The sequence below is a fragment of the Rissa tridactyla genome, chromosome 4, assembly GCF_028500815.1.
Source record: "Rissa tridactyla isolate bRisTri1 chromosome 4, bRisTri1.patW.cur.20221130, whole genome shotgun sequence".
Taxonomy (NCBI): domain Eukaryota; kingdom Metazoa; phylum Chordata; class Aves; order Charadriiformes; family Laridae; genus Rissa; species Rissa tridactyla.
Window position 1 is genome coordinate 73,977,940 of NC_071469.1, and position 263,042 is coordinate 74,240,981.

The 263,042-nt window shown below is 53.3% G+C and overlaps 1 protein-coding gene across 2 annotated transcripts; it reads right to left on the reverse strand.

Moving 5' to 3' along the window:
• Positions 1-5,841: 5,841 nt before the first annotated feature.
• On the reverse strand, positions 5,842-166,862 carry GNAO1 (G protein subunit alpha o1). Of its 2 annotated transcripts, none has more exons than XM_054199008.1 (8): positions 166,237-166,862; positions 166,085-166,127; positions 110,230-110,371; positions 58,720-58,880; positions 30,705-30,833; positions 29,824-29,953; positions 8,060-8,213; positions 5,842-6,143 (listed from the first exon to the last, which is right to left on the reverse strand). In XM_054199008.1, the coding sequence occupies exons 1-8, from the start codon at positions 166,352-166,354 to the stop codon at positions 5,956-5,958; spliced, it is 1,065 nt and encodes a 354-aa protein (XP_054054983.1). In that variant the 5' UTR covers positions 166,355-166,862; the 3' UTR covers positions 5,842-5,955. The 2 variants fall into 2 exon arrangements, with proteins under 2 accessions (XP_054054983.1, XP_054054982.1); XM_054199007.1 differs by lacking the exons at positions 5,842-6,143; positions 8,060-8,213 and adding exons at positions 16,849-18,445; positions 22,222-22,375.
• Positions 166,863-263,042: the final 96,180 nt, after the last annotated feature.

Sequence of the window (263,042 nt, forward strand, 5' to 3'; positions counted from 1 at the left end):
GGGGGGGATTCTGCCCCTCTGCTCCGCTCTGCGAGACCCCCCTGCAGTGCTGCCTCCAGCGCTGGGGCACCAACAGCAGAAGGACACGGAGCTGTTGGAGCGGGGCCAGAGGAGGCCCCGGAGATGCTGGGAGGGCTGGAGCCCCTCTGCTGGGAGGACAGGCTGAGAGAGCTGGGGGGGTTCAGCCTGGAGAAGAGAAGGCTCCGGGGAGACCTTCCAGCCCCTGCCAGGCCCTAAAGGGGCTCCAGGAAAGCTGGGGAGGGACTCTGGAGCAGGGAGGGGAGCCATGGGACGAGGGGGAAGGGGTTTACACTGGAAGAGAGGAGATTTAGGTGAGATCTGAGGCAGAAATTGTTTGCTGTGAGGGTGGTGAGCCCCTGGCCCAGGTTGCCCAGAGAAGCTGTGGCTGCCCCGTCCCTGGAGGGGTTCAAGGCCAGGCTGGACGGGGCTTGGAGCAACGTGGTGTGGTGGGAGGTGTCCCTGGCCAGGGCAGGGGGTGGCACTGGGTGGGCTTTAAGGTCCCTTCCAACCCGAACCATTCTGTGATTCTGATTCTATGCCTGCAGCCAGCGCTGCTTTTTGACCTAGCTTTGGGCTTGACCTGGCTTTGGGTTTGCAAGATCTCCACCACCGCGGCATGTCCTCTCCCAGCCTGCCCGCTTTCCCAGGGACATTTCCTTCCCCCTCCCCAAGCACAGAATATGAGGAGCCCCTGGCTCCCCTGGGCAGCAGCACTGCACCAACCACCTCCCCCAGCTTCTGCTGCTCCGTGAGCTGTGCAGCGTCTCGGCCACCCCAACTTTCACCACTAAAAAAGAAATAATGATAATAATATTAATAATAAAATAACGAATCCCTGATTTCTTACATTCGTGCTGGCCTGGAAAGGTGCCGAGTAAAGCAGCTCTTCTCAGCCACCAGCCCTCTCTCTCTGTGCTGAGGGACCCTGCTGTGGAGTCGTCCTCTGCCTGGCAGCAGGTGATGGGGAAGGAGAAGGTGCCGTGAGCCTGTCCTGCACGAACCCCCCTCGCCCGGGATCCTGCAACGGCTCCGGCTGCAACAGAGCTGCGTAAAGCAGCTGCTGGGCTTGGGGGGCGCCGGGAGGCGCCTGGAACTAAACCGAGGAGGGGTGGGGATGTTCCAGAGACCCCTGGGCTGTTCTTTCTGGACTTGTCTCCTCTTCTCATTGGATTCCTGACCCTTTCCCGGCAGCTCTTCCCTTTGTTCCCTGGGGAGCAGGCCCTGGGAAGTCACTGGATGGCATCCTTGCCTGCGACACCGATGCACAATGACCTACTTCAGCCATGAAAGGCTGGTTTGTGCAGAGGAGCACATGGACCAGTGGTGGCCTCTTGGCTGGCTCCGCTTCCCTGGAAAGGGAGGTCATCTGAGGAGAAGCCTGACTGCCTTCCCCAGTACCAGCATGAGCTACTTCTGGATCGCTGTAAACAGCCAGAACTTGAGTCATGGAATCAGAGAATCCTCTAGGTTGGAAGGGAACCTTTAAGATCACCAAGTGCAACCATCAACCTCACACTGACCAACCCACCACTACCGCACGTCCCTCAGCACCACATCTGCCCGGCTTTTAAACACCTTCAGGGATGGTGGTTCCACCTCTTCCCTGGGCAGCCTGTTCCAATGCTTGACAACCCTTTGGGTGATGACATTTTCCCTAATCTCCATCCTAAACCTCCCCTGGTGCAACTTGAGGCCGTTTCCTCTTGTCCCATCACCTGTTCCTTGGGAGAAGAGACCGACCCCCCTTGGCTGCACCCTCCTTTGAGGGAGTTGCAGAGAGCGAGAAGGTCTCCCCTCAGCCTTCTCTTCTCCAGGCTGAACACCCCCAGCTCCCTCAGCCGCTCCTCACAGGACTTGTGCTCCAGACCCCTCACCAGCTCCGTTGCCCTTCTCTGGACACGCTCCAGCATCTCAATGTCTTTCCTGTGGTGAGGGGCCCAAAACTGGACACAGCACTCGAGGTGGGGCCTCACCGGTGCCGATCACAGGGGGACCATCACTGCCCCAGTCCTGCTGGTCTATTCCAGATACAGGCCAGGGTGCTGTTGGCCGCCTTGGCCACCTGGGCACACTGCTGGCTCACGTTCAGCCGGCTGTCGACCAACAGCCCCAGGTCCTTCACCAGGCAGCTCTCCAGCCGCTCTGCCCCCAGCCTGTCGCGTCCATGGGGTTGGTGTGACCCAAGTGCAGGACCCGGCACTTGCCCTTGTTGACCCTCACACCATTGGCCTCGGCCCATGGATCCAGCCTGCCCAGACCCCTCTGCAGAGCCTTCCTGCCCTCAAGCAGGTCGACACTCCCACCCAACATGGTGTCATCTGCAAACTGCCTGAGGGCGCACTTGATCTCCTCGTCCAGGTTGTTAATAAGGATATTAAAGAGAACAGGCCGCAGTATCGAGCCCTGGGGAACACCACACACCAACTGGATTTAACTCCGTTCACCACAACTCTTTGGGCCCAGCCATTTTTTTAACCCAGCAAATAATCTGCGTGGGGCAGGAGACCAGGAGATGCTGCTGCGTGATGGAGCAGCTTTGCTAGCCAACCTTGCCCAATGGGTGGCCCAGCATAAAACCAGGGCAGGAGTTCCTGGCTGTTTGGGTAACCATCCCACGGCTCCTTCCCTGGCTTTGCTGATGGGCCCTGTGGTCCCGTGGGGTTTGGAGACGTTCCTGTGGCTCGGGAGGGGATGGCAAGCATGGTGCCGAGAAACCAGCTCGGTCCCAGGCTGCGCCAAGGGGAAACTGGCTCTCCAGTGTCCCACCTGCCATCATGCAGGGGCCACAAGGATGATCAGAGGGCTGCAGCACCTCTCCTAGGAGGACAAACTGAGAGAGTCGGGGTTGTTCAGCCTGGAGAAAAGAAGGCTTCGAGGAGACCTTATAGTGGCCTACCAGTATCTTAAGGGGGCCTACAAGAAAGCTGGGGAGGGACTTTTTAGGATGTCAGGTTAACGGTGGGACTAGAGGGACTGGATTAAAACTAGAGATGGGTCGATTCAGACTGGACGTTAGGAAGAAGTTCTTCACCATGAGGGTGGTGAGACACTGGAACAGGTTGCCCAGAGAGGTGGTGGAAGCCCCAAGCCTGGAAGTTTTTAAGGCCAGGCTGGATGGGGCTCTGAGCAACCTGGGCTGATGGGAGGTGTCCCTGCCCAGGGCAGGGGGTGGCACTGGGTGGGCTTTAAGGTCCCTTCCAACCCTGGCAGTTCTATGATTCTATGCTGCCCGATGCTGGCGTGTGTGGAGCTGGGGGACCCGGAATGGGGGAGAGTGAGAAAAAAAACCCCCAAATTGCAAAAAAAAACCCCACCCCAAATTGTGGGGAAAAAACCCAAACCCAATCAAACCCTGAATTGCTCCTGCAGCAGGGGGAAAGTCTCAGCTTTCTTGGAGAACCTTCCTCACTATCTCAGGGGGAAAAAAACTCGCACATTTGGGAGTTTCTGATGTTACTGCAAGATGAAGGACTCGCCCTGACGACCATCTCCGCGTTCCCCAAAGAAACAAAAAAAATTTTTTTTCTTGGTCGGGGAGTTTTTTGAGGGGGATTTTTGCTCCCGGTGATGCAACCGGAGCCATCTGGAAGGGCTCCCACCCAAGATCGACACCCAATTCTTTGCTCAGCCCCTCCTGCCCGTGCTACCAGCACCAACCAACACCCCCCCCCCACCCCAAAAAAAAAAAAAACCCCGTGATTTTTAGTGTTGTTGGTTTTTTGGTGTTTTTTTCCTTTCTCCCTTTGGAAAGAAGGAGGCGGGCGCGGGGGGGGGGGGAAAGAAGGAGGCGGAGGCGCGGGAGGGGAGAGCCCGGGGTACAGACAAACATTCTCTTTATTGAGCTACACATGAATTTTTCCATTAGTCAGAGAAAGAGATTGGCAGTGTGTAATATATCACAGAAACCTCACTGATTGGTAATAGAAAGGCTTAGAAAGACCTGGCGCTTTATATATATATATATATAATATTTTTATTATTTTTTTTTTTTAAGTTTCCTCTTTATTTATTCATTTTCTTTTAAACAGGTGTGACTGCTCTTCTTCAGCAAAGGTAACTCGTAAAAGTGAAACCGTGAAGACGTCTGGTTACTAATCAAAGTAGAAATGACAAAGGATTGGTCATGAAAACGGTGGCTTCGATGTAAACACTACATTCGATTTTTGTTTTTTGTTTGTTTTTTTTTTTTTTATTATTTTTTTAATTATTTTTTGTGGTTTTGTGTGTGGTTTTTTTTAAAATTTTTAAATTATTTTCATTCTTGCTTTTTTTTTTTTAAAGGTTGTTTTTTAATTTTTTTTTTTCTTTTTTTTTCTTTTTTTTTCTTTTTTTTTCTTTTTTTTTCTCAGCACAAACATCCCCACATGAGAGAGAAAAAACACCATTCACTAAAAGGGAGAGAGGACTTGGGGCGGGACGGGGGGGGTGGCTGGGGGACGCAGGATGAAAAAGCAGCACAAAAAAAGCATTCACTGGAAAGGGTTTAAAATTAATAAAACCCCAACAAAAAAAAACCCAAAACAAAACAAAACAAAAAATACCCTAAATAAAATAAAATAATAAAATAAAATAAATAAAATAAAATAAAATAAAATAAAATAAAATAAAATAAAATAAAATAAAATAAAATAAAATCTGTATATCTGTATAACCCTCCTGCTCGGCTCCGCGGGAGGTGGGAAGCTGGGGGGGGGCCGAGCTGTGCTTTTGGATACGAACGTGGCGGGTGAGATGGGAGCTGGAAAACCAGGAGGGAATGAAAATGGGGGGAAAAAAAACCCCCTCTGGCTCCTGGTTGGCGAGGGCTCCGGCCTCCAACGGGGCAGGAATTCCGAAATAATCTAAGCCCAAAACGCCCGGAGCGGGAGCGGGAGGAGGATGCTCCCACCGCAGCCTTCCTCCCCGGCCAGCCAGGATGGAAAATGGGAAAAGATCTTGTTGGTTCCCCTTTTAACCTGCGACACATGGCCGGGGGAGGTCTGGGAGGGCAGGGTGGGGGGGTGGGGGGGGGAAGTTTTCAATTTTTTCCCCCTCCTTTTTTTTTTTTTTTTTTTGTTTGGTTTTGTTTTGTTTTGTTTTGTTTTTTTAAATATATCTTTTAGTTACTCGAGGCAGCAGCTCACCCAGGGCCTGGGCAGGCGTTGGCAGCCTGGCCTTTCTCCCCCCCCCGGAAAGAAAAATAACCATCATCATAATAATTTAAAAAAAACCCAACCAACCCACAATAATTAATTATAGCAGTAGTAGTAGTAGTAATAATAATAATAAATAATAATAATAATAATAATAAAAAAAAATACACCCCCCACGGTCAAATACCTCCCGGGAGGAGAAGCCCCCCCCGCAGAAGAGCAGCGGCATGGCCGCGGCGGGGGACGGGCAGGGTCCGTGGGGCGACGCCGGGAGCTGCCCCCGTGTCCCCCCACACCCCGGGGGGCACCGGGAGCTGCTGGGACCCCCGGGATGATGCGGGGGGGGCTGGAGCCGCCGGGGCAGTGGGGTCTGCCCGCGGCTCCTGAGACTAACTAAAAAGGTGGGTGTGGATTTATTTTATTTTTTTTTTATATATATATATACGTATATATATAATTTTTCCTTACGCCTTTTTATTTACCAACTTGCATGACTACGATCACGATTTTTTTTTTTTTCTCTCATTCCATCTGGTTTTGTATTTTTTTTCCTTTCATTTCGCTTTTTTCCTTTCTTTCCCCCCCCGCCCCCCCCCCCGTGCATGTGCGTGCGTGCGTGCGTGTGTGTGTGTGTCCGTGTGTGGTTGCGTTGGGGTTTGGGGTTTGTTTTTTGTTGGGGTTTTTTTGGGTTTGTTTTTTTTTTGTTGTTGTTTTTTAATATATTTTTTATTTCGTTTCTTTTCTCTCCTGGCGCCGCGACCGCCACCGAAGAAGTCGCTCTGTGCCGGCGGAGGGGGGGGGGTCAGTACAAGCCGCAGCCCCGCAGGTTGTTGGCAATGATGATGTCGGTGACGGCGTCAAATACCACCTGGATGTTGTTCGTGTCTGTGGCGCACGTCATGTGGCAGTAAATCTCCTTGTTGGGGGAGCGGTTTTTGCTCTCGAATTGTGCTTGGATGTAGGCGGCCGCGTCCTCGTAGGTGTTGGGACCTGCGGGCAGAGGCGGGGAGGGGGGGGGACAGAGCGAGGGGCGTCAGGGCCACCGGCCACCACCCTCCTGCCCCTCCCTGCTTGCAGACTGCTTTATTTCTCAAAACCCCAGGCAAAACCTATTTATTTTCTATTTTTTTCCCCCCCAATTCGCCCCTCAGCAGGGTCCATTTACCCCTCTTTCCCCCCATCTCCCTCCTTTGCCCCCCACCGACCCTTTTCCACCCCATTTTCCCCCTGTTTTCCCCCCAAAACACAGAGCACCTGGGCTCCATTGGAGACTCCTCCCTCCCCAGGTGTTCCCGCTTTGCCCCCTCCGCCCGCTCCCCCTTTTTCCCACCCCCGGGGAAGGGCAGCAGCCCCCAGCAGCCCCTGTGGGGCCGTGTCCAAGGGATGCTCCTGCCGGTGTCGCCGCTGATGGGATGTCACCTGTGAGTCGCTGTGGCGCATCCCAAGGGAACACGGAGGGGGGGAGAAAGGCCGGGGGGCCTCGTGGCCCCCCGGCTAGGTAGGCAGGGGGAGGGATGGCCGGGAGGGTTGGTGGCCACCCCAACGTCACCCCCGGGTGCTGTCTGAGCCCCTCTGTGTGCTGTCGGGGCCGTGGCTGGACTGGGCGGGGGTCTCACCCGGGGGCTCTGGGGTGGGCGAGGGGCAGCCATGGGGCAGGAGCCCCTCGGAGACACGCCGTTGCCCACTCGCCCGGTGGGCCAGGGGGGCTTTGCTTTTTTTAAGGCGGGTTGGAGAGGGGCCAGATGTTTCGAGCGGAAAAATGTGCATTATTGTATTAAGCCGCTTACGGCAGCGAGCGGCTGCGCCTGGCCCCTCGCGGGAAGCCACAAAGCCTGAATTACGCCCCTGAAATCGCCTTTGGAAGAGCTGCTATTATCTGGAGATTTATTTTCCTTTTCCAGCTGGACGGTTCCCCTCCTTCCCCAGGCGGTGGGTGGCTGAAGGAGAGGGGAGGTGGCCCGGTGCCACCGGACTGTCCCCCTCCCCGGAGCAGCCATGATACGCTGTACAACTCCGTGCGAGAGAGTTTGGGATGTCCCACCAGGTGGCTGGGGAAAAAGAACTGCTGCTTTCATGATGGAGAAGCCTAAAAAGCTCCGGTGGAGATGCTGGTGCCCTTATGCCGTAGGGCAACGGGTGCTCTCTTGATGGGGGACCCCCTTGTCCCCGGGGTCTGGTGTCCGGGGGGTGTGTGTGCTCTGGGTGAAATAGTTCAGAGACATTCAAGTATTTGTAGGGATACTGGAGCCTCTGAGTCGGAACCGATTTTTTCTTTCCCTTGGAGAATTCAGAAGGGGTATCTGTTCTTACCCCACCTTCTTGGGTGCTGTTCTTTTCCCCCAAGCCATGTTGGTTTCACTTAAAAATGTGCGATTTTTCTTGTGGTTTCGCAGATTCCTCCTGTAAGGAGGCTCTTCCCTTCTCTAGCTGTAGCCTGCTCAAAGGCGCTCCTGGGAGGACGCGAATGGGAGATGCGGGACCACGTGTCTCAGCTCCTCTAGCAGGACCTTCTCAGGAGCCATCGGCAAACGGGATGGCTCAAGTGGTGGGCAGTTGGTTCTCACCAAGGCGTCTCCTTTCCACAGCTCCCTGTGGCCGGGCTCAGTAAAGCTCATCTCCATTTGTCTTGACCATCTTGACCATCATCTCTCTGTCCCACCAGCCCGCCGCGCGCCTTTGCCGCAAGAATTAACCACGCACAGGACACAACTGCCCCCCCCGCCCCCTCCAAGAGGAGGGTGAGGGAGCTGCACCGCGGCTCTCAAAGGTGGGCAGCGCTTTTGCCCCCTCCTCCCACCCCCCCATAAAGTCACCCCGTCCCCTCCATCCCACTGCGAGACGAGTCCCCCCCCAGCCCCGGCAGTGGGTGTCACGCCAGGATGCGGCGCGTCGGCCCTGGCACCTACCTGTGTATTCAGGGAAGCAGATGGTCAGGGGAGACTTCTTGATCTTCTCGGCAAATAGGTCTTTCTTGTTGAGGAAGAGAATGATGGAGGTATCGATGAAGAATTTGTTGTTACAGATGGAGTCGAAGAGCATGAGAGATTCGTGCATGCGGTTCTGCAACGGGGAGCACGGAGGGAGGAGAGGGGAGAGAGAAAGGCAGAGAGAAAGAGAGAGTTAGAGGAGAGGAGAACATTTGTCTGAATTGAAATGCTTAGAAAGAAAAAAAAAAAACAATAAAAATCTCTAAAGCAAGACAGTGGTAAATGTGAGATGGTTACAAAGGTGGAGGAAACAGAGTTTTGGTCTCATCCTGGGCTGGAGGATGCAGCTGATCCTCCACTGCCCCCCTGCAGAGCCTCTGCGCCAGCTGCTTGAGCAGGGCTGGTGCCCGAAGCTTCAAGGAAGAGCAGAAAAAAAACCCTCATTTTCTCCTCACCTGCATCAAGTGAGGAGCTGGGAAAGGGGCTGCAGCTTTCTGGTCTCGCCTGCATATCTCCAGGGGCTGGGCACCCCCGAGGCATCGCTTGCAGAGCCTAAATAAGGGATGGACGGCCAGCGCCAGCCAGCAGCCGGGATGCACCGGGCATGGGGACTGGGATGGAGGGAGTTTTGGCTGTCTCGGTTCTACGGACCCGCCTGGAAGGGTACCAGAGGCAGGTCCTGTCCCAGCTGGGCCCTTCTGCCCCTGGGAAAAATCTCCTTTGAAAAGACCACGGTGGTGGCCGGGTCGCTGCCGAGACATCCCAGCGCTGCTGTGGCTGCCCCATCCCTGGAGGTGTTCAAGGCCAGGCTGGACGGGGCTTGGAGCAACGTGGTCTGGTGGGAGGTGTCCCTGGCCAGGGCAGGGGGTGGCACTGGGTGGGCTTTAAGGTCCCTTCCAACCCAGACCATTTGATGAAACCAATGCAGTTCCTCTGCCAGCCCACTGCGCAGCTCTCCCGAGCGTTCCTGGCTTGCGAGCTGCTCCAGGGAGGCTTTAAGCATAGGAGCACAAACAGAAGCAAATCTTGAAGAGCTGTAACTTTTTTTTTTTTTAAAAAGTTAATTGCCCTTTTACATGTGGACAAAAGCCATACGAAGCCATTTTCCCCCATGCTATGTGAGTTATTCCCGGAAGGGAGTGGAGAGCGGACAGAAGGACAGGAGGAGGAGGAGGGTGAGGGTGTCCTGCGCGGGATCCGCCGTCGCAGGGCACCATCGAGCAGAGGGTTTTAGTGCTTCACTCCAGCGGCCGCGGGGTGTCTGTGCGGGCAGGCACATGCGCTCACCGTTAGTGTGAAGCTGGACAGGACCGAATCGGCTCTCTAGGAGCTCTCAAAAACTCTTCTCCATCATTAACTTGCTCTTAGAATAACCAGAAAACCATTCCCTGCTGCTCCGCTGCCAGCACCGGGAGACGCTTGGGGCACCTTCTCCGTTGCCAGTACCCACCTAGTCCATTACTCCAACTTGCAAAGCTCCTGGTGCAAGAACTTGATGAAGTCCAAAGCTGCTCCCCCCGGCTCCGTGCCCTTCTCTGCAACCCCTTCTTGGGGCTGAGATCGTTCCCACACCCACCCCCCCTCAAGGCCAGATCCCTGCTGCCCCTCGCACGGGGACACCCGTGTTTGGAGAAGCCGTGCGTGATGCTGGGAGCAGCGGAGAGGTGCTCCGGGCAGCCAAGGTGCTCAGCAGTGGGTGGGAAGCCCCTGCAGCAAACACCCCCCCCAGAACCCCCTTTTTTTTTTTTTTTTTTTTGAGGTGCAGCAAGGCGGCGGCGGGGGGGGGGCGGGGTTTGGACTTGCGAGAACGCACGTGTTTCCTCATGAAGTGATGACCCAATTACACATTTTGGAGTTTTCCATGAATGTTTTATTAGCTACACTTCAGCTGCAGCTCCGCATGCAAAATTCAGCAGATGTCTCATCTCATCTGGAGAGGCTTTTGGAGCGCGCCGTCGCCTCCTTGACAAAGAGTAGACAGGGATGCCAAGCAGTCGCTTTCCAAAGCTTCGGGATCATTTGATCCTTATCTTTTTTTTTTTTTTTAAAAAAAAAAAACAAAACCAAAAAAACCCAACCATCTTATTCCTGTGGAAAACAGAAACCGCCACAAAACGATGTGGTTCTTCTTGACTTGTGGCTGCTGCAAAAATTCTGCGTCTTGAGATTTTTACGAGAAGTATCTGCGTGTTTTGTTGTGGTTTCCCCCCCCCGCCCCTTGTTGTTGCATATATATATTATATTTAAATGAAGTGGAGGAGCGGAAACGAAGGAGGTGCCCGGGGGAATGAAAACCCAAGCACAAGAAAAATAACCCCGGTGATTTCTAAGCCCTGCACCCCCGCACAGGCATCCCACAGGAAACTTCAAAAAAAAAAAAAAAATCCCCAATATAAATATACAAAGAAAAATCCTTTCAGCTGTTAGTTTTTCCTCAGAGCTGGCCTGTAATTCCGTCGGATGTGCAGGACGGGCTGTGCGGGGACACGTGTCCGGGGATGGGTCCAGCTGGAGTTACGTCACTGGGGATGGGTGAAGTCAACAGCAATAATGGTTAGTTTTCCCTTTGCTGAGGTTTACGGAAAATTTCTTCAAGTTTCTTCAAGTTCTTCGCTCCTATTTCACGCCCCCCAAATAACGGAAGGTGTTTTGTTGAAACACAAAAAGAACAAACTGGCGCACGCGTTATTTCAGAGGCAGGGACAGGTGCTCCGGGTACGATGTTATTGCAAGGGGAGGGGGGGGGGGGAGGAGAAGCACCGTTTACTGAATTGAACCAGAAACGGCTCTTTTGGTTCTGTGCTGGCAGGGCTGGCGTGAAGAGACGTCGGAAAAGAAACGCGAAGCTTGTTTCTTGGTTCGTAATAGATACCGGAGGCAGCAGCGGGGCAGGAGGGACGCTCTGCCCTGCCGGTGCCCGCGCTGAGCATCGCCACCGAAAGGGCAGCGGGATGCGGGCAGACGGACGCCAGCAGGGGGGCCGGCAGCGCCGGAGTCAAAGCGTGGACGGTCAGCCATCGATACGCAGGGCAAGGGAGTTGAGGAGGAGAAGGGTAACTTCAAGAAGCCAAGGGACGAAAAGAAACCACGGTAAAGCTGTCCTACTCAAAAGCAAAAGGGAAAAAAACAATTCCCGCCGAATACTTCCACAGAATGAAACACCTTTGGGTTATATCCTTTTCAAATGCCGTATTTCCAAGCGAAGGAGGCTGTGGCAGCCGACCCACGCGGTGGGTGCGTATCGTACCCGTGTGCGCACGGAGCAGACACAGGGCAAGTCACGGGCTGGAGAAGCTGGACACGCTCAAGGGAGACACAATAAAAACCCTCTCACGCTAGAAAAGAGCTGGCACTTTATTAACATTTTGTAACTAATAAATACATTACCGACAGCCAATAAATTATTACAATAACTAATGCTCTATTAAACCAACAGACAGTCACTCTTCGTACAAAATTACAGTTAATACAGTTTGGGCCATCAAACATGCAGGAGAAACAATTCAGCGGGAAACCAGCAAAGGGGAAATTGTGGCGGCCTCCGGCGATCCTTCGGGAAGAAATGCGGTGGGAGCGGGGTGACGGTCACTGTTCCCTTGTCGAGCTGAAGGGGGGAAAGGCGGGGTGGAGGGGGGGAATAGGGCTGAGGATGTTTAATTAGGGACCGGGCTATTTAATGGCTGGTCTTTAAACAACCGTATTGGCTCACCCAGCGCCGCCGGGTTGCTCTGGCACTGGAAAAGCTGGTGAGACTCAGGCAATGCTGAAAATGGTGCTGTTAATGGCTACGATCTCCTCTCCCCAGCTGGAGGATGCGGGGTTTAGACCCAGAGCCGCTCACCTGCACTACGGGACGGTGGGGATCTGGATCTCGACGTTAATTCCCCAGGCGCTGGGTGGGCGAGGGGCCGGGGCGGCGAGTGCCGGGTTGTGGCTCCCAGCCCCCAAGCTCCTCCCCACATCTCTCCTCCCCATCCCTGCTGTGCCTGCTGCCCGCGGAGCACGGAGCTGCCCTCCCTGGGAGACGGAGATGTCCCTGCCCTGTCCCCAGCCCCGCTCCCACCCCTCTCCTTCCAGCCGGGAGGCTTTGGTCCTCCTGCTCTTATTAAGACACCAGCGTTTAATGGTGGTGCGCTAGCTAGCCTTTGCAGCATGAATAAAGAGCTCACGGGCTGCTGGTTGGGACACCAGCAGGCCTGTGAGAAGTCCCTTTCCATCGCCACGTCCTCAGCCTTACGTCTTATATAGGTCACGTCCCTATAGCTGTCGCCATCAATTATCTCGTGTCACTGCAGGAGCTCGGAAACGATAACGTCCGCTGCGGTCTCGGGGCGCTTTGGGCGAGCGTTTCTGTCTGCTCTGTCCTCCGGGGAGGCGGAGGCAGGGCCCCGGTCCGCTCCTTTGTGCCACCCGCACCACGTCCCCGCTTTCTGCTGCGTGCGCGCCGTGGGGACGCGAGCGGGCGATGGGTTTGGGTGGTTCAGGATGACGCTCAGCAGCACCATCCCTACCGACCTCGACGCGTCAGGTCATGAAACCTGAGTGTTTGAACCTCCTTGGAAATGGCTGCGGAGTTTCTGGTCGTAAGCCTGAAAGCAAAGCCGGCCCGTGACAAAGACACAAACACACTAGTACTAAGCTCCTCTAACCGACTTGACAAACGGTCAGCCTTGTTCCCTGGAACTCAACAACTCTCCCTGGCTCCAGGAGATTATTTTTCTTTTGGCCACAAAATGCTCGGACACATGGCACAGGCTAACAGTGTTGGTCCCTTTCACGGCATCAACTGCACAATTCCCCCGGGGGTGACGCCTACCACCCCCAGCTGAACCCCGCGCCTCGTCGCCCTGCCCCATGCCTCACACAGCAGCCACTGGGCACACCGGGATGTCCTGGCGAGGACATCACCCACATCCCATTCCGACCTCCGGAGATCGCGTTCCTGGCCCGAGGACAAAGCCCCTTCCCTTGCAGCAGCGCTGAGCTCGTGCCACAACAGATTAAAACCACCAGCTGCATTTCATTAATGTACATCGCAGCACAGACCCCTCTCACGGGTACTTTCGGTGTCCTGTAAAACAAAAATCCCCTCTACCGAGGAGGCATGGCGGCCTCCTCCCAAGGATGCTCTCCCCTCCGCGGGGGGACAGGCTGGCTGGCCGGCCAGCCAGGAAAGTTGGCTGAAGGCAAGCGGCGAGAATTCTCGTACGAAACTCCTGAGAGAGATTAAGTCGGAAGAAGTTCAGGGCTGGGGGCGGTGAGAAGCCACCTGACCCCTCGCCGGACCCGGCCGCGTCCCCGCAGGAGGCCAGGGCCAGCAGGGACGCGCCGGTGGCAGCAGACGGAGGGAGCAGATGGCCTCGCTGCCCACTCGGCTGGGCTCCTCCGGCCGCGTGGAAACACCAGAGAGTCAACTCTATTTGCTAAAGATAAAAACCCGGCCTTTGAAGTACGCGGCTGTATTTTAACTTGTGCTTTCCCAGTGCGTGTTTATTGCTAGCTTTCCTAACGAGCCCGGCCACCGCATCCTCCCAAGGAGCACGGCGTAACCCTGCAGCCAACCCTGCAGGCTCACGGCAAGGCTTTCCTTCTACAGGTTGCTCCATTTAATTGAAATTGTTGTTTAAATAAAGGAGCTATTTGCATGTTTTTGCTCACAGGGCTCCTCTCACACCTGACCCTCTCACTGGTGATGGAGCAAGCTGGGGCGGGGGGGGGTGGAGGGGGCTTCCTTCTTTCTTTTGGCCACTGTCTGAAGCTCACCGCGAGTTGCTAACGCTGCTATTGACACGATGCCCCTCAGATGCTGCTGCTGGACAAGTGACCCGAGTCAATAAAAACCTCCTGCATCCCAAAAAGGGCATCATTTGCCAATTCCCACGTTAGCTTTGAAGGGCGGCAGGGCGGATACGAATATAGCCGTTTCGATTCCGCGAATCGCTGTGCTTTTAAAACGTGTCCCCCGTGCCCCAGATAAGATTTCTGTTGCATCTCTACCAGCCGCAACGTCCCCCCTACAGGGAAGCTGCGAATTCAGCCCAGCTCGGAGCCCCGGCTGGTCCGGGGGACGTGGCAATGGCCGAGCACAAGGGGGGCTAGTAAGAAAAGGGCTTTTGAAAGCAGGCGATGCCTTTCAAGGTCTTCTTTCCAGGCACCGGCTGCAAGGATTGCTGGTGTTTAGAAAAAGCGGGGGGCAAAAGATTGCCCGCAGCAGGCACATCTGTCAGAAACAGCTGGGGAGGACGCAGAAAGCCCGGGGTGAGCAATGCTTTGGCAGGCGCTCTGGAGACAAAAATCTATACTTGGCCATCGGGCGGGAGAAATAGCGGTGTTGAACACTGGAAGCATTTCATCTTCCACACGCCGCTTCCAGCCTTCGTCAGCGAATCCTCACGACACTCATGCATTCGGCAGCGGCTGAAACGAAGCTTTAGACATACAATATGCCAAAGAAAATGAAAGAAAAGGCTCCGTGTGTCAACACCTCCCTCTCTTTTTCTCCCTTTTCTCCCCCGTGGAGCACCAGCCGTCGGTTATCACCAATGTGCCGGGGAAGGCAGGAGGGGGTTTGGACCCCCCCAGCCGGCACAGCCGGGCACGGGCTGCCTGAATCCAGCCCGGAACGTAACACAAGCGCACCCAACCGTGACTGGCGACTCGGCTGCATTCGGTAGCGTTTGGGGTTGAGTTAATTTAAATTGTCTTTACCAAAATATTCCCGTGCGCTTTACGCTGGGAAGCCCTGAAGCCTTGGCTTGGTGCTGCCTTCACTGCAAATAGCTTCTGCCCCTTATTCGCTGGGATAAAACGTCGCCCACGGCAAGGGGTGGGAATGGACAACCTCCAAACCTCCCGTGCTGCTGATGGAATCCTTCTCAAACAGCTTTATCGAGACCTGCCTCGCTGCCCGCGCAAGTCATGGGCGCACAACTCCGGTGCTTCACTCTGAGTCCAGGCATTACGTACACTTTACGTACCAAAGGTAACCAACATTCAGCTTTTCCGCCCTTACTTTGACACTCGGCGCACATTTAAACAGTAGGTGATACTGGTGGGACCTGGCCGCCAGCACGGGACGTGCTCCGGGAGCATCCCTGTCCCTCTGCATCCCGCCAGCTAATTCCCTGTCCCCTCCGCGGCGGGAGCACCATCCCAGTGCCATCATACACTGCCTTGGGAAGCAAAGCGAGGGACTGGACTAATTCAACGACCTGAGATCGCAGCCCAGCTTTCACCTGGAGTAAAACGACCTCTGAGATCAGCGGAGGGCACGCGAGCAGAAAGCTCGGCCTGGGGTCGGGGGGAAATTTGGCGGGGGTGGATCCGAGCCCTGCCTACTTCTTTTTCTCATCGCCTATTTATGCACTGAACTCCTCTTCCCGCAAAAACGAAAAGGTTGGTTGTGTTTTACCGTCATTCCCTGGGCTTTAGTCTCCAGGGCTGGGACATGCGGCTGGTCCTGTCCAAGGAACCAGAGAACCGGGCAGGTGCTTCCCACTGGAAATCCTTTCTTTGGAAATCCTTCCCATCGACTCTGAAAACCCTAAGCTAAACCAAACGTAATTAAATGCACAGGCCTTGCGGGCGGTGTTGCTTTGGTTCACGGCCGTACGGCGGATTGCGCCGGCATTAAATGGAGCTGGGAGAGGGGCTGGGACCCTGGAAAACACGCCATGTGGGTGGGATGTGGTGTGGGGAGCAGAGAGGAGCTCCTGGCTTTGCTGGCCGGCCAGCTCTCCGTGGGAGCTGATGGTGCCAGAGGTATTTTAAGGCTGAGATGGTGAAGAGAAAGGCGGGAAGCCCCTGGCGTTATTGCTGTTAGAGTCCAGCAGAGCAGCAGTGTCCGCACTGCACAGTACTAAACACGGTATTATTAATTTAACTCTACCTAGGGGTTACTGACACCGCTGCCAACCAAGCTGGGCCGGGAGCTGCTTAGATGGGCCAGAGCCCCCTTGTTCTCCCCCCGCTTGCCCCGCGACGCTCCCGCTCACATCCCCGGCTGGGCTTTTGTCATGGATGTCCCACCAGCAGGGTCCCAGCAGAGCGCAGCCTCTGATGGAGACTCTCCTCCACCCTCCTCTTCCCGTCCTCCCTGCTGCCTCAACCTGCCTCCTCTCCCTTCTGCAACTTCTGTCCCACTCCTCCCTACCGGTCCTCTCCCTCCCGTACCACCCTACCTGCTCCTTCCCCTGCCTCCCCTTGCCTTGGGGCAGCTCTCACGCCACCTCTCCTAGATGGGCACAGCGAGGAAAGAGACATTGTCCCTCTCAGGCGTGGCACTTGACAAAACTCAGACCTCCTGAGACACGGAAGACACCTGGGCTCCCAAGAGAGGACAGCTGAACACGTGGCTGGCCTGGAAAGACTCACGTTTTCCAAGATCGTGGATTTTTTGGAGAGGCAAAGAAGAGGTAGGGATCCGTGTTGCCTGCCTGCCCCCAGGTGCCATGCCGATGGGACCTCGGAGGTGGCCGTCTCACCCAGGCACCAAACGAGCTTTTGGGGTGGACTTCGAAGGGTCCCTCCGTGCTGCCAGAGGTGAGACCCCACCTCTCACACACCCCTTCTTTGCCTTCACCCCAACAGCACCCAGGGCTCTTGGCGACGGCAGGCGGATGGCCACGTGTGCCCCAGCCCAGCCACGTTTGTTCTCCTCTCCGTGCCCCCATGTCCTGCTCTGCTGGGTGCTACCCTTGCCCTTTCCACATCTCTCCTCCTGCCCTCCCTCCCTCCTTCCCTCCCTTCCCTCTCTTCCATGTGCTTTTCCACCCTATTCCATCACTTGGCTCGAATCAGCTCCCTGAGCCCTCCCTTGCCACTGCACGGCCAGTATAAACCATCCCTTCTCACTTTAGATACTGGTAAAGAGATGCCCTGACTGGAGACACCAAACCTGGAGCTGTCTCTGCTGGACGCCCAGGCAGGAGATGACATAGGCAAGCTACCTGCTTCTGCTCGGCCAAGGAGGCTCAGGGTGCAAGGTCGGGCTTCTCAGGGTCTTTAGACGCCTGAGGTGCGATGAAGAGCTGCTTGGCTCCTGCACACCCCGCTGTCACCCAAGCATTGTGCCGTTCCCCAAAGCACCTCTCGGCATTTCAGGTACTTGAAGGTCAAACCCTGCCTACAAGAGGCCAGGGCTAGACATTTTTGGGTGCACCCCAGCATTTTAAGGCCAAAGTTTGGAAAGTGATGCCGCAGGAGCATCGGCTGCGCTGAAATCAGGAGGCTGGGAGGTGCTTTGGGAAGGGTGGCTGGGTACCCAGCCTGGCATCCCAGCCAGGATGTCCCCACGCGTCGGGTCCCCTTCGGGATGCCATCCCCGGGGCATCCTCGCTCCCTACGCGCCAGGGCTCCAAGCCCAGCAGCTCCGTGGCATCCAGCATCAGAAACGCGCTACTGAAACCACTAGACATATTTTAACATTAATTTCGAAAAACTTGAGGTAAAACTGTTACCGGTAACGAATGCTTTTAGACCAAGGCTTAGTAGGTTTTGTTACTGTGTCCCTCTTATTCAGACACCAGCAGAACGCGATATGGCTGTTTCACTTGTTCAAAGAGCTGTCTGGAAAAAAGGAGAATATACAAATCCAAGCTGCGGCGGCTGCGTTCAACACCGGCCCCTCCGGCTTTAGGGAAGGAACTGGAGCCGTAGGGTACCCTCAAAACGATCACGTTTTATCTAGCACTTCCTAAAGCAATAGTGTTTTGTTGTGTTTTGTTTGTTTTTTTTTAAAAAAAAGATAAATAACCAGGAGAATTAAAAATATCCCTTAATTTCAAGGAAAAGGAAAAGTTTTGGTTCCAAACTACACTGTGCTGACCAGTATTTTAAGGCTTTGATTTTTTTTTTTTTCTTTTTTTTAAAACTGAAGTATTTTCGTCTTTTGGCAGCTGAAATGCACTTTGTGGGAAAGGCGTTAGCTCCCTCTACAGCGCTGCGAATTGGAACGGAGGAGTAGAACCAGGCAGCAAGGGAATGAACTAAAAATAAACCAAAAATCAAATAAAACGGGGCTGGGGAAAGCAGAACTTGCTGCAAAGTTTTCTGGGACGGGAGGAGGGATTTACGTATTTCTTCCTCAACATCTTCTGAAGAGGGGAGGAAAAAAAAAAAAAAGGAGGAGAGAGGACCTGTCCGCGGGACCGGAGGATGAGGAGGGGAGGAGAGGGCTTTAGTAGAGTCCGCATCCCCGCAGGTTGTTGGCGATGATGACATCCGTGACGGCGTCGAAGACGAACTGGATGTTGTTGGTGTCGGTGGCGCAGGTGATGTGCGTGTAGATCTCCTTGTTGGGCGACTTGTTCTTGCTCTCGTACTGAGCCTGGATGTAAGCCACCGCCTCCGTGAAAGCGTTGGGGCCTGCAAGAGAGCCGAGGGGAAAGGGAAGAAGGGTGGGTTAAAGCGATCCCGTAACCCTACGTCCGTAGGGCGCCTGCAAGCGCCCCGTTGTAGGGACACGGGGAGCTCATACGGGGCTGCTGCAGCCCGGTCGCCCCATCTCCATCCCGGGGACGGGCACTAGTATTACCAGCCAGGACTGCTGCAAGGCAGGAGATGCTCTCCACCGTCAGCTCGGCTGTATTTTTATTCTGAGTCACCGTTTATAGCCTACAGAGATGAACTGGATGAGGGAACTGAGTGTTAAGCAGGCTATGACGGGAAAACCAGAAGAAATTCCACATAACGCTGACCAAAAAAAGAGAAAATACCTGCCAGAAATGCGGCAAGTGCTTGACCTGGTGCAAAGGCTCCACTTTTTTCCCTTTTTAGGCTTTTTTTTGACTAAAATTTCAGCTTTTGATGGAAAAGAGGAGCTAAAATGTCCCTGAATTGAGGGCAGCATTGGTAACCGTGCCCTCCTTTCCCTGAACCACTAAGCGAAAAGGACCTGAAAAGATCCATTTGCTCTGTTACACAGAGCAAAGTGGGGGTTTCTCAAACAAAATACAAAAAAAAAAAGCTAACACAAAATGTCCCTCTTTTTGAAAAATCAGGATCGCGGCACCCTCTGCTAGAGCTGTGGTGATAATTGCGCCACAAGGAGTTTCTTGTTTGGATGTAAGGAGATGTCTGCGCCAAACCCTACTAACTCCAAGGCTTTGTGTGAAAAAAGCTTCAGAGCAGCAAAGGAGAAGACCCCTTCTCAGACGGGCAGCCCTGACATTGCTCGTGCTCCTGCTCAGGGCTGATAACCTCTGTTTCCCCGGCCGGCCCAGGGTGCAGCCCCCCCAGCAGGGCTGGGTGTCCCCGAGCCCTGGAAGACTCTACATTGGTAACACTGATCATGCTCTTGGATCTCCATGATGCTCCGCTGATGGGAAACGTTATCCGCTAGAGAGAAGCTTACTTGGGCTTGAGATTTGCTGTGGTTGAAGGCAGCGGATCTGGGGCATGACCTGCACTCACGTATATACAAGCATCGCTAGTTGAAGACACGAGCTCACAAAGACCATCGGAGTTGAGAACGCGCTTGAAATTAAGACAGACCACGTCTTTGCTGGGAGCAGGTTCTTGCACAAAGACCTGCGTAAAGAGTTTGGGAGGAGACCCACGCGCTGTGCGCCACCAGGAGGGTATTTGACAAAGGGGAAGCTGGTTGTTCAAAGGCATGAGGATTTAGACGCTGGATTCCTTCTGGGGGAGCCGGGAATCACTAATGCCAGCTTGGCTTAAAACATGCCCTGGATTCTGCTGCTGCTTCGCTAAGTCTTGTGGATTAGTTAAAAGCATGAGTGAATTAAGGGGATGGAAACGCTCAGTGCTCCAGCACGCAGCAAGCAAATTCGTGGATGCAGTCTTCTAATCATTCCCTGTCAGCAGAGCTAACGGACGTCAGAAACTTCATTTTATTAAAAGCATTTTGTGGAAACGACTTGTGACATTGAGAGTCCGCTTGATTGATTTATAGGCTTTCATCAAATAATTCTTTTTAACTTCAGGGCAACTTTCTAATAAGGCTGGTTTTTTTTCACAAGGCCACAAGGGCTCCGTCCTCTGAGCCGTGGTCAGCAAAGCAGGGGCGAGCGACCTCAAGTGTTTGCTTGGGTCTAAAGTCTGGCTTAACGTTAGTACGAGCCAACTTCCAACTTTCAATGGCATTGCTGGACGCCTTGGGGTGAGATATTCTTCACTTCTGATTCAGATCCCTGTCGGATCAGTGGAAGGGCTTCCAGCCTTCCGACTTCCAGCCTTCTCTGATGGCACAAGAGAGAAAAGAGCCCTGTGGAGGGTCCCTACCATTGTGTTCCTGGCACCTTGAGGGAATTTAGAGCGTCTTTGGGGTCTTCTGAGATACGGGGAGGACTGGATTGGTTCACTTGGGGCTGAAGTGCTCCAGAAACAAGCTGTACTTGTTTTCCTCTGCACAGTCAGCTGAGAGCTTAGCTACACGTGCGTGAGGGTCTGCCTCCCCCACTGAACTCCTCTCTCGGGCTGGGATAGCTTGGCAAGGAAAAGTTTTGTCTAAAACGACATCCCTTCCCGTTCCAGTCTCTCTGCCATCAGGGATATGTAAGGATACGATTTCAGAGTGGGGTTACTGGCAGACTTCAGCAAAGACCCACAAAACCAGGTCCACAAAACGCCATCAGGAAGGAGTGAAAGGCGCAGGTTCACTTCATGGAGAAAAGGGAAAAAGGAAGACACAATGATAAAAATCTGCCGGTATACAGAGGATGGTGACGAGCTGCCCTACAAGCCATCCAAAAGATGGCGAGCGGCAATCTCATTTGCAACCATCAAAATTTGGGGTTGGCACTATTGTGAGCTGTCAACTGTGCCGACTGTGAGATTTCCATTATTCGCTCTTTTTAGACAAACACGTCAGGAATCCGTTGGTTCCGTCTGGACCAAACAGTTGAGTCGATGGCTGCAATGTGTTGGTAGTGACAAACACCTAACCCTTCCCTGGAGAGGAAGCCTGCAGATGTTCTTCTGAATTCAGAGGGAGTCGTTCGGCTCCGTGGTCACAGACCATCCAGCCCACGGCAGCAGTGATGGATCGCTTTTGCCTATTCATGGTGAAAAATCAAGTGCTCAGAGATAGGAAGCTCCGGTTAATAATTTGTTGGCCTGCCCAGAAATGTGACACTCTCGGTACTCCCGGTTCACAACTATGTTTCCTGACAAAGAGATCTGCTTCTCTGTCCGCCGGCTTGATTCATCTGGATGTCGCCAGTGAGCTTAAATAATTCACGACGATAAAAGTTTATTTTGATGCCGTCTCGGAATGGTAATGAGGGTTTGTGGGAGCTGGTGAGATGCAGCTGCAGCCTTTGCACGGGTGATGGGTTCTCACCATCCGCAGGTCAGACGGCAGGCAGCAGAAGCCAGGGCTGCTCGCACGCTGTGCTCTTCTTGCTGCGGCTCTTCTCCGTCTGCGTGGTGGGCTGTGAGGTGTGGGTGGCCGGTGCACGAGAAAATCTAGCATTGGTCTTGTTCCCACGTCCAGACGCTTGACGTCAGATCAATGCTCGCCGGGAGCGAAAACTGGGGACATCCTAAACTAACGCGCTGAAAATTCACGGCCTGAGCTAGAGCAGCCAAGCTGTCTGTGCGCTGGAGGCCTGATCCCGCAGCCCCTCGGTGCCCGGCAGGGAATAGCGGCCGGGAACTGCCGAGGGATCCTCGTTGTGCTCAGCCAGGACCCACACGGGGAACGTGACGGGTTATGAGACAGCAAAGCCGGGGACAGCCTGACAGACCCCGCGTGCTGGCCTCCCAGAGACCAGTTACCCATTTGCCATGGTTTGAGCTCACTGCGTCCTTCTCAGAGACATGCAGGAGGGATGGTGTTCCCTAGCGAGGCGGGGACCTGGGGCAGGGCTTTGGGAACACGCTGCCAGCCCCACTCCCGCGGGGGATGGCCCGGCGGCGTGGGGACCAAACACCCCGCTGAGCAACGGTGGCGCCTCGCCGGCAAAGAACTTGAGTTTAAGTCATCCTTAGGCTTTAAGTGGCCACTAAATGCGGTGGGGGGGACCCTACGGCATTTATTGATATAAAACGCGCAGGGAAGCGAACAGGAGCTTTAGCTATGCATCTCGAGCCTCACCGCCTGCCGTACACCCCAGCATCAGCCCGGCTGGGAAACGCATCCCTCATCCCTTTGCCACGCATCCCTACTTTCTCATTACCTGTATACTCCGGAAAGCAGATAGCCAGTGGAGATTTCTTAATTTTCTCCTCAAATATGTCCTTCTTGTTTAGAAAGAGGATGATAGACGTGTCTGTGAACCACTTGTTGTTGCAGATGCTGTCGAAAAGCTTCAGCGATTCGTGCATGCGGTTCTGCAACAGAAAGGAGAGATGGCGTCAGGCCAACAGCAGCCCACCCGGGGACGTTCAACACGTAGGGAAATCTAAAACAACTACATTAAGGAGGAAAACACAAAAAATGAAAAGCTACGATATACATAATAAATTTATGTATACACACAGCTGAACGTGTACATACACAGATGCGGTCCCTATAACATGGGGCAGACAGTTAGTAACGTAAGGGCATTTAACTATGCAGAGCTGTGCTGGTGTTGCATAGCACATCATTTACAGGACCCCAGCTCATAGAAATCGTCATGCACCATGCATGGATGGGGAGTTACTTTTGCCCTTCGATCAGATTTACTTGTCGGCGTAGCTCATGCAGATTTTCTACAACGTTCTCATTAATTTTTTTAAATTTTTTAAAATTTTTTCTTTTTTTTTTTTTTTTTTACTTTCTCGAGTGCGTGTGGCACACAACTGGCTGGATACATTAACCAAGGACTGGTAGATCCTTGAATTAATCCAGAGTTGGAAGCAGACATCAAGGTGACATAATTTTGGAAACGAACCTTGCCGTGAGCTTTGCCTGGTTTTGTTATTTTGTTTAGTGGAGGCGCCTGGTGTTGGGCTTTTAATTCTTTTTAATTTTTTAATTTTTTTTTTTTTTTTTTTTTTAGTTCTCTCGGAAGATGGCTCGACAGAAAGCGTCTGGCAGAGAGGAAAAAAAAGTGAAAAAGGAAGAGGAAGTAGTATATAAAAAGGAAAAAAAAGGAGGGAAGGGCATCTAAGAAGAACCAGACTAGAAGCCAGGCAGCGACCACTGGTGTTAGCTCATGCCTCTAGGAGAACATTAGCTCCTCGCCCGCAGAAGAGCCACACGGTCAAATGCGCGCACAGCGAGGAGTTTGCTTATAGGTCATGCAAAAAAGCGACGAGATGGGAAAAGGAGAGAGATAAGAAGAATGAAAAAAAAAAAAACCAACAACCAGACCAGTCAGTTAGAGAGTCGGAAAGTCCGCCACATGGTTTTATGGTGGTGGAAAGAGCTCACGGCAAAGTCAACCAAGTGTCATGTTCCCTGCTGCTTTCAACTCTCAACTCGGCTTTTCTTTTGGTTTTTTTTTTTTTTTTTTCTCGGTTCAAGAGAAGCTTCATACCTGCCAAATTTGGTTGGTCTCTCAAATGCTCATTTTTTGGCCTTTGTTTGGCTAGATAAGGTGAGTCGGGCGAGGAAAAGCTGTGGAGGCGCCGAGGCTGGCGATGTTTGGGGCGCGAGGCCGACGCCGTGGCCGTCTCTCAGCCGGGCAGCGCAGGGAGCAGGCGCGGTGCGGACGAAGCACACCCCGGCAGCCGGGGCGTTATCAACGGCAGAGCACGGTACCGGCCAGACCGGCTCCTCCGCTCTTCCCAGCGGCATCTCCTTGGGACGGCGCTGCCCAAACCCGCTGGTGCACACACGAGAGTGGTTACAGCCACCGCCGCAGAGATGCTAGAGAGAACAGGGCTCGCTGCCGGAGGGTTTTTTGGGGTGGGTGCAGTGTGTGTTTGTGTGTGTGTGTGTCCTCGCCCCCAGGTTTGGAAATGGGGAGAGGTGGAGGAGACAGCCGGGCGCTTTCAGCCCTCTCCCGCTCCGTTTCACGCCCGTGCCGGCAGCATCATCCATCCCAGCGCTTTATTGATTAACGCTTTCCTTTTCATTGATACGCTTTAGCTGCTGCTGAACGTTTCATTTAGAGAAAAGTGGCTCTGTGGACGAAGGAAACACCCCATCTGACCCCGAGTGAAACAGGACACGCGCGCTTTGCCTGACCATGACCCACACTCTTGGCTGCCAGCCTCGAAACGACCCGGCACCTCCCCACCGCGCAGCGGAGCAGCGCACGGGGGAGACGCCATCGTGCACAAATGTAAAAATGCATTTCCTCTTTGGGTCTGGGTGTCAAGGCGTTGGCTTATCTGGACCTTCCCGTGTCTGCGTGCAGGTTTTTGCTAACCCAAGTCGCACTGGCTGGTGGGGGAGCCCCGGAGCAAAGCTCCTCTTTGCTACTCGTGGTGTCAACACCGTAACCGTGTAGAAACCCGCAAAGGTTTTGCGCAGGAGGTCTTCGGCTACCCAAAGCCTTGGGGAGGAGAGAAGAAAGCGGAGGGCGGTCAGGGGAACAGAAAGCAAACACAATTAGCCGTTTTTCACGCAGGGTCCCTCGCAGAACATTTCAAAAGACCTTTTTCTCACCCTTGCTGATCTAAAATAAAAGCTGACTTTCCTACGGTAGCAAGACCACGTCAGGATCCGACAGAAATCCTTCCGCTTGGCTTATGTGGTGCGATTAATTTGTGTTAATACCTGTTAGGAAATGTGAGTGTTCTCCCAAGAAACAGTGACTCTCAGCGTCCAGCCATAACCAGAACATCACACACACAGCACAAGCCAACACATCCCTGTAGAAAATGAGAGTTACAGCAATAATCCTCTATTCCTTTCAAATTCCAGAAACAAGTTCCGAAGCTTCCTAAGGCTGCCTGACACGGCTTTTTGACCTCCAAATGTCAATTTTTTTTTTCCCCCCAGCTCTGCCAGTTAGCTGAGTAAATATAACCACTGCTCTGCCCACTCCTCCTTATTCACCCAGGAAAGGTTCTGGTCTTAAAAGCCACCTTTTCCTTCCCCATCACTGAAGAGAAGAAGACATTATCCAAAGCGAGGAGCTGCTTTCCACGCACGGCAAAGGTGTTGAGCAACATCCCGGTGAGCAGGTCTGGATGCTGCCGGTGCCGTCCCTGGGTGCCACGTGGGAAATGCTGTCGCATCCCAGGAGGGCTCCCAGGAGCCCACGCACGGACACAAGCTGTCCCGGTGCTGGCCGACACTGGGGATGCCCTGCTGCTTCCCTTTCCTTTCCCTTCCCAACTGTTACGAGTTTGATAGGTGTTTGCGGGAGACCTCCAACAGCTCAGGCTGGCCTTGGCCCAGGGGCGAGGATGGGGAGGTGGTACCACATGTAACAGGACCGGCTGCTGCTAAAGGGGGAGTTCGAGCACCCAAATAATCCCCCTCCTACCAGCAAATCCACGGCGAAAGACCCTTTTTGTCCCTTAAAGCTTCCCCAGGGCCCCTCTGGAGCGCCCGTGCTGCTGCGATGGGGCAGACGTGCCCGCTCTGCCAGGAGCCATTAAAGATTACACTTCTCGTCTTTTTATATGAAGTGATAGAAATTACTTCACCTGCTTTTGGACCCGTTGTGCTGCTTTTTCCTCCTTCATGTTGGGTCTAGCATTAAGGGAAAGGGCTCCCGAAACATTGGCTTCTTAGCGTCACTTCCTATTTCAAAATCAGTATTTTATGCCTGCAAACACCCCAAGGAGGAGCGCAGCCCCCACCAGACCCGTCACAGAGGAATAACCACTCGCCCACACAAATTACAAGTCCAGTGAACCTTTCCTGCGCGGGACAAGAGACAGAATTGGTTTTCGGTGAGTTCAGACGTCGCGGCACAGCCGTGCTCCCGTCGCTGATGCGCGGCGAACAGCTTTCTGCCGACCACAGGACACTGCAGCCAAGACACTGCCCAGGCAGAAACATGCTCACAAAACCCATCTTTTTTGCACGGAGCGTGAGAGGAGACCTGCTTTTTTTGTGCAACATCCAGTCGATCCCATCTTTTCTGTTTTCCTTGGTGATGCAGCGCTAACCGCCATGCGAACTACAAGGACGCCGACGGTCATCCTAAGCACAGGAACCCCACATTCCCCCTCCTGCTTCTATTTCCTACGCTGCCCGAGCCACTTCCACTTGCTTTGTCACTCCTAAGGCAATTTCTGAGTGCTGCAATTCAATTTTCCTTGCCCAATGGCAGCAGAGAGAGCACGCTAACCAGGTCACGCAGCGAAACAGGAACCAAGAGGCCAACGCTAATGCACACCACGGGTCACCAGCACAGCGCCTTCAACCCATCCCATGCTCAGCAACGGGGACACGAACAATACTTGCATGTCTTGGCTAGATATGGATGACCTAAATACCTCCGTTTCCGAGGCAGGAACGTGCCGCGAGAACATCTCCCTCTCTTGCCATGACTCCTTTGGATTTGCAAGGAAAAAGCCAAAGAGGATAGTCTCGGTTCCCATGCCATTGCTGTCTTTTTTGTGAATGCCATTAGGAGTTCCGTTTAGAAGGAGCAACGCAAATCTGCCTTTGTTAATCACCTTCTCCAGTTTTACCCACTGATCTGACTGCTGCCCCTCTCTCCTCCCAGATGAGAGATCTCAGGCTTTTCCTCCGGTAACCTCAGCTTATGGAACACAAAGAGAAGTCACAAATGAGGCGAAGTGGCCTCATTATGCAAAACCATAACCCACGGAGTTGCTCAGTCGGCTCAAGCGGGATGTTCCCACCGTGTACCGAGATGGCAGCTCCTCGTGGCGGACCCGGCAGAGGCAGAGGGCGTCATACCCTGAAGAGAGTGGCTGGTGCTTTGGAGGGGCTGGGCAGAGGGTGTAGTTTTGCCTCGTGAGCTCCAGCCGTGGGCCGTGGCTGGCAGCGACGGGACGGGTGAAGGCCCTGCTTGAATTTCCCTTGTTCCCCTCCCCTGGGAGCCAGGCACAGGGGGAAGCAGCTCAGATCTGCCAACAGCGGCGCCGAAAGGGTTTTGGGGCAAAGGGAGAGGCTGGATTCAACAGCACCAGGCTCTTTATGGGTGTACGGACCGAGAAATCACAGATGCAGAGAGTTTATTTCATTTATGTCTTTCTGCTCTGGACATAGAGAAGTACTTGCCTTCCTTGACTCCTGCAGCATTGCTCTTTGTGGCAGGGAATCGGAGAGAGAAAATACATCCCTTATAAAAGACTAACCTGCTCTCGGGGATTGATGGCTCCGCACACAATAGCCCTCTTTCAGCTGCTGCAGGAGGATGGGTGCTCAGTCTTTTAAAACAAAGAGCGCAACAAACCACAAAAAAACCCCAACTTTACAAGTGTAGAGCTGCGCTTTAAGGGCAGGGACAGGTCAGGGGGTGTTTCACCCAGCCTGGTTTAACCAGCTCTTTGCTGAGTCTCGCTTGAAAGCATTCCCAATAAACCTGCTGTTCCTGAGCTTTTTTTCCAGTGAGACAAGCTGACCCTACAGCCGTGCTGGCCCCAGTGCCGAGAGTAACAGGGTGAGCCCCAGCTGCCTGTTAGAGGCTGAATTTATCTGAACGGCAGTTCCATCCGCCTGAAGCGCGGTTTGACTTAGAGAAGTACAAAAAGCCCCTGTGAAACCATAGAATCATGGAATGGTTTGGGTTGGAAGGGACCTTAAAGCCCACCCAGTGCCACCCCCTGCCCTGGGCAGGGACACCTCCCACCACACCACGTTGCTCCAAGCCCCGTCCAGCCTGGCCTTGAACCCCTCCAGGGATGGGGCAGCCACAGCTTCTCTGGGCAACCTGGGCCAGGGGCTCACCACCCTCACAGCAAACAATTCCTGCCTCAGATCTCACCTAAATCTCCCCTCTTCCAGTGTAAACCCCCCTTCCCCCTCATCCCATGGCTCCCCTCCCTGCTCCAGAGTCCCTCCCCAGCTTTCCCGGAGCCCCTTTAGGGACTGGCAGGGGCTGGAAGGTCTCCCCGGAGCCTTCTCTTCTCCAGGCTGAACCCCCCCAGCTCTCTCAGCCTGTCCTCACAGCAGAGGGGCTCCAGCCCTCCCAGCATCTCCGGGGCCTCCTCTGGCCCCTCTCCAACAGCTCCGTGTCCTTCTGCTGTTGGTGCCCCAGCGATTATCGTCAACAGGGCGCCGAGCGCAGGAGGGAATGCTGTGCTCCCTACGTGCCCAGCTTTGCAAGTGGGTTTTTTTTTTTTCGTTTGGGGCCCTGAGATGCTCTTTCCCTCTCAGGGGTCCACACCAGCAGTGAAAGCTCTGCAAGTCCTTCCATACTCACAGAGACATCCGTACAGCCCCCAAACCTTCAGCGGCTTAATACCGCTGGAAGTGCCCGGGCCCTAGTGAGCATCTCTATAGAAAATGAAGATGGAGGAGCAGCATCCAGCTCGCTCGCTCTCAGCTGCCTCCTCTTTGTGTTTTCTAAGTGAGAAGCAATAAAAGCTGATTTACGTCATTCAGAGCCAGCAGATGTGACGGATGCAGACAGCAGACGGCAAATCAGCTGACCGAGGAGAGGCCGCTTTTACTGCTGGGTTTTGGGAGAGGCGCCACCTTAGCAGGGAGGAGACCGAACGCTTGGGGGTAAAACGGGGCCGAGAAAATCTGACACCATCATTCTTTTTTTTTTTTTAATTTTCCCTATTTGCCCCGGCCTCGCTTAGGGTTGGTTGGTTGGGTGAGGGCAGTGGTGGCCAATGCCAAATCCTTTCCCCCTTGTGTAAACGGACCGCTGCCCTCCTGTTGCTCAGCATCCTCAGAAACGCGTTGTAAAATCGAAAGAGCAAGCATTTGTGCGGCTCCGGCTTCGCTCTTGCGTCCGGAAAGCAGGCAAAGCGACGTTAAACAGCACCCCGAATTCTGCCATCAACGCGACCCGACCAACCAGGTGACTTCATGGAACGGTTTGCTCACAAACCTGCCTCGAAGGGGCCAGGAGACACAGCTCCACTCTTTTTGGGAAGAGAGGACTGCCACCTAACAGCAATCTTTCCCTCGACTCCTTCCTCACCACCAGTTTTCTGCCATTTTTGCCAGCGGGAGGATAAAGACCCTCGGAGAGACAGCACAGATGAAACCGTTCCCAAAATCTGAGCACGGCCTCCGACTCCTTCTTGTTAGACAAATGCAACCGGGTGCTTGCCACAGTCGTCGTTAGTCCCGAAAGCATGCAGCCCCGACACGCTGAATGAACGGCCAGGAGACAGTAATGAGGCTCCTCGCATCCTTTCTGTGTACGTAATTCGCTCGTATTAATTGCGCTCTAATACCAGGGAGCGCACGGCTCCTCAACTCGCTTTATTTCCAGATGGTATTTTGAGCCTAATGTCACAGTGGGAAGTCATAAAAGCTCTCCTAGAGCAAATTACCTGAGGAATCACACAGTTCCGGTCTCACTCAGGAAAATGAATTTCTGTAGCCTTGAGGAAATCGGTTACGCTCCCAGCCCGCGCCTGCCTCGGGCGCGCAGGGCTGTCCCGTGCCGCTGCACCACGGCGTGACCCCCGCGTTTGGTTTAAAAGCCCACCCGGCTCTACCCATCTCCTCTTGCTGGGTACAGCGTCCCCTTAGCGCACTTTGAAAACACCTGGGTCAGCTAGAAAGGAGAAATAAAAACACTGCGACTTCACCGGCGCAAGAAAGCGTTACCTGGGCGTGCAGGACTTGATTTTGAAGAGCGCGGAGGAGGACAAACCCCCTCAGGATTTCAGAGTCAGGGGGGAAACGACCGACAAAAGCACATTCCTGCAGCACCCCAGCCAGCATTCGGCGATCTCCGAGCAGTTCTCCCACAAAGAAGTGTCGGGGCCTCTGAGAACCCAGTTAGACTCACCGTGGTTTCGTCTTCATGGAGCACCTGGTCGTAGCCGCTCAGCGCCACGCAGAAAATGATCGCCGTGACATCCTCAAAGCAGTGAATCCACTTCTTGCGTTCTGACCGCTGGCCCCCGACATCAAAGAGCCTACGGCACAGGAGAAGACCGTCAGCTCCCGCTCTTTCTTAATTATGAGGAAACTTCCAGCAGTCTTGGCATGTTCGGACCATACGGTCCCTGGAAGGCTCCAAACACAAAGCAACAGGTCTTTAACCACTGGGTCTTCTCTGGAGAAGACCCAACCACTGTGCTGGCTCTTCCCCAGAGCCTGGAGCCAAGGAGGAGCAGGAGGAGCAGTGGCAGCCGAGGGACGTGGGGATCTGTGGGAGAGCCTCAGCAGCCTGCTGGCTCCCAAAGGCTCTGCGGAGCCCGGCGGAGACCCCGCGCTCTTGAGTTTTAAATGCTCTAAATACTGTGTGCGTGTGCGGCTTTCTGTCCTCACGCCCTCTTCTCTCTGCTGACTGGCATCACGAGGGCCAATATATAGCAATAACCACACGTGACAGGCCCACTTTGGAGATGAGATTTGGCCAAATATTTGGCCAAATATTACATTCACGAGGCTTGATCGGACTTGGGGCCGACCTCATATTATACCTCCCGACAAAGTGGTGTCGTTTGGGTTGGACGAAGGCACCGTGAGCTCCCACCTTAAGGGCAGTGATTTTCAAGCCAAACATTTCATACCGTTGACCCCCCAAAACACCTTGTTCTCTGCAGTGGGAGCCACCCGTGCATTAACCAGCAATTTAACAACTTCTTCTTTGGGAGCCATAGGGAAACCCCGTGACAAAGAGAGGCCCTGAAAATGTACCGGTCCGTTCAGTTTTAGACTAACCTGAAGTGGAGGTTTTTGAATGTGAAGTGGGTTTCTACGATGCCAGTTGTTTTGACCCTGGTTCGGAGGATATCCTGCTCCGTGGGCTGGTAGTCTGCAGCTCCGATTCGATCTAAGCTGTCTAGGTAGCTAAGAAGAAGAGAAAAGAAAAAGAAAAACAGATAAGAATAAGACACACACTAATCTTTGCCCATCTCAGATGAATCCTTCAGCTGCCTATTAATCTTTTTCAATCTCATTTTTCATGGCTGAATGTATTGTAGTTAAAGGAAAAAAGAAAAAAAAAAAAATCCTATTCTGGGGAAAAAGAAACGTGAGCAAACCCCACTAACCTAAGCATAAAATCTGATAGTGAACTGCAAGCAGGAAATTAAGAGCGCGTGTGTTCTGAGCCCTGATTGCAATCTGTGAAAATACACAGTCTTAATATTACTTGCTATTTTTATTCGCCGAGGGATGAAGGTCCCCGTTGGTCCGTTGCGCTGGATGCTGCACGCGCGCACCCCTTGCTGCCAGGGTTTATTCAGATAAGAGGTTGGAGCGTATGGGTCTGGCTCCCAGAACGGACAGGTCGAGAGCCACCTTTGGGAGCTGCCTCTCTCTCCGTTGGGAAAGGAGGGAGACGGGGCAGGTTGCCGCGAGGAGATGCCTCGCCTTCGGGCAGCTCAAACACAGGGACACGGATCCCCGCCAGCGAGTCACTGCTGGAATCCAGCACAGGGCTGGGACCGCGGGAGACAAAACCCAGGGCCCGCAGAGATGGTGATAATCTGGGAATATAAATTGTTTGTTTTTTTTTTTTTTCTGGGGGGTAAAGGGGATATCTAGCTTTCTAAAACACTCAAATAGGTTTAAACCAGTTACCCTTATTTCTGCTCTAGGCTTCAAATCTATGAACATAAGCAATGCCTCCATGGGCTGAAACTCTGGGGAGGAAGTCCTGTCCTTTGGCACGAAATGTTTTTGCAGAGGAACCCTACAGCTGCGCACTTATGACCACGATCCATTTTTTCATCCACATTCAAGACAGTTTTTCAAAACAGCTCCGCCCAACTAAATATAATTTAGAAGGAAAAGAGGAAGATGAAGACCAGGCTGGCTGGGGCTTTGAGCAACCTGGTCTCGTGGGAGGGCAGGGGGTTGGGATCAGATGATCTTTAAGGTCCCTTCCAACCTCAACCATTCTATGATTCTATGATTTCATGAATTTGGATTTAAATTTAATATGAATTATAAACACAGAGCTGTCTTTCTCACTACCATTGAGCTGCATGCAGACGCTCCAGTTCTTCTGAAAGGGGGTTTGATGTGCATTACGGCGCCTAAATGCCTAACTCTAGCCCCAGGAGCACCAATCTAATGCACGTGAGATGCTTTCACTGTACTGGGAATGTAGTAAAGCAGGTCTGCGCACCAGCGGCGCTCCTGCCCTTTGATGTCTGTGCCTCTGGCAGCCTGGATGTCACCCAATGGGGCAGTGGGGCAGGAGGTGACATGGTGTCAGCCATGTTCAGGTTCACCCGTTCAGGTGTCAGCCAGAGGATGGCAGCTGTGCCCAGCGCAGCTTGCGGAGAATAAAGAGTAGTAAGAGGAACTGTGCCTTTGAAGGGAAGGAAAAGACATTTTTGTCTCTGCTGAGTATGAAGTATTGTGTCCAGCTTTGGAATCCCCAGCACGGGAAGGACACGGAGCTGTTGGAGCGGGGCCAGAGGAGGCCCTGGAGATGCTGGGAGGGCTGGAGCCCCTCTGCTGGGAGGACAGGCTGAGAGAGCTGGGGGGGTTCAGCCTGGAGAAGAGAAGGCTCCGGGGAGACCTTCCAGCCCCTGCCAGGCCCTAAAGGGGCTCCAGGAAAGCTGGGGAGGGACTCTGGAGCAGGGAGGGGAGCCATGGGATGAGGGGGAAGGGGTTTACACTGGAAGAGGGGAGATTTAGCTGAGATATTGGGAAGAAATTGTTTGCTGTGAGGGTGGTGAGCCCCTGGCCCAGGTTGCCCAGGGAAGCTGTGGCTGCCCCATCCCTGGAGGGGTTCAAGGCCAGGCTGGACGGGGCTTGGAGCAACGTGGTGTGGTGGGAGGTGTCCCTGCCCAGGGCAGGGGGTGGCACTGGGTGGGCTTTAAGGTCCCTTCCAACCCAAACCATTCCATGATTCTGTGAATTTACCTGTGAGTGCAAGAAGGTAGGAGCTGCAACAATTCACATAAGACAGCCATGATGTCTAAGCTTGACTTTCTGTTTCAGTTTAGCTAAATGTGACTTCTTTTTTTTTTTTTTTAAACAACATAAAGTGTGGGTTTAGCCCTGATACGTAACCTAGTCACACCAACTCGCTCGGAGCACGCTTCCCCCTGTGCTTTGCCAAGGCACATCCCGCTGGGCTGGAACGCGCTGCCCCGTCCTGCCGCTGGAGATGCTTTCCCTGCCACATCAGACAGCAGGAAAAGTCTTCCCCTGTGTGTCCTGGAGGGAGTGCTCTGAGCCAGGGCTCCGGAGCGGGATGCCCAGTGTGCCGGGGCCGTGCACTCCGCTACCCGAGAAAACTCACTGCCCCCAGCTTTCCCGCTAGCCTGGAAAAACAAAAAACAACCAAACTCCACGCTAAGGTGAAACACAACCCTCACCCTGCTCACATTACATATTTTGGCTCCCCATCATATTTATCATCTGTTTTTTTTTTGCTAAAGAGTGCCAAGAGTCACGTCACCCAGCATAAAGTATATAAGCTAAGCAGGCTTCTTTTTGTTGTGCCCTTTTTCAAGCATTTAAAGCCATTGTGGTTTTTGTGACAGATGCTCCCTTAATAGCTTTATGATGGGCCCTGGATGGATGAATGGGGCTTCACTGGAAATCAGATCCTCCGCTGTGACGGCTGAAGCCACGATCACTCATCTATTCACAACTGGTGTCAGCTCCCGTTATTTAAGAGACAGCTGCATTTCTTCACATGTCCCCGCAGACCGAGCTCTGCAGCGCCGTTGTTCAGGGACCCGGCCGCTCCTCTGTCCTCAGGAACAAAAAAATACTTCAAGGTGATGATAAAAAGCGGAGGTGTGCGAGAGGCAGGGATTTTCTCTCCCTCTTGCAGCTCTTTGCAGTACCCTGAAGACCTTTGTCGCTTCCTCCATCTTCATTTTCTGGAATTTCCTATGATTCAACTCTCTTCAATTTAACTTTCCCTATTAATTGTTCTTGCCTTCGAGATCCTCCTTTAATGCTGGGCGTGCTGCAAATGAAGAAATCTACTGCAAACTGGCCAAAGGACTCGGCATCACAGCAGCACAGTGACAGAGGAGTTCGTTAATGTAATTACTGCTTTCAATGTGCGATGATTTCCCTGTGAACAGCAGCATCCTTTAAACCCCAGGCCCGTGCTGGGACTTCAGAGGGTTCTTGCTCTCGCTAACCGGCGTGCTCAGCCTTCAGCTCTTCCATGTGGCATTCCCCTCGGCTGCCCAACAGCCAATTTCCTCCAGATTTGACGGGGTCCTGCACACGACCTGGCTCTGAGGCTCGGAAAGCCTCACCTCCCTTCGCATCCTTGTCCATGGCGGTGACGCAGCCCGGCGTGCCCGGCTCCACCTGAGTTACTGGGGGGGTTGGATCAGAGGTTTGGGGGAGCTGGTGCAGCCTGCCAGCCTCTCGAGGGGGCAGGATGATAGCGAGAGAGGGAGGAGAGCCAAGCAGCATCCACCCCATCCACCCTCTGCTCCCTGACAGCATCCAGCATCCATTCCCAGTCGGGATATCTCCATAGGAACCTCGGCTGGGGGGTCTCTAGCATCTGGGTGAGGGCACAGGGACCGGAGCACCTCTCTGCTAAGGAAAGGCTGAGAGCCCTGGGGCTGTTCTGCCTGGAGAAGAGCGGGCCGAGAGGGGATCTCATCAATGCTCAGTAATAGCTAAAGGGCGGGGGGCAAGAGGATGGGGCCAGACTCTTCTCAGTGGTGGCCGGTGACAGGACATGGGGCAACGGACACAAACTGGAACATGGGAAATTCCATCTCAACATGAGCAAAAACTTTCCTGTGAGGGTGGCAGAGCCCTGGCACAGGCTGCCCAGAGAGGTGGTGGAGTCTCCGTCTCTGGGGACATTCCAAACCCACCTGGACGCGTTCCTGTGCCACCTGCTGTGGGTGACCCTGCTCTGGCAGGGGGTTGGACTGGATGATCTCCTTCCAACCCCAGCCATTCTGTGATGCTGCGATTCCCAGTCCTTAACTGGTGCTGTGACAGAGGAATACCCAGTATCCCCAACACCCCACCTGCCCCGGTGTCAGGCGAACTGAGCTCTGCGAGGCTGGTCCCTCAGGGTCACTCCCATGTGAAAGCATCCATCCCGGCTGCCGGACACCCCAGCTCCAATACCTGCTTGCCAACACACCCTTTGCCTTTTCTATGAACCCCCCTCCTCGTCTCTTTCCTCATTTCTAGCCTTTTCCATCACTCTCCATGTGTTTCTCAGTGACTTAAATTCTTTCAGCTGCCTGGGTCTGCTCTTCGTCTGTTCCCGCTACTCAATGAGGGTCAGCCATCAATTTACACGAAGGTACACAACGTTGTCAGTGCTGGTTTTGAGGCTGCATTCCAAAACTGTTTACTCCTCCGGCTGCTCTCCCCTGGAATTTCTCCCATCTCAGGCTGCAGCGGATATTTTTTCCACTGGACTTGGCCGCAGCTGAGCTCGTCTCCCCCCGCTTCCGCGTTATCTTCATTGCACGCTGCCGACATTCGAGCTCCACTGCACGGCTGCCACGCTAATATCCAGCTGCGGGACTGGGAATCTCAGGCAGGCTGCTGTTTGGATGCTGAGCTGATTTTGAGCTGCTGCTTCTTCTCCTCAGTTTCTGCTGGAGGTATCTCCGAGGCTTCACCAGAGCCCTGCCCGGGCTGCTTGGAAGGACCTGCTGGTCTGCTGGGTGCAAGCCTGAGCTGGTGGAGGATGGGATGTGCTGGGGTGCCACCTCTTCGGGAACAGGGAAACCCAAGTGGGGACAAATTGCCACACATGGATGACAGCACTCCTGGTATGCCCTCTGAGATGCTAATCTAAAGGCCAAACTGTTGCTGGAGATAATTGGTCGTCGCAGCCAACAGGCTCGATGACACATAATCCCCCTCAGAAGCTGGCATCTGTTTAACCAGCAGAAATGGGAGCACTTCGGAGGCTGTGGAGCGAGCGCTCGTCTCTCCCCGCTTCCCGCGTCATCTTCATGCCGACATCCCAGCGCCTTCCACTGCCCAGCTCTGGGGGCCGCACGCTGGCATGGAAGCGAATCTGAACTGACACATCAGCTCTTCTTTGCGGCTCGCCTTGCCCAGGGCTTGCAGGGGTTAAAAAAAGCCGAGGAAAGGTCAGGAGGTTTTTGAATACACGAGTAACCGTCTAGCATTTATACTCCTGAGACGAGCAGCTCCATTACTGCTTATATCTTTTATCTCAGATGCTTTGTTTTGAAGCAGATTGCAGGTTTCTGAGTCACTCGGTTTATCGGGCTCGGGGAGGTGAAGCCCCGACTATATTACGCTGCTAAAAGCAAAACACACAAGAAATGGCATTTCCCAAATACAGGGAGAGGAGCTCATCTAGCGGGGGCTACAAAAGGTCTATAAGGATGAGCTGATATTAAATACCTCCACAGAGTAATATTGAAAATAGGAGGTAAAGCTAGTTTCTCGCCCCTTCGTTTGCTGCTTCCAGCAGCATGTGGTGGCAGCACCGCTGATGCCGGAGACAAGCAGAAAGGACTGCTGTCCGAGTTATCCCATGGGAACAGAGCGGTGGCAGCAGCCTACGTGCAGCATTTGGCCGGGACCCCTCCCCGGGCACTCTGCCACCATGGGAACCTTCTCCCAGGGCTGTAGACCCTTTGCCAAAGGCTCCGCTGGCCGCTGTTTTGGGTGAAGGAGTGTAGCTGAGGTCGCTGGCTGCGGTCAGAGCTGGATACCTGTGGGGAGGCTTACACAGACCTACATTCAGAGAATCATTGAATGGTTTGGGTTGGAAGGGACCTTAAAGCCCACCCAGTGCCACCCCCTGCCCTGGGCAGGGACACCTCCCACCACACCACGTTGCTCCAAGCCCCGTCCAGCCTGGCCTTGAACCCCTCCAGGGATGGGGCAGCCACAGCTTCTCTGGGCAACCTGGGCCAGGGGCTCACCACCCTCACAGCAAGCAATTCCTACCTCAGATCTCAGCTAAATCTCCCCTCTTTCAGTGTAAACCCCTTCCCCCTCATCCCATGGCTCCCCTCCCTGCTCCAGAGTCCCTCCCCAGCTCTCCTGGAGCCCCTTTAGGGACTGGAAGGTCTCCCCAGAGAACTGTCTGTTCATGTCTGTTGAGGTTACTGGCAATGAAATGGTTAAACGTCTGTTGGGTTTTTCTTGCCTCAAAGGTGACACCTTGGCAGTCCTTGGGCAGGCAGCACCCAGCTCACCACCTCCTCCTGCTCCAGACGCCTGGGCTGGGGCAGGGGCAGGGCAATGGGGACTTCAGCAGAGCAAGCCTGGGGACACCAGCATCTTCCTAGATGCTCCTCCATCCTGCCGGTCCTGGCCTCTGTCCACGCCTCCTCAGTGAAGGAAAGGCCATGCGCAGGTTGTCCCAGCCTCCTCCTGTTGGCTGGCGTTGTATTTGATTGAAAAAGCAGAGCCCCGTTTGTCAACAGACGCAGCTGAGTCACCGCCAGGTTATTTTCTACTCCATGTACAGAGGCGCTCGACGGTCAGCTCCAACATCGTCTCCTGGCAAATGCCGAGTTTTTAATCAAGGTTGTCACGAGCAGGATCCATCTCGTCTAACTCCAGGTGCTTAGGTGAAGATGTCTCCACCCGAGTGCTCCTTCCTCGTTCATGGATGGAAATAGGCATTTCTGATGTCTGTTATCCGTATCTGGCCTTAGCTTGTACCCTAACTTCTCCCTTTCTTTCACTGATGAACAAATAGCTGAACATACATTTAGTACTGAACCCATTTAATATTTAGTGACTGCAGAGTAAGGATTCAGAGGACAAATACCGGGTTTATCAGTAGTGTCTCTGCAGGAGCATTGTAAACTCTCCTAGTGTCTTCCACAAGAAGAGAAAATGTGTGGATGCTGCTTCCCGAAGGTGTGATACGGGTCAGTACGGCTACCCAGGGCGGACGGCGCCGGACAAGCGCCCAGAGGCTCTCGGCACCGCAGAGTTTTTCCTGCAGAAGCCATGCCCAGCCGGACCTGCTGTATGGAAAGGGGGAAAAAAACCACGCCAGCCCACTCCCAGAGCCCAGCACTCAGCCAGCGCCCGCGGCGGTGATGCAACATGTGTCTTAAATAATCATCGGTTATGAAAGCCTTGAAATGACGCCAAGCGGCGGCACCGCGTCCCTTCAGAAATCAATCCCACCTGAGGGTGGGGACCACGGCGCACACACGTGTGTGCAGAGCCCTCCGCTCCTCCTAGGGAAAGCCAGAAGGCGATATGTGCTGCTCCTCGGGTGCTTCCAGGGGGGAGGAGGAGGAGACCTTAGAGGATACGCCATTCAGCTGGGAGGGCAGGAGCATTGCCTGGCATTTTCTGAGCCCAGCCCAGAGAAGGGAGGTCTTGGGAATTCGCTCCTGGACTTTAGGAAACTTGTTTTTTGTTCTTTCTGGCTGTGTTTCCCACTCGGCCAGCCTGGCCTCGACGGGAATCACACCGCAGGCTCCGCCGTCCTGCTGCTGCTCCTGATGACAAATCTCATCTCACGTCCATCCAGATGAGATACTGCCACGAGACGCTCCCCACCTCCCACCGCTTCTGCTGCCTGCTTCTCGCTGGCTGCTAACAGCCAGAGCGATGGTCACCAGGCCCAGGGATTACTGGGGTTATTTTCCTGAATGAACGCTGCTGGATGCGCTGGGTTTTCATTAGTCGCCCCTGGGAAATGAGGAGGATGGTCCCTGCCGTTAAAGGGTGGTGCCAACCCTTGACAACAGGGATGCTACCTTTGCCATGCCTATTTTTTGCCCGGCACTGAAACGGGACCCCGAGCTGTTTGCTCAGACCTTGCCGAGTGCAAGCGAGCGATGCGGCCGTGGAAAAGGAACAGGAGTCGTGCAGCAGGCTGTACAGGGCTTGTACATCAAGATCAACTTGACAAGTTGATATTAATACTAATGATAGGCAGGAGGAATGAACAAAAGCAGGTTGGGGTGGAGCTGTCCTAGTTAGACTTGCAGTTTTCCGAGGCATGACTGGATCCAGAATAATTTTTAGCATCGCATGCAGATGAGCAGAGTCACTAAATAGCAACCGTATAGCAAAGGTACTTCAGGACATGAGGGTCTCCGGGCCTAAGCTGCTGGCTGGCTTTGCTCACGGGTGGCAGTTTGGTCAGCAAGGTATCATGGTCTGGTTACCGCTGGAACAAAAGGACACTGTGGTAGAGCGTGAGTCTGTGAGCAGAGAGCTCTGGCTGGGGGAGAGGTGGGCTTTGGAGGAAAAGCCAAGGCTAACAACCTGCTCAGGAACGGTGTTGGGGTGGTCCTGGGAGAGCAGATGTGGGCTCATCTTCCTGCAGTGACATTTGAAAATTGGACGCTACGTAAGCGGGGATGATGAAGACTTTTTTACATATTGGAGCCCTTACAAAAGGGAAAACCGACGTGCCTGGATCAGATCAATGACCCACCTAGCTTCACTAGTGTCCAGGAGCAGATGTTGAGAGAAGAACGTGAATACAGGGCAAGCACGCAGTACTCAGGCAGTTTTCCCAGCCTCCAGTACTTCATATGGATAGCGGATATCTTTATATTTATTACCCCTGCAGTGATTTTCCTTATAGAAATGTGTCTAGGCGCCTTTTGAAGCAATGGAAGCTTCTACCAGCCACACCTGCAGCAAGGAATTTCCCAGCTCAGCTACCGTCTGGGTGAAAAACTGCCTCTTCCTGGTTTTTAAACTGCCATGTCAGAGTTTAACTTTGCTAATTACTGTACGGGAAGAGCTGTCCTCTCTCTCCTCCCCATTCCCCACTTGTGGAGCGTCCCCTGGGGAGCATGTCTGCTCTGCTCCTGAGACGTTCCTGTGTAGCAGCTCTTCGGAGCCTTTCACCACACCAGGAAGGGGTGATGGGTCCTCATCTCCTGGGTCCTATCTGAGATGGGGAAAGGAGGGAGCCACAACTGCCTTGTTCTTTACACCGAGGGTGGTGAGCCCCTGGCCCAGGTTGCCCAGAGAGGTGGTGGAGGCCCCAGCCCTGGAGACATTCAAGGCCAGGCTTGAAGAGGCTCTGAGCAACCTGATGTAGTTGAAGATGTCCCTGCTGACTGCAGGGGGGTTGGACCAGATGGCCTTTAAAGATCCCTTCCAACCCAACACATCCTATGATTCTATGATTCTATATGTAACTCTGCTCTACGGTCACTCGATACGATGCTATGTGGAGCAGCAGATTAACACTGGCCCCCTCAGAGCCACTGCCCGGGCAGATCTGGCGGATGTGGTTTGCTCCCAGTGGTGCGATCCCTTTTAGAAGCGTCCTCATGTGGGCAATGCCGCTGTTTACGCAAAGCCTCTGTGATTTAAAGCACTGCTTAGCGCCGAGCCGCTGGCCACGGGGCACCCCGGCCTTCGTTTTCGTGAGCGAAAGATTTTTACGGGGGCTGGCTGGATCTCTCCAGCGGGGCTACATAAACCCCAGCCCGCCGGCGTGACGCGCGGCTCAGGCTGTGCAAGGTCTTCTGTGCCGGTGGCCCTGCTCGCAGGTGTCCTCCACACAGGCACCCCATGGAGCTTCGGCTGAAGTGGAGGAAGGCTCAACAGCTCCAGCCCAGCTCCCGCTTTACGTAGACCTCTGCTTCCTTCGTGACCAGCTCTGAAGGACAGGAGCTGGAGCAGGGATGAAGCGTGGTGGGACTCAGCGCCCTGGAAGCGAGCAGGATCTATGCCTAAACCTTTACGCAACAGAATAAGTGGGTTTGATGCTTTTTCTTTTCCTCTCCTCCAGGATTGCTGTTATAAACCTGCTGACAGAGGAGCTGATGGCTTTCTATACTATTAAAAAAAAAAAAAAAAAAGAAGAAAGAAAGGAAAGAAAAGATGGGGCTAAAAATAAGCCACGGGGAGTTTGGGATAATGAAGGGTTTGTTCTGGGAAGGAGCCCTGATCAGAGGACGCAACCCCCGCGCTGCAGCGGGGCTCCGGGCTGGTTCACCTGCACGGCGTTCAGCTGCTCCAGCCCAAACGGGGACAGACACTGCTGAGAACGGTCCCCCACGTCCCCCCGGGCGAGCATGCCAACGGCTCGCTCACCCCAGCCCTCCTCAACACTGCCCCGGCGGCCGATTCCATTTGGCCCCCAGGCAATCCGGCGAGCTAATTACTCAGAATTACTCCAACCCTGGATGGCCAACAGCTGTGACCACAGATGAAACCAGTCCCGCAGACTCCAACCTTTTGGTCAGCCGCCAGCCAGGGAGATTCGCCATCCGGGCGCGCAGGAAGGCCCAGGACATCTATCCGCGCAGTAGGGGAAGCAGCTTTAAAGTATTCCTTTCTAAGCCGGAAGGAAAAAATGCGATATAGCGGCAGTGTTTTTGTAGTGCTAGGTGTCTGCCGGCGGCAGGGGTAGGACTGGCGAGGGATTTAGATCTAAAGCGCTAGTTAACGAGATCCGCGGCCCCGTATTGAGTAGGTAGAGGATGCCCATCGCTGGGTGACGGCGCAATTATGGTGGTGGTGGTGGTGGGGTCTGTTGGGAGCTGATTTCAATCAGGGGCCTCATTTACCCACTCACTGTGCTGAGGCAGACGTGCTGCTGGCGATGGAGTGGGAATCGTGTTTCTGGATCTTCTCATCTGTCCATTTTCCCAACCTATTAGCAAGCTATGGGGATTTCTGCTTTCAAATCCCATTTCAGCATCCCTGCCAGAAACGGTGGGTACCAAAACCAGCCGACGCTCTGCCGTGGACAGATACAACCCACAGCTAGCAAAAGCAAAACCTGGAAATTTTACCCACGGCTGCACGATAAAAACGTCTTGGTTATCCCAGACTTAGGTGGATCTTTTTGGTGTGTAAGGTCTGTGCTATCCAAATGGACGTTCTGGTCCTTCTCAGAGGCTGTCAGGCTGAGGCTCCTCCTAGAACGGCTTTGCTTGTGGTATTGCAGCATTTTGGTTTCATTCCAGGCCGGATCCAGAAGCAGAGATACGTGAGGGAAAATTCATGGAGTTTCTCAGCCCTTTAGAAAATATCCAGCCGTTGTTAGGAGGAGATTTGTTTGCCGCGTACCAAAATAGCTCGGTTGTTCCCACCAGGGAAGGCTGTCACTTGGGCCAGGCTGGTCAGGCGAGATGTCCTGCTGACCGCCACTTTTCTGTTCTCCCTCTCTTACAGGCATGAGCAACCTCAGAGAGGTCTGTAGTCGCAGCCCCCTGCTGCCAGACAGCCACCCTGGAAGGTCATGCTCCTGCAGCCCACCCCATAGACGTCTGAGTCGCCCCCAGGTCTCAGCAGGAGGGGGCTGATCCCTGTGTTCAGCAGAAGATGCATCAGGGAAGCGTGTGGGATAAAATCAGCTTGGGATACTCCATACGGGCCAGCCCGGCCGCAGAGATGGTGCGAGAGATGAGCTGAGGACACCACCACCACCGCGCGTTCCTCCGCGAGGGCTGGGGACAGCTACTGCCTCTGCACTTGAGGTTGTGCAGAGACTTTCCCCTCTGCCCTGGCGACACGCCCCTGCCAGAAGCCGGCTTTATAACAAGAAAGACAACCTCTGCTGTCTGCCCGTGGCCCTGCCAGCGACCATGTCTCTCGGGAGCGAGCCGCGGTGCTGCAGTAAGCCAGGTGGTTGGACCAGGAATCCCCACCTGCTTGGTGGGAGAGGTCTGAACCAACCCAGGAGCTCTTCATTTCCAGTGGGAGGATGGACCTGGCCCAGAGCAGCATTAGGTCTGGAAAACATCAGGACTTCTACCAGACAAGATGGACTTTATTGCCAATAAATGCTTTTGCTGAGCTTCATCTTGGCCGCAGAAGAGGAGGAGAGCATCTCGAGCAGATGGCTGGTGAGCACAAGCATCACCTGCGTTCCTGCATTCTCTGCTGCTGGAGCACCTCAGCTCCCACTGACCGGGACTGATGTGCCCGCCCAACTTCCCACCGGAGCAGGGAAACGTTATTAATCGCATTTGCTTTAGGAGGAATATAAGTATTAAGGGGAGAGAAGTCAGTTTGTGGTCCCAAAATCGCAGTCAGGAGCTTTAACCACAAGATCTTTCCATACCGAGTTTTATAACCCTTAAGGAATATTCTTCCATGATTTTAACAGGGATTTTGCCCGTGTAGGGGCAGATACCGTAAGGCTGGTAGGAATTTGCTGGCCTAGTATAAGAAAGAAATATATTCCCTACATAAAGAGCAGCCTATACGATGGTGTTACAATTGATGACTAAATCCTAAGTTAACCAATAATTTGAAGAGAGATCAATAAATGCTTTTTTTTTTTTTTTTGGTGAACAAAGAATGCTGAAAATGGATGTTGTCATGTACTTTTCTGCTCCATCCCGTATAATTTCATGCATTCCTATAGGGATTTTGATGAGTTCTGCAGATCAATGACGCTGCATTTAAACACAAGCTAAGCAGTAATTACAGATGCATGCAAGATTTATTCATCTGGTGGCCCTGCACCAGCTGATGGAAGGATCAGCCGTATCCAATCAATGTTTGAAGCTTCTCAAAATAAAGAGCTTTTTGGCTCCCACTGTGAAGTGAAAATAAAAATAACCCCTTGAATCCCAGGAGTGCCCCCCTATGTCATAGAATAACAGAACCATAGAATGATTTATGTTGGAAGGGACCTTAAAGCCCACCCAGTGCCACCCCCTGCCCTGGGCAGGGACACCTCCCACCACACCACATTGCTCCAAGCCCCGTCCAGCCTGGCCTTGAACACCTCCAGGGATGGGGCAGCCACTGGCTCCCCTCCCTGCTCCAGAGTCCCTCCCCATCTCTCCTGGAGCCCCTTTAGGGACTGGCAGGGGCTGGAAGGTCTCCCCGGAGCCTTCTCTTCTCCAGGCTGAACCCCCCCAGCTCTCTCAGCCTGTCCTCCCAGCAGAGGGGCTCCAGCCCTCCCAGCATCTCCGGGGCCTCCTCTGGCCCCGCTCCAACAGCTCCGTGTCCTCCTTGTGCTGAGATGTCCCTACAGGGAAGGCTGCAGGATGGATCTGGGTCACAGCTGCACCGTTGCCCTTGCTAAGCCTTGCCTTTGCGCACCCAGAGATGCTCTCCACCTTGGGTCTTCTTCACACACTCACTGCATGACCCACTTGTCCCTAGGGCTGGGGGCTGGACTGATGAGATTTAAGGCACAAGGGAGGAAAAAAAGAGGAGAATGGGCAGTGCAGAGGGAGCGGGCAGCCAGCGTTCCCTGGGATCATCTCCCGCAGGGTGCAGCGGGGTGCCCAGGCTCGGCGTGATGGGGGGGAGCCAGCGTGACGTGCCCCGCTGCGGCGTGAAGGGAGCAGCTGGGGGACTGCAGCCGGAACCACAGAGGTGTGTGATGTGGCTCTGTTGTTATGGGAACACGTGGCAGGGGATGCAAGGTAGCATGTTTAAAGGCAGATGCTGGATTTCGGCCAATTTCTCTTCAGGTTTTCCCTGCTGATGTGGGTTATGTGGCCATATTGGAGCTCTACCCTCCCATGGAGCAAAGGTGCTTGCTCCCTCCCTGCTGTCCCCGCGAGATGCCCCGACGAGCCAGGGAGTCCCGCTCTGCGACGCTCTTTGCCGGGACTTCAGACAGGGCACCAGCGCTAATCCTACACCCAGGTTTCTCCTCAAGCTGGTGGAAAGCAGCGGCACATCAAGCGGAGTCAGCAGGGTCAAAGCAAAACCTGACGCCCTCCCGTGCTGCTTCCGTCCCGGGGCGAGGGAAGCCGAAGAGCGGGACGAACGGACCGACGCGGGCGGCCCAGGGGTTTGGGGAGCACCTTCAGACACTCGGATGGGCGCTTGCACACCGGTCAGAGAAACCTTTGGTGAGACAAACAGGTCATGCGGGTCACCTCTGCGTGTTTAGCACGTTTTTTTAGGTCCTACCAACTATTTTAAGCAGATGCTCTTAAGTCTCCCAAATCTTCTCTCTCTTCAACACTTATAAACACTTGAAGGGTGGGTGTCAGGAGGATGGGGCCAGGCTCTTCTCAGTGGTGCCCAGTGACAGGACAAGGGGTAACGGGCACAACCTTGACCATAGGAAGTTCCACCTCAACATGAGGAGGAATTTCTTTCCTGTGAGGGTGGCAGAGCCCTGGCACAGGCTGCCCAGAGAGGTGGTGGAGTCTCCGTCTCTGGAGACATTCCAACCCCGCCTGGACGCGTTCCTGTGCCACCTGCTGTGGGTGACCCTGCTCTGGCAGGGGACTGGACGGGATGATCTCCAGAGGTCCCTTCCAACCCTATGATTCTATGAAAAGTGATGGTGGCCGCTCGAGTGAAGCCGGCGGGGCTGAGCTTTGCTGCCCTGCCCCATGTGCTCCACTTCAAAGGAAGCTCCAGTGGTGCCGGGAAGCAGAGGCAAGTGGGGAACCCACCCTGCCCTGCCCAGAGAGCAGCCGCTGGGGGGGAAGGGGTTGCCCAGAGGTACGGCCCAGGTGTCCTGGGCTGACAGCTCCCCTCTGTCACCTTCGGGACTGGCACTGCCACCACTGCATGCAGGTGGGACCCGGCCAAGACTCTGGGTGGCGAGATGCGGCTCCTCATCGCGGGTGGGGAGGAGGCTCTTCTCTCCTCAAGGGCGGTCCCCTGGCAGGATACAGGTACTTGAGCTCCCGGGTAGAAACGTGTAGCCTTTTTTTTTTCCTGAGTTCATTTGAAACTTCTGTATTCCTGTCATTCGTTTACGTATTTTTGTTCAACGAGATACTCCTCCAGGGATTTCTTAATGCAAAGTTCCCCCTTCCAACATCAGTTTAACTTGAGTAAAGGTTTTTGCCTGGACTCCGTTATCGATTCCCAGCTCTCAGCAGCTGCTAGCTTGTGTCATCCTCCTCGTGGCTCCATCTTTCTCCTATTCCTGCCCGTTGCAGACTTGGCCTCGCTGTTCAGCACGCTCCCTGATGCCGTATTTCTCATGTTGGGGATTGCAAGACCGCGGAGCTGTTTAACTGAAAATGTTTAAACTGACGTTAAGGCTGCTCGGTGGGATGTGCTGGCTGGTATTTTCCCGAACGAGGATTTGGAAATGGTTCTTAGGCTATCGTCAAACCTTACGCGCCAAGAGCAGCACTGAGGGATAGCGAAACGCTGATTTATGCCGTTAAAAGTGCTGTCAGAGCCTCAGAGGTACCGCGACCGCTTGCAGGGTGGCACAGTTTTGGAGCACTGAATGTCTTTTTGATGCCGGTGCTGCCAGCAAACCTGCTGCTCAAGGCAGCCTGGCAGGGAAGGGGTTACAGGGAGGAAAAGTGGTTCATAAATCCCCAGCCAGGCTTGGACTAACTGCCAAAACCCGAGCTGACGCTTCCTTGGCCTGGCTCCACGGTGCGGTCCGTGCCTGGTTTCTCTCTCTCTCCCCTCTATCTCTTCCCTCCCCTCCCACCAGCATGGAGAAGGTGCTGCCGAAAATCCAGGCTGAGCACCATTTCTCCTCTTTTTTTCACACCCCCCCCCCCAATAAATTCAGCCCCAGAAGAGACCCCCGGGGACCTCGGAGGAGGTGCCTTCTCCAGGTACCGGCGCATTTAGATACTTGAGATGCATAGGAGGTGGGGAAGGTGTGAGAATGAGGATTTTGGCACAAGGAGGGGTGTTTGCTTTGCTGAAATCCAGCCATCTTCTGCTCTGAACGATGCTGTGGTGACCGAACCAAGCAGCCCTGCCCGGAGCCTGCGCCCATCCACAACACGCTCTGCAGAATTACCCTGAGAGCCTGGGTATGGGATGCCCGGGGGGGATCATGCAGGAAATTAGAGGGGATCTGTGTGCTATGCCAGCGACCTGAAGGTGAGGAACAGGTCTGTAGAAGGTGAAATAATAGTTTATCTATCTAGAGTATCAGTGTTATTTTTACTCTAAAAGGTACGGATGAATGAACTGACACAGAGCTAGCACTAGCTCTGTGTGTTGCAGGGACGAAAAAAAAAGAAAAAAAAAGATAATAACAGGAAAAGGTCAAGAATCTGCCTAAAGGTATCTGGCTCATGGTGCTGTCTGGGCTCACCCCCGGCTTGTACCAGAGAGTGGCACCGAGGCAGCAACGCAGCAGCCTCACCGTAGAATCACAGAACCAGAGAGTGGTTTGGGTTGGAAGGGACCTTAAATCCCACCCAGTGCCACCCCCTGCCCTGGGCAGGGACACCTCCCACCACACCACGTTGCTCCAAGCCCCGTCCAGCCTGGCCTTGAACCCCTCCAGGGATGGGGCAGCCACAGCTTCTCTGGGCAACCTGGGCCAGGGGCTCACCACCCTCACAGCAAACAATTTCTGCCTCAGATCTCAGCTAAATCTCCCCTCTTCCAGTTTAAACCCCTTCCCCCTCATCCCATGGCTCCCCTCCCTGCTCCAGAGTCCCTCCCCAGCTTTCCTGGCGCCCCTTTAGGGACTGGCAGGGGCTGGAAGGTCTCCCCGGAGCCTTCTCTTCTCCAGGCTGAACCCCCCCAGCTCTCTCAGCCTGTCCTCCCAGCAGAGGGGCTCCAGCCCTCCCAGCATCTCCAGGGCCTCCTCTGGCCCCGCTCCAACAGCTCCGTGTCCTTCTGCTGTTGGTGCCCCAGCGCTGGAGGCAGCACTGCAGGGGGGTCTCACAGAGCGGAGCAGAGGGGCAGAATCCCCCCCCTCGCCCTGCTGCCCACGCTGCTTTTGATGCAGCCCAGGATGCAGTTGGCTTTCTGGGCTGCAAGTGCACATTGCCGGGGCGTGTTGAGCTTCTCATCCACCATCACCCCCGAGTCCGTCTCCCCAGGGCTGCTCTCCAGCCATTCTCCACCCAACCTGTATTTGTGCCTGGGACTGCCATGACCCAGGTGCAGGACTGTGCACTTGGCCTGGTTGAACTTCATGAGGTTCACACAGACACATCTCTCCAGCCTGTCCAGGTCCCTCTGGATGGCACCCCTTCCCTCCAGCATGTCGACCACGCCACACAGCTTGGTGTCATCAGCAAACTTGCTGAGGGTGCACTTGATCCCATTGTCCATGTCGCAGACAAAGATGTTAAACAGCACCTTCGGCTGCCTTCAGCTCCCCTGCCCAAAGCAACGGCTGTCTCACCAGCATGTGTGCTGGGAAAAAACAGCGACGAGCCCCTTCTCGGGTCTCCAAGGGAGGGAAGAGGTGGGAAGGCGATCCTGGCACTGGCCCAGCCCCGGGACCGCACGTCCCTGCCAGCTTTGGGGAGCCGGAGGCAGGGGCTGGGGAGCAGCCGAGCCCAATGCTCTCCGTGGGCCTGTTAATGAACCCCCCCAATTATTCACAGCCCTCCCCACCATGCTCCCTGCCACCAGACACCCCCGGTGCCACCTCTCCTCCGAGATGCCCCATGGACACACAGCACTGGGCATGCCCAAATCCGTGACGCCAAGCCCCGGCCACGTCTTCTACATGGAGAGAGAAACCCTGTATTTCCCGCTTTCCCACCTAAAAAGCCGTAGGAAATCAATGGCTGGCGGTCGAATATCGGCTCAGCGCTTGGCCTGGATAAGCAAGAAACCATGTGGTGTTTGCTACAGGGCTAATTAGAGCTATTATATCAATTAGTCTGTGAAATGATCAGTGCCCGGGGCTCCACCAGGAGAATCCCCATTTCGGCAGGACCCTCTTGGCTGAGTGCGGGGTCACCCGGACCCCCCTCGCCAGGCTCTGCCCGCCCGCCTTCGCCGCTCTTGCCACCCTGGATGTCACCCTCTCATCCATGGGAGCGTGTTTATTGTCCCCATCGGGGGACCAAGATGAGGAGTTTCAACCCGCTGACCGACCCCGGGCTCTCGGGGGTCCCCGGGGAGCTCTGCCTTCCTACCGGGGGCCGTGCCGCCCTCCCCTCGTGGGCACAGCTCCGGGCGCTCCGTCCCCATCATCGCCGACTCCTGTGATTTTATGGCAAGTGTCACAACGTTTGCTGCATTTCTTTTTTTGGTTTTTTTTTTTTGTTTGTTTGTTTGTTTGTTTATTTGCTTTTTTTTTCCTTCCATTTTGTTCTCTCTTAAAGCCTCAGCCCCTCAAGGCTGGATATTAGATGGACTAGTTGCTTAAGGAAATAGAAAAGGACTTTCCAGCTCTCCTGTTCGCAGACAAAAGGCTTTAAAAGTATAAGCCAGAGGGCTTAGGAAGCAGCAGATAAAAGCAATTTTCCAATGGTTGTCTCAACATATATTGAAAAACAGGGGCTTTTTAGCTAAGCTCGTGATTGGTTTGGGATTTAACTTCCCCAACCTTAAACACCTGAGCGTGGCGGTGCTGCACTGCTGCCCCTCTTCTAGCAGGGGGGGTGCACATGGACGGGACCCCGGCAGCGGGAATGGCAGCGGCTGCACGCCTCCAGCCGTCACTCCAATGATTTTTGGGCTCTCTTGTGCCACGGGGTTTGATGAATCGCACGCGGCACCCTCTGAACAAGGGGCAGGACCAAGGATGGGGTGACCGAGGGAGGAACGGCACCCCCGTGGTGGGCTGCGGTCCGAGGAGGGGAGCGTCGCGATGGGAAACCTGGGGCAGGGAAGGGCTGGTGGCGGTGAAAAAGTGATGGAGGAGGAATGGGAGGTAGCTGCATCCTGAGAGCACGGAGCTTATCTGATTTCTGGGACAGGACCCCTGTGGGAGGGCAGCTCCCCATCACGCCGCTGTCACCGGTGCCTGCAGATCCGCGTGGGAGACGGCTTGCTCCATGCCGGAGCCTGGCTACCAAGAAATCCCCACGTTCCTGCCGTTCTTTGCCATTTAAGGGTTTCAAGTGGATGGCAAATACGTCAGGAAAAGACGTGTCGCCTCCCGGCGCCGCAGAGGGTGCCAGACCTGACGCCGGCGGCGTGAAGAAGAGCGGCGGTAGGGTGGCCTCCCGACAGCTCCGCCTGCAGATGGGCTGCAGACCCCCCGGGGCTGAGAGCAGCCCGATGGTTCCCGGCCCGCCACCGTGTGCTGCGGGGGGACGGGGGCTCCCGGCCCCTGGTGACCCACCAGCTGGCATGAAGCAGGAATTACCCATGCAGAGGGACGTCTCGAGCTACCAGATGCCCCAACGGAGCTTTGAAAAGCGAAACGCTGGCCGGTGGGAGCCACCCCATCTCCCGCCCTCGCCCCGTGGGAGTGATGCTGGCCGCGTTTCGCGGGGCGCACGGTACGTCCGACGGCGAGCTGCAGAAAGCTCCCTGGGTCCGCAGGAGATAGGAGGAGCGAGGGCTGTGGAGCTGCATCCACCCCCTGGTGCGGGAAGGAGGTTGGGGCGAAAGGCGGGAGGCCACGGTGACGGGCTGTGCAGGGCGCGAGCGCTGCTCCGCCGAAAGGCAGAGCTGGTGGGAGACGGGGGAGCGGCGGAAAAACAAATCCCACGGAACATCAAAAAAAAAAACCCCAAAAAAACCACCACCCAAAAAACCAACCCAAAACCCCAACCCCAAGCCTTGGTGGCAGCCTGCCAGCTCCAGCTGGTTTCGTAAGGACGTTTCAGCCTAAAAATACACAAACGCGCAGCCAAAAAATAGTCAGGTCTTTCTGCACCAAATCTGTCACCCACAGCCCCTCGCGAAGAAGAGGAAGAAATTCCTGTTGGGGCTGTCAGCCAGCGCCGAGAACAGATTATCCAGGGTTCAGCAGGTCTCCTGGGGAGTGAATGTCCCCTCCTGCGTTTATCGGTGGTGCTGGCAGCTCCTCATCTCTAAGCAAAATGTGAAAAAGAGAAGAGGTTGTTCCCAAATTCTGGCAGTGTCGGGCAGGAACCGCTGCCCGGCTCCTACCCTTTTGAGTGAGAGCTTTGCCAAAAGCGGGACAGCCCTGATTACTATCCTGGGCCACTAAATTGTAATTTATTTTGTCAAGATGTCAAGATTTTACTAATCCCCGGGCCAAAGACAACATCGTTACGGTGTGACATGGCAATGAAAAATGGCAGGGTGGCAGCAGGTACTTTGTCCCCACAGAACGAACTACCTACGCGACATCCCTGCTCCTCCTCGCAGTGTTATCATCTCCTGGGTCTCTTCAGACAGACCTCAGAGAGATCTTTTTCGGGGGGTGAAGGAGGATTAGGAGGGGGGAAGTGGCAACACTATGCCGCCAGTTTTTGCCTGCAAGATCCACATCTAAAGAGGTGCTGCGTTTTTAGGGGAGGTGGCTGCAGAGCTTGCCATTTCAGACGGAAAGGCAGCGAGCGAAGCGTTGGAGCTCTGGTTCGGCTGGTGAATGCCTTCCTGCATGTCCCCACGCCACCGGGTGCTGCCACAAGCTCCGCTTTAAAGCCCAGCTTTGTACCTTCTCCTCTTCGTGGAAGAACCTAAGTGGGGGGTGGGGGGTGATGGCATCTCAGATACCTTCACACAGACCGAGAGGGGATATAGTCCTCCTTCAGAAACCAGGTGTTCACAAGGGACAGGACCTCCTGCTTTTCCTTCTCCTTCATTTTCTTTAGAGTTCGCACGAGCTCCAGCCAGGAAATGTCTTTTTGAGACCGTTCCCCCTTTCCCCAGTGACTTGCATGTGCGGCTTGGAAAGAGTAAAGGGAAGAGCCTGGCTCTGGGAATAAGCTTCTGGGTTAAGGGGACTTCTGGGGCTAAGCCTGGGCTCCAGGCTGTCCCCCAGAAGGGAGCGGATCCGGTGGAGCTCTCCTGCGCCGGTGTCAGAGAGGGGCCAAGCTGGGCAGGCGTGACAGCAGGTGGCAATGTCTTATGATGGGGCTGTGTCCTGCAGACCTCTGCTCCCCCTCCTCGTGAGTCCTCCCGCTCTCCCGGCAGTCTTTGGTGGGATGGGAAGGTGAGCATTGCTTAACGGCCACCTTCAAGGTACCGCGATGTGGTCTGCACCCTGCTTTGGGCCAACAGAGGCAGCCCCCGGAGAGATTGCACCCAGTTTCTGTGAAATTGGGTCTCCAGGTGGGTGAAGGCTGGGGGTGAGATGCTGGAAAACATCCAGCTGACAACAAAGACAATGTCTTTCCTGTCGTGCCCTTCCTCCGGCTCACACACAGCCCTGGGTGTAGCCATACAACGACCGCGATGCCTTCATTTACAAGGATAACAAGGAAGCCTGAGAGCCCTACCAAGCCCCGCCAGACTCCAACAGGCTGATGCTCAGCCCGTCCCCGTCTCCTCCACCAACACGCACCAGACACAGCCCCGCTCCAGACCCGGCACCAGCGGACGTGGCAGAGCTGCTCCTCCCTGGAAATGTATTTGCATCTCATTTGTGGGGACGGAGCAAGGCTGGCGATTCCAGTCACCCCGTCTGGCCTTTATGAACTGCTTTGTTTTGCTTATCGTAGGGGGAACTTAATTATTCAAAGCTGGTGGGCATATTTATTTACAGGGGTAAATTAAACCATAAATTCAGACAAATGTATCTGCATCTCCGCTTGTGATGTATTTTTCCCTTTCTGCTTTATTGGTGCTTGGGCTCCAGGACACAAAGGTGGGTTGTTCAATCAACAGCAGCACGCAGGTCATCCCAATTAATTGGATTGCTCCGTTTATGCTGCTACTCCATCCAATTAAATGCAAGTGAGCGCAAGTGAGAGGCACGAGTAAGACGGGCGCGCAGAAAACCATATTCTAATGTGAAAGCTGTGATGAGAAAATGCAATCTACCCACCTGATGGGAATATCAATGCAAAACCTGGACCTATAATTTTTCTTTCTTCGTTTTGAGAGAGCCAGCAACAATTGCAGCTCATTAAAACAGACCATGTCCTGACAGCCGCGCGTAATGCCCGCGTCCCGCAAGAACCATCACCTAAACGCTTCGCCTTGCTGGCTTTGCTGTTTAGATGACGGGACTTGCGGGATGTTGGCATTATCACAGAGCTGCGTCTTCCTGCGTGGCTGGGAACGGGAGCCTGCAGCCAATCCTGGCCACCCCTTCTGCTTTTAAACCCAGCGTCATGGGAGAAAGAGCGAGGCGGGGTGGGGAAAAAGACCAAAAGACAAACCCAAAAGTGTCGGTTTGGATGAGACCTCTGGAGTTCATCTGGACCATCCGCCTGTTCAAAGCGGGGCCAACTTCAAAGCTAAATTCAGTGTGAAAGTTGGCTCAGGTGGCTCGGTGTTGAGCATCTCCAAGGCCAGAGATTTTAGAGCCTCTCTGGGCAGCCCGTTCCAACGCTGCCTTGTCAGGGCTCGGTCTGGAAGCCGTTCACAGCATCACAACAACATCTGGCTCTGCTTTCTGAACTGCTTTCTCAACGCAAAGTGTGTGCTGGCACGTGGGATGCGGTAAGTATCAGTAGGGAAGGTGACACCGTCATGCAAAGACAGTCCTTTTGCAAGGAAAAGAGATCAGAGAACATTCCCACCGGAGACAGCGTGAGAAGGAAGGCACTGCGGTATTTTAGTCTGAGTTTGGTGCCGCTTTTCTACGAGGCATTACCAGAGGAGGTCTTGACGAAGGAGCAACCCAAATGCTGTCCCGTTTGGGCTGGGTGTTTGGCACAGAGCTGAGGTTAGCTACGGTAGGGCAGCAGACACAACCGCGGCTCTGTTTCTCCACTGCTCAGTGAGGTCTGTATCCCTCTCCGGAGCCATCTCTCCCTCCCTCTGCTCCCTATGGAGAGAGCCAAAGGCAACAAGCTTCCTATCCCCGACACCTCTGATATGTGTGAAGACGGATGGGTTGAATGCAGGCCTAAAATATTTTACATTTTCACGGTAGTTTCACAGCCCTGGCATTATCAAATGATCTTTCAGTGTACTTGGAAGCAGGAGGAGAATAACTTGAGATGGATTCCGGCTTTTTTGTGTCTGTGTACTTGCAAACTGTCTCTGCCTACACATCTCGCAGGGCCTGTGCCTGTTTGGATGCGCGCACAGAGAACCGGTGCTCGTGTGGATGCTCCCTCTGCTCCATCCTTCCCGCGAAGCCTGGGGGCCGCTCAAAGCACCTCCCCACCCCGGGCAGGTTAAATCAAACCTGCCCTACGCACTGTTCTCCACTGCCCAGGCGAGTTAGGAACTGGAGGCTAGGAAACACGAGACGATTTTAAATTCTGAACAAAAGTAGGAGATTAAGGAAACCAGCTGGAAACCTCTATTTTGCTGATTCTGAAAGCAAAATGTGGGTCACAGATGTGCTTCCACAGACAGAAACTGGCTGGAGAAGAAAAAGACATTAGCAGTGCCCGGACTCTTTGATGATCAGAGGTAGACTTAGCTCCTAGGCATGGAGACAAGAAAGGAAGAAGAGACGAAGTAGGAATAAAAACATAATCAAGAGATTAGGAATGTGGAACTCAACCCACCCGTAAATTCGCCTTAAGGAACGATGAAAAAATGCAGTAACGAAAAAAGATGAAACCAACTGCTCCATCTTACTCCCTCTCCCTTCTCTTGCTGTCCTCATTGTTTTATTTTTTGCTGTCCAAGACACAGGAGGCCCCTTAAAGTACCTCCTCTCTTCCTCTGTCAGGTTTTTTCTCTGGGGAAGTGCTGTTTTCTACTGTTCCTTTGCAGTAGCTATGAAATCCTTCCTAAGGACGGGCTGCCTTTAGAGGCAAAAGAAGCAAAGCTGTGCAGGGAAGGCCATCCCCGTTAGGCAGGAGAGCAGAAAGCAACGTGCTCCTGCCCACCTTTGATAGGGGAGAAGAGCTATTGCTCCCTTCTTGTTTAGGCCAATACAAAATATTATATCTATTTTCGGTGGAATTAATGATAGACTAATAAGAGCCACGCTGCTAGCTCTCGCAGGCTGTGGATTAGCCCGTGACTTGGTCTCCCAGGGGCTGTAACAGAAGGCCTGTTGTTTGAGTCATTTAAAAAAACCCCGGGTAAAGCAGTGGAAGAGCAATGTAGGACAACGGCAGCACTGACTCGGGGAAGCCCAAGTGGAAGCCCAATTCCTTAGAAATGGCCAGGCAGTGCGGGGGGATGGGGGGCAGAGGGGGGCTTCTAAAAACCATTCAGGGCGTTCAGGGGTGGCTCCGGGGATGAAGGGAAGAGCCTGGGCCACTCCTGAAAGTCCCACCTGCACTGGCTACGACAGGACCTGGTCGCTTGGTGCCTTGGGGCTTTGTGACATAGAGTCACAGAACCATAGAATGGTTTGGGTTGGAAGGGACCTTAAAGCCCACCCAGTGCCACCCCCTGCCCTGGGCAGGGACACCTCCCACCACACCACGTTGCTCCAAGCCCCGTCCAGCCTGGCCTTGAACCCCTCCAGGGATGGGGCAGCCACAGCTTCTCTGGGCAACCTGGGCCAGGGGCTCACCACCCTCACAGCAAACAATTTCTGCCTCAGATCTCACCTAAATCTCCCCTCTTTCCGTGTAAACCCGCTCGCCCTTGTCCCATGGCTCCCCTCCCTGCTCCAGAGTCCCTCCCCAGCTTTCCTGGAGCCCCTTTAGGGCCTGGCAGGGGCTGGAAGGTCTCCCCGGAGCCTTCTCTTCTCCAGGCTGAACCCCCCCAGCTCTCTCAGCCTGTCCTCCCAGCAGAGGGGCTCCAGCCCTCCCAGCATCTCCGGGGCCTCCTCTGGCCCTGCTCCAACAGCTCCGTCTCCAACAGCTCCGTTGTCCTTCCCGTGCTGAGGCCCCAGAGCCGCAGGCAGTGCTCCATGTGCTGAGCAGCCACGGACTGCGACCTCGGAATCCTGCAGCAAATGTCCCTGCGGCTTAACGCCGAGAGAGGCCTGAAATAGGTGCGATGCCAGCACAGCTCACTGCCCCTCACTCGTCTTTCAAAGTTTGGGGAACTTCAGGTTCAGTTCTTGTCTGGACTTTATTTTTCTCAGCCCTAACAAAAGCACGTTTTGTAGTTGCTAGTGTTTTAAATCCAATATCAGTGTCAACAAATAAGTCCTTTCCCGGGGAGGCGGGAATAGAAAACTGACTCAAATCTTTCGCTCATGCAGAAGAAAACAACCCCAAAGTATTGAAGGATTAAATGAAAAATATGCCTCTTTTCGCTGCGTGTCCACTGGGCGTGAATAAGTGCCGACTGAGCTCTCACTTGCATCACCATCTGCTGCGATGGCACCAGGGCCTTGAGGTGCAGCGGGGACGCGATGCAGTGCCCTGCCCTGTGACAGCATCTCTGCTCCTGGCAACGCAACCACCAGAGGCTCCTAAACGGCAGCAGGTCCGTAAACCAGAAGGACTTTGTTATCTTCGGCTTCACCATCTGACCTCGCCCAGGGGAGCCAAGTGTCCAGCCCCAGCACGATTCGCAGCGTGGCGGCACAGCCCATCCCATCCCTGCCAAGGAGCGTCTCGCATCCTCCTCCACATACCAGAGATTTCGTTAAAGACGCCGAAATTCCTTTTTCTGGGCTGCAACCACACGTTGATGTTGCTGTGAACGCCACGGCACAGAGCCTCTTCAGCCGATGCCTAGAAACGGCTCGTGGTTTCAGAGCTCTGGCTGATGAATTGCCCAGCAGCTGGTCACACTGGGAGGGCTACGCTTATTATTTTCAACTGCTATCTTGCATGGAAGGAAAATCAAAATACTTTCCTCAAGGTAATTGGCTCTAAAACAATTGAAGAATTTTTTCCACAAGGTTGTAATGCAATTAGGACTGCATTTTATATGATTTATATCTCTCTGAAGGTATGCTTTTGCCATCAGACCCTTCTTTTGTGAAAAAAAAAAAAAAAAGAAAAGAAAAAAGAAATTGCTGGCAAGAGAAGGCTGATTTTGTTATTACAGGCAAAGAAATATAGATTAAACATGGATGTCCTCCTAGTAGTGATTAAAAGGCAGCATAATGTCAGGATCGTCACTGAGATGTAGAGGCTCGTGGTGAGAAATGGTTGGGTAGGACGCTGTGACACCAACCCCACATCTGCAGGTTTCCCATTTGGTTTTCGGTCAACGCCAAGTGATGTGTCATCCCTCGCCTTCTGCTGCAGCACCGCAAGAGCAGACATAATCCTGTCCTCCCTAACTGCCCTGCCAGCTGGGATGGGAGGAGCTGGTGCAGGCTGGGGACGAGCAGGCCCACCGTCAACCATCAGCCGCGTCGGTGCTTGGGTCTGTGTTTTGATAGATATCCCGGAAAACTCTAACCAGAGATGCCAGACAGTCCAAGCACGCAATAACAACTCCAGAAGTGCATGAGTCAGCTGGTGGACTTGTTGACATGGGATAGTGTGGAAGCCAAAAGCACGAATGTGGCATTCCCCTGTCGCCATCCGGGGAAGCCTCTGCTTCCCCAGCTACAGAAAGGTCCTGGGGTATAACTGGGAAAGGTATCATAGAATCAAAGAATCATAGAACTATAGGGTTGGAAGGGACCTCTGGAGATCATCCCGTCCAATCCCCTGCCAGAGCAGGGTCACCCACAGCAGGTGGCACAGGAACGCGTCCAGGCGGGGTTGGAATGTCTCTAGAGATGGAGACTCCACCACCTCTCTGGGCAGCCTGTGCCAGGGCTCTGCCACCCTCACAGGAAAGAAGTTCCTCCTCGTGTTTAGGTGGAACTTCCTATGGTCAAGTTTGTGCCCGTTCCCCCTTGTCCTGTCGCCGGGCACCACTGAAAAGAGCCTGGCCCCATCCTCCTGACACCCACCCTTTAAGTGTTTATAAGCGTTAATGAGATCCCCCCTCAGTCGTCTTTTTTCCAGACTGAAGAGACCCAAATCCCTCAGCCTTTCTTCATCAGAGAGGTGTTCCAGTCCCCTCATCACCTTGGTAGCCCTTTGCTGTCCCCTCTCCAGCAGTTCCCTCTCCTTCTTGAACTGGGGAGCCCAGAACTGGACACAGCACTCCAGATGCAGCCTCCCCAGGGCCATGGCAGAGGAGGAGGATGACCTCCCTCCACCTGCTGGCCACACTCTTCTTGATGCCCCCCAGGATGCCACTGGCCTTCTTGGCCACAAGGGCCCATTGCTGGCTCGTGGTCACCCTGTTGTCCACCAGGACTCCCACGTCTCTTTCCACAGAGCTGCTCTCCAGCAGCTCAGCCCCAACCTGTACTGGTGTAGGGGGTTATTCCTCCCCAGGTGCAGCACCCTACACTTGCCTTTGTTGAATTTCATAAGGTTCCTCTCCGTCCAACTCTCCAGCCTGTCCAGGTCTCTCTGTATGGCAGATCACTCAGTGCGTGCTTGTTCCTCTTGCTTATACTCAACCACGTTTTACTCGCTACTGCCCAAGACACAGTACAGGGCCAGGGGGACATTTTGCCTGACAGCTGCTGCGACTGAAATTGTGGAATGAAAAGCTTTAGCCTCCTTGCCCTAGGTGGAGGCAAACGGATTGGATGGATTATCATTAGGAATGGGTCCGAACAGAAACTGGGGAAGCACTCAATGTTTCTTCAGAGATGGGTAGATGCCCTGTCCTTGTGACGGGATGAACCAAAGCCATGGATTCAGACAACCGCCATCAAAAAAAAAAGAATCTGGATGTGGTCCCTAATGGCAGAGATGTCACCGACCATGTTATGAGAATAACGCAATGCCGTTGTAAAAGCCAAGAGGCCCCTCACCCTTGGCTGCAATCCAGCTGCTTATCAGTGCAGTGCAGCACTGTCGGAGAAGCAAGCCCAGGAGCTGTACTGCGGTACAAAGCAAGGTGCTCACACCCTTCTGTCATCCATCAGGCAAATGAGGACGCCGTCAGCCACCTCCACGGGTTGGTCTGCCTCTGCTCACTAGACCTGTGTTTGTACAAACCGACCCTTGGGAGCGGTTTGGGAACCTGGCCTTGGGGACACGGACCTGACCCCAGACTGGCCCGAGGGGACATGAATGTCCTGCCTGATCCCTTCTGCCCCGCAGCAGCCTGTGACACAACACGCGCCCCAGGCTGTAAGCACAACCCTGTCCAGATCCACCACTGTGAGGCCACTAACTTTAGTTAAAACTTTAACGAGCCCGAATGCAGCTTCTTAACACAAAAGACTATAAACGGGGATACTCACTATTGGGCCGAGTCATTAAGTTGATATTCCCGGGACCGGTTGAAGCATTCTTGGATACCAGAGTCTGCCCAGAGTCTCATCATAGCTGACAGCAGCTCTGGAGAGAAGGGCTCTGTGTCCTCCATCCGACTCACGACATCGCAGACCATCTTGGCATCAGCCTGCGGAGGAAAGGAACAAGCGGTCACACAGACGCTCCCGGCAGAACAGGGAGCCAGAGATTTCAGAAACGGTTCGCCGAAGCGTCAGGAGCAAAGAGGCTGCGTTTCTTGGGATGGGGCTTTAGGATCCACACCGTATGACCCAGCAGAAAGGGCAAAAAGTAGGACGGAGCAAGGAGGCCGGACGGAAAGGGGTTATTTATTTGTGCAGTTCACCTCGTGTCAACACATGTTTCTGCTCAGCAGACAAACCGGTCAGCACTGCCCGTGTGCCAAGCTTCTGGGGAACAGAAGGAAATTCATCCATGTGCAAGTATATTTTAAACGGTTAGGAAAGTGATGCCTATCCTGCAACGACACCCGGTTTCACCGAGAGCGTAAGTAAGTAGGGGCTGTAAGTAAGTAGGGAGTGTAAGTAAGTGAAGTAGGGGCTGTTTGTAGCAGAAGGGACGTCAGAAAGGCTCCAGAAACATATATATTTCTTTTTTCTCGGGTGCTGATTTATTGCTTTTCTTGTTCTTTGCTGGGAGCCCCCACCCAGAGGGGCTAATTCATGCCAACGCAGACCCCCTCGGCTGGGTGTCCTGCTTTGTGATTCGGAGGGAGAGGCATCTCCGGTGGGGGTTCGGGGGATGGCAGGGAGGGCAGGGCCAGCTGGACGCTCTCACATGGAATCTTTTTTTTTTTTTTTTTCCTTTTTGGTGAGAAAAATGTGATTGGCTGGAACAGCAGCTTTTCCTGGAGGATTGTGTTCGGACACAACTCCAGTCCGGAAGATGCCTCAGATTTAGGATGGGAACGTCTAGACAGCCTTGGAATAGCTGAGTTCAGCCCTACCGGAATAGCCCACAGTGGCCAATGCCTCGCTCATCTGCGAAGCCACACACCCAAATTCATGACCCCCCCCTTCGCTTGCTTTGCAGTAAGCGAATCTCCCACCCCCTCCACCCCAGACTCCTGAAACCCCAGGGGTGTTGGCTAATCTGCCGAGTTTTCCTTTCATTGCTTTGAAAATTTTGGGAAAGTCTCATATTTCTACCAGCTGAAGCCAAACCACTTCTTAATTGCTATAATTAATTGGAAAAGAGGAGCTCTTATTCCTTCTGTGTGCTTAGAGCAAACTAGTGAAGACAACCTCCTTGCTTTATTACCTTCTCTTTGCTAGATCGAACCCATCCTTGGACAAACACAGGTGGAAGTCTTCACCTTCCAGGGTGTTTGGTCTACATCAGCAAACGCTGCCCACAAACACAAGTCTCGCAAAGGGGAGTGCGGGCGGTGCCCATGCTCTGCTGTCCCCGTCCCATGGACCAACAAGCCCTGTCCATCACAACGACCCGTCTCGGGAGCACAAAGTCCCCACAGCTGGGCGTGCAGGTGCTGGGGAGCCTGTGCATCGCCGCTGGAGGAGCTCCCACATCCTTCCTGGCTTCAACAGGCTCTGTCCTGTTCCCCTGCCCCTCAGGTGCTGCCAGTGCTCCTCTCTGATGCTGGGATTCAGCAGCGGTGATGGGAGCAGCCCAACTGCTGAATGGGACGCCCTCCTTGGGGACCACCTGAGCACTGGGGACAAGGTGTCACAGGTTTTTTGGCAAAGCAAGCAGATTATTTCTTGGGTTGTGGGTACAAATAAAAGTGGAGGAGCGCCAACACTGAAGAGCACCACAATAACCTACTTGTATGGGTGGGAATGACAAGCTGCATGACATGGCCTGCACAGAATCACCGAATGGTTTGGGTTGGAAGGGACCTTAAAGCCCACCCAGTGCCACCCCCTGCCCTGGGCAGGGACACCTCCCACCACACCACGTTGCTCCAAGCCCCGTCCAGCCTGGCCTTGAACCCCTCCAGGGATGGGGCAGCCACAGCTTCTCTGGGCAACCTGGGCCAGGGGCTCACCACCCTCACAGCAAACAATTTCTGCCTCAGATCTCACCTAAATCTCCCCTCTTGCAGTGTAAAACCCTTCCCCCTCGTCCCATGGCTCCCCTCCCTGATCCAGAGTCCCTCCCCAGCTTTCCTGGAGCCCCTTTAGGGCCTGGCAGGGGCTGGAAGGTCTCCCCGGAGCCTTCTCTTCTCCAGGCTGAACCCCCCCAGCTCTCTCAGCCTGTCCTCCCAGCAGAGGGGCTCCAGCCCTCCCAGCATCTCCGGGGCCTCCTCTGGCCCCGCTCCAACAGCTCCGTGTCCTTCTGCTGTTGGTGCCCCAGCGCTGGAGGCAGCACTGCAGGGGGGTCTCACCAGGGCAGGGCAGAGGACCATGGCATTTTTTTTTGAATGCTGAAATTGTTGAAAAATCACAGGGCACCAAACTGTGAGCCCGGGAGACTGAAGCTGCTGGAGATTTCAAGACTCAGAGAAAGCCTCAGGCCCCCTGAACATCCAGTTTTTACAGGCTGCAGAAATCTCAGTACCGTATGGAGACACCATCCCATAAAACTTAATGGGGAGGAGTTTCTACACTTTTAAGACTTTACGAACATAAAGTCCTTCTTACAGGATACTTAACTTCACATTTTAGTGCCCAGGAATGCTCCCAGCCCTCTGTACAGGCTCTGCTCGTTTTTGAGAAATAGTATTGGTGACTCACACCTCAAAGCCAAGACAAACGAAGAACCTTGAAGAGCTCAGTTAATTTCAAAAGCTTGTTTTCTGCCCCGGAGTGCTTCGTGAGCTCAGTGAATATTCATAAATCATCAGTATGGTTTGCCTGCCCTGCTGGAGCTGTAATTCTACTCTTTTCATAGACTCTAAATAACACAAAACCTGCTAACGGCTGGTCCGCTTGGGGCTGCGGTCTGGCATGGGTGCTGCAGAAAAAGCATCAGTGCTTGCAGTCAGGTAAGAGGAAGGTCTTCTCTGTGTTATCTTGACTACTTGGGGCAGGGGATAATAGGTGTAAGTCACCGATCTGTCCATCTCTCTGTGATGGCGAAGCACATTGGAAGCTCTCCAGCTGTTGCGGGCAGGGTCTGGACTTCCTCGGAGCTTTGCGGATTGAGCTGCAGGTTGCTTTCTGCAAAGCATCAGAGGGAACGGCACGGCCGTCACATTTCCTGCGCCGGCAAAGACCTGCCTCACCTTCTCCGCGACCGAGACTGGTGTTCGTCCCCCGTGATTTAAGACCCGAGGCAAGAGGGTTTGAGCAGAAGACACAGATGAACAACGACGATGCGGCATCCCTGGCTGTGGTTATGGGGTCTGCCTGGGCCAGGAGCGGGGCTGAGCTCGTGGGGCAGGGGGTCATTGTGGGAGATGCTCCTCTGCCGTCCCCGGAGGTCCCTTCTGGGGACGGGACAGGTTGCCCTCCCGCGGTGCAGGGCAGGCCAGAGGCGACAGAGGCTGGAGCAGCTCGTAGGAAAGCTAATTGCTCCCGCTGAACGGTATATAAAAATATTCCGGACTTAGTTTTTTATTTCGCAGAGTGGACCACTGAACCCTCAATTTTACAGGCCCAGAAAAAGTAGGTGAAATGAGTATTTTTAAAAATATCCCTCCCCCCTGCCAAGGATGAAGCCCCTCTGTCAAGGAGCATGGGGCCATCCAGGCGTTCAGGCATTTGTTAGATGATTTAACGAGCAATTAAGGCTCCAAGAAGAGCAGATACCCCTTTCTTTTCTCACTCCCCAGGCTGCGTCTCAAGCTGGGAATGACATTAAAATCTCCAGCCCCCCCTGGGCCCAGCAGGTGGGTTTTTAAATACTGCCTGATTGACTTTTCCCTTCCCGCCTCCCCCGGGTCTGGCGCTCCCGCTCCTCCCGAGGTGAGCGGAGCCGAGCCTCCTGCCACGCTCTGCCTCGCCACCCAAGCCAGCAATTAAACAAAGCAAAACAAACCAGACCCACCAGCTCCCCCCCTCCCTGCCCTGGCTCCCCCCCACCTTGCGGTTCCCATCCCACGGGGTTTTCGTTAATGAATATCACGGTGGTATTTCAGCTGCCTCGGGAGCTAAAAATAGGCGGCGCTCTGCCCCTGGGATTGCTGGAAGGAGCCACAAAATGGTGCAGGGATGCTTCCCTTCTCGCCTCTGCCTTTCCCCAGCTGCTCTGTCTCCCGTCCCCTTGGTACAAGTTGGCTGGAGGGGGGCAAGGGGTTGGGCTGGTCTCCTTCAGGCCGGTTCTTACCTGGGAGGAGCATCCCAGCCCATCCGCGCGTCCCACCGACGCTTCCCAACCGCTTCGTGTTTTCCATAGTGGGTCAAACCCTAACCCCCCCAGCTGCTTGCCTTTGGGTTGTCGGGTACCGAGAGTGGGATTTGTCCAGCTCTGTGTCACTCCTGAGCGCCGAACGTGTCCCCCTGCAGCGGGACAACTGGAGCTGGGCTTGGGGCAAGAGCTGAGCTCAGAAACCCTGGGATGCTAAACCATGCCTCCAGCTAAAAGACCAAATAACCTTTGGTTAAAGAACAACCCCCCCCACCGCCAGCCGGGGAATGGAGAGGGCTCTGCAGGGCCAAGGCAGGCTGGGGTTTTACACCACAGTGAAATCCATGGGCAGCTCACCGAATCATAGAATCATCGAATTGCCCGGGGTTGGAAGGGACCTTTCAGATCATCTAGTCCAACCACCAACCTAAAAACTGACAAAAACCCCCGTCACTAAACCCTACCGCTTAAGCAAATAATCACATTGTGGTCACTCTTTTAATGCTGAACAAGAAGCCTGTAAACTTGGCGGGACGTCAGCGTGTCGCCTTCCGAACCCTGGGCTGTGCGTCTACCTTTGCACCAGACACACCGTATAAATCCAGTTCGTAAGGGGGATGCGTTTCCTCACTAACCTGGGCATAACCGCAGCTATTTAATTAATGTCTCCCATATGTCACTGTCACCAAGCACACAGGCTGCGCTCGGCAAGCAGACTTGTGACTTTGCTTGCGACGGCCGCATCGTCCGATTAATTTGTTACCTTGCTGGAAGGGAGAGGGGCTCTTCCTCGCAGCCTGACATTACTGCCACTCATCTTGGTCTCTGCAAGCTAGTTATTTTTCATCACGCAGATAGAGATCACCCCTAACGATTCGCTCCTCACCACCGGCCACAGTCTTGTGCTCACGAAGGGACCAGCAGAGCTGCTCCTGCCCTGCCTGCCACCCACAGCGCGGGAATCCGGTCCCCGTCTCTCTGCACATCCCAGGATAAACCCTGGCTCTAGACATTAACTAAGGGACTCTTTTCCTTTTTTTTTTTTTCTTTTTTCAAAAAGGATTAGTTTTCTGGAAGGGGGGAGTTTAAGGGAAAGGCAAAGCCTTACGTGAACTGCGTGGTACAAATCTGCCCCAGAGCCGCGCTGGCTGACACCCACAGGAGAGCTGACCCAGCCCGTCGTATTGTACCCTGCTTTCCTTTCGGTGGACTAAATCCCAGAAAATATCATTGTTTTTTTTTGCTGTTATTTACTCTGATTAATCACACTTGTCACTCAGCCTATCTCAAAGGTTAACAGTGGGGCAGTTCCCCTCGGTGGCTGGTTGTGTGTGCCCAAAGCTGCACCTCGGAACATTTCAGAAAAATCCACGCGGGTAGGGGGGGGAAAGTCGCGCGTGGCATTTTGCTGGGGGCGTGAGACAAATCCGTACTAGTCACCAGCAAGCCAGTCCTGCAGTGCCTAGTGTGCAGCTGCGGAGAGCAGTGGCCGTCGCCAGCCAGGAACCTGGTGGGGGGGAAACTGGTGTCCTGAAAGAATCCACAAAGGATGTCCCTGGAGGGGGACCTTCTCGGGGGACTCAGATCCTGGCCTCAGGTACGTGCCGTTGCTACTTCAGCGAGAAACAAGGTCCCGTAAGTTGGGGGCAGAGCATGGCTCGTAAACTGTAAACGTCCTCCTCCAGCATCTCAGAAATCTGCGCCCAGCTTCACAGCCGAAGTGTGGCTGCTTCACAGCCAACGCCGGTTATTTTCACAGCATTTGCAGCCTGAATGAATTCTGGAAACAAAGCAGAGCGGGTGAATACGCCTCTTCCAGAGGCATCCAGGGCCCAGCTCCAAGTCCACAGGAGTTTTTGTAGACGCCGAAGAACTAGCTACACGTATGACTCTCCCCCTCGCTCACCCTCTCTTTCTCACACATCCGTGGTTTGGAGCTGACCTCTGAATCTGGGGAAATCTGCCTGGCATCAAGCAGCTTCCACCTTCTCCCTTCCTCCTCCACCCTTCCACCCACCTTCAGAACATTTACCTGCGGCCTCCTGCTTCTGCTTGGCATTTGGCTTGCTGGGCATGCAGTCTGAGGGACCCTGGAAGGCACCGAGCTAGTTAAAAAACCCTCCCGTGACTTAGTCAAACCCATCCCTTTGGAGAACACGGCGAGGTGGGCACCCAAACTCCATCCCCTCTGTCTGCGCTTGTTAGCGGCGGATCTGGAAAGCTCCCGCGGTCTGGGAAAGAGGGATTTACGCCCGAGCAAAGCTCAGCGTTATCGCCCTCTAGCAATTTGCATCCCACAGCAAAGCCAAGCCTAACAAATTAAGTCAGGGATGGTTGGCTTTCCACAGGGTCACGCTGGCCGTCTCCTACCCTGCTCGTGCAAAAGGGCTCACAGCAAGGCTGGCTGACTTGGGTACCACGCCAACGGGCTGCCGTCCGTCTGCGGGCAGACAGGCTGTTTGCGGCAGAAAACATGACCCAACAGCCACGGTGATGTGCGGATCCCTGCTCCCGAGGCTGTGCTGCCCGGCTGGCAATTAGCAAAGCCCTGGTTTTCATACCCTTCTGGAGCCAAGATGGTCCCATCACCTCTGGCTGCCTCGGCCAAACAACTTCTGTGTGCCTGGTTCTTGGTCTAGGATCTCTATCCTCAAACCTCGTTACTGCTGTGTTTTCTGTCTGCTGCTTCCTATTTGGGGAGACGTTGAGCAGGACTGATATTACAGATTATTACGGCTCTAAAGCAGGCCAGTTGCGTTCTGTCTGGCACTACTTTTATTCCTACCCATTCTGTACAACGCTGCAGCCCAGCAAATAAAATTTGCTAGCTCTTATGTGGGTATAAGCTTCTTTTCCCCTCCTGCAACACCCACACAATAATATTCCCTGTTTGCTTGGACTACTGACTGTCCGGCGATCCAGGGACTGGATAACGCCTGGACTAAGACCTTGGGCTGCCAGTTGGCCACCACCACTGTAAGAGTTCCTACAGCCCTACGTCCTGTAGGAAATAGCGCGTCACTCACCAGAGATGGGGGTGAAATAACCCCACCGCCCAACAACGCAGAACTCAAGCTGCAAGAGGGATGCCCCTGAAGGGCAAGTCATTTCCCAAATTTGCTTTGTTCTAGGAAGCCTGTTCTTGAGGAGCTCAGAAGGGCTCCTGAGCTGGGCGAGACAAACACAGTGGAGAGCTGACCTGATTTTTCCAAGCAAGGATGGGGAAGGCAGAAAGCATGTGTTAAATGGTCTCAAAATAAGTCCTGGCCTATCCCAGCCACAACAGAAGGTGAGAAAAGGGCGCTACATCTGCCCCAGTCACTTCTAATTCAAGAAGATGGCATCCCCGAGGGACCGAGAGCCGCCGCAGCCTCCGCCGGGGTCCCGCCGAGGGGAAGGGCTGGGTGCGGGACCTGCCAGCCCAAACGCCATCCCTCACTGGCGGCTTTGCAGGCCGCGCGGGCACAGGCAGCGCTGCCCACCAGGGAGGGGACGAGGGGCAGTCACAGATGGGGGACATTAGCCGCATGGCTTCACGCTTCGCAGGGAAGGGCTGGGGACGCGTCAAGGCGAGAGAACAAAATCCTCGCAGCCGACCGCCCTCCTCCTCTCTGTAAAATCCTCTCTGCTGGGTGAAAGTCCATAAAATGGGAGTGTTTGTGTGGCAGTAAATGGCGGGGACGTGCCTGACATCCCACAACGATTGCAGCGGGGAAGCTGCAGCGGCTCCGGGCATTTGTAAAATAAATGGCTATTTTACAGCCAGGGAAAAGCAGATAGCTGAGGACGAGCTGGGTGGGAGTGATGGCGATTCTCCGGGATCCCGCTCCGGGTTTGGGAACTCCCGACGGCTTTAGCCTGCGCATCTTCCACTCTTCAAACGTCTTGAAGAGTTTCCACATCAAAACCCCTCCGGGCGGCAGGGCAGAGGGAACGCGGTTTCCTTCCAAGCTTTCCCACCACAATGGGGTAAAACGGGCTTTGTCTTTGGGAGAGAAATGGAAACCAGCCCCTACGGTGGGAGTATTCCCAGGACAAAGCCAGATTTTTTTTTTTTTTAACCTCTCTGGCTAAATGCCGCTCGTGTATCATGATTTATAGGGCAGCGCCTTCCTGCTGGGAAGCCGTGCAGCGCTGGAACCTGGTAATTAGTTTAATGCTCAGAGCTTGATGCTGAACGGTGGGTGCTAATCTCCACTCTGCAATTAATCTAGCAGATTTAGCAGTGCCTCGCATGATGAAGGACTAAGGCTGGGGGTTACAGTCCCCGAAGAAAGCAGCGGCGCTTCAATCGGAAAGAGCCTTGCTGCATTTTATGGTACTATTTTACACGGTCATCTGTGTTGAAGATCTATGTTTAGAAGACAAGGTGGAAAGGAAAAAAAATCCCCCCGCCCCAATCTTGCTAAATTTCAGCTCCCTGTTGCCTATTCTCTTCTCTGGAGCCTATAACGGGGATATCTGGGTAGGGATTTCTTACTGCTCTCCGCTGAAACAGCTCCAGCAGTTGGTGGGTTTGGTGTCCATACCCAAGGCTTCTGCCTGGCAAGGTGTCTCAAAATTAAGTCTTGCACTGCTGGTGTGAGGGCAGGTGTCAGCAGCCAAATAACACTGGATTTTCCACTTGGCGGCAGAACCGAAAAATGAGGCGGTGTGAAAAATCAGCTCGGATCAAACACGTTCCCCCGCGTTCTTCTGTGGGCCCAAAATCCCCTGAAAAAATTCATTTCACATCCAGCCAAAGCACTTGCCTCGAGCCCTACCGAAATATTTTCGGTTGTTCCGAGTTATCTGGGGGCTCAGTATTATTATTTTAAATGGAGGTCCGTTTTCAAACAACAATTTTGTTTCCGAACGAAAAGTTGGGAAAATCATAGAATCATAGAATTGCCAGGGTTTGAAGGGACCTTAAAGACCATCTAGTTCCAACCCCTCTGCCCTGGGCAGGGACACCTCCCACCAGACCAGGTTGCTCAGAGCCCCATCCAGCCTGGCCTTGAACACCTCCAGGGATGGGGCTTCCACCACCTCTCTGGGCAACCTGTTCCAGTGTCTCACCAGCCTCACGGGGAAGAACTTCTTCCTAACGTCCAGTCGGAATCGTCCCATCTCTAGTTTTAATCCAAACGAATGAAAACAGATCACTTTGCCCTTTCAGGAATGCAAAATCCTTTTGAAAAATTCTCCAAATTTTCACACAGTTTCCTTTTAGCCACGGCTACCTGTAGATTTTGACTGGATTTTACAAATGGTTTTGGTTTCTTTTAGAGTGTGTTTTTCAGCAAATTCATCAAACATTTCTGTCCAGGTCTAGTAATAAGCACAACAAGAACTTTCTTCTCAGGAGTCCTTCATTCATTGCTTATTTGCTGTTTTAATTTGCATTCTCACCACCTCAAATTTTCTGGTTTTCAGTCCTGTACTCTTTCACCAAATGTCTTCCAGGATGACCACAGCTGTCCGCATGGACAAAGGGGTTTTCCTTCAGTTTGACTTGGACTTTACAGGAACAAATCAGAGTATGTGAAGTCTAAGACCTAAATGGTCAGGATACAGGTACTCAGGGCAAGAGGAATCACAGAATCATTTTGGTTGGAAGAGATCTTTCAGATCATGGAGTCCAACCATCAACCCAACACTGCCAAGTTCACCACTACCCCACGTCCCTCAGCACCACGTCTGCCCGGCTTTTAAACACCTCCAGGGACGGTAGTTCCACCTCTTCCCTGGGCAGCCTGTTCCAAGGCTTGACAACCCTTTCCGTGATGACATTTTTCCTAATCTCCATCCTAAACCTCCCCTGGTGCAACTTGAGGCTGTTTCCCCTTGTCCCATCGCTTGTTCCTTGGGAGAAGAGACCGACCCCCCCTGGCTACACCCTCCTTTCAGGGAGTTGCAGAGAGCGAGAAGGTCTCCCCTCAGCCTCCTCTTCTCCAGGCTGAACACCCCCAGCTCCCTCAGCCGCTCCTCACAGGACTTGTGCTCCAGACCCCTCACCAGCTCCGTTGCCCTTCTCTGGACACGCTCCAGCCCCTCAGTGTCTTTCTTGGCCCAAAATTGGACACGGGACATGCTGGCACCGGGGTTTAAGAGCTGTCTAACTAACAGGGCATCGCATCAGGCAGCGAGGACACTTTAGGAACCGAGTTTCTTCTGCAAACATAAGCAAGTTTCCCTTATTTGTTTAATGGAGGAGGACTCTGGGAAGAGGGCCCTCGGAAAAGGCGGCAGCGCTTTGCTTTCCCCAGCCTTCCCTATGGCACATCGGTACTTTCTGGGGAACTTCTATAAAAGGAGACGACGGAAGCGTGCAAATGGAAGCGTGCAAACCCGCGGGTCTTTTGGGGTTGTCTCTGGCCACGGTTCCCAGCGCAGACACTCAGTAAAGCCGCCCGAGCAATGCCGGGCACTCACCGTCTTCGCCTCCACTGGTTTGAGAACTTCTGGCTTGCTGGTCTGCGGCTGCGCACAACCAGCCACCGAGCCGCGGGGTGACCCCGGAGGCTTCTGCCGTCTCAAGAGGCGTCTTACTAACGCCGTGACGGGGATGGGCCGAAAGGAGACGCGATGCATTGAGTGGCTAGCACTCCATGAACGCTAGGCTGGCTGGCAAAGTTTTGCCCGTGACTTATTACTACGACAACCTTCATTTAGCTTCCCTCCCCCTTCTTAATTTCCTGCGAAGCCTCCTCTGCAGGGGGGAGCGGGGTTTCTCAGAGGCGGAGGAGAGTTCGGCCGAGGTCCCGCTGGGAGTGGAAGCTGCCTCCGGCGGGGCGGAGGCTGGGAAGCGGCCGGTCCAGGCGTCTGCGGCCGCTCAGAAGCAGCCCCGGAGTTCAGAGCAGATAAAACCACGAATTTGTCGCTAAATCTCTCCCGTGCTGCTGTATCTCCAGTGAAATAATCAAGACTCGGGTGCTTGTAACAGGCTCGGAGAAGCTCCTCCTTTGATCAGCGGGGATTACGGAGACCAACCCCAGCAAGTTGCTCCTCACCGGAGCTGAGGCCCTTTGCACACTAACAGATTTGCTTATATATTGTTTCAGGTTGCTGCAGAGACAAACTTTTCCTTGTATTTTCCTTACAACAGGGTCAAGGCAGTTCCCCATCCCTTTGGTGCAGGAGGGGGAATGTGGTGGGTTGGGTGTGAGCATTGCCCTGCCCGGGGAAGCTGTTCTGGGGGCGATGAACGGGAACTTTCTTTTATTAACTGCTCTTTCCAGAGAGAGTGGACAAATGGGACCTCAGGTGCAGCATTAGATGATAGGATAGTCCGTAAAATAAGAGGCTGGCAGAGAAATATCTTTATAATGGCTTAACAAGGGTAGGCAGAAATAGGCTGGGGGCCCGGAAGAAATCTTTGATGCCGTCGCGTGTATTTATTATTTATTCTTCTGGCACAAATATAGCATCAAAGAATGTCAAAAAACCAAAAAGCCCATAACCCGCTGTAGCTGGATTAGTCCTACATCTCCGTAACCATGGCATCACGTAGTATTGACAAGGAAAATCAGCAACAATGGGGGGGGGAAAAAGCGCCGGGCGTCGATGACACTTGCGAGGATGAGGCAGACGTCCTCGCTTCGGTGAGGGTGTACCAGAAGGGAGAAGAAAATCTGTGAGCATCTTGCTAGCCTGGGCATCTGTGAGGCTCGGCTCTGGTGGAAAACGCCACGAAACAGCAAAATTGCTCCCTTGTGTGTAATCCTACGTGAGACATATGGGGAGTATAGGGTGGAATTCCCCCCTCCCCCCCCTTAAAACATTTTGCTGCCATCGCAGAGCCACACAAAAAACGGCGGGGATGGCGTCGCTCCGTTGTGGAGGATGGAAATAGCTGTGATATCCCGAGCAGCGTGCTCGAACCTCTCCGTGGCGGTGACCCGGCAGCGTTCACCGGCCCGTCCCATTCCAGACTTCTCCTTCCTTCCCCTCGCCCCGCGCCAGCCTCCCTGGCTCTGCCGCAGCCGGGAGCCCTCCTGGGGGCTGCAGGCAGCAGAGCACCGTGGTGGCACGAGCAACAAGGCACAGCCTTAATGCCGTACTGACCATTTTTTGGGGAAATAACAAGATACTCCTTTTTTTTTTTTTTTTTTGGCTTTTATGGAATGCTTTTGCTGGCATGGAAATATTTCAAGTACCAGCAGGGGATTAGGGAGCTTCTTTTAATCAGCTTTTGGTTTTGGTTTTTTTTTACGTCTTTGCAGAAGCAGGAGTAAAAGCCTACTCCGAAACGTTCTCCCCGGAGGCAGCGGGATTTGGTGGTGTCCCGCAGTGAGGATAAGGGGAACGGAAGGGGCAGCCCCTCGCCACCTCCCAAAGCCGCCTTGCAGAAGGGGTCAGCCGGATTCGGGGCAGGAGGAGCTGGAGGGCTCCGGGGAGCAAACCTCAGCCTGGGGGTCTGCTGATGCTGCCCCTCACTCGCCCTGCGACGAATTGCCAATAAAACCTTGGGAGCAGAGACTTTCACGGTCACCTGAGGGAGGGTCTGGCAATCTGATTTCCTCTCAAATAAGCAGACGGGGCCGATAGCCACCACGTACATCTCGGCAGCCGTCCCCCCGTGGCACGGCCGGTGAGAAGTGAGAAGCCCCGCGGAAGGGGAACGCCTGCCGCCCTGAGCCCCTCTCCCCTTTTCCCTGCTCTTCTTGCCCTCCCTCTGCCCAGCGCTGCTGCGGCTCAGCCCCAGGCGCAGCCCTGCCTGCCCAGCTCTCTCCACAGATGCCATTTCCCTCGCAGCCCGTTCAGCCTGCGGTGCATTGCAAAAAAACATTAAAAAAAAAAATAAAAATATATCCCCGGTGGAGCGAGCGATGCCAGGAAGACGCTCGCCTGCCCTCCACCTCCCAGGGCTACTTTCTGCCTTGGCTACGAGCCCGCTGCATCTTTGTGCGGTCAATAAAAATAACCCAAAAGTACTCGGGAGCAGACAGAGCAATCCCAGAGACTCCAAACATCTAAGGGGCTTTGTTTCCAAGGCAACATCTTGTCTCCTAGCTGCAAAAGGCCACGGGAATGAAGGCAGCCTATGGAAAATGAATAGCTCAATGACAACAACAACAACAACAACAACAACCAACAACAAAAAAACTGCTGGGGAGCGTATGGGGAAGGGAGGGGAGAAAGGGGTGTCTTGGGCTGGGGAGGGGGGGGACAGGAAAGAGCGGAGCTGAGCAAGCCAGGGCTCGCTGCACCCAGCACAGGGACAGGGGGGCAATTTATCTCATGAGAAGCAGGGTCCTGCCCCCATTGAAATGCATAGCACCGCTTCCACCGACTTAATGGGAGCAGGGGAGCTCGCACAAATCAGCTATTCTTTTCTTTCCAACCCCCCCCACCCCGCCTTTTTTTTTTTTTTTTAAGCTACAGTGTTTGAAGATTCGAGCTAGTTAAAAATAATCCATTGTCGAAGGCAGAGCCTTCCTGGGTCCCAGGAGCTTTGCAGCCAGGGCTGTAGCGCGCTGTTGATTGGAACCAGCCCCGGTTCCCACCGCCGAGCTGCCTCCGTCCATCCCTCCATCCCTCCATCCCTCCACCCCGCAGGGCAGCGAGGCAGGAGGTGCCAGAGCACGGGAGCATCCCTCCGGCTCTCCCCATTAAGACAGAAAAAACAGGTTTTCACTCTTTTTTTTTTCCTCTTTTTTTTTTTTTTTTTAGGTTTCCAGAGCTGTGCATTATGTGAATATCTGTCTGCAAGCCAAGCTGCAGAACCAGGCTTTTTCGCTACGTCTGCAAGGATGGTTTTGCTATCCACAGCCCCGATAGCAGAAGACTTGAGGCTTCAGGACACCGAAGACCCCTCTGCCCTCCACGTCCCACCGGTGCCACCCGTGGCCCCCGTCTGAGAGCACCCTCCCTCCAAGAGGGCAGGCGGGCCGGTCGGTGGGTCCACCGCGCTGCTCCTCAACGCGCAGGTCGCCCTCAGCGAAGGGGCTGACGCAGTGGGGTGCCCCCCCCGAGATCATTCACGGGATTGATAACACGCTGGGAGGGGAGAGGCTGCCCAGCGCCAGCCCTGCTCTTGCCGTTCCTCTCACTCCCGTCCCACGGGAACGCCTAAAAGCTCAGGATCAGATGCCAAGTGAGCTGCCGGAGCTTTTCCTCTGTGTCCCAGGAGGCGGTATGGATGCCCTGGGAATGTGACAGGCGTTGGGTTAGCAGCTTCTCCGGAGCTGGCTCCTTGGCAACACAACTGACACGGAGCTCCATCATGCCAGGAGCGGGCTCCTGACACAGGGCGGAGAGGAGACGGGAGCCCGGGTGTTTCCCTGGGGTGGCCAGAAGGGCCGGGGGACATCGGTGTGCTGGTCTCTGCCCTGGGCTGGAGCCAACCTGGGGCCCGCGTTCCCCTTCTCCTTTTCCTCAGAGACTCTTTGGGACGATGAACAACTCGGCCATCGATGTCCTCCTGCCTGACGTTAAAACATTTCATTTAACTAATGTCTTTCCTTTGAACCTCCTCTCGATCGATACCGTGTGAGCGAGAGGTTTGCAGAGGGAGAGCTGCTGGGAAATGCTCCCCTCACACTTGTGGGTTGTTTTTTTTTTCACACCCTCTGCTGTGGGCAGAGCAAACCCATCCACACGGCGGAACGGCCGCTATCTATTATTCATCTTGGTATGCCCGGCAGAGCCCTAGTTTTGAGATTGATGAGGTTTGCTTCTCGCTCCCCCCGCCTCCTTCAAATGGTTTTAAGGTAGCTGAACTCCAGGGAATTCCTCTGAAATTGTCCCAGCAGAGCCAGGCTGGAATTTGCTCCCCCCACCCCCCCTCCCCACCCGCCGTCGAGTGCGCTGGGCACCCAGATGGAGGGCTGCCTCTGCCCCCCAGCCCGTGGGGCAGCCCAGCAGCCCCGGCCGCTGTCACTGCAGCTTCCCCAGCCCCACGAGGCAGCCGTAGGCAGCGCCGCCTCGTCACCCTCCCTCGATGTGCAAGGAGATGCTGCCGCTGCTGTGGAGCACGGAGGTGGGGGGAACGGGACATGATCTGTAGGAAAATCTGGGGACCACCAGGCTTGACGTGTCCCCCTGCTCCCCCTCTTCCTAGGGGACTCTCAGCGGGGGCAAGGCTGGATGACTGGGAGCTCCTGGAGCATGGGGATGGACCGGCAGGGATGAGACGTGAACTTAAGAATCCGGAAAGCGTGGGACTTGGATGTTTGCATCAAAACCAGTGAAGCCATTTTACCCTCTTAGCCCCAGTTCTTACTTCTCACAAGTACCCGCCATGTGTATCGCATGCTGGATAATTTTCTGCCCTAAACTTGTTTGTAGTGCTCCTGGATCACCTTCCACAGCCATAGCTTTCACCCTGACACGGCTGAACTTCACTTCTATGTGAAACGATTCCCACAGACCACATCAAGTTTTCACTTGCAAAAAACACACTTTAAAAGTGCTCAGCCCCACTTCAACATAGAATTGTGGAATGGTTTGAGTTGGAAGGGACCTTAAAGCCCACCCAGTGCCACCCCCTGCCCTGGGCAGGGACACCTCCCACCACACCACGTTGCTCCAAGCCCCGTCCAGCCTGGCCTTGAACCCCTCCAGGGATGGGGCAGCCACAGCTTCTCTGGGCAGCCTGGGCCAGGGGCTCACCACCCATATATCGTGTGGTTTGTGCCACCCTCTGTACAACCGGCTCTCAAAATAGCCCATAATTTTAATACAGGGGTTGGGATCGTCCAAAGCACTGGGTATTGACCTAACCTGTTTCACACCGAGCTCAGCTGTAGATCGTTATCCCCAGGGAACAATGAATGTTCCTGAAAATCCCGTCACTTGGACTGAACAACAGAGAAAATAGACTTTGCAGGATATATTATCATTGGCTTGTTAAAAATTCTCACCTAGACGTCTTTAAAGATCTATCTGCTCAGGTCATTAACGGCATCTGCATGGACAGTCTTGTCATTATGTCTGAATGAATAAACAGTATTGATTTATAACGTAATAAATGTACAGAATAAATCAGACCTAAAGTATAGCCAGCCGGGTAATCAGCTACCTCTTCAGAGCATTTGCTGGCTGATTTCTTGTGTTGTTTTTGTTTTCCAAGAGGCGTGAGCAGGAGACGATACGGCTGTTGCCCTCGGTCCCAACACGACCAGATGCTGAGCACCCGTCGAGAGCCCGGGGCACCCCAACCCCTTCTTAAAAACCTGCCTGCCCCATTCATTTTCTGTGCCACCCTTCTGCTTCAGATGGCTGGGCTCCCTTGCTCTCGACACACACACACGCACACACAGCGGCTGGCTTCCAGACCCACAGCTCGGGGACAGACGATACGTCCTCACATCTCCTCCGCAGACCAACATTGTCAAGCTTTCGACTTCCCTTTGAGCCGCGATCTTCAGAGCAACAGGTCAAGCTGGAAACGCATTTCCAGCCCCCGTTTGCCTACCAGAGGAAAGCTCTCCGTGGCTCTTCGCTGCTCCTCGCGAGCCCCAGCGTTCGGTAAGGAGGCCATTGATGGAGCACCGGTATGTTCTTTACTCCCTGCCAAAGCCCCGCTCCCTCCCGTTCGGCTCAACAAGAAGCGAAGCCCTGGTGCTGCCAAGTGGACTTTCAGCTGCCAGAGGAAAAGGAGCTCATCCAAGGAGTGAAAGAGCCGTGGTGCTGGGCTCCCTTCCCAGCTCAAACCCCACACGTGCAAAACCCAACGGCCGGGTCCGTTGGCTCCGAGCAGCTCCTGCTCTGCCCATCCCGGACTCCACCGATCCCCATCCACAGTCCTGCTGCCTCAGTCACGCTGCACCAGAAAATTGCCATGTTGATCCCTCTCAAGGCACGCCACAGAATCACAGAATGGTTCGGGTTGGAAGGGACCTTAAAGCCCACCCAGTGCCACCCCCTGCCCTGGGCAGGGACACCTCCCACCACACCACGTTGCTCCAAGCCCCGTCCAGCCTGGCCTTGAACCCCTCCAGGGATGGGGCAGCCACAGCTTCTCTGGGCAACCTGGGCCAGGGGCTCACCGCCCTCACCATGGCCTGGACTCCTCAGTCCTTTATTATTATTTATTTTAAGTTCCTTTACACAATGCCAGCTTCCTATCTCTCTCCCCTCCATATCTCCCACCCGGAGGAGAAAAGCCTCACGCTGTGCTTTTCACGTCCCTCAGCCCGTCAGCGGGCAGCACCTTTGAAGTCATCTTTTGTTTTTTTGCCTCCGTTCCAAACTCCGCTTGGTCAGAAAGGAGAGAAGCCTGCTGGTTTTCCATATAAATACTCCAAGCATGGCATGGGCCGCTCTCCCGTAACGATGCTCGTGTCACCGGCTCCCACCCTGCACCGATTTCCACCAGACGAGGACGGGGTTTGCTTTGCGGCGCATCCCAATCCGCTTCTCCGGGACATTCTTCCATCTCTTCATTTTTAGCGCTGGCATTAAATATTTAGAGCATAAAATGACTAATTTGCCTCTCTGCAGCCGCTACGTTTTGAGGCCATTTGGGAATCGCTGAAGTTATTTGCCACCTACAGCCCAGTGAGTTTAATAAAGAGACCGTACGTTTCCGTAGTGCTTCTAACTTTGTGCAAAAATTGACTATTTACCGCGCAAACGGCCGGCAGGCAGCCGCCGGCAGGGTTAAACCACGCGTAGCAGTTTCGGATGGGCGGTGGAAACGCTGCTTTGCCAAATGAATAACACCAAGTTATCTGTTTCATCTGGAGCCGCTCCAGCGCTTTTGGCGTTTCTAAAGCTCACGGAGACCGCAAAGAGTATTTAAGGAGGCAAAAAAGCAATCTGCACGCTTTGGAGGCCGGCCCCGGCGCCGCTGTCAGTGCTCTCGGGCCCGGCAAAGGTCGCTCAGCTGCCCCGGGGTGGCATCTCTCCTGCCAACGCTCAGCCCTCCCACTGAAGGGAAAAGCAGCCAGCCCCGCGGTGGGGAAGATGCTGTGTGCTCAGCATCCCTGCATCCCTCCTCCGACACCCTCCTGCCTTGCTGGAAAGCCTGCCTGAGTGATCTGTCCTCACTCATCCTGGCTTGGCCGGCGTCGCTGGAGGAGAGGGCAGCCCGGTGTGAAACCTGGTGGTCCAGGCTGGTGCGGGGAGGCAGGGAACGGTGCCGTGGCGGGGAGAGCGCGGCCGAGCCGGAAGGCAGCCCAGCCCCAGGCACCACAAACACACACGGGGCTGGTCCTCGTCAGCGGCTGCGATGGTGCCGCATCCCCGAGGAGTCATCCCTGCTCCTGATGGACCTTTGGCTGCTGAACACGCTGGCAGGGTTACCTGTCCTGGTTTGAGCCACACAGGATTGATTTCTCTTCTAATGCCTGGGAAAACGACCTGGGAAAAGGCTCTGGTGCCTGAATTGGTGACAATATTTACTTTATCGCCAGCTCTGGGGTGCGGGTTTCAAGGTCTCAGTGTTTTCGAGGTGCGGGGACGAGGAAGAGCGAGACCCGGGCATTGCCCCAAGCTGCCAACAGGGTTATTTCATACCATGAACGGCACATTCAGTATAAATTAGGAAGTTTGCTGAGGAGTTCTCTCTCTCTCTCTCTCCCCTCCTCCCCTGATGGCTGCCATCCTGAGCACTCCTCGCCCCGGTGCCGCAGCCCTGAGCCCTTCCCTTCCTCCCGCAGCCGCAGCGCTCGCAGGGTCCCACATTGGCTGTCCCTGCGGGGAGTGCACGGCTTCTGCTGGGGAACGGGCTGGGAATAGTCCTCGTGTGGTTTATATTGGTATCGGGATCAGTACTGGTTCTTTAGTGTTATTCATGTTAATTATTTAGTCTTATTCTATTAAATCTGTTTATATTTCAGCCCTCGTGTTTCCCTGCTTTTTCCCAACTCCCCTTCCCAGGTGGGGAGGGGTCACTAGGCGACAGAATAATTGTCTAAACAACACGAAATTGTTGCAGGTTCCTCAAACCATAACACTACCCAATATCAATCTCCCCTGCAGCCCCGAGGTGCCATGTCTCTGGCGATCATGCCCTGCCGTGATGTGGAGGTGGCACAGGAGCTTTCCAGCAGCTCTGCTCCCAGCCCTGGCGCGGGAGGTAAAGTGGGGACATGCCACTTTTGGGCCTGTGGTCCCCTCTGTCACAGCCCTGCAGCAGAGCCCCACGCCAACGGTGTTTTCCCTCATTCTTTAGCTCCACATGAAGCTCTTCTACTCTCTGGGATCAGAAACCTAAGGATGGTCTGGCTGCGTCTGTAGCTAATGCTCTGCTGAAGCCCCGAGAGATGCGGTTGTCTCCTTCCTCTGTAGAGTCTCAGCCGAAGGGGTCGTGCTCTACAGCGGGCAATGTTGTTTGAACTCAATTTCTGTTTATTGTCATGGCTCTGGTGAGTCTTGCCTTCCAAATCCATCCGCAAGCTTTGCGGGTTGCCGGCTTAGGGATAACGCACCGCGTTCTGCAGCGAGCATCCTTCTGGGCTCCGGCGCTGGTCCCCTCCTCTGCCCGACCTCCACGCTCTGGACCGAGCTCTCCTTCCTCCGCGGGAGAGCCGATTCCCCTCTCCTCACCCTTCCTCGTGCTCCTTTCACCTGCCCATCCGCCCGCAAAGTGGAGTTTGCGTGACGGGGTGCCTCTGCCCACCCTCACTGCACCTCGGCGCGTTTTTTTTTCCTCCCCTCTTCTTCCTTCTTCATTTCCATGAGAAAACCCCACAAAACCCCCTCCAGCATCAGGGGCTTGTCAAACAACCCGCTGAAAAAAGCCCGTGCCACCACCAAACTCTCCGCCCCACCACGCCAGGCCAGCCTGATGGACTTGTAATTTAATAAGCTTTTCCATTTTAACGCTAACGGTCCTCATCCCCCAGCTGGGGGGGTGAGCACCGGCAGGATTTTTCTGTGTTCGTAAATATTTCCCTGCTGCTGTGGAGAGGCTGTTTTCCCCTCTTCTCCCTATCGGATGAAGATGGCTGCTCTGCCAGCTCGCCATGTAAATTTAATAGCATTCCAAAACCTCTGTCCTACATAAATATGAATGTTTTTCATCCAAGAGGAACCTGTTACTGAAGGAGCCGCGTTGCTAAATCATTCAGAAGGTTATTGTTTGAAGTGCTGGCGGTCAACAGCGTCTTGGCTATTACAGCTGAAAAAAGAGGAGGGGGGGAAAAAAATGAGTGGGGATCACGGAAACCTCTTAAAACGAAGGAGCTTCTGTGCAGAGACGAAGAAAGTATAAAGAGGGCACTGGCGGGCGGCAGGTCTGGCCCCAGGAGGACGGGCCAGCTGCAAGCAGCTCCGCAAATTAGTCACTGGCAATTGCTTTCTTGCCGCTGCCCTGACTTATTTACACTCCAAAAGACTTCTGAAGTGTGTTTGTTTAAGAAAGATGAATCCAGAGGCTCTGGAAGGGGAGAGGAGCTTTCCAAAGGAATCCGTCTGTCAGTCCCCCCCCCACCCCGCCGCCACCACCACCACACAATTCGTTTCACTCATTAACCCTCCGCGGGAGGAAGAGGAAGAGGAGGGCGGTGCGCTAAGTGCCTATGCATTATGCACGCCTGCGCCGCCGCCTCGGGAAATTCTGATTTCATGGAGGCTGAAGGTGAAAAGGTATTGCTGTGCTTTTCCTCCTTACTCCTCGGTGTCAGGCTGGAAGACGGAGGGATACTGTGGGGACGGGGAAAATTGGAGGAACGACGGCTCCTGTGCCCAGACACCGACTGCCACGCCGCAAATGGGAAGGGCTTCAATGTTGCTGAAGGACGTGCGGTCCCCTGACGTTAATGTCTCTCACCAAATTCAAACATTTCAGCCCCCCTTTAGTAAATTCCCGACTTTCTCTAAACAGTTTTGTGTAGTCAGTGCACGAAAGCACCCAATGCTCATCCTTCCACCCTGTTAAGAAGCGAAGTTCTGGGCGCTGGAAGGACTCAGAGCAGGCACAAGGTCCAAGGAGAGGCCTTGCAGAGGCCCTGCGCCTTCTCACCGAGCTTCTCAACCAGCAGCTGACAGAGCTCCAAGTTTCTAAGCTGTTTTCAGTCTTTTAATTGATGATGCAACTGTGTAGAACTGCATCTCTGTCCTTTGCTCTTTACTGATTCATCTGTTCCCCAAGCAAATGTTTGAAATTCATTTGGTTTTTTTATTTTTACACCTGCAAATTGCAGAAGCAAATGTACCGCCTGCGCCAGTGTTGTATTTTAAGACGTCAATCCGACCTTTGGGAGGGTACAATTAGGCAGATGTTTACCTGCCCATAGAGAGTTGGGTGCATACCAGAACTAACTATAAGGGATAAACCTTTATACCCCTCTAAAAGTGTCTTTTCGGTGCACGTGCCTCCCAACCACTGGCATTTCGGAGACACCCGCAATGGACATCGTTCTCCTCGTTCTGGTGCAAGCCATCCAAGACTGATGCCTGGAGCAGCCCCGGTCTCTTGGGTTACCAAGGGATGACAATGCCGTATCACGATGCCTTATCACCCAATGCCCTGGAGGGGTTCAAGGCCAGGCTGGACGGGGCTTGGAGCAACCTGGTCTAGTGGGAGGTGTCCCTGCCCAGGGCAGGGGGGTGGGACTAGGTAATCTTTAAGGTCCTTTCCAACCCAAACCGTTCTATGACTTCATGATTTTGCTGTTGATCCAGCTCCTGATAAGAAGCAGTTATTTTCACAGAATCATAGAACGTGTTGGGTTGAAAGGGACCTCTAAAGGCCGTCTAGTCCAACCCCCCTGCAGTGAGCAGGGACATCTTCAACTAGATCAGGTTGCTCAGAGCCTCATCAAGCCTGGCCTTGAATGTCTCCAGGGATGGGGCCTCCACAACCTCTCTGGGCAACCTGGGCCAGTGTCTCACCACCCTCAGTGTAGAGAACTTCTTCCTCATGGCTAATCTAAACCCTGCTCTAGTTTAAAACCATTGCCCCTTGTCCTATCGCTCCATGTCCTTGCAAACAGCCCCTCCCCATCCCTCCTGCAGGCCCCCTTTAGGGAGTGGAAGGGGCTCTAAGGTCTCCCCTTCTCCAGGCTGAACAACCCCAGCTCTCTCAGCCTGTTGCTTTGCTCCTCCACGTGATGCTGTTCACCACCTTCTAACACCAAAGGGTTAGGACCCTACCTCGTGCATGCTTAAGTTCAGCTGCATCTATAATTAATGTGGAGTCCTCGCTCCTAGTGCTGCCACTGGAAAGGCACCTTTGACGCCACCTGGCCTGGCGTATTCATTTTTATGACGAGTGAAAGATGTCTTTTGCCACTCAGTGTTCAAGAGTTTTGATTCTTTGGCAACAGGCTTTCACATTCAGATACTCCTCATGCGTCGCAACATGGCAAAGCTATTAAAAACACAATTTAATTTTGGTCTCGTTGCTGATCAGTCCAGCGGGTATTCTCACTTAATCAAACTTTAATGTTTTCCTTGTAAATTTCAGAAAAATCAGTAATTGGCCTGATAATTGAATTTTCATCTCATGTATCAAAGGAATAATGCCATGCACGGGATGAGCAGCAGTCTGGCTCTGGAAGCCCAAACATCTGAAATGGAAAATTCTGCAGAATTTAGATAAAGATTTGAATATACTGCTGTAGAGCTAAGAATAGACCGTATTATTTATATCGTCCACGGAAGCGGCTGAAATCACAGAGATCTTCAGAGAGTAAAGATGCTCAGACAGTTATGCACAGGAATCGTGTTGGTGGAGCTGAAGTGGAAAGCTACTGACGTCTCAGCACAGGCGCGCTGCTCCCAGTGGGCCCCGCGCACCGGGCGGCACTTCAGGCAGATGAGAAACGTCCTGCTTCTCCCTCCTGGAAGACCCTTGCAGGGTATCTCCCAAGCAGCCCCGGCGGGAGCGGGCAGTGACTTGCCCATCGCAGAGGTGCCTCCGTGCTCCACCGGGCGCGTCTCCGCCGCGCTGAAGTCCCCGCGTGCTGCATTTGTCCCACGACTCCAACCGAGAGCTTTACTTCAGAGGTTCATTAGTGTTTTCCCATCGAGTTATTCTCCAGGCCCAGGCCTTCTCAGAAGTTGATTTCTGACTAGATCAGAGAATAAAATGAAACAGCTAGTGGGAAAAATTCAAGACATCCTTTTAATTAAAAATAAAATAAAATAGAGGCCTCACAGCCATAACAGATGACTGTGTTTCTCTGAAGTTCACATACTTTTAAGAACTGTGCCCCCCTCTCCTGGGACCATGACAGCAACGCTCAGTTTTTCCCGTACTTCAGATGCTTTCAAGCTCAGAAGCGTTTCCAGCAGTACAATAAACGCCTGCTTTCAGTCCTTGCTTAATTTTTCTCTCTTTCCTCCTGAGCATGTTTCTTGTCTCTTCGCTGACGTCTCCCACTTCCCCTTCTTGTTCCCCATCCCTCTAATTGAAGGCGAACACCTCCAACCCTGAACAGCGTGTGGACGGAGGGGTCCCGTTTCCTCTCTCTCGTGCGCAGTCCGCGACTCTTTTGGCTTTGGTGAAATCGCTCCTGTTTCTGCTGACATCCAAGAGAGAAGAGTCAGAGCCAACAAGCTCGTGCTTGTGTGACACCTTCTTCCACCAAGTGAAGGCAACAGGAGCGCGAGAGATGGAGGTTGGAGCCTGCCCAGCCTCAGGACAGATGCCTGGTGGGAAGCGTGCCTGCAGCCCGCTCCCAGAGGCTCCGCTGCCAGATGAAGGAGCTGCTTTCCCGGGAGAAACAAGGAGCTCCAGCCACACGCTTGCGCCCAGGACCACCCCCTGCAGAGGCTGTCTTCACACTGCCCACCCTGGTGCCACCAGAACTTCAAGAAACTGGAGTCAACACTTGCAAAGAAGGTGATCACTCATCACTCTCACGGATTGAGGTGCAGAAGGCGAGATGACGTTCATGCTAATCCCGGCTTCTTTTTTTTTTCTTCTTTGACACTGGATGTCTGCTCGGCTTTGCCAATCCCGTGTCCGTCAGAGCCAGCTGGATGCTGGGGTTTCTCCTCCGTGCCACGACAAGAAGTTACACCGGTTTCTGCAAAACTAATGTGCCAACAGATTTTTGGCAGGTGGGCGTCCCCACGCCACGTTTAGGCAGCACTCAGTTCTCTCGCTTAAGCAGTATCAAATGTTTACCTTAGCGTAATGACAGAATACCCTCCTTTAATTTTTCCCTTTCATTTTAATGTTCCCCTCACCTCCACTTATCAGCTACGTGTTGCTATTGCTATGTGGCAAAAATGAAGATATTCAAACGGTTCTGTTCGGCTGTTCGCTGTCGAAAATTCCAGCAGAACCAATTTCCCTGAAAATTGTGGGATTCTGAGAAAGCAGCATTTTTAGACAGAAAATTGCTTCCAGGGAAATACATAAAATTGGATAGAGCGCATGTGCTGGCATTAGCTCAGCTCCTTCCATTGAGGGGAAGGGGAGTTGTTTTTAAATTCATTCACTTGGATGTGCAGGAAAAAAAAAAATGGCTGTGATTTGTTTTGATGATTAAAACGTCCAAAAATATCCGTTTCCTGTCCATCATTCAGAGCGCGCTCGTGTCAGCCAGCAAGGAGGTATGTTTATCCTTGAACAGGGAGAGAAGACCATGAAAGCAGCTACTTCAGCTGTGAGCTGGGCTTGGTGGTCATTGCCAGCCCATGCACAATGTCAAGGTTAAAGGGTCGCAGAGACTGTGGACACATTGATCTGCAGACCCATAAATCTGTAGGCAAGTGTTTATTAATAGTTCCTTCTGCTAAGAAGACCAGAAATTCTGTGCTAAATGATCCACCGGGCAGCTTTTGCTGATAGCACGAATTTAAGTAGCGACAAGTATCTCGGGCACTCTTGCCCCGACGGTGAAGAGCCAAGTGTAGCACCTGGATGGTTTTGCCGTGGGGATGGGGAGCAATCCCTGGCTTTGTCCTTCAGCATTGCAACGGTGATGCCACATAGCGCGTCCCTGGAAAGAAAACTTGTTCCCCTTTCCTCATGCTTTCCCCGTCTATGGAGATGGAGACGGGCGAAACGGCAAGGCTCTATAGTGGTTTAACAGTCCATGGCGTCCTCAAAGGGCCAGGAGAGCTCTCGGGCTGCTCAGGTCCCCTGGTCACTGTTGGTACCAGGTGTTTGTGGGAGGGAAAGTGTGGTTGTGTAGCTCTGAGAGGTGCGTGGGGTGGCAGCGAGGTTGGCAGCCCCTTCTTCTCAAAAGCGCCGGTGGAAATCTAGCCTGAGGAGGATGTTTCAAAAGGGAGGCGAGAGCTACGGAGAAGTAGGTGGCTTGGAGGCGATGAAGAAGAAGCGGCGGAGGGAAAGGGTGCTCCCAACAGCACATCGTTTTCCAGAGTGATATGTGTCACATCGCACCCCGGGCAGCACCGGGGATGTATCTGTACCCAGAGCCAGCTCTTCCCCCATGCAGCTCACACAGCAACCTTGCTTTTCCAAGAAAATGTCAGGGGAACACACCACTGCGATGGCCTAAGTTGCGTTCATTCCTCATACATCCCTGGGGAGCCTGATAAGGACAAGCTCTCCTGAGTTACCGGGTAGCGCGTGCCCTGGGGAGCAGGACTGGGCGCATCTCCATGGGGCACACACCCGGCCCCCAGGAACAAAGGCTGCCCCAGCCTCACGCAAATACACACCTCGCCTGGAACCAAAGCACCAACCCCACTTCCCAGCGCCCTGCACGTTTATCGGGAAGAACAGCAACGGGAAAGGCGGCTGAACAAGGGTTAAAACCAAACTGACGGATATTTCCTTGTACCGGCACAAGCAAGTTGGACAGAGAGGTGTGGGATTTGGGAATCGCATCTGTGGGCGAGCGACTGCCAGTTCAGTTCTCTGAAGGCATCTGCCAGTTCGGAGAAGCCGGCGCGAGAAGCAAGGCTTAGCACAGGGAGCAGCCCCTGCGCCAGCCTCTGCCTAAAGACACTCTTTCAAATATTCTGGGCCAAGCCTTACCAGGGAACTCTTCTTCAGGTGCTCACACAGCCAGTACGACTCATCTGCTAATGATGATTAGCAGAGTCACATAAATGGGGAGACCGGGGCACCGGAAGGGCTTTCGCTCCAGGGGGACCGAGGAATGGAGGGTGTTGGAGAGCTGAGGAGATGGAGGGGAAAGCTGAGGGAACACCTCTCTCTTGCCGTCTCAGATAACTCAAGGGCTCCACGTACTCCGGAGGATAAGTCATGTTCGAATGTAGCAATTAGGACTTCTGCTAGACAATCCATACTCTGCTTCAAGGGGCTTCTGACAAGCAATAACAGAGTATCAGCAGAGTACAGGGGAGCTCTGGAGCTCCCGACAGCAGCTATTTTCTTTAAGATGGAGCCGTTGATAAGCAACCAAGGTAAAAGTTGGAGGGAGGCAGCTGATGTCTTCTCTCTCACCATCATCCCTCTCTCTCCAAACCCTTTTAGACTCCACCTGCATGCGATCAACCCTCCAAACTAGTCACTGCTCTCAAGCTGGGGAGGACAAACTGCCCATTTGGTAAGGGCTCCCCAAGCCATCTGCCCCCAGTCCACCCCGCCACCCACCCCCAGTCCATCCTTACTGCTCTCCTCCAGCCAGCTGCTTGTCTGGAGGCAGCATCACGTCCTCTCCCAAAGTGGAGTCAGACCCAGCTCATGGCTTTGAGACAAAGAAACTAAGTCTTAGATGCTTTTCTTTGCAAGAGGAATAATCTCTATCACCTTCACAGTCAAGGCTTTTCTGGGCTGTGGCTCAACTGCTTAGGCATTGCAGAGATGTAAGAGGTACTCCTGGCTGCAGGGTTCTTGTACGTGGGAGCACTTAGGAGGAGAGGGAAAGCCAAGCAGTGTCAAATCCAAGTCCTAGTATTGCTTTTTTGTGAAGTTCCTAAAGAAGTGGAAAATGGCAAACTGTACCGCAAACTGGAGGCTGGACCCTTGGGAACTCCACAGACTGTGGCTTCTGAACACCTTTTCTTCCTCTTTGCAGCTTGTTTTTGCTCTTGGGTTGTGCTATTGAGATCTCGCCTTGGTATGTGCAATCTCCCTGCTCACCTTCTGGAAAGTTGCCTTGCCACCCTAAGGCTTTTCAGAACCCACTGGCCAGGTCCACCTGAAAAACCCCTCCACCACACAAGCCCACGCCGGTGCCGAGAGTGCCGATGAGCATGCAAGAAAGAGCAGACTTCGAACTACTGTGCCCGAACTTAAGGCGTTGTTACAGACTGAAAACTCTCTTTATCTCACTTGAGCTTAATTGCACAAAACACTCAAAGCTTCCGCCCCCGCTCAGTGGCAGCTCTGGTACGGATGGATTCAAACCCTAAGTGCTTCCCAGCCCCTCCAGCAGGACAGCGGGCAGCGGATTTGGGTCCAGGTACCAGGAGTGCCCAGCTGGCAAACCATAAAAGCTTCTGACTTTTCAAGTCTGCCAGGTCGCTCTCTTTCTAATGGCTGTGTGGCAACGGCGCGAGGCCTGAAGGCTCGTTGGTACTGAGTCGCCGGGAGACAGAACTTGGTCAAAACATACTAGGAAAATTCAACAGCTCCAAACTGCCCTGACCGTACGACTCAAGGGGATTGTGGCTGAAAGCACTATATAAAATTTCACTTTAAGGTCAAGTTCAAAACCAGAAGATCCCAGCATTGCGAGAAATGACTTGAAAGAGTTTAGAGGAGCAAAGGGAAGTAGAGACTTAGCTAAAAGACACCCGGCATCTTCAAAGGTGGGAGAATCTCCGGATGTGGCAACTGAACGGGCAAATATTGCAACAGGCTCAGATGCTCAGGGATTTTCCCCCTCCAGTATCAGGCAGAGGAGTCTGAGCACGTTGGCAGTGACCCTGTAAGACCACCAGCGCCACGAGAGAGACCACTTACACGGACAGAAAGTCCCAAGGTCTTTCAAACCTTGCTTCGTGTTCCCAAGCTAGTTGAGCAAAGACAAAAGGGGAAGGGTAGAAGTCGTGGGGTGCGGAGGATGAAAGGCGGATACAAACACAAGACAAATCAGAGCTGAGTACTCCCTCGCTTCTGAGTCCTCTCTAGTGTAAGGAACACACTCTGCCGGAGTTTTTCTCTCCCTGACAGCCTGGCAAAAGCCCAAATTGAAACAAGAGGATATTTTTCGCAGTGCAGGTTTTTTTGTTTGTTTTTTTTTTTTTTCCCCTGATCCCGTCCCATTACTGGTACCAGCCATGGGTAGCTAATATCACCAAGAGCCTAAGCACTAGAATGAAGCCTGAAGTAAAGATCAGGCAAGCAAAGCCTATGGGAGGTGGTAACGGCCGCTGGCTTCTTGGACAGCTTGACATGACTGACCTCGTTGGGAAGAAAAAGGCTGAGAAACCCAGAAGAGATGCTATAGGGAAAGAAACAGCAAAGGAGACTTGCTGCCTGCTCGTACGCACGCACGGCATGAGGCGAACCCACAGAACTTGAGAGCGCATACCTCGCTAACGGTTACAGGTCAGGCTGTCACCTCACGCTACATCATCTCACCCGACACACAAAAATCTCGCCCTGGCTAACTTTTCCCGAAACGCTCCGTTTCTCCTTCTTCCCATTTTTGCCATAACAGCCACCCTCTGCGTGAGCAAAAGCCGATGGCCATGATTACGCTCGCGAATGCCGAAGTTCCCCAAGAATCAAAACAGACCTGCGTCTACCCGACAAGTATACTATTTCAAAAGCTTTTGCAGGCAAAAAAAAACCATCCATGGTTAGGCAAAAATATATATAAATAGCAGTCAGCTTGGCGTCATTATCACAAATACAAAAAACATTTGGGCACCTCTTTTATGTGCTGAATATTTCATTCAGTCCTGCGGTGCAGCGACTCCCTAAACCTTTAGTGAGCTGAGCTCCGCTTTTGAGGCTCTAATTTGCTGTTGCCATGACACTGTTAATGTCTGAATTGCTTTTTTTAACCACTCTCCTCCTTTTTTCAATCTCTTGCCGAGGCATTCTGAAATAGTGGGCACGAGCTGATCTTGTGGAACAGCCTGTGTGTCCTCAGAAATAACAGAAGGGTGTTCGTTTTTACAAGCTGGACGGCTGATCCAGTCCTGATGGATGGATGGATGGATGGATGATTATAATCCTGACGGATGATAGCTTTTTAACTGGAGAAACCACAATGAACATATCTGACCTAGTTGAGATATTAATTTGGGCTTTGGGGTGGGGGGTGAGGGGCGGGGGGTGGGGGGGGATTTCATTTGCTGGGATTTTTGAAACAGTGACATTCAGGAAAAAACGTTATTAAATACGCAAAAATTCATTGTTCTCTTATGCTTAATTGGGCTTCCAGAGTGAGTAGAGTGTACAGAATAAGATTAAATTGCTCGGCAGCGAGTTTATTAACATACTTGCTTCCCAGAGCCAACTGAGAACGGAGAAATCTCTGTCAAGGTCAACCCTAGCAGCGCAGCGCTGCTTCCTTGGGAAACACTTTTTGCAGGAGATGTACTTCCTTTCACGGGATAATACCTTCCAATTGCCTGGCTTCTTAATAATACAGCAGCCTTTACTGTTCGGGGGGTGTTTTCAGTTGTTGTGAAGAACGGGTCGTCTCTGCTCACCTTCCCCAGACTCCAGCTCTTCCCTCTGCTCAGCCTGCCTGGCCGTGGACATCCCGCAGCACGTCTCCCCGGGGACCCGCACGGCCGCAGACCCTCCCGTCACCCCCCCGTAACTGCCGCTGCGCCGGGCTGGCAAACAGCGTGGGCGAGGAGATGGAGCCCGGTCTGTCTCTGCCGCTGTCTCGAGGGGCAGATCTCAAGACCCTTCCGTGCCCAAAACCTGACGTGATCCACCTGAGGTGACCCGCTGTCAGCTCCTCCCAGCCAACGCGCCCAGCGCCACTCCTGGTCCCTGTTCCCAGCACGAGCCTCAGCCCGGCTCCAAAGGTATTTTCCTATTGGTATTTTTGCCTTTGGGTTCTGCCTTCTGGTGACCGAGGCGAGAGAAGTGGAGGATGTTTAACAAGCGTCAAAACTTTAAAAAGAAAAAAACCAACAGCAGCAAGCTGGCCAGAACGAACAGCATGTTCTCTAACGGCACCATCGGGATCGCAGGTGAGACTTCGGCAGCCGTTACCACACAGAGGCACCGCTGCCTCTTCTGCAGGCCAGAGGGTGACTCCAGCACTTGGCTGTCGGGCTTGGACCCTGCCGGCACCCGGGAAAGGGCTGGCGCTGGCACGTCCCACATCGTGAGCTGCGTCGTACCGTAATGCAGCGGGATGTGCACGGCCGTAGTGATGTCTCGTCACGGCACTGCTTTTAATTCCGATGTTTCAAGCAGACACTGAGATCAGCCACCACTTACAGGATAGACGGGGTTCCCTGAATGTCCTCGGACGCGGTTGGAGTCTTTTCAATTCAATCTCTGCGCTGGGGTGCTGCTGGGTTCCACCCCGGGCAAAGGCGGGCAAAGTCACCTCTCTTACTAGGGCTTCCTCCAGTCAATGATGTAATTCCCATTGAGTGGGAAGAAGAATGGGTCCAGAAGCGTTAGGTCTTTTGGGGCCATACAGAGTGCAACGCGCTACTTAAAGCTTAATAACCCCCTAACGGCTTTGAATATTTCCTGGCTTCAGTCTCAGTTTTTATAGGTACATCCGAAAATAAACAGCGCTCTTGGAACGCACCAACAGTGACATCTGAGTATTTCCAGGAACCCACACTATAAAAATGTCTGCCCACCACCAAAAGGAGCAGAGATCGACATTTCAGATAACAAACAAATGCCTTTGATTTTTCTCTCCGTGCCAAGGAACACTGATATTGTCTCTGTCTCCTGGGCATTCTTCAGTGTGCCTCATTAGGACGTTACGAAATGTTGCTCTATTTGTTCTGTTGTAAAACAGCAAAACAAGCCTCGGGGCCAGCCTGACTGCAGCGGGGCTGGATGTGCAGAGGGGATGCTCGTTCCCGGCACGGTCGGCGCGGGGAGGGCTGGGGGGGAGCAGCAGGGACGGCCCCCGGCCGACATCTCACTGTTTTCTTCCAGCGTCTTGGTCAAGGAAGGCCCCGACCGCGGGCCGCTGCTCTCTCGAACGCGGAAGCTTGGCAAGACCAGTTCCGCTGTGGTAACAGGCGTCTGCAGGATTTCAGAGGTTTCGCTCTTGAGGACAGAGGTGGAGGCAAAGGCAGACACACAGCACCTCCAGAAACTGTCGTTTTTCCCCCACGGCAGCTCTTGAGCTGAACAGATAGCTGAGAACAGCCCCTGAAAATATCAGAGGGACTCTGCACTCTTACTGGGCTTTTTCACTCTGCCAATACCAGGGAAACGCGTTTGGTTCTTTTTTTTTTTTTTTTTAATAAACACTTGCAAAGAGCATACCAGAGGTCCAAGGTTAAAACGTGCGTGGCGCAACTTTCCGTGGCTAATTTTGGCGGCGCATTCAGCAGATCTTTGGTATTCACAGCTACCGAGGAGCGTCTTCATGAGTCAAGGCCGATATCTGATCCGCACAAACAAGGTGAGCAGCTGTACGCACATACTCACTTATAATAAGGTGAAGAATCAGCCCACGCCTCTTCTGCGACGGCACATGCCAGCGGGCTAATGGGTAGTGTCTAATCCTGCCCCTTGCTAGCCCCGTCCTGTTTGCTTAACGACGTTAGCCCAGTTACTCCCAAGATCTTTCCCTCTCTAATGAATAATCTTCAAGTTCAAGTGGCAAAGGCCCATTTCCATTTTTAGAGATTTGAACGTCAGCCACAAACACGAAGATGTAGATTGCTCCGGAGATCTACCAAATATGGACTCTTGAAAATTCAGTCCTTTTGGAAAGGTCAGAAGTGACCGGGATTGCAAAATCTTTTCTAGCCTGGCAAGCTGGCTCGGCGTCGCCACACTTTGGACTACGAGACCCCAACTTTGGACAGAGCTTTAACAGTGTCTTTTAATCCGAGGCTTTCGGCTGTCACGACGGGACGTTGCCATGTGAGCTCACACCAGGTTTACGTACCCATCACAGCACCACGTAATTGCTGGCTGCAAACCCTTGAGGAGTTTGCCCTGCGTGATATAGTTCACACAAAACTTTAAAATGCTGCGATGGAGCAAATTAGAGTGGCGTGAAATGGGACTGTAGTTGTGCCATCTAATTAGAAAGCACTCCGAATTATACACCTTTTATAATATATAAGCTGGTTATAAATAGGACAGCTGGACAGACCAACAAAAAGCTGCCTCTTGAGATCTGGAGATGCAAAAGAGTGTTACAGGATGGGCCCTTTCGCCAGAAACCAGAGCACTTTGAGGTCTTCCTGCCTCAAACCCTGGGTGGCGGTTTCCCAGGAGAGCAAAGATTAGTTTCTCTGGTTCCACAAGCAAGGATCAAGTCTTTCAGCTTATGTTTTCTTCTGGGCACAGACTACGGGGTCATTGACAACATTTTTAAAGTTGTTGGTTGAAGATGAGCCGCCTTCACTGGGAGATCATCTCCCAACCTACTTCACCCATACCTGCCTAGTAGCCGTGGTGGCCGATACAGAGGGCTCCTGGACCAGACGCTCTGCTCATAACGGGCATGGCTCCACCGCCTTCTTGAGGACTTTCCCTCTGGGCCACATGGAGATGGTGGTAGCAGCAGGGCCTCACTGTGTAGGCTGCAGAGGTTTAGCACAGCCTGCAAAGACATCTGCCTTCCTCCACCTACACATGGACGTAGGAAGGACTTTGCTGAGACAGGTATCCCAGGGCCAGGCCTGATGTGTGAAGAAGGCGGGACGGCTCCTTCGGAGATGACGGCAACGTGCAGAGCCAGAGGAACTGCTCCCCTCTGGCACCGCTGCCTGTTTGCTGGAGGAGTCCTGCTCCCCAGTGATCGCCCTGAGCGTCACCGTGCTCCAGCCCCGGTGCCCTGGCGGAATTGCTGGGAGAGGCACCGACCCGCTTTGACATTTAATAAACGGCTTTGGTTTTAGTTTTGTTCCTTACTTGCCGATTAAAGCGCCTTGTTGCCGGAGCAACAGAAGGACATCAACAAAAACATGGGCAGAGCAGGGCTACGTTACCCCCAGGCACTCGGGGGGCAAATGCGCCAGAGCCCCGTCTGCCCCCTCTCTCAGTCTGTCCGTCTGTGCCACCAGCGCTGCGGGGCCCTTCTGTTTGGACTTGGTGTGAGAGAGAGAAAACACACAGGCAGGGCTGCCAGGGCTTCCTTACCGACATCTCACCTTCGGGGCGGACAAGGAAGCCTAACTCCAGATAAATAGGCTCGGGCAGCGTCTACGGCAAGAAAGGCTTCTGGCTCCTGCCCATGCTTTCGAAGGGGTTTGGACCAGGAGGTGCGTGCTCCGGGTGCGTTGGCGGCGAGCAGGACGGCATTGCCGGCTCTCCGCAGAGGGGCACTGCCGTATTTTGAAGCCTGGGGATGAAGGCTTGGTGGTGAGGGTGGTCCACGTGAGCCATCTGCCCGCCTGGGCTGCTCACTGCCACGTTGCGTGTCCTATCTGCAGAGGCAGAGCCTGCTCTTGGACACACGCCATTCCCGGCGATAACTGATGGGACAGCTTTAGCTCTGTTTATTTCAGCCTGTCCTAGTCAAAAGCTCAACTTGTGGATGAAAGGAATAGCTATTCACAGAGCTAGGAGAGTACATGCAGATCTGACCTTTACAACAACCTTTTACAGTTACGGAGATGCTACTTTTATCACTCAACTACTTGGTATCCTATTTAGCATTCAGCTCGAACCTACGGCCCCTGTCTTTCCTGTTAGAGTTGGAAACAACCATCTGAGAAGCTTTGCCGGTGGTCCTGCACGCAAAACTGGATCTCCTTTCCTTCTGCACATCAAGTGCTTCATTTCTGACTGCTTCTAGGATAAGTCCCTCCAGATTCAGGTGCTAGGCACGGCTTCGGATGGATTTTATAGCCATAATTTTGTGTGTGCGCACCAGGGTGCTGGCAGTTCGGGTCATTGTTTCACAGACCGCCCTGACGTCTGGTTCAAACCCAGCCTTACGGTAACCCACAGTAGAGGCCGAGGGCTGGGTCTCTGTGGCTTGGGAAGAATTTCATCTCTGAGAGCTAACACCTTCCCCACAAGCATTAATGGGCACTTTTCATCAGCAGCCTCCCCTTGTGGGCCATCTGAGAGGAAAGAGAAATGAAGCCGGTGTCTCCCTGGCCGTGCCTGGACCCGGGCTGCCGTGAAGCTTGAGTGAAGCTCGCTTGAATCCTGACACTCGCCTTGGAAGGAAGCACCGATGCTTCCCCCAGCTCCCGCCCCAGGGGAGAGGAGCTAGCTAGTTCAGCAAGGAAGAAATAGAGCAAAGTCAGCATCTACCCGCCTGGGAAGACCCCGCTCTGTAGCCTGTGGGCGATCACCCCTCTGCCAGAACAGCCACGAGAAGAACCCAGTTCAGTGCTGGTGAGCGGCATAGGGACAAGCGGTTCGCTGGAAACTATTAAACCTCCTTCGCGGTGCTGAGTTGCAGCAATCGGATCAGTAGCTCCCGCTCCGAACCAGGAGCTGCATAATCAGCACGATGGGAAATCTGATTTTTTCTGGCTCGAGGGAATTCCTGATCCCAGGCGGATTCTTACGGAAAAGGGCTTGTAACTGCGCGGTGCTGCCCCACGCATATCACAGGGTTTGTACGGACTGCTGGGGAGAGAGAACATCTGTTTACATCTGGAATTTAACTGGCAAAATGCTGGTGCTTTGCCATGGACTTGGCTCCTGAGCTCAGTCCTCCTCCTAAAGGGCCACTCACTAGTACTGGAACTAATTCCTGGCGACCTTTTGGAGGATTTCAAGGCAAGTCAGACAATGACAGTGAGGAGTGATAGGCTTCCCATCCCCGCCAGCCCTCGCTGTTTATTGCTGCCCACACTTCCTTTGCAGAGATGATGGCAGAGGACAAAGGGACACGGCGCAATAGCCTGTCCACTCCCTCCATCCTTCGTGCTCTTGGATGGTCTCAGAGAAATGGGGCTGAAATTGCATGCTGACAAGCAGCACGACCCCAGAACTGGGGTCTCTCCTGCCCAGCATTTTAAGGGACAGATGATTAGTGGTGGAAAGGCAGGTCAGAGCTGCTGTCTGTGTGGATTACTATTGGCAGCTCTGTCCTCATCACCTTTCTTTTTTTTCCAAATGGATTTATCAGCTGATCATGCTTTCTGGTTTGAAATGTGCTGGGCATGGCTCACTCCTTGGCCTTACCATGCAGCAGTGTCCAGGGACGGACCATTGGAGATGTGCGCTGGTGGCCCAGAACCCTCCAGCAGCCTGGGCTGCATCCCCAGCAGCGTGGGCAGCAGGGCAAGGGGGGCAATTTTGCCCCTCTGCTCCACTCTGTGAGACCCCCCTGCAGTGCTGCCTCCAGCGCTGGGGCACCAACAGCAGAAGGACACGGAGCTGTTGGAGCGGGGCCAGAGGAGGCCCCGGAGATGCTGGGAGGGCTGGAGCCCCTCTGCTGGGAGGACAGGCTGAGAGAGCTGGGGGGGTTCAGCCTGGAGAAGAGAAGGCTCCGGGGAGACCTTCCAGCCCCTGCCAGGCCCTAAAGGGGCTCCAGGAAAGCTGGGGAGGGACTCTGGAGCAGGGAGGGGAGCCATGGGATGAGGGGGAAGGGGTTTAAACTGGAAGAGGGGAGATTTGGATTATATTTTAGGAAGAAATTGTTTGCTGTGAGGGTGGTGAGCCCCTGGCCCAGGTTGCCCAGAGAAGCTGTGGCTGCCCCATCCCTGGAGGGGTTCAAGGCCAGGCTGGACGGGGCTTGGAGCAACGTGGTGTGGTGGGAGGTGTCCCTGGCCAGGGCAGGGGGTGGCACTGGGTGGGCTTTAAGGTCCCTTCCAACCCGAACCATTCTGTGATTCTATGTCTGGGTGCAGTGCCGTGGCTGGCTCATGGTTGACGGCTGCTGGGGACAAGTGCGGCAACTGCCTGAGCAGGGCCAGGCTTTGCACCCTACAGCTCCTTCAGGAATGGGAGGATGGGAGCCAGAAAAGGTGTGTGAGCCCAAGAGGCGGCTTTTAAGCTGATTCAGTATGGAAAACTGTCTGTGTGTACAGCCTGTGAGTGTGAAATAAGCAGAGGTGTCATTTGGGTCTGGCTCCTCTTGATTTCTGAAACCCCATGGCCTGAGAGCCTTGACACTGCAATTGCTCAGCGTCCCCGTGCTGGGGGACCGGGTCCCTCCTCCTGCTACACACTTGAGGGCTTTAGGGTTGGGGTTGTTTTGTGCATCTACATTTTTTGCTTGGATCACCAACAAGAAATAGAAGATGCTCATCTCTTAGTCCACAACAACCTAAAGGGCACCTGAGCCAAGGGCTCAGCCCTGCGGAGCCTGGCGTGCTGCTGCAGATCCTCCTATAGCCTTCCCGGAGCTTCCGTTCTTGGAGAGAAAGTTGAAGAAATAAGAATTTTTGCCTACTCACTCATCACAAGACCGGCCTGAACTTGGCTCATGATCCGCTGTAATGCTGAATACGGTCTTTTCAGCCTCGGTACGTCTTTTGCCTCTGGAGTAAATGAAAGAAAGCAGCCTGCAACCGCGGCAGGCAGCTGATTGCGCCCCGTGCTGTTTGCCGGGGGAAGGATCCCACCGCGGAGGTGAGCACGGGCAGACACGTGTGTGCCACGTGTGTGCCACAGCAGCCCTGAGGAGGAGGACTTGGGGGTGTCGGTGGACGAGAAGCTCAACATCAGCCGGCAATGTGCGCTTGCAGCCCAGAAAGCCAACTGCATCCTGGGCTGCATCAAAAGCAGCGTGGGCAGCAGCGCGAGGGAGGGGATTCTGCCCCTCTGCTCGGCTCTGTGAGACCCCACCTGGAGTACTGCGTCCAGCGCTGGAGTCCTCAGTACAAGAAGGACACGGAGCTGTTGGAGCAGGGCCAGAGGAGGCCCCGGAGATGCTGGGAGGGCTGGAGCCCCTCTGCTGGGAGGACAGGCTGAGAGAGCTGGGGGGGTTCAGCCTGGAGAAGAGAAGGCTCCGGGGAGACCTTCCAGCCCCTGCCAGTCCCTAAAGGGGCTCCAGGAAAGCTGGGGAGGGACTCTGGAGCAGGGAGGGGAGCCATGGGATAAGGAGGGGGAGCGGGTTTTACACTGAAAGAGGGAGATTTAGCTGAGATCTGAGGCAGAAATTGTTTGCTGTGAGGGTGGTGAGCCCCTGGCCCAGGTTGCCCAGAGAAGCTGTGGCTGCCCCATCCCTGGAGGGGTTCAAGGCCAGGCTGGACGGGGCTTGGAGCAACCTGGGCTGGTGGGAGTGTCCTTGCCCTGGGCAGCGGGGTTGTAACTAGGTGATCTTTAAGGTCCCTTCCAACCCAAACCATTCCGTGATTCTGTGGTTCTGTAAGAGAAGCAGGACTTGACCTCGCCAGCAAAGCGCTGGGCGCCTCGGGAGGGGCTGCCCCCAACACGCACCAAGGGGAGCTGCGGCCAAACAAAAGTTTGTTTAAAACTAAGGGACTCAAACAAGGACAGCACAAATATCGCTGTTGGAGGATTTTTAATACAAAGGGGTCATCCTGTGAACACTCCAAGCACCGAAGAACTGCTAACAACTATGTAGGCCAAGCACCGAAGAATTGCTAACAACTATGTAGGCTTTGTTAGTTTGAAGGCTATGTGAAAACATTGTAGCGATGTTAGAAACGCTGAGACCAACAAGATATGAGAAAGTGTGCTGAATTCAGCGTGCGAAATGTAGAACTTCACCCAGGATACAGGAGGGGTGATTGTCCGCGTGGACAGATGCTTTAAGCCAATTATAATATGTTGCTTGCCGCGTGCACAGCTCGTGCAACCAATCAGCAAATTGTCGGCGCGTGATGCGGAATCAGAACGTCTATAATAACTGAGCTATCTGTGCAATAAACTGGCATTAACCTGATCACATAGGTCGTTGTGTTATTGCCCGAGCCTTCCGCGTCGACATATCGCCAGCTAGAAACCTTTGCGTGCCTCATAAATATGGCAGGGGAACTTGGCAAGAAAAAGAGCTTTCCGAAGCTTATAGTACCAATAAGAATAATTAAGGAGGATAAAAGCTGGAAGAAAAATAGTTTTGAGACCTTTGGCTGAGGTGCTGGTGAGATGGTGAGGAAAAACCTGCCTAAAATTCTCCTGTCTTTGGCATCCACCGAAATGTCACCCTGCGCCTCCAGATAGGTTGTGTTGCCAAAACCTGCCCTGCATAAGAGGAAAAAATGTACACAAAAGCGATGACATGTAGAAGGGAGGAATGGAGATGAGACCCCATTCTCACTTGGAAGAAACTCCTCGTAACTTTACATAACTCACTCAAACTCGCTGGATGGTGACTACTGGGATCTCTTTCTTCTCAGAAAAAAATTTCCTGTGCTGCCTGGAATATGATCTACCATCACTAAAAGCTCTCATAATTTTAAATCAAAACTCAGCCTAAGCGAAAGGTAACTGGTTGTATTCAATGCATGATCCAACAGCCTAGATACCGGACTGAAGACCGGTACTGTATATCCAGCAGGTAAAACCGGATCAGTAAACCCCCTTCCCACAAAGGAACAAACATCTGCCCAGGGATAGTTTCCAAACGCAGAGATCTGGGATCACAGGCGGATGACAACCACCGAGCGAACCGAGCGTGTTACTGTGGGACTGCTGCTATGTGTCACTTGATTCTCCACTCCCACCATCTCAGCTAAATCAAGAGTAATTCCCCCCTAATCGATGGAGTTAATCTAGCCTTAAACCAATCTACAGGAAAATGAAGAGTTAATTACAAATAGCCGACCCAGGGGAATTGTTTCTTACCAAGGGAAAAGCATCTAGCAACAGTCGTGCCATCAACACAGATACAATACGCTGCAAACCACAAACTCCTCCAGCCCTGGAAAACGAAGAGCGCAGCAGAAAGGAGGGAATTTGCTCAAAGCCTGTGGGGGAGGTTTTCTTTGGCTCCTGAGTGGGTTCTGACGCTGGGGAGGGATGCGCTGCGCTGCCTGGAGCCATTCCATCCTTCTCCGACAGGGAAGGATGAGGCGTCCTGGGGCTCCCAGCGACTATCCATCAAAACCCCTAACCCAGACACGGGCTGATTTGCGTGTCCTGCGCTTTTTTTCCTCCACGTTTTCTCTGACCACAAGGCTAAACATCGCCACGGTGCAAAATGATACCGTTTTACAGCAGCTCTTGAGGCTTTGTTGTTTTTAATTTTCATCTGGAGGTTGATTCTTTCCTTCCTTTGAACGAAATGCTGGGAATTCCTGCCTGGCCTCCCGCCGCGGCGGTCCGCCCCTCGGGGAATGGCATCTTTGGGATCCGGCTGCCCCGGGTGAGGCTGGTCCCTTCTCGGGAGCCATAATCGTAGCTGTTAAGTGAGTTCCCATGCGTATCTTTAATCAGTTATTACCAAGGTACATAATACTGATGAATAGCCTCGGTAAAACCTGTATTCCGGCACTGAGCTCCTCATGTGTGGCAGCTCTCCTGCCATCCCTGTGATGGATGCAGGATGAGGGACGCGTTGGAGGTGCCACCATCCCGCTGTGCCTCTGCTCGGGGGAAGGCAGCCGTCCCCGTGGTAGCTGCAGGAGCTCTGTCCCCGGCTGACCGACGCGGGCTACCAGGAGCAGCCGCTGGCTCCGGAGGGGCAGGTTTCCCCCTCGGGAGAGCAGGGTCTCTGCACGGAGCTGACAATGGAACCGAGCGCCCGGGTTCGGCCGTGCCCTTGGACCTGCTGCTCCTGCAAGGGCACCTCATGTCCCGCCGAGGGATTAATTGCTCCGGGGTCCATGGCCAGCGTGGACCACTGCAGGAGAATATTGTCTCCTGAGTTTATCAGCACCCGATGTGAGCAAGGACCATGTTCCCCATCCCTCCTCTGCTACGTGCCCGGGCACAGCAAGGATGCTGTGGTTTTTAACAACTGGGCAGCCCTCCCTGCTGAGGGAGCTGAGGGAGGAGGTGGTCCCACTTCCCTGTCCATGGAGCATCTGTGTCCAGTGCTGGGCTCCCCAGTTCCAGAAGGACAGGGAACTAGTGGAGAGAGCCCGGCGGAGGCTACCAAGATGATCAAGGGACTGGAGCATCTCTCTGCTGAGGAAAGGCTGAGAGCCCTGGGGCTGTTCAGCCTGCAGAAGAGAAGGCTGAAAGGGGATCTCATCAACGTTCACCAATATCTACAGGGAGGGTGTCAAGAGGCTCTCCTTCCTCCCTCCCATGCCGTCCCAAGCCCAGCCTGCCTGTGCTCTTGCTGTTTCGGAGCAAAGACTGCGCTACCCTTCACCGTGATCCCTGAATAAACATCAAACGACAGCGCCAAGGGAGGGGTCCCTTCCCAAGACATTTGCTTTATGCCCTTTTTGTGAGTTACACACCAAAAATCTGTTTAAGGCCAGGGATGCCCTGTATAAATGTTTTCATTTTATGTCTGGAGACACTCAAATAATAGGAACATCATAGAAGGCATTCGGAAAACAAATATTTTAAATGGCACTCCTAAAACCAGTGAGTAAGCGGTGTGACTCAGCAGCGCTTCCCAACGCTTCCCAGAAGAGATGGAAATAAATCCACTTAATAACTGACATGGATTTGAAATGTGCTGAGTAGTTTGTAGTTAATCTGCAATTGCTGTCAGGAGAGACGACCGGCAATCACACCTGAAGACAGGCTGCGGCCAGATGCAACCTGAGCTTCCGTCTCAAACACGGTGGTGACTTTCTGGAAGGATTTTAGTGAGTGCCCCGTCATCCATACGGCCAGAAACACGTCTAAGCATCTTTGAAGCCCCTGCTGTGGCGTGTGTTTAACCCCAGTGCCTTGGTTGCGCAGAACGTCAAATAACTCGACGTGGGTTTTGTTCTGGCTTACGCGTCTTTCAATCCCTTTATGGACAGAAAGGCTCTGGAGAAGGACAAAGAGTATCTGACTGTGCTCACCGACACCAGACGCTGCCCAGGGCAAGGCCACCGCTGCCTGCTCTGCAGCTGCCCTCCGGGAAGGAGTCCATGGTGGTGTGGAGCCGTCCCTCTACCGACCGGCATCCCACCCTGGGTCCTGGAGCTGCCAGGAAGCCCCTTTGTGGGCACCAGGGAGGATTCCACCTTCCCAGGGCTCTGCTCCAGCTCCATTCTTCCACCAAATATTTTTGCACACCTCGTTTTTTGTGTTGTCCCACTCCGGCGCTTCCCAGGGGCTCCCAGAGAAGCCATCATCCACCGGTACCTTCTGGGGATGGAAAGCAGCACCTCACCTCTCACTAATTCACCGCCAATGTCACAGTCCCGTGGCTGCTTGGCTCTGCCCTGTGTGCCGAGTCCTTCCCTGTCACACCACCTCCCTGGCAGCCCGAATTGCGGCGGCATTTGGATAACAGATCTCCCAGGGGGAGGCAGGCAGCCCTTCTTCCAAGGGAACAGGCTTGGTTGTCGGGTGGTTGGTTTTTTTTTTTTTCCCTTCTTTTCCAACTAAAAATACTCCCCGCATCATCCAAAAAAACCAGTATCAAGCACATAAAGCTTGTGGAGGAAAAATACATCATCCCCCTCTCGGAGAAAAGAGAGAGCTTGCAAGCAAGGACCATCCTGCCTACAGCGCAGGCTCTGCGCTTCCACAGCTGAGCAGGGCAGTTTTGGGGGAGGCGGGGATCCTTTTCAAGGATCCTTTGGAGGACTAATGCTGTTCATTACTCAGCAATCAAGCCTGAAATGGCAGCTGAAAGCAGAGGCACCAGAAAAAAGAAAAAAAAAAAAGAAAAAAGGAGCCCTAAAGACGGATTTGCACCTAAAGAGGTTTGTGCTTTCCACCAGGCAGGGAGCAAACAATGCCAGGAGAATTCATAGAACCATAGAATGGTCTGGGTTGGAAGGGACCTTAAAGCCCACCCAGTGCCACCCCCTGCCCTGGGCAGGGACACCTCCCACCACACCACGTTGCTCCAAGCCCCGTCCAGCCTGGCCTTGAACCCCTCCAGGGATGAGGCAGCCACAGCTTCTCTGGGCAACCTGGGCCAGGGGTTCACCACCCTCACAGTGAAATTTTTTTCCTAATATCTCATCCAAATCTCCCCTCTTCCAGTTTAAACCCCTTCCCCCTCGTCCCATGGCTCCCCTCCCTGCTCCAGAGTCCCTCCCCAGCTTTCCTGGAGCCCCTTTAGGGCCTGGCAGGGGCTGGAAGGTCTCCCCGGAGCCTTCTCTTCTCCAGGCTGAACCCCCCCAGCTCTCTCAGCCTGTCCTCCCAGCAGAGGGGCTCCAGCCCTCCCAGCATCTTCATGGCTCTTCTCTGGATGCGCTCCAGATTCATCTGACAAGCTTTTCTCCCGGTGGCTAGCTGAAGAGGAAGGCAATACTCATAATTTTAAAATCTCCTTTTGAGTATCTGATCCTACCCAAACGTCCTCAGGCCTCTTGTATCCCTCCACACTTCTAAAGCCCAAAGGCCTGGGTGGCCCTTCAAGAGCGGTTTGTCCTGATCTCTCCTGACGACATGGAGAGAAGAGGGAAAGTGCTACGAGCCCAAGCCCATGTCCAGCTGGAATTCCCTTTCCTGGCACCAGTGACCACTGCCTTGTCCTCTCACTGTGTCACTTTGGGGAGACTCAGGCACCATCTTCTTTAAAGCCCTCTTTAGGTGGTGAACGATGTGATTAGACTCAATCTGGAGCTTGGAGTTGGAGCTAGATGACTGTGGTCTCTCTTATCCATGATCCCCTGAGACGTCTCTTTCCCTCCTCTTTTTTACTTCAAAAGAAAATTAAAAGGCTAATTTTAACTGATGGCACCTGTTCTGGTCAGTGGTTTTATAGGACGGGAAGAAGAATTTATCAGAAGTGGGAAAGTGGCATGGATGGCAAGTGTCACCAATCTACAGTGCCTGGCCGACACCACATGCTCACCAGAGAAACAGACCCGAGTGGCATTTTGAGGTGTGATTCTCATCTGCCTCACTTAGATATGAAGCTGAAGTGCATCAAAACAATTTTTTTCCCTAGAAACGTGTTTCTTAGGAACAGATTTCTGACTGCGCAGAGAGACTGGAAAACCAGGGGAACTTCTATCCCACCCCATCCCCTGAGTGCTGCCCATTCACCACCAGCCCACAGCGTCCGGGAGAACCCAAAAAGCAGAGCCGCTGTTTACTTTTGAGTGAGGATTTAAGCGTTGCCATGCCAACACCATAGACATCACCCCGAAGCGGGACCAACGTGAAAAACACCATGCTGGCACCTCAACTGCTCAGTAAGGTGGCACCTTCCAGAGAGCAGCCTTCCACACGACACGCGTTTCCAACTTGCTACGCGACTGCCGCCCACTCCTCCCTGCCTCCTTTCGGCTCCATTTCACAAGGCCTTTTTTCACTCTCTAGGAGTTTTAACTAAAAATGGGTGCATTGGGCCACCTGGGGGGCAGTTTGGGGTTTCAGAGCTGTCAGTGGTTGATGGTTTTCCGCTGGAAGAAAGGTTAGCTGATATTGCCTCTGGGTGCAGTGGTGCCCATGCAGCTCAGTCGCTTGCCTAAAGCACCTAGCTGTTTCCACTGCTATTCCATTTTCTAGGCTATTTCTATTTGAGTCTCCATTCCTCCCCTTCTCCTCAGGGCCGGTACCATCTATCTCCCTCCTTCACCAACTCGGGATTTCTTCCTGCCCACGAGCACCCTTACATGTCTGCCGAAGGTTGGGATTCTGCCTGTTGTTCATCGCCACTACTGCTGCCCTATAAATAGCTGTAATCCGTTCGGTGCCAGAGCTAAGATCACATTTTAGCTCTACGTGAATCGCCAGTTTTCTATTGTAATGACCCAGGTTGGGAACGGCGCAGATTGACGAGCTCAGCCTAAGTAAAACTCTACATGAAGACTTGGCAACCTCCAACCCTACAACCTTATTTAATTGTATGGCTCTTCTACGGCCAGATTCTGTCTGCGAGCACAAGGCATCATGTGTTTGTGGCCATGACACGAGCTTATTTTGTCTCCCTTCTAAATGCTATCTTTATTAGTAGCATGACTACAGCGAACCAGACACCGGTTCTGGGGTGACCTTTTTTTGCTAGATGAAGATCATCATATGTCATTGGCTTGATGACCACGACTCCAGCTCTGCAGGAGCGCAGAGCCAAGCCGTGCAAAGCAAGGTCTCCTGGGTCCGGCCGCGGGTTTCGGCCATACTTGGCTGGGATCTCTTTGAGTTTGACTCTCCCAAAGAGGCAGAGCCAAGTCATGGAAGCAGACTGGTTCAAGCTCTTTTAGTTGGTGCAAGGGGCTATCACAAACTGTCTTCACGATATGCTGTTACTTCACTGTGATCATTTATTAGGGAAAGATTTTTGTATTTTCAGGGGCTCAAGGGATTGGGAGGTGGGTCACACACCACGCTTACTCTGGGATTTCCCTTGTTCTTTGCCGTCTCCCTCTCCTTCTCCTCCAGCCTCATTTTGCAGCAATGATTCCCAATACATTGGCCATCTCAGCCAGCAACAACAAGCCTTTCTTGAATGAGCCAACCATCTCCCCGGCAACAAGGCAGGCTGTGAAAATAACAAGTGCTTTCCTTTCTGTTTTATGTTTCCCACCTCTCAAGAAATGCCCTGCCTTTTATTAGCCTCCACTGCTCAAAAACATGAATGATGGTAACTGAAATGCATCTCATGGAGGGATGAAGAGGGAGGTGAGCGAGAAAGGTGGCTTTGGTCTTACTGGAAAAGAATGACAGATCTTTACACCTTAGCAAAGGGCAGACTGAAATATTTCTCCAGCGCTGTTACAGCGATGAACCCAGCAGACGCAGTACAGCAGGAATGGTTACATGTATATATATATATATATTCCAGAGGAGGCCCCGGAGATGCTGGGAGGGCTGGAGCCCCTCTGCTGGGAGGACAGGCTGAGAGAGCTGGGGGGGTTCAGCCTGGAGAAGAGAAGGCTCCGGGGAGACCTTCCAGCCCCTGCCAGTCCCTAAAGGGGCTCCAGGAAAGCTGGGGAGGGACTCTGGAGCAGGGAGGGGAGCCATGGGACAAGGGGGAGTGGGTTTAAACTGGAAGAGGGGAGATTTAGATGAGATATTGGGAAGAAATTGTTTGCTGTGAGGGTGGTGAGCCCCTGGCCCAGGTTGCCCAGAGAAGCTGTGGCTGCCCCATCCCTGGAGGGGTTCAAGGCCAGGCTGGACGGGGCTTGGAGCAACCTGGGCTGGTGGGAGGTGTCCCTGCCCAGGGCAGGGGGTGGCACTGGGTGGGCTTTAAGGTCCCTTCCAACCCAAACCATTCTGTGATTCTGATTCTATGATACGCATGCTGTGGCTGCTGCATGCAGCAAGCCAGCAGACTTCAGCTGCAGCTGGACACCCAGACAAACGCTGACGCCAGGCAAAACTGGGGTGGCTAATGCCCCCCCTTATTCCATTTTCCCTTTTCTCCCACTCCATCCCCCCCCTCTAGAAAGCAGCCCCAGGTTACGCCTCACCGTGGTGAAGTTCCCATCGCCTACACCGTCAGACCAGCAAGGGCTGGCCGTATCCCCACCGCAGCGGCAGCAACCCAGGAGTCCTCCGCCCACCCCCAGTCACCCCATTGGCTACCAGTCAGCAAAGGAAGGCTTCCTCCCAGCACGCCGGTGCCCCATTAACCTCGCCTGCCCTCCCCAAAGTTATCAGCAGCTTTTTGGCATTTCTCAGAGAGCTTGGGTTAGGGAGCCAGCTGGTCTAAACAGACACCTGACTAAAATGAAGTAAAATCCACAAATATCTATCTTGAGCTGACAAGCAGAAAAAGCCAGTTACACAGGAGCAGGTCTTGCGAAAGAGATCTCTTCCCACACACCGCTCCCTTCCAGCACTGGGAAGGCAGCAGGTGACGGTGGCTGTGTCCCCCATCCGGACACTGCCTGGTGGTATGGTTTGGGGAACCCACAACAATTTATGGTCATTTAGACAACTATTCTCTCACCCGATGAGCCCTCCCCACCTGGGAAAAACAAGGAAACACGAGCGTTGAGGTATAAACAGATGTAATAGAATAAGACTAAATAATTAACATGAATAACACTAAAGAACCAGTACTGATCCCGATACCAATATAAACCACACGAGGACTATTCCCAGCCCGTTCCCCAGCAGAAGCCGTGCACTCCCCGCAGGGACAGCCAATGTGGGACCCTGCGAGCGCTGCAGCTGCGGGAGGAAGGGAAGGGCTCAGGGCTGCGGCACCGGGGCGAGGAGTGCTCAGGATGGCAGCCATCAGGGGAGGGAGAGAGAGAGAGAGAGAGAGAACTCCTCAGCAAACTTCCTAATTTATACTGAATGTGCCGTTCATGGTATGAAATAACCCTGTTGGCAGCTTGGGGCAATGCCCGGGTCTCTCTTCCCCTCGTCCCCGCACCTCGAAAACACCGAGACCTTGAAACCCGCACCCCGGAGCTGGCGATAAAGTAAATATTGTCACCAATTCAGGCACTATAGTCTCCTAAAAGTGCACTTTTCCCAGGCACTAGAAGAGAAATTCGTCCTGTGTGGCTGAACCCAGGACACTCGGGTCCTGGCACTGCCTCGGGGCGTGCCGAGGGGATGGGGCTGGTGGCCCCTGGTTTCTGTGTGCCCCCGCTGCTCGGAGGCAGGCTGGATGCAGCTCCAGTGCACATGGGCCCCTTTGCCAGCCGCTTCGGGTGGGCGGCTCAATTAGATTAAACGGCTTTTTTAAATATTACTAACCAGTATTTTAAAATGTCCCAGGTATCTTTTTGTTTAGCTCACAGCTCAGGCGCTACACACTATATACAGCGCGAGGTCACCGCGAACACATTTCGCCACAAAGCCTGAAAGAAAAAAAACTAATCCCCCATCAGAAATTTTTAACACTTTAGCTGCTATTCAGTTTTCCCTTTCACAGCTGAAGCAGATGTTTCCAGACTCCCACTGGGAAAAAAGTCCAATTCGAAGGCCACCGCCTGCCACCTCCGGCCCCCCAGCGCTGGACCTGTGACCCTGCCACCGCAGACGCTTGTACCTGAGCCCCGCGACCGACGGGGGGATTCTCTGCTGGGCAATTTCTGAACAGTTTTCAGCCTGTTTCTGCCTGGTTTATGCTAATAGGACCACGCTCTACAGCTGTTTTCATACCAGCCTGCGGGAATGGCGTGCTTGCCTGAGCAGGCTCATCGTAGCCCAGGACCACTCCAAGCCGTGGACGCTCCCCGGTCCCTCCCTGCCTTCAGGCATTTTATCCGGGTGGGATTGTCAGGGCTGCAGCTTCTGAGGTCAGCACTGACCCACCGAGGAAGGGACTTTGCGCTTTTTCTGGTTGGGATTTCTGAGACCAGACTTTGGAACCGGCTCTTCAGATGGTGAGATGAAAGTCCACCCCTTCCCTGCCCCTCCTGCTCCATCAGATCAAACCACCCGTACCGGCTTCTAGATTCCTGGCTTTAAACCCCCATTTCCCGCTTGCTCCGCCTGGGTACTCTGGAAGGGAATCAGTGTGCAGCTTGCTTTATTAATACATTTGCACTTTAGAGAACCGTTTAATCCAGAGGCTACACGGTACAGCCTGACTCTTTCCTGCCTGTTAATCTGATTATAAAGGTAAGGACGGAGTAATGCCCTATGGGTCAGCTGGAGGGTCTCGAGCAGCCAGGCGAGATGAAGGTTCCGCGCCTCTTCCTCCGTGCAACCCTTTCCCTTGGCTATTCAGGGCTCCGCAGCGAGGGCAGATGAGGAACACCCCTGGACGCAGCCTGACTCCTGTCTCCTCTCTGACCGCTCCTTTTTTGCCTACCCTCTTGCAACTCGTAAAGGATTTTCTCTCTCACAAGCTGAGAGAGCTGGGGGGGGTTCAGCCTGGAGAAGAGAAGGCTCCGGGGAGACCTTCCAGCCCCTGCCAGGCCCTAAAGGGGCTCCAGGAAAGCTGGGGAGGGACTCTGGAGCAGGGAGGGGAGCCATGGGACGAGGGGGAAGGGGTTTAAACTGGAAGAGGGGAGATTTAGCTGAGATCTGGGGAAGAAATTGTTTGCTGTGAGGGTGGTGAGCCCCTGGCCCAGGTTGCCCAGAGAAGCTGTGGCTGCCCCATCCCTGGAGGGGTTCAAGGCCAGGCCGGACGGGGCTTGGAGCAACGTGGTGTGGTGGGAGGTGTCCCTGCCCAGGGCAGGGGGTGGCACTGGGTGGGCTTTAAGGTCCCTTCCAACCCAAACCACTCTATGATTCTATGATTTGTGACTTCGCATTTGCACAGCTTTTCTGGAGTTTCAGACCGACCTTCCGGGCTGCGCATGGTGATAACGTGCCACGAGCTGGCAGGACGTGCTCCTGCCTCCAAGGACACCCAAGAAGGACCTCGGTGCTGCCCACGGGCCATGGACCTTCCGTGAGCCAGGCACAGCCGCAAGAAAACCCGCTCCCTTCGACAAGGAGCATGGATAAAAGTGAAATCCCACAGGCAGACTGTTCTGTTCTTCACCTGGGGACAGGTCCTTATCAGCAGAGAGGGTCAGCGAGACCCGGGGCATCTGCTTTTCATGATTTATTTTGTCTGTTTAGCTCATATTTCCTACACTGATCTCACTTTGGCTGACAAAAGCTCAGGGATTTAGTCTGGACTGTCCCCCCCAGTTTTTCACGTCTATTAGACTAAATACTTGGAGGTATAACTATGGGCAGGAGAAAAATGAGAACAGTGAGAGAGGATTTGATTATTTCACCTCAATAACAGCAGCACAAATCATTCTCACTCGCATTTACTAAGTAGGGGAGCGGGTTTTTTTGCTCTGATGACTGTCAGGGTGCCATTTGCAGGGGATAGAGGGGCAGATGCCTCCCCCGTGGAGTCGGGCAGGAGGGAAGCTGTAAAAGCCAAGGAATCCCTGGGGAAAATCTGTCCTGGGTCCATGCCCCACCCCTTCCCTGCTGCTGAACCAGGCCCGGAGCAGCGGCAGCCCCGGCTCCTCTTCCCCAGCTCCCAGGCGCTTAAGTCATGAGTAGGGGAAAATCCCCCACTAAAAGATTTGCATGGGAAACCCTCGGCCGAGGAACGACTTTTTAAAATAGAAGGGCTTTGCTTGAAAAGGGATGAACCACGTAGCGTAATACTCAAGCAATCGCCTGTTTAATGGCCTCTCTTTACAGCAGCTGTGCACTAATAACAAAAGTGGGGCCGCAGAAGCCATCCGCTTCTTTGTAAGATTAAAATAAATACTGTTTCATACTAACGCCAGCAACTTTCTGTGGAGGCTGACTAAGAGAAAGGAGCAAGTGGAAGACCACTGGCCCGAGAGACTTTGTTTCTTCCCCCTTCATCTGCTGCTGGATGAAGGAATATCCCTCCCACCTACGAAGGGAGAAGACGCTCTGGATCTGCCCTCCTGGACCGGTGTTTGTTTCAGGGCTTGCCTCGACACAGTCAGCGTGACACCGCTGTAGGACAGGAGGAATTCCTCTAGGACTAAATACTTTAGGGAAAACCAGGCTGGGGAGAACGTAATCTGACTTGCTTTTGACCCTGCAAGGCGTGACTTGGGATCCCTGCTGCCGTAAAGCACACATTGGACCAGGAGTGGCCCGTTCACCCTAGACACAAGGAGAAACCTTTCCGCGGGGAGGGCAGCGAAGCAGGGGACCAGGCTGCCCAAAGAGGCCGTGCGGTCCCCGTCCTCGGGGGATTTCAGGCTGGATAAAGCCCTGAGCCACCTGGTTTGACCTCGGCCCCGGCCTTGCTTGAGCAGGAGGTTGGGCTAGACACCTCCCGAGCTCCTTTCCAGCCTGAGTTATCGTACGATCCAAGGGACATTTGGCATCTTCTCCACGGGCATATGAGCAGCCACGACATTTTGCGCAGCCCGGTACTCCCACCCTCATTCCTGGCAGTCCCGATAACAGCTCCCCGTGCTTTGCCAGGGCTGGCACTAACGCAGTGACGAGTTTCCCCCTCCTCAAATTAGGACTTCAGGCATTACAAAAGAAAGAAAAAAAGAAAAAAAAAAGAAATTTTACATTTTAAAACTGTCTGCCACCGACTATTTATCAGACACGGGGAATGATTTGTTTCTGCTTTCCTGGGCATAGGTTTTTAGCTGAGACAAGATACGTTGCCTCGCTGAGAGCTGAGTCACCCAGTAATCAACAGATTAATGTATTCAGTTCGAAAGCCATCAGCATTAGTTCTCGGCAAGCTCACAAGAACTCCATTATGGTATCGTCTCTACGTTTGGGATGGAAATGTCTCCAGGATTTAGAGTTCCTGTGGGAAAAATCCCTAGATGCAAAGAAATCAAAATACTCCTTTGCGATTGGGAGAAATAAGGTACCTCTTCATACAGTAACACCACAGCGGGATTTTGGCATCCTTTCCAGTGAATGCTTTTATTATCAACCCTCAGATAAGGAGTTTGGGGTATGTTGTACATCTGTCATTTGAGAGCTACCTAAAAATAGTCGCGACAAACTCAGTGGCACGTAGGACTTCGCCTTTACCAGCTCTTTTATGCGAAGTTATTTTATTTCCAGCGAAACCAAGCAGTTTTACGTTCTCTGGGACGGCAGCATGAAAAAAGGGTGGTCTCGGCTTCTCTCGGGCTCTGAGTTTCCCCGTGCAGGCTCGGCCTGAGCCAGAAACGCAAGAAGGGAAGGCAGAGGGCTGGCGGGGCACCTCACAGAGGAGCCGCCGTTTAAAAATAGGGAGCTGGTTAAAGTGACTGCAGAGCACCAAGTGGAAAAGGACAGGCTGGCTTAGGTGTGCGGCACGAGAAGGCTGCCAGGCGTCGCATCGTTATTGGGATAACACACACGCTTGCGCCGCTGCCCAAGACCCTGCCCGCCGCAACCTCCCCGAAGCGATGCATCCCCCCATTTGCAAAAGAAGCTGCTGTTCGGGTACACCCGAATGGGGGATGTGGGAGTCAAAAACCAGCCAAGCCCCCGCAGAAGTCCAGTCCATCCTAAAAGCTGTCCTACATCAGCAGGCTGGACGGGGTTTGAAGAGCGGCCAAGACTTCTCCCCGAGACATTTCCCCTTGCAGGCCGTGTTCCCAGCGCGGGCACAGCAGACAGGACACATATCCTCACTGCTTCCCCAGGGCTGTCAGTACCTCCGTCCGGGCTGTCCCTAGATAACCGAATTTCTTTTTTTGTACCGTCCTGGCTAGTGCCAGGGCATGAGAGACCACGGCTGTTGTGACACGGAGGTCCCCAGGGCTACTCTTGCTAGCACGGGTGTACCAATGGCACGTCATACGCGGTTGTGCCTGTGCCTCTGGTTTCCTGTTGCACAAACCGCACGTGCAGTAGGCACACGTCAGTGGCGTAAATCTTCCCCCCCCTCCCTCTTTTTTGCCCCCCAAGGTATTCAGGTTGTGCAAACGCCTCCTGTGAGTGCTCTGGAGCCTCCAGGTGCTCCGTTCTCTGTACCCAAGCGGTGGCGGTTTTAACTTACCCGTCGTTCCTTATCACCGTATTCGATGCCCAAGGTATCCATGGCACGTACAATAGCTGCCAGTGACTGGATAGTGTTGCTGTAGACCACTGGCTTGTACTGCTTCACGTCCTCTCCAGAGAAGCCATCCTCGTGGATGATCCTGAAGAAAACACAAAGGACAAAAACGTCTTGAGAATGTCATTTCAGTGGGGGAGACGTTTCAAAGAGAGCTGTGCTCTTTTGAAGAGCGCATCTGCGAGCTCGATTCACTCAATTTAGTGCAGCGTTTCTTTTTAAACCTTTCTGGTTGCTCGCCAGTAGTGTGTCTGAGCCCAGTGCCTGGGATGGGCATCCCTTTTCCTCTCTCTCAAGGAGGTTTTGCGTGGGGTCGGCGCATACGGTACCTCCCTCCCAACCCAACCGCGACCGCCGGGGCCTGGAGCCCCTCGTGTTCGCATCCTCACTGGTCACAGCGGGCAGGTTTCCAGGTCCTACATTATCTTTCCTGTCCAGGTCTATGGAATTATGCTCAATGCTTCCAATGACCATCAGATCCGACCTTAACCCCTGAAACAAGTGGTAGAAAACCCTAGTTCTTGTCCAGTCCTTTTCATAGTAACTCCGGGGGTGCCTTAAAAAGAAACCAGAAGCAAAATACCCCTGTGCACACGGGGACACAGGCATGGATGACTTGGTTGTGTAGCACTTAAAGTATTTAAAACCCTTCACGCCTCCTCCCTCCTTCTCCCTCCTTTAAAACCAGTTTTTCTGCCCAGAGGCATGGCGTGTTATCCCTTCCTGAAGCCGTGCGGGAATGAGACCCACAGCCCCATCAGCCCTGCGCGCTGGATGCTCCGTGCTTTAGTCTCTATTACACACCGCAAAACGAGCTATTTGATGGAGTGAGTTCTTGCAGCCCCTTGCTCCAGCCAGAAGACTGACCCCTATCATCTCTTCATCTCTAAGCAGCTCAGGAACTGTGCCCGGGTGTGTCTAGAAAACAGCTAGGGTTTGCAGAGCTAATTATGTTTGACAATGATTCTTCCCAGTGAAGACATAAGTTATGATCCTGTCTCTTAAATATTGGCAGAGAGGATGATCTGCTTAGCTGAAATGAAGTCCTTGCTTGCTCATCCTCAGATCTCCCTGGACAACGGGGAGTCCTTCAGCAACAGATCTGGTTGCTGATAAAACCTAGCATCCTGTCTATAACAGGAATTTTGTTTGCTTTTTTTTCTAAATCACGCAAACCAAAGTCCTGACCGGTGCTGGCATCCCCCCGGGGAGAGGGAGCGCTGGCGGGGATCATAGTGAGCTCGCAATGGATACGGTGCTGGGACGACAGCGGAGAACGGGGCTGGATGCCAGCCCCGTGTTAGTAACGGATGACTACGTGAAGAACAAGGCTGATAGAAACATGCTGACAAAGACACAGATCTACTTCCCGCGATGAGAAGCTCATGGAAAGGTTTTCTAACACAAGCGACCGACTCCCTGCTCTCCCCACCACAGCCTTCGCCTGCACGTCACTAACACCGAGCTCCTGGGAGGAGCTCCTCCAACACCCTCCCAGTCCTGGAAAAACACAGCTACAAGCAGAGGCAGACCAAGACGGGCAGTAGTTCAAATTAACTGGTGTCCAGGAAATTTTTAAGCTACTGATCCAAGGAACTGGGCAGAGGCCCCTGCTCAGGTAACCCAGCTCCACGAAGGGGGAATTGAAACAGCAGGAGGGGCTGCTGGATTGTCTCACCTGGGCTGGGAAGAGCAGGAGTGGATGAAAACCTTTCTGACTTAGTAAATCCAGACTTAGAATCACAGAATCATAGAATGGTTTAGGTTGGAAGGGACCTTAAAGCCCACCCAGTGCCACCCCCTGCCCTCGGCAGGGACACCTCCCACCACACCACGTTGCTCCAAGCCCCGTCCAGCCTGGCTTTGAACCCCTCCAGGGATGGGGCAGACACAGCTTCTCTGGGGAACCTGGGCCAGGGTCTCATCACCCTCACAACGAACAATTTCTGCCTCACATCTCAGCTAAATCTCCCCTCTTCCAGTTTAAACCCCTTCCCCCTCGTCCCATGGCTCCCCTCCCTGCTCCAGAGTCCCTCCCCAGCTTTCCTGGAGCCCCTTTAGGGACTGGCAGGGGCTGGAAGGTCTCCCCGGAGCCTTCTCTTCTCCAGGCTGAACCCCCCCAGCTCTCTCAGCCTGTCCTCCCAGCAGAGGGGCTCCAGCCCTCCCAGCATCTCCGGGGCCTCCTCTGGCCCCGCTCCAACAGCTCCGTGTCCTTCTGCTGTTGGTGCCCCAGCGCTGGAGGCAGCACTGCAGGGGGGTCTCACAGAGCGGAGCAGAGCAGAGGGGCAGAATCCCCCCCCTCGCCCTGCTGCCCACGTTTCTTTTGATGCTTGCCAATTTGTCAAATTTTTTTTCTATAGCTAGTTTTGCTTTTGATCAAGAGTTATGGGCAATAGCAGACCTTCCACCCTGTGGCATTTATTTTGAGTGCACCCAGCTCTTGCGCCGAGTTTTGGAGTAGCAACATTTGAGTAAGGGGGAAGGAGGAGGGCCAGCAGAGCTGTGTGTTGGCACTGCGTCTCACGGACCATTTACCGTTACTCAGATAAGTTGCTGCACTTCTGGGAAATGTGTTCTTTGTCAAAAGTTGCAGTCAAACCTGAAGAGTTATGGCTGGCACAAAGCACACGGGTCTGCATCAATCCCCTCTGAATTCCAGAGAGACCGCGCAGCACCGGTTCCTCCCAGCTCTGAGGATGGCAGCGAGCGGCTCGGCAGAGCGGGGCTGCCACGGGAGGCAGGCGGGCGGTTAGCAAAAGCATCGCCAGGAAGAACTCATTCTTTCCATGTGGTTGGCTCGGGGTTGGATTTTGGGGCAGAGGGGACTAAATGATGGTTCTGGGGCAACTAAGAGAAGGGAACGTGGGAGGGGGGTAAGAAAGGGGCGAGGAGAGGACGAACATGAGGAGCAGTGTAAGGCGGGGCAAGAGGAGGTAGCTGAGATTTGTCTGGTCCAGCCGTTGGCCATGTCGGTGGGGATCAGAGCCGTGCCCACACCTCGGGCTGGCTTCGTTCCTGCCTGGCAATGGGAGGCATCAGCCAGGGATGGGACACGGCCGAAAGAGGGCTGGGCAGCTGGAGAAGGAAAGAGGTGAGCTTTGGTCTTCTTCAGAGTTTAAACCATCTCTGGCTTTGCACCACGAAGTTGTTGCCTGACATTTTCCCGATCTAGTTGAAGATGTCCCTGCTCACTGCAGGGGGGTTGGACTAGATGACTTTTAAAGGTCCCTTCCAACCCAACACATTCTATGATCCTATGATTTTCACGTCTAAATACTCCGCGCTGCTAAATACTCCAAGCCAGTTGCCTCCCCATCAAGTAACAGGGCTCCTTGTCTTGAAGGGGCAGAATTAAGCAACGACGAATGGCTCTGGTGTCCCTCCGCGAACGGACTGACATCGTTCAAAGCGCCGACATGAAAAGCGTTACTTCTAAAGGGGGCAGAAAAGAGCGTGGAGAAAAAAAAAACCACCCCGATTGTTCTGCTGGGAAATCTCTCCGGGAAGGCAGCCACGGTGACTGAAAGCAGCGCTGCGGATGCCAGTATTGAAGTTCTGCTGTAGGAAGTACCTACGGATTAATCAATCATGCAGTTAGCACATTACCTAATATTTGAGCGAGCAAATCCCCACTGACGAGTGCTGTTCCAAAGCCTGCTAGGACACCATGAACTGGTTTATTGTCCTATATGCTTTTAGCAAATGCTTCTCCTCTTGCTTGCCTTGGCGAGCCGATGGCTGAACTCCCCTAGCAGCTTTTTCCATAGTCCTTTGGAAGCGTTCATGCTGCCGCTCACCCAGTTGGGTTCCACCTTTCTTCTTGCCTGCCATCGTGTTCTGGGCCCCTCTGTACAAGAGGGACATTGAAGTGCTGGAGCGTGTCCAGAGGAGAGCTACCAGGCTGGTGAGGGGTCTGGAGACCAGGTCGTATGAGGAGAGGCTGAGGGAGCTGGGCATGTTTAGCTTGGAGAAGAGGAGACTGAGGGGACACCTCATTGCCCTCTACAACTACCTGAAAGGAGGTTGGAGAGAGGTGGGTGTTGGCCTCTTCTCCCAGGTGAATAATGACAGGACCAGAGGAAATGGTCTGAAGTTGCGGCAGGGGAGGTTTAGATTAGATATTGGGAAGAATTACTTTACTGAAGGAGTGGTCAGGCACTGGAACAGGCTGCCCAGGGAGGTGGTTGAGTCACCATCCCTAGAGGTATTTAAGAAACATCTAGATTTGGCACTTCAGGGCATGCTCTAGTGTCAGAGATTGTAGGTTGTTGGGTTTTTTTGTTTGGTTTGGGTTTTTTTTGTGTGTGTGTATATGGTTGGACTCAATGATCTCAAAGGTCCTTTCCAACCATGAAGATTCTATGATTCTATGATTTACTGCCCAGAGGACATCCAAAGCTCCAACAAGGCTCTCAGCAGGTATGTTGTTGTGGGAGATGGCTTGAGCCTGCTTGTATGCCCCAGGACACGAGAAGCAGTGGGGTTTGGATACTAAAAATGCCCAGAGTGTCGGAACTAATAGAAGCGAGCAGTGTGTCAAGGCTGGGAAGACTTTAAAGGTCCAGGCAGGGTGGGCTAGTCCCCGAGCAACCCGCAAATTAAAGGGAACGGGGACTTTTCAGCACTAAAAATGTGAATCCTCCATTTTCTGAATGGCTGGTGTTTTTCCCGTGTCCAGGACACAAAGGGAAGTGCCGCAGGCAGGTTCCTCTGCCACGGCAGAGCCGCTTCTCTCCAGGGCAAAGGAAGAAAAGGGATTTAAGAAGATTCCCGGGGGCCGTGGAGGGGGGAGACAGCGCTGTGATTTTTAAAAGCGATTCTGAGCAATTAAAAAGCCGTTTCATTCACCAAGTGCCTAATGAAACACCGTGCTCTGAATGGAATGGCGAGAGACAACTGAAGCAACCTGATTGTCTCATGTCCCCATTAGCGCCTGCTCCCCACCCCTCGGCTGCTAGCAGCAAACCCCACATGTTTGCATCTTACGTTGTCATACTCATTTTAGAACGGCATTAACAGACAGGTATTTGCTGGGGAAACCGGATCAGATCTTCTGCCGTCCCCCAGCAAGTCATCAATCCCGAAGAAGCGCCCGGTGCCTCAGCGATTATTGCTTAATTACAAAATAAATGAAATACTTGGAAACGAAGCGGTGGTGGTGGTGGGGGGGCAATTCTGCGCAGCGGCTCGTTTTGGCTCCCGTTCAACAAAGCACTTACATGCCTTCAGCCTCTCACTACAAACCGAACGCATTTAAAAGGCAAAGCCGAAGATAATGTTGCCGCGTGTCCCGGCTGACACGCGCTGCCCCAGCGGCTGTGGAGCAGCAGCTTTGGAGGGAGAAGACCACAGCTCCAGCCGGGTCGCTTAGCTCACTCCTGGGGGGAATTCTTGTCCATCTATCCCAAAAACCTCCCCCCAGCCCCGCTCTGGTCTCAGACAAGCTATTCCAGCACTTTCCTTCCAGCCCTTCCAACCTAAGCCAGGCTTAGTCTATGACTCTTCTAGACCTTCTCCCACCGGGTCCTCTTCCTTCTCGAGGCGCAGTGCCCCAGACCAGACCCGGTCCTCACTCCTCTGACCTGCCAAGACCATTTGAAGCTGTAAAGCTTGTCCTCCGACATGCTCAAATACCTCTCCCGGCTCCACATCACTGCTAGATGTTAATTATGTATTTTCATCCATTCTTCATTGATGAAAGTTCGGAAGGAAATCAACCCCTGCAGAGCCCTGGTCGACAGCGTCCTCTGCTCTGACCATGAGCCACCGGTAACTCTGTTCTTTGGGAATGGGTTGTGCTACTCATCCATTTCTGTGTAAGATCTAAAGCAGTTTTATCCAGACTGTTTTTCCAGGTCACTTTTTGAAAGTCAAGTGGGACTGTGTCAAGCCCTTCCCAAAATCTAGATGCGGCACCAACTATTCCTCTCCTTCTGCCAAGAAATCGAATGAGATCAGTTTAACGCACCTCATTTTTGTATAATCCATGCTGGATGTCACTGATCTCCCTTTTTATCTCCTAGGTGCTTGCAAATTGTTTGACTGATAGTTCTTTTCTCCTGAAAGCTTCTAGAAGTTGACTGGTCTATAATTCTTACTCCTCTTTTCTCCCTCTATATTTAGAGATAGGCACCCTGTTTACATTTTTTTTCCCCTTGTCTTCTGGTACCTCACCTGCCCTCCAAGAGCTCTCAAGGAGAAGTGTTTGTATTCCCGAGATGGCGCCAGCAGAGCCTGTAAGAATGTAGTAAGAAGTTCCTTAAACACGGCCAGCCTGAAGACATTTAATCTTACAAAACCTGCCCTTCTTGTGCTAGAGGGAGAGAGATGGCAGCGCTCAGCAGCGGAGCCTGTTGCGGACACTTCTGCTCGGTATCCTCCATCCCTTCCACGGCTCTACACGCAGGCTCTCCTTTCCTGATGGACACAGCCCTGCCTCATGTCTCCTGCACTTCATCATCACTCCAGAACCTCCAGCCAACACCTCCGAAACGTTTCCTGCTAAATTCAGGGAGCTCTGTGTGGCTTCAGACTGTCTGCGTCACTGTAAAAGACATACGTAGAGACTTCCAGTTGCCTACCAGAGAAAATAAATCCCATACTGTTTCTGTTTTACCTAAGGTGATTTACTTTCAATCAGCACGATGATGCTTCCAGCTGAATGAAGTTTTCCCATAGCAATGCAGATCCCTAAAATTACAGCGATTTGCTTAAATAAAGCCAGGCGAGAAATCACGAAGAGATTATTACGCTCTGAGTGTACGGCAAGCAAACGCCTTGCAAATGAAGGGTACAGCCCCTGTGAGAGCGTCCTCGCTCCTTGCCTTCACCGGGACAAACACAGGCTCTAGAGGTCATTGCACAGCTTTCCTGCAGAGCCTGGTGCCACAGCGAGGAGTTCGACCTCTCGGGGCTGCAGGAGGCTGAGCTGGTGGCAGTGGTGCCCCGGGCAGGACTCGCAGCTCCGCTCCAGCCTGGATGGTCGTGTTCTCCTCTGCAGCCTTTCCCTCCACGGCAGGAGAGCCCCAGGCTCCCCAGGACTCCGTACGGGGAGCTCCTGAAGTCCACATGGAGAAGGCGGGCAGGGAGAACGTCCCAGCCGATGCGCAGGGCGTGAGATGCTACAGGGTGCGAAGTGCTGCTTGCAGCTGCAGGAGATCCATGGCAGAAGGGAGGTGGTGTGAAAGGGACAACCGAGTATTTGGCCATGGACGCATCCTGGGCTGCATCAAAAGAAGCGTGGCCAGCAGGTTGAGGGAGGCGATTCTGCCCCTCTGCTCCGCTCTGGTGAGACCCCATCTGGAGTACTGCGTCCAGCTCTGGAGCCCTCAGCACAAGAAGGATGTGGACCTGTTGGAGCGGGGCCAGAGGAGGCCCTGGAGATGGTGGGAGGGCTGGAGCCCCTCTGCTGTGAGGACAGGCTGAGAGAGCTGGGGGGGTTCAGCCTGGAGAAGGCAGAGAGGGGATCTTATCAACGCTTATAAACACTTACAGGGTGGGTGTCAGGAGGATGGGGCCAGGCTCTTCTCAGTGGTGCCCAGCGACAGGACAAGGGGGAACGGGCACAAACTTGACCATAGGAAGTTCCACCTAAACACGAGGAGGAACTTCTTTCCTGTGAGGGTGGCAGAGCCCTGGCACAGGCTGCCCAGAGAGGTGGTGGAGTCTCCGTCTCTGGAGACATTCCAAACCCGCCTGGACGTGTTCCTGTGCCACCTGCTGTGGGTGACCCTGCTCTGGCAGGGGGTTGGACTGGATGAACTGCAGAGGTTCCTTCCAACCCCACCATTCTGTGATTCTGGTGAGGCTGGGCAGAGCTTGAGTCAAAAGGAAAAAAACCTAATTTTGATGAAAACTCTGTATGCTGTGTTTGCAAATGGGGAAAAATAATCATGCAAAAATCTGACTTTCACATGAAGGGAAGGGAAGGGAAGGGAAGGGAAGGGAAGGGATTGATCAAATTTTGATGGCAAATCTGCTGCTGGAGGTAATCAGCTACTTTAAAATTTATTTTTATCTTGATATGAGGTTAAAAAGTTTGTTTACAGGGGAGTTATGAAGCTAAATTCCAGTGATTCTCTTCTCACTCATTTAATAGCCTGAAATGCGATTAAAATCTCCTGGATTATATTCATTTAAATCAACACAGATGCCCATGACCTTGTGTCTCAAAGACTGCAAAGGCACAGCTCAGACCTCTGTGACAGGGCGCAAAATTCTCAAACCTCTCCGTCTTTTCCCGCTCTGGCTGTGCTTGAACGACACGTTGTCCATCCCATTCCCGCAAGCGATTCTCCGAGATGGAGATTAAGATGACCGTTTGCCCGCTTTTTTGAAAAGAAAAACAGCTTCCTTCGTCAGGGCCATCTCAAAACTGCAAACAGAGCTCGTTTTAAAAAGCGTCTATTTTTTCCACCTGGGTTTTTAATACCAGTCCAAGAAATACCGCTGGAGCCCTGTGACAGACTCCCCCCGGCTGGGGGAAATCTCCGCTCTGCAGGAAATACCTTTGGGTCACTCAAAATGGAATTCTTACCACCAACGTATTTCTTGCACGCAGAGACGTTATTCCAACTAACCAGCTGGTTCATGTTAAAAACAAGAAGCAAATCCATCGGGCCGTTGTAAATGCTGCCAAAATCTAGGGCCCTGGAAATGGCCGAGCTCATTCAAACCCATCGCAAACCCTTCATGGACCTGTACAGGGCAGGAACATCCTTGCTCTTCCAAGGGAGCTGAATTTGTGCCCAATATCAACGCCTGTAAGTAACCGATGCCTTCACAAGGTCTAGCCCAAGCTGGGCGCGCGCTTCTGCACCTTAATGCCGGCCAAAACGCTAGAAAATCATGTCGTAAGAAACTCTCTTGTGCGTACTCAAAATGGTTGTCACCACCACCTTATTTTTTGCTTGTAGAAGCGCAGCTATCGAGCTAATGATGATGAGCTTCTAGACATGTAGGGGCCAGGTACCACATCTTCCCAAAAACCTTTGATTTCGGGTTGTTTTCAGGCATGTAAAATATACGCTGGATTCTCTTCATTTCCAGTTTAACATGGCCCAAAACCAAAAACAAGTGCACTAAAGAGAAGTGCCAATGTGATGCTGTGTCTCTGCCGTCCTGTGGCTTGTTGGAAGTGGCTCTTAGTCTTTTTTTTTAATTATTTTTTAATCGAGTTCTACATCGACGCTTCCTTTTGGCTTTGGGCTGTCTCGAGGGGTGACCCTCACTTGGTTTCCAGGTGGTGGCTGAGAGGAGAGGAGGTTTCCTGGGCCATAAGCTCCGTTCCCTACACCAGAGCCGGGGTCTGGGCTCTGGGGTTGGTGTGGGGCGCTGCAGGGACCCTTCCCACCTCTGCTCTCTGAAGACTGCTTCAGCATTTACGTTTTCTAACAGGAAGCAGCGGAGTGACACGCTCCGCTTTTAAACGTGTGTATAAAACAAGTCGAAGAGCATAAACAGCCTGCCGCATCCCACAAGTAATTAATTACTGCTGAGAAATGAAAGACACCACTACTGATACTTCAAAGGCAGGCAAGGCTGAGCGGGCAGGGCAAGTCCAGCCACTGTGCTAGCACTCCAGCCAAACGCCACAGGGACGTAGTCATCCTTTGGAATTGAACGCCACAAAGTCAGGAAAATGAAGCATCCCGTGGCTAAATCCTAAGTATTACCCCCGCGGAGCCCAGCTGTGCCCAGAGCCAACGGTCCCCTGCCCTCAGCTGCTTGGCCCTGCCGGGGCCACAGCTGCCCTGGGTCCAGTGCTGGGCTCCCCAGTTCCAGGAGGACAGGGAACCGGTGGAGAGAGTCCAGCGGAGGCTACGGAGACATTGAGGGGATGGAGCATCTCTCTGCTGAGGAAAGGCTGAGAGCCCTGGGGCTGTTCAGCCTGGAGAAGAGCAGGCTGAGAGGGGATCTCATCAATGCTTATAAACGCTTAAAGGGTGGGTGTCAGGAGGATGGGGCCAGGCTCTTCTCAGTGGTGCCCAGTGACAGGACAAGGGGGAACGGGCACAAACTTGACCATAGGAAGTTCCACCTCAACACGAGGAGGAACTTCTTTCCTGTGAGGGTGGCAGAGCCCTGGCACAGGCTGCCCAGAGAGGTGGTGGAGTCTCCATCTCTGGAGACATTCCAACCCCGCCTGGACGCGTTCCTGTGCCACCTGCTGTGGGTGACCCTGCTCTGGCAGGGGGTTGGATGGGATGATCTCTGAAGATCCCTTCCACGGCCTATAGGAGAGATGGGGAAGAACTCTTTATGAGGGAATGTAGCAATAGGGCAAGGGGTAACGGTTTCAAACTGAAAGAAGGGAAATTTAGGTTAGATAGTAGGAAGAAATTGTTTGCTGTGAGGGTGGTGAGCCCCTGGCCCAGGTTGCCCAGAGAAGCTGTGGCTGCCCCATCCCTGCAGGGGTTCAAGGCCAGGCTGGACGGGGCATGGAGCAATCTGGGCTGGTGGGAGGTGTCCCTGCCCAGGGCAGGAGGGTTGGAACTACATGATCTTTAAGGTCCCTTCCAACCCAAACCATTCGATGATTCTATAATTCTATGATACCAGTGGTTCTACCCACCCGAGTCACCCTAATGATATTTTTTTTCCCGCAGAGACCACTGGCCCCAGAGGGGTCCCGGTGCCCAGACACACCACCCTGCTCCCAAGTGCTAATGACACTACAAACGAGCTGCCCATTTCCCAGCAGCCGCCGGTTCCCGTGGAGGTCGGGTTGGTGCTGGCGGGTGGCACACGCAGGCTGAGGACCCGACTCCAAGAGCTGCCACCGAACCAAACCCAAACCTCACCCCCCTCCCCAAACACACCGACACCGGGGATGGTGCCGTTGGGGTGCAGTCGGGAGGCGGGAGGGGAATCCATCACGCTTGCTGATACCAAAGCAAGGCAACAGACACTCTTTCTCGCTGCCCCAGATGGGGTTTTTACTCTCCCCGGCGCCCAAGGGGGAGCAAAGGGCAGGAGCGGGGGCGCAGGGGGGGCTGCGCAGACCCCCACCTCCCGCAGCAAGCCGGGGCGGCGCAGACCCGGGCTGCACACAACGGCAGGCCACTGGCATAGTTCGGTTTTACTGAAATTTGCAGTTGTGTAACTTTGACAACGTGCCCTCTCCTGGGGCCCTTAATATTAAGATCAAATATTGCATACCCTATGTGCACCTAATTAGCTTTAATACGCATCCTGCTCGGCTCAGTGAGGGCAGCAAAGAAACACAGTCAAAAATGATTAGATGGGGATTTTTTTTTTTTTTTCCCACGATTGAAAAAAAAACCAAACCCCAAAACCCAGCAGGCAGCTGGATGGACTACACAGATTCCTGCAGCAGCCTTTGCATTGGATGAGATTGCAATTTTTCTGTGGAAAAAGCCTGGGAGCCAAAAGGGGTTTCAAATAGCACCAGCGGAGGCTGGCAGCTGCGTCCTTCTCCGTGCGTTCCCAAATAATACTCTGGCGAAGGGAAAAGGGTTCCCGATCCCAGTGACTTATCCTCCCGATCCCGCGCAACATGCTACACGGTCCATCTACTTTGTCCACGCTCTGCCCGAGACCCGTGAGAGGGGAAAAAAAATAAAAATCCAGCGGGCCGGTGATGACCCACATGAGAGAATTCTCATTAATTCCTCGGTAATGTTACATAAGGTCATTTTGTTGAATTAAAATTATTGGGATTAATCCTCTTAAATGTTCTCTTCGATGCAAGGGGGATCCAACTGCAGCTGGATCATCCCACAGCTGGTTCTAGAAAGTCAAAACAGTGTTTTAAGGCCCCGTAATGGTTTTGTTAAATTCATCCCCTGAACAAGGACACAAAGCAGCTTTTTATGGCTTTTTTAGATCACTTACAACTTCTGTAAGCTGTCATTAACTATCATCAAAGCCTGAAAAACGAGGCAAATGGGTTCAACGTCAGTTTTACTGCCCAAACCTAAATAATAATATTTTTGGTTTCCCATCTGCCTCATCTGAAGTGTTTTGATAGCTGGAAGGTGACTTTGCCTTTCAAAACCTTTTCAGATGATGCTCTCCATCACCAAACACGCTGCGGACAACTGAGGAAATGAAGGGACATACCCAGCCTCTTCAGTGGCCCCTGTGTTTCATCCTCAAGTCAAGTACCACCATCAAATCCCACAAGGAACCTGCTCTACTGGGAGGTGTCCCTGCCCAGGGCAGGAGGTGGAACTGGGTGGGCTTTAAGGTCCCTTCCAACCCAAACCGTTCCATGATCCTAGGAATAAGAACGGAGCAACCTTGTGTATTTTTCCCAGATATTAAGGGTCAGTGCATGACTCAGGGTATCAAAGCAAGACTTTGGGAGGACGTGCCCGGTTCCCAGCCCGGTTCCTAAGCCCCCATGCAACAAACACAGCTTCCAAAGTTCTACTGAAATCCATTGGGATTCAGAGTTACTCCCCCCGTGCCTAGAGCTGGTTTTTGCACAGCTGACATATTTTTCTGTGTGTCCTAGCTGTACCAGCGCTCATTAGGAATCATGTGCTGTCATGAAAACACTCAGCTAAAATAAAAAGATGCTTTAAAGCAGCTTTGCTTTTTTGGGATATCAAATCCAGCAGCAACTGTCTTTCTGAAGCAATAATTGATGTGTTTGATTAGCTCTGGTAGCAGATGGGGTGGTTTTTTTCAGTACTTTTGATATTTTAACATGTTAAGCTGCAATGGAATCAATTCTGGAAAGAGCGATTATGCCATTCCTCGTATCCTGTCCATCTTCCCTGGCGTTGATGACAGCTCCGGGGCTCCATCTCTGAGCGTTGCGCTTGCCACGAGCCCCGGGGCGTGCTGCCAAGCTGGCACGAGCCTGGCTATCTCTGCTCGGCAACCTTTGAGTCATGGCGTTCCCAGGTCCGCAACGTGCTGCCCCTCCGTTAGAGGATGGAACCAACCACCGCACCCCACTGACCACAGCCCCAGGAAGAAATCCTCGACGACTGCCACAGATCCCCCACGGAGGGCAAATTTCACAATCCAAATGGGGATCACAGAATCACAGAATGGTGGGGGTTGGAAGGGACCTCTGGAGATCATCCAGTCCAACCCCCTGCCAGAGCAGGGTCACCCACAGCAGGTGGCACAGGAACGCGTCCAGGCGGGTTTGGAATGTCTCCAGAGACGGAGACTCCACCACCTCTCTGGGCAGCCTGTGCCAGGGCTCTGCCATCCTCAAAGTCAAGAAGTTCCTCCTCATGTTGAGATGGAACTTCCTATGGTCAAGGTTGTGCCCGTTACCCCTTGTCCTGTCACTGGGCACCACTGAAAAGAGCCTGGCCCCATCCTCCTGACACCCACCCTTTAAGTGTTTATACGCGTTGATGAGATCCACCCTCAGCTGTCTTTTTTCCAGACTGAAGAGACCCAAGTCCCTCAGCCTTTCTTCATCAGAGAGGTGTTCCAGTCCCCTCAGCATCTTGGTAGCCCTTTGCTGTCCCCTCTCCAGCAGTTCCCTCTCCTTCTTGAACTGGGGAGCCCAGAACTGGACACAGCACTCCAGATGCGGCCTCCCCAGGGCCATGGCAGAGGAGGAGGATGACCTCCCTCCACCTGCTGGCCACACTCTTCTTGATGCCCCCCAGGATGCCACTGGCCTTCTTGGCCACAGGGGCCCATTGCTGGCTCATGGTCACCCTGTCGTCCACCAGGACTCCCAGGTCTCTTTCCACAGAGCTGCTCTCCAGCAGGTCAGCCCCCAGCCTGTACTGGAACATTGTCTGCTGTGTACTGGGATTGTCTGCTGTGTACTGGGATCACCTGCTGTAGAGGTGATAAAAGCCCTGGGCAGAGGGAGGGTGTTTTGGTTCTGGCTGCTCACGTCTGCCGGCTGCCTCGAGGCTTTCCGAGCTGGGGATTTTGAGCTGAAAGGTGGCAGATCTGGTATTTTAGGATTCCGCCCACGCTGTTAATAAGGTTTCGCAGCAGGAAAGGAGGTATGTTGCACTTGTGATTAATTACATGCATTTGGATATATTTAAATCACAACTTCGACACTTGTGCTCCAACAGCAGGTTATCTGAAGGGAAGAGAAATGCAGAGCTCTTCCCTGACACCTGCCACAAGGATTCAACCGCATAACATTAACCCTTCAGGCATCCTCAAATCCAGCTGATGTTTAGAAAATACCAGCGGGGGGACGAGAGGGTGAGCGCTCCGTGGCCATGGGGGAAGGCTCTGCCTCAGCCCCGAGCCTCCCACCCACCACTGCCCTGAGAAAGAAGCAGCAACAAGTCTTGCCCAGCGTCTCCCCACACTTTTCAGCTGTGCTATTCCCAAAAAGTACTGTTTGGAAAAGGGTTTGAAGCCCTCGGGAATCCTCAGTGGCCTTCCCTGGCAGGGAGGAGAGGAAGGGCTCTGCTCTGGGGGTCCCACTGTGCGTCTCTCCGTGTCCCCGTCTCTCCGAGCTGGGACGGCCGGTCACTGCCTCCCCGCGAGGCTGCTGGGGCGCTGGGTGGCACTGGGAGCCAGCGTGCTGACAAATATTCCCGTGCCTGTGCGGCGTGGTGGAAGAATACAAACATACATGCCACAACGAACGCGCCCGCTGCCAAAAGAACACGAATAATTCGTTTGCCCTTGCTCTGCAGAGTGAGCTGTGGCTTTGCAGCTGGATCCAAGCACTGTCCCGTGACCTCTCGGCGGCAGCAGGAGGGAAGGACCTGGCTCTAACTGGGAGAGCTCCTATAAAACCAGTGGACCGAGGACTGGCCACCGGCGGAAAGCAGCGGAGCTCCCCCGCGTCCCTGGGTGACTCAGCCAGCCCGATGGCATCCTCAGGGTGCCCCTGTCCCAGCCTCTCCCGCCCTCCCTGGCTGAGGGACAGGTCCCCGCGCTGGCCTAGAGCTTCGTGTCAGCTTCCGGCACGGCAGCTCCTGCCAGCGGAGAAGGGAGCGACCCGGAATCGGGTGTCTGGGGTACCCCGGCCAGACGTTCTCCTGCCTCTGAAAGCCTGGCTTGGGGCCAGGCTGGCAATTAAGCTCTCCTTGCCAGGCCCGCCTTCTCCTAATGGCAGCCCCAGAGCGCTGCGCTACCAAGAAAGGAGGCGGCGGCGGCTGGGAAGCCAGCCTCTGGAGACGGCATCAGGGAGCAAGCCTGGCAACTCTTCCCAGCGTCTCCTCCTTCTGCGTGGCGTGGTGGCCACCAGCCCCCTGCAGAAGCCGCAGGTGCCATGGTGGAAGGAGCTGTCACCGGTGCATGGACCAGTTCTGGTTCCACTAAGCCGCTTTCTAGGTAGACACAAGAACCGAGAGCAGAACTGTATTTAACACGTGTAAACGCGTTTGCCCATTATGCTGGGAAGCGACCGCTGTGACAAACATCTCAGAAAATGAGTATGTTCCTCCTACTGCTTTCATCAGTCTTTGTCATCCCCCATGTCCTCGGCTTCAATTGAGAAATTCCTTATTGATTTAATTTGCAAATGCCTATAAGTGTTTCCCGAGAGCAGCTGAGAAGACGACGCACCGCGGTTCAAAGCGACCGTCTGAACCGCGTTATAAAGCACCCAGCTAGATTTGGGAAACCTGCCTCGTAATAAATTTACTCCACATCTGATCGTTGGAGTTCAAGCTTATCTCTAGTATTATTGAACTGTCCCCGGTGTAAAACGTTCCTGCCTTCTGGAGAGGTCTGATTGGATTCATAGAGGCTGAGGTTTAATTAGTGTAGACGACTTTGACTCTCTCTGCCCACCCACGTAGCGCTGGCATTTGGATGATGCACCGTTTTGATGGGGTAGGCTTCTGTTTTTCCAGAAAGTATTTAGGAAAGTTTGGAGATCTCATTAGTTTCTCAAAGCTTTTGAGTTTTCCAAACAGCGCAGACCTTCCCTTTCCTCTCTGGCCCAGCTTCCCTGTGTTTCCCCCCAGTCCCGTGAACGAGAACAGCCCCCAGCTTCGCTACCCTCAGGGCTGGGGCGGAGAGCTGCTGGGACGCTGGTGGGAGAAAAAGAAAACAAATACAAAGATGTTCCGAACTTGGGAAACACGCTGATTTGGCATTTAATTGCCCTGCCAGCGTCCCCTTTAAATTGCAGCTTACTAATATCTACATAACAGACTTACAACCGATGGGATGTGGGGAAACGTGTGATAAAAAGCAGCACCCAACCTACAAGCAGAGGCAATAGCGCTGAGTGACCCCAGGCAAACAAGTGGCTCATTAACTAATCAATTGGACAAGTTAAATGGCATAACTCAGGCTATCTCTCCCGGGCAGGGCTGGGTGGATGAGTGCGTCCCCGCTCGGGCAGGACGGTCACAGCCGCCTCTGCCTGGGGACTGGAGCGGAGAGCTGGAAATCACACTCAGCCCAACTCATGCCAAGACAAGAGCCGGAAAAAGGGGCAAGGGAATGGGGAAGATAGGAATAAGACGGATGAACCCAGCAGGGGTCCCCTGGGAAAAGCATTCTGCGAGCACCTCCAAGGACGGGGTACGGCTGGGGCACAGCTGCTCTCTCCCCTCCGTGTCCTGGCCTCTTGGGGACTCCTACAGGGTGGCACATGCTGAAACCGCTCCAACATGCCCTCCAGGGACCAAACCACCGCGCGAGGGAAGTCCCGAAGGCGCAGGCTGTGACGTCCTGAGGGGTCCCCATCCCACACCTCACACCCTGGAGCCTGAGCCACGCGGGACCTCAGCGAGGAGCTGCTGTTCCTTCTGGGGCACTGCTATGGTTTGAGGAAGCCACAGCAATTTATTGTCATCTAGAAAAGTATTCTGTCACCCAATGACCCCTCCCCACTCAGGAAGGGGAATTGGGAAAAACAGGGAAACACGAGGGCTGAAATATAAACAGATGTAATAGAATAAGACTAAATAATTAACATTAATAACACTAAAGAACCAGTACTGATCCCGATACCAATATAAACCACACGAGGACTATTCCCAGCCCATTCCCCAGCAGAAGCCGTGCACTCCCCGCAGGGACAGCCAATGTGGGACCCTGCGAGCGCTGCGGCTGCGGGAGGAAGGGAAGGGCTCAGGGCTGCGGCACCGGGGCGAGGAGTGCTCAGGATGGCAGCCATCAGGGGAGGGAGAGAGAGAGAGAGAGAGAGAACTCCTCAGCAAACTTCCTAATTTATACTGAATGTGCCGTTCATGGTATGAAATAACCCTGTTGGCAGCTTGGGGCAATGCCCGGGTCTCTCTTCCCCTCGTCCCCGCACCTCGAAAACACCGAGACCTTGAAACCCGCACCCCAGAGCTGGTGATAAAGTAAATATTGTCACCAATTCAGACACCGGAGTCTTCTGAAAGTGCAGTTTTCCCAGGCATTAGAAAAGACCTTACTGAAAAGTAAAATTACTGAAAGAGAAATCAATCCTGTGCTGCTCAAACCAGGACAGGGGTGGACGGCAGGCATCTCTGTCCAGACACCCCCAGGCCAGCTCGGAGCATCTCTGGCGGGCAGGGCGGGTTGTCTGGTCGGTCTCTGCAGCAGCTCCTGCGACACTACCGCAGCCCAAGCGAGCTGCTGCCCTGAGGGGGGTTGTGGCCCCAGCAGCTGCTGCCAGGAACCGTGTGGTAGCCCATGTGCAGCCGAGAGCCACCAGGGTTTGGCCCTCTGGAGGCCCAGCCTGACACTGCCAACCCTGGGAACCAGACCCGGCCGTGGGGCTGCTTCCTCCAGCTCATGGAAGTGAGATTTCTGTGGTTGTTGCTCACTGGTCCTTCTCGGGGACTCCCAAACACTCAGAATATCGGGGCATGATACAAGCGGGGCCAGAGGAGGCCCCGGAGATGCTGGGAGGGCTGGAGCCCCTCTGCTGGGAGGACAGGCTGAGAGAGCTGGGGGGGTTCAGCCTGGAGAAGAGAAGGCTCCGGGGAGACCTTCCAGCCCCTGCCAGGCCCTAAAGGGGCTCCAGGAGAGATGGGGAGGGGCTCTGGAGCAGGGAGGGGAGCCATGGGACGAGGGGGAACGGTTTGAAACTGGAAGAGGGGAGATTTAGGTGGGATCTGAGGAAGAAATTGTTTGCTGTGAGGGTGGTGAGCCCCTGGCCCAGGTTGCCCAGAGAAGCTGTGGCTGCCCCATCCCTGGAGGGGTTCAAGGCCAGGCTGGACGGGGCTTGGAGCAACCTGGGCTGGTGGGAGGTGTCCCTGCCCAGGGCAGGGGGTGGCACTGGGTGGGCTTTAAGGTCCCTTCCAACCCAAACCATTCCATGATTCTCAGATTGTTCCCTCCTGTTCATTCCTAAACCCTCCCCTTTAAAAGCTCCCGGGCAATAAGGCTTTCACTTCTCCTCCAGGAATGATAATCCACAGTGTAACACATTTCAGCATTGGAAATATTTCCTGCTGCCCAGTCAAAATTAAGCTATTGATGAACTCAAATACAGCTTCCATAATGTCATTCATGCGGTTATTTTTAGTACCAGCGTTGCCAGCAGAAATAACAGGCCTGATGTATGTCCGCCCCCCCGCCCCCCCCCCCAAACCTTAGAATGAAGCTTCCGAAATTATAGATGGGAGCACTAGTTGGGTGCCAAGAATGCTACGAGCAATTTGTGCCACTTGCACGTGCAGTTTTGCTGCTGCCCGCTCAGACCCAGCGCACACCCACTGCCAGCAAGATTCCTGACCGCAGCGGACGTCTTGCTGCTAGAAACCACCCCGGGCAAGGAAGCACTTCACGTTTTTTTCCCCCAAAAGCACATTAATCTTCAGGAACTTCCCCTCCCCTCGGGTTTTTATTTGTGGTTCCTCGGGCAAAACGAGGAGTCCTTCACTTCTTTTGGTGGCTGTGGTGGGGCAATGGGCTGCTGCCCGTGGCTCCTGGGCTCTCCAGACCACCTCCCAGTCCCACGCTGGGCCAGTTGCAGTTGGCTTCCTCGCCAAAGTCACGCAAGCAACGGTGCCCAGCGGAGGCTGAACTGCAACACAGCTACAGAGCAACACAAGGAAAGAAAAGCCTTCTGTTCTCCAGTCACTTAAACAAATAAGATAACCGGCGTTTGCCAGCCCAGGAAGATTATGTGTGGCTTTTTTGGGTTTCCTGCACTAAGCCCTCACTCGCCCATTCACATTCGGGGCTGCACTCCCTTGTGTTGATTTCCACGTGTGCTTCAGGGTTTCTTTACATACCCAAATCCTCATTATCACTCTAAACCACAGTAAATCACAGGAACAGTGGGCTGATAAAAGTCCTCCTGATTCAAAGCAATAGCAAGCCTATTACCACGGAAAGCACCGGCCCCCAGCTGCAGAAACAGGCAAGAATCGGTGGGAGAAATGAAAAGAAAGGAGCAGGTTACACACCCAGGAATGGAAAGGTGCCCGAGCAGAATCAGGAGCGGCACAGATCAACGGGTGCATGAGCAGACCCTCCCGCCAGGGCGCAGAGGATTATTTCCACCTCAAACCCAACACCAGTTCATAGAATCACAGAATTCCCCGATCCTTCCATCCAGCTCTCCCTTCTCCCATCACTAGTAGCTTCCTACCTCAACACACATATTTCCGGCTGTTTTCCTGGATTTTTTCTTTCAACTGCCCCTCATTTCATTATTTTACTCGCTCTTCTTTTCTTGGATTGTGATTATCAATGTCAGCCTTGGCTCGGTGCCACCCTTCACTAACTTCTTGCCGTCGGCCACTGCCTTTGGTGGCCGGGGTCCGTCCGTCCTTCCTTCCTTCCTTCCTTCCTTCCTTCCTTCCTTCCTTCCTTCCTTCCTTCCTTCCTCCCTTCCTCCCTCCCTTCCTCCCTTCCTTCCTTCCTTCCTTCCTTCCTTCCTTCGTTCGTTCATTCGTTCGTTTGTTCGTTCGTTCCTTCCTTCCTTCCTTCCTTCCCTCCCTCCCTCCCTCCCTCCTTCCTCCCTTCCTCCCTTCCTCCCTTCCTCCCTTCCTCCCTTCCTTCCTTCCTTCCTTCCTTCCTCCCTTCCTTCCTCCCTTCCTTCCTTCCCCCCTTCCTCCCTTCCCCCCTTCCTCCGTTCGTTCGTTCCTTCCTTCCTTCCTTCCTTCCCTCCTTCCTTCCTTCCCTCCCTCCCTCCTTCCTCCCTTCCTTCCTTCCTTCCTTCCTTCCTTCCTTCCTTCCTTCCTTCCTTCCTTCCTTCCTTCCTTCCTTCCTTCCTTCCTTTCCTTCCTTTCCTTCCTTTCCTTCCTTCCTCCCTTCCTTCCTCCCTTCCTTCCTTCCCCCCTTCCTCCCTTCCCCCCTTCCTCCGTTCGTTCGTTCCTTCCCTCCTTCCTTCCTTCCCTCCTTCCTTCCTTCCCTCCCTCCCTCCTTCCTCCCTTCCTTCCTTCCTTCCTCCCTTCCTTCCTTCCTTCCTTCCTTCCTTCCTTCCTTCCTTCCTTCCTTCCTTCCTCCCTTCCTTCTTTCCTTCCCTCCCTCCCTCCCTCCTCCTTCCTTCCTTCCTTCCTTCCTTCCTTCCTTCCTTCCTTCCTTCCTCCCTTCCTTCCCTCCTCCCTTCCTTCTGTCCGCCCAGGAACTCAACGTTTCATAAAACCCTGCAAACCTGTGGGTGGCATCACGGTGCAGGGAAAGCCACTGTGTCTGAATCCAGGTGAAGGCGGTGGGACCGTGGGGACAGGGTCCCCTCCACTGCCTGGTGGGTGCTGGGGAGACACATCCTACTCGACGCCGAGCCCTTACAGCCCAAATTTCCTGGGCCTTGTGCAATTATCCATCAGCAAAGGGACTGCTGAGGGCTGGATCCCTACCGAAATCCCTGCGGGTTCCTATTTTCTTCCCGAAGAGGCGGATGGGGCCCTGGGAATGCATTTGTTTGTTTTTCCCTTGTCATCAGCTTGCCTTTGGCCGGAGCTATGATCCATTCCGGAGGACCTGTTTATCTGGGAGAACGGCAGCATGGCGGTGAAGAGGTAAGAGTGGGAGTGTGCTTCAGGCAAAAAAAAACCCCGCAGATTATGGCCCCGCCAGTAATGAACCCAGCACAGAACGAAAGAAATGCAGATTGCTCTAATTTTCTGAATAGATTTAATTCCATTTTGTTCCCTGCAAGTCCCTTCGCTGACAATTGTCTGAGTGGAGGGAGGAAAAAAGGGTTCCCAGCAAAACACTTGTCCATGAAGGATGTTATTAAAATGTCCTACTTGAACACTGGCGCTCTGCGGACCAGGGCTGCAGAATATTAGCGTTCCCTCTCCCTTAGACGAGCTTTGTCTCAATGCAGAATGTTTGTCAATTATTTTCCGAACGTGCAATTGCCATCATCAGAATTAGAGTTGGCTCGGCTTGTCCTGCCTGATTTAACACCCACTTGAAGAGGGTGGGTTCAGAAGTTCAACGAGAACTTGAGGGCTGTTGGGATTTGCAGCAGGCTTAGAAAACTGCTGGGGAAAACAACAGGGGCAGGGAACAGATGGGAATATATACCAAATGGGGGTGAAAACCAGAGAGTGGTCAGAGAAAAAAAAAAAAAAAAAAGCCTGAAAAAAAATCCACTGAAGAAATGTGGTGACAAAAGTCTCCAAGCGGCTGAACTTCCATCGTTTGGCTTCAGAGGACTCCTGCTCCCTCACACCTGCACCCAGACCTGGTTCCATGTATTTGCGGAAGCCGGCAGTCCTTCAGCCCAGAATTGGGGAATTTAGCCGGAGGTCTGCAGCATGGATGGCGGTCAAGTTTCAGCAGAGAACTCGTCCCTGCCATCCTCCTATATAACTTCCCTTTCTTTAATGGTCTGGGCAACGTGTCCTGTCCCTATGCACGCACTACCGACAGGACGGGTGTGCCGTGAGGCAGGAAAATGGGGGGTTTTGTGGCCAGCTGTGGGGTTTGGGGGTCTGTTCACCGCAAGATTCAAGAGCAATGGCTTCCCGAGGCAGTCCCTGCAATGCAATCCATTACAGCACATCGCGAACCCATCTGACCTGTGAAGCCTGAATGCATCTCACCCTTGTCCTCCAAAAGCTTTTCTTCGTCCTCTCCTTGATTTGGGGGAGGGAAGGGTGTCTTAATTCTGCAGAGCTGGCTTCCAACTAGACCTGCTTGCCTATTACCACGGGCTAGAGCCGGCTGTCCCTCACCCCACCGCTCTCTCGAAGGCTGGAGAAACTTGTTCTGACCTTTCCTCTTGAACTAGAGGAGGCTTTTGCATATGGATTCCGACCTGCCTTTCGCATTTACATTCCTCTGTCACAGGTACCAAGGCCATCAAAGCTTTATGCCAAGAGCAAAGGCAACTGGAGAAACTTAGAATCATAGAATTGCCCAGGTTGGAAGGGACCTTTCAGATCACCGAGTCCAACCACCAACCTAACTCTGACAAAAACCATCACTGAACCATATCGCTCAGCGCCACGTCTGCCCGGCTTTTAAATACCTCCAGGGACGGCGACTCCACCACTTCCCTGGGCAGCCTGTTCCAATCCCTAATAACACTTTCCATGTAAAAATTTTTCCTAATGTCAATCTAAACCTCCCCGGCGCAACTTGAGGCTGTTTCCCCTTGTCCTAACTTGCTGAGGACCACCGTGTTCCATTCATTATGTGAGTAGCAGCGTTGTCCCCAGCGTGCTCGAGCCTCGTCCCTTGTGAGTAAGACACAGTCCCTTCCCCTAAACTCTGCCTGTGTGACTGTGCTATTATTGGTACGTTCAACGCTGAATGGCCAAAGGAAAACACTGCCCTGGCTCTTGCTTTTTCCAGATAGGGAAAGGACAGCAGGCACAAAGGCAAACATAGCCTCTCCTGCGCACATGTGACAGTCACAGCATAAGCCACTCGCCACCAAAATGCCTCATTCCTCCTGACAGGTCTTGTCCTAAAACAGTGTCTTCAAGTCTGCAGCTGGGCTGGCTTTTCTGTATCCAGCTGGAACCGCCAAAGGAACAGAAAAAGCCCCGCTAGCGGAGAAGATGCCTCCTAGTTTGGAGAGAAAAGCCCTTCCCTGTCTACAACCTGTAGACACCGTTTGCCATCCTCCTCCCGCGTGGAGGTGCAGTTGTGGCATCTTAAAGATCTCAGCTCTGAGACAATCTCGTTTCTCCCTCTTAGCCCCAGCACCTTTGTATTTGTTACTGAGTTTTCCCTCATCATTTTTTCTGGGCGGTTTCAGAGCACGGTTTCTGACGCTGTCTTCCTCAGCCCTTGCAGCTCCTCACCTGTATTTTTGAGCCGTGTCTTCTTCTGAGTGTGCTCTTCTAATGCTACCACCCCAAACGCGAGTGGGAACACTGAACAGCACTCGGCACGGGACCAGGTCACGGCAGGAAAAACCTCCCCTGGGTTTGAAAGCCGATAACAACAGCGTGGGCATTTAGCAGCCCACGGCACAAAAAAACCCAAAACAGGCCTGATGCTCCCTGATTAGGCTTCTTCCCAGCCTGAAAGCGCAGAGAGTGCAGAGCCCGGGCAGAGCGTGCCGTCTCCCACCCCGCACCCCTGCGGCGACGGACGCGGTGGCCCCCGGCACTGCAAGAAGCCAGGTGACAGCAAAGCTGGAATGCTGTCGTTCGGGCTGGCGGTCAAAGTGCTGCTTGGAGATTGTCCCCCCCAAGGACCCGCGGGGAACCTGCTGTTGTGAAGGCTGTGGTGGCCTTGGCGAGCAACGGAGGACCGGAGCGACCAGGCTGGAAGTGGCAGCGCTCGGAGAAGCGGGAGCCGAGCGCCGCACGAGGAATTAGCCCCGTTAACTAGCACACATTCCTTCCAGGCACGTCACGGGGAAATCCTGGCCGGCATTTCTAAGCTTTATCCATCTTGCAATGGTTTCCACCCTTGCTGTTGTTTACAAGCTTAGCAAACCGAAGACTGTTTGGAAGAGATGACTCCTTAATCTGGCTTGTCCTACGACCAATAGGAGATGAGGAGGGGAAGGTCGTGCACCTCCGCGGCCAGCACAGAAACACCCTTATTTATCTTCCCTAAGCTGTTCTAAATTTTACCTCCTTCAAGATATATTGAAATAATCAAGATCTGAATTTGGTGGTGGCTGCGACTGGTGGGGAAACCCTGGCACTCTGTTATCAATTAGTTATTTTTGGTGGGGGAGGTTCAAATTCCACTCCGTTTGGTTCCTTTGTGCGGCTCCACGTCGTGGGACCAAACGGGCAGGAAAGTCCCAGATGAGCATCTCCTGCCGCCTTCTTCCTGCTCAGCTACAAGCTGGGGGGCGGCTTCAGAGCCCCACTTATGCAGCATTACAAGGTGGCTGAAGAAAACGCGCTCGCAAGAGGCTAGTTCCGCATCCCTGCCAGGTCAAAGTGAAAAGCAGTCCTCTAAATATCCGCTTGGGGAACGTGAATCCAAGGGAGCGAGACAGACAGCTGAGTGTAAAGCTATTTTTCAGAAGCCGAGTTTAAGGTTGGCTAAAAATATGGCCTATCCCTTTCAAGGGTTATTTTGCTTACTGTGTTGACAAGAATAAAGCCATTAGTAACAGAGCATTCCGAGTATCTGGGGCTGGTGTTTGTCTGTCAGTCACTCATCCTCCAAAACAGCCTTGTCAACATTTGGAAGGCAAGTGGGATGTGTGCTCCAGCCCCCTCCCAGGAAGGCTGGGAGAGGGTAACGGAGCTGTGAGAGCTGCAAGAACCTGTGGCTAAAGAAAGCAGGAAGGAGGAAAGAAGGGGGAATAAAAAAAAAAAAAAAAAATCTGTTAAGGAGGAAAAATATTAGAAACCCCAAAATGTCTGGAAAAAAATGAAAGGTTTTAGAGGAAGAAAATAGTCAAGTACAGGGAAAAACAAATGCAAAAAAAAAAAATTGTTTTCGGAAAGCGTGAAGATTGAGAAAATAATATAAGAAGAGACAATGAGTGGAGATTACATGGGGGAAGAGGAGACGCGGCTACAGGCGGACACACCGGTCGGCTTTCGCGGGTGCAGCAGGAGGGCTGTGCTGGTGCTGGCGGCAGGAGCGGCAGGACACGGGCGGCCCTGCACGCTGCATCCCCCGGCGCAGGGCACGAGGCAGAACCAGCATCACCTCTGGGGCTGCTCCAGGGGTTAGCTCGCGTTTGCCGTACCTAAAAAAGCGAATCCCACCAGCTGTGGAAGCTGTGCTGCACAGGGGACTCCCCTTAAAGCCAGCAGCAGCTCTACGTGTAAAGTGCGTTGGTTAGAAAAGGGAGCCCCGTGCCTCAGGCACCCTGGAGACGCAGGGTGGGCACCTCCAGCCCCAGCCCCAGCTGGCTCCTCCACCCAGAGCAGGGGTGGCCATGAGGAAAGCGCTTTCCTGCTTACATGGCTCCTTATCTCCCCCACCAGCGCAGGAACCGCCTGCACCGCCTCAGCCAGCCTTTTCTCTCCCTCCTCTGCACCTCCAGAGGATCCTGTACCAAGAGCATCTTGTCTCCTCTCCCTCAGCTCCTCAGAATGAAGCTTTTCGCGTCTCCATTCCTTTTCACGGAATGGCAGAATGATAAGGGGTTGGAAGGGACCTCTGGAGATCATCCAGTCCAACCTCCTGCAGACCTGTTCTGCAGACACATCCCTTGTGTTTCCGCTATACACGGAAGCGTTCTGTTGAACAGCACGTTAAACATGACTGTATTTTGTTGTACCTGCTTGGAAAGGGGAGCAGGAACCTGGCAGGGGCTGTTCCTTGCACCCGCTGTCCGGGGCAAATCGCTTGCTGGTTTGCTCCCCGGCCACAGTACCAGCTCCAGCATCTCCCCTGCATCCCTGCCATCACGTTAAAGATCTGCAGGGCCAAGCGACACTCGGTGCTTAGCACAGCAGTTTCCGTTGTGACTAATCCTGCAGTTCAGACACCTTTTCCCAGGGATACCATTGCTGATACACTCATCTCCCTCTCTGCCAGCATCCGTGGCGCCCGGCAGCAGAGAAGACGAAGTGAGCTCAGCTTAAACCAAGGAGATGCTCCTGCCGTGGCCGAAGGCATGGACAGCCCTGGAGGCGTCCGTCCTCTCCCCAGGGGCTGTGTTGGGAGGAATGGGCTCAGCTACAGCTGCAGGCAGTAACTGTGGTCTGCAAAATAACCCGCTAAGGACAGGAAAACCCCGAAGTGCACAGCCTTGCCTCCAGACGATGGCAACGATCACCCAGGTGGTTCTGAACAAGGGGGTTTTGCCATTAAGCTACCACTTGTGACACGAAACGCGCCCAGGCGGTGTCTCTTTCCAGGCATAACCTGGGGGATGAGGAGTGACTTTACTCAGGCTCAATTTCCACCTCAGTCCATGAAAGCTGGTCTAACCAGATTGAGAGCTGAGTCACTTAGAGCTGTCTTCACGAGGAGCTCATCAATTTGAGTGAACCACCAGCCCCGGGGCCATAGCGCGTGGCTATCCTCGCTTTCAGCCTCCGAAGCAGCGCTGCTGCAGAGCCCTTGTGGATTTACATTGGGAAGAGCGGGAGAAGAAACAGTGCACAAAACCAGCTCTGGTCCTGCTCCTGTTGGAGTTCATCTCCAAGCTCGCAGACGTGGCCAGGGATGGGGCTGACCCGGCCCCAGGAGCAAGCATGCAGCTCAGAAGAAAACAGAGGTTACAGTAGAGGAGAAGAAAGCCCTGAGATGGGGCACGGCTCCCCGCCTCCCACCCATCCCCTCTGCTCTTCAGCGAGTCACTGCAATTCCTCATCGCTAAGCCCCCAAATTGCTTTTAGCTAGACTCGAGCCCAGCCTGGCAAAGGCAGCTGCCATCGAGAGTGCGGGAGCCAAGCGCGCGGTGAGAGGTTCTTCCTGCGCAGACGAGCCCGGACACCGCATGTGCCCTGGTGGGAGGGGAAACGGTGAGAAAAAGCAGCAGAGCATTAGTGGAAAAGGTGTGAGCCGAACCCAGATCTCCACGTTCCGCACTAGTTCCCATGAGCCCCCCATGGCAGCATTTGGAAGAAAACTGGGGAATGGAGGTGTTTTTAGAGCAAAGACCCTGGAAACCCTCCCGGCTTTCTCATGATGTTTCTGTGATGAAAAATGCAAGCCACCCCCAACTAGCTCTCTGTAAAGAGAAGGGGCAGGGCTGCGCGTTCACCCGGGACAAAACCCTGTCTGCTTCACTTGGGGACCTTAAAACGCACATCAGCCGACAGCCTGTAAATACTGCTCGCAGCGGGTTTACAAGGTGGAAACCCTTTTGAGATCTCTTACTGTGAGGAAAGTGGGGTAAATATGTCAATGATATGAGCAAATTCTAAATATTTAGGTGTTTAAATAAATAAAGCTTTTACAGAGTTTTGGAATCTATTATTCATGGTGCGCTGGGGGTTGTCCAGGCTGTGCACAAAGGCATATAACCACTTTCAGAGGGCAGAAAATTCAGGCTCAGGAAGTTGCATCAGTTTGTGTGCTGAGAGCTGGTCCACACCTTCGTACCGCTGCACAGAGGAACCTCAAGTACGTCCCTACCAAAGGAGCCACAATGTGCAGGGCATGGTGGCCAGATGACCAGTAGCAAGGCTGGAATGAGATTTTTTTCTTTTCCAGACGTGTTGAGCAGGAAGGGGACAGAGAAGCTGTGGCTGCCCCATCCCTGGAGGGGTTCAAGGCCAGGCTGGACGGGGCTTGGAGCAACGTGGTGTGGTGGGAGGTGTCCCTGCCCAGGGCAGGGGGTGGCACTGGGTGGGCTTTAAGGTCCCTTCCAGCCCAAACCATTCTATGGTTCTAAGGGGATCTCTGCCAACAATTAACATCCCAAGGTGTCCAACTTGTTCCTGGGAAGAAGCTCGACCAAAGGTGGAAACACGCAGCCACGGCAATTCATTCATTGCAAGTGAAATCAGTCTAGAAACGACCCAATTTCCAGCTTTGTAAAAACACAGAACATTTTAAGTCCTTTGTTGAAGCTGATTGTTTGAAGCAGTAGAAGAACTAGCAAAAAATGTCACTGTAATCCTTGTGGGATGCTATGTTCCAGTTAACAGTATGCCAACGTAGTGCCACCATCAGAGCTTCAAAACAGACTTCCTGACTGGAAGCCCCTCCCGTGGGCTAGGGCTCTTCCCGTGGGCTAGGGCTCTAGAAGGCAAAGGGGCTCAAGAGAGCTGGTTGGTATTCAAACACCACTTTCTCCCAGCTCAGGATCGGTGCATCCCTAAGAGCAAGAAATCAGTCAAGGGACGCAGGAGACCTGCATGGCTGAGCAGGGAGCTTCTGAAAAAGCTCAAGTGGAAGAAGGAAGTTTACAGTAAGTGGAAGAAGGGACTGACCACTTGGGAAGATTACAAGAATGCTGCCAGAGCGTGCAGGGATGAAACAAGGAAAGCCAATTTAATTCCTTGGAATTAAACCTGGCAAGGGATGTCAAGCTCAACGGGAAAGGCTTCTTCAAGTATATTGAAGGCAAAAGGAAAACTAGAGAAATTGTGGGCCCGCTGTTGAATGAGACAGGAGCCATGGTGACAGAGGATACAGAGAAGGAGGAGTTACTGAATGCCTTCTTGGCTTCAGTCTTTACTGCTTGGCCCAGTCCTCAGGAGTCTCAGACTGGAGAAAGTAACAGGGAAAGAGGAAGACTTCCACTGGGTTGAGGAGGATCAAGTGAGAGATCAATTAGGTCAACTGGATATCCACAAGTCCATGGGTCCCGACGGGATGCACCCAAGAGTGCTGAGGGAGCTGGAGGAAGTCATTGCTGGGCCACTCTCCATCACCTTTGAAAGGCCGTGGAGAACAGGTGATGTGCCTGAGGACTGGAGGAAAGCCAGTGTCACCCCAGTCTTCAAAAAGGGCAAGAAGGAGGAACCGGGGATCTACAGGCTGGTCAGTCTCAACTCCATCCCTGGAAAGATGATGGAACAGCTCATTCTGGGCGTCATCTCAAGGCACGTGGAGGAAAAGAAAGCTACCAGAAGTAGTCAACATGGATTCACCACGGGGAAATCATGTCTGACTAATCTGATAGCCTTCTATGGTGGCACGACTGGATGGATAGGTGAGGGGAGGGCAGTGGATGTTGTCTACCTTGACTTCAGCAAGGCGTTTGACACGGTCTCCCACAGCATCCTCAAAGGGAAGCTTAGGAAGAGTGGGTTGGATGAATGGACAGTGGGTGGATTGAAAACTGGCTGAAAGACAGAGCTCAGAGGGTTGTGATTAGGGGCACAGAGTCTAGTTGGAGGTCAGTGACGAGTGGTGTTCCCCAGGGGTCAGTACTGGGTCCAGTCCTGTTCAATACATTCATCAATGACCTGGATGAAGGGATAGAGTGCACCCTCAGCAAGTTTGCTGATGACACAAAGCTGGGGGGAATGGCTGACACAGCAGAAGGCTGTGCCGCCATACAGAGAGACCTGGACAGGCTGGAGAGTTGGGTGGAGAGAAACCTTATGAAATTCAACAAGGGCAAGTGTAGGGTGCTGCACCTGGGGAGGAACAACCCCCTGCACCAGTACAGGTTGGGGGCTGACCTGCTGGAGAGCAGCTCTGTGGAAAGAGACCTGGGAGTCCTGGTGGACAACAGCGTGACCATGAGCCAGCAATGGGCCCTTGTGGCCAAGAAGGCCAGTGGCATCCTGGGGGGCATCAAGAAGAGTGTGGCCAGCAGGTGGAGGGAGGTCATCCTCCCCCTCTGCTCTGCCCTGGGGAGGCCGCATCTGGAGTGCTGTGTCCAGTTCTGGGCTCCCCGGTTCAAGAAGGACAGGGAACTGCTGGAGAGGGGACAGCAAAGGGCTACCAAGATGATGAGGGGACTGGAACACCTCTCTGATGAAGAAAGGATGAGGGATTTGGGTCTCTTCAAGTCTGGAAAAAAGACGACTGAGGGGGGATCTTATCAACGCTTATAAGCACTTAAAGGGTGGGTGTCAGGAGGATGGGGCCAGGCTCTTCTCAGTGGTGCCCAGTGACAGGACAAGGGGGAACAGGCACAACCTTGACCATAGAAGTTCCATCTCAACATGAGGAGGAACTTCTTTCCTGTGAGGGTGGCAGAGCCCTGGCACAGGCTGCCCAGAGAGGTGGTGGAGTCTCTGTCTCTGGAGACATTCCAACCCCGCCTGGACGCGTTCCTGTGCCACCTGCTGTGGGTGACCCTGCTCTGGCAGGGGGTTGGACTGGATGATCTCCAGAGGTCCCTTCCAACTCCCACCATTCTGTGATTCTGTGATAAAAACACCACCATCTTTCTCCACGACATTAAAATGCCATTCAGAATCCCATGTTTTCCCAGTGCCCATGTCTGTAATTACACCATGTGATCTCAGAGCGAGCACATCTAACCGAAAACAGGCTGCTCTGACCTGAGCAACCACCTCCTTATATTTCTGCTTTTGTCTTAGCATTTCCAGCGGGGTTACAATTAATTAAAATTCTTGATTAATTAAAATATTTTGTGACAACGACAACAACAGCAACAGCAAAAATTGCTTTGAGAATAGCCTGTGTGAAGTGGAACTGGAGCCTGGTTGGTATGAATATGCATGGGACCCAAAGTATACTGTATTGGCATGTGTGCAGCCGGTCCACAAAGTAATTCATAGAGTCACAGAATGGTTTGGGTTGGAAGGGACCTTAAAGATCATCTTGTTCCAACCCCCTGCCCTGGGCAGGGACACCTCCCACCACACCACGTTGCTCCAAGCCCCGTCCAGCCTGGCCTTGAACACCTCCAGGGATGGGGCAGCCACACCTTCTCTGGGCAACCTGGGCCAGGGGCTCACCACCCTCACAGCAAACAATTTCTGCCTCAGATCTCACCTAAATCTCCCCTCTTTCCAGTTTAAACCCCTTCCCCCTCGTCCCATGGCTCCCCTCCCTGCTCCAGAGTCCCTCCCCAGCTTTCCTGGAGCCCCTTTAGGGCCTGGAAGGGGCTGGAAGGTCTCCCCGGAGCCTTCTCTTCTCCAGGCTGAACCCCCCCAGCTCTCTCAGCCTGTCCTCACAGCAGAGGGGCTCCAGCCCTCCCAGCATCTCCGGGGCCTCCTCTGGCCCCGCTCCAACAGCTCCGTGTCCTTCTGCTGTTGGTGCCCCAGCGCTGGAGGCAGCACTGCAGGGGGGTCTCACAGAACCGAGCAGAGCCACAACTCCACAGTAGTACGTAATGCAAAAGCTCAGTGAATCAGATTAATTTCCTCCAAGCCTCAAAGGTACCAAAGAGTCATGCTGAATATTTCCTGAGAACATAAGTGTCCATGACAAACAGTCCTTCCAACCCAGAGAGGCACCAACCTGTTCTTCCAAATGCTGCAGGGATCACAGACATTTTATTGCTTCTGATCCTTCATGCTTCTTTGTTTATAACACAGTGGTGTGTCGGGCATCCTACTCGCTCTCTTCCTTAGCTCAGCTTTGCAAAGAGCTCTGCTTTTCCGTGGGACAAAAGGGCCAGTCACTGAGGGCCACAAAGCTGCTCTGCAGGAGGCACCGAGTGTGAAGACGTGAGCACGAACCTTGAGCGTGCTGAAAGGGGACGTGTTTTGGGAAGTGAGTGCTAGTGGCGAGGCTGCGGAGGAGGGAGGGGATGGGAGACCTCCTGGGTTTGACCCCCGGCTTGGCCAACATGCTGCCAGCTGCACAGCCCAGGCCCTCAACCTCTTCCCACCTCGGTTACCCCACCTGTGAAATGGAGCAATGATATTGGTCTCACCTTGTGAAGTGCTTTGAGATTCGCTAATAAAAATGCTCTGGACAGGTATTATTGTCACCTATCCACCTCGTCTCGCCGCATCAAAGCAAATCCCTCATGAAACAAAATATCCCACCATTGGGTATGGGGTAATCCCACTGGATTGTGGGGAATACCACCACTGGGTGTAAGTGAGGAGAGAATCCGGCTCCAAATTGCCTTAGCAAATGTGTCTGTCTCACTGGCCGGAATGCAGGGCTCTCCCATAGACCGATCGTATATTGCTTTTACAAACTTAAGCAACGATTTGCCTGTATTCAGGCACAGGACACAAAAAAACCTGCCAGTCCCACAAACACAAGTGCCTCATTCTAGTCCCTGAGCAGTCCTGGTGGCTTAAATGGGCCCGTACTTGTGAGTGGAAGCATGCAGAGCCAAGATGCTTGGCATATTAAGGGAAATATGCCCAGAATACTAAGCATAATATATTAAATATTAATCAGTATAATATTTATATAACATTAGGGCATATTTAGGCCTAGCAACTGGTTATAGGACAGAGAAACTGACTAGCACACGGAAATATTAATTAAAATCACAGTCTTTATTCACTCATTGGTTTTCTTTCCCATTCTGTTCCTTTGCTTTTTTGATTAGAAAATAATCATCACATTACACAATATTTTCCTCATTAAACCACAAAAGCAACAAAGATCCCTTGCTTCTTTGGCCAATTAGTGCCCGTGTACAGTCATGAGGAATACAAATCAAAGCGTGTTCCCGCTCTGACCTAATAAGCCATCTACGCAAAATCCGAGCTCCGCGGATTTCTGTTACTACAGCCCCTCTTTTTTCTTCCCCCCAAAGCAACCGGCACGGAGCATTATTCCGCCTCTTAGGAAACTACGAAACGAAGCAGCATGGGCTGGGGGCTACCAGCCACCTCCAGCTTTGGCAGCGCTCCGCCACGGCTTTGCTTTAATTAACGAGCCCTAAATGAATGCTTCTGCACCCCGCTTGGGTGTGGGGCTGGCAGGGAGGGCGGCTCCCAGGCCACGGAGGAGGAAGAAGGAGCTCTGGGAGGTTGGAACAGATCCGCATTTTCCTCAGGGCACATCCAGCAAACAGGGCCCTTTGTTCCCGGGGGCTGGTACCCGCTTCTCACCACAAACGGATCCCTTCCCAGCCTCTCCTCTTCATCTCCTCCAAGAAAAAGGCCATTTTCAGGATTTGTACTTCTACATCCACCCCCGCCCCAAATCCGTGTAAGTTATTCTCACTCAAGCCGATTTTGCTCTCCCACTGAGTGCCGAAGCCTTGCGAGTTACACTGTGCCGTGCTACTCACGCCCACCCGACACCCATTTTCTGACCAATTTCCTTCTGACATGCCTCTGAACCATCTTCAGATTCACTTTGGAATTTGGCCTAAATTGGAGAATAATATACTGAGTCTCTGCTCAAAAGCAGCACGTAACTGATCTCTGCCAGAAGGTGGATCTGATCTTTTTTGTTGTTTTTCAGGGAAAAGGGAGGGGGAGGCGCTAAGAAGGGGGCCGTGAGCCTGGAGTCTCAGCTCCTGTTCTCTAGTTCCCCAGCTATGTTATAGACAGCAATTAAGCAGTGTCTGTTCATCGGTGTGATTCTATTTATTGAAACTGGTTAATAAGCCCAGAATTAGTTTTTCCTTGTCAAAAAAATGTTCTGGTGGAGAATGTTTTCAGAGAGGCTTTAGTATGTCTACTTGCCTACAGGTAATTAGGTTTAATATTTGCCCAGTGGTTTTGGCAACCCGGGCGACAGGTTCCCCCGATGTGTTTCTCAGTCTGCTCTTCACGGGCCCCGCGTTAGTGCATCGCCCGCTGCAGGTCCGCCCGTGTCCTCCTGCGGGACCCTCCTGCCCCTCTTTTGGTAATATTTCAGTTTCTTGGCCAATTTTGCCAAATGTGGCGGGGGCCTCGAAGGCGCTGAAGTGTTATGAAAATTCAAGGCAGGGTAAGGGAGAGAAAGCCTCCCCGTTCCCTCACCCCGGGACAGGCAGGTACCCCTGCGGAACCAGGGCAGTGCTCGCTCCTGAGACAAAAACTCCCTGAAGCTGGAACTCACTGTTTCCACTGCTCAAGGCATGATTTGTTTAATCTGGAGGTTTAAAAGGAGAGGGGAGCATCAGCCAGAACATACGCCTCTCTGCAGCGGGGACCGTCTGCCCAGGCTGGATGTACAGTTCCTGGCACCAAGGCATCTCGCACGTGCTCCAGCCAAACCCTGAGTTAATCACAGTAATAGAGCCGCTCCGCTCCCTTACCGACTTCTACAGGACGCTCCTCCACGGAGGAGAGACTCCTTCCATCGCTATGAACGTCCCTAATCTAATTACCGCTAATCAGAAGTGTGAAGAGAAGCATTTTCTCCGGGTCTCAGGTGCGCAGCAGGTGGGGCAGCCAACTTGTCGAGTACAGACATCCCTTTGTTTAAGCGAGCAGGGAGAGGGATGCACACACACTGCAAATCCCGCAGCATGCCCAAACAGCTGAAACCCCCATTAAACGCCAGGATTCGGTCTGGAAGCTGTGTAATCCCTTTGAATTTTCTAGGACGGGCTATGGGAAATTTAGTGATGGTGAAGGGGCGGAATTTGCCTATTTCTGCCCTGATTCGCCTCACTGCACCTGCAGCTCGGGGCTGACCCGACGCGTTCACCTACTGAACCCATCAAACCACCTCTTGCCATGTGCTCCCATCCTCCAGCCCAAATTAGCGGTGGCTCCGCTGCTCCAGGTGGAACAACCATCACCGTCGTGTTTTGCTTGGCTTCCTGCTGCTGCTTTGTTTTATTTTGGGTCCCGCTGCCTGTCCAGGAAGAAGCATGATCCTGATTTTGTGAGGTTCACATGAGGGATTTCACTTTTGAAGCTGAACAGCCCATCGCCAAACGGTTAGTGACCTTTTTTGATGGGTATCCTGGAAAACTGGGTTATTTCTCTCAAAGACACATCTCCAGGGCTTTTTCTGGCCTGCTTGAGCCGGCACGTCTCCATTGCTGTCCCTAGGCAGTGAGGGCACCGAGGGTGTGATGTCCCCCGCCTGCCCTGCGCTGGCAAATCACCATGCCCTCCAAGCAAATCCCCCGTTCCAAGGCACCTCCGCTGCAAGTCATTCCACCGACGGAAAACTTGGCCTCCGAAAAGCAAACCTCTCACACGCACACCCCACTTTGCATTAAGGGGCTGCGCTGCCAGGGGTATTTGCTGCGCTGATCGATGCCTCAAGAAAAAAAATAATACATCCTTGGCTAGGTGTGCAGAAACACACACCGTCTGTGAAGCCAGAGCGCGACAGAACAAGTCTATCTGATGCGGAGGAAATTTCGTTAGCCTGACACAATCTCAGCATAGCTAAGCAGGGCAAAACAACGTGTATTTGTGCTCAAATCCTGATGATGTTTATTTACTAGGACAAATATAGCTGAGGGTAGCAACTTATCAACGCTTGCTTTATTTCAAGAGCAAATTGCTACCATGGAACCAGACATTTGATGTTTCCCTGCTATTGCCCAACAAAGAAAGCTCGCTTTACTACTCGGCTAATGACCAGCAAAGTCGCCTCACGTGGATTATAAAAATAAAAAGGACAAAAGGTTCAGGATGAAAAATAACAATTTCCCTTGCTTGCTTTTGTGATCAAACAGCGGGCAATTCGCAGCAGAAAACTCTTGCTTTGAAATAGAAAAATAATAGTAACAGTGAAAATAAATGACAAGGTCTTGGTTCTATTGAGCTTTACTGAGCCTGAAAACCCACAAGTTTTGCTGCTGGAGAGTGTACGAGGATTCATTCAGAAGTCGATAATCAGCAGAGAGGGATTAGTGCCTTCCAATAACTGCTCTAACTACAAAGACGGTAAAAGGCTCAAGCAACATCCATTATCTTATCCTTTTATTCTGGCTCATGGCCCCGAGTTTCACAAGTACCACGTGTACTATTATGGCAACAAAGCAAATTTGATCAGAGCAACGCCAACAAATAATCCAACAACACCTTTGGATAAAATCTTCCTTGATTCTTCGTGAATTTGCTGAGCTGCTGGACCCCAACCCAGCTTTCCCACAGCGTGGAACACGCTCTGCCTTGCGGAGCCTGACCGCATCTCCACGCCTGGAGCCGCCTCCTGCGCAGTGGCACACTTCTGTCCTTGGGACAGCCTCCCCTTCCCATTCCTCGCCAATGATGTGCGCTGGCAGCCCAGAAGGCCAATTGCATCCCGGGCTGCATCAAAAGAAGCGTGGCCACCAGATCCAGAGAGGTGATTCTGCCCCTCTACTCTGCTCTGGTGGGACCCCACCTACAGTCCTGTGTCCAGCTCTGGAGCCCTCAGTACAAGAAGGACATGGACCTGTTGGAGCAGGGCCAGAGGAGGGCCACGAAGATGATCCGAGGGCTGGAGCCCCTCTGCTGTGAGGACAGGCTGAGAGAGTTGAGGGGGTTCAGCATGGAGAAGAGAAGGCTCCAGGGAGACCTTCCAGCCCCTTCCAGTCCCTAAAGGGGGCCTGCAGGAGAGCTGGGGAGGGGCTGTTTGCAAGGGCATGTAGCCATAGGACGAGGGGCAATGGTTTAAACTAGAGCAGGGCAGGTTTAGATTAGACATGAGGAAGAAGTTCTCTACACTGAGGGTGGTGAGCCCCTGGCCCAGGTTGCCCAGAGAGGTGGTGGAGGCTCCATCCCTGGAGACATCCAAGGCCAGGCTTGAAGAGGCTCTGAGCAACCTGATCTAATTGAAGACGTCCCTGCTCACTGCAGGGGGGTTGGACTAGATGGCCTTTAAAGCTCCTTTCCAACCCAACACATTCTATGACCCTATGATTCTGTGATTCCTGGGATGGCCGAAGGAGCCCTCCGCACCCCAGCGAGGCTGGACAGGCCAAGGATGCTTTCAGACTGTTCTGTGCAGGCGTTGAAAAACCCGACTACTCTCCTCCCCCAGCTGCGATAAGAGCCCTGTTTTCCCATGTTTTGCAGTACCCACAGATAGATTTACTTAAAAGATTCATAACCTAAGAAATCAACTGGAAATGGAAAGTTCAATATCAGATGAAATTGGTTTGGGTATCCATGAGACAGCATATTTATCTACTCGCTCCCTGAGACGTCAAGCACTGAATCGGTTATCTTAGCACAAATCTACAGATCCTAAGTTCTCTCATTTTGGGGTTTGATGTCACGCTTCCATCCTGGTCAGCAGACAGCATTTTACTGCTATTCCTTATAGCCACATGACAAAATATTCTGCCCCTTCTGCTTTCCTGTTGTCATGTTTCTGGGATAAAAAAAGGTAAGTAAAAGCAATCCGCATGCTTATATATTCTCCCCTCCATGCAAAAATTTATTTATAGCAGAACCTCTTAGCTGAAGAACTCAGAACACTTGGTGAACTGGCTGGTGAGTCACCTGGCCCTCTGCATCTTTACCTTAGCAGCCACCCTAACAAGATAGCAACCTGAATTTCGTCTTGAGCATGAGAACGCACATGTCAAACTCTACTCTGAAGTGTGGTGCCAGCTTGCGGAGCACCTTCGGTCCCGACAGCTGATCTGCAGACTGCCCGCACCTGCAGCCTTGCAGTGATGAGATGAGCAAGCACGGGGAACGGCAGGCGGCTGTGTGTGTAGGGTCACTGGACGACTCTTGTAGCCAGGTTTCCATTTATTTGGCAGACAAAAGCAGTTTTTTCTTCCGTTTTTGGGTTTGTGTCTTGGAGGAACTGCCCTGTAAGGCACTGGTCCAGAGCAGAGTCTGAGACTGATGTCTCTTCATTCACCTGTAGGTTTCTGCTTCCAAACTGAAGACTTTTCTGGGGCGATCAAGCCCCTGCAAAATGCTTCCCTTGGGCCACGTTGGGATGATTGTATGATGAATCTGTCACACAAGGCTAGGTTAAAGCTTCCCTGACACCAAAGAGAAAAACTCCTCCTGGTTTCCACACCTGCCCTGCTGCTGGTAAAGTGTTTAACGCCAAAACAAAAAGCCTGATTTTTCTCAACATTTAAGTGAATTCAGCGTAGACCGGTCTCAGCTCCAAAGTGTTCCCGGAGTTTGTCCTATGTTCATATGGTGTCTCTCGGGGGGGGGACACCATGTGTCGAGGCTCTAGGAAGACGTGAGGCTACTATACCGGCTGGCTTCCACTTCAACGCGAATGTGTCATGGGGCTTGTGACAAGGGGTTACGCGATGAAGAAGAGGCCACAGTGCTTTGCCGCAGCGCTTTGGTGTAAACCGGCAAGCAGCAGCCCTTTTTGCGTGGGTGTAGTGCAATCTTGAAACCAGCTTACGCTGCCTACCAGAGCAGTACGGGCCATTCGCATCGACTGGAGAAACCCACTGAACTAAGGCAACCCACGGCAGGACAGATGGTGTCTCTAGATGAGAAGTTTGTTGTGTATCTCAGGGAAGGGGCCTTATGGAGAGCCCTAAGCTTGAAAAATGCGAGTCCCTCTGTTTCTGTCCCCGCAGTTTTATGTTAGAAAAGGCACAGGGGTTGGGGAAAGACAAGGATCCACCTTAAACGCCACCAGAGAGATGCAGACTCAAAGAAAAGATAAGCCCAACAAAGGCGCTTGCTGAAAAGCCAACTATATCAACAAACCCCAGCTACTACGGCTCGGTGACTACACTGCCCAGTGACTCCTGTTCAATAAAGGGCTGATTCTCCTCCCTTTCGGAAAACAATGTGTTCCACACACTGAAATAAATAACAGCCCCTCGCCAAGCCCCCGGCAGTGTCAGGGGATGTCAGGCTCTGCCCGTCAGATAACAAAGGCGTCAGCGTGCAGCCGATCTCCTCCTGCCATCTCAGGCTGCCTTTGCTGCGCTGAATGAAATTTCTTCTCCTAATGGAAATGAAGAAAACCTCCAGTGCAGATAATCCTCCATTACAACGGTAGTACATTCGGGACAGGGGCCAAGCAGTGTGAAGAACAAGCCAAATCTCTTTTACTTAAAGCCTGGCCTGAATGCGATAATGTAATGACTTCGGTCTGGACGTTTCAAATGCCATTCATTGGGATTGACGGAGCATATAGATGATATCAGCTAAAATAATTAAGAACGAGGAACCGAACAGAGAGCATCGGCCAACTTCTCCTTCCCAACAAAGCTGGTGGTCTAGAAGACCACTTGGTCTAAACACAAGATGGTCCAACCCAGCCAGCACCTTTCACTTCTGTTGCCCTTTGCCTTGCGTAGAAGGATGAAGAACATCCCGCTTAAACACAGGGTGAAGACCCAGGCACCCTCTTCACAAAAGCAAAGCTCCGGATTATTCTGTGTCGAACCTCTTCCTGGCCGCTGCTGACGACGCTTTGTATTCAGAACCTGAACTCCTTGGGAAGATCCACATTCATTTCGCTGGGTTCTGGAACAAGCCTATATACTGTGAGTTTCTTCTAACAGTGTAGATTTCCAAAAGCGTGGTAGCCCTGGCTGTTGTGTAGCTTCCTAGGATCTGTCATAGCTAACTATTATTTCTGTTTTACAGAAATAAAGCACAGCTCAAACCCTACATGCAAGCTTAAAATGGCTTTCAATTACTATTAGCAGGCTTTTAAATGGGACTGTGGTGACACCCCAAAAGAAGCAAAATACTTATGGGAGAAATTAAGCTATTGGAATGACTGGTTGTATTGAACGTGCTCCTCACACAGCTGGCAAAGAGCAAAATAAGGCTGCAATAAATTGATGACAACCACTTTCTGGAGGAATGACAGTTTATCTTAAGAGAAAAGAGCCTGTTCAGCTTCTCTGCTACAAGCGCTCATGACTCCGAGCATTTGCACGCCTCTCACAAAACAGTAAACCAGTAGCAACCAGAACAACCACACCAGAACACTTTCTATACCCCATACCAGTGTAGCTGAGGGCAGAAGGTAAAAGGAGTGCAAAATGCCACCATTCTGATTTTAATATATCCACTTAGCATCATTTTGATGGCTACAGAGGGTGGAAAGCAAGAGGGGATTACATTCATTGTCCACGTCACATCTTCCAATTGGCAAATAAACTCAGTCCTTTAGGAAAAAAAAATTTCTCCTACATTGGACAAGCTTTGGAACAGTTACAAGCCAAGATCTACTGTTCTGGTTGAATTTGTTACAAGCCCTAGGCATATCATAAAAGAAGATCCTTATTTTAATGGTTTTATCTTCCTGGTCATCTAATTTAGCTCCTTCCAGGGTGGTCATTTATTTTCTTCACTGTTGCCGCCTTCGTTTGCTAGATTTAGAGGTGAAATCAAGACTCATCAGCAGCCTTGAGCAGAGCGTCAGTGCTAGTTTGAATTTCCCTTGTCTTCTGTTTAATTGAATTTTCATTTGTATCTCCTCAGCTGTTTCCCCTCCGAGGCCTTTCCCCCTCTTGCCCCCCTTTTCTCCACTCATCCATATAGATCACACAAGCGTTTCTGGCAAGCACCAGCTGCAGACACAGCAAGTTCTTGGGCATCTTCTACTTTTAGAAAACCACCGCGAGGGCAAATAACACCCATGCTTGTTCTGTGAAGCTTGAAGCCTGCTTTTCAGAAAGACCAGTCTCTTTATTAACTCTGCTGCTCTCTCTGAAACACGTGTAAGACATGGAGCACTGCAGAGCTACGCCTCTGTCACCGCAGAGGACGAAAAGCCACGCGTTGGTTCACAGCCGCTGTTTCGCTGGGTCAGCCTAGCCAGCCAGCGCTTTTGAAATTGCATTCCAAAGGATCTACTTCTAGATTTCTCCTCCATCTTCCCCAAAAGTTGCCTTGAGCTCCTGGCAGGCCAGTGCTCAAAGTGCAGTCTGGCCACCACCTCTCTACTTAAGACTCGTTTGCCATCGGCGTCATCTTTCTTTCAGCTTGGAGTTTGCTTTCTTTGGCGCAGCCTATTACAAATTCACGAAGAGGGATCTGAGATGTAACCACCGTAACCTTCCACCTTCAACCGGTATCGCTTCCTCCAACCCCTTCCTTCCATTGTGGGGACGGAACAATTCCTGTCTGTGGTTGAGGACAGCCTCTCTCGCGCTGGAAATCTTCAGGACGGGAAATGGAAAGCCCCATCAACTTCTCGATCCAAACTTTGGTAAAAAGGCTAGGAAAGATACAGTTTAGCCCAGAGATCCACCAGTTCATATTTCTACTCCAACAGCTGATATTGTTAAGAGCTGTTCTGCGCTCAGAAGTGATTAGGAGAAGCGAGAGGAAATTTCAGACAAAATTTTCACGCTATTGGAGAAAGTTCTTTCATGCAAAATCGATCTGCAGTTAGGAGTGATGTACAATTGTGAAAATCTTGGTGCCTTTAGGTCATTTACAAGTAAATCACACAAAACGCTGAGGAATATGTGATCAAGAAGAGTTCTGCATTAGGACGGAGCTGGACAAAATGACCTTTCCACGATCTGCTCCATCACTGACTAGCACAATTTCTGCTTGTAATTCATTATTCTGAAGCTGTTCATATTTTGTTCATGACAAGGGCAACTTCCATCCATCAGTTCTTGAACCTGGAATTCCTGGCTCTTTATCCAAATAGCGTTCAGAGGAAACCGAAATTCTCATTTGCATATTCACCTTTCTTGCTCTTATACACGGCACTTGATCCCTTGCTGAAAAGCTGACATTGTCTTTGACAGTGATGCTCTGTCAATCTGACATAACCTGAGAGACGTCCAGGGTATGTTTTGCTGCTAAGTGAAAGACTACAGCACTTCAGTCATTAATAATTAAGCATGACTTTGCTATTGGATATAAGATCTGCTGCTGCTCCTATGTACGTTTGCATTTATCTTTACACTCCTCACACTGCTGTTGGATATATACTGCATGAACTTTGGGCAAATGGTCCAGTGTCTCTCCGCGTACAGTCAGGACCACTACTCATGATAACTTACATGAAGGAGATCTCCTAGGAGAGAATAAATCAGATTGGAGAAGGCTTGCTTGTAACTGAAGCTGACTTGAATCAGTTTCTCTCCTTTTCCTCTGTGCGTTAGTGTTGGTCATGGAAGGATGTATTTTAAGAAGGGCAAAGCACATGGTATCATTTTGTCTTTTACCCTCCAGAGTTTTGGGTCCTGCTTCTGCAACCTCATCTAGGAAATTAGTCTTTGAGACTGACCAGGAAAAGGGGGCTTGTTAGGATCTCCCTTCTTGTTGGCATTCTCTTATTGTCACATCCTACCACGCACATCTAACACTGCGAACAGGGGGATGCCATTTCTCCTGCCAGCCTTTGCCCTTCTTAACAGCTCTGACAGCTCTGATCCACCACTTCTCGGCACTTGCTTTGAGCAAGGTTCGCACAAAGGTGTCAGTGTCCATTCCAGGCACTGCTGTATCAAGTTGTTGTCAGTCTTCTGGATGACTGCTTAGGAAATAACCTCGGTTTGTTACCCAGAGCCTGAACTTGAGCATGACTCCTCATTTGACTCCTGCTTTTAAAGATCAAGCTCTGTCTCTTTCTGCCTCTAGTCTGCATTTCCCTGTCTGCACTAAGTTCTTGTCTTGACTGGTGGTGCCAAACCTCTGCCAGGCCGGCCATTTCTCTCCTGCTTCTTTCTGAGTGATGTTACAAGTCAACAAAATAAGTATTTGGGGCCTCAACTGCCATCCCCTCAGGGGACAAGGCAAGAACTCAGCTGAAGCCTGAAGGTCACTGGTGCAAAAGGCAATGGTGGTGGTGGTGGTGGTTCAAATTCAGAAGCAAGTGGGGCTTCAGAAAACAGTAAACTCTGGTGCAGTTTTTTGTTATTTCCTAAGGTACTTAACACAAAGCATCTTCTTCTTGGGAAAAAGGCTTATTGTGTGAAAGCTTCATTTAAGGAAAAGAAACGCAAGACTTATGGCGGAAAGGGAGATGGGGCAGGTTCCTTCTAGAGCTTCTGTGAGGCTACGAATGTGACAAATATCTTTCACAAGAAGGACTTTCTAGCCTGCTTTACTTAGACAAAAAGAGCACAAAAGGTGCCTTTCTGAAGGTGTGAACTGGTGAGCCCTTGTGAGGCACGGGGAGCGCCGGGATAGCTCAGTGCCTGAATGGGATCCGGGTGAAGATGGTGATTCTGCATGCAGTGTTCTTCCCGTTAAAGGGCAGCAGAGACCTGTGCAAACCACCTCGGGCACCACCGCTAGGCTAACCACAGCTATACCAGGCTTTTAATGCAGGCGTCAACATTTGCTCCCGATAAAATGGAATTTGAAAATGTTGTTCGCCACTTGTGCAATTAGGATTCTGCCGCATTTTGGCAACTCAAGTGGAGGAAAGTTACCTTACAAATGTCAAAGACTGTGTCTAACGCAGAGGGGAAATAAAAGAGAGAACTCTCCAAAGCCCAGGACAACTAAAGCTTGTTACAAAACTAGAGAGATCATTCTAGTGTGAAGCAAACCTGAGCTTTGCATTAAAAATGTAAATGTGATTGAAATAGCATAACCAGATTAAATGGATTTGACCTCCACAAGCATAAAAGATGGTCTAAATAACACTGAAACAGCAACAAACGGCTGCACTTTCTTTTTCACTGCATTATGGATCACAGGAAATTTATTTAAAACAACGCAGAAATTTCAAGCCAGTGAAAGATTTGCATTTCTTTTACAGCAACTGATAGGAGAAAATAAGGCTGGTTTGGAAAAAAAATGCCTAAGGGTACAGGAAGACTTTTGAAAACTACTTTTCAAAGTCTCTGAATGTGACTGATTTTCCCTCAAAAAGTAAGCCTGAACACACAGAATTAGCCAGGAGTGACTGCATCTTTCAATAAAATCTTGCATCTCAACCTTCAGTACGCTGCTGCCTTATGGGAGCATTTGATGGACGTTTCTTTCTGCTTTTTTTTTTGTTGTTGTTGTTAGTTATTTTAACCCAGATCGGTGCCGGAGTCTGGTTCTCTGCACAGCCATACATCACCTTACGAGCATCGCCACACTGCCACAGCTGAGCAGGGACAGGCAGAGGTGACTTCAACCCACCCTGCCAACACACAGAGATGTGATTCAAACCCCAGCTCAGGACTTCAGAAGGCTGCCCGCGAAATGCTGCTTGGGATAAATGCAAGGAAACAACACCCAGAAGCAAAGGAACAAACCAAAGTGGTGTGAAGGGGAATTAAAACCAGTAACCAGATGTTCCCAGCTAAGCCTCGCCTGTTACGCATTCTAAGGGCAAACAGGGGTAATGCTGGGCAATATTGTCCCCCAACTGGTTTCCAAATGGAGGGGTAGTTCTTCAGTTAAAACAGAAGTCGGGAACACTGAATAAGGAGACTAATTTGGATTTTCTTGTCACAGCATCATTGAGTAACTTGGGCTAGATGTGCCTGCCCAGAGCAGAGCTACCGTCTCGGGTAGGTCAGGCCGCTCAGGTCCTTGTCCCGCTGAGTTCTGAAAATCTCCAGGGATGATGATTCTCCACTTCCCTGGGCCCAGTTCCACCTTTGCACCAACCTCCCCATGAAGCATTTTTTTCCTTATATTCTATCTTCATTTCCATGAAACGCGTGTCCGTTGCCTCCCGTCCTTTCTCTGGGTATCTCTAAGAAGAGCCTGGCTCCACCTTCTCTCTGTCCCTCTCTGTCCCTCTCTCATCTTTCTCTTCCTCAGCCCCCTCAGCCTCCCTTTGCTCACCCTGTGCGCCAGCCCCGAACACCTCAGTGGCTCCAGTTTACCACTGGTTTACCCCTTGGTTCAGAAGATCCGAAACTGAACACCACGTTTCAGATTCGGAGGGGGAAATGGGCAAGATTTGGTCCCAAATTATTTCATACAACCTCATTTCTTGAAGTGATTAAATACACAGACAAAAGGCTACAGTTAAACCTGCACTTCCTAAAACATGGCAGTATTTTTTCCTCTCTTGATAGAAGTAACGTGGCAAATAACTACAAGTGAAATAAATTTGAGAGCTGGTACCTGAGAGCGCCTGAGGCAAAAAAAGGAAATGAGGGTGGCATGAAAAAGGCCGCGACAAAATGATCTTCTATTTCCTCATCTGTGTTTTGCAAGAGGTGTAAGGAACAGAATAAATATTTGGACGAAGGTTGGCTACACGGAGCGAGACTCAAACTGGGCAGCGCTCGGCACGAGCAGAGATGCTGTGGTCTTCAACAAAGCTTAGGTTCTTGCACGCAAACCTATTCGTGTGCAGTAACCCAGTGCTGTTTGAGCCCATTGATGCTGACGTGCACATTATTAGAAAACTCAATTGTTCTGGGGTTTGGGACCCGAGCGTGAATGAAACATGAGCTATGTCTAACGCTGGGACTTAACTACATACAGATTAGTAGCGTTTCTAATTTGGCAGCACCGCACGCCCCGTGGCCTCGCTGTCAGCAGCGCTGAGCAGTTGTTACTGTCCTGAAATCAGCTGGCAGTGGGGCTCAGCGCCTCCGAAAACCGACGGCGGAGAGCTAAGCACCAAGAGAGTCTTCCGGAGGGTCAAGACAACGGTTCTGCTGAACGTGGAGGATTCTCCTGGAGAACAGAGGCAGCGGGATGCATTAGAGAGCTTCAGACAGGCTCTGCGCTGCATGGGTTTGTACCCAAGATGATGAGCAAGCCAATAAAAACATTATGATCCTGGTTATTTTAAAAATCTTAATATATTTATCCAGTTACCATGGAATTTAAATACACCACTTTGGCTGGGTTTGTATCACTGTTATGGACATTTTTTTCTATTACCTTTTTTTCCACTTTTTACTGGAAACTCCAAAAAGCTATTTCAAAGTCCCATGCAGGAGTACTTAAAAAATCAGGAAGTAAATTGAATCCTGAGTATCTGTTTATGCCAGAAGGCCCCATCTATTTGTTTGATCACCGATGGGAAAAAAATAGTACAATTTGATCTCGCTGATCAGAACTAAAAGTGTAATAATGCAATTGTCATGCTCTGTCATGTAGGAAAAACTTTGCAATTTGTTTATCCAAATATGAATTAAAAATAAACTTATTTCTCAAAAAGGATGGGCAAGCAGAAGAAGTAGATAAATAAAAAAGCAGATAAATAAAGCCTAAATTCTGAATTATTTACTGAACCATATGAAAATTACTAATTTCTAATTCTTTATGATTTATGGGCTCTCTCTTGGTATTTCATATGTTTTGGTGGTGGTGGTGTTTTCTTTTAATAATTAGCTACGGTGAAATACACTGAGCAGACATCAATATCGCCAAGGAACACAGCAAACCTTGATTCCCTATCGGTAGCTGGATGCCCCAGTGCCAACAGCAGGTTTCACCTCTCCTGCGCATCCCGCCTCACTGCAGAGGCGAGGTGGGATGGTGACGGTGACCTGGCTGGTCCCAGCAACACGCTTGCTGGGGAATTCCTATGGAGCACAAGGCTGCTGGCAGGGCGGGGGTCTTGGGGGCCCTTCCTCTTTTCTAACGCGACCCTGATGTCCTCAGTTGGAGCAATGCCGACCCTCGTGCCGGAATTTGGCAAAGCACTCTCCTATTCCTCCTCCCCAGGGTTTCCCTTCGGCTCTGCACACGCAGAGATGCAGACAACAAACCAAGGACCACCAGCTCACGTATCTACCGTTCAATTTAAACATCTTAAATGCGCGTATTGAGTAGCATCGGGTTTCCTGATGAAGAACTGGCCGGGCAGCAACCACCTTGAAAGTAACACGTTGATATTCGGGGTTTTTGCTGAGCTGTAAATCAGAAGAGTATAAATTTATCATACAGCTAAATTGAGGAAAACAAGGGCATGCTACTAGGAGCTTTCTGCTTTATTGAGTCAACATCTTCTCACTCACGTGGAAAAAATTGTCCAATTTGGCTAAATAATTAATCACCAAAGGGTGACTGGTGATAAATGAACAGTATGATGACGTTCTGAGGTGTGCGTTCATCATGGCGATTTTCTTTCATCCCAGTGATTTGTGTTCGTGTTACTGATGAAGTGTGATGATAAAGGCTCTGCAATGTCTGCGGCTGGCGGAACACACATTACGGTGATAAATATCTGCCCGTTTGAGAATCTGTAGGCAATGAGATGGGCCCCCCCGCCCCCGCACCTAACCTTGGAAAGGAGCACCCACCCCATGGGCATCAGCACACCCTACCAACCTGCCAACACGTGATGAATTTCTCATTCTCACAAAGGCCACACAGACCTACGTGGCCAGTGGAAAGAGCTCTTTTAGCTGCAGTGAGCTATAACTGCCCCTCCCGTAGTACCCTTCTGCATCGCCTACAGATGTAAAGAGGCTGGGAGTAAGTAAGAACAGATTCCCAAAATATGCTGAATCAACGACTCCGTTCTGTGCTACTTAAGTAGCCAACCTGACTTCCTTACATTCAAATCTCATTACAAGGATGGTATGATCCTGCAGGCGAAGCGAAGCAGAAAGCTCCATGCTGTGGAGGAGCATGTGCCCTGCCACGCCAGCCACAGAGGAGCACGAGAAGACAACGAATTCAGGTAGGTTCATCTACCGCGATCTCAAATTAGGACATGCACATCCACGTCATGGTGCCCTGGAAATGATTTGTAAATCTCACCACGAACTTCAGGGATACCCAGAGCTGGCCAGCACCAGCTCCACACAAAATTCCTCCAGAAATAGAAGCATGGTGCTATTTCCCTGAGAGCCGTCAAAATGAGATCAACTCTACCACCTTTGCCATGAAGGCAGGAGCTGGATTACAGCAAGGCCCACGCTACCGAGGAGGCGAAGAACAGGGCTGTAAAGAATAAGGATCACTGTACTGGCAGTGAGGAAACATCGCTACATCACTGCAAGCTACTGCATACCACAGATCCAGAAATCTAGCAATAAAACCTCTCATTTGTTATCTAGATTATTCTGCCTAACATCCATTTTGTGCGCTCAGCCTCTCCTATGCACTTTTGTTTAATGCTTTAAAATTGGAGCTACTAACTCCAATCATCTCTAACAGGGAGAGGATAAAACACCAAATTCTGCTAGGAGGTAGTATACATTTTTATCATCGAAGTGGTATTTTCTTCAATACAGGCCCGTTCTTCTCGCATCCCCTTCTGTAACGATTCCCAGCTGATGCAGAAATGCTCCAAGTCTTGTACCAGACTCTTTCAGTGCGTACAAGTTGCTGTTGATGATGTTCTTGTAGACAAGAGCATTTAATACAAGTCTGAAGTTGCTGGGGAGCCCCAAAGCGTGTTGAGTCACTGCTCTGCCTCTCAGGACGTTTCAAGCACTGTGGGGGGATGTTTTAGCCGAGGGACACACACAGAGGTGAAACGTCCATTCCCAGCATTCCAGTGCTAACACCGGGGCGATGAATTCTCCGAATAGGATATTTCCGGAGTAGGGTGTTCTGGACCAGGGAAAGCCTGCTGAGCCCTTCTCTGCTCACGGAAGCAGCTCCTGGAGACTGGAGACTGGCCTCATGGAAGCAGCTCCTGGCCTCCGAATGTGAAACACTTCCTCCTGCATTTCTATATAAAGCACATGCCAAAGAGAAGAAAATCCCTTTCCTCATTATTAAACCCGGTATTTCCCACCAGCATTGGATCCTGCTTCTGTGGAAACCTGCTCCCAGTTTTCCCTGAACGCCACAATCCTAAAGAGAGTCAGCCAAGACCCTTAGGTTTTTCTCAGAGAACAGCGACTAGAACCTCAACGCACTCAACGGCGCCTCTCAACCTCTCCCCAAAAGCAACTCCTGCAATGGTAACCACACAGAATTTCTGTGGAAAGATTGCACAAGTTATCCTGTATCAAACAGAATAGATGGCAAAGTGTCTTTGGCTCCTGAGGATGCAAAATCCCACAGGATGGCCTGATGGGGAAGAGGGGCTGTACTACTAGCCATGGCCCGAACTCATTAAGTCATGGGAGGACCCCGTGTTACCCACACCATTTTTTTTTCTCTCTCTCTTCAGCTCCTTTGTTTTAAGCTTTCAGGTTTTATACACGGATGAAGGCTCTGCTGATGAACCGATATAATTTTTGGTGACCGAGCCGAGCAGGACATGCCCAAGAATCAAGGAAAACAAAGGAGCTTCAGCTCTTTCAATGTCAAAAATATTATTGATTAGCAATTTGAAAATAGGCGTGATGTCAGCTTACTACACAGTTCCCTGGGCTCCCTCCTGAGAGAGGGCTCCTCAGCTCTTTCTCAATTAACTTGAAAGCTGGGGAGGGTAAGCATTTTTATCAGTAAGCTAAGAAATGCCTCCATCAAGAGTTCTATTTTATTATCACGTTAATGACTGAGCTTTGGATTAAAGGACCTTTCTCTCCCATTTTGCTCAGCACTAGAAAACCATCAGTTCCTTTGCTTCGCGTTATCCAGCATTTTCCAGGCTTTTGCATTTTCCGATTTTAGGCAGAATCCTAACAGCATCTTATAATCAAGACTGTAATCCCCCATCCTCCCCACATCTGCCACTTGCATGAATGGTCTTAAAAATATAATGAGAATGATTCAATTAACAGTTTAGGAGGGGGTTTACATGAGGGTGAGCATTTCTTCAGCATTAGGAAAATTGTGGCAAAAATCATTAGTTTTTCCTTCTAAGAATGAAATAAAGGAATTTTTGAGGCAAGAAAAATGGCCTTAAGTTTAATGTGCCCATGCGTTTTAAAATGTGATTTCCAGACCTCTTTGTTTCCTGGTTTTGTTTTTGTGAATGAAATTTAGCCATTTCCAGTATCCCAGCAAGTGCCACACAAACATTTGAAATTAATCAGATCTCATAGAAATTGCAGACTGAACAGACATCATTTTCAGTGTAGGAAGAATTTGATCCCAAGTCCAGTGAGATCAAAGGAGGATTTGGGGTCAGTAGCATTCAAACTGACTCGAAATAAGTGAGGTTGCTGGTTTCAATCTTACTAATGTAAAATAAAAAATAGGAAACAGGCTTCAAAAATAACCAAGCAATTGAGATGGTTTCCGTGTCTTCATTTGTGCTCTTTTTTATTTTGCTTCCAACTCTTAGGCTCGAATAAGGACATTTACTTTATAACGTTTCTTTTAAGTGAGGAGAGCTGAGAGTTTTCCTTCAAAAACAAAACAGAGAACTAAGCAAAGAAGCCCTGAAAATGGAGCTCGCCCAGTCATCATGTGAGTCCAGGCTCCGCAGAAGCAATTTCAGGCTCTACAGAAAACCACAAACCTCACAAGATTTGCAATTGCACCAGGAAGAGTGACAAGACTCTTAAAATACCCTGGCCACCTGAATTTGAGAAGAAGGTTTTGCCAATTCTCTTCTGCCAGAGCTTCTCTTCCTTCACGCTGTCACAATGAATAAAGGACGAAATCCCGTCTTCTGCACCCAGTTGCACTCAGGGTTTAACCATGGACTTCAGAGTACAGAGGACAGGCCCTTCTGTGCACCGTGAACTGCTGCTGGCTCCTATGAAAAGCTTTTTACCTTCCTTACGGCTTGAGTGGGAGGTGAATGAACTCAGAAGTTTGCAAAATTGAGTTCTTAGACCCTGCAGTTGCATCAGGCTTTCTGGCTGCCAATCCACCAGCTTCAACACTCATTTGTGACTGGGTATCCTACAGATCCAGGGGAAACAAGGGGAACTTGGTACTTACAGGGGGTAGGCTGTAACTCTGCAAAGCGGATGAAGAAAACTAGCTCTACCACAGGCAGCTAATTACGAGTCTGTAAGACATTACTGAATGCCTGGCTCTTATTCTCCGGGTGACCAGCAGCAACCTGCTCCTGCCTCAGCCAGCAGTGAAGCATTTCTTCATTTCACTCTTTCCCTTGCCCAGACCAAGCAGAAGAGCCAACACAGTGCTTCTGCCTCCATTATTTGTCTCTCTCTCATTCCTCCCCCATTTTGATTATCTTCCCCATCTTCCCCAAGTAAGCATACTGGAGAACTCACATCAGATACGAAGTTGTATCCCAGACGGATGGGAAAGGACAGACTGAAGAGGAAAACCACAACCTTCTTTCATTTGTCATGACTCAATCTAACGTCTCGTACAACTTCAGGGTTAGCCAAGCCAAACACAAAACAAAACAGATCCCTGGTTACATTTGTGCAGCAGATTTGTCTCTTTCTTCAGAACTCATTAAAATAACCGCTTTCATCTCATTAGATTGCTAAAACATTTCCAACAGGACTAGATGTGTCATGTCAGAATATGACAGGCAGATTTCTTTTAAGGTTTTAAAACTAGGTTGAAAGACGAGAAGCTATGCAGTTCACTGTTGTCGCTAAAAGATATTTTTACTTTTATGAGTCCCTAAAACAAGAAACAAATTAAGAACTGTCAAGAAAAAAAGAAAAAACCCAAACCCAAAATGCATTCCGCCTTGCCTGCTGATATTGTTACTGCTTTTCTCTGAAATCTCTCACAGTCTAATAACAAGAACCTTAAGTATAAAAGAATGAACTCCGGTTGTTAATGTTTTGGCTTATAAGCACAATTAATAATCCAAAAGGAAGGAAATAAGTGCTGAAAACATGATTACTCTTTGTAACTACAAGCCAAAATGAACAGCCTTACTTTCCTCTGTTCCCAACTCATCCTGCCTGGTTCAGAGGCGATGTCGCTGTGCTGTGCCACTGCAGGGCGTGGAACATGGCACTCGCAGCATCCAAGGATGCATGAAAGCGTCTGGGAAGGAGGTGGGGGGAAAAAAGCTGCAGCGAGGGGAGAGCCCCCTCCTGCAGCAGACTCCACTGGGATGATCTCTCAGGCCCTGGCCGGAGACTCTGCCTTCCTCCAGGCAGGCAACGCACCGACTAGCTGCCACCCCTACACGCCAGAACTGCCACAGCAGGCGCTTCACCACCAGATACAGGTTTCGCTGCCAAACCAGCCCCACCAGAGTAGCCTCTCTGCGGGGGTTGAAGAGCATCAGCATGCCGTACCTACTGTGCCAAATCCACACCCAGGGCATTGCGCACCGGCGCAGGTCTTGGGAGAACGACACAACTTTGTGAGAAAGGCTGCAGCTCTTTCCCCTGCTTACTGAAACCCAGTTCAAATACTGCCCAGGCGCAGCCTGTCGCTGCCCTACTTTGGGCCTTAAGTCACAGAAATCCTGGAAAACAGAGCAGGAGAGAAGGGAGGAGAAGGAGGGCTCTGCCTGACCTGATGTGCTGAGGAGTGGGACAGAGCACGAAGCCGCAGTTCACAGTCCTCTCCCCGCCGCAGAGCGAAGCAGCCCCACGCTGTAAGCCCCCATGGGGTGAGGTGTTCCCGGGGGGAAATGGGGCTGCAAGTGTGAAATCACTGCAGCTTTGAGACGCAGACCTGCGGCAAAGAGCACTCAAGTGGGTGTTCACAACACATCATTTCGTTTCAATGGCATTTACCATCAAATTGCTGAGATGGGCTGTAAAACCAGTGGGCGGGGATTGCTTCTCACTCCGAAGAAGTTCATTAGATTATAAGTAATTCACTTACGCGGGGAGCAAGTAGAGCCTGGGGCTCTTTTGAGGGGCTTTTTGAAAAAGGTCAAAACAATATATCAGATGGCTATTGGGGCTGATGGCTGTTGGGGAGAAGATAGTAGATATTTAAAGATGAGCATTGTACTCTAGTGTGTTTTTCTCCTGATTGCATATTCCCATCCTTCTCATACATAACAAAAGCATTTTGCAAAAAAAAAAATGGCACAGCAAAGAAGTCTACCAACAGAGGAACTGGCAGCATTGCTGGCAAAGTGAGACACGGCTGTGCTGGAGGACAGGCAGGGCTGGAAGCTTCGGCATCTTGAGAAAGGGAGCCGGACCCAGCTCTCTGCTCCCAGCTCAGCAGGGGACAGAAACTGCTGCTTCTGCAGAGGCAAAATCCAAAACCAAACCCCCAAACCCAAGATTTTTCCTGTGGGCAGGTGAAGCCATGTCTCCTGAATGCCACATCCATCCCTAACCCCTCATTTGGGAAGGTGAAATATTGTCCAGGCTCACCATCCAGAATGGCTGCTGCTGAATAGGTGGCAGGACCTTGTTTTTGAAGCCATGCCAGCCAACTCACCCTTTCTGCATTAGCGCAATTAAACACTGAGTTCCCTAGAAGCTTCACGCTGATGGCAGCGGATGATGTCCCCATCCAAATAGTCCATCCCTGTTCACCACTGGAGCGTTGCACGTATTTAAGTATTCTGCTGAGTAGCAACAGACAGAGATATGCTTGGTGTCTTCCTAGGCTGGGGCTTTTGATGAACAAACACATTGACTAGAGGTATAAGTCCCCAAAAAAATATCATACAATAACAGCAGTCTCGATTCCATGTTACAGTCCAGGTATTCCAGAAAAGAAGATCACATATTCCAAATTCTGCATGTGCTTAACATTTATTTCAAGATATAAGATCTAAAAAATGTAGACATCCATTGCAGTCCTACATGAAAGTGAATTTGCTGAGATGGGGCAGTAGGAGTGGAAGGTGATTTTCTCCCATGTGGTAACTCTCACCCTCTGGCTTGGATCTTCAAAGGAGGCCCCAGATTTGCTTGCTTAAAGCTTGTTTTTAGTTTAAGCTGAGCGAGAATAGAACCTGGTCACAGCCTGATTCTGAACACTGTGGCACACTCCGGAGTCTCGTTGGCTTGCATGGCAAGCCTTTCGGGACTGTTGCCCTGACTAGCTTGGTCCTGACCCTGCATTTTAAGGCATGGGTGAAAGTATCTGAACTGCAGAACTGGTTGTGAAAAAAATAACAATGCAAACCTTATCAGCCACAATGGGTGTAATCAAAACTCAAGGCTTAAGGGTGTCAAAATGACCTTGGGTGCCAAAAAAATGCCATTCCTAGCCTGCGTTGCCCCTGTTTGAGATGAGCCTCCAGTTCCACCTCTCTGCCATTCACCAGTGCCTCCTTCTTTGCTGGATAACTCCCCGCTCACCAGCTGAAAGGTATCTCTTAATATTTCAACAAAATGTCCTTAATTAATTTTACAAATCCTAATCCCCATCCTGACCACACTCTCAATTATTGTAATTTCTACCTGTCACTTCTTCTCCCGCTTCCTAGTATTTCAAGGATTAACTGGACAGCATGTAACCTCTTCTTAGTCCTCCGTAACAATGTCTGCTCTCTGTTCCTTTGTCTTAGCGTTTTTTCACCTCTCTACAGATTCCTGTGCTCATTTTCAGGCAATAACCAAGTGTGAAGTTGTTTTAGCCATTCATGAGGATGAGATTTATTGTCTAGAAGCACACCAATAACACTGTATTAAAAAAATAAAATAGCAGTCTCTTTCATCAAAATCTAATGAACATGCGATTTAATCTTTATTAAGAATTCATTAGGTTCTCAGCAAGCCTGTCTAATGGAGCTTGACCAGGTGAAATGCTAATGCCTACATTATATTTAAATTAATTTTCAGAAATCTTCGTTTCCTCGAGTTGTTCCCTGCACATCACGCTCTCCCTGGTTGCCCGCGGCTGCGCGGCTCTCTCCAGATGCCTGCTGCTGTGCTCATAGCAACACCGCTGTCCCCACCCCAGCCTCCACACACTTCACTGGAGTTTCCACACTGACGGACGCCTCCCAGTTGCCGACACTACGAGCCCTTTCACCGTAGCAGCCTTCTCAGCATTTTCAAGTCAGGTACAAAGCTGCAAGCCTAGCACGCATTACCTTAACACTGTTTCATGGGGGGAAAAAAAATATATATAAAAATTATATATGCATGTGTATATATATATGCACATATATATAAAAAATATAAATGTATATATATAAAATGGCGTATATTTCAGCCCTCAATATCCCGGTCTAGTCCAGCAAACAGGTCATTATCTTGATGCAATTTGCTTCAAAAAAACAAGAGCTCTGCTCTTTGGAAAACAAGAGTCACTGTACACTAATTGTGTAAGCCAGCGTGGTCACCGCCTGCCCTCCCGCCCGCCCATGGGCTCTGTGTGTATGCACTGCTGCACTGCTATTGTGGTACCTACAGCCTCTCCCTTCAACCAAAACCCATCGCCCGCCATTCCAGCACGCTTCTGCAGAAGCAGTTCCTAGAGATTAAATAATTTATTGGTGTTCATCTGCAGTAACATCTCCCTTGATCCACCTTCCGCACGCAAACAAGTGCAAACCAAACCCACCCCGCCCCAGCCCCAGCTCCAGCTGTCGGGGGTGGAAAGCCCCCTTTTCAAACAGTGGAAGGGGAAGCTCGGTGCCTTTACAGAAGTCGGGTACACAAATGTCGGTGGGAAAAGCTGCGGAGACTGCCGTGCACTGGAGGCGAGCCTCCTCGCAGCCAGACCTCCTCCCAGCCCCGCAGTGCCTTGGGAAAAGCACCGCCTGGGGCGGGGATGATGGCTGAAGTCCCCTGCGAACCGCCGAGGGCTGGGCACAGCGGCCACAAGAGTTGATAAGCGAAATATCCGGGTCACCCGGCTAAGCCACCCAGGATGGAGAGGAGCCGGGATGAAGGCCCAGATCTGGCGCCGTGGCGCACGGAGACTCACACTCACCCTCACAACGGGAGTGCGGGGCAACAGCTCGCCGAGCGGCGACGAGCCCCTTCGGCTATTTCCGAGCCCGTTCGGCTTCTCTCCCGAGCCCTCTACGACGGCAGCCGAGCGAGGCGCCGGGAGGAGCCGAGCCCGGCCGAACAGCGCTGCCGGCGGTTCGAGTCCCCGCTGGGCGCTGTCCACCACGCCAACCGCCTGAAAGCCGCAACCCCAGCCCCGCCGGGACCTTGCGCCCCCCTCCCCCCCCGCGACAAAAGCACACCGATTTCACGGGAATACGGGGAGCAGCCTGGACCCCCCCCCCCCCCGCCTCCATACACCCCATCCACACCCAGGTCTCCTCCTCGCCAAGCAACCCTGGTCCCCAAGGAGGATAGGGCGGGGGGGGGGGGGGGAGGGGGCACGGATCCCCCCCCCCCGCAACCCGCAGGATTTAATGGTCGATGGGCGGCCTTTCATTAATTAAAAGGAGGAGAGGGTAAACAAAAAGGGGAGGTGTGTGCGGGGGGGGAGGCTTGATTTTAAATCCGCAGAGCCGGCTGATAACACCCCGACATTAAGCTTAACTGACAGCGGTCCGCTTTCACGGGGACATCTGCGCGGCCTCGCCCCGCGGCTTGGGGCGGGGGGGAGAAGGTGGGCTGCGAGCGGCCATGGCCGCTCGCAGCCCACCTTCTCCCCCCCGCCCCAAGCCGCGGGGCGAGGCCAGCGGGAGACGCTTCAGCACCACACTGGCCCCGAACAGCAACGGGAACGGCGGCGGCGGCGGGGGGGGGGCCGCCCCCCCCCCCCCCCCCGCCCTTTGCCTTCCCTCCCCGCCGGTCCCCTCAGGTAAACATGGCGCCCGCGGCCCTCACTCACCTCAGCGAACCCCCACCCCCCCCACCCCCTCCCCGCCCCGGCGCAGCGGCACTTACTTCATTTGCTTCACGATGGTGCTTTTCCCCGACTCTCCGGCCCCTGTTGGAAGAGAAATGAAAAGCGGGGGGGGGGGGGTCAGCCCCGGGGAAGGTGAGGGGGGTTCAGGGGGTACGGAGAGGTGTGTGGGGGGGGACAGCCGGCTTCTCACCGAGCAGGAGGAGTTTCACGTCTTTGGCGGCGCTGATCCCGTCCTCCTTCAGGTTCTTTTCGATGGCCTTGCTCCGCTCCAGGGCGGCTCTTTCCTCGGCGCTCAGGGTACATCCCATGGCGGCGATAAAAATTTAAAAAAAAAAAAAATAGGGGGGAAAAAAAAAAAAAAGCGAGCAGCCCCCGCCGCCGCCGCCGCCTGAGCTGAGAGGAGGAGGCAGGGGCAAAGCCAGCCACCAGCAGGCGGGGAGGGGAGGGGAGGGGGGGGAAGGAAAGGAAATTTGGGTGAAATAAAAGAATTAAAGCAGCTGGCCGTGGGGCTCCGGGCAGCGCAGCGCCTCCGCGGCGGGGCTGCCGGCTCCCTCCTGCCCCTCTCCCCGCGGCCGAGCGCTCAGTGCATCCAGCGGCGCTGCTGCGGGCAGGGCGAGCTCTTCCCGGCCGGGAGGCGGAGGCGGCGGAGGAGGAGGAGGAGGAGGGCTGGCGGCGAGGGGAGGGTCCTTCCCTTCTCCCGTGCTCGCGGCTCTCCCCTCCGCGGCGGGTCTGTCACAGGCGGCGGGGCCGAATGGAGGCGCGGGAGCGGCGGCGGCGGCGACGAGAGGGAGGGACCGTGGGGGGGGGCACCGGGGCTCCGCGCTCCCGCCGGCCTCGCCCGCTCCCGTGACGCGCGCGGCCCGCGCATGCTCCGGCGGCGCCCGGCCCCGCTCCCTGTCCCGCCGCCGCCCCGCCGCGCCGCTCGGGCCTCAGGCCGCGGAGAAGGGAGGCGGTACGGGGGCACACGGTCCCCCCGCCCCGGGTCGGAGGGAGGCCGTCAGCCGGGATCCACCCTCTCCCGTCCCGGGCGCTCGGCGCTGGGGTCTGCCTCGGCCACAGCAGTGCAGGGCCGAGCCGCCCAGTGCCGGCGGACGAGGCGGGGTGTGCGGCTGGGGCAGCGGGCTGCTGTGGGCCTTGGCCTCCACAAAGGCCCGGGGCTGCTGGACCCCAGCTCGGAGGCCCGGGCTTCCTAAAGGCCCAGGGTTTCCATACCCCAGCATGGAGACCTGCGCTTGCCAAAGGCCCGGGGCTCCCCAAAGGCCCGGAGCTGCCGTACCCCAGCTTAGAGGCCCAGGCTCTCCAAAGGCCGGGGGCTGCTGGACCCCAGCTCAGAGGCCTGGGTTCCCCAAAGGCTCAGGATTCCCCAAAGGCCCGGGGCTGCCATACTCCAGCGTGGAGACCTGGGCTACCCAAAGGCCGGGGGCTGCTGTACACCAGCATGGAGGCCCGGGTTCCCCGAAGGCCAGGGGCTGCTGTACCCTGGCATGGGGGCCCAGGCTCCCCAAAGGCTGGGGGCTGCTGCACACCAGCGTGGAGGCCCATGGTCCCCCAAAGGTCCAGAGGCTGCCATACCTTGGTGTAGAGGCCTGGGTTCCCCAAACGTCCAGGCACCCCACCGGTGTGCTCCAGCGTGGAGGCCTGGCTCCCCAGGGGCCAGGTTGTACCCCAGTGTGGAGACCTGGGGTCCCCCAAAGGCCCAGGGGCTGCCATACCCCAGCACGGAGGCTTGTGGTCCCCAAAGGCCCAGGGGCCATTGTATCCCAGTGTGGAGGCCCAGGGTCCCCAAAGGTTGGGGGCTGCCATACCCCCACTCAAAGGCCCAGGGTCCCCAAAGGCCTGGGACTGCCATACTCCAGCTCAGAGGCCTGGGTGCCCCAAAGGCTGGGGCCTGGCTGTACCCCAGCATGGAGGCCCAGGGCTCCCCAAAGGTCCAGGGCTGCTGTACCCCAGCTCGTAGGCCCGGGCTCCCCGCACACCGTGCAACTCCTCCGCAGCTCCCACCCCCACACTCTGCACTTGCATCCACCCCGCAGTGCAGCGTGTGTAGCCTGCAAGGAGCCCTTCTCCAGCTCCTCACAGTTAAATCATTTTGATCAGCGCTTGTGGTGCGACTCATTTACGTGCTGCATGTAAGGCATCAAGTTTCACCACCATTTTGGATTATGTTTTTCCATCACTGTAATTAACAGGGTTTTTTTCTTTTTTTTTTCATGTTGCAGTGCAATCACAGATCTCTTCTCACCAGATGGCCTGCTGTCTTGTCATAACCATTCCACGACATCTAACAATTATTTAGGAATTCTAGTGAGTTAATATCCTGCAATTTTCCTGGCAGATTTTGCCTTTTCACAAGATTGGAAATAGAGGAGAAAACGAATGTCAATGGGGGAAATAACATAAATCAGACTTTGTTTAAAATGCTTTCCTACTGGCCCAGACAAGTCACGATATATTCAACTTTAATCCATAACATTGATTGATATGTGACAGTCTGACTATAAAAAGATCTAGAAAGGGAAGAATGAAGTGTTGAGCGCAGCAAGCTAAAATGCATCAAACTAAAACGAGCAAAATCAAGGACTGCTGCCTGGTATACGGAGAGGATACCCACCATTTCAATAAACAATAAGCCTGCAAAGGGAGGTTTGGTTGTTAGGAAGTAGACGTGAATGGCGAGGCAGCTGATGTGGCCTCTAAATCCCACTCCACCACCCTGCCAAAAAAGAAAATGGCTACAGGAGGCTCGGCAGGAACATCCCTGTCTTGTGGGAAGGAAATGCTGGGTTGGGGCTGCCTCGCAGGACTCAGGGAAGGCAGTGGGCTCACGTTGGGTGTGGGAGACCATGCACTCACACTGTGTTGGTTTGTCATTTCGAACCTCTGTTCACTACCTCCTCGGGGATCTTCTGGCCTGCAGTCCTGAGTTCTGCAGTTCCCATATCCAGGACCCTTCCATTAGGCGTAGAAATACGATTTCTAATAGCACTTACAGTATTTTAAGCACAAATTCCCTGACGCTTTCCTTCCAGGCAAACATCATCTCCTCCCAACACTTTTTCCTATCTTGCCTTTCTCCCAGAACGTGTTCTTCCCATTTTCCCTCCACACCTCTGAAATGAAGGGGAAAAACATGGTGTGTGATTAACAAGGTAAAGAGATGTGAGACAGAAGCAGACGAAAGAAAGCAAAAGGGAGCTCATAAATAATGTTAGTGTATTCAGGGAACGGTAATATTTACCGCACATTTGTGAGCTAATAGGTACTGCATATTTGAAATTTGCGTAATTTATTTCTGGAAGCTCAGGGGACTGAGATGGACAAGCAAGCCTACCGCATGTGTTCAGCAGGGAATAAACGGAGGTGGGAGTGGTTACAGAGCAGCTCCTGCTCTTTCATATTCGCGCAAATCTCTTGTGTAAAATCAATAGGATCAGAATTTCAATCAATAAGTTTCATTTCAATGGTTCTAGCCAGTGGGCATTATGGAAAGTGCCGTATAGGAAAAGCACAATCAAGAAATCCAGAGGCAGTGTCCTCATGAGATGGCTGCATTTACTTCCCATCTTCTCCAGGAGCTTGCCAGCCTTGGAGTCATATTGGGATAATCTCCAAGGGTTTTACTCAGGGAATTAGTCTTTTGTATCAGCCTCCGGCTACTCATTATCTGACAAGTTTGTAGCCTGCACCTTCTGCCATGGAGAAAACGGCAGGAAATGGTCTTCTGCTCGACCAGTGCGGAGCGCACACTCAGCCCTTCGTCCCACATACATCCCCGTCACTACACAAATACCTGCTGATTTCTTTCTTAAGGGAAAATCAGAAATGGGCAAGTCTTCTCCTTGCTCTCTCAGCTCTTGGAAAGATTCAGGGGAGCAGCTGTGAAACTGAGCCATTTTTGAGGCATTTTTATGCTGCTGCTAATTGAGCAGAGCTGGTAGAAATGTTTCCTTTGACATTTTCTTCGAGGGAAACTTTGTTTTTTGAAAAAGCTGCTTATTCATGGCAGACAAACTTCAAGAACTTGAAAAGAAAAAAGCCTGCCTCCCCCACCAAACAATCAAAATACGTCCCAGCCTACTTGCCTTTTGAGATAAATATGTTGGGGTTTGTTGCTGAAAATCATGTTTCCCTTTTTCAGGAGCTGACAGAAGTGCTCTCTTAATAAAAATTGGCTGCTGGCAGTAACAACTTCAGATGAAAATAGGCTTTTTTTTTTTTTTTTTTTTTTCTTAAATGTGACAGAGCCTCTCCATAAAAGGTGGGGAGGAGAACCTTTTCTCTAGCCGTTCTTGCAATTAAATGATTTCACTCGAGGTGCCTAAAGAACAGTCATCTTTCTGCTTGGACTATTACATTTACAAACCTAAGAGTCAGCAGTGTATTTTAAACCAAAGTCCTTATTCTCCTGTATCTCTGTTCTGTGCCTCGGCACAAACAGGCTTCTTTCTGCAATCGGTTTTCGAGCATTCTGCTAGAAAAATTAATCTGAGGGTAATTTCCTTAAAGAAGTGAAGGGTGGTAACAGACCTGACAGGTGCCTCTGAAAGACTGTGTGTTGTGGTTTTGGCCAAAGTGGTGTTGCGGGAGAGATGATGACTTTGTCATCTGAGGTGCGTTGTCTTCCTGCGGGTGCTGGGTGTCTCTGCTGATTCTCCTGGCTGCATCCAACCTGGGCAGAGATGTGCCCTCCAGCACTCCTCCCCTCACCCCCGGCTCTGACTGCCCAGGTCAGGGGGTTGTAGAGTGCTCTGCCTTTCCTCCAGCCCAGGCATCTTGTTTTCTTTCCCGTGCAAAGGGAGGAGGAGGTGGTGTGACAAGGTGTTAGCCAGGGAGCACATCTGGACTTAGGGAGCCTTTCTGGGTCTCGTAGTTCAGACATGGCCAAACCCCTTTTGTCCTTGGATGCCACCAGTGCCTGCCTCACAGCTTTGCCAGGAGGTGGTAAAACAGCAGGGGGAACTATCTAGTGGACCTCAGGAAAGACGAATCTTTGTTTTAAAGTCCCACAGCTACCACAACATTCCCACCGCCCCAACTGAAACTGCAATAAGATTGGAGGGAGCAGCACATTGGATCCCGTCCCAGTAATTAGTTGATATTGCTGGTTCAGCATCCCCCCGGTGGGTGGTACGAAGAGGGAGTGGGGCGAATCCAGGATGAGACGACCGTAGGAGGCAAGCCGCAGTGCTTTGCAGCTTGTCTTCCCCCTCCGACTTCACGATTGTTCCGCCCAATCTATAATCTTATATTCCTTCAGTAGGGTTTTAATGCACATGCTAATGGAAGGGCCACCGATCCCATGGAGAGGCAGCAATGCATTCTAGCAGATCTCACCATTAGGAAGTTTTCCCCGGATATTCAGCCTAATTTTTCATTCTTTAAATTGATGTCAATTACCCCCCAACTAAACCTAGTTATGCAGTGGCAGACGGGTTTAAAATACTGAATGATCTCACTAAATTGGAGAAATGGACAGAAATCAATACAATGAGAGGCAATAAGAACGCCCATAAAGGTTAAGTGGTTGATGGAGGAAGGATTAATGAAATGCACAGATACTAGGTCAAATTGCAAACATCTTTGCTTTACTCTCACTCGCTCCGTACCCCACAAATATGTTCTACTCTGGCAAATCAAATGAGGAAGCACCGTAGAATTTGACTAACAACTTGGAGAAGTAGAGACCAGTATCTCTACTGGTGTGGGAAGCAGAGAAGGTGTGGGGTGGTGGGGGTTTATTGTATGAAAAATAGGCATCAAAACAAGAATGGGATGTTTTAAAAAAAAAGAGCAAAAAATGACTTGTGGAAAAGAATATGACCTGCATTATACTTGGTGTCAAGAAGTTGGATAGCCTGACCAAGTTTAATGAAATGCTGAAAATCCTACTTTTCTTGTTAGTTTTTCATGCCTGTCTGGGTGGACGATGATAAGTACAGGGCCAGGGAGTCACTGACAGCTTCTGTCTTGCAATGAGGTGAAGTTTTTGGGCTAGGGCTTATGGGGCTAAAAATGTTTGCCACCTGGAGTGGCAGTGGTTAACTCATTTGCACAACAGAGAGATACAACAGCTTGTCTTCAAAGCACTTAGAGCTAACCTTGGAAAGTTTTGTGTTCAAATCTCCCGTGCCAGGGAGAGGAGAAGAGGGAGAGACTGGGATGTATTCAGGGGAAAGTAACAAATTCCAGCGAGAAGATCTGCCGGGGAAGCCAAGGAGAACGGCATGTACCAGGGCTGGAGGAGCTCCTGGAGCTCGTCTGTCTACCAGTCCCAGGAGATGCAGCTGAATGCAAGCACTGCTCAGTACTGTGGCTCACACCAACAATTTCCCAAGGATCCACACCAGTTTCTGCACAATAAAGGTTCTTCTTATATAAAAGTTAAAGGTTTCTACTACTTTTTGTGAAAATAAATTTATCGTGTGGCCCGAAATGGGACATTAACTCGCTCTTCAGAGAGCCCCAAGTTCTGGCTTCCCAAAGTGAGAAAGAACTTATCAATAACCCCTAATGAGGTGTGAACTCCTCTCCTTTTTCTGCAGTGACTTTCACTTCCAGCTTTAAGGGCACTTAGCGGTGTCAATGTTTTCCATTTTCCAGTGGTTCAGGGACACATAGCAGATAAAGGCTTGTAGGCCTAAAAAAAATTAAATTAGAAGCTAAACGATTAACTGTTTTGCTGCTGATCATTGAGAGGAAATCAGTCCAGATTCCCTTGTGGGTATTTTCATTGCTGGGGACAGGTTTACACAAAGGTGCATCATTTTCTGTCCCTTCATCTGATCCAATTTCTGCTTGTACGGCACTGCGGATATCCGTACGTCGGTGGTGATGTGAGAATCTAAACGGAACAGAGCTAGAAGCGGGGAAGAGGCTTACTTCTATCCTTGCTTCTATCCCCTTTCTGCAGTAAGAAACATATAATAGCACGAATGATTCAGCAGGTGCTGAAGGTTACTTTTCAAGGTTACTTTTCAAGTAACCTTGAAAAGCCACGAAACCGAAGCTATACAACATTGTCCTTCAGGCAAGGGTGAGGTGGTGCCGAAAATGAGACAGGGTAGCCGACCTTGGCTTGCGGCTTGAGGGGGGCAAGGACCCCGTCACCCCTTTTGCCGTTCCTATTTCCGCAATATCAAGGCTGATGATTTAGTAGGAATGAGATAATTCCTGCCGTGATCCAGGAGTGCTGGTTAGAGACGTAGTCTTGAGTCCTCTGTGTAGGAAAATCAGTCACCGCTTGGTCTTGATCAAACCAAGCTTAACCTTCGGCATTAAGCATTCAAGCTCAAACATGCGACTGATTGCTTGCGAGTGTCATTTCATCCAGCCGCTGCCATCAGATGCAAGATTTGGACAGACAATTTGAGCAGCTTCATTTGCAGCACTTCAGGAACATTCCTGTTTTTATATAAATGCGATCCAGAAACCTTGCAGCTCTCCTTCACACAAGTAGTCCTGATGAGTGGTCTCACTGAGGAATGCTAATTCAGCCCCTGAAAACACGAGTGTGTACTTACTTCGCAGCTCTCAGAAGCTAACTCAAATATACCGTCGGTTACATACAACTCCTGCCCTTCTTCTCTGCAAAAACCTTTCGGCGGTTTGTTTTTGGTTTTTTTTGTACAGAATTATCACATTGTTCTGCTATTAGAAATACGTGTTAAAATATTTAAAATAAGCATCAGCTTTACCAAGTGTTATTTCAGTGTCACGCAGCGCTTCCTGACTGTAAGTACCGATGTGATTGACGGAGGCTAGCTTTGGCTGACAGAGGCTGTAATCAGGGTAGGAAAGGAGACACTCCTCCAGCGCGGGATGAATAATGGGAATCATCTCTCACCTTTGATTTTGAAGAGAGCCTAGAGAGACTGGCTGTCCTTGGCTGCAGTTAACCTTCGTGAGCATCTCTCATGGCGCTCGAAGCCGAGGACTTGCTTTCGCTGGGAGGGGATGGGGGAGAAGAAATTCTGCACATGCGAAACAGGCAGTGTTGTTCTGAGAAGGTGATACTGGGGGAAATGACATCCCAATCAAGGATGAAACAGTACCCGAAGCAGACTCTGTGTTTGGAGTATCAGCGCACTCAGTTCATATCCAAATATTGGCTGGATGCTAAACCCGAAAAGGAAGCAGGAAGGAAAAAGTCACGGAGAAAAGATCCATCAAAGGTTATTAAACACACGAAATTACTGCCTCTGGCTGACAATGTCCTCAGGTGACAGGCTGTGAGGAGCTGTGAGTGCGAGAGAAGAGGGCCGTCGTATGCGTGCCTTGCTCATACACCTACCCTCCTGCCACAGACCCCGTTGGCCTCGGTGAGAATCGCAGAGACTGGGCCGGGCAGCCCCTTGGTCCAGCCTGGTGTCACCATCCCAACCCACCGAGTTCGGCCGTGTCCAGGAAATGCTGTGAAGCTTAGCAGGAGAGTGCATCTCCCTCCGGGGCTGCTGGTGGCTCTTCCTCATGGCTTCACCAGGCAGCAGCAAAACCCCCCCCTCGATTTCAGTGGTGTCGGAAACTTAGCATCTGGCTAGCTCTAGAGAGTTCTACGTGAATGATTAAGATGTTGAAAAATATAGCCCCTTCCAGTCCCTAAAGGGGCTCCAGGAAAGCTGGGCTGGGACTCAGGAGCAGGGAGGGGAGCCATGGGACGAGGGGGAGTGGGTTTACACTGAAAGAGGGGAGATTTAGATGAGATCTCAGGGAGAAATTGTTTGCTGTGAGGGTGGTGAGCCCCTGGCCCAGGTTGCCCAGAGAAGCTGTGGCTGCCCCATCCCTGGAGGGGTTCAAGGCCAGGCTGGATGGGGCTTGGAGCAACGTGGTGTGGTGGGAGGTGTCCCTGCCCAGGGCAGGGCGGGTGTAATTAGATCATCTTTAAGGTCCCTTCCAACCCGAACCATTCTGTGATTCTATGAAAATGCATCGTTGTAGCATGAAGAATCCAGACTTCTGTAGTAGCCTAGTTTATCTGAGCTATATGTGACTGCTGCCTGGACCAGAAGATCCCAGGTTTGGCTGAAAATGCTTATTCTGTGGCTGAAGAAATGTTTGCCAAATGTACTGCATGAATTCCCTGATGTCCCAACAGAGCTGTGTCCAGGAGCTTTGGATGCTGGGGTGGGATCACTGGCAACATGCATCGATAGTTCACATAAGTATTAAGCTGGCTGCCTCTTGCTTTCTCTCTCCTTGAATCCTTTGTGGAATGTTGTATTCTTTTCTTCACCTCCTACACTGTTGGGGACAATTACACTGAATTATTAAACACCTGCCCTGTTCCACCTTTCAACAGGAGGTGACACGAGACATAGACAGTCCTATAGTTTGTTGTTCATGTTTGAGATGAACACCATTGTGTAAATGTTAGATATTAATAGCTTCTTGATTTTTTTGAGTAGACCACCTTTGGAAAAAGGTAGACAATCCCTTAGCATATACACGACAAGAGAACAGTGTTTCTTTCTACCCTCTCTCCTTTTCTCCACTCGGTATGAAGAACAAAATAGGTCAATGACAGGGTTTTTTTAAGTACTGAAGGTAAATGTGGTAGGATTTAACCTCTGGGTGCAAAGCTGGGAGTCGTTTGGATGAATGTACTGAGAGAGAAGTCAGGCTGGATGTAAGTCCGTTGCCTTCAACAGGCTGATGCCAAGGTAGAATTAAAACGTATTTTCTCTGAGGCAGAGACTAAGGGTCTTAGCAGCCATTTAGTCTTCTCGATAATAATCTGTGATTGCGGAGGGTTTGGAGATTAATGTGGCAACCGTAGATCTTCTCTGTCCCAGGGCAGCCTCGGCCTGCATGAACTTAACCCCGGAGGCGTGTATATCTCGGAGCCGGATCCCAGTTGTCACTTGTACTCCCAGCAGGAGGAGGATGGCGCAGGAGGGATCTCTGCCTGCTCAGCTCCTCAAGTGTCGTCAGGCAAATAAAATGCACCTTGCCCCCCCATCAGCCGCGTGTACCTCAGCGTCTCGTCGCTAAACAGTAAAGCCAAAGCCCAACAAGCAACTGAGGATATATTCTGTGCAGTTTTGACACGAAAAAAATGGTGAGGTCATGTAATTCCTCTATCCGTTGTAGACAATCGGTCATATGACTGGCTGGCTCAGGAATAAATGCAGTTTTAATCTCTTACCGAAGCCTACAGCAATCCATTCCCAGTGAATCCCAGCTAAATGAACAGAGATAATGGGTATATTTGAGAGGAAAAAAAAAAAAGTGCTCGCGAGTGTGGCTACGCTGCTGGGCAAAGGGCTTGCTCCGCTCCCGCTCTGAGCCAGGGCTGGGCTCAGTCGGATGGGCAGGACCGTGTCCATGGACGCCAGCCTGCCCGGGGGCGGTCCGTCATCATCTTCTGCCTCCTCTGGGCAGGGCAGCGTCGGTTGCTGGGTGATGCCAGCGCCGAACGGCAGGACAAACACATGCTCCTGTCGCTGGGCTGTCCCCGGCGGGGGCCGGCAGGGCCTAAATCTCAGCCAGCTTTTCTCTTGCCTTGCGAGAACTTCAGCCCCGTGTCGTATTCTCGCATCCCGGCCTCGGCGGAGCCACAGTGAAACTGCAGCGTGTTTCCCTGGGGAATACAAGACAAGAAGGAAATAAAGCTGTTCGATACTTCCAGGAGGGTCATGAAGAGAATGCCAGATCCTGGGTGCCATCTTCAAAGAATCACAGAATCGTTCAGGTTGGAAGGGACCTTAAAGATCATCCAGTGCCACCCCCTGCCCTGGGCAGGGACACCTCCCACCAGCCCAGGTTGCTCCAAGCCCCGTCCAGCCTGGCCTTGAACCCCTCCAGGGATGGGGCAGCCACAGCTTCTCTGGGCAACCTGTTCCAAACTAACCCAGATCTTGAAAGGGGCTGCCCCGTTCCCTAAAAATATTCTTTACAGTTTCTCTTGCAATGCTGCAGGGAAATACACGCCAAGTCCTCAAGGCGCAGCAATACGAATGGGCTGCAGGAAACAGCAGAACAGGGCACCTAATCCTTAAATCTATACAGACTTATCAAGCGGTTTCCAAATCCCTTGGGTTACGACCATGGCGGTCTCTGCTGGCTCCCTCCTAAAATCTCTGTCTGGTTCCACTAGGCACACGGGGAGAAGCATGGAGTGTCTCTGAATAGCTGGTGGGATTGTACTGGCCAGCTGGAGATCTAACAACACTCAGTACTTTTATAGAGAGAAGTGGAAAAGCCTTGTCTGAAGAAAACCTTAACCTGTGCAAATCCCAGGTGTCCGAGATCCTTATCCAGGCCCTGTTTTACACTTCCTCTTTTCTTCCCATTATGTTTTGTCTTCAGGTTTTTTCTCCTTCCCTCTTAACTGCCTCTCTTCATTTCACTCCGCGCTGTTATTCCCAGGTTTCTTTTCTGGCCCCAATTCCCGCTCCCTTTTAGAGAACATCGGGGATAGCTGGGAAGATGTCTGCGACCCACGGACAAGTAACCTCCACTGTGAGTAACGACTTCAGCTCTTGCTACGCAGCCACACAGGGTGCTGTTGCCACCTGTTAAACGCAAACCCTTCTTCGGGAGCGTGTCCTTGCTGCCTAGGAAGCTTTTACCTTCCAGAATCCTCCGAAGCCCCACTGGAGTCTGAGTTTTCTCGCCTCTAGAGCAAGCTCGGGGGGGGTTGGTGATGGTGCCGAGGCGCGATGCCGTGAGCCTGCGGGTGCCCGGCGCTGGTCCCACGTGCTGCCGGCGCTGCCGGGAAGCCGCCGGGAGGTGGTGAAGACAGGGTTTTGTTTGCACAAGGCTGGGCGCTGCGGGCATCTCACGGGCAGGACTTCAGCTCGGCTTGGAGCAGGGCACACCTGGGCAGAAGGACGCGTCCCCCCCCGCCCCCGTGCAAGGGGGAAATGCTGGTGGAAATGTCATTTTTTCGGGGGCGACACCAACACACCTGGTCGTGTTCCCCCATGAACACAGCAGCCTGAAAAGCGCCTTTCTCCTTGTGTGGCGCCGAGGTGGGACCAGGTCTAGGGAGCAGCAGGTTTTCAACCCCCTCGCTTTGAGTTCCCCGAGAAGCCCGTCCTCCGGGACAGCCGCAGCAGTGCTGGTTTCTGTCACGCTGGCCTATGACCATGGCGTTTCAGGAAGGCGTAGCGGGATCTGCGTCCTAGGTTTCCTTGCCAAGGAGATTTGCCCTGTTGATGTCCCGGCGGTGGCGGCCCTGGCTGGGCACGGTGTAAGGGCCAAGCGGCCATCTCCTCCTGGCAAAGAGCATCCGAGGCAGCTCCCGTCTGCGCGGTGCCTTTGCTGATGCCAACAGTTTTGCTTTTGCCCTGTGGCAGGACAATCTTACCTTGGTTGGCTGGGCTGTGTCGGGAGAAGGAAGCTGAAGGGGTAGGAGTTATCTGAAACTCCCACTCATCCGCCTGGTACATTGCTTCCCTTGCAGAATATTTAGCTTTCAGGCCGTGGAGACTGCATCAAGCTTCATCAGCTGATGTTGAACGTTTTTGAAGTTTCAATTGCTTCCTTGCCGGTGATGGAGCTATCATTTTTATTGCTTTGGTTGCTTAGGCAGGGAGAGGGAGAGATGAACAAATCAGTACAGCCCTCTTGAATTAGGATTGATTTTCATGAATTCTTCTTGTTGGTTTTGAAACACAATTGTTTCTAAAACATTTAATTGATTTAGTTTTTTTTTCCTCCTCCTTTCTCTTCGGCAGCATTTGTCCTCATCCATTTGCCACTGCTGGGAGAGGAGCAGGGGAGAAAAAAAAAAAAGAAAATAAGCTCTGTGTGAGATCAAGATTTCAACGCATTACACACCAAAACATTTGTTGCTATTTACTTTTAAAAGTGCCCTTCTGAGGCTGCAGGGCTGGAGCTGCCATCTGTTCGGGATTACGCTTCGGAACTCCTGGTTTCTCTGCAAACCTGCTGCCCGGCGCGGCTCTGTCTGCTGAGGGACGGGGTGCTGGGAAGGGGGACGGGGGGCTGGGAAGGGGGTGGCCGTGGGGGGAGGCACCTCTGTGGACGGATCTGCCATCCTGGCCAGGCTGCCAGGGCACCACGGGGATGAAACAAGATTCCTGGTGGGGATGGTGACTCCCAAGAACATTTTCTGAGGTTCACTGAGATGTGACGTGTTTGTTAAAATATAAGAGGACCAGGACAGGAGTGTTGCTGTCCCTCCCCGCTCTTTAGGCAGACATCAGGGTGATTTGGAGGTGCTGGGGCCCCCGTGAAAGCCTCTGCCCGGTTCGGCTCCTGAGCTGCAGGGAGTGATGCCAAGGCAGGGCTTTTCAAGGCGCAGCTGGAAAACAGCAGCCCCCGCAGTGGCAGGAGTATAACCGCATCCCGGAGCCCATTGCGCAGGCAGGTGCGAGCATCTTCCAGGGCTGGAAATCCCTCAGGCAGCACCGTGTGTCCATCCGTTATGGTTTGAGGAACCCACAGCAATTTGTTGTCATTTAGACAATTGTTCTATCATCCAATGACCCCTCCCCACTCGGGAAGGGGAACCGGGGAAAAACAAGGAAAAATGAGCGATGAGGTATAAACAGATATAACAGAATAAGACTAAATAATTAACATTGATAACACTAAAGAACCAGTACTGATCCCGATACCAATATAAACCACACGAGGACTATTCCCAGCCCGTTCCCCAGCAGAAGCCATGCACTCCCCGCAGGGACAGCCAATGTGGGACCCTGCGAGCGCTGCGGCTGCGGGAGGAAGGGAAGGGCTCAGGGCTGTGGCACCGGGGCGAGGAGTGCTCAGGATGGCAGCCATCAGGGGAGGGGGAGAGAGAGAGAGAGAGAACTCCTCAGCAAACTTCCTAATTTATACTGAATGTGCCGTTCATGGTATGAAATAACCCTGTTGGCAGCTTGGGGCAATGCCCGGGTCTCGCTCCCCCTCGTCCCCGCACCTTGAAAACACCGAGACCTTGAAACCCGCACCCCGGAGCTGGCGATAAAGTAAATATTGTCACCAATTCAGACACCGGAGGCTTCTAAAGTGCAGTTTTCCCAGGCATTAGAAGAGAAATCTGTCCTGTGTCGCTCAACCCAGGACACCATCGCGCGGTGGCTCCCTGAGGTGTAGGCTGCGCCTGCCTTTGTGCCTGGGGAACTGTGCGGGATTCAGTGCCAGAAGCGTGAGGTTCCGTTGCCGGGTGGTCTCTTTCTGTCTTTTCCAAAATGGGCTAAACAGAGTCTCTGGGCTTTATTTGACAAGAAAGAGGATCAGCTCCTGTTGCCAGACCTACAGACGCTGCCCTAAACACACAATTGTCACTGTCTCCAAGAGGCTCCACCAGTCCCTGCGGGCGCTGGGAAGCTGGAAAGTGTCGGTGACCGGCCACAAACCCACTGGAGATGCTGGCTCAGCGCACAGCATTTCCATCCCGGCTTGCCTCTGCCTCGCAGGCTGCGATGGCCACAGATGCTAATTATTAACATGGCAATCGTCACCTTTGTGGCCGTAACTCTCCTCTGCTGGTCTCTCCTGCACCCTGAGCCCATCCCAGCTCCGACATCGCTGATGTGACAAATGGTTGAGCCACGCAGGAGCCTGGAGGTGGGTCTGTATTCACCCGCCTCGCAAATCAACAAGGCGAGGTGCCGAGGAAATACAGGCTGGAGCCACGGCATGGCTCGAGCAAGCATCAGGGAAGCTCAGCCCAGGTTTCTGCTCGGTTCCAGGGGTCCCAGTTTTTCCAACAGCATCTCCTGGGTCCACATGTATGAAATTGCTCAGAGATGTGAAAAATGAGCAGGTTTTTTTACAAGTATTCAGCAAACAAAAGGTCTCGTTGTGCCAGGGCAGTGCAGACAGAGGAAACTTGTTTCTCTGGGCCTGATTTTGGATGCTTTTTTACATTTTTGGACGTGTGGGCTTGGACACCTGGGGGAGCTCTGATTTATGGCAAATGCAGGAGGTAGAGTGGCTCTTCCGGGTCCCCACTATGTGCTCTGCATCCCCAATATCCTTCTGCTACAGAGGCTAAATGGATCTGCTTGTCTAAATAGTCTCTTACCTGGATTTGTAAATACAGCTAGAAATAAATACCGCTGCCCCCCTGCAGTGCTGCCTCCAGCGCTGGGGCACCAACAGCAGAAGGACACGGAGCTGTTGGAGCGGGGCCAGAGGAGGCCCCGGAGATGCTGGGAGGGCTGGAGCCCCTCTGCTGGGAGGACAGGCTGAGAGAGCTGGGGGGGTTCAGCCTGGAGAAGAGAAGGCTCCGGGGACACCTTCCAGCCCCTGCCAGTCCCTAAAGGGGCTCCAGGAAAGCTGGGGAGGGACTCTGGAGCAGGGAGGGGAGCCATGGGACGAGGGGGAAGGGGTTTAAACTGGAAGAGGGGAGATTTAGTGGGATCTGAGGCAGAAATTGTTTGCTGCGAGGGTGGTGAGCCCCTGGCCCAGGTTGCCCAGAGAAGCTGTGGCTGCCCCATCCCTGGAGGGGTTCAAGGCCAGGCTGGACGGGGCTTGGAGCAACGTGGTCTGGTGGGAGGTGTCCCTGCCTGGTGCAGGGGTTTGGAATGGGATGATCTTTAAGGTCCCTTCCAACCCAAACCATTCTATGGTTCTATGAAATAACAAACTTTCTAGACTGCCACAGTTTAAACTCCTGAGTGTTTGAGCAGTTCTTAAAAGTTGCCCTGATGCTTCTCAGTGACTTTGGTAACTTAAAGAAATACATTCTCTGATACGTTTCTCACCTATTTACATACACTGCCGCTGCACAGAAATGATTTGCAGGGTTAGCAAAGAGGCAAGCCGAGGTCCGTGAATGGCACCGTCACCCATTATAGCAGTGCTGCCATTTGGAGGGTCTGTTCTCGCTTGGGATAACCCAGGCCCTACGATGTCCCCCCCTCCCCGGGGCAGCAGAGCGGGCTTGGGCACACTCGGGGCTAGCACCCGGTGTCCGGCAGCGAGCCCTGGGGAGAGGGTTTGGTTTCAAAGACTGGGGCAGGGAGAGATCAATGGGACTCTCTGGTTTGGCTCTCAGCTTTCCGTGGGAAGGAGCTGCTCTCCATTTGGCGTGCGCAGTGCAGCTGCTCCCATGGAGCCCGGGGATGGGCTCATCCAGCTATTTCGCTTCATCCGCACACCGGATTTTTATCAGTTTATCGCTAATCACTTTATATAAGCATGGTGGAAACATATGCAAGGTTGGGCATGTAGAGGTTTTGCAGTAGTTTAGCCATGTTGACTCAGAAGAGAGTTGCTATTAACCCGGTGCAGGGTTTGGGAGAAGCTGGGGATGGGGAGAAAGAACTTTGCTCCTCTCGTGGCCAGTGCTGCGAGGTGCAATCATTTAGCTAGAGCTATTCTGGAGCTAAAATGCATCTTAGACATTCTCTACTCCTCTAGGAAGATATTTTTCCCCTCTCTGCCTGTGTGTTGATAAGATCTGGACTGAAAGTGTGCCGGTGCTCTTCCAGATAATATCGCCAAAAGCAGAGGAAAGAAATAACGAACTTCCCCCGTGGCTCCCCCGGGGGCTTGCAGGCTCCTGGTGACTGCGAGGATGCTGGGCAGAGCGGGAGGCAAGGGCTACCTGGACAGCACTGGGCTGGGAAGGCACCGGCCAATTTTTTTTTCTTGGATTAATCATATCAGGCAACGGAGCCGTCAACAAAGTGTGTCACAAAGAATGTAAAATACTGGCGGCGTCCCAGGCCTTTCCGTTAGGGCTGGGTTTCCCGTCTCCTCTCCCTCCTTCCTCAGGCCTGTGTGGCTGCTGCTCTTTTCTTAAGAATTAGAAGTATGTCAGATTCTGGCTTCTGTCAGGTCCTGGTGCTGTCAAACCTGGCAAGATGCTGCACCGCAGCCCAGGAGAGTCTCAGGGAATTTGCTTTGTAAGGTTATGAAATCAAGGCTCGGATTGTAATAGAGAATTAATCTTTTCAAATTCCCCTTTAGCCCGTGCAGCCCCGACCATCTCCATATTAATATTTAAGCGGGTTTTATAAGCTTGCTTGAAAAAGCAGGGCTGAGAGAGGTGGGCTAGATCATCTTCTCCTTGCTGGAAAATGGCACCGTTTAACCCTTTGGATCCAGTACACGTGGCTGGAGGGAGTGGGATTTGCTTTTTGCTGAAGACTGAGGTTCAATTTGGGATGTGCGTGGGAGATCATAGAATCTTCTTAGAATCATGGAATGGTTTGGGTTGGAAGGGACCTTAAAGCCCACCCAGTGCCACCCCCTGCCCTGGGCAGGGACACCTCCCACCAGACCACGTTGCTCCAAGCCCCGTCCAGCCTGGCCTTGAACCCCTCCAGGGATGGGGCAGCCACAGCTTCTCTGGGCAACCTGGGCCAGGGGCTCACCACCCTCACAGCAAACAATTTCTGCCTCAGATCTCAGCTAAATCTCCCCTCTTCCAGTTTAAACCCCTTCCCCCTCGTCCCATGGCTCCCCTCCCTGCTCCAGAGTCCCTCCCCAGCTTTCCTGGAGCCCCTTTAGGGCCTGGCAGGGGCTGGAAGGTCTCCCCGGAGCCTTCTCTTCTCCAGGCTGAACCCCCCCAGCTCTCTCAGCCTGTCCTCCCAGCAGAGGGGCTCCAGCCCTCCCAGCATCTCCGGGGCCTCCTCTGGCCCCGCTCCAACAGCTCCGTGTCCTTCTGCTGTTGGTGCCCCAGCGCTGGAGGCAGTGCTCCAGGTGGACTCACAGCAGAGCAGAGGGGCAGAAGAGGAGACACAAATCTGGCCTTTCCCATTTCAGGTTCACAGTGGGGTGCTAGGTCAGCACACCAAGGCTGACCACCATGGTGTTTTGCAGCATTGGGCATTTTCCATCGAAAGCTGGGCTATCAGACCCCACACAGAGGTCTTCATGGAGCTGCATGCTCTATCCAACCCCTTGCTCCACCGGCATCAGCAGCGCAGTCAGCTTTAGCCCTGCTCTTGCCGGGTGGCTGCTAGCTTGGCTGAGGATTCAGCAACAATTTGGGCAGAGATCAAAGGCTTCATCAGAGAACGGTGGTGCCGTTATTTACACTTGGTCTCTAATCAAAACCACACAACCCATCAGCAAATCTCGCTGAGGGGACGCACAGGGTGGCGAATCCTTTCCTGTTTCTCGCTGCCGACGCTTAGGAGGTGTTTTTGATTTTCGGATGCGCGATCGCGTTCCTTCAGTTGTCAGGCTGTGTTTAATTATTTAATTAGTCGTGCGAATTTCGCTACAATTGTTTGTACACCCGAGTCGCTACTCTAGCAGTTAAAAGGCAGCTTTGATGAGCTCCTTTTGCGGCGCATGGCGCACGCGGAGCATGCAGAGCCTGCTCAGCACGGTTGGGATGGGGTGGGTGGTGAATTGACGCAGAAGCTTTGCTTTCTGGCTCCTTGAGGGGGCATGGAGGGAAGGGAGAGGAGGGGCCTCACCCCGGCAGTGCAAGACGCCACACCAATTTGCACGCTGGTGATTTATCAGCACTTGGGAAGGTGAAGATAACAAGCAATAGCTAGTTTCTGCCGGAGTGAAAAGATGGCCTGGGGCACTGCACGGACTCAGCTGTGCCCAGTTCTGGGCTCCCTGGTTCAAGAAGGACAGGGAACTGCTGGAGAGGGATCAGCAAAGGGCTACCAAGATGCTGAGGGGACTGGAACACCTCTCTGATGAAGAAAGGCTGAGGGATTTGGGTCTCTTCAGTCTGGAAAAAAGACGATCGAGGGGGGATCTTATCAACGCGTATAAACACTTAAAGGGTGGGTGTCAGGAGGATGGGGCCAGGCTCTTTTCAGTGGTGCCCAGGGACAGGACAAGGGGTAACAGGCACAACCTTGACCATAGGAAGTTCCACCTAAACATGAGGAGGAACTTCTTTCCTGTGAGGGTGGCAGAGCCCTGGCACAGGCTGCCCAGAGAGGTGGTGGAGTCTCCGTCTCTGGAGACATTCCAACCCCGCCTGGACGCGTTCCTGTGCCACCTGCTGTGGGTGAGCCTGCTCTGGCAGGGGGTTGGACAGGATGATCTCCAGAGGTCCCTTCCAACTCCCACCATTCTGTGATTCTGTGATTACTTGCAACGTTACTGATGCCAGTGGGAGTCCTGGGGAGTCCCTCCCAGGATGCACCATCAACCATCCAACCAGGCAGGAACCTCCCAGTTTCCCCACACAGATCGGCTCGCTGGGAACCAACAGGAGGAAATTTTTCATGGTCAACAATGAGCTTCTCTGAAAGAGAAAGATCTGGGGCCATTTTCAACAGTGCCATCAGACCAAATTGCGCATATCTCCTAGTGTAAGTTGGACAAAAACTGGCCAAGGTAGTTGGAAGAGCAGCAGTCCTCAGGCCTATATGATGGGAGCAATTATTTTCTTGGGAGTACGTGTATGGATATGTGCCCAGGCTGAGAAGCAAGATTCATAGGTACCTATCCTGCCAGAGAAACCAGTGGGGAATGGGAACAGTTTACAGTAGGCCATGAGGGCAAAAAAGAAGAGGACAGTTGTTTTTCCTCACCGCTTTTGGCTCTGGAGCTTGTGGCTGTGGGACAGGAGCTTGATGGTGGTGCTCAAGGCATGGATGGGGCTCATTGCACGGAGCACAAGTCGCTTCTGTGGATGGGGCCGAGTTTTATGGGGCAAGAGAGCTTTGAGGTCAGAAACATGTTTTGTTGGCTCTTGAAGGGCAGAAGAGATGCTCTGGAGAGAAGCTGCTCACAGGGCACAGCCTGGTGAGGCAGTGGGCACTTCAACTCGAGCCAGCGTCAGTGGGCCTCAAGTGAACTCCAAAGCTTTGATTATTGGTTCTTTGGGAACCCATTTATCCTGCCTATCACCCCCCTAAAATTAGGTTTTGTTTCTCAGCCCTTAATTGCTTTACTTTGTCAAATATTGTTTGATGGGAAATCAATCTAAGTGGTTTTGCTATTGCTTTTCCAAGGAAGCCTCCCCTTTCTCCAGCTTATTCCATTAATATTTATTGCACTGCCAGGTAGGATCCTGAATTAAAGTTTCAGTTATTTCCCCATCTCCCCGATGCTTTCTCTGTACTTTTGATCAACATTCAAGTTGCTTTCACTCCGTAAATTTATTGCCCTACATTTTCTGTTGCAGCCTCTGAGCTGCAGCTGTATTTCACTTGCAGATCTCCCGAATCCCCATCTCCTTAGTGCTGTCCTCCTCCAGCCTCTGCTGCCGATGACTCTTTTAGATCCACTGTAAAGATTCTTCTGCCGATGACTCTTTGAGATCCACTGTAAAGAAGCCGCTGCTCAGGACCTTGTCACCCACTGCTTTGATCAATGCCGTATTTGGGCTGTGGGTCTGTCAGTACCGGGGGCTAGCTGGGGACAGATTTCATGTTGGAAGGCGGAAAAGTTCTCCATGGGGAAGGCTGTGGCTTGAGACACTGTCCTACCCCAATGAGAAACACGGCATTGGGCACACGATGGTTTTGGCATTGCTGATTGAAGTGCAAAGTCCTGCCCTTCCTTGCCCTGAGTTTTAAGAGCTGACCCTGGCCCTGAGCTGGGCTCCGCTGTGTTCCGGAGAGCGATGGTGTCTGTACGTGGACGTGGGTGATTCACCCCCCCTCCGGCTGCTCCTGGCTCACTGCTTTGCTCTCTGCCTTTCCCCCAACTCTCGGGGCAAGCACCAGAGACGCGGGCCAGCCTGCGGCTTCGCCTTTCGGCGCAGGGACAGGCATGGTCCCTGCTGGCTTTGCAGGAACTCCCCGCGAAATCAAGGCTGTCGTGTCTGCGTGGGGGCTGACGGGCTGTGCCCAAGGCCTGAAGAGGGGTGATGGGGAGCTGGAGCGATGCTCTGGGCGTGTGAGCGGCCCCTGCGTGCCTTTGCCAGGCGAGGTGCTTGATTGCTCTCGCTGGGAATGAGACTTCCTTCCTCCTGGAAATCCTGGTGTCGGGCTGGGAAAGCGGAGGAATGAGTGAGATGAATCCGCTGGGAAAAATTCACAGAATACAAAAATGCCGTTTCTGCCTTTTGGAGCTAAACAAGTCGGGGGCCCAGCGGCGGGGGCCTGAAGGGGCTCGGCAGGGTGGGCTCTGCCCTGCGACCCGCAGCCCCGGAGGAGAGGGTCCATGTCCAGGCGGGAGGTGAAGCTCCCCGAAGGAGCGGTAATCTCATTGTGGGGCAGAGGAGTGGGAAAGGTGCGTGGGTGGGGGGACTGGCTTCGTAGAACCACAGCACGGTTTGGGTTGGGAGGCACCTTTAAAGGCCATCCAGTCCAACCCCCCCACAATGAGCAGGGACATCTTCAACTAGATCCGGTGCCTCAAAGCCCTGTCCAGCCTGACCTGGAATGTTTCCAGGGATGGGGCATCTCCCACCGCTCTGGGCAACCCGGGCCAGGGGCTCACCACCCTCATCATTGTAAAAAATTTCTTCCGTATGTATCTAGTCTAAATCTTCCCTCTTTTTAGTTTGACGCCATTGTCCCTCGTCCTGTCGCCGCAGGCCCTGCTGCAAAGCCTGTCCCCATCTTTCCTCTTATCAGCACTAATACAGCAGGGTTATCGGTATTAATATAGCAAATGGCTTTGGTAAGCTGCCTTAGCGAGGAGAGAGGGTGGCAGCACGCGAGCTCGGCTTTTTTCCCCTCCCAGGCAAGCTGTCGGAGGGTGCGCGCTGGGGCACCGCGCCGGCCCCCCATTTCCTCTCCTCCTCCCCCCCATCATCCCCACCAGCACCCAGGGGTGCTCCGGCCACCCTGCGGCTCCCGAGGAGCGGATCCTGTCACCCGGCACCCCAGGGACGCTGCGGAGGGTGCGGCACAATGGAATAATATTTTAGTTAGTCAATAAAAATAAGAACGATCACTGGTCCGTCACATGAGGCCACCTATCATCCAAGGACCGCCGGGTCACTTAGCAATTGAGTGTGGAGGGAACACAAAACGAGAGGAAAAAGGCATTGTTTAGTCATAATTTTGTAATAATTCATTATTTTTGTGTAATTCCGGTCGGTTCCTGCGTGGGTGCGTGGGCCAGCGTGGGGACTGCGTGCTGTGTTCGGCTGAGCGCCGGGTGCCAGCCCCTGCCCCAGCGCAGGGCTCTCCTGCGCGCTCTGGGAGCCAAAAGCCGAATTTTAATGGCAAATGCAAAAAAAGAGGACTTTCCCAAAGTTCCCCAGGGGGGTTTGTGCAGCCCAGTGAGCCACTGAAAGCTGGAAAAACCAGGATGAGAGGAAAACACCTCCTGGAGGAGAGCCGAGAAGCGCCCCCACCCTCATTTCTGCATCACCTGCCTCAGACTCGGGTGTTTTTAAAAGCCATTTTCTGCCCCCCCACAGCATCCTGGACATGATGTGCACTTGCACCATGGCCAAGGGGGGATCTGGGTGCTGTCGCAGGACGTTTTTGCTGATGTGCTGGGTGCGTGGGCACATCTCCCAAGAGGAAGATGGACGGGGTGCGTTGTGACTGAGCCCCCCCCCCCCCCCCCATCCCACCCAGCTCAGCCCCGGGCATCGCCCCGAGGGCAGCCAGGGGCCGCAACTCCCCGAGGTGGGACCTTCGTCCCCAGTCGGTGTTTGCTGAGTCAGGTCCTCGCTTTGGGTCAGGGGCGGCCGCCGCCGCCGCTTCCTGCAGCTCATTGTTCGGCTGCGCTTCCTCCCACGCCGGTCCCACAGCAGTGCGGGGTCCAGCGGCTGTGGGATGAAGGATTCAGCTCCCAGGTGATGCTTCGCCCTGGTTTCGGCACACCCCTCTCTCCATTCTCTCCTCTGCACCTCCCACGGAGCTGCAGAGGAAGGGGGAGATGCTCCCACCCCTGCTCCTCTGGCTGTCCTTACATCCACTGGGCACCCCAAATCCACCGCTGCCTTCTGAGACTAACCCCTGGGTGACAAGCGAAGTTGTGGCAACGTCGGGGCAAAGCGGGCTTGGATATCCTGACCGAAGCGTGTCGCTTTGATAGCTCCCCGGTTTTAGGCTCTGGTTGCGTAGAAATGGGTGTTTTGCAGAAGATGTTCTTCAGGGGCTTTTGTGTCTTATGGAAAAGGAAAGAGAAACACAAATGGCTTGAAAAGCACTGAACGAATGATGGATGAAGCCTGGCTGTGTCCAGCTGGGAGAGGTTTTACGCAGGACTCAGCCCAGCTCATCACTGGGCACCTGCGCTTTGCTTAACCTCAGGTTTATGGAAAATAGCGTTAGTCCCTTTCAAATATGTCCAAACCACCACTCAGTCCCACCTTTAGCAGGAATCGTACCTTCCTCAAGGCCAAACAGACCTCATCTGTGCTCTGTTCAGCCCATTTTATCTTTCTTCTCTGTGCCGCTTCCTTTCAGCCCTCTTTGAATAAGCCAGGGCTAAATTACAGCCTGAAAAGAGACCGCAATACATCGATGCGATGTTTGTGGTACCCTGGCAGTATATTTTTTCAGCATTTTAATATCATCCTTCTTAATAAAAAGAAAAACAAAACAAAACAAAACAAAACAAAAAAACACCTTTGTCCATCTCGCTTTGGGTTTATTTTTCTGTGTTTTCTCTTTTTCCCCTCCCTCTCCTCGCCCTGCGCTGCGGTTCTGCTCAGGTAGCCCAGCTGGACTTACAGACTGGGAGGGAGAAAGCCCTTTTCGGAAAAGAAAGGGAGAGGTTTTACTGTACATCCATTCTAAAAATAAAACTGCTCTGTCTTTCTGGAGCATCTTTCAGCTGCAGATTTCAAAGATCCTTGAAATCCTCAATTAACGCAGCTTCCCGGCTCCCGCGGGAAGGAAGCGCTGGGGATGGGTGTCGGTACGCCCTGCGGAGGAAGGACCGGTGCTTCTTCTGGGGCTTGCACAGCCCTCGACACCGCCAGGTCCTGCACGACGAGGCGGGGTATGAGGGGACGTGAGCCCTGGCTTGCCGTCTGCCAGATCCCAGTTGGAGCAAAAACTCCGTTTCTCATCCTGAATTAGGAGGTTTGGTCCCAAGCTGCCCCTGTCTCCCCTGTCTGCATCCTCCCCCCTGACTCCCATGTTGTATTTCAACCGCAAGAGGCAAGCCCACCTTCTTTAATTTTCGTGCAACACTGGGCACAGCCAGGGCTTAATCCAGAATCCCCCCCAAATTAGAAATTTTTAAAATGAATTTTTCTTCCCCCCCCGCCCCCCGAACGGGTTGCGTTTCAGTGGAAGAGGGGATGATTCCCACGTCTCACCTGGCAGAACACAACAACCCCACGTGCCGGCGGGGTGCGGACATACAGACCCATCTCAGGCTGCCCAGCCGTCCTTGCGGCATTCCGTCCCCGCAAAAACAGGAGAAAAGGATTCAGCATCTGTGCAAAAGCCTCCAACACAAGCCCATGTGCTGAGCAGGCTTTCAAGGGCTTTTTTTTATTGTTGTTGTTGCATGAAGCGTCCTTGAAATACCCCGTTTCTCAGCCTGGATGCTTTGTAAGAGCTTTGCAGGTTGGGGGGAGCGGCGCGGAGCGGCGGAGCATCCCGAGCCCAGGGGAGAAGCCTTGGCTGGCTCTTGGAGCAACCAGGAGCATTGTCTCCCCACCTCTCGGATGGACCCCAAGCCAGGAAGAGCAGGGATGGGAGAGGGCAAACCAGAGCCTTCAGGACCTCTTCCAAGCCTCAGGAATGGGCAGGATGGAGGAGGTTTATTTTAGGAGCTGTGGCTGCCCTTCCCGGCTCTGACAGTCTGGCGTTGGGTGTTGCGTTCGCCTTGTGGCGGGTTGGAAATGTTTGTAGAAAAGGGTCTGCCTGGCTAAGGGGGCAAAATGTGGCATTTTCTTTTTCTCAACCAATTAAATGCATGGAGAATGAGATATTTTTCCCTCTAAACCCACCCCTTCCCATTCCAGCCAAACAGTGTGTGAGTTATATCCAACTTCTCAATCTTTGTTAATAAGACGCCTTGCGCTGCTTTGGGGTGTACGGCTCCGTGGGGATCACTCCCTGACCCCCAGCAAGGAGGGGGTCCCCCATTCCCCCTCGGGGGACTCTGCCAAAGGCAGAGGGAGGAGGGATGGATATTCTCGGGGAAAGCAGGAGAGGGGATTAAAAAACGGGATGCTGAGGAGGCTTTTTGTGTGGCACACAAGGTCCTTACAGCCCTCAGAGCCCGCGGCTCAGGGCGCGGAGCCCTGATGAGGTTTTCCCGCAGTTCCCAATCCACGCTGCCGACTGCTCCGCCGCTCTGCCTGCCGGTTTCCGCAGGAGACCGTGTCGCTGGCACGCAGGAGCCCGTGCCGTCCCCGCAGCCTTTGACACCCTCACTCCTCAGCTTTTTCATCTTTCCAAGAGTGGCTCTTTTCCAACCCTATTTCACTACCCCCGTGGCAAAGCTTTCGTGTGCCGAGGCATCAAAAGCTTCTCTGCAGTCCAGGGCGAATCGTGGCCGCTCCTTCCCCCTTCCCCGGCCTGTGGCTCCCTCCCGAGCGGATGCTGGCCCTGCGTCCCGCAGTCTCTCCCGCCGGTAGCCCCAGCTCAGCCAGACCCGATCCTGGCACTGGGGAAGCTCCAAACCACCCCGTCTTCCCGCTGCTTGGCTGTAAATCACAAACCTAAACACCCCTGGCCATCCCACAGCCAACACTGGAGTCGGGAGCTGCGCAGGTGGGGAAAAGACGGGGGGAGGAAAGGAAATTTTTTCAATGTTTTCGAACACGATTCTCGGAATTATTTTTAGAGCCTGATGCTTGAATGTGAATCATGGGTTTAGCCATACGAAACCGCCTTTTCATCTTTTTACCTTATCGGTATCCCGGTTTTATCTGCAGTTTGACATCTTTTATCCCCGGCCTCGCAGACAGCAGAAATAAGGGCAGACCCGCTCCCTCGCACTCAAAGCGCGGCGTACGCAGGGCACGCCGATTTGAAATTGTAATCCTCTCTTTGTTGCCTTCCCGCACCCTTTATTGTTACTGCATATACCGCTTGTTGTTTTAGTTTTCCATTTCATGCAAAATACATCAAAAAAAAAAACCCAACGCCACGAATGCCTGAGGTCTGTTTGTTATTCTCTGCGTTCAAAGCTATTTCTTAAAAACTATCGCCTTAAAAACTGACTTCCTTGGCCTGCCTGCGGTTGCCCTTCGCTTCCCACAAACCTCGCGACCTTCCAAGCAAACTGCAGAAAGCCCTGTGTTTGCGAAAGGCTCGGAGGAGAGGCTGAGGCTGCCTTCCCCGAAACAGGGAGCTCGTCCCTCTGCCTTGGTTTGCTGGTTGGCTGATTTCAAGTGGTGGACTCGATTTCTTTGACGTGGCCGGCGCTGGAGGGGGTCTGGGATGTTCATACGGCTTTTCAGTGCTGCTGGGCAGTCATTATCCAGTCACTAATTGTCGTGCCGCCCACAGCTTTTTAGGTATTTTGAGACTAAACAAAAATACATCAAATGGCACATCGTCCTTTGGCTTTAATTCGGCCCCAGCCTGCACTTTCGGCGCTCGGGACAGGCTTTGCATATGCACCGGGATGCAAAACCTTCATCTGGGGACCTACCGAGGGAGCTGCGAAAAAAAACCAAACCCCAAACCCGCGGGTTTACATCCTTGGGCTGTGTTTTGGCCTTCCCCTGCCACCTCTGCCCCTGCACGCAGCGGTAAGGGCAGGTGTTGGTCCTCTGGGCCAGGCTCATCTGTGGCGATGCTGCTGCTGGGATGGCAGGGAGGTACCGGTGGCCACCAGCCTGCACTGGGTGGCCAGGAGACCGTGGCGCTCGGCTCCTGGGTGGAAAAGAACCCCAGAAAAAGGGTCCAGGAAAGAGCGCTATGGTCGCTGCTGCTCGGTGGAGAAGACGGAGCGGGGCCCATCGGAGATGCTCGGTGAAAGGAGGGGACCAGAGGACGCAAGTCGCACGCAGGGAGATTGGGGCTCTTTGCCCTGACCCAGGGTGGGAAGTCGCCGATGTCCCCAGAGGAAAGCGCAAAGCTCGATGCTTCTGTTCAATGACGTTACACAACCTGGCGCTGAGAGATCTCATTTATTTTCTCCCATCAGCCTAATGTGATGATTTGGGAGAGGGGGGAAGAGGCCGGGCAGCCGTCTCCCGAGCAGTTGGGCTGGGATTACACTTTTTCTATTGAGCTCATCACCGTAATAACCAGGAGCTCTGTTTATCAGCCCACCAGCCATGCCCATTTAGGAGATTACCATTTTTTCCAATCTCATTTCTCATAAAAGAGGATTGCTGCCCGTTGCCTCCCCGTCCCAAGCCCCTCGCTTATGAGCGTTTATCTGCTCAGGGTGTTTATGAAGCCCCGAACAGGAAACTTCTCTTTATCCTCTGCGTCATCAAGAGCTGGAAACTCGACGGGATAATTACTCTTTCAGGAACATGCGTGCAGCAGCCCATCAGTAGCCTTTGGCATCTTGCTGGTGTCAATAACACGTGTATTTGCCCCGCTGAGAGATATGATGTTTATTTGTTTCTCTTTCCCGTCCCCTTAACTTGGCGTGAGATTGGGGCGTCTGGCTTTCGGGGTGTCTTGGGGCTTTTACCTGAGGTTAAGGAGAGATGCTGCTCCCCTCAAAGCAAAGCTGGCACCAGCAGCAGGGGACACCTTGCCTTCTCCCCCAGCATTGCTGGCCCTGGCAGGGCATCACCCACCGCTCTCATCACAGAATCACAGAATCTTCATGGTTGGAAAGGACCCTTAAGATCATCGAGTCCAACCAAACAACCTACAATCTCTGACACTAGAGCATGCCCTGAAGCGCCACATCTAGATGTTTCTTAAATACCTCTAGGGATGGTGACTCAACCACCTCCCTGGGCAGCCTGTTCCAGTGCCTGACCACTCCTTCAGTAAAGTAATTCTTCCTAATATCTAATCTAAACCTCCCCTGCCGCAACTTCAGACCATTTCCTCTGGTCCTGTCATTATTCACCTGGGAGAAGAGGCCAACACCCACCTCTCTACACCCTCCTTTCAGGTAGTTGTAGAGGGCAATGAGGTGTCCCCTCAGTCTCCTCTTCTCCAAGCTAAACATGCCCAGCTCCCTCAGCCTCTCCTCATACGACCTGGTCTCCAGACCCCTCACCAGCCTGGTAGCTCTCCTCTGGACACGCTCCAGCACTTCAATGTCCCTCTTGTACAGAGGGGCCCAGAACTGAACACAGTACTCGAGGGGAGGCCTCACCAGTGCCGAGCACAGAGGCACGATCACTTCCCTGCTCCTGCTGGCCACGCTATTCCTGATACAAGCCAGAATGCTGTTGGCCTTCTTGGCCACCTGGGCACACTGCTGGCTCATGTTAAGCTGGCCGTCCAGCAGCACCCCCAGGTACCTCCTCTTACCCTGCCTTGAGAGGAGTCGCACGCGGAGGCGGCTTCTTAAGATGCTAACACCAGCAGCCAGGCTGGGAGAGGGCTGGGGAATGAATCATTTATTTCACAGAGCTCTTCCCTTTGCCCTCTCTGCAGGTTGCAGGGAAGACGTTACGATTCCCTTCACACTTCAGCAGACGACTCACAAGCTACGGAAGATGCAGAAGTAAGTTCATTAGCGATATCCACCAGATGAAATTCAAGACGTGAAGTGTTTTGACTAGGGCTGTTCAAATAGAGGAATCACTCAGGAGCGCGTTGCAATCAGTGCATTAAGATAAGATCCCAGCGCATTGGGTTTCGGGAGCATTGATTATAGATTAGCATCCCACTGCTCCAGAAAGCGAGCCCGCGGGCCGGTGTAAACCCGGAGAGCCAAGAGGTGCGGCTGGACTCGTCATGGAGAAGCGGGGAACACCAGAAAATACGGGTGCACGGCACCGTCCCCACTGCCCCGGCTGGCTGAGCATCCCGGAATATCAGGGGACACGCTTTTTTCTCCGGGGGCCGAGTCTTCCCCGTGGCCCCGGGACTTCCCCGCCGCCCCCCGGGACTTGCTCTGACCCTCTGACCCAGCACGGAGCATTTTTTTTGGCAAGGCTGCAAATGTGGAAACCTCGTGCGGTCGGTCAAAGCGAATTCATTCAAAGTGAATGAGTGCATGCCAATTTTATTTTCATTTTTTTTTTGTTTTATTCCTTTTGGTTGTATTCACAGAACACAAATCTGCACGCGGGAGTGGGAGCCGTGTTTCTAATTCTGTACGAAACTTTTATTCCCGCTTGGCGCAGAGCAGCTACAAATGATGGAGGCTGTTCCTAATCCTCTGCCCTGGGCATTGAAAATGTGCTCCGGCCGGCCGGCACTCTTGGAAAAGGAATAATTTGCATTGCATAGCAATTTTTGGGAGATAAATACAAGGTTCAGTGCTTGTGGGGACAAGGACGTGGCATCCTTACTGCATAGTATGCAGCCAGAAAGCAAAGACAGCAGCGACGCAACACGAAAAGAGCTGGATTTGAGGAGCTTATAAGTTCAAGGCTGCCTTAAAAGAAATTAACATCCACTTTTGCCTTAGTAAACAGAGTGTTTTCAAGATCCTGTTGGAGGAAGTGAGCACTTGGCTGCGTGCTTAACAGGGAGACTTGCCTGAGTTTTGCTCCAGTCAACAGTATTAGCCACATGTCTAGGGATAAGTACCTGCTTAGATGGTGGGGTGCTGGGGATTTGCGGAGCAGCCGGACCCAAACAGGGTGAGTTTTGGGTGGTGCTGGCCATCGGTCAGGACAGGATACAAAGTGCCGGGTGCGGGGAGCCGAGGTTGGCTCCCAATTCTTTCACCAGTCAAGAAACCGGCATACCGAATGCAACCGACCAGCCTTTTGCGATGAGTAAATGCGTTCGTACTTCAGCTAAGGGTGTCCCTTTTCTGCATCCCCCAGCGTAACCTCACGATTTCAATCCAGGATGGAACCAGCCCCACAGCTGGACGCAGCTGGGAACAAGAGCTCCTTTTTTGAAAGTTTTAGGGCCTTTTTTTTTTTTTTCCATGCCCTTCCTTGAATTTGTTTGCCTTAGAGGTAACGCTTACGCAGGGGATACCCACAGGATTTGTAAGAGGGTTTCAAAATCCTTGTTGGCATCGATAGGGCTGCTAACGCTGCCGCAGATGGCTGCCGGAGCTGCGGGCTGGTGTTCTCTTCCCTGTTTTTCCCGTTCCAGCAGAGCACTTGTCTTCTCGCTCCCGTGGTGGGAACTGGATGAGCATCTCCTGCTCACCACGAGCGGGGTTTGCGTCGCTGCTTGTGAAGGGCAAGGGGCAAGTATTCACTTTTCAGCAGTATTTTTCTGCCTGGCGGGAGTCACAGCCCGGGGAGCGTGGCGGATGCTTCGCCCCCGTTTGCAGAAGTATTTGATTTAATAGTGGAGAAGATGTGGAAGGAGAGGGACCAGAGCGACGTGTCTTGCAGCGTGGGGAGAGCGATTAGTTTGATAAACTGGATAATTGTCGGAACTTCTGTATCATAAAGGGTTTAATAGCCAAGGGGAACTACAGGACTTGCAGATCCCGGAGGAGAGAAGTTGGATGGCAGCAAGAAGAGCGCTGTGTGCCGCCCGCCAGCCTGGCACGGCGGGAACGAGCCCCTGCTCCCTCACCAGCCTGGGTCCGCGGAGCGATTCAGTCCCTTCTCAGAAGAGAGCCGGCGCAGCGTCTCCCCCCGAACTGCTCTGAGCGTGCATCCCTCCTTACGCATCCGAGACACCGGTGCGATGCTGTTAAATGACAGCCTGGGAGAAGGATCAGGGAGCTGAGCTGCAAGGAAATGTCTGTAGGAGAGAGAAGGGTCGGGGCGAGGATAGCAGGGCCAGAGTTATTTGCCAGAAATCTGTTTGAGACCCAGAGGCAGCAAGTTATTATGAAAAAAAGCCTCGCCTGTGGATCTTTCCTCGCCTAAACCTTATTCCTCTGTTGGGAACGCATCTCTTGCATTGCTCTGCATCGCCCCAGGCCAGGAGCTGGGCACTTCCATGTGTCACCTGCAAGCGCATCGTGCAGGGAGCAAGACACACCACTGGGTAAGTGCTGTGTGCCCCTCTGAGTTACCGAGCAGATGGGTTTGCTCCCTGCACTGCCGCCCCTCACCGCCCCCACCGGCCAGAAAATGCCACGAGGAGCGATGGGCTGGGGGCAAAGGAAGAGGTGGGGTGAGGGGAGAGGTGCCCATGGAGATGCAGAGATATTCGGCATCTGCCGGGATTGGGAGCCGCCCGGCCTGGCTGGCACGTGTAGGATGCTGGTTGCCATGGAAACCCAGCAAAAGATGTGCTTCCACAGAGGAGCCGCTGGCGGTGGACCACAGGGTGGCCTCTTGTCCCCGCTTCGGTGGCACAGGGAGGATGCGTAGGACACGTGGACCTGCTTTGGGATGAGCCACCCCGAAGCACGTGTGCCGTGCTGCCTTTGGGGGGGCTGCCCTGGAGGGAGGGGGGGGTGTCGCTGTGATTTATTCCCCACCTGGGGAACTGCAGGAGTGTCCCATGGGGTTTCAGAGGGGGCACCCCGGGGACGCAGAGGGAAGCCCTGACACGTCCGTGGGATGCTCAGGCCCTGGCTGAGATTGGAGCAGGGCGCAGACACGCTCCCAGGCTACCAAAAAGGAGAAGCCAGGCTGCTTCATGGGGCTTTTGAGGGGTCTCTGGTTTTCCTTCCTCTAAGGGCTGCTCAGATTTTAATATTTCATTAAATGGCATTGCAATTTTCTCTCCGTGGCCAACGGATAGAGCGCAAATTGATCCCCGTGTCCGGAGGCAGGTAGCGAGAGCCGTACCCTGGATGTCTCCGTTGGCCGCCGTGCAGGTGAGACATCCACCTCTTGGAGATGCAACGCCCCGAGCCCAACGGCTTTGAGCTGTCCGTGACAGCGTGGTCCAGGAGATGTAGTAAAAAAAGGGCAGAGAGGATTTCTCCTGCCTTATTTCTGCTGCAAGGCGTCGTGGCTGAACCGCTCTGGCAGGAGGCAGCTTGGGTTGGTGGAGGAGGGAGGAAGGATTTGTCCCACAGGGACCACGTCCTGCCACGGCCAGGGATGGCCACAGCTGGGGTCGGTCACCCCGCACTTATTTCGTCATCCCAGGAGGAGAGTGGTGGGAATCACCGCCTCTGAACGCAGAGGTGTGCTACGGTGCCTGCTGTGCCGTACGCTGCCTGGGGCTCTCCTCTGGCTACGTGCTTTACAAGGCACCACGGGGCTTGGGGGCAGAAATTTGAATTTCAGGCACTGCGAGTTAGCTGAGCTGAGCCTGTGGCCACCCTGCACGGCCCGAGTGCGGTGCCCAGTTGCACTACGAATGGGTGCATCACGTCCTAAAACCAGAAAGCAAACTGCCGGGAGGGGAACCCAGGCATTGTGACACCCAGCCCGGGGACCTTGCTGCTTCCCCACCCTTCCTTACCAACGTGGGCTCCTCACGGCCACCCTCTCTCTGTTTTCTGGGGCTTGGTCGTCCTCCTTTCCCCAGGTTCCCAGTGGAAAACCTGCCTGCAGGGAGCGGTACCTGCTCTGACACCGACCCGCGTCCATGAGGAAGGAGAGCACCTGATGAGGATGCTCTTCAAGGTTGTAATACACAATGGATGCTCTGTGCCAGTGTTAAATTACGTGTGGATGCAGAGGTAGCACTTCCAGCAGGTGAGGGCTGGGAGCGCTGCTGTCACACACCGCGGGGCAGCTGGGGCATGCAGGGACTGAGAAGCTGTGCCTGTGGCTTGGCGGTGCTGCCTTTCCCGGGGTCTCCTCCAGTCCTGTGCCAGGACCAGCTGGGCGATGCATCCCACCACCGAGAGCCTTGGCTGCAGAATGGGGGTCATCTTCACCCTCTGCTCCATGATTCATAGAATCACAGAATGGTTCGGGTTGGAAGGGACCTTAAAGATCATCTAATTACACCCCCCTGCCCTGGGCAGGGACACCTCCCACCAGACCACGTTGCTCCAAGCCCCGTCCAGCCTGGCCTTGAACCCCTCCAGGGATGGGGCAGCCACAGCTTCTCTGGGCAACCTGGGCCAGGGGCTCACCGCCCTCACAGCAAACAATTTCTTCCTCAGATCTCATCTAAATCTCCCCTCTTCGAGTTTGAAGCCACCACCCCTCGTCCTATTGCTACATGTCATTGTAAAAAGTCCCTCTCCAGCTTTTTCGTAGGCCCCCCAGAAGCTCCTCAACGCCCTTTCCCTCTATCCCAGCCGAGTGCCCCAGGTGCAAGGCTGTCACCTGGGCTGGAAGGGGCTTTGCTTGCTCTGTGAAAAATGGCCACGACATAGCTGGGAAGGGAAATTTTTTCTAAGCAGTTTCTGGGTGGGACAGGATCTTCTTCCCAGCTCCAACAGAACTTTTTCCCTTCTGCTCTCCACTTGAGGATGCCGTGGGGGTTTTGACCGTCTCCCAGCTTTCGCTGGTGTTGACTCCCAGCAAACTGCTGTGGACATTAGTTTCAGTGCCCAGGTTTCCATCATCTACAACCGCAGGCTTCGGTGTGTGACAGTTGGACGGGGAAGGGTTTTGAGGAAAATACCATTGACAGAAGTGAATGCAGGCGACAGCTGGCTCCGCCTGTCCGAGCTGCTGGTGGGTTTCTTTGAGTTGAGGATGGAAAATCACTCGAGGCTATGTACAGCCCAAGGTGCAACGCTGGCAACCTCCGATGAGTCCCCCGCTCTAATTAATCGCCCTGCTCGGAGCAGGCGAGGAGCAATGAAATGGGCTGTGGGCGATGCGCTTGGTTCAGATGAGCGTGAGCGACACGTGGTGCCACGGCGACTTCTCAGCATCGCCTGTGGGTTTTGCCTCTGGAGGGAAAGCAGAGCCGTGTGGCTAATTAAATGGAAACATAATCTCCCAGCCTTTTTTGGGTTTCTCAGCTAATCCCGATTCAGCCCGCGTAATGCCTTTCAGATTGAAGGCAAGGGCACAGCTCCCCAGGGAAAGCCAAGCTGCGGGGGAGGAGAAAGGCAGCTCTCCCTGGGATGCTGCCCGTGGCCTTTGGCACGTTTTGGGGTCAGTCCTTCCCCACCGAGGACCCAGTAGGGACCGTGGGGTCCCAGCCGTGGTGCTGGGGAGGGGACAGGCACCCCCTGCATCCCCCGCGGCCTCGGCTGTCCCCAGAGGGCATCGCAGAGCCAGGGAAGAAGCGAGCGGAGAGACTCGGGTTACAAATGTACAAGCATCAGAAGCGGAGATATATATTCCCTGGATATTAATTGCCTCTAAAATGTTGTCCTTTTTCCGGTGAGCGGGTACTTTAGGCAACTGGATATATGGTGGAAAGGAGACCGTGTCAGGCAGAGGGAGGACAGACACCACCGAAAGGCTGGGGGCTGTGGGTGGCCGGGGCAGGGACAGCCCATCACTGGAGCATCCCGACCGCCCTTAGATGTGCTTGTCACCGACCCCGTCCCCCACGGGGACACTGCCCACAGACACAACCCTCTGCTGTGGTTGTGAGGACGCCGGCTCCGACACAAATACCTACCTGCTTCCTTTTTTACAGAGGGCTGCGACTCGATGCGTACCCCAGGGTGGGATTTCTTGGGGAGCATGCTGCTTCTCCCGCTCGTTCTCACCCCCTTGTTATCACGAAAGAAGAGAAGAAGAGGGTGCAGAGTGTGGCTGCCTTCTCTCTTGAAGAATGAGCGGGCTTTATGCTGAGCTCTCCGTAAAACAGCACCGCTGAGGGAACCGCACGAGCCCCTGCCCGCCCGGGCTTGGGACCGGTCCCTCGCTGGGCACACCAGGTTTGAGAGCTTAGTTCTGATGGGAACCCTCGCCAAGCTGGGACACCCTTGGGTTTCAACAAGAGTAGGTCCAAAAAAAAAAAAAAAAGAGCAACGTAGCGTCATGGTCTGTTCATAACTGGGGAAGGGGCACAATCCATCCCAGGAGAAGGGGCGGAGGCTGGAGAGCAGGATGCTGCTGGGAACTGCCACCACGGCATAGGTGGGGATGTCCGTCACATCATCAGCCCGGGAAACTTGAATACAGGAGTCACCGAGGAAGATATTTGAGGGACTACGCTGAAAATAAGGTTCAAGATATTTTTTTTCCTGTGGTTTGGGGTGATGTCTCCGTTGCTGCCAGGCTCGGATACCCTCGACTGGGCTCTGGGGATGGAAGCTGCGTTTTGTGGGGGTAGGGGGGGGCGTTAAAATGGCATAAAATCCCTTTTGTGTGAGGGCTAACATGCCAGCCCGTTGCAGGCAAGGCTGGCACCTCCGCCGGGAGCTGCCGGGGCCATTCCTGCCTTCGGGAAGAGCAGGAGGAGGCAGACCCTGGCGCGGTGGGGCTCTCGCACCGATGCTTCAGCACAGAAAACCAGCAACGCGCCTTCCCAAAATGCCAAAGCCTTTTGTTTCACCGTTTTCTAAGCGAAACACTGCAAATGTTGGCCTTGAGCTGACCTTTGGTCACAAAATGACCTCGCCTCAATTAAATATTAAAACCAAACAAAAAGTCCTGAGTGTGGAATGAATAGTTTCGCTCCACCTGCGGGGATTTTTTTTTTATTATTTTTTTTTTACTTCAGTGGAAAAACTGAAAACCCGGCGTCACATTGGCTCACCCGGACATGAATTTTTATTCGGGCTTCCCACCATTAAATGTCAGCAAACGAAGAAAAGCAACTATTTGAAGAGCATTTCTATGACATGAAAACGCATCTCCCCGTCAGCACCTCTGGGGGTTATTTCTTTTTGCTGGGAGCAGGGAAGCCCAGTGCGTGATGCTGGTCAGTGGTTGGACCTACAGACCTGGCTGGGCTGATGTTCCGGGGTCTCTCAGCCTGTAGAGAGCCTGGTGTCCCATGGGTGCCGGTGTCTCATGGTGGGAGTTGTGATCCTCGTGAGATTGGGGTTGGTGGTTTTTCTCCCTTAAGCCTTTGCTCCCGGAGTCCGGTGATTTGTGAGATGCTCTTATCTTATTCGTCGCCTTTTCTGAATGTTTTTAGCTCTTGTGGGTTTGCCGTCAAGCTTAAAAGGACGGGGGGGGGGGAAAAAAAAGAAAGAAAGAAGAAATACCGGAAATACCGTTAAGATCAGCGGGCAAATAGAAAAATTAACAAGCGTTAAAGATGAGATGCCAACGCACAGCCCCAGAAATGAAATGAAGGAAGAGACTCCGAGAGTTTTTGACTAGTGATGTGCCTAATGTGTGTCTCCCTGACTGACACCCGCCTGTGAACGTCAGCGGCGTGTACCAGCTCCTCCGGCTCCTTCATCCCCCCGTCCCTGCCCGGGCCGCTGCCGGCAGCGTCAGCGCTCAGGTCAAGCCCCTCTCCTCCCGCTCTGGCAGCAAAATTGGTATCCCCAGCACCAATCCCACCATTTGGCACCTCAAAAAGTGCCGTGCCCTCCCCTGCGTGCTCCGTCCTCTGTGCTCGCGAGCCTTTGGGTGCCTTTCGCACCTTCCCCTGCCCGAGGCTTAAACTTTTCCACTTGGGAAAACGCCAGTGCGAAGTCTGAGTGCCCCAAGGCATTGCACGGGTCGTTATTTGTGTGCTGGGTTGCTTTTTGTGCCCGGCAAGCCTGGGACGGAGGGTGGCTGGTAGCATCTGCGATGGCCCCACAGCCACGGCAAGGTCTGGAGCCACGTCCTTGCTGTTCCCTGGTCTTCGCCTACATCAGCACATTTATTCTTTTATTGTATTACGTATTCTACATTGCTGCTTTGTTGGATTTCCCTTTGGGATGCTGAAAAATCAGCATATTTAAATATGCTTGAATAAAGTGGCATTTGAAGTGGCTACTGACCTTCCTATCGACCTGATAGGAAACATTCCCATGAATTACCCTCCACAGTAGCCCAGACCTGGGGCGGCTGCTGGCCCAGTACCCTGTTGGTGTTCAGACATGTTTCACAGCAGGTTTTTTCCCTTTCCTTCAGTCCCTTTGCTTTTGGGGATGGATGGGATAGATGGGATGGCCTCATCGACACCTGAGACGCGGATCCCATGCTCCAGCCTGGGTCACCCCAGGTTAAACCTCATGGAGCGAGCTGGCCCGCAGGGAGATTTACAGCACCAAATCCCATCCTGACCCTGAAGATGGATATTCATATTTCACTCGACGGGGATATTTACCTACTTAGGAAAAAAATAATACAACACTAAGTGCTTTCTTCCCCGGGCATGTTTTTGCCTGACAGTGTGTGTAATCCTAATCCCGTGGCAGGGCTGAGCCAGCCTCTGAGCGGGCAGGTGCCTGGCACGGGGTGGGAGGCAGGGTCTGACGGGCACCGGCACTGGAGAAGGGCCAGAGATGTTAAAGGAGGTGGCTGTGGTGGGAGAAGGAGAGGAATAGCCAATGGAGTTATGAGGGATCCGGGTCCCTCACCCTGCCGATGCCAAAGGCCACCCGTGGACCACAAAGTTTGGGGCACAGGCTGCGATGGGGCAGCTCAGGTCCGGTCCAGGGGAAGACCATGGTGGGCTGAAGGTGGGTGGAGAGCGCTGGAGGATGCCAAGGGAACCTGGGAACCTGGGCATGGGGTTCTACCGCGCACCCTCCTCCCCAAGGGCTGAACTTCATACAATCACAGAACCACAGAATGGTTTGGGTTGGAAGGGACCTTAAAGCCCACCCAGTGCCACCCCCTGCCCTGGGCAGGGACACCTCCCACCAGACCACGTTGCTCCAAGCCCCGTCCGGCCTGGCCTTGAACACCTCCAGGGAAGTTTAGAAAAGGGATGCTGAAGGAAGAAGGAGCTGGTTTATATTTTCCCGAGAAAAGCCAGTCCCTTGCACTCTCCCCCTAGCCAGGCGGGATTAAATTGCAGCCCTGGGTATGTACAAACATCCCCTTGTTTTCCCAGCCCTCAGCTGCTCTAGGGGGCTTACAGGTCATTACTGAAGTTTGGGTTGGTTTGGTAGCAAAAGGGTGACTCAGAGAACAAGTTCAGGTTATGTTATCGTAGGATTATGTAGAGTTTTAGATGAAAATCTTCTTTAAAGTCCTTGGGTCTTAGCCAGATGTCAGATTCCCCTCCAAGCATCCACCCGACGGGGCTCAGCTGCAATAAGGCATCTCTCAAAACAAAATGGCAAGTAAAGTCAAGCCCTGAATGCCATAGAAATATAAAAGGCAGTGGCTCGGTGTAGCCCATGACTCTACTTGAGAGCTCGCAGGGTAGAGGAATTCAGCTCCCAGTTCTCAGCAGCCTATTCCAGTCCACCCATTAAATGCTCCAGTTTTAAGGGTTCGAATTCGGCCCCTAAATTGTTAAAAGTTGCTGAAGGATGAGCAGCCGCTGGTGGGCCGCCCGTGGGGATTTCTCCGCTCGTGTTTGATGCGGGAGCCCAGGAGCCGGGCTCGGTACGCTGTCGCTCCGGTTTCATAGCAAAGAGCATCCTTCGTCTCCCCGGCGGTGCAAGGGCAGAGGATGGAGCGGGGGTGAGGTCTGCCCTGCTTTAGCAGCGCTCTTCTTCCAAAACCAACCCGCTCAGCCTCCCGCTTGCACGGCCACCCCCTTTCTCTGCCCAGCTCTTGGCGCTGACACCTCCTGTGCCTTCTCCAGAGTCAATAACCCCAAGGGGACCGCGAATAAACGTCTTTGCTCTGAATTAAACCAGAGCACCCAAAATTTCAGCCTTTGCGGGCAACCCAGGTGACGGCGAGCTGAATCTCATCACTGCCTGTTGCCAGTGTCCCTCTCCGTGCTGTTAAATTCTTTAAAAATGGCTTAATCTGGGAAATACTGCAATCCCTCGGCTGTCTTCCCACGGAGAGAGATCCAGGTGGCATTTTGCAGCGCCAGCAACAATCCTGTTATCCCGGCTGCGTGTTTTACACTCCTTTCAGTTCAACATCCCTCAAAAAGATGAGATCGTCAGCTCTGCAACTGTTGGTGCTAAGGAAAGTTTAGAAAATCAAAATCTTTGCAGGAAAGAGTGAAAAAACCAGTGCACCAGCAACTCCATAGGGTCTGAGATGCGTCAGCCCAGGCACAGGGCAGCACCAGGGACCCTCCTTTCCCTGGTGGCTTGGGGATCCCGATGGGAAGAGACCTGAAAAGAGACGATGAATCCCCGTAAAATCGTGGCTATTTTGGTGGGTGGAAAACGAGCTAGCTCCTCAACCCACTGGGGAGATGAAAATAGCATCCTCTGGGGCTTTGCTTTGGAAAATATCTGGAATATTTTCAGAAGATAAAAAAAAAAAAAAAAAAGGAAAAGTCAGAGTTATGTTTAGTAACAGAAGGCAGTCGGCTCCCGAGCTGGAAGACAACTTGGGTAGGAGTCATTTTCAGTGCTTCGAAACCACACATGGCCGCTCAGCGGGATTCGGGTCGGGGCTCCGCGAGGAAGGGCGCGTGGAGGAGCACCCTGCGGGGCACGGAGGGGTCCCTGCTCTGCAGACTGACCAACTCTGGGGCAGGGTGCTCGCGCTGGGGACACGTGGTGCTCCCAGCCCCTGCAGCAACCCTGGGACGTGCAGGCGAAAGGCGGGCGGTCCCTGGTCGGGCGATGAAGCGCAAGCCTCCCCAGCGGCCCTTAGCCCTGTGTTTCTCATTAGCATCATTCATATTTTATACCTTTTTCAAGCCGAATGATACAGGAATGCTGGAGGCTCATAAACAACCTCCGCTGGTGCGAGACTGCATTAAAGTTTAACTGTCTTCTGAGTCAAGCGAGCGGACATAACCGCAGTTGTTCTTGACTCAACTACACTCCCACCAATGAGTTGCTCTCTGTCTTCCATCACTGTCCTTCCCTTCCTCCATCATCTCCTTCTCCACCTTCCATTTTGCTGTCCTCTCCATCCTCCATCATCATCCTTCCCATCCTCCATTGTCTCCTTCTCCATCTTCCATCACTGCCCTCTCCATCTTCCATCATCATCCTTCCCATCTTCCATCATCATCCTTCCTGTCCTCTATCATCTTCTTCTCCATCCTCCATCGTTGTCCTTCCCATCCTCTGTCGCTGGCCTCTCCATGTGCTGGCTGACCGTAGGGGATGGCAGCATCGTTGCACCCTGGGCACAGGAGCAGCCCTTGGCTCTGCCAAATACCAACATCCTGGAGGAGCCGTGCGGAGGCTCGGGAGCCGCCAGCCAAGTGCCTCTTTGCACATGACCTGAAATCCAGGGATTTCTCTTGGAATCCTTTAGGGGAAAAGGAGCTGAGCGCTCACTTCTGGTTCCCTAGCAACACTGCTGCTTCTAATTCCCGATTTATTTTTTTTTCTTCTGGGGGGATCCTTCACGTGTTGTGCTCTGAGCCACAGAAACGCACCATCCCCGGAGTAAAAGCACACCCGGGCAGGGGGCCGGTGCGTCCATCACGGCATGGCCGGTTTGGAGACAAACATCAGGGTGATGGGTACTGCCACACACCACCCTCCTTTTGCAACCCAAAACGCCTGTTTCTCAAAACAAATGGCATTTGTGAGAGCGTGTAACCACGGGGAAACGCACACCGGTGCTGGGTGATGACGTCGAGTCAAAACGTAGGCAAAACGATGATGCTCAATGGCGCTCTCCACAACAAAGGGGTGAATTTTGATGTGCACAGGAGGATTTATCCAGTAAATCAGCCGTGAACATCTCAGAGATCACCGCAAGTGAGAACAATTACGTACATAAACGAGGAGGGGAAGAATTTTAAAGGCATATTTAAAGTTATTCAAAAGCGTGCCACCGCTCGGAGGAGATTTTTCCTCGCAGTGGTGGGGAAAAAATGCATGTCATTACTGGTTAGGGCAGCTCTTTGCTGGAAATGGTGGGTTCAGGCTTTGCGGGTTTGGGTCATGCAGGGTGAATGCTTTCCGTGGGGAAAATAAATAAAGCACAAGTGTGGACAAACGGTTTTAGGTTAAAACATTAGGAAAACTCTCCCAATATTGTTTAGAAGGGAAAATTGCAAGAAAACAAACATTTCAGGAGTTTTCAATGCGGCACCCACCCCAAACCCCCAGGGATGCGCCCCACGCGCCGGGCAGGGAGAGACGGACCCGCCTCTGCCCGGTTTCTGCCAAGAGATTTTGGGGGTCCCCAACCCACTGCATCCACCAGCAGCGCTCTGTCACTGAGCTGCCTGAAAGGGAAAATAAACCCAAAAAGCTGGGGGCAAATGCAACAGGCACAGGCTGATAAAACCAGTCCATAAACATCAATTTGGGACCATTTCTCCAGTGGGGACCATAGGCTCCCGGGTCCCACCGGTGCAGCTGCATGATGGGACATGCCGTAGGGAAAAGCCTGTCTGCCTTTCGCAGTATTTCTTTGCTTTTCTATAGCTTTTACATTTATTTTTTTCTAAGCAACATAACGGCCTTTAATACAATGCCATATCCATGCTGGAAATATCTTTTGCAAGTGAAAGCCTGCCAAAAAAAATAATGTATGATTTAGCTCTTTCAAATTTCTAAATATACACTTGCATGCAAATTTGTAACTTAAAATCATAAATTTAAATGTGCATTTCCCCTTTGCTGATTTTAGGAGTGTTTTCCTTAAGCCAGAAACATTATCCTCATTATTTGACCGAAATGTGTAAGAATCTCTTTGCCTATAGAATAAACGTTCTGGCTATTTAAGGCATATGGGGGAAAAAAAAAAAAAAAACCAACTCTCTATACTGCTCCCTTGGCTTCGTTTCACACCAAATGCATCATTTCCGATGACAGCGGGAGCTGAATTTCAAGTGTGTCTAAAATCAGATGGTCGATTCCCCGGCCGGGAAAGCCGAGCGGGGCCGGCTGCTCCTCATGCCCGGGGGCAGAGCCCAGCTGTGGGACGGATCCTGCTCCTCCCAGCCACTCCCGGCCCTCCCGGCTCCCGCTTTGCTCCTTTCCTTTGGATTTGAGACGGGAAGGGATGAGGATGCCTGGCCCTTCATCCCCTGGGCCGGTCCCCGGCACAGTTTGGCCCGTCCCCACGCCCAGGTTCAGCCCTGGATGCCCACATGCATTTCCATGCAGTTTTAAAGGCAATAAACCTCCCCCGAAAGCTTCTCCTTTAGGATTTAGCGTACCAGAAGCTCCCACCGTCCCTTTTTGCAAGCAGGGGTGTCGCTGCCTGCCTGGCCCCGCACCCCCACGCCCTTGCGGGTGTCCCCAGGTGATGCTCGGCAGCTGTCGGGTGCCCGCCCCAAGCTCTGAGCATCCCGGTGTCACGGCTTGTGTGGTTCTTTTCCCTGTCCGTCCTAAAAAAAAATTCTCACCCTGCCTAAAACCGTACATCCCCTGGGGCAGATCACCCCGTCTCACCTGCCCTGTTCCCACCTACTCCTCCCTGAGCCAGGATCAAGGACCCCTTGGGAAAGGGAAATTCCCCTCCGGGGGCGTCGCGCACCGTTATTCTGGTCCTAAGGGTGATGGCTGGGCTTGTAGCGGCAGCGCTGACTCCCGCCTGGAGCTGTGCCAGGCAGCGAGCGCCGAAGGATGCTCCAGGTGTTAATCACAGGACTATTTTGATGCCTTCTCTGTGGGAAAATTGCTTCAACAATTTTTTTTAATTTTTTTTTAGTGTAAGCAAAGCTAAGAGTAATTACTGGGGGGGGGGGAAATAAAAAAAAAAATAAATCAAATGTTAACATTTATATGAAAAAGATCTCATGATGATTAAATATTTCAATGGGTTGCTCTTTAGTAATGCAAAACTAATCAACTTCGAGATGATATTTAAAAAACAGGGAGCGGTGTATGGCTTAATATCATCATTTCAATAGGCCAGGGTTTAGAAGACAGCTAATTATAAAATAATCCTTTTATGTTGTGTAAAACATCATTTTAAAGCAGATACTCACTACAAACGCGGGGTTTCCTTATTGCTGGAGGTAATTAGCTGGGTGCTGATTTAAAAGGTGCCTGCAAGTACGGAGCATCCTCCCAGGATGCGCTGAGCTGATGGAGCTGCTTTTTGGGGTGAAAACTCTCCTCTTTGGGCTTGGGTTGGGGCTGTTTTACCCCAAAAGGGTGTTTTGGCAGCGCTGAGTCTCGCCAGGGCGGCTGGGAAGAGGGATGGAGACGTGTCCGAGCCCGGTGCCGGGGCGCAGCTTGGTGAGAAAAGGGGTGATAAATGATGGAGGCAGGGGGGATGCTGTGGAGCTGCTGCTGAGCAGCAGCATGGCAGGATGCGCCCCCCCAGGCCCCCGCCTCTCCCGCAGGCAGCTCCGCAGAACAGCCAGCACCATGTCCTGGCAAGAAGCACGGCCGCAAACACCACAGCACCCCCCAGCACCCCGCTTTCAGGGCAGGACGCCCCCCAGCACCCCACTTTCAGAGCAGGAGATCCCCCAGCACGCTGCTTTCAGAGCAGGAGACCCCCCCAGCACCTCACTTTTGGGGCAGGAGACCCCCCGGCACCCCGCTTTCAGGGCAGGAGACGTTGCAGCACGCTGCTTTCGGGGCAGGAGACACCCCAGCACCCCACTTTTGGGGCACAAGATGCCCAAACACCCTGCTTTCAGAGCAGGAGACCCCCCCAGCACCTCGCTTTTGGGGCAGGAGACCCCCCAGCACCCCACTTTTGGGGAAAAAGACCCCCCAACACCCCGCTTTCAGAGCAAGAAACCCCACAGCACCCTGCTTTCAGAGCGGGAGACCCCCACCAGCACCCTGCTCTTGGGGCAGGACACACCCCAGCACCCCACTTTTGAGGCAGGAGACCCCCCCAGCACCCCGCTTTCGGGGCAGGAGACTCCCCCAGGAACACCGTTTTCAGGGCAGGAGACCCCCCCCCTGCCCCGGCACCCCGCTTTCGGGGCAGGAGTCGGCTGGGCGATGGGGGTACCCCATTTCTGCATCCTCACGGACAGGGTCTCGCACCCGCGGAGCCCTCACCAGCTCCAGCAGCCACCGACAATTAATTGGAGCCATAATTAAGGCCCACTCTGGGGCATCCCCACCCTTCCTGAGGGCTTTCCACCCAGCGGGCAATTTTCACCAGGTTTCGCAGCTCGGCGGCTGCGTTTTTGCCCTCCTGAGAGCAGCAGAACGCAACGGGAGCTTGGTGGCAGGAGCTGCCGCGAATGAAAATTAATTAACCCGGAATTTTTCCCCCCAGAGCTGGTGGGAAAACACCCCCAAACGAGCCCAAATATCAAGTCAACGTGGGGATTTAAGGGGCTGGAGGTGGGTGGCACACGAGGGAAGAGATGCAAAGGGTGTCGCACGTGACGAGCGCAGAGGCAGCGCGGCTCCGACTTGTTCCCTGAATTTTACATACCAGGGAGTGTGTTTCGGCAGACCCTGCTCCTGCCAGCCCCATCAGCGCCGCAGCACGGTGTGTCGGCGGGGGGCTGCTCCCCAGCAGCGCGAGGAGGGGGTTCGTTCTGCACCCTGCCATGTCCAATGGGTTTGTGCCCACCTCCCTGCCCTCCCCGGGGATGGGGATGCTCGGCCGGGGGTGCAGAGCCTGCCCGGTTACGGCGCATGCATATTTCATGGCCAATAATGGGATTTCGCTGTCGATACGGCTCCCGGATTTCTTTCCACCCTGCTACGTTTTCAGGTTGAATAAATGTAAGTCTTCGGGGACCTCCCCACCCAACAGCTGCGGGGGAGGGAGCCGGCCGGGTCCCGCTGTCGGTGGCCAGCGCTGACCGTGTCGCAGGCGTGCGTGGGCTCGGGCTCGCCCCCTGCAAATCCCAACCCGGCAAATTGTCCCCGAGAGCCCGGCCAGGGCTCTGAGCACCGGCTGCTGCCTGACCGGAGGTCCTCACCCCGCCGTTGTCCTCCGCCGCTGGCCTTTGGCTGAGAGGGACGGGGACAGGGATGGGGAGTGCGTCCCCAGCATCACCCTTGGCTCCCACTGGGGACCACGAGCATCCCTTCCCGAGGGATGGGAGAGCAAATTTCTCCAAACACCCTCCCCACTGTCCCAATCTGCTAATAGCCCCGTAATCCTCTTATGGGGGTCAGCCTGGGTCGCCCGTGGGAGCCTTTGTGCAATGCCGGGGAGGAGAAACGCGTTTTCACTGAGGCGGGGAAACACCAGCACTTCTGGCCGCCGCTGCCCCGGGACGGGGACGGGGCGGTGCCCAACGCTCCCTGTGCCCACGGCAGCTCCCAACGCATCACAGCTCCGGCCCTCGCTGCTCTTTCGGGGAGCTCCCTGGCAAGGGCAGCCCCCACTCAGGCATCCCCTCGCCTCGGCAGCCTATTTCGGGACCCGTAAGCGGCACGCTCCGCCTCGGCTCTATTAATAATGCCGCTAGCCTGCCCAGCCTCTCCAGGCAGTTAAGCTCCCATTTAATGCTGGGCCAGTGCCAAGTGAGCCTCTAGGAGAATGAGGATGGGGATGAGGATGATGATGAGGATGGGGATGAGGATGGGGATGGGGATGGGGATGCAGACGAGGATGAGGATGAGGATGGTCTGGGGTCGCCAGCCCCGATGAAGCTCCGGGAGGTGTCGGAGTCCCTGTGGTCCCGGCAGGCCGGGCAGGGATGTCTGGGTGCACGAGGTCCTGCCTTCTCCTCCCTGGGTCTCGCCACCAGCAGTACAGCATCCCGTGGGATTAGGACTGATGATCTGGTGCAAGAGGACTGCACCTTAATACATCTGTAATGTCTTCCTAAAACACCTACTTTTCTCGGCAGGTAGAGGAAAAATGCAGTGCAAACTCCAAAGCAGCCTGGATTTTGTGGCAGCATCAGGTGCTGAGTGCCGGCAGATGGAAAAGAGCTGTTTTCCACCTTATCCCAAACACTGGGGGTTGGTGGCATCGCCGGTGAGGTGCAGGGTGACACTTCCCCCGGTGATGCCACCGCAGCCCTGGCCATGCCCGGAGACACGACCCCGGCACGTGGGCTCCCGGCCCTGAAACCCAAACCCAGCTCAGGCCCTTCCCTGGAAGGCAGGAATTTGCTCTTTTGTATCTGCAAGACCTTGACAGCGCCAGTTCGGGGCCTTATTTACATTTTTCCAGAAGCTGTGCTGGTTGCACAGCCCTCCTCCGCCGGCCGGTCCAGCCGCGGTCCCTGGGACCGGCCCGGGCGATGCCACAGCCCGGCAGAGGGTTTGGGGGGTGTCAGCCACCCCCCCAGCCCCGGGAGTGACTTGGGCTTGTCACCAGCTTTAACATCCCCTGCAAAAGAGCTACTTCATGTCAGCGTATTCATTTCTTTTTTTTTTTTTTTTTTTTTTGGAATGAGGCAATTTCATTTCTGGGGGTGGCTCGAAGAGAGCGCGCGCGGCATCTGGTTATGAAAACTGCTGCTGGCAGGCAGCCCCCAGCCTGCTGCACCACTAATCCGCCCCGACAGATGCTGACCAGGAATCGCTCCGGCAGCCGGGACCGGCTCCTCTGCCCAGTGCGCTTCATCCCTTAAAAGCTGGGTATTATCCCCATTACGGGGGGCTGATGCCGCGTCGCCAGGTGATGCCCAGCCGCGCCAGCGGCAGGACAGACATCCCCGGGGCAAGTGTTTTTGAGCCACAGCAGCATGGTGGGTTTTCTGGTTGGTTTTTTTTTTTTTTTCCTCGCACAGAAATAGGCAGAGTCATGTCAAGTCAAACGTTTCCTGAATTCCTGTTTTGTTCGTCACATTTTTTAGGAAGGGAAAAAAAGAAATTAAAAAAAAAAAAAATCCATTTTTTTTTTCCCCCAAGTCAGACTCTTTCACACCAGTTGTCTCAGAAGGATTTTACACTTCTTCTGTACTGACATTTCCTCACCAAATGTACCCCAGCGCAATTTAAAGAAGTAATTCAGGCTCCAAAATGAAATGTTTCACCTGATTCAGTTGCCCTTTTCTCATACCAAGCCCAACGGATCTTTTTATATCTCCATTTCCCCCAAAAGAAACTCCTTTCCGGATGGTTTTTCTTGGCTCGTGGTCTGGAGCAACCTGTTCTGGTTGCTGCTCCCCCGTCCGTATATTTGGGGTGCAAATATAATACATGAGCAAGCGAGTAATCACCCAGAGGGGATAAAAATACCTATTTCTGGTGCTGGCTGAGACTTTTTGAATATTTGAGACCTCTCAGCAGCGTCAATCAGCCAGTGACAGAGATGGAGGAAGACATGAGGACCGTCATCGCTGGAGCAGGCGCCGGCGGGGAGCTCGTACGATGGCGTGAGCATGGCGTCTCCGTCCTCCCCCACCCGCCTGCTGCCCCAGCCCTGATAAAAAGCCAAAAACCCCCAAAAAAGCCCCAAAGGAAGCCATGCAGGTGGTGGGGACAGAGCTCGCAGGGCTCCCTACCTACTGTGGCGAGCCAAGGGGGTCCCCTGGCTTATGGGGGACCGTGAGGGCGCAGGGATGTGACCGACGCCACGGGGGGAGTGAGTGGCAGGATCGGTGCCATCACTGCGAGCAGTCTCCCATGGCCGGGAAACAGACGGGAGGGAACCAAGCCACATCTGGCACCTCGGCGGAGCGTTTCTAGCCCTAACTTGGGGGGTGGCTGCGGAAAGGCAGATCCCCCCACGCTCCGCCACCTCCCAGGGCCCCTCGGGACGGGAGCGCGGCCACCGCAGCCCAGTCTGCCCAGATGAAATGGTGACGTGGAGCCAAGCCCTGGTGGGCTCGGGTACTCGTCGCCTTCTCTTTGCTGCCTCCGGATTATTTTTAGCCGCCAGATAGGGGGAGGATGGCAGTAAGCCAAGGCGAGACGTGGCATGGCCAGGCACCTGTGGGTGCTGCAGAGGAGCCCGTGGGGACGCGGGTGCTGCCGGCGGGGGCGGGTGGCCTTGCTGGGGTGCAGCAGGCGCCAGCCCGTCCCCAGTTTATCGGTGGGGCAGATAGGGCGAGACCGACGCGTCCCTGGCGCTTATCAGCCCGCGGGGAGCTTCCCTCCCTCCAGCCGGCCCCTTGCTGGCTGTGGTTTTTCCGCCCAACCCCTTCACCCAGCACCCACATCATGTTATAGGTCACTGCAACCGCCCCACACACCCCGGGTTCAACTTTTTCAACAGGTGGGAGCAAACCAAGCCTGTTTTCCCGCCTGGTTCCAAATCGCTGGGGTGTCCTCGCCACCCCGGCATCATCTCCGTGTGACTTGTCTCGGGGACAAGATGACCTAAAAGCAAGTGTCGTGTTGGTGGAGGGCCCAAACCGGCCCCCCCCCACCTCATCCCCGCAGCCGTGGGGGTCCGGCGGCTCCTCCAGGATATCCTGCGGCCCCGGCCGGATCCGGGGAACAATGCGAGGGGCATCCCTCGGCCCCCCACGTCCGGCGGGGTGAGAGATGCTCAGACGGTTCCTTCCCGTCCCGTACCCCTCATCTCCGGCCCCCGCCCCACGGTCCGACGGCACCTGAGCCCCATCCGCAGCACCCTCAGCCCCATGTTTCCACCCAGAGCCTCTTGCTTCCCATTTCGGTGGGTAGAAGCAGGTCTCCCCCACTCCTGCTTTCTCAAAAAACCCAATCACAATGAATTAGGAGGCTGGCTTCATCCCCACCACTCAGTGTCAGGGAAATTACCGGCTGCGTTGCATTTTTTCCCCCCCTCTTTCCCCTGTTTGCCCTGAGCCGGCAGGTGCTGAGCCGCCCGGGGCATGTGGGATGCTGCAGGGTGGTCCTCGGGCCGTGCTTCTCCTTCCCTCTGCAGCTGGAAACCACTGGTTTGCTTCCAGTTCCTTCATAGAATCATAGAATCATTTAGGTTGGAAAAGACCCTTGGGATCGAGTCCAACCATCAACCCCACTCTACAAAGTTCTCCCTTACACCATATCCCCCAACAACACATCTAAACAACTCTTAAACACATCCAGGGATGGTGACTCCACCACCCCCCTGGGCAGCCTATTCCAGTGTCTGACCACTCTTTCTGTGAGGAGTTTTTTCCTAATGTCCACTCTAAACCTGCCCTGTTGCAGCTTGAACCCATTCCCTCTTGTTCTATCGCTAATTACCTGTGAGAAGAGACCAGCACCAACCTCTCTACAATGGCCTTTCAAGTAGTTGTGGAGAGTGATGGGTCTCCCCTCAGCCTCCTCTTCCTCAAACTGAACAGTCCCGGCTCCTTCAATCGCTCCTCATAAGATTCATTCTCCAGGCCCTTCACCAACTTCGTTGCCCTCCTCTGCACTCGCTCCAGCACCTCGATGTCTCTCTCATACTGAGGTGCCCAGAACTGGACACAATACTCAAGGTGTGGCCTCACCAGTGCTGAGTACAGGGGGACAATCACCTCCCCACTTCTGCTGGTCACACTATTTCTAATACAAGCCAGGATGCCATTGGCCCTCTTGGCCACCTGGGCACACTGCCGGCTCATGTTCAGCCGCTTGTCAATTAGAACCCCCAGGTCCTTTTCTGCCAGGCAGCTCTCCAGCCACACTTCCCCAAGCCTGTAGCGATGCATGGGGTTGTTGTGGCCCAAGTGCAGGACCCGGCACTTGGCCTTGTTGAAGCACATTCCATTAGCATTGGCCCATTGGTCCAATCCATCCAAGTCTCTCTGTAGAGCCTCCCTATCCTCATGCAGATCAACACTCCTACTCAGCTTCGTGTCATCTGCAAACTTGCTGATGATACACTCTATGTCCTTATCAAGGTCGTCAATAAAGACGTTAAACAGAAATGGTCCCAACACTGAGCCCTGAGGGACACCACTTGTGACCGGCCGCCAGCTGGATTTAACTCCATTGACCACCACTCTTTGGGACCGTCCATCCAGCCAGCTTCCCCCCTTTCTCCATCCCTGTCCGTCCCCATCCCTGTGCACCACACGACCACCGAGGCTGGTTATAGCCCCAGATAAATGCCCGATACCTGCCCCGGGAGCAGGGAAAAGGAGAATTTCTTGATGAAGCGGCAGCTCCGATGCCCTTTTCCAGGTGAACCCGATGATTTTGGGGTGAGCGTAGTTCTGTTTTCAGTCCCCCTTCCCAGGTGAAACCTTCCCAACCCCCCCGGCAAAATTACAGGCAGATGGCTAAACAAAAAAAATATAGTAAAACCCTCTGTATTTTTGCTAAGTTGACTGCAGACGCGCAGGTGGGACCCACCTCGCCCAGCCCTGGCCGTGGCCATCCCCTGCCCACCAGCCCTCAGGAGGGGGTGAAGGTGGTCATCACCTCTAATGGCATTTTTTGCTAATGAAGAGCCATTTTGTCCATCAGCTCTCCTTGGGCGATGGCTCTCCCTACCGCAAAGCCCTGGTTTTACAGAAGGCAGATTTTGCATCCCCGCCGATCCGTCACGGTTTTGCGCCCTCCGGCCGGAGGGAGCATCCTCGCCCACAACAACGCCCAAGCGATTAGTGCTGCGAATTGCCAAACAGGCGATTCCCCTGGGGGAAAATCCCCCACCGGCCGCAGCAGCCCTGTGTCCCACTGCCACCAAATCCCTGCGAAGGACTGACGCCGCCCTGGGCGTTGGTCTCCAGCGTGCCTGCGAAGGCAGGGGACAGCTTTGGCGACCGCTCCGTCCCAGCTCCCGGAAAAAGCCAGGATGACCATTTTTAATGGCCTCGTGAAGCAATCCATTTGGGATCACGTTGAAACTGGGGTTTCGCTGGTTAGAGACGGCTCTTGCAGGGGTTTGATTCCTTCCCCTGAATCCTTGCTCTCTGGATTGTACCTGGATTTTAGGGGGAGGTTTTGTCGGCTGGGGTTTAATCTCCTGGAGCTCAAACTCTGCGAGCATCCTCCGTACGTGGTGGGCACAAGGGTTTCTGAGCCCCGGCACTCGGAAGAGCTTGAAGCGCTCGGAAGAGCTGGGATTTGGGCAGGTGCCCGGCCACCTCCCAGCGGGAGACACTGCCTTGCCGCACACGTTTTAGTGATGCTCATTTGATTTTCTCCACGCTCCGGGCTTCTCCACAGCTTTGCTGCTGCTGCTTCCACTGGGATGCGGGGTGGTTCCTGTGCCTGAGTCCTGGAGGGTGGCGGGGAGAGCACTTTCTGGGAACAACAGAAAATAAAATGAACGTGTCGGCTCTGGTGCATTATTCATTTAGAAATAAGCCTCTAAAGTGCCTATTTTTTTTTGTTTTCTTCATTTCTGCTCTCCAAGATGCCTTCATTTGTATTCCCCCCCCGCCTTTTAAAACTCCAAACGTGCCTTTAAACAGCTCAGAACTGAAACCAATTACTTCTGAAACGAAGCACTTCCCATCTGACAAAGGAAATCTCCCGGGTTTGAACTTAATGCCATGAAAAAAAAGAAAAGAAAAAGGAAAAAAAAAAAAAAGAAAGAAAAAAAGAAAGCCAATTCCAAGCCCAAACCGCATTCTCCATAAGTTTTATAGCATGGCCATTTCCCACGGCGGCCTGGCAGGTGCCACACAAACGCCACTCGTTGTGTGCCTAATTGCCTCCCTGATTGCTTTACAGGCCAGAAGCGTCACCCGCGTATGTTCATGCACGTACATGGCTTTACTCAGGTTTTATAAGACCGGAGCTCGCGAGCTTTGGGGTTTATAGATTTTTCCTACTGGCCTATAGCACAAAAAAACCCCGCTATAAACTCACGATTTTTTTTTTGCGGGGAGGTTTGCTGCCGGCCGCTTCGCTTTTGCCGGTACATGCTGCCATCTTCAGCATGGCCCAGGAGGAGCCAGCGCTGCCTGTAGCCGAGCCGCCTCCGCGCTTGCCTCTTCCAGCCGCACGAACAGGCTCTCCAGCTTCTTCCCACTGCTAGCCGCTGGCACGTTAATTCCGTTAGTAAAGACGGAATGCCATCAGGATGTGCACTCGGCCAGGGGAGGGAGAGCAGGGTGAGCAGGAGCTGTGTGACGGCAGCCACTTGCCGGTGGCCCAGCTGAGAGTCAGGGGGGACAAAGAGGGCACAGCTGTGTAACCAGCTAAAAAAAAAAATCCCCAGCAGATTAATGTGACGTTACCAGAGTGTTACGTATCAGATGGAGCATCTCGTACACTAACCAAGTGTCATAATCATAGGAACACAGAATGGTTTACGTTGGAAGGGACCTTCAAACACCATTGAGTCCAACCCGTGCAATGAGCAGGGACATCTTCAACCCCATCAGGTTGCTCAGAGCCCCGTCCAACCTGGCCTGGAATCTTTCCAGGGATGGGGCAGCCACGGCTTCTCTGGGTTGATGTCAATGGAGTAAATCAGGCGGTTATAGAAGGAGAGCACCGGTGATGGTGGGCGCAGACATGCAGTGTCTGTACACCCAACGGCCCCAGACCCGAAGCCGCTGTACCCCCAGCATCGTTCTGTTGACTCTACAACCCTGGGACCACGCTGTGGGGCTCTGCGGCTCCTTTCCCTAGCACCGGTTTGAACTATCTGCTTTTGGAGGCTCCTGCTTTCCAGCAGGTAGTGGCTGGAAATTAATTTCAATTCCCTTTCCAGCCACCGAGAGCCGCTCCTGGAGGTGGGAAATCGCCGACGGGCTGGGATCCCTCATCCATCCTCCCTGGCGATGCTCCACACTGCCGCCGCCGCCGCTGCTATTAATCACGGCTGCAGTAATGAAGCGAATGGTCTGGGATCTCTTCTAATTACATCTTCCCCAAACACAGGTCTGCCCGTGCCTTCACTGAGGGGACTCGGTGTGGGTGGGGGATTCAGTCTCCGCACACTACCGATGGCTCAGAATTCTAAATTGGCTTCGGTTTAACGGATGGTTTTAGCTGAACTCCCGCGTTGCCCCCAAGCAGGCTGACCCGGCAGCAGGACACACTTAGTCCCAGAGCGTTTCAAGGGACACTTGTCTTTGTGCCAAATTTTTTTTTGCAAAAAGTAATTCAGTCCAAGCTTGGGCATGTGATTCCTCGCCACCCCCATGCGAGGAAGATTTGGGGTCACATCCCTCAGGAAAGCCACTTCGGTTTGGCTGTGGGGGGCATTTGCTTTGCCCACAGCTGGAATTCAGGTTTCTAACAGAAAGCCAAATGTCCTTCATTTTTTTTCTTCAGACACCAGCCCTGCGGCTGCTCACAAGGGCTGTGCAGTTCCTGTAGCCACAGGAGATGAAAGGTGGTCACACTCTGTCGCATCCCGCCGGCAAGGGCACCTCTCACAGCATCCCGAACACACCGCTTTTAGAAAACAGCAGGAAAGCTTCAAAAGTTTCCGAAGGCGCCACCGTCCCACACTTCTGGAGGCTGATCAGGCGCTTCAAATGACAAAAACATCATTAAAACTTTTGTGGGGAAAAGCTGGGTGGTGTCATCCTGAACGACGCTTTAATTTTCTCCGCCTTCGCCGGCACTTTTCGAAGCAGCGTCGAGTTGCTCAGACTTTCAAGACACACCGTTAAGAGGTGGCTCGTAATGGAGCCGGGGACTTTGATTCCAGTTTGCTGAAACGAGATTAATTGCAGCCCAAAGGGGCAGCCGGAGGAGCACCGCTCCCTTCTCCGGGTAAAAGCGGAGGGTTTGCACAAAACTCCTTTATAAAATTGTGGGGGGTTGAGGTTTGTTTGGCGTTATTTTCCTCCCTTTCCCCTATTCTTCGTATTCGAGCACTAAATCAACACCATATGACGGCTGGTTCATTTTCCCATGAGAGCAGCTCCGTTGACGGTATAATTTCCCAGCATCACGTTGCAGCCCTGCTACTTCGCCACCGCCGCCGCCCCGGCAGCCAGGGTTCGTGTGTTGGAGCATCGCGCTCTCCTTCTCAGAGGGGAAAAATTCCCAATTTGTTCCCTGGAGGAGGTTCTGGATCCCAGGGGGCTGGGGGAGCACAGTCCGTGCGGCTGCTGCAGGAACAGCAATTGCTCATCGACGGGTCGGCTCGTCTCTTGGGTGTCGCCCCTCGGTGGGACACAAGGGCAGGTTGTGGCACCCAGCAGCCACCCAGCGGGGGCCAGCCCTGAGCCCCGTCTCCCTTTTCTCCACCGTGCTGTGCACGTCTGCAACCGTGTCCAGCAGCTTCTGCGGGCGTTTTACTGGGGCAATAATTTTACATGTACATTGTGCAAGGCACACACGTCAAACCCAGTCACGTAGGGCTACCAAGATGCTGAGGGGACTGGAACACCTCTCTCATCAAGAAAGGCTGAGGGACTTGGGTCTCTTCAGTCTGGAAAAACAGACGACTGAGGGGGGATCTTATCAACACTTATAAACACTTAGAAGGTGGGTGTCAGGAGGATGGGGCCAGGCTCTTCTCAGTGGAGCCCAGCGACAGGCCAAGGGGAAGTTCCACCTAAACACGAGGAGGAACTTCTTTCCTGTGAGGGTGGCAGAGCCCTGGCACAGGCTGCCCAGAGAGGTGGTGGAGTCTCCGTCTCTGGAGACATTCCAAACCCGCCTGGATGCGTTCCTGTGCCACCTGCTGTGGGTGACCCTGCTCTGGCAGGGGGTGGGACTGGGTGATCTCCAGAGGTCCCTTCCAACCCCCACCATTCTGTGATTCTGTGATTTATTGATGCATGTTCAGGTCATCCTCTCCTGGAAAGCAGTGTCTGGAGGCTCTCCCATCCTCCTGCCTGCAGTACCGAAGGGGTCCTGGAGAGGCTGGTCCTTTGGTGGACCACGAGCGTCATTGACCCTCTGTTACCCAGCTGCTTACTTGCCCCGCACACAGAGCACCCCAGTGATGCTTTCAAGGAGCGAGGGCAGGGATTTGGGGTGGTGTACCGGGGTCTACCCCCAACCTTAGGGCTACGCCCCTCTCTAGCTGCTCCGACTCCACCCCACACCGGCACCTGCCCTGTCCACTATTGCTTTACAAGCAAAAGAGCATCTGTTGGTGTTGCCGGAGACGCTCGGTGCTGCGAAGGCATCCAACACCCCGGCACCACTTCTGGTCAAAGAGAAAAGACGCAGAGTGGAGAGGAACTAGGGAACTGAGGGCAGAACTCGCCTTGGTGCCACTGAGGGGCTTAGTCACATCACTGGTGACAAGGGTCCCCGGGCTGAGGTCCCCACCAGCCGCCCGCCTGCGCTCGCAGAGCCTGGCGCTTCCTTGGCAGCATGTCAAATGGCTGTCTTCAGGTACAAGAATGCGATGCCCGGGTTTTAGCCCACAAACGTGGGTGGGGACACCGCGTGTGCGTGGTACAGCCCTTCTCCCAGCTCCGACAGCAGCCGCAGGTGGAGCAGCCGGAAAGCCGGCAGCACTGCATGCACCAGGGGCTGGTGCATCCTGTGCCCCTGCCGCTCCACCCGGCCGTATTCCAACGCCAAAGCTATAAGCAGCCAGAGAAAAACTGCCTGCACGGGGTGTCCCCTCCGGGAGGAGTTTCATTTCCACTCCTGGCTCCAGCAGGACGGTTTCAATAGCAGAGCCCATGCCCTGTGCAGAAATCACCGGTGGGAGGAAGAGGCTGGGGCTGGAGTCCGCGTCAGCCCCGGGTCCTGCAGTGGTGTTCTGCGGGGGGGGGTTGGCCAGGGAAGCTCACACACATCACCCGTTTCCAGCTGGGACGAGCGGGCCAAGCCCCCTGCTGCTGTCGCTCTCCTGAGGTGGCTGGAGACATCCCAGCGGACATGCTGATGTGGAACAGCGTAAATATTGAGACATCGCTGTGCTCACCTTAAATCCGGATTCAAAACCCTGGTCAGCTAGCTTAGAGATTGCTCCATGGAATTACCGTAGAATACAGGAAAACAGCGAATAACACATTGGGACAGAGGGGAGGCAACGTTTCGTTTCCAAACTGCATAAAGTTTCACTCTGAATTTTGCAAATAAGTGACAGAGAGTGTTTTGATCAGGCCCATTGCGTGCAGCCCACGGCCCCAACTGAGCTATTTGCTGTTGGGTTCCAAGCCGCATCCCCTCTTCGGAAAATAAGGCCTCGATAAAATGTTAGTAAACAATTCTCAGTGCTGGAAAAAATTATTTACAACTCAGCGGGGAGTAGTCCAGACATTAAATAGCTTTTAAATGCTGTGGGATTTAACAGAAAACGGCACCTTTTAAAAGCCCAGTAGGGTTTGGAACCATTGGGTGGAACGCTCTGGGCTGCGGGGAGCAGAGCTGCTGCTGACAGCGATTTGGAGAGGGGACCTTGCTGGGGGACACGGGCCACAGCCTCCTTCAGCACAGGGTTAGCTGGGTGTTACGGTTTGAAGAACCCACAACTTATTGTCATTTAGACAATTATTCTCTCACCCAATGACCCCCCCACCCCAGGAAGGGGAATTGGGAAAAAACAAGGAAACCTGAGGGCTGAAATATAAACAGATTTAATAGAGTAAGACTAAATAATTAACATTAATAACACTAAAGAACCAGTACTGATCCCGATACCAATATAAACCACACGAGGACTATTCCCAGCCCGTTCCCCAGCAGAAGCCGTGCACTCCCCGCAGGGACAGCCAATGTGGGACCCTGCGAGCGCTGCGGCTGCGGGAGGAAGGGAAGGGCTCAGGGCTGCGGCACCGGGGCGAGGAGTGCTCAGGATGGCAGCCATCAGGGGAGGGGGAGAGAGAGAGAGAGAGAGAGAACTCCTCAGCAAACTTCCTAATTTATACTGAATGTGCCGTTCATGGCATGAAATAACCCTGTTGGCAGCTTGGGGCAATGCCCGGGTCTCGCTCCCCCTCGTCCCCGCACCTCGAAAACACCGAGACCTTGAAACCCGCACCCCGGAGCTGGCGATAAAGTAAATATTGTCACCAATTCAGGCACCGGAGTCTTCTGAAAGTGCGGTTTTCCCAGGCATTAGAAGAGACCATACTGAAAAGTAAAATTACTGAAAGAGAAATCAACCCTGTGCTGCTCAAACCAGGACACAGAGCCAGCCCGGCCAATTTTGTGGGGCTTTCTCCTGCCCAAATATCCCTTTTTTTGACCCATTATTTCGGGCGCCGTTCCCGGGGCCGGGCAGCCAGCCCACCCCCCCCCAGCATCCCCGGGGGCCGGTGCTGTACAAGGCCCGCGGGGCCACCAGCTCTGCCCTCCCTTGGCCCGGGGGGAGCACGCAGCTCTCCCCGCGCCCCTCCCGGTAGCGCCCCGTGCGGCCGCCAGGGGGAGCCGCGGCGCAGCCCACGAGGGGCGCTGGGTTCCTAATTGCGCCTGTAGGTGGTTCTATTTGTTTAATTAATTCCAACCCGCACCCCCCCGAGGGCTGTACGGTGTCAGAGTGGGGAGGCCGGGGGGGTCTGGCGGGGGTGGGTCATAGAATCACAGAATGGTTTGGGTTGGAAGGGACCTTAAAGCCCACCCAGTGCCACCCCCTGCCCTGGCCAGGGACACCTCCCACCAGACCACGTTGCTCCAAGCCCGTCCAGCCTGGCCTTGAACCCCTCCAGGGATGGGGCAGCCACAGCTTCTCTGGGCAACCTGGGCCAGGGGCTCACCACCCTCACAGCAAACAATTTCTTCCCAATATCTCAGCTAAATCTCCCCTCTTCCAGTTTAAACCCCTTCCCCCTCGTCCCATGGCTCCCCTCCCTGCTCCAGAGCCCCTCCCCAGCTTTCCTGGAGCCCCTTTAGGGCCTGGCAGGGGCTGGAAGGTCTCCCCGGAGCCTTCTCTTCTCCAGGCTGAACCCCCCCAGCTCTCTCAGCCTGTCCTCCCAGCAGAGGGGCTCCAGCCCTCCCAGCATCTCCGGGGCCTCCTCTGGCCCCGCTCCAACAGCTCCGTGTCCTTCTGCTGTTGGTGCCCCAGCGCTGGAGGCAGCACTGCAGGGGGGTCTCACAGAGCGGAGCAGAGGGGCAGAATCCCCTCCCTCGCCCTGCTGCCCACGCTGCTGGGGATGCAGCCCAGGCTGCGGGGGGTTTCTGGGCTGCCAGCACATGTTGCTGGGGCATGTTGAGCTTCTCATCCACCGACAGCCCCAGGTCCTTGTCCTCAGGGCTGCTCTCCAGCCATTCTCCGCCCGGCCTGGATTTGTGCTTGGGATTGCCCTGACCCACATGCAGGACCTTGCACTTGGCCTGGTTGAACCTCAGGAGGGTGGCACAGACCCACCTCTCCAGCCTGTCCAGGTCCCTCTGGATGGCATCCCTTCCCTAGAGCGTGTCTTGCGCATGTTGCCAGGCAAGGGTTGATACTTGTGATTTTTGGAAACTTGAGTTCTTCTGCTCTTCCACCTCCAATAGAGTGTAATGCTGGAGGTAAACAGCTGCCCGGGGATGCCCAAAGAGCATTTCTCCAAGTCCCTGCAGTAAAAGCCGGCAGCCCTGCATGGAAACTCTTCCATGTCTTTATTGACTTCCTCCCCAGGACTTCTTAATGTGCAGCCTTTTAGAAGGAACCTCCGCCTTCGAACAGAAATGGGTTTGCTGTGTTGAGCTTTATAGGGCTCCGGTGCCTGTTGGCCTCGGCAACTTGGCCAGGTCGGAGGAGCGCTTTCCTACCTGAAATAACACTCTCCCCATCAACATGCTGTCAGCTCGAGGTCACAGCCATAGCTGCCCCATCGTATCATGGTGGCTGTCCCCACCTCTCATCCCGGGCACAGATTTCACTCCTGATGCAGTGTCCAGGCAGAAGCATCAGTACCCACGGCTGCCTGGTGTGATGGTTATGGGTACAGCTTCGCAAACCCTTCTGTCCAAACGAGAAGGACACGTGCCTTATAAATCCCCCATCGGGGGGAAATCCCAAAGCGAAATCAACAGGAGAGCCTCGGTTTATTTCATTATTATTATTTTTAATTCCTGGATACACTTTTAGTAGCTCCCTCCTTGGCTGCTTTTATTCTTTCACATTTCTGACGGGATTTTCTGCCTTGTCCCTTGGAACCTGTTTTCAAGCTCTCTTCCTGTGCCAGATGGGGTCCAATCATCGTCATGGGATCCTACGCCAGGTTAATCATGTGAGACCTTTCCCTTCCCTTCTCCTGCCCATTGATAATGTTCCCCGATTCCTCGGCCGCTGTTCCGAAGCACAGATGCTTATTTTCCCCTACCTGCGAGGAAACCCCAGCGCTCTCGCAGCCCACCAGCCTGCACCCCGGTGCCACCCACCCTGGGCCGGCACGTTCAGCCGAGACCCTCAGGAGCCTCCAGCGCGGCCTGGCTGGCCACCGTCAGCGCCGGGATTTATTAGCAGGGATAAGTGCCACAGATTTATTAGCTGGGATAAGTGTGGACACAGCTTGGCTGGGGGGGGGTGGTGGTGGGGGTTAAGCCCCAGGAGAGGCCAATCACCATCAGCAAAGCCGGGATGGTGGTGATGGGGAGAGGCTGGTGCCGCGGAGCAGAGGGTTTGCAGGCATGAGCACGCCAAATCACGTCTCCTTCTTATTCCCGATGCCGCTGGTGTGAGTCCGGGTGGTTGTTATCCATGACGGCCATCCCACCACTGCCAGGGCCCAGCTCCTTCCAGAGTTGGGGATGTTTTAACAGCAATGAACGGCACTGGCTGTGAGACCAAAATGAGAGAAAATTGGGCTGGGGGAGAGGACGGGGAAGGGGACGAGCTTCCCGTCGGGGATGCGCAGGGGCCGGCCAGCTCTCCTGCACAACTCTTATATTTATGGCATGGCTCCACCGCCTCTGAGCCATAAATTTGTTGCGGTGACTGTCCCTCCGTGCCTCCGAGACATCCCCTGGATGGGATTTACTGCTCGACTTTGCAAGGGAGAAATACAGCGCTGGCCACAACTCAGGGTGATGTGCCTGCCAGCCCCGCGCCGCCGGGAGGCTTTCCCAGCTCGCCTCTCCCGCGGGAGCCTGGCATCGCTTTTTATTTAAAACCTCGTTTACCGCTTTGTCCCAGTGCTCCAGGTCAGGGTCTCTGGCAGCGATACGCCTTTGAGCTGAACGCCGGGGCTCTGTCCTCGGGGGCCGCAGGCGAAGGAGCGTGGCGATCGTATCGCGTGTTGCTGTTGATGTGCCGCGTACAGGTTTAGGCTTCCTGTCCCCTTTGATATCTCGGAGCCCATTAAAGTCTCACATCTCATGTTATGAAATACGACACACGTCAGGGCTTTTTCCCCCCCCCACCCACCCCTTTCCTGGGCTCCTCTCAGCTTTCAGCTCGCCGCCTGCAAGAGCCGGCAGCCCTTCTGCCCTGCATCCCTCCCAGCATCACCCCGCAGGGGCCGGTACCCACCACATGACTGCCTGCTGATGCTCTGGGAGCTGGCTGTCCCTTACGTCCCCTCTGCCCCTTCCAGAGCGAAGGGACGCTGCTGAGCCTGGCTGCCCTCCCCCGGCAGCCGAGGCCAAACGCTCTCGCTACACGAGTGGCCACCCCATATGCCTCACTGCTCTGCTTTTTTCCTCCTGCCCTTAATCTCAGGCGGTTTTGCCCATGGAACGATGCACCCCGTGGGGTTTTACGGGATCAGCCTGGCCCTTTGCCACCCCGAGCAGGGCGGGAGGGAGTTTCCCAGCTTCTCCCCGGGAGCGGGGCAGCCCCGGTGCCGGAGCAGCTCCGGTGGCACACACAGCCTGGCGCTATCGGCCCCACCATCTCCTGCCGTGCCTTCCAGGGGGGTGGAATTCATCTCTGCCAAATCTGCAAATCAGAGCGTGTCATTTTCCCCTCTTTTTCTAGTCCAGGGGAGGATTTGTGGCCGGAGCGGAGCAGACGGATATTTGAGGCTGGGAGCAGGGAGCCCCTGCGCCGTGCCCGCAGCTGGCCCCGCGGGGCAGCCTCGCCAGTGCCAGCCACCGAGGGATCAAAGGTGTTGTGTTTGCCGCCAGGATCCATCCTCGGCAGCCGCCGGCTCCCCAGGGCGAGCTGGGCATCTCATCCGGGCAAGAGGATCCACTCCACGCCCGGCCGGAGGAGACAGACGGACACTGCGTTTCACCACACTTTCCAGCACCATCATTTCGGGGCTGGGGGCCCTTGCTGGCGCCCCGCAGACTTGTGTTTCCACCCCAAAATCCCTATTTTTCGGCAGAGCCTCAGCTTTCTGCCGGCAGCGGATGAGGCTGTTTCCAGCTGCCTGAGCAGATGCACAGAGACTGCCCCCACCCCTGCAGTTTTTTACTGATTTTTCCCCTTTTTCAGGTCTCACGAAACGGCGGGTTCGGAGGGTGATTTTAATGACTCGCATCCCAGTTCTGCTTAGCTGTAAGGCATGGAAAATAACCTTAAGCCAGATGGGGGTAAAATGGCCTCTGGCATAACCAAAAATGTGACTATCTGTCCTCAAAACCTGCTGTGGGGAAGGGAATAAAAGCAGGGGAGAAGCCCTGGGGATGGGGACCCTCTGCTCCGAGCAGGGAGCTCGCTGCAGGGGAGGAGAAGGAGGAGGAGGATGGCGATGAGCCCATACCCACTGCCCTCTTGGCTCCCCGCTCGGCAGCCTTGAGGCCAATTAGCGCAGATATAAATTGTCATCCCGTTCCTCCTCCCGCGGGGATGGGCAGCGGAGCCAGAGCAGGCAGGGCGGGCAGCACCCCCGGCCTCCCGCGCCCCGGCTCCCTGCGGGGTGAAGCCGGAGGCGGTTAATGAGCCTCCCCGGCGCAGGGGAGGGCTGGGGCTCTAATTGCCGCCGCTGGCCGGGGGTCACCAATTAGGCGGCGAGGTGCCACGCGGCCGAGCGCCCCGCTGCTGCGCCGTCGTGAGAGGCCGAGGTGCCCAGGGATGCTCCCACCTGGCTGGGCTCATTCAACAAGTGCTTTTGTCTCCTTGCCGCAGGCTCACACGCTTGCACGCCTGCTGCCCCGGCACCCGGGGGCTTCGTTAGCGCCGCGAGCGTGGGAAAGTGCCTTTCCCACCTCCGAAGGCCCAAGCTGCTCGCCCAGCGCCGTGTGATGGGAACAGCAATATCAGCTCCGGCGATGGCGGGGAGCATCTTCCCCTCCGCCGCGGCCGTGTGGCGACGCTCGACTTCCTAATGCTCTCCCAGTCTTCCCAGTATAAATAAAGGCACCCAGCCCCGAGCCAGCCCGATGCCTGCCGGTGGATGGGGCGGCGGGAGGGCAAAGCAGCAGCCATCACCCCTCGGCTGCTGCCGACAGCATCTTTCACAGGGAGCTGCGACCTCGGCAGCCCCCAGCAGAGAGCTGGCAGAGCCGGGCATCCCCAGTGCCCCTGCACTGCCCCCACCTGCCAGGGTGCTCCCACCCGCTCTCTGATGTGGATTCTCTGGCGTATGATAGGGGCTGTGTCCCCGCCTCAGCCCCCTCACCAGTGTCTGGCTGCCTGCGAGGAAGAGGAGGGGGCACAAGGGTTTCAAAGGGGGACAAGCACGCGTGGCCATAACAAACCACGGCGGTTCAGCCAGGAGGGCTGTGCGGTCACAGCCGAGCTGCCGCTCATTAAACCACACGGCTAATTAAAGCGCAGCACGGGTGTCTGGCGGGTGGGTGGCAGCCCCGGGTGCGGCTGGGTGGGCCAGGGCCACCCAAAGCCATTGGCAAGTGGATGCCAAGGCCGCCAGCGCCCCAGAGAGCAGAGCTGCAAGGCCGGGGGTCTGCAGCCCCTTAGGGACCTGCCCGGGGGAGCGGGGGGTGGCTGAGGATGCTGATGGACGTGGTCCCCAGGGCTGGTGGCTCCTGGTTGCCGTGGGCCGGATCGCGGCTGCGCTTTGGTGAGCGATGCCATCGGAGGCTGGTGTGAGGTCTGGCGCTGCCAGCCGGTGACTTTGTCATTGCCTAAAATAAAATCAAGGGGAGTTGGGTGGGGTGGGGCAGGGGGGAAGAAAAACAGAAAGAAAGACGCCCGGCTGGATTAATAATTCAGGCTGGCAAGAGAACAAACCCCTCCAGAATCCACCTTCCATTATGTGCCCACAAACCACATAAAATGGAAAAAGAAAGAACAACAAAAAAGCCCGACGACCTTGAGCCTCGGCAGCAGCCCCAGATGTGCGGGGGCGCAGGGGACAGGGATGCGGGGACCGTCCCTCGGCGGGGGGAGCGTCCGGTGCCCTCCCGCTGCCGGGGATGGCGGGATGGGTGCCGGGGGTGCCTCCGGCGAGGTGGGATGCGGGATGCCCGCGCTCGGGGGTGGCCAGACCACACAAAACGCAGCCCGGACGCCCCCTCACCCCCACCCCCGAGCCCTCCCTGCGAAAAACGGTGCAGCAAAAATGTGCTAAATCCTCAAACTCAAACAAGGTTTGCCCGCCGCAAATTGCAGGGGAGATTTGGAAAGGAATTTGCTACCAGAAAAGTGGTGGCAGGCTGGATGTGAAATATTTGGGATGGAGACCTCCAGGCACTTTGTAGCCCATACCCGGGGAGGGGGGATGCTTTCTTTAGCTGGGACAGGACTGCGAGGAATGGTAGGAAATAATTATAACCATAAACAGGTAATTATAGCCCCCTTTCCAAAAGAAATCCCTTTGAAGGGATCTCTTTTCCCTGCACGGGGAACACAGCCGCTAGCTGCCCGACCTGGCCCCCCCGGGACCTCCCCGGCTGCCGGAGGAAAGTGCCCGGCATCGCTGCGGAGACGGGGGGACCCATCCCCATCTTCCCCTGGCACCTCTCTTGGGGGGGACCCAGCTCCATCCTCCCTTGGCACCTCTCCAAGGGGGACCCAGCTCCATCCTTCCCTCACACCTCTCCAGCCCCCAGCCTGCCCCGACCAGGAAAACCCTTGTGCTGGCGAAGCAAATGAAAGGGTTCATCCCCTTCCTCTCCCCCCGTGCCGCTTTTTTGGTGTCATCACCGTGAGAAATTGTTGGGAAGAAACCCTCTGCTAGCAGAAGTCTGCCCGGGCAGCCCCGGGAATGAGGGACGGGGATAAATCCTGCCCGCCTGAGGCTGCTGGGGGCTCCCTGCCGCCTTCCCCCAGGGAGGAGGGGAAATATCTCAAAGAGTGGCCCCGGGGAGCCATGGCAGAGCATCCCAGGAGGAGCCCCCCCACCCCCCCACCCCTGGGTTTGGGGTGTCTCGCTGGGTTTTCTCTGGGCCCCAGCTCAGAAAGCGATGCCCAGGCTCCAAAACCAAATCACCGCTGACAGCCAAACAGCCAAGAAATGAAATTTAGGCATTAAACGTGCTGCTTACACCGAGCCCAGGAGCGACTTTCCCTTAGTCTGCCCAAAGAGAGAAGCGAAGCGTCGCTAGGACAGTCCTCTTCTCCCTCACTCCATTTTGCTCCAATAATATCATTAATATTATTTTATTTTTTTTGTTAAATAAACTCGCGGCACAGCGGGGCTCCAAGCACCGCTTCAGCCGCTGCTGTGCCAATTTAAACTTCTGATTTTCTATTAAAAGCTCCCAGCGTCTCCCCGCGAAGGTGTTTTCCACAGAGGTGGGGGGGTGGGACAGGAGCCCTGCTCAGCCGCGCAGGCGGGGGCTCCGATGGAAAGCGTTTTATCTTAATCCCACCCTGGAAAAACTCTCCCGCCTGCCCAGTTTCCATCTCTCGTGGTTTGGGAGCTGGTTCATGCCCCGGCGGCAGCACGGGGGTGGGGGGGGGTGTCTCACCCTGAGAAATAGGGTGGTGGTTGTGGGGTGACCGACCCTGCGTCCTTCGCTTAACCAGGAGATATGTTTAAATGCGCTCTACGGGTCACGAGATGAAGCCAAGATGAAGGTTTTCTGTCTCTATTTCCCCGTCCTGTCCTGCAGCAGTGCTGCTCCAGCGACCCACGATAAATCCCCCCCTCCCCGGGGCTGAAAGGGGAAAAAATCTACATAAAATCATTTTTAACCCCAAAGAGTGGTGAGGGCCTCGGTAGGACTGTGCCCGCAGCGGAGCGGGGCTCCGGCGGCTCTGCTTGGCGAGAAGGGGCTGGAAATCCAATACCTTTGGACACCAGGGGAGTGAGCATTAATTGAGCTGTATTAATGAGCCGGCAGCCGGAAGGCAAAAGCTTTCAGCGTGGGAGCAGGGCGGCCCCGGGACGGGGACCCGACCAAACCCGCAGGCTGGGAAAGAGCAAAACCCCCGCCCTCCGAGAATCAAAATATATAAATATATATATATATGTATGTATGTATAAAAAGCACAGCCGTTGTAATGAAAAAGCTATATGTGGTTTGAAATCCCCGGCTCGGCTCATGCCAAAGGAATTTCCAGGCCTGGTTTAGATCTGATTCAGCAAAGCTTTTATACCAGCGTGGGGTGTGCGGTGGAGCCGGGGCTGCGGGAGCTGCCGGGCTGCGACCCCCCATCCCCCCCGGCCCGGGCTGGGCTCTCCTTGGCGAGCTGGTAAATAGGAGAGGTTGGCATGTGGCTGCTTGTGAAGCCTTTATTTTATTTTTTCTCCAGCCTCCTTCCTGCAGGAAATGAGTGTCTTTCATGGGGAGGGATGTGTGGGACGTTTGTGGGTCTGGCCCCCACTTCTGCACAAGGTACCGGCCCAGCGGGTACAGGATCAGGCCCCAGGGGTGACTGTGCCCCTGCAGCTTTCATGGAATTGCTGGCTGGGGTGAAGGGAGAGACTTTCACCCCCAGCACAACCCTTTCTAGCCACCGGAGAATCCCCACAGCGGGGACCAGGCAAGTCCCCCAGCCCTGCTCTGCTGCTGGGGGCTCTGGCAGCGGGAGAGGTCCCCCCCCCCAGGGGTGAATAAGTCAGACAAAACAAAGGGAAATGGCGAAAGCCATGGTGTCCCAGTGCCGGGCACTGGAAACGATGGTTTCTTTAGGCAGAAGGAGGAAGAAAAATAAGTGGTGTAGCCAATTATCTCCCCCGTGAGTCACTCGGAGGGCTGGGAATTTTTTTCCCATGGTTAAGAGTTCCCAGAAACGGGTGTCTGTCTGTCTGGGGGGTGTCTGTCTGTCTGGGGACGGGTGAAGCAAAGCCAGCCGTGGCCCAGGGGCTCCGTGAGTCCCCCCGGCCAGCGAAAGCCCTAAAACTGTAAAGGCAGAGGGGGGTCTGGGGGTGTTCCCTGCACCCACCCTCAGCGATCTGGAGCCCCCCCCCAAACCCTGCAGGCACCCCCTCATTCTTCAGCCTGTGACACCGGCTGCATTTAGTCATCAGTTTAAATCAACCTTTTGCCTGCGGGGGTGCAAGAAGAGGGACCTCAGGGACCACCAGGGGCTTCGGAGTCAGTGCAAGGGAACAAATTCTCTGTTGGGTATCAGGGCACTTCCAGCCGCATGCGGACTGTCTGCCACGAGCATCCCTCTCCATCCCGGCATCCTGGACCCGCATCCCTCAGGCCGGGGAGGGTTATCCGGGGACAACAGCCCAGCCCCGTCACCCCGGGGGAGTTCCGCAGATGGAGATGCCTCTGCTTTGATCAGGCTCTTCAGAAGCTTGATTTAAAGCTTGCGAGCCTCTTCCGAAACACTTTTCAGCCTAATTAATTTTCAAGATAAAAGGAGAAAAAACCCCAAACCCTCCTCTTTACTCTTTGTTTTGAAGGTCAAGGCTTCAGCCGGCTCCGTGGGAAGAGGATGCCCACAGCCGCGGCCCATCCAGCCTCCCGCAGCGCCGGCACGACCCACACATTACAGCTCCCGACTGCAATAGCATGCTCTTGCCCCCTCCCCGCTCCTTTCCTAATTATATTCCATTTCAAGATTATTGCAGAATAATTGCATTACGAAAGACAGCTCCAACGTGGCATTAAGGAGCGCTCCTCCCCGACTGCGCAGCACCGCAGGCAGCGAGCCGCGGCGCGGGGCGGTAATGGAGCACTCAGCGGTACCGCAAGCACTCGGGGAAAGAGCTCGCGTCGCCTCAGCCAACACACCGACGTGCTCCGAGCACATCCCCGCGGCTCCTCAATCTCTGCCCTCCTTTCACAAGGCCCACGTTTGCCAAGCGGCTGGCGCGGGGCGATGGCAAAGGGGAGGCTGAGCTGCAGGCGTGGTGGGCAGGCAGCATCCCACGCCGGCGGGATGCGCAGCGCTGGGTTTAAATTCCAGGCAGCACAAACCGTTGCAACGCTGGAGACAAACCAGGTCTTCGCAGGAGGCGGAGGGAAGGGAAGAAGCGCAGCAAGCAGGGCGCGCAGCCATAGTGCCACCTCGCTGCCCCTCTCCCATTCCCCTCCGCGGGAGAGGACGGAGCGTCCCCATCCCACCCCGGGCGGGCGCTGGCCCCCCGCCGAGATCCTTTTGATTTGGAGCCAGGTCTTTCTTCACTACCTTGATCCCTGATCCCTTTCAGCTGCCGCCGCTGTCTGCCTTGTGGTTCTTTATCAAAGGCTGTCTTGAAACCCAGATAAAGGGCGGCGCATGCAGCCGGGCTCCCAACCTTGCACGAAACCGCTCAGACGCACTGGCGAGATTAGCCAGAGCCCAGCTCTGCCCTGCTTGCCCAGCTCTGCCAAAATCCCTGCCCACCTACCGCCGTGATACCAGCGAGCGCGTCTCCCCGAGACTGAAAGCTTGCTCGCGCGCTAGGAAAGGACGTGCGCGGCCGTGCCACGGAGACATCACCCCTGCACACAGCAACACGCGTCTCTCTGAGACATACGGGCCTCAGGGACGGGTCGAGCAGGGGGTATTTGAAGCTGAATCTGGAATATATTTTGGCTAGTGGCCGGGCTTGTCAGTGTTGCAGATGGATGAGGTGTTGTCACAGGCCTTATGGCCAATGCTCGCGTGACTCTGAATGTGAAAGTCTGAAAAGGATCTGAGAAGCAGCCCGACCCTGAGCTCAGACAAAGATTTGGCACTGTCCCCCCTCCATTTCCGTGTAAGGGGCTGAGCAAGGGCTGGGCCGCCCTCGGGGGCTCTGCGCTGAGCAGGATGCTCCCATGGGGAAAAGCTCTTCCAGGCAGAGCAGAGACAAATCCAGACTTAGTCCCCGTCCCTGCAGGTATTTAAAAGACATGTAGATGTGGCACTTAGGGACATGGGTTAGTGGTGGCCTTGGCGGTGCTAGGCTAATGGTTGGATTCAATGATCTAAAAGGTCTTTTTCAACCTAAACGATAGTATGATCCTGTGATTCATATCCCCTGCTTGGAGTGGGGGAGGCTGGGGGACTTGGGCATGGCCACCACAGCAAGAGCTGAGCTCAGACTGCAGCTCTCCACCCCAAAACCATGGTGATGTCGGGTGGACGCTGTACCGTTTTAGTCTTGGTGGAGAAGAACAGATGGCAATGCACAAAGATTAAATAGCGGTACCCAGCTGAGCGGCTGCAGCGCTCTCTGCGGAGCCAAGTATCACTGCCCAGCTTTGCGGCTGGGGAAACTGAGGCAGGACAGGCAGGGACTTGTCCCAGATCGGTCTGCAAACCCGTCTTCTCCCACTGATGCTCATGTCTACCACTCGCCCTTTTAGCTCTACCGGAGCCGTTTCACACCCTGGGGTACCACTACAGCCAGCAATGCCAAGTGATCATGATTTATTATTATTATTATTACTCCTGCTATTATTATTGCTGCCTAGATAATCCCCTGTCAGAATATAAATGTGCCTCCCCTTCCAGCTTGAGAGTGTCCTGCTTAATGATGTTGTTTTCCTCTCCCTGGTACCTTCAGCTCTGACATATTGAACGTTAATGGCACCGGGAGAGCTTCGGCTGCTCTGCTCCTTCAGAAGCCGGGTCATTATACCATCAGCCATCCTGCAACGAGTACTGCTCTTCCCTCCTCCTTTATTAAGATTTGCCTCTCTTCCATTAAATTAGCCGCACGCCGAACGCCTTGCTTCCGCGGGAGGGATGGATGCGTCCATTATCGCCTATTCCCTCTGAAAAAGATGGGGGGGGGATACAACGCGGCCCGGGATAATTGAATGAAAATTTAATGAGCACTTGCGAGAATACGTTAAGAGAAATGCCAATCGATAGAAAACTGATTTCCCGTTTTTAACACCGAATGGACTCGCACTGGAGAAGTCGTTCCCCTCCGCCCATGGCAGCAGTACCAGGGCAGGCTGAAGCGGCCAGCCTGCCCCGCTGGCAAGCCCTGCTGGAATCGGGCACTCGGAGGCAGAATTACATTTTTAACGCACTGTAAATCGCTTTGCACATGAATACCCTGCCCGTGCTTAACCGCCCTCTTACTCCGGGCAGAGCAGGGCGAGTGGTGTATGAGGAAGAACAGCCCTTGACCGCAGAAGAATATGGATGGAGGCTCGGCTGCCCACACCACCCACCTTCATTTCTCACCTAGGTTCAACTGCTTGGTGCTGACCTGCCGGTTGCGCGGTGGCTACGGGAAGCCCAACCCACGCAGCCATCCCGCCCCACAGAGAGGATGCAGATGGTCCCGCCATCTCTGAAGCTCTCGCAGGAGCATCTTGTGTCCTGCACACCTCCTGCCGCAGAGATGCCATGGAGGGATGGCCTTTCCCATTCCATAATTGCCTCCCTGACCCACCTCTGACACGTCCCAGAGGGAGATTTTTGGGGGAGCACCAGGCCAAGTTTGCAAAGAGCAGCATGCATGGGGGTCGGTCTCTTTTCCCAAGGAACAAGTGATAGAATGAGAGGAAACAGCCTCAAGTTGCACCAGGGGAGGTTTAGGATGGATATTAGGAAATATTTCTTCCCCAAAAGGGCCGTCAAACATTGGAACAGGCTGCTCAGGGAAGAGGTGGAGTCCCCATGCCTGGCAGACGTGGTGCTGAGGGATGTGGGGTCGTGGTGGGTTTGGCAGTGTTGGGTTGATGGTTGGACTCGATGATCTGAAAGGTCCCTTCCAACCCAGACAATTCTATAATTGTAATTCTATATCCCAGCCAGGTTTTCCCAAGGACCTTGGCTCTGCCAGCCTGGTTTTCCCTGGAAGCTCAGCCCAGCACCTTCCCTGGCTCAAAGCCTCGTTGGCAGCAGAGTCCTCGATGAAAATGTGACGCTTTTGCTCTTGGGGCCAAAGGCAGCCTCAGTGGTGCTCCCATGGAGGCCAGATTTGGTCCTGTGGGTAAATCCTCAGTAAAATGGGTCAATCAAATGAATCTACCTGGAAAGAGTGGGGGTTGCTTGATGAAAAAGCTGGAGGTTGCAGAGAACCTGCACTTCATTCACTAAACCAGCCCACGGGGGGGCTCTTGGCCAGTTCCCCGCCAGCCCCACCTGCAGCAGGGCACGCTCCACGGCTGCAGGAGCTGCAGAGCCGGGTCATGGAATCACAGAATGGTTTATGTTGGAAGGGACCTTAAAGCCCACCCAGTGCCACCCCCTGCCCTGGGCAGGGACACCTCCCACCAGCCCAGGTTGCTCCAAGCCCCATCCAGCCTGGCCTTGAACCCCTCCAGGGATGGGGCAGCCACAGCTTCTCCGGAAGGTCCTGCACACTCAGCCCACTTTTCCACTTTTTACTACCATTTTTCCGAAAAGAAAAGATTTGACCAGCCGTCCCAGCAGAAGCAGTAAAAACCGGCTGCCCCGCAGCCATGAGGATGGTCCCCGCGTCCCCAGATGGCCCCGCAGCACGGCGGGGGGGGGGTTCCCTGGGACACGCCGACGTGCACGTCCACCCTGCCCGACCTACACACCGTGCCCAGCTCACGTCTGAGCTCCACCGTGCCCAGGGAAGCTCTGGTTTCACCCCAGACGCCACGAGCGGGCAGGGCAGCGGCGGCGGTGGCCGGGGGGGGGGGACCTCCGCCGTGTCCCGCCGTGTCCCGCCGTGTCCCCCTGTGCCCCCCCACCTTCCCGCAGCCGCCCCCGCACAAAGCAGCTCATTCTCGGCGGCTTCCAGCGCCGCTCTGCAGCAGTAAATATTGCATTAGCTGCGGTGGGCCAGGGCTCCGGGCCCTCCTCCAGCTTGGCAGCCTCCTCTCGCCCGGCCGGCAGAAGAAATGGGGATTATGCGAGCTGGGCATGGAGGAGCAAAGGGCAGAAAGCAGCCCCCGGGGGGGCTGAGAAACGCAATTGCCAGGCACTGATGGCTTATCTCCATCCTGCTTTCTGAGCCACGAGGGTCCACAAAACCCTTGGGTGACACGTGGCTTCGGCGGAGTTAAAATTTTCCTCTTGGGAGAGGAAAAAAAAAGAAAAAAAGGAAAAATAAAGTGATTTTTTGGACCCGAGCATTCAGGAATCAAAGCCGAAAAGCTTCCAGCGCCGATCTGAAAAGGGCTTTTCCGCTCCCAGGCGATGCTCTGGGGTTTTGCCGTCGTGATTTTGAAACTTTCTGGAATTTGTCGGGTTTTGTTTCTGCTTGCTGGGAAAGGTCACGGGTTCCCGGGCAGGCAGGCAGGCAGGGAGGGAAGGAGGGAGGGATTGCTCCGCTTCCCGATGCAGCCCCCTCACTTGGGAGCCTGGCTGCCCCCACTCGCCCGCTGCGGGGCAGAAAAGACGAGACGAGGCATTAATAGATCGCCCCGCCAACAAAACCCGCACCCGAAAGGCCAAAAATAGCGGGATAAAATAAATCCGAGGTGGTCCTTCCAAAACTGCCTGCCTAAGTGAGTTCCCGGTCCCGACTCCGGCGTTTCCCCTCCAGTTCCGCGCACAACAGGCCTTTTGTTAAATTTCACATCCTGAAAGAATTTAATAGCATTTTTATTTTTAATCCATCACATGTGTTTTGTTTGGACTAATCCGGCGGGGCTGCGCTCACAAGCAGCTCTTTTCCAACATCACTAAATTTCTCATGACTTAACCTGTTGACAAGGACGGGACGTGTTCGGCCCTCGTTAGACAAGCATCATTAGGCGCACGCAGCCCCCACAGCCCCGCGAGCAGATGGGGTCGCCAGGGGTTTTTGCTGGGGATGGGAGGAGAAGCGGAGCCCTGCTCGCTCTGGAAGCCAAGCTGTCCCCCCTTTTCTTTTGGAGGGGACCCCAGGGCTGCCCAGTTTTCCTTCTGCAAACCAGACCGTCTTGCCCAGAAAATGTTTTTTTTTGGTTTTTTTGGGTTTTTTTGTGGGGGAGGAACCGGCTTTCCCATCGCCCAGCCCAAGGACTGAGCTTGGGACCACGGCGAGCAGCAGCACTAATGTCCCTTAATTGCCATAATTCAATTAAGCCCTGCGGCGGGGCGCAGCCGGGCAGTGAATCAGCCCCCCCGCCGCCACCCGAGGGCCGGTATGTGGCCACAATGCATCCAAGCACCGCCTTGGCTTTAACCTGGGGTTGAAGCTCAAAAAAGCGTTTTTCTCCCAAGGTGAGGGATCCCCAGGTCCGGCTGCTCTTCCCACCGGGAGCGGGGCTGGGATGCCGGGCTGCACAGGGGGTGGGAATAGTATAGGGGGGGCTGCAAAGGGAGCGGGGAGCCCCCGCCTGCCTTCCAGGCTCACGCCCATGCGCCTCCGAGCACATCTGGATCCTCTAATAACTTGGGCCGCGAAGAAAACGCGCCGAGGCGAGCTGACACCCCCGTGAAGCGCCTTTGTACGATCCCTCAGAAGTGCCCGCTTCCCAATCTGCGGATTGCTGCTCCTAACCAGCTCCAGACTTTGTTTTGAACATCAGATACATTTCGGTCGGCGGCTGCGGGAGACATCCCTCTCCCCAGCCCCGAGCGGGAGCGTGTCAGCAGGCAGGGCAGGTCTGGGGGCTTGGAGATCCCCGGGGAGGGGGGGGACACACAAGGGCTGCCTGCCCCGGCGAGCGGCGTCCCCAGACTTAAAGCTTTCAGGGGACAATAGCACAGCGAGAAATCCCACTTCAGACACTCCTTGCTCAAGAGAAGCCCGGCCAAGAAACCGGCGTGTTTTCCAGCTGCGGGGCTCAGCCCTCAGCCCCCGGCATGGCTGTGGACAGGACCGGTGGCTGCCCCTTGGGTCGCTTCTCCTGGGGTCGGAATTTACCTGGGAGTTTTTAAGGGGCACCAGATTGTCCTGGGATCGCTTTTTCTATGCGCAGGTGGTAATTTATTCTAAATCCAAGCTAGCAAACGGGGTTGTCGCAGCGCATCATCTCCCTGCTGACCGAGGCTGCGAGCGGAGTGGATGTGCTTTATAAAATTCCATTTTTTTAAGGCTGCTCTGTGACAAACAGCTGGATTTTCCTCCTCCCCATCGCTGAGATCAGCCCGGGGTGCTGGGCACAGGGGTGCCCTGGCTATAGGAGGACATGGCTCTGTAGGAGCTTGGTGGCCGGTTGGCTTTGGGAGAATGGTGGTGAGCTGCCATCTCCAGCTACCGGGGTCTGGAGCTCTCCGAAGCTTTGGTTTGGTCAAAATATGAAACCAAAGGCAGAATAAGCTCCAACGTGCTCAAGTCTGGGTTGCAACCCAAGGTGGGCTGTGGGAGACCTTCTGTTCCAAAGACATCAGACCTGCCAAGGCCACCGGCCCTCATGGGACTGCGCCTGCCGAAAGGAGCAGGGGGACGTGTCCCCACCAGCAGCAAGGGACAGGGATGGGGTCTTTTCCCATTTACCAGCCGCTAAACAGAGCAGCTCCAGTGCCTTTGGGGAGGTCTGGGAGGATGCCTTCCCCCGGAGGTCCTGCAGCGGTCACCTGGGGACAGCCAGCGGGTGCCCTGCCTCTATTTATCCCCCTCCATAAAATGCCCAAGCAACTCGTGCCAAACCACCGCGGCCCCCTCATTAAATCAAGGTCTGCCCCGGCGTGGCAGGGCTGGGAGACCGCCCGGTACATCAGCACGGGGGTGGGTTTGTCATGGTGTTGGAGTCAACGCTAATCGTACAACAAATCCTGGCTTTGTCACAGATTTGCAATAAAGCCCCAAACCAGAGGAAAATTCTGTGCTGGGCAGCGTCCAAGGGTGCCGCGTTGCACAGGGATCATGTTCAACTAATGGATTTATTTTGTCCCCGGGAACTGGATCCCTTCAAGCTGGCTCCTGGTCTGGGGCAGCACAAACCCCGGCCACTCCCTGAGAATAAACCTGGCCGGATAAACTGCGAAGGACTGGGAGACAAACATCCCATTCACCAGCTCTCCTGGAAAAGCTGACGGGATAAAAGCCGTTGCCAAAGCCACGGCAACAAAGGCATCTCTCTGCAGCACCGGGGTGCGGGCAAGGATGAGCTGGGGGGGCCGGGGGTGATGAGACGGGAGCGATGGGGCTCGGTGGGGCTGTGGGTTTTTCTGCGCGGCCATGGGAAACCTCTCAGCGTGGTGCCGGTGCCACGGGGGGAAACCTCCCAGCGCGGTGCTTTGGCCCCGGGCCTGTAGGAAAGGACGGCAGCGCTTCTGCACCCCGGGGAGCTTCGAGGACAAACTGAGGCTTTGCCTCTAAAAGCTGACTTCGGCATGGGGAGATAAAGGAATAAAGAATTGCTGGTGGGAAAGAGAGAGGGAACAGAGGCCACTTTGTGCCCGGGCAATGGGGACAAAATGCTGGGAACATATTGCGAGCGTGTTGGAGAGAGATGAGATGTCCCGGCTGGTTGCGGGGGAAACCCCACTCAGCCCTGCTCCTGCTTTGCCCGGGGGAGTTCCCAGCCACGCACCCGCCCAGCGCCCAGTCCGCCACGGCGGCACCCTCCTCTGACCAGCGCCGTCAACCCGACCCCGCTACTTGTGGGGGTGATTTGCCACTTAAACCACGTATTCAGCCCAGATCCCAAATTGATGAGGATCCAGGCCAGGCTTCACCTGGTTCAGCTAACGCAGCTCAGCCCACCTGATTTCATAGAATCATAGAATGGTTAGAGCTGGAAGGGATCTTAAAGATCATAGAATCATCACCACAGAATGGTTTGGGTTGGAAGGGACCTTAAAGATCATCCCATTCCAAACCCCTGCCCCAGGCAGGGACACCTCCCACCAGACCACGTTGCTCCAAGCCCCGTCCAGCCTGGCCTTGAACCCCTCCAGGGATGGGGCAGCCACAGCTTCTCTGGGCAACCTGGGCCAGGGGCTCACCACCCTCACAGCAAACAATTTCTTCCCAATATCTCATCTAAATCTCCCCTCTTCCAGTTTAAACCCCTTCCCCCTCGTCCCATGGCTCCCCTCCCTGCTCCAGAGTCCCTCCCCAGCTTTCCTGGAGCCCCTTTAGGGACTGGCAGGGACTGGAAGGTCTCCCCGGAGCCTTCTCTTCTCCAGGCTGAACCCCCCCAGCTCTCTCAGCCTGTCCTCCCAGCAGAGGGGCTCCAGCCCTCCCAGCATCTCCGGGGCCTCCTCTGGCCCCGCTCCAACAGCTCCGTGTCCTTCTGCTGTTGGTGCCCCAGCGCTGGAGGCAGCACTGCAGGGGGGTCTCACAGAGCGGAGCAGAGGGGCAGAATCCCCCCCTCGCCCTGCTGCCCACGCTGCTGGGGATGCAGCCCAGGCTGCGGGGGGGTTCTGGGCTGCCAGAGGACATTGCCGGGGCGTGTTGAGCTTCTCATCCACCGACACCCCCAAGTCCTTCTCCTCAGGGCTGCTCTCCAGCCATTCCCTGCCCAGCCTGGATTTGTGCTTGGGATTGCTCCAACCCACGTGCAGGATCTTAAGAGCACCCATTTTTAGAAGGAAAGGGTGAGTTCCGTATGAGTCCGGAGCTCCCCTGGTCTGCCCACCCTGGGCAGGAAGGTCCACGTGGGGCAGGACGGGATGTGGTCCAGGGCAGGATGCTGCCAGGGATGCTGGGCTCCATCGCTCACCGGCTCTGCCCTCTCTTGTATCTGAAATAACAACTTCCTCACCCAGGGAGAAGCATCCCCAAAGTTTCCGACCCACCACTGTCTTTCCTACCAGAAAATCCCTGTCCCGCGAGCAGAGCCCGCTCAGGTGCGGCCTCGGCAGTGGAGCATCCCGCGGAGAAAGTATGGGATCCAGATGCCAGGAGGAGGGTTTGGTTTGCTTTAAATATAAGCTGTACGAAAAAGTCCAAGCAGAGACTATTTATTGATTTTAATGAAAATAATATGTTGCCTCGAATGAGGATGTTAATTAAAAGGCACCCGCTGCTGTTTATCGCTGGCTGAGTCTCTGGCAGCAGTAAAGAGGGAATGGAGTCGGGTAGCTCATGCCAAAACCTCCCCGCGGGGAAGGTGGATGGTGCCGGGAGCGGGATGCGGGGCCGGAGCGTTCCCGCTCCTCTCTGCTCGGAGGGAGCAGCTCCGAAAATAAACTCTCGTTCATGAAAGCCGGGCCTGGCAAGCCGTGTTGCTGGAAAAGGGGGATGAAATCTCCCAGTGTGGCCCCCCCCCGGCTCTGCTCCATCCAGCCCCACGCGCTGGCAGCCCCTGGGAGCGGGCAAATCCAGCCCCGGCTCCCCTGTGAACTTAATAAGTTCACACAATAGCATCCTTTATATAGATAGATTATTTTTTTTTGTTGTTTTTCTTCTCCTTGTTATGCATGAGACCCACTACACAGACAAAGAGGCACCATGCGCATAAAAACTTGCTACATCTTGCCTCGAGGCAGCAAATTTAAAAGCAAAATTGAATTCTTAAGGCCCCCCGTGGAAAGTCACTGAACCTGCCGTGCAAGGTCTGCTGGCACAAAGGCAGGGATGCCAAATAAAAACCCCTGGGTGAACGCTATATTTTTCTGATACGGATCCAGCACACAAAGGCGCCGGGCTCAGAAACGGGGTAGAGCTTGTGAGGTGTTTTTTTCTTTTTTTCTTTTTTTTTTTTTTTTTTTTTTTGTCTGGAAAAGAAAGATGGTTTTGGCTCGTGAAGCATCCCGCTGGCTTGTGGTAGTTCCCCCGGTGCGCTGGCTCGCTGGGGCTCCTGCTCGTCCCCCATTTCTGGCCCCGCACAGCACCTCCTCCCTCCGCAAAGCCCTTGGCGGGCATTTGGAGGGTTTGTAAGATGATTTTTCCCCCCAGCCCTCAGCAGCCCTTGAGCATCACCCTCGCCTTTCTCCTCCGAAGTCACTTTCTAACCAACGGTGGTGGGTCAAGCACCGCTCCCGGGGCGAGACACAGAGTCCGCTCCCGGCCCTCCAAGAGCTTTGAATTCCTTCCGACCTTCCTTTTCCCCCACCTTGTACAACCCACCCGAAAAAAACCCCCAGCTTCCACCGCGGGCCGGGGGTGTTTGAGCAGGACTGGGCTCCTCGGCTGCCCGCAGAAGGGCTCGCAGCCACCCCGCACAACCTGGGAACGCAGGCTGAAGCCGAGGACACCGAAACCTATAGAGAAAATACATTGGGTCGGTCTATTAAGCAATAATCCATTAAGAGCACTTCTGTGGGCTTTGGCCTACTTACTACGGAGCTTGGGGCTAAAAGCAATGTCAAAGCCAAGATCAACCCATTACTGGAGGTAATTCCTATAATTTTCTATTAGATTACTGGTATGAGATGCTCAGAAGCCTTCCAGAGGCTTTTGAAGCATCTGAGCTTTTTTCGTCTCTCCCTTTTGGCATTAACTCTCGCGCAGCCCATCCCACGGACGCTCTTTTTGGGGGTACCCCTTGTCGTGTCCCGTCTCCCCCTCCCGTGTACGGGGAGACGGGGGCAGGTGGGGACATGCCCAACGTGCCCCTGCAGAGGTGGAGCCCGGCGTCTGCACCGTCTGAGCCCGAACGGCGCTTGGGGGACTTTGCAACCAACAATTAGACATGTTTACTCATGTATCTGCCAAAGGTACCTCCCGGAGCTCCCGGTAAACAGCATCCGGATCCACCTCTCCTCTGCAGAGGCCTCCTGGTGCTGAGCCTGACCTCCCCGAGGCTCGTGGTGGGGACGGGCACGTCACCCCGGTCCATGGCAGTGGGATGCCCAGGTCTTGCCCATCAGATGGTGGCAGGTTCATGTGTAAGCCGGGGAAGAAAGAGAGAGAGCGCCGCCGCTCACCTGTATCGACCCCGGCTCTTGCCAGGCGCAACCACATCAAACCGCCCCTGCGGATTACTCAAAATTCGAGGCAAGCTGCGGACGGGCTTCGCAGGGCTGGTCTCGCAGCCTGCCCACGGGCACGCCGAAAACAAATGCATTGAAGCATTTGGTTAGAAAATGGTTTGGGTTTTGTGTTGGTTTTTTTTCCTTTCTTTTTTTTTTTTTTTCCCCCTGGGTCTGCAAGCCGAGGGTGAGTCATCTCCCAGCTTTCCTCAATGAGAGATCTAAAGCACTTCAAAAAAAAAAAAAAAAAAAAAAAAGACAAACCAAAACACGTCTGTTGTTTTAATCACCGCTGGGTTTCACAAGACATAGCTGGTCCGGGCTGTGATGCAACCGAGTCTCTTCTTCCAAGTCACACGCGCGGATTTTAATGTTTCTTCTGAGATCCTCTACCGGGCTGGCAAAGCTGCTCCACGTGCACCCCCAGATCCCCCCGGGACCCACGCGTCCGGGAGCACGTATGGTCACGACATGACAAGCAGGACTTCTCGCCTCGTTTTGTTCCTCTCTGGCGTGGAACAAGGCAGCCACTCTCCTTATTTAAACTGGCAGCCGCTGCCATCGGCTGCCCAGCGAGGTGACGGCGCTGCTGGGCATCGGCAGCCAAAGCGCCAGGTGGTTTAGGAGTCACCGTGGCCACATGTGGCCGTGGCCAAATGTCTTCTCCTCTGCCTCCTCTGCCTTAGTCCCAGCTGTGCAAACGCATCTGGAAGGCGAGGGCAGATTTTTTTCGCCCGTGGGAAGGCGGCGAGCTGCAGCCCAGGGGATTTCTAATATAAAATAACAGTCGATCATTATCCGGGGGAAGGGGAGGGGGGTGTAAAAAAACCCAGGCAGAACCCAGGGCACTCTGCGGAGCACGGGCAGTCTGCCTGCTCCGGGAGAGCTGAGGTAAAACGCGCAGGGGCGCTGGGCGGCCGGGCTCGCTGCTGAGCCTGCGGAAGCACCTGAGGACGCGGCAGCAAAGGGCAGAGCTGTTTTCCACGCAGCAGCGAAGACCAGGCAGCTCCCTGTGCAGGTTTGGGTTTTTCCCCCTTGCACTCAAGGCAAAAAGAGAGCTCCCCGTCCCCTTCTGCGGCATTCATCCCCCTCCCCTCCAAAAAAAAAATAAAGTAGTCCCCCTCCAAACTGTGGAGTGAGCGGGCATATTTATGAACCGAGAGAGAACGCCAACCACAGTGTTATTTTTAAGTTTGTTTTTTTTGAAGAGCACCCCTGGCTTTTCCACGATATAAATCAGCCGTCGGGCTGCGTTCAGTGGCGACATTGGTTTTTTGATCTAGAGGTGATATTTCCATGGCTGGGTAACACCTGGAGAAGGCTGGCGTCCCATGGAAAACCGTGCTGGGCTCTTCCCATCTGTTGTGGGGATCATTTGCCACGTGTTATCATTCAGAAAGGAGCTTCGTTTGGCCAGGCAGGAAAAGTGGCTGGGAAATACCACAGGCAGGAGGGACCCGCAGAACCTATTCCCTCCTGCCCCGCACCCCATGTCCCCCAGGGGAAACCGGGCACTTGGCTGATGTGGGTTCCTCCGTAACGCCAGACAGCCCCGATCTGGCCCATGAGCCGATGCTGGGGGTCCCAAGTCAGCATGAGCTGCCCAGTTAGCTCCAGTGGGGCCAGCTCCGAACCTGCTGGGAAGTAGGCTGGAGCCCCTCTGCTGTGAGGACAGGCTGAGAGAGCTGGGGGGGTTCAGCCTGGAGAAGAGAAGGCTCCGGGGAGACCTTCCAGCCCCTGCCAGGCCCTAAAGGGGCTCCAGGAGAGATGGGGAGGGACTCTGGAGCAGGGAGGGGAGCCATGGGACGAGGGGGAAGGGTTTGAAACTCAAAGAGGGGAGATTTAGGTGAGATCTGAGGCAGAAATTGTTTGTTGTGAGGGTGGTGAGCCCCTGGCCCAGGTTGCCCAGAGAAGCTGTGGCTGCCCCATCCCTGGAGGGGTTCAAGGCCAGGCTGGACGGGGCTTGGAGCAACCTGGGCTGGTGGGAGGTGTCCCTGCCCAGGGCAGGATGTGGCACTGGGTGGGCTTTAAGGTCCCTTCCAACTCTAACCATTCCATGATTCTATGATCCTAAGCATGGGGGGGACCTTGCCAGCCCCCTCCCTCACCCTCCCATGGGCCTGAGCTCTTACGCCACAGAAATTCCCTCCTCCCCTTGAGAAGTTCGCGATGCCTCCAAACAGCAGCTCTCAAAATCCACCTCTCTGCAAGGCATGGAAAACGTAGCCCTGGATTTATTGTATGAAAAATGTATAAAGAAAGACTATTAAAGAATACTAAACCTGCTTATTGTATCAGACACATTTTCCAGACAATGGCTTTCCTTCAAACAGGAGGCTGACCCTGCTCATTCAGGCACCGGCTTCTCTTGTACCAAACGTGGATCTTCCCTTACTGGGGGGAAAATTATCCCTTGAATCCTCCCAGCCCCTTCGGGGGCTTTGCTCTCCCCACCAGCTGCACGGGGGGCTCGGGCGCAGGGAGGTGGGCAGCAGGAGGGCAGCCCATGGGGCTGGTACAGAGGAGCAGGCGTGGGGCAGGGCTGGTCCCGGGCAGCCACACACCTGGGGAGCATCAGGCAGTCGCCCCCCAGGGCTATAAAAGGCTGCAGGCGGGCTGGGTGAGTGCCTGAGGGGGCACTGGGGATGCTCCTGGGAAGGGAAAGGGCTCGTGCCCCTGATTTCAGGCTGGGGAGCTGCTCCAGCCGCTGCTCCCGGCAGGAAGGGAAGTTTTGCTGCAAAACAGGTAAATGTGGGGCAGTGCTGCTTCCTGGGGGGGGGGGGGGGGGGTGGTGGTGTTCTGCTCCGTGGGGCTAGGTATCGAAGCAAGGAGCAGGGAGATGTTAAAACAGGAGTGACTCCTGAAAAAAAAAAAAAAAGTTGAGGCTCTCAGCAAGTGCAGGAGTCGTTTATGGATGTCAGAGGGGGGATTTTCTTTCTTTCCAGGGAAGCCTGGAGGTAGCAACAGAGTGGTCTAAGGAACCCCTGGGGTCTGTGTGGGGGGACTTGCATAGGAATCAAATGCACCTTCGCCCTGTGGTGTTTTAGAAATGTGCTGTTTGATGGTAGGGATGAGCAGGGCCTGGAAGCACAACTGCAGGAGCATGTGTGTGTGTGGGTATAGGAAGGTTTTGAAACCAGAGGGCAGCTCTTCCCAGGCTGGTGTAAACTGGTGTTGACCCAGGGGCTCTGCGAGAGAAGCTTTGGTGGAAAGAGTACAAGACGCTGCATGAAAGGGATGGGGTAAAAGCTTTCGGTCCTGAACCCGACACCGGAGCAAACGCACTGGCAGACTCTCAGCTGAGACTTGTGGGGGTTTTGACAGTCACAAAACCCTGTGGGTTATCAAACACCTCTTCAGGCTCCCCTCCCGCCGTGGAGGAGGGCCGGGCGCGCTTCTTCCTCTTCATGTGGCAAGCCACGCATGCCACCGTGCCGCGAGCTCACCGGCAGCACCGAGGCAAGCGAGAGGGGCCTCGCAGGAAGGCTGCTGGTTTTACAGCAAGGAAGGAGAGTGAAGAGCATACACACCTCTAGCTCTCCCCTGCTAAACATCCTAGACCTTGCAGATGGCCTCCCATGTGCTTTGGGACAGGGGTATTGAGCAGCCATGGCGACAGGAGGGCTTGTTTGGGGTGGCTGGGGGCAAACAAAGAGAATATTTCCTTGAATATTTCCTAACTTTTCCCTGCTGGGCAGTTAGTCCAACTCGTCCCTTGCCTGCTGGAAAGGGAAGAGGAAAGGCTGAGGCTCTGCTTGACCCCAGCGCCGGCTGCACGAGGCTGATGTGACCCAGGAGGAGGGTCCTGCCTCGGACCCCAGCCCACAGGCACCCGGGACGGACGTGATCGCTGCTGGCTGAGAGAAATCCCCTGAAAGGGCTTGGGGAGGACCGAGCGCCATCAGCCGTGGTTATTTTTGACGTCAGGCCTTGATTTGAATACAACAACCGCCGCAGCAGCAGGAAGGCGAGGAGCCGTGGGAGTAGATCTAGAGAGCGATTGCCTCTCCCCGCATTGCTCCTCGTGCCTGCCACGGGCTCGGGGCTCCTCCGCCTGCTTCTTCCAGCCGCTGCACCCCCAGAAAGGCTCCCGGTCCCTTCCAGGCACAGCCAGTGCGATGAGATCGACAGGGCTGGGTGCTAATGCCAGGTTTGGTTAGTCCTCCACCTACCGAGAGCCGTGCTGGTGCCCTCCTAGAAAGCACAAGGTTTTCTAACTTGGAATAAGCTGTTTCCAGTGTAAATCCTGCCCGGAGCTGGCATGGGAACCAAGCACACACAGAGGTGGTGGCCTGACCGCCTGCGGGAAGTGGGCTGAGCGCTGGGCAGCTCATGACTCAAGTGTGGGGCTGCCCTCCCCTTCGTCCCTGTGCGCCCCAAAAGCAGGTTTGGGAAGTGCCGCCAGGAATGGCCTCAGCGCTCCCACGCTGTCCGCCAGCCAGGCCCTCCTCTGAATTTTCACCATTATGCGAATGGTGAAATCCTGCCGGTGCCCTCCTGGAGGGCAGGAGCTGTTGGGAAGTCCCCGTGCACTCCCAACCCAGGACGCGGGACGCTGTCTCTGTGCCACCGGAGCACCATCCTTGTCCAGCTCTGCCAGGGCTGGGGTCGGCTGGGAGGGACGGCGGTGGCCAGGGCGCAGCGTCCGGCACTGGGCACGGAGCTCCCCGCCGCCGGCCTTGCCGGCAGAGCTGGGAGCCAAGGCAGAAGAGGAAGCAGGAGAGTATTTGCATGCCGCGGCTACACCCTGCCGCAACCAAATTAGCAGCAGATGAGCATGGGCACACCTCCTGCCCGCTCCCTAACTCATGGCGGCGGAGGCAGGGAGGGGAAGGTGAGGGGGAGCAGGGGAGGGAGCCCAAACACGGCCATTACATGCAAATACAGCACTTGCTGCTTCTCCAGTGCTTTCCCTCCCAGCGCCCCGTCTATTTTCCCACCGCTAAGGAACCGGTCGTTATTCTGCACATTTCAGTCTGCAAAGGGCTTGGCGGGGAGACGGGCAGCTGGTGTCGCCCGGTGCCAGCGGTGCTGGGTGTCTCCGTCCCGCTGCCTGCCCGGGACTGTGTGCCGGCAGGGCCCGCTGCCCACGCACTGCCGGGGAACCCCAGGGTTTGCCCGAGGCTAGGAGCTGCGTCTGGGACGGAGAACAAAGCCAGAGCCAAGCGCCGACCGGAGCAGACTTCCTTCTCGGAGTATTTACCATTTTATTTATTTTTTTCCCCAAGGCGGCTTCCCATGGGGACGAGCCAAGCAGAGAGGCCCGTGGGCGCCGGGAAGGAGGTGTCCTCCTCCTTCACCTGGTGGAGCTGGTGCCTCCGAGGATGCTGACCCCCCTCTTTTCTCCCTTTCAGGAGGCACGCCTCAGCCGTGGTACCTCTGGCTTGAGGTGAATCCTGTTGGAGAGGCTGAGGTTGGCCTGTCCCTGCAAATCGGGAGCAAACCTGCTGAGCAAGTTTGGGATTAAAGCGGCGAGGGGAGGATGGAGCCGCGGGAGAGCAGGATCCGTCCGTCTGCAGCTCCTCCAGAAGGGCTCTGTAATGAAGCGGTCCTTTGTGCACAGCGGGAATGGAAACAGCAGCCCTCAAGCCTGACCCCAGACAATTGTTTTCAGTGGCAAGAGCTGGGGAGGCAATTAATAATGTTTAAACGAAAGAAATAAAAAAAAAAAAAAAGCAATGCTGTATCTAGAAATTCTTCTGAGGGCCAGAGCCGTGACAGAAAGATATATGCTTTAGCATTTCTGTCGGAATAAATGACCCTCCTGAGAGAAGGAGTTTTTGAGGCTCTTTCTGCCCCGCTGGACATAATTTAAGAAATGCATTACCACTAAAAATCACTAATTTTAGCCAGTAGATGAGTTGCAAAGGGTCATGTTTTCCCTCGTACGGTGGAAGGATGGGGGATATATTATTAGAGAGCCGTAATGCAAACAGTAGTTCCTGATTAGGAGAGAACAATCGTCAGCGTTTCTCCAATTAGGCGTGGGCACCGCGTTCCCCGGCAGGCAGAGGGGCTGGTGGCAGCGCTGCCTCTCCCCTGCCGGCAGCGGGCGGAGGGAATGCAGCCCGTCTCCCTGCAGCCGCCGCCAAACTGCTCGGCCAGAGCCAACTCTTCCGCGCCTGCCGCGGAGGGACCCCCTCCAAGGATAAGAAATGACGGGGGGGGAAGTGACATCTCCTTCCAGACCTTGCCCTTGCACAGGAGCTACGGAGTCTCGGGGTGTTGTTTTTTTTTTCCACGAGCGTGGATGCGCGTCCCCCAAGCCATGAACCCAGACCACCAAACTCATTTTGCAGAGACCACCAAACGGCCATCTGAGATCAATTAGCTTGTCATTACTCATCCCCATCAGATCTGAACTGCTGACCCGCCAAGTGAAAGTCCATATATTTGTCTCCCGGCAATGCGCAGAGCCGCCCAGCTATCTAATGAGAAGAGCTTCCTCCGTAAACAAAGCCGAGGAGGTCGCGCTCTGGCCGTCCATCGTCGGCTCCAATTAGCTTGAACCCAAGGGCCAAGTTGAGCGCGGCTTGACGGAGAGGTAGGAGTCTCCGGGGCCACCAGCTCTGTGACAACGGGCCGCTGGCTAGAGCAGAATGGCTCCCGTTAGTGACAATTTCACACCATTTTAGAACTTGCAATGCTATTTTAACTCTGCGTTTGAACGGTTGCTTTGTTGGTTTAAACTGCTATTCATAACTAGTTAGTAGTTGAAATTACAGCCTTATTTATTGAAGATACTAAATATGCAATCCGAAGGCAGTATTTATTGGGTTGCGTGTATTGAAAGTTCATTATTTAGATGAGGATATTTAACGTGGAAGGAGATATAGCCCTTTTAATTAAAGGACCGTGAACTTGACTGAAGCATTTGCTGCCTGCAAAGGCTGTAATTATCGCACGTGATTCAATTCTTCACAAACCTTCACAATCTTCCAAGATTCACAACCCCTTTCCTCATTTAAATTTCTGTTCTTGCATATCTGTTTTCCGGTAGTGTGTGGGGATCCATACATTAGTCAGAACATAGTGTTAGTCTGAATTGCTTCAGGATGGCTGGGAGGCACCGGCGGATTTTACACTGTTTGGGAGAGTTGCTCCGGGTTTCCAGAGGTCTGGCACGCGCAGACACAGTGGTGCAGGTGCGTGGTTGGGCGCCTCATCCTACGGGCTTGGGAATAGGCTGGAGCATCATCGGAGGCAGCAGTTCTCTGCCCCCATGGAGGGACGCAGCTCCCTTCTCTCAGCCCCCTACTCTGCAGGAGATGGTCCCCAGCAGCTCAGGCTGTGACCCATAGAGTGGTTGGAGCTGGAAGGGACCTTAAAGCCCACCCAGAGCCACCTCCTGCCCTGGGCAGGGACACCTCCCACCAGACCACGTTGCTCCAAGCCCCGTCCAGCCTGGCCTTGAACACCTCCAGGGATGGGGCAGCCACAGCTTCTCTGGGCAACCTGGGCCAGGGGCTCACCACCCTCACAGCAAACAATTTCTGCCTCAGATCTCACCTAAATCTCCCCTCTTCCAGTTTAAACCCCTTCCCCCTCGTCCCATGGCTCCCCTCCCTGCTCCAGAGTCCCTCCCCAGCTTTCCTGGAGCCCCTTTAGGGCCTGGCAGGGGCTGGAAGGTCTCCCCGGAGCCTTCTCTTCTCCAGGCTGAACCCCCCCAGCTCTCTCAGCCTGTCCTCCCAGCAGAGGGGCTCCAGCCCTCCCAGCATCTCCGGGGCCTCCTCTGGCCCCGCTCCAACAGCTCGTGTCCTTCTGCTGTTGGTGCCCCAGCGCTGGAGGCAGCACTGCAGGGGGGTCTCACAGAGCCGAGCAGAGGGGCAGAATCACAAATCCCCTCCATGCAATTGAACACGTGGCTTCAACGGGCTCTGTGCCTCCGAAGAGCAAGACGCTGTCAGCATCACTGGGGCCTTTACTTACGCTTTTCTGGTGCTGGAAACATGGTGGTGGGTACCAGCCTGCTCAGGGACATCTTCGTGACAGAGGCCAGCACGGGCAGACCGCTGGCGTGACCCTTCATCTGTGGCGGCGTTCCTCTGAGCACAACTGTCAGCCTTGCTTATAATTCACTGGGTTTACTACTGTTTAATTTCTCGACCTAAATACAGACCCAATTGTTTCTCCCTTAGAGTGATGGAGAATTTTATTGTAAGCTGCATTTTTTCAAAACCTTCTCCAGAGGGTAACAGCTATCAGGGAAGCAAGCGCTAGTTCCAGTGGGTAACTTCACGTCTGTCTTAAGCTTCCCCGCTTCGGTGTGGGTGGGGTCCAACGTTGGCTCCTTCATGATTATTTTAATTAGAAATACCCAAAGGCAAACGGCAGCAGAACATGACAGATGAGGCTAGTTTGGTGTTAGCGCTGCCTGGTAGAAACCCAGAAAGTGCTGTTCTGGTGTTTAGAAACAGTGTGCCTTAATTTAAACTGCTGGTATAGAGAGAAACTTTTTTGGAAATTGCCACAGCTTGAAAAATAATTTGTCCCTTTTAAAAAATCCTAGAGTTAATCAAAACTATACTCGTTATGATTAAGACTCTGAACGTTTTCTTTACTGCACCTTTAAATTCCAAATGAATCAATGCCTCTATGGAATTATTCAATTGACACAAATTTGTTCCGCCTAAAATAAATAGCAAGTCTGAGAAAGCGATAGGAAATTGTTAATTCATCACTGCCCGCCTTCCCCCGGTGTATATATTTCTCCTAATCAAAATGCAACCTGATATTCAGTCCAAGGAAAACATTTCAAAGAGTCCATCATATGCCACAAGCTTCCAAAACTTTTCTAAATCTGATAGCAAGAAAACATCGTACGTCTTAGTCACTAACGTGCGCTGTGGAAAGATAAATGTAAGGTTCAGTTTTTACCGCAGTTGCAGCAACCTGTAACTGATGGCCTTTCCACAAGATTCATGAGCTGATGGAACAGCGGTAGGGGGACATTTCAATATACTGTGTTACAGTCTTGGGTTTCAGTGTTTAAATTAGCAGGGGAAAAAAAAATATCCCGTCTTTCAGGCCTTGATTCCCAACAAATCTGAAGCACAAGCTCCAGTCTCATTCAGGTCAATGGCTTTTAGGCATGTGCTGAATAAATGTCTTCCTGAAGCGGGGCCGTAGCCGCCAGCACCGCTCATTGGAAACATATTGGCAATGTAGAGAAAGCAGCTGCTCTTCATCTCGTATTTCTGCCTTTACACGTCGGGATAAAGCTGTGCTTGGCAAGCCGTCCCCTCGGGGCTGGGACAGTACGCCTTGCAGGAAAATCCCACAAGAGTAATGAAACTTTGGGAGAAAAATTGGGCTGAAGCTTACGTTTTGCTGCTGTTGAAGCACCTCCGAGCTCTGCGCGAGGTGCGTGCGCCTCACTTGCCCCCGCAGCGCCGGACATGGAGAAGTGGTCCCTCCTTCACCTTCTGCACCGTTTTAATAGCGGCTGCTGGCTCCCTACCCCGAGAAACTGTAATTATCTTTTTGAGCAGGCATCTCTCGCAGGTGCTCGGCGCTATATTTAAGCTAGAGGTTCATCGGCAGGGAACCAGGCTGGGGAACGATTGTCATCGCAAAGGCTTCACGTGCTTAAAATGAAAATTAGGAAATCAAAAAGACGATGAAGGTATCTAAATAGTTTCTGAGTAGAGTAGACTAGTGGAAAACGCTGGAAAGTAAAGGAGGGAACAGGGTCTCTGCGAGGGTCCCAGAGTTTCTGAAACACTCGGTGACCTAAGGACAGGGTAGGGCAGGGGTGCATTCGGAGAGGGCTCAATACTGCGCGGCTATCACAAACCTATAAGCAAATAGTTGGTGGGAATATAACTAGCTGCTACGGGAGACGGAGGCTGTGACTGGAGCTCTTTGAATTCCAGCTGCTGCTCCACTCTAGCCCACTTTCTGCAGCTGAGCAGGAACATAAATTATGCCTCAGTTTCCCTACCTCTGCTCGCAGGATTTGGGGTATTTTTTTAACCGTCTCTAATGTGTTTTCTAAAGCCTTTGAAGAGAAAGCGGGGGGTGGGGAGGGGGGGAAGCAAGTACTTTGTGGAACTGCTAATGAAGACAAAGCGCTGAATTTTAGTCTCCTTTTAATCTTTCGGCTGTCATGTGTTCCCTGGCTCCATATGTTTTCTTACAGAGCAAGGCGTAATCCGCTTTGCATCCTGCATTGCCACGAGCACTTCCTCTTCAGTTCAAAGGCAGGAATGGAGATGGAGAGACCCATCTTGATGTCCATATTCATGCACACCTCTGCTTCGACTGTATTTTAAGCATACCTTCTTGCGCTTAATAACCCGTCGCCCCGTTTTCTCGCTCTGGCGTTGCGGCAATGTCGCTTTCCTTGGAGAAGAGCTCTTGTTTGTCATTAAATACCGGTGTTGGAGAAACAAAGCGGAGGAGGATGGCGCTTTCAAAGCAAGGGCAGCAGCGTGTTTAACAGCCTGCCTCTGTGCTCAGGACTGCAGCTGGTTATCCGAGGCACTCAGTTTTGCCTACGTAAGCGTAAAAAGAAGGTGGATTACAGGCAGCTTCAGAGGAAAAACGTGCAGACCTGACTTTCAAAGCACTTTGCGCGCCCTTCCGATGGAGCAGAGGGAAAGCCGGTGCGCAGGCTTGGGAAGCAAGAAGCTCCCAGGCAGCGAGTTCAACGGCTGCACCGCGCTCCTGGGCTTTTCTTAGATGTCTGCTGACAACCACGTTATTCCTAAATGCAGTGTTGGTGATAAATGCTGGGAAGCGGACCCGCGGGAGAGCAGTGCTGGGACTTTCTGTGCTCCTGAGCCTGGGTGGGGACGGTGGTGGTGTGTGGCTTTGACACTGAGCCCTGGTTACCTACAGATCAGAGTGACTCGACCGGCTTTAATTTCGTCATGCTCCAAAGTCATTCAGGGACTGTAACTAATTGAATTTAAAATGAGTAGGGATTTTTTTCCAGCAGACGGAAAGTGGAGGCTCGTCCCAGCTTTGTGGTTCTCAGGGGAGAATTTGCTTCCTGGAGACACTTTTGGGTACCTATGGCTTCTTCTACAGGAGATAAAACTCCAGCGATGTACAGCCTGGGGGAGAAAACCCACTCAAATTCAGCCTGTCACAACCGAGATGTACAATGTGGGGGGTGACACACCTTGGAACAGGGAGAGTTGGACCTTAAAGATCTGCTCTGAAATGCTTTATTGGCAGCTCTGACATGAAAGTTAAAGTGTTAACATCTTCTGCTAAGAACAATTTCCCTGGTTGTCTCGTCCCTTCTCAGCTGAGCAGTGCCCAGACTATGTCTCTCCTTTGACAGGTCTGCCATGACAACTTACTGACTGGGAAGGAGCTGCAAAATAACGGTTACTTAAGCTCATTTTCCCCTTCATAGCAATCTGCGAGCTTTACCTCGGAGGTGGCGGAGGACTGTGCTGCCTGCAGGCAGATCTGTCAGGAGGGTAACCCTTGAGTGCCACTGCAGGTTGGCTTCGGCACGCTCTCATCCAGACTGGTTGCTAGTGAAGCCCAAGGTGTGAATCCCTTCAATATCTACTTGGCTTTTACTGGAGGCAGAAGCCTAAACCGGGTGGCCAGACATACGCCTTCTGGACCCTAGAACAGTGGCATGAAGAGCGCGCCCAGTTCTCATCTTTGTAAATGAAAGTTGCTTCAGTTTCCTGCCAGATAAAGACACATTAAAGGGCAAAACTCTGAAATGGCAGTAGACGCCTTCCGAGAGCAGAAAAGAGCCATTAAGCTACCAACGGTGGAAAATGAGTACGTTGCCAAACTGAGTGAGAGCAGATGTGATAGAGGCCGGGATCCAACACTGTGGGAAATCAGTCTGCAGAGTGCAAAACGAGAAGAGATCCTGAATTAATTGTAGCTGTTTCCCATCTAGAGGCAAACCAAAGAAAAACAGGTGAACAATTTGTTGCTACCGAGAAAATGACCATAAATATGAAGGACATGAAAATGAAGTCTGAAAGACAATGGGGTGGAAGAAACCAAAACCCTCTGGATCTCAAAAGATCTGTGAAGCTCAAAACTGATCCTCGGACATTTGTTGGTACGTGAGAACATCGAGGAAGCTGCTGTGAAGACCAAAAGACAAGTGGCGAGGAAACCAGCTGTTCCCAGGGTCATGAGCTGCCCACCAGACATCCTTGGCTGGGCAGCGGCAGGACATGCTCTTTTAAATCTTCTGACACTCTCAAGTGGCTTCCTCCGATTCCCAAGGGGTTCCTCCTTTGCTTTCTACAATTAAAATGGAGCCTGGAAAGAGAAGGAACAGGAACAGCAAATAAACAGAAATCCCCATTTTATGAAGTAGTTAAGACACACAGCAAAGACCTGCCAGGCTGGAAGCGAAGGGAAGGAGGTGAAAAGTAGGTGATGAAAACAGGGAGGAAAAGCTCCCATCCAGGATCTTTCCCCAGAAAGACGAAGCACAGCAGACTGCTAGATAAAAGGGACCTGTGCAACCTTGGATCTGACAACCGAGTGGAAATCCCCTGGCTGGAGAAAAGACAAAAGAGAGGATGATGTAGCTGTAAGGAGATCCTGGGGTACTGGGCTCAGATAAACCCTAGAGCAGAAGAAGATGCAGCCAAAAAAAGGAACTCCGTCAATCAGTGCCCATGAAAATGTGTGTGTGAACTTTTTCTGAAACTCCCAGGGAGAAGAACGATTTGGGTTGAGAAGCGATGAACGCAGAACTCTAAATGCTGGTGTCATCAGCCCTACCCGAAGTAGTTTTCTATAAGCATGGACAAGTCACACAAAACTCCATGTGCTTCTGCTTCATCACTTCTGGCAGAGGAGGGGAGAGATACTGCCTCTGTTAAAACATGGATGTGAAAAATACATCACGTCAACAGTTATAAAATCCTTCTACTGCAGCAAGAGCATTATTGCTCATCGTTAGGATTGTGTACAGAGTAAATATCGAGGACTCTCCATGTGTCACTTTTTAGCTTCTCTGTGCTACGGCAGGGTTGGTTGCGCTCCATCCACTTCTGACAACCTCCCAGGATGGAAACTGATTTCTCCTGGGAAATCTATCTCGAGTTATCTTTACAGTTAAATGCTCTCCTGTTACCTAATCTCGACCTGGCTGCTGGGATTTGAAGCCATTCATTACTGCTCGCCCTATCTGCTGTGGGGCGCAGGTTTGTGTAGATAGGAGAGGTGTCTGCGTTTCTATGAGTGGGTATGTGCCGATCAAGAGTGTCGGGTGGTTTTCATTGTAAGAAGCAGTCTGACTGCTTACAGCTTTGCCAGAGCCCAGCTATTTAGACTAAAGCTCTTCCATGCCAGGCATTTCCCTCAAGCTGTTTTCCACCCCCTGCTTTTTTTTTTTTTTGCCTTTTTTTTTTTTCTCCTGCTCTTTGCCTTTTTGTTTTAAAATGCAGCCAAAAATCTCAGCTGTTTCTGAGAACGAGGTTAGGGAATGATACCGCTGCATTATGGCTGAACAGGAGAACTTTGGTGACGGGACTATTTTTGGAAACCTTGAGTGCTCTGATCTGAAACCTGGGAGCGGGGCTGTGACTTGAAGCTCAGCCATAAACCCCCCAGAATGACAGCTCTCCGTGGTGGACACGGGTCGGTTGGTCTGGCTCCATCCTGGGAATCTCAGTTGATTCTGAGATGTTACTTGTGAGAGGTTCAGGAGTCACTCTTCTTGTCCTGAAGGGACTTTCTGTCTAAAAAAAGTCTCACCCTGCACAAACTCAGTTTGGCCCTGGACTCATGGTAAAGCAAGGTGTGGGAGATGACTACACCTGTGCACCTTTTTTCCTTCTTTTCTGTTCTCCTATACCACAAATTGTTGAGTCCGCAGGTCAAATTCAAGCAAATTTGAGAGTGGGAGGGAAAGCAGGTTTCAGAAACTCTTTCGAAAGCCTTTAAGTTAGGTGGTATGGGTGAAAGGGGAGAATGGAGATGCAAATCCCGAGGAAACCAGCCTACCTTTGTTTAATGCTCCCCAGAGCAGCCTGGGTTTGTGTAGAACATTGTCATTTGTTAACTTCCCTGTGACGGGATCCAACTTTGTGTTTGAGCCATATTTTTCCTCCTTCAGCTTTCGAGGGTCGTTTTTTTTCCCCCTCCAAACAGTAAAGACTGTTCAAAACCTGGGATCTGTAATGAAACCAGATCTGCCTTCAACACACGTTAATCACGGCTGGATTATGGGGCTGGGGCAGGCACTGGAATCTCTTTCTGGTGAAACTGGATGTGACCTTTGTTTCTCCTTGTTCTGTGGGTCAGTCTCGAGCTTAACCGGACATCTACAAAGGCTGCAGCTGCCAAGGGAGACCACAGAGGTGACGGAGAGGTGACGAGCCACCTCTGCTGCTCTTGTGCGCCGCTTCTTTCGCTGCCGCTGTAGCATTGGCTCTTAGACATCTCACTGGCCTCCTTCCTGTTGGTGAGCAAAGCACGAAATGCAGCAAATTACAATGCTAAAGACTTGTTGGGGTGGGGGGGGAGGAAATCCACGTCTACATGGAAAATCCTATGGTAGAGTGTGCTGAGGAATCTGTCTTGGGACATAAGGAAGGCGAAGGGGCAGCTGTAAATACACCATTCAACCTGGAATTTGCAATCCAATCTGCACGGGGAAATTCTTGTGCTCTTACCAAGTCAAGGGCAAGTTGATGAGATTTCATTCTGAGCCAGGGCGCGCTCATTTGCATCAAGCTGGAGGATCGGGGCCATCCCAATTCCTAGTCAGTAAAACCAAATAGCTCGAGCAACAGAGAAGGGCGAAAACAAAGTTACTATCAACACCCTGCCTCTTTGAAATCCCTTCCAAATTCTCAAAGGATAAGATCAATGCGAACAAAAACAATAACAGCACTGTATTAAAAGAAGGTGAAAAGGCAGCTCCCTCAGCAGTACACACCCAAGAAATGGGCTTTTCTTTGCTTTCTGGGAGCTGGCATGAGGCAGGCAGCGTTCGGTAGAACCCCAAAGCAGCAGCCAGGTATTTTTCTTATTTATTTTAACTTTGCGAGCTCCATAATGAAAGCAGCGGTCGGCACCCCCTGTGCCAGAGCACTCCAAACCTGCCCGCGATGGAATGTGCTGATAAAGAGGAATATTTCCTTGCGGACTTGGTTTGAGACACCAATTTAAATATCGCTAATTTCCAGTATCGGCCTCAGCCAGAGGCTTCACCTCGCAGTGATCCATCTGTAAATGGTGGCAGTGATTCCTAGGCTTAAATGTCTAATTAAACAACACGCTTCACAATTCTGTCTCCCAGTCTCTGGATTTGCCTCCGTGGAGCACTGATTTTTCCAAAAGCACAATAAAGCATCCGTCGATCCATTTGTTAGGACGCGACGTGGCAGCCTGGTGTGTTAGGTGAATGGAAATGTAAGTTTTTGACATGTTTAGTGTGTAACAAGACAGCAGAACTCTGCTCAGTTCTGAAACATGACTTTCCCCTTCAAAATGAAATGAATTCTTTAAGAAAGAACAAGATTTTTTTGAATAATCTCGTGGTTTGAAAGTCAATATTTTGCTGCCTTTTATGAGGCAAATTTGAAGTTGGGTGTGTGTTGTAAAGGTGGATAAAGTGTGAGTGACCAAGAGGGCTGAATGGCAGTGGAAAAACTTTAATTTATAGTATCTCCAGGAAAACTTCCTAGAAAGAGAACGGAGGAATTTTAACAAAATTCTCCTTAAGATTAATGCAAGTTGTGCTGATAAACCCGCTGGAGCTGTCTGACTCTTTAAACAAATACAGAATGTTGGAAGGAGAGAACTTTTTATGCATAAACTTCTTTGTTTCTCACCAGCAAAACACTTTCAGCTAAGATGTGCCTGTGGCAAATCTCCCCTCCTGTGAAGTTTATTGATATTTTTATTTCAGTTGGGCAAAGTCTTAAAACCCTTGATTACAGTCGGGAGTTCGTTTCTGCTTTAACCAGAGAGAAGGTGAAAAAGCTTCACAAATGCAATTGCTTTCCACCACTGGATCTATGAGAGGAAAGAATTATAGCTCAAAGCGTACAAGAATAATCTCTTTTGAATCTGAAGAGTCACTTGGACATTTATCGGTACCAAGGCTGAATCACCTCTAGCAGTTGTACTGAGTATAATCAAAAGTACAACAGACTATAACACAGCTTGCCCAGCGATAAACATTTACATGTGAAACAAGAACAAGGCTTTGAGTCACCCTCTGTTTGGCTTTCTTCCCATCATCTCAAGTCCGACCCAACAGCTGTCCCTACAAGTGCTTGTGTTCCCTGCTTTGGATTTGGACGTACCCTGTGCTACTGCCGCAGGAACAAGAAGGGATGGCTGCAGGACCAGGTACTTGTGCTGTCCTGCACACACGAGCTCCTCCCTCACATTAGCCACCAACTTATTTTGTGTCAACTGATGTCTTGCAGTGCTGTGTACGCTAATGGGGACGGGGCGGGGGGCGCGGGAGGGGAACCCCAACCCCATGAAGATTGGAAACAGAAGAGGAGCAAATATAATTAATCCAGAGATGGTACTGCAGCTAGCTTATTGGGTAGAGATTTGGCTGGTGGAGGCTACTGGAGCATGCGCGTGTTTTGGCTGTTTCTTAGGCTCTCTGCTTGTGACCACTTACTGTCACCCTGATTCCTTCATAGGATCACAGAATGGTTTGGGTTGGAAGAGACCTTAAAGCCCACCCAGTGCCACCCCCTGCCCTGGGCAGGGACACCTCCCACCAGACCACGTTGCTCCAAGCCCCGTCCAGCCTGGCCTTGAACACCTCCAGGGATGGGGCAGCCACAGCTTCTCTGGGCAACCTGGGCCAGGGGCTCACCACCCTCACAGCAGACAATTTCTTCCTGAGATCTAAATCTCCCCTCTTCCAGTTTGAAGCCATTACCCCTTGTCCTATCACTACATGCCTTTGTAAAAAGTCCCTCTCCAGCTTTTTTGTAGGCCACCTTCAGATACTGGAAAGCTGCTCTAAGGTCTCCCCAGAACCTTCTCTTCTCCAGGCTGAACCCGCCCAGCTCTCTCAGCCTGTCCTCATAGGAGAACAAAACCTCAGATATCCTGGGTGGGCAACTTCATGTCCACTGTGAGCTGCCGGAGTCCTACAGATGGCCTGTGCTGGGCCTGAGGAACTGAAACTGGCTGCATCGTCCATTCTCCTGTTGCTTCCTGGAAGCCCTTGAGATCTGAAAATCTGCAGGGACTTCTAGAACAGCTACAAAATTACAGATCTTGTCTGGCCTTTTTACGTCTTCTTGTGCTCAATGTTTTTTAAAATGTGTAAAAGGCTCTCTACCAGATTATGGACCCCCAACACCATGCATATACTTTTGAAGAAGTTTTTAATGGCTTAAGAAATGCAACGTAATGACACAGTGTGGCTGATGGCTTTTTCTGTGTGCTATATCTACTGCGCTGCTATGCCTGAACAACACACAGCTGAGTGTCATTCGCATTGTCCCTATGCTGATAACTGCATCTGCAGAACTAATTTCACAAAGGCAGTTTTTATACACTTCCTTTTATGTATGTAGGCTTGGGTGAGTCATGCCTTACGCGCAGTTAAACTTTCTCCTCATTGCTCAACCTTGGGGATAATGACAGTGCCTGGCTCTTTACATAGGGATTTCGAGATCTTCGTCTGGAGATCTCAAGCCATTCGATAGTTGGGGGAATCGAGGTATGAGAAGTGAGGCGCCCAAAGTCACTCAGGAAGCCACAGGCAAGGCTGGAAGAGGCACCCAGTCCAGCCAGACAATGGAGACTCTGAGTTCAGATAATATTTCTTTTCACAGTTTGCTGCGATTGGTAAAATGAAAAAAAAAAAGGAGTTTTAATAGAAAAGCTGCATAGTTCCATTTCCAAAACAGGTCTAGATAGCACAGAATCATAGAAACGTACACCTGCTTTGCTTATTGTCACTGTTCCCAATAACCAGTATGAAAGACAAATAATCTTCTGGGATAATCTGGTTTAGTTCTCTAATTGTGTAGTTCAGCCTCCATTCCATCATTGGAGGAATAATTGGTTCTGATGCTCTTGAGTTTCATTTCATGTTGGTTTCTAGAAAAACTTCTGTATTCCCCTGGTTAATTGAAATAATTTAAACAGATTTTCAATTCATTATGATGCTGTGTTTTCCTAAGACAGTGCCAAGCTCAGTAATCAGAGGCCTTCTTCACTGCATCAGACTCCTGTACCTGGTATCACGCTGTACTTCCATAGTTGTGCGTCCCTGACCTCTCTATGATGAGTTGCTGGCACACAGGTGTGTATTCAGGTGCGTGTCCCAGGCTCTACAGGCCATGCTTTTGTGGGAGATGCCACACATGTATGTTATTGAAACAAAGGCTATTCTTTTGGGGCCCTCACTACAAGAAAGACACTGAGGTGCTGGAGTGAGCCCAGGGAAGGGCAACGGAGCTGGTGAGGGGTCTGGAGCACAAGTCCTGTGAGGAGCAGCTGAGGGAGCTGGGGGTGTTCAGCCTGGAGAAGAGGAGGCTGAGGGGAGACCTTCTCGCTCCCTGCAACTCCCTGAAAGGAGGGTGCAGCCGGGGGGGTCGGTCTCTTCTCCCAAAGAACAGGTGACAAGAGGAAACAGCCTCAAGTTGCACCGGGGGACGTTTAGATTGGATATTAAGAAAAATTTTTACACTGAAAGGGTTATTAAGCATTGGAACAGGCTGCCCAGGGAAGTGGTAGAGTCACCATCCCTGGAGGTATTTAAAAGCCAGGCAAATGTAGTGCTGAGGGACATGGGTTAGTGGTGGACTTGGCAGTGCTAGGTTGATGGTTGGACTTGATGATCTTAAAGATCGCTTCCAACACAGACAATTCAATGATTCTATGATTTCTTTGTGAAGCACGCTGCTAAACTGCCACTGCTCCAAACCAGAAATAGCCCAGGGTGTCCAAATCACCTTGCTGGGAAAGGACAGTTGTTTTTACTGGCTTTTCATTTAGGCCTGCTCGTGAAGACTTAGGTCTCTTGTTGCACGGTGGTAGTAACCCAGGTGGAAGCAGAGGTGTGAATGCAGCTAGGGCCATGGTGACTAGGGTGCTCACCGGGGAGGGTGGGAATTGGAGCTTCAACAGCTTCAGCGTGTGAAGGGTCTCCTATGTCCTGGCTGAGGACTCCAAAGGCTTGGGAACAACAAAGGCAGGCAGGAATCTTGTTCTGATAAGGGTGAGTCCCATCCAGTTACTTCAAGTAACACCTGTAGGCATCGTCTTTTAAGAAACGGGTTCCAGCTTTGGTATCTGGAGTCAACAGATGCATCCCTCTCTTAGCCTGGTTCAGAGAAAAGAGACACCAAGTCTGCTTCCTCCCTCATACCTGCCATGCTTAGCATTTCTTAACTGGTAGGCAGCTTCCCACTCAGAATGCAAAATTAAATCATTTCGTTTAACTGTTGTGGTATGGCTCTTATCTCTGTGTGCTACGTTAGATGTTTGGATACCAACTTTGGACTTAGCTAAGTCCTGAAAGCTGCGCGTTGTCGCCTCTGGAGTCCCTACATCCACCTCTGCATAAAAGGCTTCCACAGAAGTGAACTGACTCCAATAGCTCATGCCCGTATCCCCCACAAGGGCTGTTTTGGGAGTCCTGAGATAAGATAGACCTTTATGCTGATGTATGCAGGCTAGACACGAAAGGCTGCTCCAGAGGTGAGCGAGAGCATTTCAGGATGGTTTCTGCATGTGACTGTGGGTCCATGAACCCATCAGCAATAACCCCGCATCACTGGTGGGATGACTTCAGTGGGGATATTCTGGTTGCGAGCATCGGTTGTAGTAGAAGTAGGGAAATAAAAATGAGTCTGGGGGAAAGAAGTCAGTTCATCTGCTCAATTTCTCCCCCTCTCCCTGAATTTTGGAGAACCCATAAGCATAGACCAATTGCGTAAGTGAATTGCATTTTGCACCTAATGTGCATAATTATATCTTGCAAACAGTTTATTAATGGATCTATAATCATAGTGTAGCTCGTATATACATAACACTGGTGTTTGATTGTGCTG

What these genes read in the sequence shown, in the direction of transcription:
- GNAO1 (XM_054199008.1), bottom strand. Translation starts at nt 166,354, where the DNA reads ATGGGATGTACCCTGAGCGCCGAGGAAAGAGCCGCCCTGGAGCGGAGC. An exon ending in CTTAATGACTCGGCCCAATA is followed by an intron (nt 30,834 to 58,719) that starts GTGAGTATCCCC and finishes TCTTCTTCTTAG; the next exon opens with CTACCTAGACAGCTTAGATC. An exon ending in CTGCTTCCCTGAATACACAG is followed by an intron (nt 6,144 to 8,059) that starts GTAGGTGCCAGG and finishes CTCTGCCCGCAG; the next exon opens with GTCCCAACACCTACGAGGAC.